This window comes from Wyeomyia smithii, chromosome 3, assembly GCF_029784165.1.
Source record: "Wyeomyia smithii strain HCP4-BCI-WySm-NY-G18 chromosome 3, ASM2978416v1, whole genome shotgun sequence".
Lineage (NCBI taxonomy): Eukaryota > Metazoa > Arthropoda > Insecta > Diptera > Culicidae > Wyeomyia > Wyeomyia smithii.
In genome coordinates this window covers 79,717,714-79,949,611 of record NC_073696.1, presented here as the reverse complement: position 1 = coordinate 79,949,611, position 231,898 = coordinate 79,717,714, and the positions used below count along the sequence as shown (strand labels likewise).

General features: G+C 38.3%; 2 protein-coding genes across 4 annotated transcripts; both read right to left on the bottom strand.

Annotated features, from left to right (window-relative positions):
• Nucleotides 1–10,215: 10,215 nt before the first annotated feature.
• LOC129727354 (solute carrier organic anion transporter family member 5A1) lies at nt 10,216–152,691 on the bottom strand. Of its 3 annotated transcripts, none has more exons than XM_055685115.1 (15): nt 152,460–152,691; nt 150,332–150,963; nt 49,841–50,136; nt 35,566–36,074; nt 35,309–35,504; nt 35,076–35,236; nt 34,899–35,006; nt 34,685–34,785; nt 34,269–34,494; nt 33,664–34,209; nt 17,972–18,194; nt 17,715–17,903; nt 17,482–17,630; nt 17,275–17,422; nt 10,216–17,212 (listed from the first exon to the last, which is right to left on the bottom strand). In XM_055685115.1, exons 3-15 carry the CDS (start codon nt 49,915–49,917, stop codon nt 16,129–16,131), a joined length of 3,717 nt encoding a protein of 1,238 aa, XP_055541090.1. In that variant the 5' UTR covers nt 49,918–50,136; nt 150,332–150,963; nt 152,460–152,691; the 3' UTR covers nt 10,216–16,128. The 3 variants fall into 3 exon arrangements, with proteins under 3 accessions (XP_055541090.1, XP_055541092.1, XP_055541091.1); XM_055685117.1 differs by having other exon boundaries at nt 152,607–152,674; XM_055685116.1 differs by lacking the exon at nt 152,460–152,691 and adding an exon at nt 151,121–151,264.
• A 9,767-nt stretch (nt 152,692–162,458) lies between these two features.
• LOC129731740 (solute carrier organic anion transporter family member 4A1) lies at nt 162,459–230,179 on the bottom strand. Its single transcript, XM_055691984.1, has 7 exons — nt 228,863–230,179; nt 200,336–200,685; nt 199,884–200,070; nt 197,204–197,306; nt 174,929–175,296; nt 163,959–164,715; nt 162,459–163,893 (listed from the first exon to the last, which is right to left on the bottom strand). Exons 1-7 carry the CDS (start codon nt 229,161–229,163, stop codon nt 163,728–163,730), a joined length of 2,232 nt encoding a protein of 743 aa, XP_055547959.1. The 5' UTR covers nt 229,164–230,179; the 3' UTR covers nt 162,459–163,727.
• Between the last annotated feature and the right edge of the window lie 1,719 nt (nt 230,180–231,898).

Here is a 231,898-nt window from a genome sequence, read left to right as displayed (position 1 = left end):
ACCTTCATTGTATCAGTTAGCGGCATCGAATTTTTTGGAACATCTATTTATACGAATATTCACAATAACTATCTGGTATTTAAATCGAAGATGTTATAAGTCTGTGACTCTCCCGTGTGTGGTGTTCCGAAAAAAAAGTGAAAAACTTTCTGAAGGACCAGGAGAGATTCTCTCTCCTCTCTCCTCTAGTTTCCTTAATTACGTCGTCATTATAAATATTTTTTAAGTTTACTTCCCCTTAATCAAGAGATTGTAATATTGTCTTGCTCACTATGCATTGAGTGTTATGAAATATGGAAAATATAATATAGTTATTTCACAGACTAACAGACATAACACGTCGAACAAATTTTCAATAAAATCATCGTTCGAATGATTCCAGTACTTTACGTTGGTAATACTAGCACCATCTGCTGTCGTGTTCGCGCTGCGTCGTGTATTTCGACATCAGCGCCAGTGTTACTGCATGTATCAAATGGGGAACTACAAAATATGTATGAGATTGCATGACAGCGCCCCAGACGACGTTTTCGCGCGATGACTGTTATTAGATTGAAAATTTGAAATGAACGTTTTTTGCGGCAATGGAGCTAGGTTCCAGTGTTACGTCTGTTAGTCTGTGGTTATTTATAAAAGAGAAAGTAAACAAAGAGAGTCTCTCAATGTTAGATAGGTCCTTTTGAGAAATTACGCGAGATTTGACAAAAAAGGTTATCACTTAAAACGTTGCGCAATAAACTGTTATGCGAAAATATTCATTTTAAAGTGATTAATCTGAAATAGTGTCTCTTTTGGAATCTGCCAGTTGCTGCCATGAAAATAAAATTAAATTATAAATGATTGAAAGAAAACATGGTAGTGATCAATCCCTAAATTTAAGCATAAGTCAAATCTTGCCATTGGATTCTAGGAGCTGGATCAGTTTTTATGTATCATTTAAAAAAGATGCGTTTTCTGTGCAAAACGTGACTTTTACAAAGTATTTATCATTGTTCTACGAGTTTTGAGTGAAAAATAAAAAACTATCCGAAATGTGTTGATGGCAGTTCGCCCATGTACGGTATATGGGCGAACTGGCATTTAACACAACGATAAACATTTTCGAAAAGTCACTCAGAACATTATACTCTCAGCTGATACATAAAAATCAGTAAACCGTGTAAAACTTTAGGACCCAATTATTGAACAGAATTTGATAACGGCAACATAAACATAATGCAATTATCAAACTACTATTGTTTTTTTTTGTCCCGTGCATGAAAATGTAACCTAGAAAAAATTAAATAATCTTGGAGCTGTGAATGAATTTGATCCAGTGACATCGAAGGCTGTGTATAGTATTTTTCTCATTTGGGCTTGCTTCATCAATGTACACGAAATTAACTTTTCTGTCCCTATATATTCTGTCTCGGTCAAACTGTTTTACCATGCTGTACACATAATGAAAACTACTACAAAAGGTGTTATAAATACGAACGTGACAATGATGGGTCAAAACAAAAACCACTAACAACCGTCAACCCAACGCTCTGTTACGCAGTCACTTTTCATACAAGGTTAGTGTTGCAATCAGCATATTTTGTTAGATGAGCTGCAATTACACTTACAATTCTAAAATGTGGTAGTCAAACTCAATAATACGAGTGATGCATAAGCCCAAAACCGTATAATAAATCCCTGTAATGTTTCAAACTTTTGTTGTACATTCCAGTTCATAAAAATAATCATGTGAAATTGAATCAATTACCTCTGGTTGCCAGAACTGTTTTAATTAAAAGTATTGCCTAACTCTTTGCGCGACTTGCTGTAACACTGTTTTGTTTAACATTATTGTTAAAATAATTTTGGGTATACATCCGGCATTACTGTATTATTTTTCTCCGTGCAGAGTAACTCACTCCTTTACTCACTATTTGTTATCCGACACATGTGTGAGTGTGGTATGAGTGGGATTGACCCATACCTACCTACAGCCAGGAAATCCTGTGGAGATGGAAAACCCTAAGAGAAGAGTGGCCAAGATGTTACCCGGTTTGCTCCAGGTTTTTTGCTCCAAATGTGATTGGCTGATTTTGACAGCACGCGTGTGTGACAATATTCCAAATGGGTTCAGTTTGCCGTGTTGCTAAACAGCTGGTGTTTGACCCAATCATTGTGCAAGTGAAAGTAGAACATTGTGGAAGTAATTTTGTTTTTATTGCGGCAAATAAAAGGAAAAACGGATTCGAATGAAGTGCCAAGCGTTTGGTTGTAAAAGCTACTGTGATTCCGGTCTGGGCATTAGATTTTATCGATTTCCCAATGATGCAGAAGCTTATCGACAGTGGCTAAAAATATGCGTGGAATCTGAAAAAGATATTCCAAATTTGAAAATCTCACGCAATAGTCGAATATGCAGTGTAGGTATTTCTTTTCATTAATATATAGTTTATTTAGTTGTTCGTTGTAGATTCACTTTCCGAACGGCATCAAAAAAAACCCGGACGGTTCAATTAATATACCGTCATCTTCTTTTTGCAATGACAATAAACCTCACGAAAAAGAAGAAGTTGATGAATGTAGAAGTATGTTACGTTTAAAGAAACAAGTGTCTGCATTAAGAAGGTGCGTTATGCATTTATATGATGTTATTACTACATTTTTAATTTAAGTAGTAAATGTAGTAATGAAGATAGAAAATTAAACTAACTGAAAATATGATTGTAGAAACTACGAAAAATATAGTTCAGCAGGTGGGACCCACCTGCTGAACTATATTTTTCGTAGTTTCTACAATCATATTTTCAGTTAGTTTAATTTTCTATCTTCATTACTACTTTTACTCCTTAAATTAAAAATTAAAAAATAGCATGACTTTGCTTAGAGTCGAAAAAAGAAAAGTTATTACTACATTTAAAAACTCATAGGTCTCGGAGCAATTGGAAAATGAAATATTTGAGATTAAAGAGCAAATTGTCAAAACTACCTGAAAAAAAAAATTTCGTACCGAGCAGCTCAAGCTTCTTTCGGGAGAAGTGAAACGAGTATATAAATGGAGCAGTGAAACTATAGTTGAGAGTCTTCAAATACATTTCGCTTGTCATGGTGGTTACAAAAAACTAATACAAAAAGGATACCCGTTCCCCTCAACGAGAACATTCAGAAGGCAACTTGAAGATCTCAATTTCAATCCAGGTATTTATGTTAGTTCGTCGAAAATCTATAACCCTAATTGCGGAAAAAACATTTATCGCAGGAGTTTTGGAGGATATTTTCACGATGTTTCAATATAAAATTTCATCGATGTCAAAAAATGAACCGGATTGCGGTATCATTCTTGATGAAATGAGCACCGAGGAGGCACGCGAATTTTGTTTGAATAGAAAACAGTTGATCGGAACTACAACTTTGCCGATTTCGAACACATTGGCCAGTAAAGCATTAGTTTACATGCTTGTAGGAATTTCCTCAAGATGGAAACAAGTTGTCGGGTACGATCATACTGGTATTTCAATCCCGGGGCACGTACTGAAAGAAAGAGTCATAGAAATAATTGGTCGAGCGAATCGATTGGCTTGCGAGTTCAGTTTTGAACCTCTGATTCAGGTTCTGAAAACCAGAGGCTGTGGAGAGATTTGGGAATGGATATAGGTCGGTCTAAAGTATCTATCATCCTATCGATAAATCGCGCAAGCTGGAGCTCGTACCAGATCCAGTACATGTTTTTAAGAACATGGTACATGGGTGGATCAACAATGTCTTCTTAGTTCTTCCCGCGTGGTACGTTGAGTGCAAAAAGCTTTCTACGAACATAGTTCATCGCAATCACCTCCAAAAGTTAGTAGCGTCGGAGAAAGGCAATCAACTGAAGATGTGTCATAAACTTACTGACAACGATGTCAATTTTGAATAAAAAATGTCCTCTATTGACAAAATGAAGGTTTGCAATGCTACAAAATACTGCAATACTACAGTGTCGTCAGCTCTTCAAGTTTTAGCGATACATTGAATGATCCAGCTTTGAACGCCACAGCAGCTTTTATAGAGGACATTGCTCTTTGGTACAACATGATGACCAATCGTAATGAGAATACTGCTCTCAGTGAGGACAATCCCAAACACTATCAATATGTCGTCGAACATCTACAGCATGTATCTCGTCTCATATATGACGTGTTGGTTGGTGAAAATAGTCGTTGGAAGCCTTGGCAGGCAGGAGTTAACATTTGCTCCTACGCAATAATCCGATTGTCCAAAGAATTGTTGAACAACGGACACAAAACGATTATCACTGGTCGATTCGATCAAAATTGCCTAGAAAGCCTTTTCTCCCTGGTTCGGTATTAACAGAAACGACCAACTTCGCTTCAGTTTTCTCAGCACCTGAAAACAATAGCTTTGTCTCAATACATGGCACCGGTTTTATCTTCATCATATGAATTTGATGATCAACAACATCTAATTGGATTGACCGATATCATTAGTAAACGCAAAAACATTAAAAAAGGAAATAACCCCGACAACTCTTTACTACAATTGGGAGCAATTTGTGAGTCCTACAGACTTCATTGAGCTGGATTATGAAACATTAATTTTTGAAGCATCCAATTACTTCGACAAATCGGAACAACAGGCATTATACCATATATCAGGATATATACTGGGTAAAATTCGCAGGAATACATTGGCATGCAAGTCATGTTTCGACAAATTGCTCATTTCTAAGAAGATTCCCGAGCAACACTCTATATTCTCTCGCATACGGGCCAGGACAGCTGGTAATGCAACTTATCGTTTCGTATCTGAAGAATTATTTGCTTTTTTTAACGGAATGGAAGTTATGTATCGAAACGTGAAATTAAGCTTTCCTCCACAAACAAACAATTTACCCTGGTTTAATTGCTGGTAATGCAACTTATCGTTTCGTATCTGAAGAATTATTTGCTTTTTTTTAACGGAATGGAAGTTTTGTATCGAAACGTGAAAGCAAGCTTTCCTCCACAAACAAACAATTTACCCTTGATTTTGAAACAGGAATTAAGTGTTTTACCTAATATTTTTCATTGTATTCTTTTTAAAAATCTAATCATCAAGAAATTTGTTTTGTTCCGATTAAAGTCCGGAGAAGGGGGTAAAACAAGAAAAAAGAAGTTTGACAGTAGAAGTATGATGATTTAAATATAGATGAAATTTTGTTGTACTGTTTTATATGTTGTTTGTAATCTAGTTTTTATTGTTTTTTTTTTTTTGTTAATTAAAAACATCAAAGAAATTAATTTTTCTGGTTGCACTGGATTTTGCGTAAGGCAGACGAAAATAATGTTCAACTGGGGATATGTTTCATAGCGAAGAAGAAGAGAAAGAAGCCACTTGGCCACTCTTCTCTTAGGGAAAACCCAACGTAAACAATCACGTCATAGATTGCAATTGGTATTCTTCGATTGCCAGGTGTGAGTCAATGTTAGAATGAAAAAAAAAGATGCAATTCATGACGTATGGCAATTCAATTGCTTCATGTTATGAAATATGAAACAATTTATGATTCTACATAACAAATCGCAATGCGCAATTTAAAACAGAGAGAACCCATTCTTCTGGAGCTAATTGTTGTTGTATACGACTCATAAGTTTAATAATAAATCAATTTTCAATCTATATAGTTTTAACTAAAGACACATAAATTAAAGTTACGCGTATGTACAATAATTTATATTTTAGGAAGCGTCAGAAATTATCGGGTCAGGAATCCAAAATCAATAGCCTAAATTATAAAGTATTGATATTTGTGATAAAAAAAACATTTCGTTCAAATATGCTGTCGTTTATTGTGGATTTATAATGAACGGACCCAAGTAGGAGTCATTATCTTCTACTTTTAACGTGGTACAGTATGGAATAATCAGTTTTCTTTAAAGTTGTTGCAAAACAGTGTTTCACGCGACCCTCAAAACTGTGGATTGCCCAAAATTCTTTTAGCACCAAGTCATTGCCAATTTCTTACCCTATAAATACTGAACTGACATGCAAAATACGATAGTTTCGAAATATTTTCAAGATTGCAAGTGAGTATTAAGTATTGAAATGAAATTAACACTGTTTTACTAATCGTTTAAGTGACCTCGCTACTTGCTAGTTATCGCTTATTCTCGTCCTGTAAAATATTAATTAATCAGAATATCTAATAATGTAATTTTTCACAATTGAGTTGCTTAGCTATATCAGTTTTTTTATGTCATCTAAAAGAGCTTCATTTTCTAAGCAAAATGTGTTTTTTAAAAACTTTCTATCGCTGTCTTTCAATTTTTTAATCACGAATTAAAACTGCTCGATATCTGCTCGAAATCGCTACAATGACAGTTCGCCCATCCAGCTTTCCACGAGCGGTAATGGCGGACTGTGCACGCAGCCCATTTTTGACGTTTTCTGTAGGTCAAGGAATTTTCAATCGCAGTAACGGAGTGGAAAGTACAACAACGTTGCAACGTAGCATAGTAACTTCAACAAACAATGGGTGTTTTGTTATTTCAATTTTGTCGTGCGCATGCGCGGATCCAAATAAACAAAACTGTTTATTAAAGTTGCTATGCTACGTCGCAAAATTTTTATGTTTTTCACATTGTTACTGCGATTGAAAATTACTCGACCCACAGAAAACGTCAAAATGGGCTGCGAACACTTTCCGCCATTACCGCTCGTGAAAAGCTGGATATACCAGCTGTCATTGTAGCGATTTTGGAGCGATTTTTATTTTTCTTTTGAAAATCGAAAGACAATGATAATAAATTTTAATTTAAATCACGTTTTTCTCAGAAAATTACACTCTTTTAGCTGATATATAAAAATCCGAAATTCGTGAAAAGCTAAACAACCCACTTTAAAAATACAGGGTGTTCAATAAGTTCGAATACAACTTTTCATCGGTTCGCACCATGTGCATTCTGTATACTGGTATGGGCTTTAGCCTAAGGAGTACGCGACGTTGTTGTAAAGTTGTTTGCGAGAAATGAGCGATCCGGCGACATATTCCGGCAGTTAAAATCCGACAGGTAAGTTTTATCTATACCACCATCCGCTGGTACCGGGGGACGGACATGGCCAAGGACAGTGCGAGATCAGAGCGGCTGCGTTCTGCGAGGACACCAGCAACCATCGAAATGGTGAGTGAGCGGTTTCGACGAAAAATTAACTGCTCGATCTGGACTGTTCACTCCAACAGAACGGTTAACCTGAGATGAAAGCTGTATAAGACACGCAAGGTTCACGGGGTAACGGAGACTACAACGAAGAAAAGGCTGGACGGAGCGGCTCAAAACGGCGTCTGTACTCCAGGTTAGAGGCGGCCGATTGCCGTCTTCTTGCCAACGTAGGACTCTAAACAGTATTACCTCCGGCGAGACAGGGGGTTGGTGTGCAGACCTTACAAGCCGCCACCGTAAAACACACACAACTAATGAACGATGAACAAAGAAGTTCAGACCGAAACAATTGGCATAGACCCAAGCGACGGAAATGGATTAACGGTTAGAAACTCGGTACGTGGAACTGCCAATCTCTCGATTACCAAGGGAGCACACGAGTGCTCTCCGAAGTACTGAAATCCCGTAGGTTCGATGTCGTAGTACTGCATGAGGTGTGCTGAAAGCGCTCAATAGTATCACGTTCCGGGATGGACATGCCATCTACCAGAGCTGCGGCAACACACATTAGCTGGGGACAGCTTCTATAGTGATGGGTGAGATACGGAAACGAGTGATTGGGTGGTGGCAAATCAACCCTTGAATGTGCAGATTGAGAATTAAGGGTCGGTTCTTCAACATCAGCATCATAATCAGCGCGCACCAGCTGACCAACGAAATGGGCCTAACATATCAATTTTGCCGCTTTCAAGAATAAGACCGTGCGTTGTACCGGCTTCCAGCACCAGGAGGTCACCAAATCAGACAGAAAAACTATTGACCACGTTCTGATTGATTGTCGGCACTTCTCAGACATCATCGAAGTCGATAGGAGCACTAACATCGACTCGGATCACTACACACTTAACTGAATAATGATTTCTCGGTAAAGCGAAATACGGAACTACTTGAACGCTTTTTAGTTTACCGTTGTTCCGTAAAAAAATACTGAGAAATCGGAAATCGAACGTGTTTACCGGAATACCGTAAATTTGTTTACCGAAAAAATCCGGTAAACAGAGAATTTCCGAGTCCAGTAAACTAAAATACCGAAACTCGGAACCCTGACATCATTTAACCGAGATTTCGTCGAACAAAAAAGCTTTTACCGAGATGCTGAAATACAGAACTGTCAAAATAACGAGTGCTTCACTAACAGTTTTGCTCGTGTTTCGGTGTAGAAGTGAAACGAGCAGGTTTTGCGGCTTATTATTAAAAAAAAAAAAAATTTGCAATATACATACTAACTTAAAAACTGAGCGAGTACACTTTTTTCTCAGATCTTGTTTTTTTTGCTGCGAAGAATATTTGAAGACAAAGGATTAATTCAATTCTTTCTTCATTCAATTTTGTAGGTTATCGAATCGCTTCGCATGAAGTTGTAGAGTGATAGATGTTACTTTATTTCCTGGAAGCGATACAACTGCCCCGTTTTTACTAATATGTACTCTGTTTAGTTGAATCAGTTAACTTAATAAATAATATTTTTTTTGTATATTTAATCGGTTTTGATCATATTCTGGATTTATCTGAATAATCGCAAAATACGTACTTCATTAAATTTTACCGAAGTTCTCGTAATTGTTTGACAGTTGAGTTTTCCGAGCTCAGTAATTATTTATTGAGTATCTCGGTAAAACATTACCGAGAATCTCGTTAATGTTTGACAGGTTTTCAATTTTTGGTTTTACAGAATCTCGGTATTTTGATGTATTACCGAGACTTTTACCGAGATCTCCTAGCTGTTGAATTCTCGGTAATGTATTTGACCGCACTCGGTGGTAAAATCTAAGTGTGTATAGGGTGAGATGAATCGAGCAAAAAAAAATAATAACAAAAAAATAATAACAGGCCGGCACACTGATCCACAATTCGAATATCGTCCAAGCGTGGTGTCTGGAATTTGACTAATTTTCTTGATAGCGCTTTGTGACTTCCCAGCTCCCCGGATCATTTTTCCCTAGGCTTTCATGCATGTTCTTCATGCAGCCCAGTCGAATGAACATATAGTGAGCACTAAGGACCAATTTAAGAAGTTAATTTTCGAGATCTGGGACGAGATGCCAATGGACTGTATTTTTTTAGACACGTTTCAAGCTCGAGAGGTTTACGCTCCCAGGTAATATGTCGTAAAGATTTTCAAACATCATTTCATCAACAAGAATTGTCTGAGAAAAGATAAACTTTTATTTTCATTTTTTAACACATTTTTAATGTGTATTCGAGCTTATTGCGGGTAGTCAAATTCGCAGTATTTATCACAACGGTGTCTCGAATAGGAACAAAGTGGAAGTTTTTTTCCTTGAATGATGTACATCTGGGAATTAATTTTATGTTTGCGAATATTTTTTTGATTATTCAAAAATACTATAAATCGCATGCTGTGTAAGAGTTGAAAATATATTATTTTCCACTAGGCTTTGTTGCAACGATCGGTCAATTTGTCAGAATCCAAATCGTTCGATACAAAACCTGTTTTGTATTGAAAATGGAAGAGGTTTTTGAGATAGGGAATGCACATTGCTGTGAATGATGTAGAAATTAATGATGATGGAGTAAATTTTCTAAGAGCCAAATTTTCTAAAAGCCAAAGAAACCAATAGATCAAAGTAAGAAGGATAAAGGAGTGAGCAAAGTAAAGTCTTGGTGCTACATTCCGATTCGGAACTTGACCTTCTGTTTACTATACACAGACTTCGCAGCCAACCGTTAAGTGTACAGGACAATTGCGGGGCTAGCGCTACGATCCTATTGACACTAACAGTCTCTCCCGAGTCAGGACTCAAACCTACGACGACTGGCTTGTTAGGCCAGCATCGTACCTCGAGACCAGCTGGGGAGGCTAAAGGAGATAAAGGAGTGATATTGTTTACAATAAAATGCTGAGATTATTTGCATTTCAATTTGTAACGGTTGGAAGAAAACAAATTGGATTCTTTTTTTCCCCCTACTTTTGGCGCAGACCATTAGTGATCCATACAGCCAAAAATTGGATTCTTCTGCATGAATGTGTTAAACAAAAAGACCTGAAAGACTATTGATATTACATTTTACTGCATTTCTTCAATTGGTTTTCGTTTCGTTCCAAAAATGGAAAACATTGCTACGTTTGGTGATCGTAATTTTCATATAAATGTATTCATAGTTTTATTTAGTTTATTCCTAGTAGTTACGCACCATTTCCTAACTGCATTCCGTTCCTGTCACAATCATAACTTTTTTTCTTGTTCTATTGTTGGATTATTGTGATTTCATATACGCGTTGATATTCTTAAAGTCAGTACACAGCATGAAAACAGCTCATAGTCTAATTGACAGCGATTTTTACTTGTATTGAGATTGTGTGTATGCCTGTGTGTATTCTGTTGTGTGTGTGAACAACTTAACATACAGTTTGTACACCCATCAGTTTGAACAGCAACAGTTGTGATGTCCCAGATAGAAGAGAAAATATAGTGCTTATCGGTACGTGGTTTTGGAAACATTGCTTTTCTGGTAAATTCAAATTGTACCTTTTGCTTTCTTAGTTTTGTGTTTGATAAAAATAGGTCTTTATGTGTTTTAAAGTTAGTTGCATAAATTTCCATCTTTGTTTACTGTTTACTTTGTAACACGATATGTTTACTTTTCCGTTGCGCTTTCTCATAATGCTTCGTAGACGTGCCCCGTTGATTTGTTTCGTTTCTAAAATATTGTAATTGTTTTAAAGTACAGCGATGCCAAATTAGTACATTGTATATTAACGTGAGAAAATCTAAATTTTGCTGGAAGTGCGACAAATTCTACGTTTTTTTATAATAAACATAAACTAACTCGTTTTGCTATGATTGAATGTTATTGTTGGAAACCTAAGATCATATTTTCATTATTTATCGAATCACTACTTACAACACACATACACCGACAAGAGTGTAGAGGAGTGCACGAAGGAACATGTCCAACAAACTATTTACTAAGTTCATGTAAAAACGTCACCAATCTTCTATTGGTGTTTCGCAACGCCAGTCTACGTTTACGTTTGCACTAAAAACTGAAGGGAAAAAACTTTTTTTTGTCTACACATGGCTAGAATTCTCACTCAGTAACACGCTTAGAACCTACGCCTACTGCTCAGTTGACTACAGGGTTAAGATTTGAGGAAAAGGAATCATCTGCAACACAACAACACGGCACAATCTCCAGCATCCAATCCCAGCACTACATACTTTGCTATAAATCAGTAACAACCTTGAAAATACATTTTAGGCGGTTTTCATTCATATCTTCGTTTTACATTTTTTACCTAGAGTAATTTCACAGCTCCTAGTTTACGCCCGATTTTTCACTCGAGCACACCCATTCACTCGTTAGTGCTCATCTCAACTTTACAGTGAATTCCGCGCCTAAATCAAACCTACATACAAGCTATACGCATATGCTTTCACCATCGTGTGCACGACAAAAGTCCTCGTGTGACTTCGTTTTTAGCGGCATTCCCATCATTGCATTAGCATGGAAAATATCACTGCTCAAGTCCAGTACACAAACTACAGTGATAGAAAAGTACATACTTTTGAACCACTCATAAACACGTTACTCATTAAAAGAACGCTTCTATTGTACGTTTCGATTGGACTCTAATGATGAAATTCTTCTCCTCACAGTCTACTCACTCAGCAGAGCGATTCTCATTAATGACTGTGAGTATCGCTCCAATGAGTGAAATTAAAATGGACTATCTGATCTCAATCGGATAGAAGCTGAAGGATAAGAATAACTCAGAATAACGAACGTAATTCGTTCAAACGGCTTTTCTAATCGAAATGTACAATTAAGGTGTGTGAAAATTTAGCAAACATTAAAACTTTGTTTTCTATTCTGGTTTTGCGTGATTATGGAGCTGGGGTTTTGGAAAGCAGAGGGAAAAATACGCCAGGGTAAGCTAAAAGTTTGTCTCGCAAACATCCGCGTTTAAAGTTCTAAATTTAACGTTCACGTGTTTCTCTCTTGCATCATAAAAGGTATAACAATTTTTTTGTTGCATTTCTGTCGTTTGCTTTAATAGGTAAATGTATAAAAATATTGTATTCTTTATTTAATGCTTAAATCCTGCTGTTTCCATTGTTCAATTATTCTTATAATCCTCTTGCTGCAAGCTACAAGTACTTGCGCATCATAATAAGTTAGGCTTTAGTATTCGTCTACAATTGATTTATAACTATTTGCTCGCACTGCATACTGACAGTATGCTAAACTGTAATGTATTATAAAATTTAATGCTTGCACTAAAAGTTAATATTATCTTTTCATTCATAGGAATATTTGGAAGGTTGTATTTAACTTCAATTCTTTTACGTTTTGTTCTTGTAAGTTTCGTCTTGCTCTCTATATTGCATTAGGTATTAATTTGTTACTTTGCTAGCTCCCTTGCTTTTGCTCCGGTCGTGATGATACTGTTATGCTTCTATTTGTGTATCTAACAGAGTATTTGTAATTTCTACCAAAAAAAAAATCGGTTATCTATGGCTGTGGAAGTCTGGAACGGATTCGGGGTTTGCTGAATCACTTAAGGCGGTTGTTCGACCGAAGTTGAGTAAACTCATTTGAAAGAGACAGTCGATGTGGGTATCTTTGAAGTAACCAGGGTTGGCAGCCCTACCCCAGTTCACAAATGATAGCAGTACTTTACGCAAGTACAACAACACCATCTAATGCTATTTATTCATATGTCAAATTGTGAAAAATCATGAATGTTGTTGTCGTGCTAACAGCCGTCGATATAAAATTATCGTTGAGGGAAAACTTCGTGCTCGAATTCGGCCCAAATTTTGCAAGATAATTTTCTGGAAAATCATTCAATTTACGTGTGTGAAACCATGATGCACCGCTGAGGCATGCATGTAGTAGCAATTCAAGCGCTATTTATTAGTTTGAAGTTGCGAATTTTACGTTCAAAATCGTCAAATTAAAAGAAATCTAACCTCAAAATTGTATGGAACACAGCCACCATCCAGGTTCCTCTTAATTTTACGGCGATGGGTCATAACCGTAACGTTACTTTTGCTGTGGTTACTCATTACCATGATGTGTATAATGGAACGTCAAAAAGCACGAACAGCCATATTTGAAAAAAAGGTAGATTCTAAGTTTGTTTATAAGCAACCATTGCATATAAATGACCGCAGCTTGCAACACATTATTAAATTATGTTTATTTTAACACTGTATGGTTTGCTGTTAATATTTATGTTTTCAAGAAGCAAGAAGTTAATATTTAGGTTTTTAAGAAGCTTAAAACCAAAGACGAGATAACAATGTACACAACTGTCAGATCTTCTCATATACCTTGCGAACTTCCTGTAATGTGGCGCCCCGAACGACTTCCAGAAACATCAATGGTCAGTGTGTGTGTGTGTGTAATATGCATAAACTATCGAATACGAGCTTGACAATAACAACTACAGAAATGTTTTGTCAAACTTGCCAAACTACAGTTAATGTTTCTTGGGCGCGTTGAGGGCGTTTCGACCTTGTTTCCAGTCACATGCTGGGAGCTGTGTGTCTAGTTATTGCTCGTCTCAGTTAACACACACAAAATTGAGATTTTCATTTACGTAGTTGGAAAGGATACATAAGCAAACACGAAAAAGTTTCTTGCTGTCGTTCAGCGAAAAACAAAGACTTTCGCGCCTACTTTTTGATCAATTCGTTTCTTCATGTTCTGGCTAATAATTACACTGTGAACAGAATCTACCCGGACAAAAATAAAAACAACTTCTTTTCAGGACTAATCGAAAACACCGTAACAAGAAGACTGGCAACTCTGGATCGATCCTATATAAATAACAAGCGACAAATCAAACAGCGCACTTCAATTATTAAAGATGAAAGGTCGTCATGAAAGTGGGGATGATGGCATCGCTACGAAGACGTTATATGCGTGTGTGATGATCCTGCCTGTGCGTTTGGTTTCCATTTGTATCGCCAGCACACACACTATTAGGCGATTTAAGGTAGAGTTACTAGCCTTATTGATATGATGTTTTTGGTTGACTCCTTGCTTGCATTTTCTTCTAGTGAATTTGTGTTGTCATGATTAGTACAATTACTTACATAAATTTGGCTCAATGCAAGCAATCATTAATTTTTTAATAATGACAGAGGTAAATGAATTTTTATTAGCCAAAAAAGCGAGAAATTTTGATCATATTTTCTTGCCGCGAAACGGAAATGCTTAGCTAATACAGCGGACAATAAAAATAGGCAAGAAGAGTTCTAGATGACACATGAACACAACGTTATTCACATTTAGGTTTAAATAATTCGAAGATTTTCTACTGGTTTTACGCATACAAGCAGAAATGAAAGTAATTTCCGTACGTGAAGGTAAATGCGATCCACAGATATATTTTTTGGCTAGAAAAATAAATCAATTTTCACTTCGTCATTCAATCGCTCATTAAGTCGTTCAATGACATTAAAATTAAACCACATGAACCCGCTAAACATAAAGAGTAAATTAAGGTCAAGGATTTTTTTGCTAAAAAATCCGAATATTACAGGGTGTTCAATAAGTTCGAATACAACCTTTCATCGTTGTGTAGGTGCGCTCCATGTAAAACTGTTGTCTTGCGAAAACCGCACAATCGCCAAAATAATCAGCTGTGAATGCCGACGTTGGCCAGAGCGCGGCGTTGAAGATGGTTTCCAGGCGGGGAAGCTCACATTAGGGATTATCGAGAAAAAGCGTTAAAATCAACGCCACGTGCCAGTGTCCTGAAGAAGGTTGTGGTCCCGGCCCTCTGGGACCTCTACGGGAAGTTTCTGCAATAGGACGGTGCACCGATCCACACGGCGAATATCGTCCAAATGTGGCGTCGGGAGAAATTTACTGTTTCTTGTTCTTGATAAGACTTTGTGACCTCCCAGCCCCTCGGACCTCAATCCCCTGGACTTTTAGGTATAGTCGTACACACTGGCCTATCAAAACGATAATAAAGTAAGCACTATGGACCAGTTCAAAAAGCTTATTGCCAAGGTCTGGGGCGAGATCCCGATAGACCAGTTGTAAGCCGCGTTCGATTTTTTTGAAAAACATTTCAAGCTCGTCATACAGCACAAAAAAGGTGTGCTTCCAGCTAATACGCCGTAAAGGTTCTCGATAGTCACTGCTTCAATGAAAATTGATTCAGAATATCTTGCATTTTTATTTTTTTAACACACTTTAAAAGTGTATTCAAACGATTCGCGCACCCTGTAAAAGCGGTTACAGTTCATGTGATGCACGGAATCATACTTCAAATAAAGTAAAATTGATCGAACTGTCAGATTAGCATGCAGAAATGTCAACTTCTCGCTAGCTGATGCATTTTTCACAAGTGTAAGCATGCCTGGAATGAGTAAATTCAAGTGCAAAAGATGCACTATGTTTTAAAGGATGTCTTTAATTCGGCATGACAGATTTCATTAACGTTGTCAACCTAAGTCATAGTGAAATTAAAAGTCAAAAAATATACTATCTGAAATGCGAGCTACAGCATTATCTGAAAGTCAAATGGAAGAATGTTCTCAAAAATCAACCAATAATCACCCCTCCTCGATCAAACAAAACCTTCCATTCCAGTTTTCGCTTAAAATATTGAAAACGGACCTCTAAATCTAACGTAACAAATGCAGTCTCGGGTTTTACAAAACACTAATTACGGTATGCGTGATTCTAAACCTATTTTCTCCACTCAGCGCGGCACAAACTTCCTACATTGCTGAAACCATTACGAAGCATGTGCTGCTGCTTGAGTGAACCGGCTGACAGATGAAGGGGAGGTAAAGGGTTAGTTACAGCAAATCGTTGATCATCGCTCTGTTAATAACTTTTAAAAATAGGGAACGACTCGTTAAAGCATGGTATGGAAAACAGTCTTCGCAAGGAAACGCGGAAAGTGTATGGCAACCTTTAAAGATCGACCGGACCAAACGCACACAATTGCCACCTCTGGCTAAACATCAGTCGACGTTGAACCACTTTCAGTGTTGGCGGAAGAGCTGGTACCACCGTGAGATTCTAGGAGATTCGGTGACTTTTCTAGCAGTAGTTGAAGAGATTCCGCTTGACCGCTACCACCAACTGCCGGAAGGCATCCAGCAGCCACTGGGTGTCCGTGATGCAAGTGAGGATGGTGATGGAGCTGATGGCCGTCACCGTTAGACATTTTTCTTACACCAGCACCAACGCTAGTTCCCGCCACTTCACACGGCTGATAGCCACTATATTTCAGATCTTTTGAGTTTGCTCGTCTGTGTCGCAAGATGCTGTTAGAATCCTCGAGCAGTGCTTTGATACCACCAAGAACTCCATTACTTTCACCCGTGTTTTGCACATTGAGGAGCCTCAAATCTTTCGAGTTGTTTCTCGAGTGTCCATAGGCTGCATGAGACGATCCTTTCGCATACTTGGATTCCAGCTCCTCGTTAAGATCGTTCATGTCTTTACTGTTTCCACAATTGTTTAGTTTGTTGATGTTCTTCAACAGATTGACGTCATGTGAGAATGAACTTTTGCGAGAAGTGTTTGCGCCGCCATTGTTCGCCAGGAACTTGTTGGCAATATCTTTATCCAATCGAATGATAACATTGTTTGGCAGAAAAGAGAACTCCTGCCCGTAGGAGTAGTTTCTCGTGTGTCGTTTCTTTTTCGAGCCCCCACATTGTCCACTGTTACTTCCACTGCAACTGTTACTGTAGTTCAGCTTGTTATGACCATCCACGTTATTACTTTTCAGGTGATTCAAGATGTACTTGATATTTGACGGTGCAGACGGATCGGCGTTGCTATTGTGGGAACTGATCCATCGACTCGTTTGGTTATTGTGCTCTTTATGTTGCTGACGACAACAATGGTCCTGGTCTAAATCACGGGAATTGTTTCGGGTGTGATGACGCATGAAGCGCTTCAGTTTCCAATCATGGAAATCCGTCTCCCTATTGGTGGCCGAGTTAGAACGCTGGATTTTGATATCACAGGAATTACTGCGAACATGTTTACGTGGTCGGCTATAGTGCTGGGCCGGTGCGTCATCGTACCTGAAAGTGAATCGTGTTAAAATTATACGAACAACATTCAAAACTTCTCTTTCAATAGTCACCTGTACTCCAACTGAATCGACTTGGAATCATTTCGCAAATGTCGACTAGCTATCAAAATGCGTTTAGTGTTATTGTCCCCGATTGAGTCGCCCGAAGTGCATTCTCCATTAAAAGGAGCTTGGTCTATATTGGTTTTCTCTTCGAACACTGAAAATAAACGAATATTATTAATGTTACGAAAATGTATACCATAACCAAAGTCGTACATTTATCCAAACTTATGATAGATCCCACCAACTCATTTGCCGATAGAGGATTCAATTTGTCCAGATTTTTTCTCCGACGCACCAACCACCAGTCGGTGATGAAAATGAAAAGAGCAATAATTTTGATGCTTGCACAAAGGCCCACATATCTGTAAACATGATAAAGCAAAATAAATTACACAATTTTCGAAGGCTACTGAATAGATCTCAGCTGCCATGGAACTGACACGTACTTATAACGGAATTTCTCGATATCATAAATCAAACAACGGCCACCCTTCTCGCCGCAGGTGGATTTCCACAGCAGACAGGAAGAATCGATGAGATTCCCAAACACGATCGGTGCCGGAATGTAACCGAACAGCCGGAAAATCACAAACTGCATACCGAGGGCGAACGAACGCTCCTCCTCAGAAACGGACCTACGAAAAGTAATCAAGGAAAAACCATCAATACTGCAATACTTATGTTGGACTTTTCGCGCAATCACCTTAAAACTATCATCAGAAGAGGCATCTGCGTGGAAGCGACAACGAATGTCATGAAGAACAACAGTATCAGGAAGGGATAGATGGTCCGGCACGGTTTGTTGCACACACCAGCCGTGGCCACAGGAACGACGGTTACTTCGGCAAAGTTTTCGTGTGCATTGAGTGCCTGCGCTTGGGCCCCCTCGGCACCGGTGTACACCCGGGTTACATTGGTTTGGACGCCTGTAATTGAAAATATTGTGAAACATAAGTGTTTATTTACAGTTTATTTTGTAATGCATCTCATCGAAGTAAAGTAATTTAGAATGTGTTCGTAGTTGATTCATAATTAGCAAAAGAGTGATTTTTCATTGGAAACTATGTTGTGAAAATTACAATCGAGAATTAAAATTTATAGGGATACCATCCGTCCTGATTGATCAGGACATGTCCTGATTTTGAGATCCGTTTAAAGCGTCCTGATTTATTTTTCATATTTTACCATTTCTCCTGATTTTTCTGAATGATGCCGGATGTTCAGAAATGTTGTAGATTGTTCAGTACTTTTACTTTGACTCCGGAACGAAACGGACTCATTTGAACGATTTCTTTTCTTTGGTTGAATTTTGTCGAGAGAAATTGTCTAGTTCTTGCAACCCTCAACTATCTGATTTTGGGTCCCAGGGGGGATTTACTGCTGTCAAAATTCATATATGTGTGCGTTATCGCAGATCAACTCTGGTCCATGAAGTTTGTTGGTCCATGACGTTTAAAAGATTTCCTGTGTGGCCCGGAAACTTCATGGTTTTTAGCTAATTGCAGGCTGCTGCCACCAAATTTCACTACGTAACGCAGTATTAATATAAGTTTTCCGCGATTTCTAGAGTTTTGTTAAAAAAGAACGTTACAATTCTACTAAATTTTACTTCAATCAAAACGACACAAATCAAAACAACCGGACGCCTTGTTGCCAAATATGCTGGTCACGGTTACACGATATTTGACAGAGAGATTCCCCCTGTTGGGTCCTAAAGCTATCCAGCTTTTTTCGCACCAATGCGTGTTAGTAATATGCGAACTTCTCTGCTTTCATCAGTTCTGAAATTTCTGAGGAATTGGCAACACAAATGTTGCCAGATTTATTTCTCTTTTGATAAAATACGTGAAGACTTCAAATTCACATGAGCAGGGTTGTCAAAAGGGTGGATGATTTGATACGAATTTTGCATTTTAGTCGTCTTCCTTCGATTTTTAAATGAAGAATAAAAACTGCTCGAAATGTCTTAAATGACGTTTCGCACACGTATATGGGAGAATTGTCATTCGGTCTTGCAGTTAAAAAGCGTTGCAGTTAAAAGTTTTGCAGTTATCGAACGGCGACTGTATTTACTAATGCCTAATGAATCAAAGTTGCAAAATTGTATCGTCCGAGAAATACTTTAAATAAATAAATGAGTGGCGTATTTTGAAGTGTAAATCTCAAATTACGTGTTTTATCTATTGATACCTAAAAAAGAAAACACCTCATCACACCAAATTTGTACCGGAAAAAGTTGTCCTGATTTTCAACCCCGACCAAATGGTAACCCTAAAAATTTACCGCCTGCATTTGCAACTACTGTTAGGGTGAAACGGGATTGTGGTCTTTTCCTATACAATTTTGAGGTTAGAGTTCTTTTTACTTTTGTAGTTTGAGCGTAAAAAATCGGCTTCCACTAAATAAACAGCACTCAAATTGCTACTTCAGGCATGCAGCAGTTGTGAGAACAATTAATCAAAGTTTCATGTACGTAGTCTTCATAAATCAAGAAAAACTTAGATTGCAAAATTCGAGTTGATCGCGACCACGTCCCGTTTCACCTTAAAGAGCCTGTTCGCAGGAGCCGCAACCACCTTTCTGAGGGACGTTGTTTTGGATGTTCTCCGATTAAGCTGAAATTTTCAGCGTTTGTTTTTCTATTCAAGGTAGGAAGTTTGGCAAAATTTCATTTTTTTCATTGAAGTTAAGTGAGGTAAAACGGCATTTGAAAATGATATGTCCAAAAACGTCCAAATACTAAAAAGTGCAATAACTCCTGCTAGACTTGATGGATTAGTCTTAAAATTTGTGGTATTATTCTACACTAAGAGTACTTCAAAACGCATGGTCACAATATATGGCAAGGAGGTAATACGACGAAACAAAAGAATTTTTCTTTTAAAAATTGTCAATTTTTCAAAAAAAAACCGTCAAAATCACTAAAATTACTATATTTCCTGATAGACTAAATAGATTCTGCTGAAAATATGGATAATCACTCTACCTTACCAGAACTATCTACTTTACCAGAAGATACGCCATATGGGGTAAAACGTTCACACTTCAGGCGCCGTTTGCTTTAAATGAATGGAGAAAAATGACACTTCGTGCCAATGACAATCATTTGTTTTAAGGGATCCATAATGTTTTGACACTCCTCCTTCTTTTGGAAGGGAGGGATGCCATACAAATGAAACACAAATTTCTGCACATCTCGAGAGCTAACCAACTAAATGGAACCAAATTTGGCAGGTGAATGTTTTAGTGGTAACAAATATGTTCCATAATCGACCTCAGGCAACATTTTGGATTGTAAGATGGCAACTTCCGGTTTCTGGAAATCAGCCTGAAATGGACGATTCCCATTATATCTGAGTATCTCCGGAACCAGGAAGATGCAGAGAATCTAAAAATTGATCACAGACACAATCTTGAATTTTAAGATGGTGACTTCCGGTGTCTGGCAAACAGCCGGAAATGACCAAATACCATTCAATATGAATGTTTTCGGAACCAGAATTACGCCCAGATGACAGAAATTGATTTCACAGGCAATTGTAAAGTTCAAAATGACGTCTTTCGGTTTCTGGAAAACAGCCCAAAGTGACCAAATACCACCCAATATGAGTATCTCCGGAGCCAGAATGTTGCAAGAACACCACTATGAATTGTAGAATGGCAACTTCTGATTTCTGGGAAAAAGCCAAAACTGGCCGATTTTCGTCTGACATGAGTATCTCCAGATCTAGAATGATACACAGCAGCTGAAATCTACCACACACCCCACTTTGGATTCTATGTTGGCGACTTCTGGTTCCTGGGAAACAGCCGAAAATGATCGAATAACACCCAATATGGGTGTTTCTTCAACCAGAACGACGCTCAGAGGCTAGAAATTATCTAAAATACCATTTTGAAATCCAAGATGGCGACTTCCGGTTTGTGAAAAACAGCCTAAAATAACCAAATACCATCCAATATGGGTATTTCCGGAATTGTTATGACGTACTGAAGCCACAAATCGACCTCAGACAACATTTTTAATTGTAAGATGGCGACTTCCGGTGTCTGGAAAACAGCCGAAAATGACCAATTACCACCCAATATGAGCGTTTCTTTGACCAGATTGACGCACGGAGGCCAGAAATTGTTCCCAAAAGCCATTTTAAAATCCAAGATGGCGACTTACGGTTTGTGAAAAATAGCCTAAAATGACCAAATACCATCCAATATGAGTACCTCTGGAACTAGAATGATGCAATGAGCTAACAATTGACCTCAGGCACCATTTTGAATTGCTAAATGGCAACTTTTAGGAAACAGTCAAAAATGACCGAATAATACTCAATATGAATATTTCCGTAATCGAGATGATGCATAGAAACCAAACATTGACCCTGGAAACCATTTTGAATTTAAAGACGACCACTTTAAGTTTCTGGAAAACAACCAAAATAACTAAATACCTCCCAATATGGGTATTTCTGGTGTCAGATTGATGCCAGAAAATCTTCTGAAAATTACCGAATACCACCAAATATGAATATATTCAGAATTAAGGCGATGTACAGAAGCCAAAAGTCGAGGATATTGTCATTTCGATAAACTCAATCATTTTAAACGATTTGTTATTTGACTTTGATCATATCCTATGGCCGATTCGTCGTGCATTTGCAGACTTTTAACACATCGCAAGGAATCAATAAATTTGGAACATTCAAATAGTACGATACCACATTTAAATTATGTTGAGGCCACATATATCGATCGAAGCAGGTATAGTTTTAAATAGTCTTTAAATTTCTTTTCTTTCCATGATTTTTGAGCCACATATCAAATTGTTATGAAGTTTGTTATTTGCAAGTTCGAGAGATGACTCGTTCGTATGACACTAGTTATGTTCAAATGAGTCATGTAGTCTTTGAGATAATGGACTTTAGTTGTTTTATTAACAATTTAATACATAACGGTTGCTTAAGTTCGATTATAATCAAATAAAATGGGAACGTATAGGGCAGCCAAACTTTGAAATCACGTGTTCTATCATAATTCATCAGTTAACCCTTAGCCTGCTCATCTGATAATGATATTGATAATATTCAAATCGGTTGTGTAGTTTCTCAGATAATGATGTTTCGTGATTTTCACATTTCGACACATTACAGACAAAGTTATAGTTAAATTCAATAGGGTGTTATGAGGCAGGAAGACCTCTCATTTGACACTAATTTAGTGAAAATCGGTTCAGCCATCTCTGAGAAAAGTGAGTGAGTCCAAGTAGTCTTCGGAATATGTTCCTTTTCATAGCTGGATTTCACATTTTTAAACATAACAGGCAAAGTAATAGTCCGATTGCAAAACAAATCAATAGGGTCTTATGGGCAACTAGACCTTCCATTTGACACTGATTTTATGAAAATCGGTTCAGCCATCTCTAAGAAACATGAGTGAGATTAAACAGTCTCCAGAACACGTTTCTTTTCATAACTTTTGAACCACAAGATCAATCTTCATAAAATTCAAAAGTTAAGGGTTCTTAAGGTAGCCCGTTCATTTGAAATTTATTTTGTTCAAATCGGTTGTGTAGTTTTTGAGATAATGATGTTTCATGATTTTTACATTTTGATACATAACCTCTAAACTAAAAATCCGATTACAATAAAATTCAATAGGGTCTTATGGGACAACAAGACCTTTCATTTGCAATTAATTTCATGAAAATCGGTCCAGCCATCTCTGAGAAAAGTGAGTGAGAATAAAAATCTGCACATACACACACACACACACACACACACACACACACATACCGAAAATGCTCAGCTCGTCGAGCTGAGTCGAGTGATATATGCCATTCGGCCCTTTGGAGCACTTTTATACTTTCGGTTTTGCAAGTGATTGCTATACCTTTCTAGGAGAAAGGCAAAAATATGAATAAAAATTATAAAATGAAGTTATAAAATAAAAAAGAAATGTTTTTTTAAATATTCATTTTAGAATAATATTCCTGCGGTTTGTTCTTAATTTGTTTCTGTCATAGTTAGTTAGTTTTAGTTTTACGGCAACAGACCGATTATCAATCCAATGCCGAATCCAAAATAAGTTGCCATGTCACTCAATCTTGGGCTGCTATCCTTAGATCTCCCCTAACACCTATTTTGCGGGCATCTTCGTCGACAGCACACATCCAACGAGTGCGGGGCCCCAGGTATAAATGACAGTTCTAGTAGAAGGTAAGCTACATTTTTGTCTATCCATGCACACAAACAAATCTCGCCATGAAAATTTTCGCGTTTTGTATGGAATTCGGAACATTTTTGGGAATTTCTCGTTTTATATTGATTTATATTTGATTTTTTATGGAGAGTGAATCTCCAGTTGAAACACACTAGGAATTGATATTTTTCGAGATTTAGTGTGAAGAATTGCGACAATATGTCGAATTAAGATATATAAAAATGCTATTTTTTTAATAGTTGGAGCATAATCTTAGTCATTGTCCTAGCTCATGACTTTTGTTACTGTATAAAACATAGGCGGCTCTATTTGGAAGCGCTATTAGAGTACATGAAAAAAACGAAAAGTGCAAAAAGGTTACCGGCAAAATGATTAAAAACAGCATATTTTACCTAAACCCCAGCATGTTTCTGTATTCCTCACAATAAAAACATGTTTCAGCATCATTTCTATAACTTTTCAGGAAAGTATGTTTTTTAAGTTTAGTTTAAGAGGCATAATCATTTTAAATCTCATACAAAATTGGAAAAAGTTCATAACGCTCACTAATACTAATGCATCGACGTGAATAACATACCTTCTAGAAGAACTGTCATTTATACCTGGTGTAGGGCCTACCTCGAAGTCGACGGCCTCCATCGTAGGGATACCATCCGTCCTGATTCAGCAGGACATGTCCTGATTTCGAGATCCCATTTGAGCGTCCTGATTTCTTTTTCATATTCTAGCATTTGTCCTGATTTTCTTGGCATATTCAATTTTGATGCATGGCAATAATATGTACACGCAAAAGTGCTAGCCTTAATCAACCAAGGCAATGTGTCCTTTCAAAACGCACAATAATTGCTCTGACTTCACACGAAAAATGTGTTAAATGCATAACGCAACAGTTGTACACTGGATACATTGACAGAAATTGAAATAAGAAACTTTGGTTTCGGATGAACAATCAGTTTTGGGGCGCTCAAAAAATGTGTTTAATTTTCGTAAGCCGGTACATATGAACGATGAGACGTTCCCAAAAGCACGGTTTGCAGACAAAAGAGCCATTTGCGATGTTTTTTGCCACAAAATCAACCGACGATGGTGCCAGTAACGTAGAACCGAATGCGTATGAATAAAACCTGAATTATAGTTGAAAGCAAAATGTTGTGAACAAATCTGATATCTTTTCTATTATTAACGATTTTTTGAAGTTTTCAAATGGCCGGATTCATGAAAGTGCATCGATCAGTTAATATTTACTCAGTTCCCTGCTTATGAGTATTGATATTAGTATTTACAGCCAACTACATGTGGTATTCACAGCCTAACTAGTATACAGGACAATTGAAGGGCTATCACTACGGTCCTATTACTACTAACAGTCTCTTCCGCGCCGGGTTTCGAACCTGCGAAGACTGGCATGTTAGGGCAGTATCGTACTTCGAAACCAGCTAAGAGGCCTTAGGCTTAGATCAAATTTGTATCGAAAAAAATGTGTCCTGATTTCTAACTCCGATCAGATGGTATCCCTACTCCACCGGGATTTCTGCTAAATATAGTCTTCGCTGGTCGTTCTTCCGGTATTCTAGCTACATGCCCAGCCCACTGCAACCTGCCGTATTTTATTTTCTTAACCATATCCGCCGATTTGTACACCTGGTACACTTAATATTTCATGCGCCTGCGCCAAACACAATTTTCTAGTTTGCCGCCAAGGATTGAACGCGAAATCCTACGCTTGAAAATACCAAGAGCTCGCGATCGGCCTCTTTCTACGTCCATGCCTCATGACCGTAGAGGGCCACGAAAAGAATTAGTGTTTTGTAGAGCTTAGTACGGGTTTGCAGACTACGGGACCTCAGCTGGTTACGCAATCCATAGAAGGCCCTGTTTGCAGCTGCTATCCCCCTTTATATCTCACGGCTAACCTCGTTGTCACATGTCACTAATGTTCCCAGGTAAATAAATTCGTCGACTACTACAAAAGAGCACCAACATCCGTCAGGCTACCACGCTCTCTACCAGCCACCATATATTCCGTTTCGGCAGAGTTAATGATGAGCCCTATTCTCCTGAGAGATTCGAAGGCCTCTTCCACTGTTCCACGATTAATACCAATGATGTCGATATCGTCCGCAAAACTTAGAAGCATGTGAGACTTCGTAATGATGGTGCCGCTTCTTTGCACGCCAGCCCTCCGTATAGCACCCTCCAATGCGATATTGAACAATTAGTTTGACAGCCCGTCTCCCTGCTTCAATCCATCTAACGTCACGAAGAAGTCCGATATCTCACCGGCTATCCTGACGCATGATGTAGAGCCTTCAAGGATGGCACGTATCAGTCTGATTAGTTTTGTTGTGCAACCATGTTCGAGCATAATTCGCCATAACTCATTTCTCTTAACTGTATCGTAGCTGCCCTAAAGTCAATGAACAGAGTGAGTCTGCAAGTTGAATTTTCGAAATTTATCTAGGATCTGTAGCAGGGTGAACATTTGGTCCGTATTGGACCGCCCTCCTCGAAAACCAATTGGTAATCGCCAATAAAGGCCTCCGACAAAGGCCTCAGTCTATGAAACAGAATACGGGAGAGAATTTTGTAAACGGTGTTGAGAAGGGTTATGCCCCAATAATTACTACAGTCCAGGCGATGACCTTGTAGATCGAACATATGAGACCCTCCAACCAGTCCAAGGGTAATTCTTCATCGGACCACACTCTCAGCATGATCCGGTGTAAAGCACGATACAGCTGTTCGCTCCCGACTTTAAAAGGTTCGGCTGAAATGCCGCCCTTACCAGCAGCCTTGCAGTTCTACAGTTTTTTACTGTTTTTTTAACCTCGTCCATGGATGGTGGGTTCACAGCTTTGCCATCATCCTCAATCACCATTCTGCTCCTTTCGACTACGCTGTTTTCTTCACCATACAACAGCACACTAAAGTGTTCCTTCCAACGCCTGGCCACCTCCGTTCTATCGGTAATCAGGTTCCCTTCCCTATAGTTGCACATGACAGGGTCTGACAATTTTCGGTTCTTGAATCCATTAATCTTTTTGTAGAAGCTTCTCGCATCGTGCCGCGAGAAATGCTGTCGTTTCTTCCGGTGATGGAGTCTCTTTTCAGCCGCTCTACCTCCCTACGCTCTGACGAGTCACAGCCGTGGTTAACATGTGAACTCTGACGCGGTTCTTTTCATCTGTTGCTCGCTGGCACTCAGCGTGAAACCACTCATTTGACCTGGCTGTTGCAGATGTACCCAACACTTCTCCCGCTGTGGTGCTGATTATACTGTAGATATGCCTCCACTGTTCATTCAGGCTACATTCAACTTGATCCTCGATCCGCTCATTAACCTTTCGCAGGTACTCTGTAGCCACTTCTCCAGTTGATAGCCGCGGGATTCTCAACTGTATCCTCCTTGTCGTCCTGGATTTTACTACGTTGTCCATACCGGGCGCGAATTTCGGATACCGTAAACTGGGGTGACTTTGATCACTTTTTTTATTGTATCTCAAATATTTTCAGAATATACTGAAAACAATATTATTCGATATTTTTAAAATAAGTACTGGCATGCATTGAAAAAGATTCAGTCACTACTTCAAAAGTTTAGCAACATTTTTGCATTTTTTTAAATATGCTCTAAAAATTTTAAACCAATCATCATTCCGGGGTGGCTTTGATCACTTCATTGTTTTGATGAATTTGGTGTAACACTTTGCTACTTTCACTAAATTGAACAGCCTTAAACGGCTTAAACGAGTTTATAAATATGGAAAGCAATTTGGGGGCCATTCACATTCTACGTGAACAGTTTATAATGGCGAATGTACAAGATTCATACAAAATTTTTAGAATATATAAGAATTGTTATCCACTGAGAGAGAAGGTGGTCTAAAATCATCAAAAACTAGTCCACGAGGAATATAACTTATGAAATTGGCCAAATTTGCATGTTACTTCACGTCTTGGGTTTTTGTCAAGAAGAAATATGTAATACGCTGTGGAGAATATTGGGACTCAACATTGCCTTTTAAGAAAAACTTGCAAAAATAACAATAAAATGTATTGTTATAATATTTGTTCATCTTAAGAACTAATCTGGGAACAAAATGAAAAACTTTACGTATTGCAACTTGTTGTTTTGAATCTGCTTGAACCGATTGTTTGTATGCAACAAAAATCGCCAAAAATACACTTTATTTTCAATTAATATTTGAGCATGGAAAACACTCTTTAAATAGCAGGAAATGCATAAGTAGTAGCAATGCGAACATATATCCACGCATTCAGTGAAGATTACGACAAGTCCCAAGCACTACGAGCTCTTTTTTACCACATTTTCAAAAAAGAGGTACAGTGATCAAAGTCACCCTGGTGATCAAAGTCACCCTGGTGATCAAAGTCACCCCAGTTTACGGTACCACGAGATAATGATCCGAGTCAACGTTTGGTCCTCTGAACGACCTCACGTCTGTAACGTCTGAAAAGTGCCGACCATCAATCAGAACCTGGTCGGTCTGAGAGCAAGCTTCTCCATTTGGGTGCCTCCAGGTGTGCTTACGTATATTCCGGCGTGCAAAATAAGTGCTAATAATAGCCATATCTCTGGCTGCTGCGAATTTGACAAGCCTTAGGCCATTGTCATTGGTAGTAGAGTAGAGGCTTTCTCTACCAATCAGGGGGCGAAAGAAGTTCTCTTGCCCGACCTGCGCATTTGCCTCCCCGATGACGATTTTGATGTCGTGTCCTGGGCACTCATTATACATCTTTTTCTGGAGCTCATTGAATTCCTTCTCTTCATCGTGTTTATCGTTGGTCGGTGTGTACACATTTATCAGGCTATAGTTGAGAAATTTGCCCTTAATTCTCAACACGCATATACGGTAGGGTGCCAGCCAAAATGGTCATCTCGAATTTCAAAAAAAAAAACCCCTATACAAAATGTTCACCTGCTCGAAAAAACACCCTGTGCAAAATTTCAGCTCAATCGGAAGTTTGGCTTTTTTGAAAACCGAAAAATCACCCCAGGAGGGGGGTACGTGAAATTTCGGTTTTCGAAATTTTTTTTTGATGCCAAATGACTTAAAAACGCATGAAACGTCGAGAATCGGTGTCAACTGAAAAAAATTTTTTTTTGCAAAAATTTACTCTCTGGGACTTAGTCGTTTTTTTTAATTGTGGAAGGCGAAGTTCAAAATGTATAGAATTTATCTTTTGAAATTGATCACTAGTCTCTCGAAATAGTTTGTATAATGATATACCCTATAACTAGCATCGAATACATTATGTTTCATTAGGGTGGTTCATTTATTCGGCATAGGGTGGTTCATAATATTGTGAAAAATGAGTATAAAATGAAAAAAGGACTTCGGTTCGTTTGATTGGTGTGACGTCTTCGACAAAGTTGTAGATAATAATTCGGCCTTTCCAGAAAAATTACATTAAAAAAATTATTCGTTCAAAAGTTAGAAGAAAGATTAAAAATTAATTATTCAAAAGGGGTCCTTTTTTAAAAACTCGATTTTTTAAATAAAACCCACGAAAGATTACCAAAACAATGGAACCAGTCCGAACATATAGAAATCAAGAAAAACAAGTTATCATTTTTTGAAAAAAAAAAAAATTCCAATTATTTTCTTTTAAAGGCATATTTTTTTTGAAAGGACAAAATATTATCTACAACTTTGCCGACGGTTCATTTGATTGGCATAGTGCAGCGGTTCTCAGCCTTTTTTTGTTCGCGTACCCCTTGGCGATGTTTTTCATATCGATTGTACCCCCTGGCTTGAAATGTTTTCGCAAAGTGGGAGAGAGTAGTGGTAGATCATGTTTTGGTAGTCTTGTTTAGGTTTCAAATTGAACTATGGTTTGTTTGATTGCTACAGTCATGTTTTAAGGGCAAGGTTGAAAAACAAATGAAGTATTTCAGAGAAAAAATGGTTCGTCCGCCATTACTGATTTTTCTTTCGCGTACCCCCTGAAAGCTCTCGAGTACCCCAGGTTGAGAACCGCTGGCATAGTGTATCTGGCAAAGTTGTAAATAATAACTTCGTTCCTCCAAAAAAAAATGTACCCTGAAAAAAAAATATATTTAAAATATATAACTTTTTTTCTGATTTCTCCATAGCCGGTTTCGTTGTTCAGGAAAACATCGGGTTTTTAAATGGGCTTTAAATTTGTAACTTTCTTATATTTTTTTAAAATTAGTAATTTGTTTTCAGAGTGTATATTTTTTTTAAAAAACAATACTATTATCTGCAACTTTGCCGAAGATGTCACACCGCTCAAACGAACCGTGTTGGCTCTAAAAATTTTTGTTATCATCAATACCTATCCGAAATAGCATTTTCCAATAGCTTTTCAAAAATGAGTTGTGTTTCAATAAATTAAACCAATAGCACAAAATGGCATCTTTTGCCTATAAAAACGTCTATGCAAAGTTTCAGCCAATGGGCACGTTCACGTTCTGATGATGTAAACTTGACAGAAAATGTATGGTCGAACTGTCAAAACGACGCAAACCCAGAAACAACGAGTCAATTGTGTTGCGTATCTGATTGAGATCCCTATACTCTCATTATCATTGAATAACATCGATATAGTCTTTTGTCCGATTATATAAGCCAGAGCACTGTGTGTTCAATCAAGTGTTGGCAAAGGACATTATTGTGGTAGATAAAACGAATAAATTGTCTGGTACATCATTCGAAAGACGAGTGCAAGTTTCTTAGAGAGTAGATTTTTCAAACAAAGTAATATAACATATTCCATCAGTTTCCACCGTTTCATTTAAAAGTTTAAGACACTTGGAATCGAAAACATTTTTCAAATATTAAAACTCCATGTACCTCCCGTGTGTGATTTTGCAAATGACATGAAAGCATTCAACATTTTCCACGAGACACAATCTTAATTTTGGTTGAGATAATTTTTTTTTGCACAGAGTAGTTTGATACATTTTGTAAATTTGTTTTGTAATATTTTGCCATTTTACTTATAATTTTTCCAATTCAACATTGCCACCCTAAAGACAATGATATAACAAATATAATATTTTCAGGAATTTTTCTATTGGTATTCAGTGAAAAGTGATTTTTTTCGTTTTATACTCATTTTTAAAAATATTATGGACCACCCTATGTCGAATAAATGAACCACCCTAATGAAACATAATGTATTCGATGCTAGTTATAGTGCATATCATTATACAAGCTATTTCGAGAGACTAGTGATCAATTTCAAAAGATAAATTCTAAACATTTTGAACTTCGCCTTCCACAATTAAAAAAACGACTAAGTCCCAGAGAGTAAATTTTTGCAAAAAAATTTTTTTCAGATGACACCAATTCTCGACGTTTTATGCGTTTTTAAGTCATTTGGCATCAAAAAAAATTTTTCGAAAACCGAAATTTCACGTACCCCCCCCTTGGGTGATTTTTCGGTTTTCAAAAAGCCAAACTTCAATCGCTTTGCGCCACCCCATTTTAAGTCCGATTGAGCTGAAATTTTGCACAGGGTGTTTTTTCGAGCAGGTGAACACTTTGTATAGCGTTTTTTTTTTAAATTTTCTGGTCACTTTTTTCCATACGATGATTGGCGCCCTAGCGTATATCTTTCAAAATTCGCGCCTGCCGAATTGCGTTTGCTCTCTCGAGGGCACTCGGGAATAGTTGTGAACAAATATTTGAACACTTGGATGCTTCTGGTGGAGCGCTGTATTCGTACGCTGCTCCTGACAATCACTTACCACGGTGACACAACCCTTCCTTTCCGACGCAATCGTGGAGATGCAGAGGTAAACTCGGTTTCCGACAACAACGAATGATACACCTCCTTCCTTACAACATCCTTCCTTACCCTAACGATCGTAGTGACATGGCCGGCGTCGTTATCGATTCATACAGAGTGGTAGCGACTAACTCAGATCGATCACGGAAGAGCATCTACGAAACGTGTAGTTGTCAAGTTCAACCTCAAGCTATTAGAAACATTCTGGCGAGTGGCAGAAGAATAATATGACACTAAGGGCGCCAAGCCGTCCGCTACGGAATGCTGCAATCAAATGAGCGTGTGTTGCAGCAAAAATCATACAAACATAAAATCGTCACCTGCTACGCTGCGGTAAGTCTGCTTGCTAGTGGTCGATCCGGTTTTCAGTGCATCATCTTTTTGCTGTGATCGGGTGAACAATGAAGACTAATTGTATCATGCTGGCCTTCATATGTGTCTAAAGACAGTTATACTTCAGGTGGGCGTGTCGTTGTACACTCGAGCGAACAAAGTCAAATCATTTGTATACTTAAGTGTCGGCTATGCTGTGGAATTGCTTGGAATGCATCATTGCGGGCACGTGATTGGTTGAACTATATTTGAATTGGCTATAAATTTAAATCTCTGTACTATGACAAAATGTTTCAAAAAATAATTTCATAAACTAGAGAAATTTGTTCTATATCCAACGAGATATCAATGACTAAAATCCGTTCAGTGGTAAGAAAGTTGTAGGCATTTGAAATCTTTCATTCTGCCGTTTCACTCTATTTTCGATATCACGAAATGGCACCCTTTTAAAGTATGACGTATTCTACGTCAGAACCACTAACTGAAACCACCAAAACGCAAAAATCAATGATCTCAAATCAAGCATAAATTTACCAGAAAACCTTTTCAGAGGCTGGTAAAGAAAAGATAAGAAAAATCAAAATTCGACTCTAAAGGCCCAGTTACACACACGGCGTAGTGACGCCTTCTCCATGCAAAATAGAAGGCGTGATGGCGATCAGTACATAAAATCAATTTTTCACAGTCAAATCTAGAACGATCACGATTTTTCGAGTTTAGACCACTGTGCACTGTGGAATTTGAGAATAAATCGTTCCACCAATTGTTAATGTCTTAAAATATAACCCTTGGAATGTGTAGAAACTATTTTGGAAGTTACTTCATAAACTGGTGGTTGAAAATCACGCTTTATAATAAGTATTTCGTCGTTTTTATATCACTTTTTCGTACTTTACGATCTCAAAAGGGCATTACTCGAAAATGTACCGTACGATGATTTTGAAATTTTGACCAGAGATTCTGGACGTCATAACGAATCGAATGGTGTACTCAGATTTTTTGGTGCATTTTTTTTATAATAACGGTCTGTGGGAGCGCCGTGACACGCTACCAGAAATCGGACTGCTAATTACTAGTAGTGATCAAATGGCTGTTAGGGGTTTAGTTTGATTTAGACTGAGACTCAGAGTGTTGCCTAATATTTGGTCTTGTTTTCAGTTCTGAGAGCTCGAAATATACGTTCAACAAGGCTCTTCATATTTTAATAGTAGAATAGTTAGCGTGGCATGATCACAATTTTCCACATTTTGGTGGACGCACAATTAATTTTCCCATCGATTGCTATAAGAATAAAGGAAATCCGTTGAAAACTGACTGACGCTCTCGATGTTTTTGGGTTTTTAATTGACACTCCTATGTTGCCGTAAATCGTCAAAATTGAATTTTTCCTAGGATTTATCCCGTAGCTCTCATTAACCGTGAGTGTTCAAAATGTATGCGTTATTTGCTTTCACTAATATGACGGAACTGCGGTTATTCGTAGGTGAACAAATGTATATTTCGGGAGAAAATGGTAACTACATATCGCTAGCGTCGAACATGCGTTTCGTGAATGTTCTCTTCGCACGGGTGAAATAGCTGGAAATGTTAGATTTCAAGTGCATTTTTTGTTAAGAAACAATAAACATGTTGAGTTTTAAATGAAGTGGATCATTCATGCGAAAAACTTCAATGTTCAAGGTAAGATAATATATACTACCCCATTTTTTTTTTATTTTTCTTATTTTTATCGTGTATATTTTCATAAAACTAAACACATCACTGCAAAGTTTTAGTCAAAAAGAAAATGACAATCGAAAAAAATAATGAAATTGAGATACTTTTTTTGTAATTGCTCGGATCTAAAATTTTCAACAATCAGTTATGCAATTTTGGTTTAAATTTGCCAATCACACAACCTTAGGCGCTATGCTTTCTTATACATTCCTTTAACGATAAATCTTACATGGTTGCGTTGCTCAAACTAATAATAATTATATTATGATAAAGTGGTATTTAATGGCAGTAATGAAATTAAATGATTGTTTTGCAGATTCATAAATCAAAATTTCATCTGATAATACTTACATGCACAATTGGTATAGTTGGAGCTCGACGAAAATGCCGTACAGCCCGCGTGGCAGGGACTGAAATAGGTCAGCCCGTTGTTTCCGCAAACTGGTTCCACGTCAAACATGTGACACTCGCAGCCGAAGTTGCACGCTGCGGTCAGATTCACCTGGAACGGTTCGACGTTGTGCGCCGGCGAACTGTTGTAGTACGGAATGGTGGTTCCGGCCATTTTCAGATTCTCACAACCCAGAAAGAAAAGCAAACCATAGCAGGAAAGGCAGACCAGGTTAGAAACCAGCACGAACTGGACTGCACCCTTCGGTTTGAGCTGAAATCGCTTCAGAATGCAGCCACCGATGAAAATGCCGATGCACGCTCCCGGAACCGCAATCGAACCAGTGAAGACACTGGCTTGGCTCTTGCCCAAACTAAACTGCGTTTCCAGATATTTGGGTAGAAAAACCACGAAGCCGGAAACAATCATCAGCTCCATGCAAGCCCCCAGACAGGTTACAATATAGACCGGGTTGGACACCAAGCGCCACATCGAAAGGGGAATATCTGTCGACAAAAGGAGTTTTTTGGCATTCGCATAAATTGGGAAAACATTTTCAAACTACCTTTAATATCGTTTCCATATCCGGTGTCCTCATTCGATTTGTTTGGCGCGGATTGACCCCCACCAGTTCCACTGCCCGGTGGCTGCTGTGATTGCTGTTGTTGCTGAATTTGCGATTGATTTGGCTGTGGTCGGGATAAACTGCTGGAATTGTTCGCCGATAATTGCTGCAATTGAGGCAGCTTCTGCTCGGCGATTCGAATTTTCTTCTTTTCTCTAGTTAGAACCTGTTGTTTAAAAAAAGAGGGCAGCAGGTAAACACAGACGGTTTAATAGGAACCATAAATATTGGAGTAGTAATAATTTGTGGAGTGCACGTTACAAATGGGTTTGATCTTTTTTTTTTTGCTTTTTTAGATCAAACCATTATTGCGAATAAATGAGTCGGTGGTTGAAATGAAAGATTGATGCTCTCACCTTCGGAAAGGAGAAAAATGGAATTGCTACCAGTATCAGGAGAATACCACACACTAGGAAACCACCCCACCACATGCCCACCCATCGGCGGTCGTCGGGATCTATGAAAAGAGATAAAAATAGATGGCATTTTTCAAAACGCGTTCGAGATAAAAAATCCATCTCAAAATGTGTATGATCAAATCACAAGCCGCCGCCAGCGGATAAAACATACCTATATTAATATCGCTGCCCGAGAATGAATCCATATGGAACGACAGCAAATACGCCCCCAGCAGGAAGCCTAACACAGGCCCGAAGGCGGCCATACTATACATTGCACCTGTGGATAAGAAAAAAACACCAACGCTTAGCACGAATTTTGGTAATCACTATACCCTCAATTTTTTACCAATATACATCGATGAGCTTTCCTTGCGAACGTGATCATCGACGTAGGTGGTACCCAGCGTGAACAGTGGACTCCCTCCTCCACCAAGTAAGATTTGCGCAATCACGAACAATATCACCGGCCCGAAGGTGGACGCCTTACTTTTGAGACAGTTGTCACCTCTACAACGAAAAATCATGCGGAAAAGGGATACTACGTGACTTGACAATTTCAGCAGTTCTATCTCAACTAACCTGAGATTATGCGTTGTCAGTGGCGGATTGGAAAGGCTGTTGGATAACCGGCCAAGACCCATATCCTGCTCTCGCACCGACACCAACCGACAGATGTTGTCAGCAGTCTTATTGTCAAGCATAACCCCGGGGTTTGGCTCGCCGGTGAAGTGAGGAATCATAAATACTAAGGACCCAATGCCCATTATGACAGCACCTACATTGGAGGCATATATTTAAATTACAACAAATATTAAAAGCTTCCATTAGACTCTTACCAATCCCAATCCACACTGGAATGTGCCGCCGACTACCCAAGTAACTAACAAAGATAACAGTTATGACGTTTCCGATCTCGTAGCTAGACGCCACCAGACCGGACAGACTCGAAGGAATCTCGAAACGTTTCTCTATGGTAGTAATGACGGAATTGATATATCCGGAACTAAGTGCCTGCTGCAACGTCACCAGGATCGACAGCAACAACACAAACACCTTGATTCTAGCGAACTTTTGCAGTGCGGAAGGTCGGCAGGTCAGAATACCGCAGTCCCGCGAATAGTCGTCACTCGCTAGCAGCACATTCGGTAGCGGTTTCTCGCGTTCCATCATCGTCACACTATTCGACGGTTGCCGGCTGTGGCACTTGACGACCGTTTCCGTGATGGCAGTGTTGACCGAAGCTGGCAACGATTCCGATTCGGTGTCCTGGGGAATATCTGCGCTGCTGTCGTCGAATTGCGCTTCCGAGTAGAGGCCAGTCATCGCGTACATGGACTCGTTCCGTCTGTCGAATAAATGGTGGAAAATAGTTTGACATTAGAGTACGGCAATCAAAATTAAGTTCACATCTTAAACCCTTTTACTGATGCTTCAACCCAAAAGACAGAACCTGCATCATCAGCATATAAGTGTATGGCACAACAAAATAACAACTGTCCTAAAAACGATCCTTGTGGCGCACTTTTGAGGTGACTATAGTGATCACATTACATTAATTTAGAAATTCAAAGAAATGATTTACTTTTTTATCTCCTCTTCCTACAACTCTTAATGACAATCAAGGTAATGAGTCAGATTTTACTGGTAAGCAAAATGTCTACTGATAATTTTTTTGCTTTATTTTTCGAAACTCAATAGGTTTGTTCTAAAAGGGACTTATTATGTCAAGAGGAAGGAATCTTATCGAAAGCTCGTTCCCCGTGCTAATGTCTTCAATTACCATTCCCTGAAGAGGAATAATGTTCTCCTGTGAAAGATTTACTATACGAAGGACTTATTTTGTTAAGAGCAAGGAGTCTTATCGGCTCGTAACGTTTTTTATACCAAACGCTCAAACTTGAATTTTCCTAAAAATATTCCCGCTAGGTGGATTAATTTAGGTTTTTTAACATATATCTCTCGATAAACGTATTTAAATACACTTGTATTTTTATAAAACAGTAATATTATTATCCTAATTTAAGTTTAAAATAACCAATAACTTTTGGTGTTTGTTAAAAAGTTCGGACTTTGAATGAGGTGGGTATTTTTTCGGTATGAATCAACAACGCGCAATATAAACTGAAGTTCGTCTTCATAATGTGTTGAAACACGGTTAGATTTTTTCGTATATTTAACACCATGTTCTGTGGCGTCGTTCATAGCGAATAATATTTGACAGAAGTTTGCTGTTCCTCATAACTTTTTCATTCGGCTGGGTCAAGGTTGAAATAATCAATATCAAGTTCAAAACAAAAGTATTGGTTTTGTATAAAACGAGATGGGATAAATTACATACTAGTAACTGTTCAGGGTTTATTTATTTATTTATTCGTTTTTTTATCATCAGACCAATATCGGTCCCCATGAATGATGGTTGAGGAAAAGCTCACTTGAGGTGGTCACGAGGATCTTCCTCAAATGTGCGTAAAAACCTCACCATCTTTTTTGCTTGCGACATTCAACATCAGCTATTTAGGGCCAAACGGTATTGAAACCAAAAATGGCCGACTTCGAGCCGCCACTTTCAATCTTCAAAGGCACATGGCTCGTAACAGTTAAGGGGTAGTATCCACCAAACGCTCAAAAAAACAAGGCTTTTTTCTTGATTTTTTTAAAGGACATTTGAGTTGTAAGGTATTATAAATAATATATCATTGGATTAAGCAACTCTGGCAGAGTAGAAAAAAAATTTATTGCTATTTTTGTTACAACATGGCGGCTGTGCAGCGATTGGCGTGAACCGCTTTTTTTAAAAGTTGATCTATGGCGAGCAGTAGAAGTCGTGCCCAACTCCACCTATCACACAATCAAAAATTTTCTCATTATCTACATAAGTGTCGTTTGTGAAGTACACATGATTAAATTTTTAGAATTTTTCTTCGCAAAATGGCAACGGTTTGGAAGAAAAATTCTTTTTAGAAAAAAAAACAAATCGACTTTAATTGTTTATAACTTTTGTTGTTGTTAATCAATCGCCAAAATCGTGTGTACTTTATTAAATAATCTAATGAAGAAGCTACAGTTAAAATTTCAAGTCAATCGGATGTAAACTTTTTCTGTTCTACTGCTCGTCCGTTTTTAAAACATCGTTTTGAGAAAAACGCGTTTCAAGTTTCAAAATGCTATAAATCTTAAGAATCGCAATAATAGAGCCCCTAATTTTTTTTTACCCACAGTCCGCTATCCCTGCGCCGTAAAGTTATCCTTCCTGGGCCTTATTTTCCTCTTCTTCCTTTTTTTTGTCTGATCTAAGGCTGTGCCAAGTCTCTTTCGTGATATCGAACATGTGATACTCAGCGACTTTGACGCGTTTGGCCTCCGATCCCACACAAAACTCGTACATATTCGGTCCAACGGTTAACCCAGCAACATAAACAGCAAACTGACCCGTCAAGCCTTCGATATCGATCATAGGTAACATCTACTAGTTTACAAAGCCTCGAAATTTAAAAAAACGAGCATTGCCAAAAAAAAACGAAAAATATGATTTTGAAGCATAAAAGTTGTTCGGTACAAATTGATTTAAACGAATTTTGTGTTTAGATCAGTACTTGGGCGATGTAGATTTTGATTCTTGGATAGTTTTAGCATGATTTAAGCCATTAAAAAATGACAACAAAATTTTTTTTGTGGATATAAGCCCTTAAAGCATATCTCGTTCAGTGCACAAGAGTCCGATCCTGACAAATTGTTGGTTTTTTTTCCAAATAGCAGCTCTTCCAAATCTTTCTCTAATACTTGTAACGTGTGACGATACTATTACTGGTCAATATATTGTTATTGTTGTAGTTTTGGCGATCAAAATTCGGAGATTTACAAAAGAATTATACGCAGCATGCACCTGGTCCAAATGAAAAGGAAATGAGCGTTCTAAATTGGTCCATAATGTTCTGCTTGACCATGTACGACCATACATAAAAGACCAGAGAATTGAGGTCCGGGGCCACAAAGGCCATGATGTCTTATCGAGAAAATCAGTCAAATTCTCCCCACACCACGCATGGACATGTTCGTCGTGTAGGCCAGTGTGCCGTCCTATTGAAAGACGTAATGATCCTTCCCGTTTCTCATCAGCAAACACAAAGTTTTGACCTGAGTGTCGCCAAAGTATCAATTTTGTTTTGTCCAGCTTCTTCTTCGTTGCAGCCTCTGTTACCCCATAAACCTTGCGTTTCTTATACCGCGTGTATTCCAGGTCCTTCGCCATGATGGTGAGGTCAGTCCCTATCGACACATCTATGTCAGCAGCGGTCTTCCCGTTGGATCGCTTCATTTTTCGACAAACCCTTAGCACCTTGATAGCTGCTGGCGGCCCCGCCGAACGCGGCCACCTGGATATCGCACGGTCCTTGGCCGAGCCCGTCTCCCGGTACCGACGGATGGTGGTTTGGATAAAATTCCGCTTCTCCCCATGAAATTTCAACCACCGGAATATGTCGCGGGTCGCTCACAAACTACCTCATTTCGAAGTCGACGTGCTTCTCCATCGTACGCGGTAAACAAACAACAAGTGACAGCAAGTCAACACGACGGCTTCTATCGGGATTCCAACTAAATATAGCTTTTGGTGGTCGTTTCTCTTGCATTCTAGTTACATGCCCAGCTCACAGAAGTCAGCCGTGTTTCATTCGTGACTATATTCGCCGGTTTGTATGCCTGGTATATATCATGGTTCATGTGTCTGCCCCAAACACCATATTCTAGTTTGTCACCAAGGATACGCAAATACCTTCGCTCAAATAAACCAAGAACTGGCCGATCAGCCTCTTTCCGTATCCATGCTTCATGACCGTAGAGGGCCACCGGGAAAATAAGTGTTTTATAGAGTGCAAGTTTTGTAAGGATTGGCAACCCTATTCTCGCAGCTTCTTGAGAGGTTCAAAGGCCGGCTCTACATGGCTCTACTGTTAATACCAATGATGCCGATAATGACTGCAAAACGTATGAGCATGTGACTGACATATGATGGTGCCACTGCTTTGCACGCTAGCCCTTCACCCTGCTTCAAACTATCCAACATCACGAAAGCGTCCGATATCTTACAGCCTAATTTGGTGTCCCTAGCCATTACCAAAACACGTCAACTTACGTGGCAGTGTCGTATAGTAATTGCCCGCCGGGTAAGAATGGGTGAATAACTATAATCATTATTTTTTCCGGTTTGAGCTTTTGGGGTGCATCTGTGTTGACCAGTGTTATGACTGTTATAATTACTACAGTCCAAGTGATACCGTGCTGGATCGAGATCCGTACACCTAAGCACATGATAATCTTCGACGGTCAATATAAAATCAAGAAATCACATATTGCTTTAAACTGACATGTTTAGTTATAGGTCTACTTATATTTTATCACTATTTTCCAGCAAAATGATTAAAATCACTCCGAAACTCGAAAAAATCATGTTTAAATAAAACATGTTTTGAATCGAAATCCGTACACAGTTTTTTGTCTGAATCAAAACCCGTACACTTTTGAATCGAAATCCGCACACACGCGATATAGACTGGATCAAAGTCCATACAACAATAAATCAAACTCCGTATAGATGAAGAAGTACAAAAATGAACATCTTTTATTTATAATTTATCTTTAATTTATTTTACTCCTAAAGTTTCACACGGTTTTCTAATTTTTGATATTAGCTGAAATAGTGCAATTTTCGTAGCGTTTCGTAGTAACCGGAACGCCGGAACCTCTCGAGGCTTCCCGGTACGACTTTCCCTAGCGCACCTCAGTCACAGCTCGTTTAAAATTGTTTGTCGTATATTTATACTTGTTTTCTTCCATTATATGCTGAAAACAAGAAGAAAGTTCAACAATATATGCATGATACACACGCAAGCAAATAACAAGAATCAAATCCGTACGGCACAGTTTTCGTTGAATAAATACAACTTACACTATTTATTAGACAAATACAGCTCGAAAATGACAAAGACTTACCTTTTCTATCAATTTTAAAAAGATTCACAGAGTGAAACACTTATATCCCACTTGAAAATCGTTTTTATCTGAAGAACGTTTCCTTAGTAAATTCTCTAACGTTACAACGAAATGACAACTGAAACCGATACACGATTGATTTTTTATTTTTAAAATTTTTATTTCATGGCCTACTGGCGCATAGTTTAATTTAACAGAAGGCCAACAACTCAACGGATATGTACATGTAACTATCATATGAATTTTCACTTTTATAATGCTTAAAACTGAAGAAAAACATCAAGGTGTACGGATTTCGATACTGTACGGGTTTCGATCCAGCACGGTAACCACTCTCCGCATGATCTGATCACGCTTCTTCCCAGCTGCCTTGATATTTCTCAGATCTTTCACTGCTTTTTTAACCCCGCCCATGGATGATCTTCGCTTCAGCAAAAACACGCTTCCGCCGACGTTTCATCCGATGATGGAGTCTCTTTTCAGTGGCTTTAGCTACTTGATATCTTCCTCTGCTCTTACGTGTCACAGTCGTAACTGACGCGATTCATCTAATCAAACACGTCAGATCATTGGACGTAGATGTCGCAATTGTACCCAACACTTCTCGCTCTGTTGCGCAGATCGTACTGTGGGTGTGTCTCCACTGTACTGTACGCTCAGGTCTTTTGCAACTCGCTCACCAGTCTGTTCATTACCTTTTTGTGAGTATACTCGCAGCCACTCCTTCAGTTTCTAACTGCTAGATTTCAATACGTTGGACAACCGGACGCGGATCTTGCATACTACAAGATAGTGATCCGAGTCAACTCTGAATGAAGTGTGCAAAAAAGTGCTACAAATAGCCTAGTACCTATTAATCTAGTTGCAGTGCAAATGATCAGGTTATTATCGTTTGTAGTAGAGTAGAAGCTTATTGTACCAATTACAAGGCGGAAAAGTAATCCTGTCTGATCTGCGCATTGGCACCTCCGATGACGATGTTGGTATCGTGTCCTGGACACTCACAGTACGTCTTTTCAAGGAGCTCATAGAGCCTCTCCTTCTCGTCATCGAGTTTATTATTGGTCGGACATTGATAAGGCTGCAATTGAAGAATTTACTGATTCCTCTCTGGATAGCTGCCACCTCCACATTCACTTTCCACAGCTCTCTAGTCAGGATGCCCGCGCATGTTGGTTCGAGTGAAGTCCTTACATCCCAAATACCTAGTTTCCAATAATCTTTGTCCTTTTTCGATCACCTAGATCCATGCCGAAAATACCGTTCCGTATTATTACGTTGACGACCGTTCATAATTTTAGATTAGATACCTATATTTCTTAGTTTTATGCTCATAAATGCTTTGCAGCTAGCCTCAATCAGTAATTTAATAATTTTCTCGGAAGAATTTCAACGAAATCTACACACTCAGTAATCTTCAAGTAACAAATTTTATAATTTAGAGATTTTTTTTTAAGAAAAGTATAAAACTAACCATTTGTTTAACAATCATGAAATATTTTCAAAAAAAAAAAAAAATTATTCAACTAAATTTTTTTTTGACGTGTGGAGTACCAGGGCACCCTTCACAGTAATTAGCCCTTACTGCATCACGCGGGTCACTGATGCAGCGGACTCTTCTTTACTTAGCGACTCGTGGGAATTTTATGAACGACAAAACTTCACAAAATTCGGCCACCGGCAGCCTTTCATTGCCGGAACCCATGGACTCATCGGAGCGTAGTCCAATAAAAACAAACGCACCGGGCAGAACGGAGGAGATGAAGCATGAGGATGATTTCAACCTCGACAGGAATCGCTGGACGGAGGACACTCTGCTTCATCCTTAATCCTACTTTCTCCACAAGGGAATGACGAAAGTCAAATGGACTTAGTTCCCGGTCCACAGACAAGGCCCGATGACGAAGGGAAACCCGAATCATCGGCACCCCTTGTCAAGCGACTTTCAAATGCGCAAAGGCGGCGACTGAGCAAAAATCTTCGCTCCGGTCTCTCGTACGTAGAAGCCAGGAAGCTGGCCCTCCTTCCGACAGAGCAGCCTGCTCAATCGAACCAAGTCGCCGTCAAGCGACAGCGGTCGGATGACTTGGTGTCCCCAAATACCAGTACTAAGGCCACATATAGGGACATGGTGGGAGCTATAAGCCTCGCGGTTACTTCTGCTACCCACCCCAGCTCCCTACTCACAACGGACCAGCTCCAGGCTGTCCGGACCTCCATCCTCGATCACATTGCGGACCAGACAAATCAAACCACCAAGCCCAAGTTTAAAGGTTGCCATCTAAAAAATGGCTTCCTGCAACTCGCCTGTGCCGACAACGACACAGTGCAGTGGTTGGAAAGGGAGGTACCTTCTCTCGTACCATGGGAGGGAGCACAACTCCGTGTATACCACATAAAGGATCTGCCGAAGGCCAGACGGTATGTCGGTTACTTCGCGGACAGTGCGAACTCTCCGGACGAGAAGATTCTTCGTTCACTCCAGAATCAGAACGACCATCTCTCTACCAAAATGTGGCGAGTCTGTAACCGCAAATTGGTAAAGACCTTGGTCGAACTAGTTCCGGATATTGACGAGGAATCGGCCAAACTCGTTGAGAGTAGAAATAATGAACTGCACTACGGTTTCGGCAAAGCACGCATCCGAAAGGTAAGCGGAAGGCCGAACGTCACAGGCAGGAAAGACTCCGTCGCAATGTCAGGGAAGGTACGTGCGGGTAACTCCTCCGGGAGTACTCTGCCACCACCCAGGCAAAGCGATCCTGCGAATGGGCTAAAGGTTCGCGTGGGAAACTCCTCCGGGAGAGCCCCACAACCACCCAAACGCAACCCTGCGGTTGGGAAGGTACGCGCAGGATGCTCCCCCGTGAGTGCCCTGTCACCACTCAAACAACGCAACCCCGCGGCTGCTCGGACGGTTCCGCCGAAGACTCGCAAGAGTGTGAAGCATCACCATCGAACAGTCGCACCCCCCGGAGTCAAAAACCGCCACAGTGTGCGCAACGACCTTCTGTTGCCAATCGACTGCTGCAACCGAAGCCGAACAGTGAGGAAGAGCAACTTCCATCAACCAGCCAAACCGCTGTTGGCAGCCGTCAGCCAATACCAGGATCATCTTCCGATCCGGACAAAGACGGCAACTTCACAGCAAAGTGAGCAGCCTTCGCTGCGTGCAAGCGAATCTCCATCACGCAAGAGGCGCCTCGGGTGTTCTTTGCAGGAGATTCGCCAAAGAGCAGCTAGCGGCTGCATTCATCCAGGAGCCGTGGATCAACGAATCCAAAGTTCTCGGACTTAACGCTCCTAACGGTAGGTTAATCTACTGTGACACGCAGTCTAAACCAAGGACTGCAATTCTGCTAAATAGAGAACTAAATTTTTTACCTATTACAGAATTTATCCAACGCGACGTCGTTGCCGTCACGGTTGAAGTACCGACAACCAGAGGAAAGCAGGAAATGGTTGTCGCGTCGGCCTACTTCCCGGGCGACCAAGGTGATATACCGCCACTCGAAGTTGCTGCGCTCGTGCGGTACTGCAAGGCCATCAACAAGCCGTTTCTGATCGGCTGCGATGCCAACGCTTACCACACGATCTGGGGCAGCTCGGACACCAACACCAGGGGTGAGTACCTACTTGAATACCTTACTTCTAACGATGTCAATGTATGTAATGTAGGGAATAACCCCACGTTTATCAACGCTATCAGACAGGAGGTCCTTGATCTCAATCTGTGTAGCGCCTCTATTTCTGAAAGGATTAAAAATTGGCATGTCTCCGATGAAACTAGTTTGTCGGACCACAGACACATCGTTTTTAATATAGAGGCTAACCCTCTGAAAAGAGAGCTGTTCAGAAATCCTAAGAATACAGATTGGGAAACCTGATCGATTCACGAACTTTCAGTTACAGCAACATTCGAAATTCAGTTGACCTGAATTCGGCAGCAAATGATCTACAAAACAGAATCATGGATGCTTTCGACGCTAACTGTTCACTAACACAGCGGTCAGTATGCCGTGACGTACCCTGGTGGAATGATCAACTTAGTGACCTTCGTCGGGAAACTAGGCGGTTGTTCAACAGGGCAAAAGTCACGTCTAACTGGGACTACTACAGGGCGTCCCTCACTAAGTACAACGCCGAGCTACGCAAGGCTAAACGGAAATCCAGAGTTAGTTTCTGTGAAAGAATCCAAACTCTGCCGGAAGCTACGCGGCTGCAAAAGGCGATGTCCAAAGACCATACTAACGGTTTAGGACAAGTGAGGAAAGAGGATGGATGCCTCACTGTCACTACCAAGGAAACGCTGGAGGTTCTTATGAACACCCACTTTCCTGGATCGACAGAGACCGAAGAACTGAATAGTGATGGGTCGCGACAGGACAATTCGAGACATATGGCGTCTCGGGAGTCCATCCTGCTGGCCCGTCGACTGTTCACGGAAGCTTCAATAGGTTGGGCTCTAAGCTCATTCGACCCTATGAAGTCTCCAGGTCCAGACGGCATACTACCCATCTTTCTACAAAAATCGGCCGCAGTTATCATGTCCAAACTCATCAACCTCTTCAGAGCCAGCTTTATCCTGGGCCATATTCCGGATAACTGGCTGAAGGTGAAGGTAGTGTTTATCCCCAAAGTTGGAAGGAAGGACAAAACCCTACCTAAAACTTTCGGGTTCGCCACAGAAGGCAAAATCACGAAAGGCAGAAGCACGAAAGGCAGAATCATGGAAGGCAGAACTCTATGACCGTACACACAAGGCAGAATATTTCAAAAGGCAGAATTTCGAAGGGCACGAAAGGCAGAATCACTGGTAGCAAAACCTGACTCACAATAGCCAAGTGCGTGATGGCAAATTGGTGCGAATCCGGGTCACGGTATCAAAGCTGCTGCTCTTCATTTATTATTAAATATTATTTGGTAACCAGACATAATAACTGGTCACAAGCAATGAGCATTTGATGGGAGGTGCAAATCAAGCCTAATTTATTAGATCCGAAACGCGCAAACTGGTTTGGCTCAGGTCCTAAAGGCTCTCACGGCATCGCGGAGAGTAATTTTTCGATGTTAGGTATAACTTACACTAGTCTCAACGGCTTGTTGGTTTTAATTAACATAAAACAATTCATGTGGCGAAGACGCATAATCGAGGGCAAGGAACCGAGGCGGCACAAAGCCGCCGTGGTTTCCGCGGTCCGAGCCGGCCGCCGACCCGCCGTCGGAAGCGGCGGCCTCTCGCATACAAACAACTGATCTACTGGTTTTCTAGGATTATTCAAACCGGTTTTCTTTCCCTTAGTTAAGTCCGAACGAGCGGTAGCGAGTAAGGACAGCATACACTTGGACAATAGAGTCGGCCAAAGGCCGCGAGTGTGTGTTGTTAAAAAAATAGACCACTTTTTGATTCTGCCATTCGTTATTCTGCCTTATGAAATATTCTGCCTTTCGTAATTCTGCTTTTCGTGATTCTGCCTTTCGTGATTCTGCCTTTTGATTTTCTGCCTTTCGTAGGAGACCCAAACTTTCAGACCCATAAGTCTGACTTCATCACTTCTCAAGTTGATGGAGGAAATAATGGATAAATATATCCGTGATGAGTTTCTTAAAGACTCCCCGCTGAATAGGAACCAACATGCCTATCAAAGCGGCAAGTCAACAGAAACTGCTCTTCACAGCTTAGTGACGTTGATTGAAAAGTCTCTGAGTTATCAGGAGACGGCGCTATGTGCCTCTCTTGATATTGAAGGATCATTGGATATGCCGATGACATCGTCCTCATCGTCAGAGGTAAAGATGACGCAACTCTGTCGAGCCGAATGCAAACGGCTCTGAATACCACCATGTCATGGTGTTTACAGGAGGGTCTAAACATAAACCCCTTAAAAACAGTCCTAATTCCATTCGGCAGACGAAGGAAGATCTCCATCACTCCTCCAATACTGAATGGAGTTAGACTGGGCTTCAGCAATAAAGTCAAATATCTCGGAAATATTCTGGACAAGAAACTGAACTGGTCTGCACAACTGGATCATGCCGCTAAGAAAGCGATCTCAGCGTTCTGGGCCTGCAGAACTCTGTTCGGTAAGACCTGGGGACTGAAACCAGACTTGGCACTCTGGTCTTACAAGACCATTGCCCGACCAAGAATCACCTATGCTGCCCTAGTGTGGCGGCCTAAGGTGAACGAAGTGACTGCGCAAGCCAAACTCAAAAAAGTTCAAAGACTTGCAAGACAGGGATCAGCTCAGCGGTTTATTAGCCCCGAGCCGTTTCTGGGTACGTCCATTTCCGCTATCAAAAGCGAACTACTAACTTGGGAAGGGCTAGAAATAGTATCCCAATGGCAACAGGCACAGGGTTGTAGACAAGCTAAACAGTTTATCTATCCGAACCCTGGAACCGCCAGAAAGCTACTTAGTCTAATTCGTAGTGACCTACGGATAATCACGGGACTCCTCACCGGACACTGTCCCGCTTTTTATCATTTAAAGAAAGTAGTGTTGAACGACACCTGCCGATTCTGCAAATCTGAACCAGAGAGTTCAGAGCATTTGCTTTGCTCTTGCGAAGCTCTTGCTTCCTCTAGGTACAACTTCTTAGGAAGCTACCTTTTAACTCCATACCAAGTGTGGAGCTCTAATCCCAAACAGGTAATTAGTTTCATCAACTATGTTGTACCTAATTGGGGTACAGGTTTACAACAAAACAGTTCTACTCCATCAATGAGTACGAGCAATCCGTAACCTGTGCACAGCAATCGGGGCCCGCCACAAAAGACAATCAGCAAGAATGTCGCAGTGGCATTTCAGTACCCAGTGCTCTTCAGGCATACAGAGAGTTAGAAAAAAAAAATTATTTTTAAAAAATTACAGGTTTTATCTAGGACAAGACCGCATTATTGACGTAGGACTCCACAAATCGTTATTCCCTGAGGCTTTGAAAAGGGCCGTTTGTTTTCTTATGTGGACGAAAATTGATGACAAGCGTGTTATTATTTTTCGATTATTAATAAAGTTTTCCGCATTGTAGATAAAAAAAATGATTAAGTTTTGTTAAAAAAGTTGGTAAAAATTCAGATTTCCAAAACAATTGAACAAAAAGGGACCACGAGTTTAAGGAATAACTTAAACACGTCGGAAAGCTGGCAGATATTCGGGGACTGCTGCGTTGTGCAATCAAAAGGTACGAGAAGAAGGTTTTCTTCGAGGACAAGCCGCAAATTAGACGCAAAAAGACTGATGAACCCACATTGGAATCTAAATCAAGAACGCTTTTGTGAGGCAAAAAAACGACACCTCCACGCGATGTGACCTAAAAGTTGTGAATCCGCCAATTCAACGTCTAGCGTGTCAAGAACAATTTGACGATGTGTAAAAAAAGCAACCGAAATCAAGCGCTTGAAAAATATTGACGAGGCAGACACGTCAATAATTGATAACAAGTTTGGTAAAAAAGTAAAGGTTGGGAAAGCAATTTGTTCCTGGGTAAAGTTTTCTATGCCGTTCATCATCAAGGGGCTCTTGTGGCTGTCAAACTCCATACATTTTCCATCTACCACTCATTCATTCTGGTACCAGCGTTTCTGGTACCCACTTTCTGGTTGGTTTGCCCTAAAACTAGTGCAATAGAGTAAACGTCAAAAAATGGTCGGTAAACTTATTCTCGAATAAATATCGTTTTAGATGAAAAAAAAACAAGAACTCAACATTTGTTTTCAGTACAATGTGCACTTTCAATGAATAAGATAGGTTTTGTAAGCATTTGAAATGAAATATTGACGCCGTACTGAATTGTTGATTGGTAGGCAAAATGTTGACGTTTATAGTCCCCTGTATATCATACCAATTAATTAATGTAGATGTCAACGTGATCGAGGCCTCGATCCCTCATTCGTCAACTCTGTAATATTTTTGCCAAACCTTGTATCTTGTCCGAAAACCTTATGTTTGTTTCAAACGACATGAAAATTCTGTACTGCCGGGAAATTTGGCCAATCAAGCGATTGCATTGTATTTTTACCTACTGGTAAGTAATTTATGGCTCTAGAAATTAGCTGTTGGAAGACTTCGTCTGCAGCAATAGATTTTTGTTTCAATAAGACACAAATAGCAATCGCGTGTGATAATGAATAAGATAATGAATAACCAGCTTCCTGTGGAAGATGTATGGCAAATTTCAACCCTGAAAATCGTTTCAACACACATATCTTAAAATCGCCCTTCATCTTTTCTGGATTTGAATTTGTTCAAAGTTTATTATTAGGAAGTTAAGTAAACTGTTGTGGTATATCCTATTAAGGAGATACTTTAATTTACTGTTGCACAAAGTAAAATATTAAGCCTTTATACTTTCACTGTTCCCTGGATTTATTCTGCAGGTAAATTCATTTCTCGTGAGATGCGGCAGTAAACTTATAGCGGCATTCCACGCATGTGTTCGCTTGTTTGTTTCCTGTTGATAACATAGAATTTAATTTGCTACTGACGGCGACGACCTTCGCGGCCGCTGCGCTAACCAACCCAAATCACAAATAGCATCGTTATGAACAGTCGGTCTCTCGGTCGCGAGCGTACAATCGAGCGGCCACCACGGGGGACACCCAATTTAGATAGTCATCAACTCTACTAAAATGCACGGTTGGTGCGGTTCGCTGTTGCCTTCAAGCCGACTGTTCTTCTTCTTCTTCACGATACCGTCGTCGTTTAAAAAGCCATTGACCGTGTGATTCAGAACATGCAATTAATTCGACGACCAGAATGGAAAACTATTCTCTCGCGCAGAACCCATCACCGTTTGCATTTCGAATGGATCGTCAGCCGTATTTTAATGATAGCTGACCAACACTAATTACACGTGCGATTTCCGCGCTTTCGAATCCATTTGTAATGAAATTGCTGCTGGCAGTTTGATTAGGAATTAGCAGCGTTTAATTATCGACAACAAATGTAGTTTCGATAGTTCTAAAATCACCAGTTCGGGTACATTTGGCTTCATATGAAATGCGTACAAATATTATGTTCTGATTGAAGTGGTAACACAAAAATAACGCCTAAACAGTTTCAACTGTTACGATATCTTGACACGAAATATAATTGTAAAAATAATAAATATGAAACTCACCTGTGCCCTTTCCGGTGTGCATTACTGTTCGACGTCCCGCCGTCGTTGGTCGCGGAGTGTGAGGATGACATCTTCATCGGGTGGCAAAAGCAATGTCTGTCCACCTGACAACAACCTCCGCCAAGCCGGGCAGTTTTGTTCGACTCAGGCTGCTGGTCACAATGTGCCACTATTTGCCACACACGACCGTAGAACGACTTCCGACGGAATAAATACGCTTGCTAGAGTTGTATATCAGGCCACCCAATTCCGGCATCCTTTTCAGCTGGGGAAAGGTTTGTGTTTGTTGAGAAGCACTGTGGAGAGAAAAAGAGAGAGAACAACAACTGTTTAAACAGCAATTTGCTGGTGCAGGAAGTGGTTGCTAAATTGGAAAATAATTTCTGAACAAATCGATTTACGACACGATACGTGTTAAAAAAGTGGTTATAGCAAGGAGAGGAGTTTCAAAGTACAGCATCCCGGTGTTTCTGATAAATGAGCATACTTTGTAACGATGACTGGACACAGTATTAAAATTTTGACTGAACAGAATTTTAAAATTAGAATTTATTCGTTTCGTTTACTGCTAGACAAATGATGATTAACTATAATCTAGAACAGCATGTATTCATCCCTCCCTCCAAAATTTCCATCACAATGGATAAACAGTAAGACCAACATTTGCTCAATATAAGACACGAAAATGTGAACAACAATCACGCTTCGTGAAGCAATGTTTAAGGGATGGAAATTTAATTAAAATGTTCCCAAGCATCCTCTCAGTTGTCTCGCACCAACCTCAACCTACTGAGCGTGATTCAGCCGCTGAAACGAAACAAAAAAAAACAAAACTTTTCCCTCCAATAACGGCTGAGAACCACACCGCTCACACTGGAGCGGACAGCTGGTCACAAAACTCCCACGAACTGATGAGCTATCCGAGCCTCCGCCTTGTCCCCCGCACTGGTTCCCTACTAGCACCCGTTCCAAGCAGTCAAAAGTTTCCATTCATTGAACTGCTGATTGTGTTTTGTTACGGAATCGGAATCGTTCATATCGTAGCTTTTGTTTACATTGAGTTGGTGGTTCCGGAGATTTGCTACACCTTGTTTGGCTTTCTCATTTGAATATATTGCTTCACAAATAAAATGAGTATATTTTTTCAAATCTAGTATTGATTGAATTTAACGTCTTCAAACAATACACTGACTGTATGGTTGGAGAGCTCTGTTGACTTAAAAATTCATTGACATCAGCGTTTTGATAATCTCTGCATAGATTACACTGTATTCAACAGCAACTTGCTCAAAGTTAGAGCAGTTTTTCATTATTGACGCAGTCTGTTTCGAATTCATGAGTTTTTTTTTTCAAATATCACCAGGTTTACAGCTCGTCGTTATATAACGCGTAGCTACTGAAAAATCGGGGGTTAGCAAAGTGGAAACACCGAGAAAATTGGGTCTAATGACCGAATGTTACTATTTACTTCGATTGGGAAAAAGCTCACGATCACTAATTCGTATCCTTGATCCAGTTCGGTGATGGTAAAAATATTTGGGCTCGGTGGGTATCTGTAATCTATAATATTTAATAACTGAAACTCTACCGACAATAATGTTCCACAATAATGGAGGATTTATTGAAACGGGAATCTAGCACACGGTTATGTAACAAGTCACACAGTCTTGCCAAGTTCAAGGAAACTACCATTCATAAAACACATTTCTCACAATATTACCTTCAACTATATTTTCCCAATAAGTAATTGCTGGTAAACAATAAAGCACGCAATCCTGAATCATCTAAATCGACATTCCCAAATCTATTGTAACAATTTTCCCCTTTCCTAGGCAAGCATTCGCCACAGGAAGACGGGGCGAAATAAATGGATTCCTACACATTTCCGGACGCTGATGCGAGGCGACGGGTGACATAACATTTTTTCCCCCTCTCGTATCTCCGCGAGACGCAAAACTGGATGACGTCAATCGGTTGATCCCTTTTCTTTTCGGTCTCAGTGATAGTTCAAATCCATTCCTCTTCTGTGCACACGCAATGACCTGTCATTTTCTGTCTTACCGGAGAAAATCGAGCGGAAGCGCAGCAGTGGCAAAAGTGGCTAATTAAAACGATAAATCAAATTTGCTGATGCTCAGGATCTGTGAGATTAGTCAGGCCCTCTAATCCTCCCATAAAGCGGAGAGACTGTCTATTGGTTGTTCGTTTTTGGAAGGATTATGGCCTTTCGATGTCGGGAAGTGGGACCAACTGTGGTCCTTTCGAGTACGTTGGTTTCGGTAATAAAAGAGTGACTAGACGCTATTCTGCACTCTTTCGGAAAGTTTCATTGTCCTGTACCTATATCCTCCCTTTCGAGCAGCTTCGTCGATGGTATTTTTGCACGGAAAACGGAGTTGTCTGAGAATAAAAGTCACACGTTATTGTCATGAAATTGTGCTCGTTAACAAGACTTTTCCATCCGAAGACGAAGTGGTTGATGAAGACAGTAGTGGAAAAATATCACTCCCTTTTATATGATGTTGCCAAACAGACGGATTCAGAGCTTGGAGCCACCATGGGAAACATTACCATTCGATTTCCGCAGCGCGCTCCGGTCAATGACTGCCGACAGCCATTAATCAAGATTTACAATACGTCCACTGCTGGAATGATGAAGCTGTTGAGAGGGAGAGAGATAAGAGACAGGCTGGGTTGCTGCTCTGAAAGGTTAACGAGCTTAATCAGTTTAGTACGACATTGCCACAATCGAAACGATGTCCTTTTTCATTGACCATCTGACAGCCGGAGCTTTGTCGTTCAGTATTGTTCAAATACTCTGCTCAAGAGATGTTACCCACCTTTCGCTATGGATTATTATCAGTAAAGTTTATTCTACTGATATTTTATGTTGGAAAATGGTTTATTAAAGAAAACATTTTTTGGGGCAAATAGCACGATTACAGCAAATAGCAGATGGTCTCGAAGTAAGATGCACATAAGACGGTCCCCATAGAAAGGAGCGGCCAAAATTACCAAAATGCGAATTTCATATTCAGGATGTTTTGAGCACATCATTTTGTAGTTTTTGATCTATATTTTCATAATTTCTCAATGAAATCTTGATACATAGCACGGCTCATGTTGAAAAACGTCTCCTTCCGGGGTTCCTCAAGGTTCTCACCTGGGCCCTCTTCTTTTTATATTATACGTGAATGACATTTCCTTACTTCTTAAATCAATACATGTGCTTGTATCTGCTGACGACATGAAGCTCTTTATAGAAATAATCAATGCAGAAGACTTCGAAATATTTCAGAATGAAATTAATGCATTCTACACTTGGTGCAACAAAAGTCTATTGCAACTCAACATTAAAGAATGTAATTCAATAGCCTTTAGCAGAAAAACAGTAACACCACCAACAGACATTTTCTTAGGAAACCAACCAGTGGAAAAGTGGAAAAAGACTCCAAACTCACATTCATAGAACATTATAACACAATAATCAATAAAGTAAATAGTATGTTTTATAAAACGCTTCGGCCCATATACAATCAAACTATTATTTATTACATACATCCGACCAATTATGGAATACTGTAGCATTGTATGGAATCCTTATATTGTAACACATGAAGAACGCATTGAATCTGTCCAAAAACAATTTCTTTTGTACGCGCTTCGTAAGCTAAATTGGACAGCATTTCCCTTACCATCATATGAAGCACGCTGCATGCTTATAGACATACAAGCACTGAAAGAACGCCGCGAACTTTCAATGCTTCATTTCACTATGGGCAGAAATCAAATCAGAAAATGACTAACTACTGGAAATAATTTATAAAATATAAGAAAACATTGTATTGTTATAACTGTAGTCTACATTTGCTTGACGTAATAAATAAATAAATAATAAATAAATAAATAAACAGAGTTACCTATCTCAAAAATTAAGTAGAGTAAGAGATAGTTGAATAATTGATTTTAACCCAACAGAGTCTGCCGCAGGCTACATAGAAAATATGCGAAATTTTTCTAATTTTGACCTTTGAAAACATTAAATGTAAGTGTAAGGGTAAGCACAGTTCCTGATAGTGTGCCTTAAAGCCCAGCTTGTGCTCTCCAAGAATCAATGTTAAAAGTTTGCGGAAATTGTGCGTTTTTGTAGAAAAAGTTGAATAAAAGTTTTTCACTTTTCATGGAAATTTTGAATTTTCGGGTGTTTGATCAACGAAATTCATCTTATATCGTACGAATTTGGTCCAAAACACATCAAGAAAACGTAGAATTAGTATAATTTTTTGTTTGTACACAACGACGATTTTTTTATTACATAATTTGAAAAATAATAAGATTTGCCTCAATCCACGTGGTTTATGGACAACCCCTTGTCACTACAACACTTTTCTCTAATGACAAAATCATCTACAGTAGAAAACCAATAATTTGACACCAAAAAATTAATTTTGTCCAAAAATCTTAATTTGCCGACCATTGTGCGATGCTGTCCTAACAAGCCAGTCGTCGTAGGTTCGAGTCTCGGCTCGGGAGAGGCTGTTAGTGTCAGTAGGATCGTAGCGCTAGCCCCGCAATTGTCCTGTACACTAAACAGTCGGCTGCGATGTCTGTGTATAGATAAACTTGCTTTTTTAAGCACGATTACTGCAATTCGTTAGGCATTATTATTATTTCTTCGTGCTTGTTGACAAATCAAGCTAATTAATAAACTTGTAAGTGATACACTAAAACCTGAAAAACCTTATCCGTTATCCGTTATCGATCAGAATTTTTTCCTTTTCATCCTTTCAAGCATTTCGAAGTGTTTTCAGATGTTTCAAGCGAGCTAAATTCAATTGGTGCAAGAAATTTGAATTTTGTACAAAAAAATGGCTATTTAATACGTTTATCCTAGCCAAGTTGTTGTATATAGGACGAATTTCTGTTTCAGAAAAACATCATTGAGATGAAATAAGGAACTTCTGGGAATCACAAGTTTTCAAAGTTCGATCTGCTCAATTTGATATATCCCTGGTGAAAAGTGGCTTGGGTTAGTAGATGCGGGAAAAAGGCCGAAGGCAAAATTCATTAAAAAGTTTCATTGTAATCCTAATGCAGAACAAAAACACATAGTTTATCAATTTATACTAGCACGTAGATTGATGTCGCAATTGAATTCATAAACTTTTAATACTAAAATACAGCCTCTTTGATTTATGGTAATTTGATGGCAGAGAAAGCAACAGTATTTCCCTCAGTGTGACTGTGTGACTGGAAAATATGCGCACAAATGAATTTTGATTCAAAACCGAAACTATATGAACTCCTAAATGGTATTATTCCTTACTTGCAAACAATGATATATTGTACAAAAGTAAAAAAAAGTGTGGATATGAGTAGAAATATTTGTCAAAGACAAATTGAAGGTGGAAGTAGAAAACGCTACTTGAGGATTAAATATGTATAAAGCACAAGGGAACAAATAATTAAAAACAGATTTCTGGCTAGCATCAATAGCGATAGCGTATAACATAATAATCCACTACAAGAATGCATCATTGTTTGTATTTAATTATATTCTAAGAAGTATGCGATGGAACTAAATAAAGTTCTTCAGACGGGCTTTTGGTAAATAATTTAGATTTAATTTGAAGATTTAGTATAAATTGAAACTTGTAATTTATGATACCAACACCAATAAAAAAGCTTTTTACGAAAGTATTTGTGCATTTTAAAATGAGTTTGATTAAGTTTTTTTTTGGAATTTTTTTTCCTGGGTTTATTGTTACTTGCTCAAGTTATTAGATATTAATTGGGATCGATTTTTTAGCTGAGTTACTGATTTTAGAGGTTCATTCGAATGTTCATTCGAACGGGTTTTTAGTAAACTTGAAATGTATTTCTGTTGTGGCCTTCTCGCTTTTTGAGGTTTTCAGTCATTTTAGGAGAATTTTGATTATGTAATTTTCTAGTCGTTCTGTTGGAGATATGTTTGAGAATACTCTATTTTTTCAAACCGCATTTTCTTTTTTTTTGGTTTGTTATTCAAAGCTTGTGAAGTGTTCCCAATTTTTTCAGGGTGCATTTTTTATTCTTTTGTTCTTCTTGTTTTATTAGTTTTCAGGAGTACTACAGTTAAGTTTGAACTTTTTTTATGTCTTTCCTAGCTTATATACAGGGTGCTCAGTAAGTTCGAATACACCTCAAATATGTGCTGAAAAAGAAAATACAAGATATTCCTTCCCAAATAGTTTTTTATTGAAGCAGTGTTTATTGAGAACCTTTACGACATACTAGTTAAGAGCACACACCCCCTGTGCTGTACGAGCTTGAGACGTTCTTTAGAAAAGTCGCTCGCGGCACGCACCTGGTCCATCGGTATCTCGTCCCAGATCTTGGAAATACACTGAATTCTTTTTTTACGCGATTGTTTTTCACGTGATTTTATTTTTAATGAATTTTTTACACATGACGGATAACTTTATCAAAACGTTTTCGTGGAATAAACTACAATACACTGAAGTCGCTTTTTACGCGAGGGATACATGCCGCGTAAATTCCGGAGTCCGCGTTAAAAAACCGCGTAAATTCAGGAATCCGCGAAAAAAAAACGCGTAAATTCCGGAATCCGCGTAAAAAAAAACTCGCGTAAAAAGCGACCGTAGTGTATATTTTCAGTACACAATTTGTTCAAAATTACCCGACTTTTTTTACGCGATTCTTTTTTTTTGCGCGGACACATCAATCGGGTAAAAACAGAATCCAGTGTAAACTTTTTAAATTTGTCCATAATGCTCACAGCATGTTCCCTCTGCTTGGCCAGCATGTACGACTATAAAAGTCCAGGGGATTAAGATTCGGGGAGCTGGGAGTCTACAAAGTTTTATCGAGAAAATTAGTCAAATTCTCTGATACCACGCTTGGACGATATTCCCCGTGTGAACCAGTACACCGTCCTGTTGAATGACGTAATGATCCTTCTCGTAGAAGTCCCGAGGTGCCGAGGCCACATCCTGAACATCGGTCTTATAGTACGCGGCATGATTTTCACCTTTTTTGTCGATAAACACCAGTAGGAGCTTCCCACGCTTAGAAACGCCCCTTAATCAACACCGACGCTGCGCTTTGGAAACGCGGGATGTGATACGGGGGAATACTGGCCAACAACGCTCCCCCCCCCCCCACAGTGGTCTGGAACTGCAAATACACTGGATTCTTTTTTTACGCGATTAATGCGTCCGCGCAAAAAATGAATCGCGTAAAGAAAGACGCGAAATTTGGACGAATCGTGTAAAAAAAGATCGCGTCGTTCCGATAAAATTATCCGTCACGTGTAAAAGAAATAGTGTAAAATAAAATCACATGAAAACGACCGCGTGAAAAAAGAATTCAGTGTAGTTGAAAAAAAGTCAATTTTTCAATTTAATGCATTGAGCAGGCACTCTTCGGGAATCATTTTTGCAAGGTTTGAACTATGTGAAAATGCATCAGAATCTTCGGATTATTGTTGTTGTCATGCAATTAACTTAGTTGAAAAAGCAGGCTTTTTGTGTACTCACAACTTCTCTGTTCCATGTTGTTTACCAAGGTGATTTATTACAGAATGCAGAAGTAGTAATGAATTTTACAATGGTTTCGAATCTATTATATGGCCTTACTCCAGCATTCTTACAACTTCAGGTATCCTTTTTAAAGTTGTTTTATGGAAATAAGCACTCCACAAAATAAGTATGATAAAATACGTGGCATTCCAACTTTAAGTTGCATTTTACATAGTATCCCCGCCGTTACCCGCGCTCATTCAAAGACTAGAACGTTCCCTCGTGTTCATAGAGACAGGAACATGAATGTTTTGTGGGCAATTTTCGCCGAGACATTCACAATATCAAAAACAAAAACGATCGTGCGACACGCCAGTGGCCATTTTTTAAGCAAGCAGTGTTAGCTTAGAGCGCCACTCATGTAATTAAAATTCGAACTACTCAAATCATGATAGCCGTTACGCTTACCTAAACTTTGTTTGATATATCTGGCTTGTGAAATTCGATATTTTTGGAATGTTGTCTTCGACATGTTATAGGTAACCATATATCATGTTTTTTGGGATTAATCGCTGAATTTCTCAAAAAATACATCATGTACTAACTTCATGTCCAAGGAAGAGTTTCTCAAAATAATATTTTCTATAAATTACCTTTAGACAGTATCCTTCTATTTTGTTTCCTTGATAAGTTAACGACAGCTCCGCCCTAGCGGTGAAGTTTTGAACTATATAGCCTTTACCAAAAGATGGCCAATAATTTCAGGATCAACACTTGAGAAGACATCGTTCATCTAGGAGGCAACCTTTAGTAGTTATTAATGTCGCCCTGATTCCAGTCCTTTCCGACCACTCAGCTGATCATTTTAGACACTGTGTTTAAACAAGGAGTTTCTCTTCAGAAAACACGGACTCCTGTCCAGCGTTCTGCAAACAACTTCACTGCGACGTCGCGGTACTCTTTCGTCGTGCACTGTAAACAAACAACAAATGTCAGCAAGTCGACATCACACGCGTCGGTTAACCTATTTATGAGGTTAAAGAAGACACCAACACCAATACACAGAATGCTCATGGTGCTGTAGGTGCGCACCATGAAACGACGAAAGGTTGTATTCGAACTTATTGAACACCCTGTAGATGTTATGAAGTTTTTCGAGACTTATTGAAAAGCAGCTTATTCTTGTCCAGTTTAAGGCAATTTCTGCCTTTTTTTGGTATTTTAAGCCGTTTTGTTTGCTATGTTTTTTTTTGACACTTTTGGTCATTTTGAGATCATGCACTTATATTTTTGCAGGTGCAAAATTTTGAAGCGGTTCCAGCTGAATTCGGAGTTATTCTGGTTTCTAAATTTAGAGGTTGAAATGCGTGTGATAATATGTATGTGAAAGATTTATAGAGTTGACAATCGACTTCCATTTGTAAATTATCTGTAAATTTTCTTACTCTGTTAATATATTCGTTTTTGATCTCAACTGCCTTTTTAAAGTAATTTTAATTTTTTGGACTAAATTTGGCTCTTTTTCTTGTTTTCAGTATTATTTTTTTTTCTGGATTTTTTTCTTATTTTCATTATATTTGTAAGAAAACACTTTCAAAATGAAATTTATTTTGCTTTAAAAAAGTAACAAGCGTTTTTGCAAAACATACAAGAATTCAAAAAAACTCAGACTAGGGAAGACTTGATCCCTCATTTGGGTATACTATTGAAAAACCTGTCGTTTTATGATTTATGTTGGATTACAGTCATTCATAAATTACGTAAACACTCAAGAGCCATTCAATTTACACGTGGACTAATTCAACGTTACAAATAGTTCAACAAAGAATTTTTTCTGCGATAAAACAGAACCTTGACGTAGTGCGACGTGGCTTATAGACAAATCAGTAAATGAAGAGCGGCCACATTCACTTCTGAAAGTGGGTTTACCAATATATGCATAAATATACTGAAATTTCAAAATGGAAAACGCTACTCTTCTGGCAGCATTAGTTTTGATTGTGGTTGGGTATATTTTATTATATTTGTTGATATTTATTGTCTTATTTGAGGGATCAAGTCTACCCGAAAATCCGAGGCGGGGGGTTCCCATTTACGCTGTTATCTTTGTATTCTGGAGTCTGGACCATGTGTACATAAGCTATTTACGCTATTTTTGGTAAATTTCTGTAGTTAACGACCAGAGTGTTTTAAACGGAGTTGTTAATATTGATACGTATAACACAATAATTTCAATTTTACATATTTATTTAGGGAAAATTTATATTGATTTTCGTGTTGGTTTCTGTGAATTTCTCTATTTGATTTAGTTGATTCAGATAAACTTCTCCTGTGGTTGGAGTAATGAGTTGAAATTTAAGATTCAGAGCCAAATTGGTGGATAAACATTTCCAGTTTAGTTTACGTTTCGCATTTTTAACTTAGCTAGGATTGGTATTGTACGTGAAAATCTGTTATTGAATTTCACAGTAATATGATTCTAATTTGCTTCTTTCAAAAATGTTCACCACCTTCAGCACAATCTAGACTATCGACTGATGGCTGGTTGGTTGCGACAGGACATAAGTGCAAGACAGTTTATTTAGAACACAAGATGCTCAATGCAACAAAAAAATAATAGTTTGCCCTTTTCGCCAACCAACATCCAGAGCCACTCACTGCTGTAGAGGCAGCAAGATGTGATGACCCAGATTCCGCACCGCTGTTATTGTTCCAACGTGCCGATCCGAAGCGAAGGTTAAATTGAATGGCGTGGAAGTAATCGAAATTTGATAGCGTGGTTTGAATATCATAAAACTGTTGTTGTTTTTTTACACCATCCAAGCCAATCTTTTCGCGAACAGAGATTTTTCCACTGTTGTTGCACTGAAGATGGGATGTGAAACGAAAGGTTGTCGTTCAATGCTGTTTTTATATAGCCAATATAATGATATTAGATTTAGACTTTAATGAAAAATAAATCAGCGAGTATAACAATGACATAAACGTTCACCACGAAATAAAAATATGAGCATCGTCTTTCACCGCCTTTCATCGGTGAGAGCTTCACGTGCTAAGAAATAGTGGTAGACAGTTTGCCCAGAGCTCAGAGCTCAGATAAACGAGGCCCGATTGAAATTCGTTTCAATTTGGCAGACTTTCAACATTCACTCGTTACGTGTGCAGAGGTGATAATATACGAGTGTGATGACCTTCCGAGTAGATGAGAAAAAAAAGTTGCTGACACAGTTCCCAAAATTTTTCCTGTGTACCATCCAATTGTTCCGACTCTGCCAACCGGAAGTTCTCATCGCATCCCATTTATCAGGCATTCCACAGTTGAACTTCTGCTACTTTTCTCGGCACGTACCATTAATCATGAGAATAATCCGAAACACAAGCGACATTGTTATCAAAAATACGATAATGGCGAGTGATATGCACATTTTGTCTTTCAAGCCTACAATCTCGGTAATGTATTGCGTAAAAACCAGCATGTTTGGAATGTAGCACAAATTGTGAATGCCGACTTACAACTTGTATGATAAGATTTACTTTTCATGCTGAAACAAGCCTATACCTACCAAGTAAAATTAAAAATATTTCGTACTTGCAATCCTATTTCGATGTACATGCAATGCAACGCTAAGATATCCAACTAATCGTAAAGGACACACCTGAATACATTCAAATGAATCGTACACTGGTCCGAATGTGTTTACATTTCTCTAATTAATTACAGCACAAACGGGCCGCATCCAACCGGATGCATAAATAAAGTAGAAATATTTGCGAAATTAATGATGAAAAGCTATCGAATCAAACGCGCTACTCTACAGTCCAAAGGTGAGTGGGTATGGCGGCTGTGGGTTACCGAAGCGTTTGAGCATCCGGGATGTTTTGAGCTCGCAGCATCGATGGACACCGGGGCAATTAGTGCATCAAATGGGGGTAAACAAATTTACCAATAGTTATTGAAAAAAATCACACCAACGCGCGCAAGTAGCGTGCCAAAGTGAACCGCGATAGGTTAATTGACTCGGCCAGAGATTTTTCCGATAATATCAACCGGTACGACCGGCATCGGTAGAGTGGCTTTTACCTATACGAGATATACTTGAACCTCGAACTCAATGCAGTTATTAATAAAGTTATGGTTTATTGAGAAAGTTATGCTGGAGAGCTGTTTTGCGAGGGCCCTTCTTAAAAAACTTCACAAATATGCACCTAAACCAAGAGATAGGTATTGCTGCGACCTTTTCTCCTATATTTTGTACAACTCAGCAGAACACTATTTCCCTTTTTTGACGTGAGACTACGTCTTTGTTTTCTTTTCGGGGCTACATTCAGTAAATTTGGAAATGAAACAGGCAAATGTTCCGTCAGATTTCAAATGATAACAGCATAACGTCTGCCTGTCTGTCTATGGATAACAATAACCAATATATTGTTGGATAGACAAAATTTTGGACAATTTTTCAATACGCTAGTTAACACTATTATTTTGATGCTCGACGGGAAAAATTGGTAAAAATTTTCAAGGACAAATTTACCAAACGCGGATATGCGAGCATGTCCAGCACAAATAACATGAATAGATATCAATCATTTGCTGTATAATTCTCTATAACAGTACCAGAAAAAAAAGTTGACAGAGTCTCCCGTCCCAACAGGTCAAAAAATGTTTGCTTCCATGAACTTAGACTAATTTGATGTCTCGAAGGTAGAGCTTTTTCAAAAAGTTTGAAGCAGCCTGCTTTCAAACAATGTGTTAACCTGCTCACACTGTTTCCAAAGCTGCAAAAACGTGACCGAAATTATTTTGACCCAAAAAATTTGATTTTAGAGCCACAGTGTCTTCAGTAAAGTTGTTCCAATAATTATTCTCCATGTTATAGAAGTTACAGTTTTGTGATTAATTCACTTAACAGTGAAAAGCGAATTTTACTTTTTTCATTTTTGCACATAAAAATTCATCGTCTTCGGCAAAGTGGTAGCACATTTTATGAGAAACAACTTTGTGCAAGCCGCCATATTTCTATCTACCTATTTAAATGGACTTATGCGGAGTTTTCTACAGATTGTCACTAAAAATCAGTTTTTTCAATATAACCTTTAGTAGTGACTTTCCAACATTTTTCAATGTTCTAGAATGTTGTTTGCTATAACAAAACAAACAATGTCCGCGAAGAAAGTTTATTTTCATCTCACATATTTCTCTGGTTATTGACGATTTTTATCAAAACAATGCATTAATTTACTAACAAATATCTCCGAAATCTGCAAGTATTTGCAGACTAAACCATTTCTATATTAAAGTATAACTAAAACATCATTCAATTTGGATATAAGCATTTGTCTCTCGCTGTCTCCTGTGTTTATATCTGTAAGTAAATGGGTGCACTATTTTAACAGAAATCTTCAATAACTAAATAATTATATTTTGTAGATTTATCGGCTTAATCAGTCCGTGTATAGAAGCAAAAACGATTTTTTGTTTCTTCATCCGACAGTTCCGGTGACTTTATCTCAACTGTCGGATTAAGAAACAAAAAATCGTTTTTGCTTCTATACACGGACTGATTAAGCCGATAAATCTACAAAATTAACCGCTACAGTCGACAAACAAACAAGTAAATAATTTTAAGAGATAAAAATAAACTTCATTCTGTGCCGAACACGCATCAGTACTGGACGTGTTTGGTGATCGGTCCGATAGAGTATAAAACAAAAGACGTGTGAACAAGTGTTGGCATTGTTTGCCTGGTCAAGTGAAATAAATCCGGGTTCAAGGTCGTGCCTTTGTGCAACTGTTTCGCATCGTGACTGCCAGCTGGTGCGTAAGCCGATTTGGCTGCTGGCTGGATTGTGCTACAGCAGTGGACGAGACACAAACGGGGAAAAAGAAGAAGCCATCAGTGTCAGCGAGTTGTATCGCTGTGTGGAGTGATCTCACACCTGGCTCGCTGCTGGTGGCTGTTTGGTGCTGCTGTATTGGTGCTGCTGGCTGTAACGGCTGCTACTTCGAACGATCGGACAACCAACCTTACTGGAAGGGAGAAATAAAAAGGTACGTGTTCTTGTCAGCGCTAGTGCGCTAGACTTAGCGCGATGGATGTAGATCCCTCGCCTCCCGCGCCACCATCCCCGAACCCCTCTGACCCTGACCCTTCTGTTACCCCCTCCCCTGTTCATTCTTCAGTCCCCCCTCGCCCCAGGCTTTACCCAGACGGAGCCCAGGGCAGCTATACTGTTTATTTTCGGCCAAAGGCAGGACCGAAATCGAAAAAGTTGAACCTCTTGCAGATTTCTAAAGACCTGACGAAGGAGTACAAGGGCGTGACCGAAATTTCCAAGGTCCGGCCTAACAAGCTCCGTGTCGTGGTCGGTAACCTGAAAGAGGCCAACGATATAGCTTGCTCTGAGCTCTTCACACGCGAGTATCGCGTTTACATACCCGCACGAGACGTGGAGATCGACGGTGTCATAACCGATTCGAGTCTGTCCGTCGAGTGTATACTGCAAAGTGCCAAAGGGTGCTTTAAGAACAAAACGTGTCCCGAAGTAAAGGTGCTCGACTGCAAGCAATTGCGGTCAGCATCGATCATCGGTGGCAAAGCAGTATACACTCCGTCAGACTCGTTTCGAGTTACGTTCGCCGGGTCTGCACTACCAAGCCACGTCTCGATCCACCGGGTTCGTCTCCCTGTGAGGCTCTACGTGCCCCGCGTCATGAACTGCCTGAATTGCAAGCAGTTAGGCCATACAGCCGCCTACTGCTGCAATAAGGCACGTTGTGGCAAGTGTGGGGAGTCTCATGCGGAAGATTCTTGCAGTGTTAACGCTGAAAAGTGTATTCACTGCGGAGAAAATCTGCATGAGCTCTCGACATGTGCGGTGTACATGCAGCGCAGGGATAAAATAAAACGGTCTCTCAAAGAGCGTTCAAAGCGTTCCTACGCTGACATGCTGAAGAAGACCGTTACCACTTCTCCCGTTACTTCGAACCCCTTCGATCTGTTGTCCTCTGATGAAACCGATTCTGACGATTCACCAGCGGGAGCATCTTACGCCAATCCTGGGGAGTCTAGAAAGAGGAAAAATATTTCCTCTCCTAAACTTCCCAGAAAAGGTCCTAAGATTTCTCAAAGTGAAATGAAAGTTACAAACAAACCAAACAGTGCTGCGGAAAAACCGAAGCAAACTCCTCCTGGGCTGGCAAATTTAAAGTCCCAGAAGGAGTTCCCAGCACTGCCAGGAACATCTAAAACCCCTGTTGCTCCTTTTACACTCCCAGTTGATGAAACAAACTCTGGATTAGTGAAATTTTCTGACATTGTGGACTGGATTTTTGAAACTTTCAATGTACCCGATCCAATTAAAATTTTTCTTACAGCATTCCTCCCAACAGTTAGATCATTTTTGAAGCAGTTGACTGCCCAATGGCCTCTCCTTGCAGCGATTGTATCCTTCGATGCCTAATTCAACTGCGTATATGAAGGATTCTATCTCTGTCTTACAGTGGAATTGTAGAAGTATTTTACCAAAAATTGATTCGTTTAAAGTTTTGATAAATAAAAACAAATGCGATGCATTTTCCCTTTGTGAAACTTGGCTTTCTTCAAATATTGATCTCAACTTCCATGATTTTAATATTATTCGCCTTGATCGAGACACCCCATATGGAGGAGTACTTTTAGGGATTAAAAATTGCTATTCTTTCTATCGTATTAACCTCCCCTCGATTCCAGGCATCGAAGTTGTCGCATGTCAAATGACAATACAAGGTAAAGAGCTTTGTATTGCCTCAATATATATTCCCCCCAGAGCACAGGTTGGGCAACGGCTGCTCTTTGATTTAATAGAACTTCTTCCCTCGCCACGTTTGATTTTGGGAGACTTCAACTCTCATGGCGTGGCTTGGGGTTCCCCATACAATGATAACCGCTCCTCTTTAATCTATAACCTTTGCGATGACTTCGACATGACTATTTTAAACAACGGTGAAATGACACGTATCCCGAAACCTCCAGCGCGCCCAAGCGCTTTGGATCTATCCTTATGTTCGACGTCGCTACGGTTGGATTGCACATGGAAGGTAATCCTCGATCCTCACGGTAGCGACCATCTGCCTATTCTTATTTCAATTACTAACGGGTCAACTCGCATGCGACCAATTGACATTCCGTATGACCTCACACGAAATGTCGATTGGAAGTTATACGAGGAAATGATTTCAAAAGCGGTCGAGTCGATTCAACATCATTCACCACTTGAAGAATACAACCTCCTCGCGGGCTTGATTCTCGACGCCGCGTTGCAAGCCCAAACGAAGAAATATCCCGGCGTAACGGTCAAAGAACGGCCTCCCACTCCGTGGTGGGACCAAGAGTGCTCCGATGTCTACACGCAAAGATCCGACGCGTTTAAGGCCTACCAGACGGGAGGTATACCTGGCGACTATTTACGGTATTCGGAGCTTGATACCAAGCTTAAAAGCTTGGCTAAAGCAAAGAAACGTGGATATTGGCGTCGGTTCGTGAACGAGACGTCGAGGGAGACATCGATGAGCACTCTTTGGAACACAGCCCAAAGAATGCGGAATCGCGTAACGGTCAACGAAAGCGAGGAGTCTTCAAGTAGGTGGATATTTGATTTTGCCAGGAAAGTATGTCCGGACTCTGTTCCTGAGCAAAATATTGTTCGCGATGCGTCTCCGGGCCACGACGCGATAGAATCACCTTTTACGATGGCAGAATTTTCAGTTGCCCTCCTGTCCTGTAACAATAACGCGCCTGGATTAGATAGAATCAAATTCAACTTGTTGAAGAATCTACCCGGCAATGCCAAGAGGCGCTTGTTGAACTTGTTCAATAAGTTCCTGGAGCAAAACATTGTACCGCAGGATTGGAGGCAAGTGAAGGTGATCGCCATCCAAAAACCAGGGAAACCAGCTTCTAATCACAACTCTTATAGGCCGATTGCAATGCTATCCTGTATCCGGAAATTGATGGAAAAAATGATACTCCGTCGTTTAGACCACTGGGTCGAATCAAATGGTCTACTATCAGAAACTCAATTTGGCTTCCGCCGTGCCAAAGGGACGAATGATTGTCTTGCGTTGCTTTCAACAGATATTCAGCTGGCGTATGCTCGTAAAGAACAAATGGCGTCTGCGTTCTTGGACATTAAGGGGGCTTTTGATTCCGTTTCTATTGACATTCTTTCGGGTAAACTTCACCGACAAGGATTTTCTCCAATTTTGAACAATTTTTTGCACAATTTGTTGTCCGAAAAGCACATGCATTTTACGCATGGCGATTTGGCAACTTTTCGCATTAGCTACATGGGTCTTCCCCAGGGCTCATGTTTAAGCCCCCTTCTTTACAACTTTTATGTAAATGACATCGACGAATGTCTGGCAAATTCATGCACGATAAGACAACTTGCAGACGACAGTGTAATCTCTGTTACAGGAGCCAAAGCTGCCGATTTGCAAGGACCATTGCAAGATACCTTGGACAATTTGTCTGCTTGGGCTTTACAGCTAGGTATCGAATTCTCTCCGGAGAAGACTGAGATAGTAGTTTTTTCTAGGAAGCATGAACCTGCTCAGCTTCAAACACAATTAATGGGTAAAACGATTTCTCAGGTTTTGGTACACAAATATCTTGGTGTCTGGTTCGACTCTAAAGGCACCTGGGGTTGTCACGTGAGGTATCTGATGAAAAAATGTCAACAAAGAGTGAATTTTCTTCGTACAATAACCGGACAATGGTGGGGAGCCCATCCAGGAGACCTTATAAGGCTTTACCAAACAACGATATTGTCTGTTATTGAATACGGGTGTTTCTGCTTCCGCTCCGCAGCAAACACACATTTGATCAAACTGGAGCGAATACAATATCGTTGTTTGCGTATCGCCTTAGGTTGCATGCAGTCGACCCATACGATGAGTTTGGAGGTTTTAGCTGGAGTACTACCATTGAAAAACCGCTTCTGGAGCCTGTCTTCTCGTATTCTAATCAAATGTGAGGTCTTGAACCGTCCCGTGATTGAAAATTTTGAAAGGTTAATCGAACTTAATTCTCAAACCCGTTTTATGACATTGTATTTCAATCACATGTCCCAAAATATTAACCCTTCTTCGAATATTCCAAATCGTGTCGACTTATCAAATACTTCTGATTCTACTGTGTTTTTCGATACATCCATGATAGAAGAAACTCGTGGAATCCCGGATCATTTACGCGTGCAGCAGATCCCTAAAATTTTTTCCAATAAATATCGAAACATCAACTGCGACAATATGTATTACACTGACGGATCACTTCTTGATGGGTCCACTGGCTTCGGTATCTTCAATAACAATTTAACCGTCTCCCATAAGCTCGATAATCCTGCTTCTGTTTACGTCGCAGAATTAGCTGCAATTCAGTACACCCTAGGGATTATCGAAAAAATGCCCACGGACCATTATTTCATCTTTACGGACAGTCTCAGTTCCATTGAGGCTCTCCGATCGATGAAAGATGTTAAGCACTCTCCGTATTTCCTGGGGAAAATACGGGAACATCTGAGTGCTTTATCCGAAAAATCTACTCAGATTACCTTAGCGTGGGTCCCTTCTCACTGCTCGATACCGGGTAATGAGAAAGCGGACTCTTTGGCTAAGGTGGGCGCAACAAACGGTGATATTTATGAAAGACCAATTGCCTTTAATGAATTTTTCGCACTTGTACGTCAGAATACGATCATCAGTTGGCAAAATGCTTGGACCAGAGGGGAATTGGGAAGGTGGTTACATTCCATAATCCCCAAAGTATCGACGAACCCGTGGTTCAAGGGGTTGGATGTAGGTCGGGATTTCATTTGCGTGATGTCCCGGCTTATGTCCAATCACTATAGATTTGACGCGCTCCTCCGTCGTGTTGGGCTCGGGGAAAGTGGTATCTGTGCCTGTGGTGAAGGTTATCACGACATAGAGCATGTGGTTTGGTCATGCCCTGTACACCGTGACGCCAGGTCTAAATTAATAGCTTCCCTGCAGGCCGAGGGTAGACAGCCGGCTGTTCCTGTTCGTGATGTCTTGGCGAGCCGTGATCTATCCTACATGTCCCTTATATACGTTTTCCTGAAATCCATCCACGCCCCAGTCTAGTCCCGTTCCTCTCCGTCTACACCCAACAAAACGACAAGAACACGTATGAACCTTAAGCACAAAACCAGCAACCAGACCCCGCACAATAGAACCAGGACCCAAGGACTACGAGCCTCTGTCCCAACTCACGACATCGTGGCCCAGCAGAACGAATCCATACATGCCATTCGACGATTATCAGACGACCATTGAACAACAAAACACTGATTGGAAATCCCATGCTAGTTTTAAGTTAGACTTAATTTCAGCTCGTAGTCGGCAGCGAGGATAAAAAATTTGCTTTAGTTTTTAAGTCATCAGATATAATTGGCGCCGTTAAACATTAAATTGTATTTGTGCCGTGTCAAATAAATGTTATGTGAAGAAAAAAAAAAAAAATAAACTTCCTTCGGTGAACCCATGTGTTTTATTATACTGAAAAATATTGTAGAACATTGAAAAATTTCAGAAAATCACTATATAATGTTATATAAAAAAATGATTTCAAGGGGCATTCCTTCTGACCTTCTGTTTGTTATACACAGACTTTGCAGCCTACTGTTTAGTGTACAGGACAATTGCGGGGCTAGCGCTACGATCCTACTGACACTAATAGTCTTTCCCGAGCCGAGACTCGAACCTACGACGACTGGCTTGTTGAGCCAGCATCGTACCTCAAGACCATCTGGGAGAACTTTCATAGAATGCAGAATAATTAACAAAACAACTTTGCTGAAGACACTATGGCTCCAAAATCATTTTTTCAATAACTAAAAAAATATGTGAGATAGAATTACATTCCCTTTGAAGAAATTGTTTATTTTGTTATAGCAAACAATGTAATTGAACATTGAAAAATTGTAGAAAATCACTACTAAAAGTTATATTAAAAAAACTGATTTTTAGTGACAATCTGTAGAAAACTCCACATAAGTCCATTCAAATAGGTAGATAGAAGTATAGTGTCTTCGACAAAGTTGTTTCTTATGGAATTTGCTATAACTTTGCCGAATACGATGAATTTATATATGTAAAAATAAATTTTAATTTAAGGAGTAAATGTAGTAATGAAGATAGAAAATTAAACTAACTGAAAATATGATTGTAGAAACTACGAAAAATATAGTTCAGCAGGTGGGACTATATTTTTCGTAGTTTCTACAATCATATTTTCAGTTAGTTTAATTTTCTATCTTCATTACTACATTTACTCCTTAAATTAAAATTAAAAATAGCATGACTTTGCTTAGAGTCGGAAAAAGAAATGTAAAAATAAAAAAAGTAAAATTCGCTTTTCACTGTTAAGTGGATTGATCACAAAACAGTAACTTCTATAACATGGAGAATAATTAATGGAACAAATTTGCTGAAGTCACTGTGGCTCTAAATTCAAGTTATTTGGGTGAAAATAATTTCGATCACGTTTTTGCCGCTTTGGAAACAGTGTGCTGCTGTTGGAACCTAATAAAAACTGATGTCTTGGAAGAAAATATGCTGGTAGAGGCTACAGTACCGTACAGTACAGGTGATGCAGAGCGCCGCTGGTTTATCAAAAATTTAATCCGTCATTTCAGATTTGAGAGAAACTTTGCACACATGTTTGGCTTAGTGAGTAATAATAAGAATTTTTTTTAAACTTAACAGTAACTTTCGAAAAGTGCGTATGTATTTAAGCATGCGCTTTAAATAAAGCATTGTTGCTTTGAAACGTTCAGTTTTATAGAAAAACTTTCCAGGATCGATATGTAAGGAATTAATACTTAGCAAAGTTGTTTCACATTTTTAAAACTTTTGGAGTAACTACAAGTTTCAACATCAACGAAAATCAACTTACTTTTTTATTTAAATTTAAAATTTGGTGATAATTATCCAAGGTTTTTAACTTCAATTTAAAATAACTTGATTAAAAATGATAATCTATTTCAACTTCATTTGAATACCATAATTTTTAAAACATTTGAAAAATGCTCTAAAAAATTGTCTCACTTTTCTCCATTCTGGACTTCGTACTGTAAAATTTGTTATAACTAAAACTTTCCACGAAAAAAAATCATTTTTTTTAGTTAAAAAATTTTAGCGTTATTTTAATTCTTTTTATTGTAATAATATTTTTTTCTCTGTGTATATTTTTCATTTGAAAAGAATTATCAATTCCCTATAACTGATTCCTAGAATGTTTTTCTATTCAATTGTAGGTTTCTGGGCGAACCAAAGTACAGAAAATTACTCTTGAGTCTAAAAAAAAAAGTCCTAAGAATGCTTAGAATGTGTTACATAGAAGCTCTGCTTCAATGTTCGTACAGGAAGCAGCAGCGTACAGCAGTTTAAAACTCCATAAAATTTGGAAACATTACTGGAAGAAAAGCAAAAAAAACTACACTGGCTACTTGAAACTGGTAATCGTAAATAGGTCGTAAAATTCATGGAGTATTCAATTTGAATACGAATAAAATTGTTTCTTGACAAAGTTGTTTTATTTTGAATTTGAACAAACGCTGAATCATGCTTGTCTTTTTTCCTCAGAAAACTCTAGAGTGCAGGAGAACATCTGGCACTGCGAAAACAACTGCTCTCACACTAAAGAGCATATCAACGCACATGCTAGAAGAGAACGACAGACGATTTTAATCTGGTGAGCTTCCCGAAAGCACCGCGGTGAAATCTGAAATCTCTCTTGCGGGACAAAGAACTATGGTGTACTTTCTCACATGTATGGACATCACGCACAATAATTACACAGCAGAGCTTTCTGCGGTGCGTTTTACAGTTTGTTTCTTGAGCATGGCAGAAGAGGAAATGAGATTGGGAGAAAAAAAATGGATTTTGTTGCTCGTGCCGGTCAAGTTTACTCTGGTCGAGTTCGTTTTCGGGGTGTAGCTACACGAGGACTACACTTGCCCGGTAGGTATTTTTTTCACTTTCCAGCTATTCGCCAGTGGACTCTGTTGTGTACTTCTGCGTTTTCTCTGTAGAGTGATTCTCCCCTCTTGTTTCTATCAGATGTGGGATGAGCTGGAATGGTGTTTCTCTCTTTGTAAGTTGGTTGAGACACTTTGGAGTGGAGAAAAAAGCAGTGTGGTGAAAGCATTTGCTACACGCAGGCACATACTGAAAGGGAAGTGCGCGGTGAATTTTTTTCTCCGCTCTTTCCACATACTGAGGAGAATGACAAGCATGCGCTTAATAAGCAATTATTTTTCAACTATAGCTATGCACATTGCGCATATATTTTTCTGTAAATAGAGAAGCATTTTCTCAGCGTTTTAGCAGCTATGAATAAAATAGAGCAATATAAAAAAATCGTTAAGTTTGACAAAAATACTAATAAACAACTGTTAAAAAAAGAAAGCATTGAACATAATTCCAATAAGGCTGAAAAAATGTTCAAAAATATGAGACAAACAAATATGACAGGAAACTTAGAGAAAATAGTGAAAAAAAAGGAAAAATAAACAAAAATGTTATAGCAAACAGAAAAAGTAGAATAATAGAAGAAGTAAAAATGAATGAATGACGACAGATTCATAACCAAACAGTTACAGAAAATAACCAGACAACTGAAGTACAACAAAACATTACATAGCAAATAATAAAAATAGCATAAAGAGCAAAATGAACCCTTGGAAGTTTTAGAACTTGCAGGAAAATTAACAAAAAGTAATGAAAACCCTACCTATTTTTGTATGACCAAACATGAAGACAGTAGAGGGAAGTAGCATAAGAGGAAACAAAAACAAAGAAAGTCAAAAACTACCAGGAAAACTACATAAAGCAATTGGAAATACTACAATAAGATGAATATAGCATATTCGAAATTGCCTTTTTCATAAAAAACACACGAAGCTAGAAATTGAATAAAACAAGAACAGTGATGTGTGGAAAGTTTGAATCAAATCAAATTTAAACAACTAAATTTATATTTTCAAAAAGTGGTATAAGATATAATATGAATTTTACTAAAACTTAGGACTTAGGAACTTAACAACACGTGAAAAAGAGCTAACAAATAATATAAATAGTAATAGAGTAGTGAAAAAACAACAAAAAAATGACATTATCACTGTAAAGTTACTGAATGAGTACTAAAACACTAAAAACACTTTTTACGCGGTTAATTGTACCGCGTTGAAAAATCCACGGATAAAAAAACAGCGTAATTTAAAAAAAATGACGGAAAAAACTCCATTCAATAAATAGATTCGATTAAAAATAATAAGACGTGAGTGAACATATGCGGGAACAAAACACACAAAATGTGTTTATAGTGCAATTGATATAAAAATTTTATTGAAAATTAGAGCAATAGTTTTTAATAAAAAATTGATTACAATTATGAATATTTTTTTGTTCCTTTTTCGTGAATCAACGAAATTTGCCTATCTTTTGATAATCACAGAAATTATAGAACATATACAGGTCGGGCTCTATTATCCGGAAACTCGATTATCCGGAGGCTCGATTATCCGGAATTTAATTTTTTTGAGGATAGTTTTCAATTTTTATTCCGAAATCTTACTTTAACCATCCCTTCTGGCATGTTTGTTATTACTTATGTGTTTGGGACATGTTCGAATTGAGTGAAAATAATCAATGTGCAATTTATTTTATTTGCTTCTAAAGATTTTACCACTTTTCGTTTCAGGAACAATTTCTGGTTAGGCCACTGCACCATACAAGTAAAATAAAAAAAGGAAATATTTATTTGATGTTCGTTAATCGCAAATTCGAATATTTTTTCTTTGATTTGATTATCTGGAAAACCCGATTATCCGGAATGAAATTTTTTTCGACATTCGGAATAATCGAGTCCGACCTGTATAATAAAAATATTTATTAATTAGGGTATCGAACGTCTTCGTCAGTAGTTTTCTTCGGCAGTTTTTCTGCAGCAATCTTATGCAAAAGGGGGCCGAAGAAAACCACTGACGAAGACGTTCGATACCCTAGATTAAAAAAAGGAAATCTTATTTTCATGAAACAAATGCTTTCTGTCTTTCTGTCTGTCTGTCTGTCTGTCCGTCTGTCTGTCTGTCTGTCTGTCTGTCTGTCTGTCTGTCTGTCTGTCTGTCTGTCTGTCTGTCTGTCTGTCCGTCCGTCCGTCTGTCTGTCTGTCTGTCTGTCTGTCTGTCTGTCTGTCTGTCTGTCCGTCCGTCCGTCCGTCCGTCCGTCCGTCCGTCCGTCCGTCCGTCCGTCCGTCCGTCCGTCCGTCTGTCTGTCTGTCTGTCTGTCTGTCTGTCTGTCTGTCTGTCTGTCTGTCTGTCTGTCTGTCTGTCTGTCTGTCTGTCTGTCTGTCTGTCTGTCTGTCTGTCTGTCTGTCTGTCTGTCTGTCTGTCTGTCTGTCTGTCTGTCTGTCTGTCTGTCTGTCTGTCTGTCTGTCTGTCTGTCTGTCTGTCTGTCTGTCTGTCTGTCTGTCTGTCTGTCTGTCTGTCTGTCTGTCTGTCTGTCTGTCTGTCTGTCTGTCTGTCTGTCTGTCTGTCTGTCTGTCTGTCTGTCTGTCTGTCTGTCTGTCTGTCTGTCTGTCTGTCTGTCTGTCTGTCTGTCTGTCTGTCTGTCTGTCTGTCTGTCTGTCTGTCTGTCTGTCTGTCTGTCTGTCTGTCTGTCTGTCTGTCTGTCTGTCTGTCTGTCTGTCTGTCTGTCTGTCTGTCTGTCTGTCTGTCTGTCTGTCTGTCTGTCTGTCTGTCTGTCTGTCTGTCTGTCTGTCTGTCTGTCTGTCTGTCTGTCTGTCTGTCTGTCTGTCTGTCTGTCTGTCTGTCTGTCTGTCTGTCTGTCTGTCTGTCTGTCTGTCTGTCTGTCTGTCTGTCTGTCTGTCTGTCTGTCTGTCTGTCTGTGTGACCCTTCCCTCATCTGAATGAATACAAAATGTCCGAATGTTTTATAAAAAAATATGTTTGTCGTGCAACACTACCTACTTGTTTATTAATACTAACTGTTTTTAAAGTACGCAACCAATAACTACTGGGTTACTTATAATATCAGTTTTCGTATATAAATACGATTGCACTACTCCAGATGTGTTAGTAACAGTTTGCATTTTGTGAAGATGAATAAAGTGAAAATGGAATACACCAAGCCCAAATGCTGTAAACCCTTTCCTGGTCATCGGTGCTCATCAAGCTTACGCTAATTAAACGAAAACGTTATTGCAAAATTAAAAACATTGAACAGTCAAGCTCATTTTAATACGTCTTTATCAATTTGTGATTAGTTTAGTTATTTGAATGATAGTCAAGCCACCATTCATCCCTTCGTTGTTTACTATTCAGAATCTGGAACATTTAAGAATACCAGCTTCATCATAATATCGGAAGTACTCCATCATGGTACTGTTGCGGTTCAGGTGTTCATTGCCAAAGTAATGAGTTTTATGAAAACAACAATAGAGTTGACAAAAGCGATATTAATGTCTGATGGAGCTGCCTCACAATATAAAAATAGAAAAAACTTTGCAAGTTCAAAACAAAATATAACGTCGATGCAGAGTGGCATTTTTTTGCGACTTCTCATGTTAAAGGCACATGCGATGCAATTGGTGGCATATTAAAACGAATGGCAGGAAATGCAAGTTTAGCTAAAAAACATGAACATCCCATTACAAGCGCAAAAGAATTGTATGATTGGTCTAATCAGAAAAGTAATAAAAATTCATCAAAAATGTCATTTAGTTGGGTATAATATGAAGAATATGAACAAGGAGTAACAGAATGGAGCAATATTTTCAAAAAATCTATAATAATAGCTGCCACACAAAAGTATTACTCTTTTGTTTCGATTTCAGAAAATAAGATACAAACGAAGCTGTTTTCAAAAGATGACGTATCATTTACTTATGATGTATATGAAATAAAAGGTGAAATTGATTCTGTAAAGTATCTATGTCATGAAAAAATATGTTCTTAAGATAATTAAACTCGAAAATAAATATTTGATTCTTATATATATTTATATCACTTAAAACATTTAACTCTTTTATTGAGAACCGTTCGCCAATTCGTTTTGTTGTCAAAGAATGAATTGTATATTTTTGATCAAGCATTCCAATGAACGTATGGTTTTTGCTGGAGAACCATGGACAAATTAAGAAAAACGTCTATTTTTCCAAATAATTATAATTTTTCGAGCTTAAATTAGAAATAACTCGAAAACCAATGCCTTTAGAATGTTAACTACCAAGAGCTTTTTGATTTAAAATGACTCTCTGCATCTTTTAAAATCATCAGAATACAAATATTTTGAAAAATGTTTAAATTAGAATTTTCATAAAAAAATTAATCTACCATAAAAAAATTATTTTATTTCTCCATCCTGGACTTTTTTTTCAAAAGTTGCGTATTAACGTCAAGTTTCTTTAAAAAAAAAATACAACTCTTTTTCCTTAAATTGAAATTTAATGTTTATTTTTAAATTTTTTTGGTAAAAAAAAATTTTTTTGTACAGTGTATATTTTTTATGGTGCATTTTTAATTCCCTACAACTCATTCTCAGACAGTTTTTCTATACAACCAACGGTTTCTGGGCTACAATGCTTCGAATAAAACCTATGCCAAAAGGCATACGCCCTTTTAGAATGTCACTCATGGGTGTAAAAAATCTCTGCACCTGTGCAAATGCTCAGTTTGCTAAGCCAAATACGTGTGCAAAGTTTCATTCAAATCAAAAATGGTCGATTAAATTTTCGCGTATTTCCAGGCGATTTGAAATGATTCTGCTCATAAATGTTGCCAGACTTGGTTTTCTCTTCCGGGCAACCGAAGAGCAAGGTGTATTTTTCACTTGCACTACGCGGGAATCAAAGGACTCCGCGCCCGTGATTCATTAACACTACACCTAACAAGCAGCTGCTCACTCCTATTCATTTTGCACGGGGAAAACGAATCGGTTACTCTTCAGTAAATGAGAAAGCCGAAGTCCTACACCTAAAACTAGCGAACCTATACATTAGAGAAATGACAAGACACTCACCGTTAAGGCAACTGTCAACATCAAAACGGGTGAGCTGTATTATTTTGCATTGCCGTTATCCGTTTTGATGTTGACAGTTGCCTTAACGGTGAGTGTCTTGTCATTTCTCTAATGTATAGGTTCGCTACCTAAAACCGAAGTTCTGCTCCGCAAAGCCGAACGATGGCACGCGGCGTCCGTCATATCATTGTCATGGCTAGTGTGATTGATTTTCAAAGCCAAGGTAATTTTTTCCACCTGACAAGTCGAGCCGACAGTACAAAATGACTCCGGAGATGAGCGCAAATGCAACTGATGTATGACAATAAATGTATATATGACAAATGAGTACTAAACTTAAATTAGCCACTCTAGTTTTGCAGCTTTTCACAGCCTTTTGCAAACAACCGCAGCTTTTCTTTGCCAGTTCTTACAACCCGTGACCTGTCAGCCATCTCTTCCGGGTCAGGAGACTAGTTTTTCCTGGGTAAATATTGTAGGAAACTTATTCAAAAATGCTTGGTCTTGTGATCGCCATGAAATTACTGACAAACAATGGGTTTGTATGGAAAAATCTCACCCCCACTAGCGCAATCTTACCGCGGCTTACGAAAGTCATAAATCAGCATCATTAATGTCTTGTTTCTTTGATCCAGGATACCACATACTGGAACATAGGTTTGTATTCCTCGGACCCTGAGGGTATCCAAAAATAACGAACTAGCGCCACGGAGTTCAGCACTACCAAAACCGCGTGCTCTTTGTAATGATGGTTCAATCCACAAACGCAATGATTTTTATCCCTGAGCCAACTCGCAGTAGATGTGCGTCTAACCCGTGGTGGAAGGACGAGTTCTGCTAGTTTAAAGGCGTACTCTGACGAGAAAATTGCAACAACTCTTTGTAGGCAATTGCTCCATCATAGATATCACCGCAACAAGCACCTTCTCATTTCCCGAAATGGAACAATGAAAAGGGAACCACCCTAAGGTAATCTGAGAAGATTTTTCGGATAAAACATTCTGATATTTCCGTACGGAAAGTGCTCTGCAATTTTCATCGACGAAGCGCCTGAAAGCGCCTGAACTGAGACTGTCCGGAAAGATGAAATAATGGTCCGTGCGCTTTTTTTGCGGCGTAAAATCTCTGTAATACTTTTGTTTTGTAGTCATTATCGCACAAAACTCAAGTACTCAACATGTGTGATTGAACCATTCTTTTCCAATATTAAAGAGATATAGCATAGGTTATTAGTTTTCCCGTTTGGTTTCATTCATCTACACGGTGCACCCGCCGTGTACTCGATAAATAACACGCGCGCACCTCCAAACAAATGCGTGTTCACGGCGTGCGAAGAAAATTCTCTTCGCGCGAATCGAGTAGTCTGCTCCTCGTGCGAGTCGACGGGTACGGGTGCAGAGAAATACCAAATCTGAATGTTGCCATATCGATATTTCATCGATATCAGTGCTAGGTTTGTCAGCGTCGCGAGCAATCCGTGGCTTTGGTTTCAGGTTTTCACACATCCTTTGAAAATAAGATGAACGTCTGTTCTCTGTGGTGATCGTATAACACTTGGCATATAATAGAAAACTTTTAATATATACCACAATTTCAGTTTAAAATCACTGCGTTAAAAGTTATATGAAGAGTAAATTGACCCGTAACCAAGCTATTATTACAGTCCAATAATATCATTATTTCATCTGCCCGATATTAAGAAAAGTTTACCATATCAATAGCTAGTGTGTCTGACCTCACTCAGAAAACTCTATTTGTGCCAAATTGTGTTGATGTAATCAACCCTTCCGGGAGCAACGGAACGTAGAATTCGTTTGGTTTTTCTTTTCTTTTCTAAAACTGCTAAAAATCAAAATATCCTGACAGCATTTTACACTTATTCTTTTGCTCTAACAACAACCTGCAGGGGGCCAAACAAACAAGGGAACTACGAATTCCGATGCTCTGCATGCAATGGATAACGACTGCAAAATGATGCATACTTTTCCGAATGTTTTGCGCCTGCATCGATCACTGTTACAGCGTCATTCTGGTGCCAAGTTGACGAACATCATATAGGTAGGTAGCTAGACAGAAAAACGTCGAATTATTCTCGATTCGAAATAGCGTTTGACTTGCGATAACCATATATCATTTCCTTGCCCTCTGGCACCCGTGACATATTACTAACACCACTTGAACTAGTAGAAACGAAATCAATCAATAACAAGTGTACAGCACATTTCTTCCGGTAGCTTAAATAAATTATCAATCATCCGTGGACACAATCCAGCAAACGCGTGATAGGTATATAAAAAGAAGCAAAACAATTTCCTTTGGCTCGTCACCAAAGGCATTTTTGCTCTACTCTTGCCTGATGTGGCATGTACTCGAAGCCCTTAGCCAGTAGCAGTAGCAGAGTAGGTACGGCTGTCACGTGTGCAATAGCAACAACAATCATCCTACCGGTCTTCCGGTGATGGAGATCATCACAACAACAGCAGCAAACGAAACGGATGGCTTGCAATAAAAAAACATAAACATGACCTTGATGGTGTTTAACAGCCCTGCTGCACACTGACTGGGTGAATACCTCCCCCAAACCGTTCTTTCACCCACCTGACAATCTGATGTAAATAGTGAGTGCATCGTAGCCTACTAGTAAGCTATTCACCGCATGCCCTGCCGGCAACAAACACAGTTGTGCCTACAAAACGGAGTTACAGCGCAATGCGATAGACTCTGGAAGTAGGTAGGAGGCAGCTAAATGCAGATGCAGGACCAACGGTGCACGAGTTGATCTAGTTTCGACCATTTCTTTCCATCCGATTCGCATGAATAAGCTCCGGTTCGTGTCGTTGCTGACTGCGACACAAACGGACGTAAATCATGGCCACCGAGTTCACCTGAACGTCGTCGTCGTCGTTGTCGCTCTGTCCCTGTCCCTGCCGCTGCGTGGTTGCAGCACGGTTGATCAAGGTCTGTAAAGCACATTATCTGACTGGGAGGTTTTTTTTTTGTTCTGCGCCACCAACAAGACACCAAGCGCAAAAGTTTGCTTTTCTTCTTCATCTTTTGCGGGAGAAAGTTTTCAAGCTGGTAAGGTATATTTGAGAAGAGCTTTCAGCTATGGGAAATTAAAATTTAACGTCGAAGGGAACCAGTAATTGACATAAGAAATTCAGTAACGGTAGATTCTAAGGCTCTATTATAATTGTACGGGAAGAAAGCAGAATAGAAGCCGCGGAAGAAATCAAAATAGCTGCTTCTTAATTGATGGTAGGGACAATAGTTGATGAATGAAGAAAAAGATAACATTCAATTCCATCCGTAAATGTTTAAGATATGGCTACCATAATGTACCTAATGCCTAATGGTGCCATTAGTTCAGAATTCACATGGGAATGAAAGTTACATGCTGCGTGTAAATCTAGGAAGATGTAGTTGTAGCGTATAATTGATCTTCTCAAAAAGGTTTTACAATTCGAAATTCCATTCTTTATTTGTATGTACTAGAATTATTAAACAGTTCTCTGCAAGAAAATATATTTCCAAGGTTACTCTAACTTGGTATGACTTCCAATAGAGTTCATGATTCTATAACGTTGAACTAGTCTTTAGATTGAAAATTGATTGAAAAATGACGTCTTTGCTCTTTTCTACGATTCACTAGTTCACGAAACAGTGAAACGATGATAATGGTAATTCGTACCTGAAAAGAAAGAAAAAAAGGAAAATTTAAATTACAGAAAACACATTTATTTGCCTAAGAAACTGTTTCCGAACACGAGCAACGTGATGTGCGAAGTTATTTGCTGTCATTAAAGTAAAATATCGAACGAAACATTTATTCGATGTTCAAATTCCTTCGGAAAAAAAATTAAATCCAACTCAATGCCCTTTGGCTAAACTGGCGTGAATGTTTCTGCCATTCATTACACACTCCATTAATACCATCTTCAGCAGTCTGGCGCGACGCATCAAGTACGGGACAGGCAACTGAGAATTATTCACTCGATAAACATTCGAGACCTTACTGTGAGCGCCAATTGCCCACCCGTCTTTGCGTTTATACGGAGTGGAAAATTCTCACATTATGTTCTACTCGATAGGGCGAATGGCGAACCAAATAATCTGGCGAATCTACAAGTGCGATGGATTTTTCTGCAGTGGCGCAAAATGTACAGTTAAAATAACAGACGTTGAGTACTGCTAACATTCATTCAACAACAATATGGAACGAATAAATCCTAATCCACTGTCTATTAGTAGCAACTGCAGAAAATAGTCGACCAGATTGATTGAAGTTCCCACAGTTAAGCCTCCGTTGCAGTTGAAGAGACGTTACATGCAAATTCGTAAAGCAACTCGCCTTTCGTGTGTTAATAGCCATTGTTTTCCGCCATGAATACAGCAGCGTGCTTGCAAAGCTTCGGTGCCGGGGTTAAACGATCGGCATTGCGATTGTGACGAGAAAACATCAAAGGAAAACGTTTCTTCCCCGCCAAGAACCGGAGACAGCCAAATCCTCGAAGCTCGAAGGGTTTACGACTGAAATTTAAATTCAGCTGGCGTGGAAAATCTGAAGTGAGTAATGGCTGCCAGTGAATAATGGCTCACAAAAGTCACGCTTCTTCACCAAACTTGACGATTATATAGGTTAGGGTATTTATAGTGTTCCCCAGATGGTACGCCATTTTGACGTAGAAGTGCAGCCTTTTTGTTTAAGATTCAAGCTTTTAGTTATAAACTGGAATCAAGCGATGATTTGATTCAATTAATAAACGGCCAAAGTTTGAATTGAAGCACTTTTCTTAGCATATTTATCAACCGTATTATAATGGAAGTGACTGCAATCGGAATCAAATACTGGACCTATGAATATGTGTAAGAACAGAATGGCAGTATCAAAAAGTTTCAAATTCCGGTGAAAATTTCACCAACATTAGTACAATCACTCAAGACATTATACAGGTTATTCAAAATTCTTCGAAACTTTCTCTTTATTTTGAATATAGGCATAGTCGCAATTAACCGCATTCTATACGTATGATTATCTACAATTTTATGTTCTTCTCTTATAAATATCAAATTACAAATTAGATGAAAAATCTGTTGAGATAATTGGAAGTTTAATAACGACGATCATAACCTCAATAAATTTTAATTCAACTCATACTTCGTCCTTTGGTTGCGAGATGAACGTTGTGAATATTCAAACCCCGCATTACACAACATAATGTTGTTCGCCCAATTTCTCTCGTACAACCCCGCCTGCCGGCATGTAGAAATTTCCCAAAACAGCAGGCCTTCCACCACACACGAGAAACTCAATTAAAAAGTATTTCCCCTTCGGTTGGTGGACGTCTTGCCTAGTCTCTTACCTCTCGGTTAGACATCCACCGAGAGTTGTCTCGGCTGTTGTGCACGGTATTCAGAGAAAAGCCTTGGAAACCTTGAGTCGTAAATCTTCACACTTCAATGGAACCCATTTCCGCCAAGCATCCAGCCGGCACAAGACGCTAGGTACCAGAACATGTTCCTTATGAGGCTGAAAGGCGTCCTTTAAGAATGGCTGTGGCTTTGGGAATTATTCAACAATAATTTGTTATTTTGGCTTAGACACCAGAGACGCTAAAGTTGTTCTGGTTGATATGAAGGGGCTAGCAGCACAGCGACAGTTGGCGCTAAAAGTTTAAATGGTAGATATATTTCTTGAACTGTGAACACCGAAAACCCTTTTGACGTGCTGTGTGCTCAAATAAATGTTTTATGTTGTTGTTTTGTCTGCCACGGAAAGGTTATAATTTCGCTCCCAAATGGGCTTTCAGACTACGTGAACGCTTTTGATTACATCTAAGAAATTTTTTGAACAGACGAACTTCAATATAATATATCATTGACCAGGTAGTTAGTCAGTTTGGGAGTTTTAAAATTATTGATTTTTCATACGAAGGTCGTTTAATATTTGCAAATAATATTTCAAGAACATGTATTAATTATTCCCAATGCATTACCATTCCAACACAAATCACAAACTAATCACGCGCTTTGTTCGTTAAACTTGTTATAATCAATAGATCGTTTCAACGGCAGAAATAAGGTTTATGAGAAAGGCACGCATTTACTGTGCGGGTGAATTCAGGTGAGTTGTTCTTTAAACGAGCGCATAAATCGCTGCTCGCCATTGTGCCGCTTGAACTTAGAGGCGTACCGTAACAGATGAATAAAAGAAATATGATTTAAATTTGAATGTAAATTTTCCTTCTAATACTAATTCTAATACAACTACAAATACAATGAGTGTTGTACTTTCTGAATTTAGTTTTAACGACACTTCCGTGCGTGTTTGAAAAAATATGGTACCCTACTTGTTAGGAAGAATAGTACAATTTTTAAAAACGCGGATCGTATCCCTTTCCCATTGAACTCACTGATATGTTAGCCTACTTGAATATTCGCAGTTTTTTTTTTCGACACAAAAACTGCTTATTAAATGTAAAAACTAGCAAAAAAATAACTACACATATGAATAAACATATGCTGACACAATATTTGAACATAACACTGGTCAATACAGGTGTGGTCCTGAAGCTCAAACTAAAAGAAGTGAAAGATTATCGCTTTTTAACCATTCAATACCTGTGAATTTTGGTGCCTCAAGCCACAGTAATGGTCAAAAAGCTAAAATCTTTCTAAGGCAAATATTAGGCTGCTGGACAAAGTTTTTGTCGAAAAGTGTAATCATTGCAAAATACAGGGTGTTAGGTAGATCACTTAAAATCCTTTAAGGGGTGATAGAGGACCCTATTTGATGAAAATATTCCTTCTACGCATATGGTCAAAATTCAACTGAACAACTAATAAATTTCACAAAGTCGTGAGGGAAGCTTATCTGAATAAATAAAATCTTAGGTTATTTTGAATTGTTTTGACCACTAAAAAAAATATAGATAAAAAATTGATTTTAAGAAGGGGTGTTCCACAAAAAACTCTATTTTGTCGTGTCCAACGCACAGATAGGACATATCAGTAATCAAAAACTTTTTTTCTTTTAAATTTTCCACTGAAGAAAGCAATCTGGTATATTGAAGATTAGAAAAAATATTTTTTATCTAACTTAGGTCACAAGGACTGAGCCCCAACCGAAACAGTTAAACAATGAAAAAAATCCGACCGACATTGACGTTTTTGTATCTTCGATGATATACTCTGTCCAATGTACAGCGAGGGATAGAAAAAGGCAATCTCTCGCATGCAACACCTTATGTGAGGTACTCGTTGCTACCGGGGAATTATTCATCCAAGCTATTTCTCGTTCTTTTTCGCTTTTTTTCTTGTTCGCATTCGCTCCCGAGATCATATGCACACACTTCCGTCTACTCTTCTCGTGTGTACTCGTGTGTACCTACTCCCCTACTCGCGAGAACGACCAGTCGAAGACAATTGTTTCAAGATGCTTTGCGAAGAATAATAGGGTATCGGACTACTTTGGCAGCGGTTTGCTTCGGCTGGTTTTGCATTAGACTACTATAAAAAACTTACCAAAGCAGTTCGGTACCCTACACGTTGCAAAACTTTACATATTCTTCGCCCTACTGTCGGCTATCGATGCATAAAGCAAAACCGAGTAGATGAAGAAAGCATTTTCGTTTTCGAGCACAGTTTTTCAAGCACTACTTCTAGTCGAGCTATTTTAGTCGAGTACTCTTTCACAATCGCTGAGTAGCAATACAAAAGAGTTTTTGCGTGTCGGTGCGCGCTTACTGCTACTCAGGGGAATGCATGAAGGATAATGAGTGTGAAAGCGTGTATACAAAAAACGGTTTTTAAAAGAAAACATTAATATACGTTAAAAACAGTACTACTTTTGAACATTTTTGCTTACAGAATGCTATTTTTTGCATTCATTCAGACATGTTCGGGCTATAGAAAGTACAAGTAGTAGAAAATGTTCTCAGCTTTCGAACGAAACCAAAAGTATTGTTAAAATTGTTAGAGCCTCTCTATGGAAGAGTATCCAAGAAACTTAAAAGTTGAATAACTCCGAGTAGGTTAACGTTAGGACATATGCTTAGAAGAGTTTTTTTAATCAAATGTGGCTCTCTATCAGCCCCTGAATTACTTTCAACATGGAACCAATCACCCTGTATATAATCGCGTCTATATATAATCGAGTCCGACATATCACAGTTAGACAACTGCCTCAACAACATCCCCCCCCCTTCTCCTTCATATGTAACAATAAGTAACGCAAACTCAATCTCCTCCCCCCCTTCAAGCGTTACGTAATTTGTGTACGACGGCTAACGTGTTAGCCAGTATTATGTGGGATTCGCAACGCAAAATATTCATCGACTACTTGAACATGGTAAAACGATCAATGAATTGTTGTACATTATTGGATGGATTGCACATTGAAATCTTAGCGAAACGGCTTTAGGGGCTTAGTAGCCGCAAGGTTTATAGAGTCCGCTTTGATGATCGGGTGGCTGTGGGTTCAAATCTCAGTAGAATACAGGTCATTCGTTTTCAACGGACTAAAGCATAGGATTATTCTCAGGATCCCCACTAACTCTTCCTCCACGTTGAATTCCACAAAACCTTGATAAATAACTCTTGACAAAAATAAGTCCCTCTCACAATAAAACTGGCCTTTGGAACATTAAGTTTAAACCTCACCAGGGAATAGTATTTGGCGATAATATTGGTCGCAAATACCGGGGCTCCAAGCACTAACAGTGTTGCTAGAATAATTAAATGTTGGGCCATTTATCAGGTATTCAAGCAGTTTGAGATTAATCTTTTTTCACAAGCACCGTAGCGCTTATTTAATTCATGCGGAACACGAAAAGTAAATCGGAACTGACATTTATTTTTGTCCCACCCTAATGGCTTTGCTTAAACAATTGGTAAAATGGCATTTCTTCATTTGAAATTAGAAGGATTCTCGCACTCTTTCACACTGAAACCGGAAAAAGATGGGGATTCACTCACCAATATAAATCAGACCCGAAAATCGAATAAAAAAACAAAAAATGCACAACTGCGGAAACTAGAGTGAAGTAAAAAGATTTTTATGCTATGATAATTATTATAATCACTTTGTCACTACCAGGTGAAGGTTGAGAAAATATTTGAAGGTGGAATAACTGTGGAATAGACGAAACCAGGGTTGCGAATATATTGTTTCATTAACCATTCTTCCAGAATTGAAATAAAGCTGGGAAAAAATTTATCATAAATAAAAATATGCGTAGAAGGATTAATTTCATCAAATAGAGTCCTCTATCACATCACCCCTTAAAGGATTTTAAGTGAGCTACCTAACACCCTGTATATACATTTTGCAATGATTACACTGTTCGACAAAAACTTTGCCCTGCAGCCCAATATTTGCCTTAGAAAGATTTTAGCTTTTTGACCATTCCTGTGAATTTTGTTGCCTCTAGCCAATGTAGAAATGTGCCAACTTACTCCAAAGTGTCGCATAGCATTTGCTCGCCGGGTTTGTCGCTTCAACATTATCAGTGGTGGGCACCGCTAACCGAAAATTTAGCGACGCTAATCGCTAAGTCGCTAACCGGAAAATTTAGCTCGATAATCGCTCAACGCTATTCGCTAAACCCACATTAGCGGAACTTTCGCTAATCGCTAATCGCTAACTTTTTAATATGTGAATAGTCATATCGCTATATTTATTGCTCGTGTTTTGTAAGATTTGGACCACTTTGATCTGTTTTGGTTAAACAAACGAAAACAATTACTTACAAGAATAACAAAAGTTATTTAGCTTGCATTGAAAATAGATACTCTTAGGAATGTTTTCATAAAAATTCAATTATCTGAATCGAAAAAGTAAAACCAAAGTTGTCATAATTACAAGCGCATTGCAATTTACCAAAGTTCTTGGTGTGGCGAAAATTCAATCTAGACCTTGTGCTTGTTCTTTAAAATGCTCCTGTGGCTTTTACGATAACTGGAACTCCATTCTAGGGTAAAAAAACTGACAAAAGTAACTTTCGCAGTAAAGTATGTTCATCTTTCGAAGCAATTTACGTACGCCATCAGCAATTCACAGTTTTTCTAAATTTTTCTATCGTCGCTTCTCTACAAAATTTAGCGAATTAGCGATTAGCGTTTCGAAGGCCAAAATTTAAGCGACGCTAACAGTTTCGCTAACCAGCTTAAAAATTAGCGAAATCGCTAAATCGCTAACTGAATTTTAGCGTCGCTAATTAGCGAATTAGCGAATTAGCGGAATGGTGCCCACCACTGAACGTTATGTTTACGAGAAAACTCAATAAAATGTTAATGGCTAGAGGCGCCAAAATTCACAGGTATTGAATGGTTAAAAAGCGATAATCTTCTAATTCTTTTTGTTTGAGCTTGAATAAATATAGCTACCATTTGAGAAAGTAAGATAAGATGATGCCCTAATACAATATGTAATTAAATTTTTGCTTGGTTGATTTTCTGTAAATTGCATTGGAATGAGTGAATGAGAGAATATAATCTACAGAAGTTACACAATTGTTACTTTTGTAAATTGGAATTGGGATTGTAAGCACATACTTCATATTCAGTAATCATTTCGCTATAATCATAAATATTCAGTTATCTTGCACCTTTTATTTATTTGCAGAATATTTTCGAACAGATTACTTGATTGACGAAGGACTACGTCTTTCTTTAGTTGAATGGCATGCTGTGGAAAGTGTAACAAAAATGTTAAGTCCTTAAATGCCTATTATGTTACTATCACTTATTGGTTTTGTTAGGAGAGAGTCAACAGGGGTAATATAGAATTTAGCTTGAAGGAAGGGTATATGGTGAAAATAAACCCATGTTAAAGTCCTTTGAATGTGTAAAGTTAGTGGTCTCCGTGGCTCTATGGTTAGCGATGTCGATCGACTAGCTATATCACACGGATATCGATGATATCGGGTTCGATTCCCGATGCGGTCGAGGATCGAGCTGGAACTCGACTCAGCACTAAGGCACGGTGTATCGTTGTACTTATCCTACACATGCAAAATGTGCCAAAAACGAATTCCCTCAACTAACCTAGTTAATCGAGATCGCTATCAGCCCTATAACAGGCTAGCGTGCGATATTGCTAAAGTAACCAAATAGCCTGATTCTACTAAGATTTGAACCCGCGACCATCCGCTTGTCAAGACGGACTCTGTAACTTTGCGGCTACGCAGCTCTTAACACTAATGTCTTTATAGATAGCTGAGGATTTTCCCAAACTTCCAATAATAACAACACTGGACGACAAAAGAGAAAGAAAATGGGACCCTAAAGCTTAAACTAGAAAAAAAGGGAAAAATTATAGCTGTTTACCCATTCCTGTGAGTTTTAATGCCCCTAGCCATTTCAGTTACGCGACAAAAGCTCCCATCCACTCCAACGCGAACGCTAACCGTGCGCCTCCTTTCAGTCCTGAACCGATGGAGACACCATGTACATCGTTCTAGGGCACGAGCTTAGAGGGAAATTTGGAACTAGATAGTAAGGTGACTTTCTTCTACAAAGTTGTTACATATGATGGAGCGCACATTTTCCTATAATCACAAATTAGGAAGACCCAAGTTTTCGATGAAATCCAGCATTCAACTGTCTCATCTTCGCAAGGAGCTTTCCTCTAAGCTCCTTTCTAGAATGATGTCTTCGACGCCTCCATCGATCCAACAGTGAAGGAGGGCGCACGATTTACGTTAGAATTGGAGTGAGTGGGAGCTTTTGACACGTTTATGAAATGGTATATCACAGGAATGGGTAAATAAGGTATGGGTATAATAATTGTTTATTGTTTCTTCGTCTTCGATGTAAAATCGTACAGACTAAATCTTAAACTTTGTGTCTAATCCTAGTTTCAAAAGACGTTTTCGATATACCATACTCGTGGAAACTGCTTACATCATTGTATGCTCTTAAACTGGAGCTAAATGGACTGAAATGGCCGTAATTAGTTCTATGTACGGGAAGATTGATGGCTGAGAAGCTTCGAAGATTACGTCGAGGGATGTTGAAGTTGATTTGCTGCAACAGTTCCGGACAGTCGATGTTCCCTTCGATGGTGTCGAATATGAACATCCGCTGGAGCTTGATCCGACAAGTCGCTAAAGTGTCTAAGCTGATAAGCATACAGCGTGCTGAGAAATAAGGTAGAGCCATAGGATCCCTCCATGAAAGTCTGCGTAATGCATAATCCACAAATTTCTTTTGTATTCGTTCAATTTTAGCAGTAAGAGTCACCTGATACGGTGCCCAGATTGCAATTGCATACTCTAGGATGCTGCGAACCAAGGTACAGAAAAGCGTTTTTAGAGTATAGACATCAGTGAAGTCGGATGTTTGCCTTCGTAACAACCCCAGCATTGCAAATGCTTTGGCAGTAACGATTGAAAAGTGATCGTGGAACTGCAACTCAGAATCTATTGTGACACCTACATCGCGAATGGACTGGACCCGTTCCAGCGTGATGCTATTGATGTGGTATGGATAATTGATTGCATCTAGGCAACGAGTAAATGTGATCAATTTGCATTTAGTAACATTCAAGTTCATTCCATTTTCACGACACCACAATAAGAGCTCGTCTGTATCGCTTTGCAAGGCTAAACAACCCAGTTCGGATGAAACTACTCGGTATAGTTTTAGACCGTCAGCAAAAATTTGTTTCGGAGACCTCAGTCGAGAACAAACATCATTTACGAACAGGTTGAAGATAAGTGGACCAAGCACGCTCCCTTGTGGCACACCTGAAGTGATGACGAATTCTCTGGAGTACGCTGAGTTAACACAGACTGATGCTTTTCGATTTAAGAGGTAGGAGTGTAGCCATTCGGTGATATGTTCTGGTAATCCCATATGCTTGAACTTTTCAATGGCGTAATTCTGTGGAACAACGTCGAACGCTTTAGAAGAGTCGAAATAGACCGAATCAACTTGCTTTCTGTTTTCGACTTCTTTAAATAAGTAGTTCATGTAACACATTAGGTTAGACGTTGTTGACCTGTGCTGCATAAACCCATGTTGGTGCTCTGATATCACAGATTTTACAGCTCTGTAGAGTACAGTTTGAATCATTGTTTCGAATACGTTTGCAAGTGAACACAAGAATGATACTCCACGATAATTTTCTACATGATGAGTACTGCCTGACTTATGAATAGGCACAATTCTGGAGAATTCCCAGATATCTGGGAAAGTCTTATTTAAAAGCGATAGATTGAAGAGACAAGCAACAGGAAAAGCCAATGAAGATGCACAACTTTTCAGGAATAGTGGCGGTAATCCATCGACCCCGGCTCCTTTAGTCGGGTCAATGTGTTCGAGTTCTGTTTGAACTTTGCTGGTTGAAAGAGTAAATACTGGGAGATTGATGTCATACGTTGGTACTCGCTTAAAGGAGTCTGGATGCAAAGCGGGTGTCACTGTGAATAATATTGTGATTTAGTAAAATAGCTCTATATCAGTTGTTTTGAAAGATAGAAAAAAACTTTATTTCACAAAGTTACGCAAAATTGACGGGACTACAACATTGTATAACATTGTTTAACTCTGTTTGCAAAGATATGAAAGTTAGATACTGGATTTCATCAAAATTTTGGGTCATCCTAATTTGTGATTACAAGAAAATGTGCGCTCTATCATATGTAACAACTTTGTAGAAGAAAGTTTTTCGCTAGAATATTACTATCGAGCTCTTGATCCAAATTTCACCCTAAGCTCGTTTCTAGAAGGCTGTCGAATAATTAACAAGGCGACTCCACCGATTCAACAGTGAAAGGAGGTGTACGGTTAACGTTCGCGTTGGAGTGGGTGGAACTTTTGTCGCGTAACTGAAATGGCTAGGGACACCAATATTCACGGGATTAGTTAAATAGCTATAATCCTTAATTTTGTTTTCAATTTGAGCTCTAGTTCAAAACCTGTGTTGAAATTAGCTCATCTCTTAAATTACAAACCAGTGAAAAAATGTTGTGAAAATCAATTATAAAAGCAAAAGCTAACCAATCACAAGCTCGCTGTCTGTTCGCGATGTGCCGTTACTTCATTTTGTGGCATTTTCCCAGTTTTTTTAGACACAAAGTGAATGTAATACGAATATACGAACAATGAATTTTATTTTGCGTTGGCAAACAGTGACAAACGGTTGGCGTGTTGTATTCCACAACTGCAGGGATAACAAAGTTCTGTTACCAGTTCGAAATGCTGTGAAGTCGAACAATAATCGTCTTCCCTGAGACGTGTAATAAATCCGAAACGAAGTCAGCATTTCACTTTTAGAACAGCCATTACAATTTTCATCCACAAGAACAATAAAAACGCTCCTTATCAGAACCAACTCATATATAATTGAATTAGATAAATAATATGTAGTTTCTGAGGTAATAAAGTTTCGTGAATTTTGCATTTTGAAACCGATTACAATCAATTTTAAAAGAAACCTATGAAGCATCTAGACCTTTCATTTGACATTTACAGTTCGAATACAATAAAATTCAATTGGGTCTCATGGGATGATTGGACCTTCCGTATGACACTAGTTTTGTGAAAATCGGTCCACCCATCTCTGAGGAGAAAAAGTGAGTTTCCGGCCCTTTGGAGCACTTTTATGCCTTTGGTTTTCCAGTGATTGTTATGCCTTTCCAGAAAAAAGGCAAAAAGCTTCAAATAACATTGTGAACCAGTAGTTGAGAAACTCAAAATTGCAAAAACTCTGCCTCTTATCGAACGGTGCCTTACGCATTACCAAACACCCAAAGTAAGAAACTAAGAAGCAAACAGGCACAAACGCCAATCAAATTCGGTAACTCGGAAGGTAGTTTTGTTCGCACACAGAAAACACAGGCTTAGGGCACCGAACCGAATCTAAAAGCAGAAGGTTGTTGTTAAAACTCGGAAAGGAAAGCTTTGCTCTGTATGCATTTGACTGCTCAGCAGACCATGTAGCGTTGTGACGAACAATGAAACCTGTGGCTTAGGGTCCACTTCCGTTAGATGGCGAGAGACATGAGTGTGCCATTGTTGTAGTGAACAGAGTGTGTCCAAACTCGTCAAGTGGATTTTTTTATATAGGGAATTACTAACTTCCACGTAAATCACGTTGATCTCTCTAAAACATTTTTAAATTATTAACCAATTAGTACAACAACCCGCAACAGATGAAAAAAATAATTTCCAATAAACAACTGAATGTGCTCGTCAACAAATAAAAACTTAGAATACCACAACGTGTGTGTTGTTTACTGCGATAAATGGTTAAAGTGTCATAATACTGCGCCGTCTTAAACATGAATAAGTACACTCATAAAAACTAAGGACTTACTTTATAGCAACCGCAAAAAGTTACTCTCATAACCCTATGACATTGAGTTGCTTGGTCGTAAAATTTCATTTGCAATAACATTGTCCTTTAGTATAGAAACTGATCATTTAGCACAAAAACAACAGACTGGTGTATTCAATCCCAATATTGAAATCAGCTCATAAAATAGATGTAGGATGAACTTGTCCGATGCGGACGTGAATGCGAAAAAGACTGGCCAGTGAAACCAATGGCTCGAAATGAGATATGAAGGGCCCAACAACTTTCATAATAAACGCCAGAAGGCATCATCGAAAGATTTTTGTTTTGTTTGCCCACCGCTTGTCTCCAACCCAAATGACGATAGAAATGAACCCTAAAGAGCCAATTTATAAGCTCAAGTCTTATATCGTTTTGAGTTTTTCGCCACCAAGAAAAAGAGTACGTAACACAGTTGAAATTCAAGTAGAACTGACGCGTCACTTTTGCAATTCACCAACCTCTACAACAAAAAAGCATAACGGCATATATTACGGAGTTATTAAAACTTATATAAATTCCTTTTCGATTAGTGTTTGGCTGATCTACTAACAAACGAAACAAAATAGAGAGAACGTTCTTTAAGCTAGTTATGTAAACACGGCATTACTGCTTAATGTAAACAAGCAAATCAGAGATATACTCTGTAGGCCAAAGGCAAACCTCTCTGACTCGTGTGTTTTTAGTATTTAAAATAGCATTCTTTATAATGACAGATAAACAAAACCTCCCGTCCCACTCCACCGCAACTAAATTCGGTTCAAAGTTGTTTAGAGTTAATCTCGGTGCTCTTTATACAATCTGGAGAGCAGCGATTACAGCAACAATGTCAGTTTACTCCAACGAACAACTTTCACAACCTAAAAACAAAGGCGGGGCTGCGAGTTCTGTTAACCTGAAAGCCAAAAGTATGCGATGCAAACCTGCCCGACTTTTCAGGCTCCTGCAATTAGCAGTTACTGCCTACCACCTTAACCGACCAACACCAAAATAGATGGGAATTCGCTCGCTAAATGGTAATTGATGCAATCGATAAAGTTCTCTACCAACACACGCGCACGCGACGACGGTCAGTCACTAACCCCAACGAGGTGGTGAATGAAATTGCAAATGTTCTGAATCCAATTTGCACTTGGTTCGTTCGAGTTACTGTTCCACCGGTTGAGTATAACCACTTGAACGCGAGTATGGGGGAATGGATGAATGATTCATGGGCGAAAATAAGGTTTATTTTCGAGGAAATTGAAATTTGCTGCTTTCACAGGTGGTAGCAGATCAATGGAATCATTGATCTTGGAAAGGAATTAAACTACAGTTTGTTAACGCGATTTCCAGCATTACTCGAGTTGTGAAGGAAATAACTGCTTTGAAATTTCTTTCCGGTTTCTTTTAGGAAACAAATATTTACAAAAATTTCTTTAAATAGAAATTTTCGTGAATATTTTTCGTGAATTTTTTAATATATCACGGCAAATTCAATTAACTTCGAGTCTCTTTTTAAAAGCTTTAAATTATCAAAGCTAACGGTGCCCGAGTAAACGATCAAATTTATTTGATTTTCTTCGAGGAATTTGGGTTCTAAAATTTATGATATTTTTTCAGTTACGATAGAAGAGAACGCACGAAAGCACGATTTTTCATTCCAACAAATGACTACTTCATGAGTTCCCAGAACTATATTATAACGAAAAGAAACAATCTCGAGTTGATTCTCGGAACCACGAAATACTTCATAATCATACATAATTTGTTACGCCCCAGGAAGGCTCGGAGCTTTCGCTGTTTGCACGGACGAGAAGTAAACCTGAAAGACGACTTATTTTGGAAGACAAATTCCAGGAAATTCTTTGAGACAGATATTCCAAAACGTCCTATGCAGGGCCCCATATAATATCGAATTAAATGGAATTTCGTTTCGTTATGAGAGAATGCGATGTTAAATCGCATGAATTTACCCGTGGTTAATGCGAATTCAAAAGTTATTCTTAGCTTAATCGCCAATGTTATTCTCTCATTTTTATACCAGTTGATTTTCTTTATTTTTTCTTTTCTTAGGGTTAAGAATCTAAGTTTATGTATTTGTCCACCTGTGTATCGGCAACCGACGGCCTGACGCGTTTTCAAAAAAAAAATCAGTCATCCTTTGACCGTAACCGGTGTGCATGTGAGTGCCGCAACTTTCCTACGACGCTTCAGATGTAGTGCTCTGAAGCGTACCAAAATCCACTTTTACGAGCCTTACCCAGGCCGTTTAACCAACCAAAGCAACAAAGTCATTTGAATAAATCACTCACCGATGAATGGCGAGAACCTTCACCGGCAGAACTCACTGAACGAAATTGTTGAACTGGCAACAGTGTTGTTGCATTTTAACAGACTTCAAACTTCAACTTTCCAGCTGAATAAAATTGCCGCACGGATTTTCAATTTTTTGCATGCAGCCTATTATGCTACTTTAGCGAGAGCTTGCAACGTGGCTAACGTCACACGAATAAAAGGCTCTAAACTTCTCAAAGGAGCAAGCAAACAGCTGTTCGCTTCCCCCCTTGGTGATTGTATGTAAATAAACACCCAAGGGACCGGGGGGTTTCCGCCTTACGGTCACTGTGCCAATTTCGTTTGGTCCATAAACTTTCCCATTTGCATACGCGTAAGCATCGTCGCGAATCAGTATTGCTGCGGTTCGTCCCGTGTTCGTCACGTCATTAGCCGCCACCGCCGCCGCAGCTGGAGAGGTGTAATAGCGGATACCGGTCCGGCTAATGATAACGACACGGGCGGCGCGGCGTGCTGCTGAATGATGATGGATATTACTCTAGAGCGCTGCTGGCGATTGGCACTATAGACTGTTTTATGAATTGTTTGAGGCTTTAGAATAATTAGGTTCTATTAGTTGAACGTAGTGGGCAGAGTTTACGGTAAAATTTCCGAGTATTTTTAGGGGCTTTAACATAAAACATAATGATTTCACGGCAGTCAAGCAAATCCAACGATAAACAATAAGACAATTTTACGTCACACAAAATTACCGTGGAGTGGGATGAAATTGATCACCTGAGAATTCGTGATAAAAATACTGATCAAAAAATCTTAAAACACTAGGTTTATCTCCTATGTAGAACCTTATACAATTCTCCAATTCATTTCATAATATGAACGCTAGATTTTCACCAATAGGGGTTTTCTTGAGCACGTAACAATATTGTTTTTTTTTTTTTTTTTTTCTCGCTTGTTTCCCGTCGGTCTAGTTCCGCCACTGTTGTGGCCAATCACCGACGCCCAGGGAGGCGACTCCACACCCAGGACCCTAACTCACGACCCGTTTATTAACGGACCGGCGCCAACGGCTTTACTTCCTCATGCGATGGAAGGCGTGATCCCAGAGATTTTTCGCCTCAGAAAATCTCCCGGTGTCGGCTAGGATTGAATCTAGACCAGTTGGGTTGGTTGTGAGTGGATCACGCCACCTCACAACCATCGACACCTATGTCGGCGGTGGGATTCGAACCCAGGCGTCGAGCGTGGTTGGCGGAGACGTTACCAACCACACTAGGCCCCCGCTCTATAACAATATTGTTGTTGGTATTGTTTTAAATATATAATATTCGGAAAAATTGACATAAAATGAGTTAATTAGAAACAATATAAAATTTGATATTTGATATTCGACTATTCGACCATATATTCGTACCGAGAGCCGACAATATCAAACTGACTGGAATAGCTGAAAATTAAGGACACGCGCTAGAAAGCAACCAAAACACGCACTGAGTTCATAGTTTCAATAGAGAAACGACAGTACGGCTGATACTTCCTGTCGACGACCTTAACCACCTGACATCACCTGAATAACTTCGATTTAAGTTTAACAATTATACTTGAAAATTTGCACGCTGGAACTAACTACGATATTGTCTGGGAATGTATTCTCACATTGCGACAGCTATGTCAAACAAACTCAGTAAATTTGTATTGGGTTCCAGGACATTGTGGCATTTGTGGGAATGAAAGGGCAGACGAACTTGCAAAACAAGGATCTAACTCACAGTTTATCGGCCCAGAACCCTTCTGCGGTATATCAAACTGTGCAGTGAAAATGGTGCTTAAACGCTGGGAAGAACAAAAAGTGATAACCAATTGGTTGGATATCGAAAAGTGTTCCCAATCTAAAAGATTTATAACACCAAACGAAAATCATTCAAAAAAGCTCCTAGAGCTCAACAAAATAGCTATTTGTACATATGTCGGCCTAGTAACGGGGCACTGTCCGAGTAGATATCATTTAAAGAATATTGGCCGGGTTCAGGATGATATCTGTCGCTTTTGTAATACGGAAAGCGAGACATCGGAACATCTGCTTCGCAGTTGTGGTGCGTTATTTAAACGCAGATCAAGATTTCTTGGCAGTGGCTTCTTACAGCCCAAAGAGATTTGGTCTTTGAATCCTGGGAGGGTGATTGGCTTCATAAACCATATTTTACCTGACTGGGAACGTGTTGGCGCAATTACCTGATCACTCACAACAATAGTGGTCATTGTATTTTGCAAAGGGACACGTATAGCAATTGACTGGGATATATTACAAAAGTTCACATCAATGGACAACGTAATCCTAATTCCCTAACAAAAAAAAAAAAACTACGATATGTACGGTCGTCAATGCTCATACTTGAAAATTTGCACGATGAAACTATTCAGTATTGTTAGAGAATAAATCGATTTTTATTATGCAATACAGTTTTTGTCAACCGTGCATATATTTGATGAGTAATATGCGTTTGAAGCTAATTTTTTTTGAGGTAAAAACTGATTTTTCTTCGCCGGGAATGGGTTAGAAAGTGCTAAAATAAAATATTTTTGTTTTGTTTTGAAATCTGAATCTGAGTCTAGGACTAAATTTGAATCTGTGAACGAGTCTAAATATACAACTGGATCTCGATCTGTATTTGGATGCGAATGTGGATCAGAGTCTCCAAACTATTTAGATCTGAAACATGGTCTGGACCTGAACCTGAAATAAGATCTCGATTTTGATGTGGATCCAGAACTGTGTCCGGTTTTTGTCCTAGGACTGGATTAAGATCTGTTTCTAAAAGGGAGTTGGTAGCCGAAAGGTTACAAAACATATAAACAGATGGTCGTGAGTTTGAATCTTATTAGAAGGATTCTCTGTGTGTTAATTAGGGCAAGTTCATCTTCGTTTACCCTTCGCAGAGCTGCATGCCACCGCGGGTCGACGTGTGGTGATCGGCGAGGGCGCACAATACAGGTGTGACCACTGACTATACCTAACAGTTTTGAACCAGCAGCGGTAGATCGCCTGAGGGTGGTGAGGGTCGAACCAGGAACAGTCGACTCCTCGCAAAAGCCATAAGTACCCGGAAGCACCTCTGACGAAGCGAATAGAACCGCTCCTATTACCCAAAAGCACTAACTCGCCCATTGGGACTGATGCCAGTAAGGTCAGTAAGGGCTGCATTTCGTAATGGTACCGTATCCTCGGGTTGGTACCTGCATCGAGCTCCCTTAGTGAAGTCGTGTGACAACGGTTTGAAACGGCAAGGTGGTACCCGGTGCAGGGGTCTCCGTCCCATAAAACCTGGCAGGCCTTTCAGTACGCTCCGAGTCCATTGCCTGGTGGGAATCAGGCAGGAGTAGGATCAGATGGTTGACTTGCGCCAGTCGGTGGAGTCTCAGTTGCCCATAAGGCGCTGTGACTGCTTACCCTAGCCATGATCTCACTATTTCGGCATAGACCACCATGGGACCACATAGGCGACCGATACTCCACCTTGGACAAGAATAGCGGCTGGAAGGGGGACCCAATTAAATTCAAAGATGAGCTCAGGAAAACCCAAAGAGACGGGTGCGAAGGGATTACCGAATCACTTCGCACGAAGTGGCATCCAGCGGTCTCCGCAGAAGAAGGCTGAGACGGATGCGACGAAGCCTGGAGGTGGAAAACAGCGAATCCGTCCGTGTCCATACCAGACATTTCGGTAGACGGTCCTTTGCTAGTCAAGGCCGTCGAAAGATGCATGGACACGCTGCTGACAGTGGCGGCGTTGTCCGAGCAACTCGACGCCATAGTTGAGCCATCGCTGGCGACCTGAGGCAGAGCCTCCTCTTGCTTCGGAGCGCCATTGATGAAGCCAGAAAGGAGTACGAAGAACTCGTAGCTCGAGTGAAGGCGGCCGAGAAAGCGGTCAGGACCAGGAGGGCGACTGCATTCAAAGAGGTGCAGCCAGACGCCCCCTCGTTCACGGCGGTTTGCTCTACGGGACAGGTCACTAAGCGAACGAGGCAGTCCCCGAGGGAACCTGGACATAATCACCGAGGGGTGCACAAGCCCGCAAAGCAAAGTGCAGGGTGAAGGTGTCTAAGGAGTCGATCCGCCTCCGCAAAGGTCCGGCGGGGACCCAGGTAGCTACCTTCCGACTAGCGAAAAGTAAATTGAAGGTCGGCTGGTTTGTATGCCCTCTGAGCATACTACAGCAACCGGACACTTTGAGGGAGGCAATAAGTCCTGGACTTGCAAGGGGCCCAATAGGAGCCAGTTAGGCAGGCGATGTGGAAGTGCAGGCCATAAAGCAAAGGACTGTGGGGAGTCCCAAGTGTTTGGTATGTTCCAGGAAACGGGACGCCAAACACTTTATGGAAGGCCCCAGTTGCCCAGCCCGTAAGCCGGCTCTAAACCCACGGGCGTAAGGGTGACGCAACTGAACCTGAACCATTGCTTCGCGGCTCAGCAGCTACTACACCTAGCAGCCACTGAGTCGTTGTAGGACATCGCCAACATATCGGACCCCTGGGTTGTGGATAAGTCCAGTAGGGCAGCCATATGGACGACGATCAAGTTCCCGGTTCAGTAGGTTTTCTCAACCTCAGAAGAAGGGTACGTAGTTGCCAAGGTGAACGGAGTGTTCTACTACAGTTGCTATGCTTCGCAACGTTGGTCTACCAAAAGGTTCTCCCAGATGGTCGACCTAAGGCCGTTGGTGATGGCGGACGACTTCAACGCTAAGGCTGTTGAGTGGGGAAGTCGCTTCACGAAACAGAGGGGTCAGATCTTGTTGGAGGCTTTGGCAAAGCTCAACCTAGATCTGGCCAACGTCGGGAACAAAAGTACATACAGCAGAAATGGTGCAGGGTCGATCATCGACGTGACGTTCTTCAGCCCAGGACTGATCAAGGGTAGACGATGGCTACACTAATAGCGACCACCAGCCAGTCTGCTATAGTGTAGACAACAACGAGAGGCGGCAAGCGACGGGCAGAACCAACACTCCGACCGTCCGCGGGTGGAAGACATCGCACTTCGATGCCGAGGTATTCGAGGAAGCAATGAAAAGAGAGTGTGAGGGGGGCAGTTGGCTCACCTCGACTTCTGACCAACTAGTTGTCATGCTATCGCGGGTGTGTGACGCCACCATGCCTAGGATTCGCCAACCTAGGAATGGGAAGCCACCGGTTTACTGGTGGACGGACGCGATAGCCGATCATCGCAGTGCGTGCCTCCGTGCAAGACGGAGGATGCAGCGTGTGCGGAACGTAGAAGAGAGGACAGAGCGCCGCGCAGCATTCGGTTCTGCAAAATCGATGCTAAAGAGTGCGATAAATGCTAGCAAGAGGGCCTGCTTCGATAGGCAGGGGGCCAACATGAATCCGTGGGGTGACGCCCACATGATCGTAATGGCCAAGACTAAAGGCGCGCTGACGCCTGCAGAGCGATCACCAGCGATGCTGGAGCGTATCATCGAGGGACTCTTTCCTTGCCACGATCCAAGCCCTTGGCCTCCGGCGGTCGAGTCTCACGTCCGGCGTTCCAGTATTTCAGATATAGACCAGGGATGGTCGGCCAGACCGCCGAACATCTGATCCGTGAGCGACGACAGCCGTGTCGAGGTTGAGGAGAAGGCAAGGGTTACGAATGAGGAACTCATTGTGATCGTCAAATCCCTAAAGGTGAGCAAGGTACCGGAACCGGATGGTATCCCTAACCTGGCAATCAGGCTGGCGTGAAAAACGCCCCCCGGGCTGTTCTGGGCATTCATGCAGAGGTGCGTGCATGACTGTATCTTTCCGGACAGATGGAAGCGGCAGAGACTGGTCTTACTGCCGAAGGCTGGGAAACCGTTGGAGGACCCATCGGCATATAGACCTATCTGCCTGCTGGACACTACGGGCAAGGTACTTGAGAGGATTATCCTCAACAGACTGGCGAGGTACACGAAGCGTGTACACGGTCTGGCAAATAACCAGTTCGGCTTCCGGAAAGGCAGGTCCACGCTGGATGCCATCTACTCCGTCACCAAGACGGCGGAGGTAGCATTCCAGCGCAAGAGAAGGGGAATACGCTGTAGTGCAATCGTCATGCTCGACGTGAAGAATGCGTTCAATAGCGCCAGTTGGGACTGCATAGCACTCGTGCTCAGGAGCATCCATGTACCGGTGTCGCTGTACAAGATTCTGGAAAATTACTTCCAGAATCGAGTACTTGTTTACAACACGGAGGAGGGTCAGAAGTGCGTCCCAATCACCGCAGGAGTTCCGCAAGGTGTCATCCTGGGTCCGGTGTTGTGGAATGTCATATAAGACGGAGTGTTGAAACTCAAGTTCCCTGTAGGGGTTGTGATCGTCGGTTTGCAGACGAAATAACGCTGGAGGTCTACGGCGAGTCTATCGAGGAGGACGAGTTGACGGCCGCGCACTGTATACGCAAGGTCGAGGACTGGATGCGCTCCAGGAAACTGGAGCTAGCGCATTGTAAGACAGAGGTCACGGTTGTGAACAACCGTAAATCGGAGCAACAGGCAGCGTTTAGAATCGAAGACTGCACCATCACCTCAGCGCGATCTCTAAAGCTCTTATGGTCGACGACAAGCTCACGGGACCTAAGTATGGTCTTAAGTATGGCGGGCCAGTGTGGTCTAGAGCTCTAGGTACTAACATTCACCGTGGTAAACTGGAAAATACCTACAGGGGATAGAGAATTCTTCGATCAATGTGACACAAGGGGCATATGAGAAACCAGAAGGTCATTCTCGATGTCTCGATGGCAGCGGAAATGGTTCATTTTCACGAAGGGTACATGGACACACCGACTTATTCCGCAGGTATCTGGTTGGGTCGGGAGGTACCATGATAAAGTGAGTTTATCTGACATAGATCCTGTCTGGCCACGGTTGCTTCAGGCAATATCTGCACAGCTTCGGACATGCTGTGTTCCGAGTGCGTGGATGTGGAAGAGACTGCTGAGCACGTCTTCTTTGCATTGCCCACGTTTTGTACGTGCGAGGAGCGACATGATGGCAATGAGCGGGCCAGGTACTGCTCCGGTCAACCTAGTCCGGAGAATGTGCGACGACCCGGATATATGGAGCGCGATTGCTGCAGCCGCCTCTCTGATTGTCCTGGAGTTGCAAAGTGCGTGGTGGGTCAACCATCAACACGCCAGTGCAGTGGTAGCTAATTGCCGGTCTCCAGGTAATTAGCTAGGAGGTTGCAAGAGTAAAGAGGGTGCATCAATCACACAAGCCACTCCCGACGTAATTGTAGATTTCCCCACTAGCTTTACAAAAAAGAAGCAGCAAGGAATACCTAAACAAAGGTTTCCTAGGTAACTTACAGAAGGAAGGCATCCAACACGAGAAAACTAACGATTACAGCACACCCGAGTAAACGGATTGGCGGACATCGATCTACGCCACCATTTAATAAAAGAAGCTCTCTGCTGTGGTGTGGCACACCTGACTTACATTACAGATGTTCCCAATTGGCAGTAAGTTCTTGATTTAGCAAAAGGATTTGCAGCTGTTGACAGAAAAGCAAGATTTTCGTCATAAACAAGAGAATGGGCTCGAAAATGATTATTAAGCCTCACAAAGGACCGGTGATGTTTTAGCCAGATTTGACAAGCTTCCTCTATAGCCGAGATGTGCTTCAGTAGTATCGTGACAATGACGTTGAATAAATTTAAAAGGCCTTTATCTCCCAATTGCTCCTAGTTCTACCCAATCGAAAAATATTGAGTAATCGATGAAGGATGTTCAAAGAATAGTACGAAAATTCATCAAAACTGTAACAGCATATGTTTCCCAATACTTTTTTATGAGAAGAGCAATATATTAGGTGCATTTGAATATGGAAACATTTTTCTATCTAAACCAAATCCCGAAGTACAACTGGTTATGTGATTCCGGGATTTAAATTAATCAAGGCACTATGCTTGACAGTTTTATTTCATATCAAATTATCAAAGCTGGATGGGCATGGAGATAAAATAAAGATTTTGCGTTATCCACAGTCCGGTTATCAACTCATATACCTGAACAAAACCAAATTTTACAAACGAACAATAATTTTAATCTTATAGATTTAAAATATTACACAACGGTTTAGTACATTAATCCTTTTTTTTGTTTTCAATTCACCAGCTAGTAGCTCATCTCAATAGATGCACGAATGCCCTGTACGAGCAATGCAGTGCGATATTCGGCTCCGGAGCGAGTTCACTAAACCACTAATACTAATAGCACCGTCTATAGAGTGCATGCATTCGTACAACCTCAGCAGCAGTGAAGTTGATTGCCCGGTCATTTACCGCATGTCTCCGGCAACATGTGTGGCGTACGGCGCCATCAATACGATGATGTCTGTTTCAATAATTGATATAATGTGGGGTGTTCTAGTAATGGTCTGGCAAGTAAAGGTAAATTTTGAAACAACACTTTGGTATTAAGATATTTTTTGTTAGTATCATTAGGTAACTTCATGGTGTATAAGCAGAACAAAGCCTTGGTGCTACGTTCCGATTCGGAATTGGACCTTCTGTTTATTATACACAGACTTGGCTTCAGACTGTTTGATGTACAGGACAATTGCGGGGCTAGCGCTACGATCCTACTGACAACACTAACAGTCTCTCCCGAGCCGAGACTCGAACCTACGACGACTGGCTTGTCAGGCCAGCAGCGTATCTCGAGACCATCTGGAAGGTCAAATTCGTGGTGTGTGTTTTACAGATTGTTCTCTTTGAAATGATGTCAGTACCAATGACTGCATGATTGCATTTTAAAACTATTTCTCCAGCAAAAAAAACACACTTTTCTGCAACCAGAAACCAAGAACATTTAATTGCCTGAAAAGCTCAATTCGGTAGTTAGTTCAGTGCTAATAGGTTTACACATTCAGGAACTGCATCAAGTTGCATTCGGTGGATGTCAGCACCAGTCAGTCAAAAGCCAACCACCTATAATCGGCCTAACTTGTTAGACACAATGCACCCGTTTATCTTCTGCGGTTTGCCGCTGGTGTGTTTTAACAGTTCGGCATTTGAAAGACTGGTGCACTGCCTTCTACTTTCGTTGTTTAGTTTAGATTAATCTTCAACTCATATTTTTATTATTTGATTTCGAAGGATATAACCGCCTGTTGGTTGAGTTATTTGCATTCGACTGCACGGAATCATGCAAGCGAACGTTGCAGTGCAACGCTACTGTAAGCAAAATCAAAGAAAAGTCTATTGAATCATGATTCATACTCGCAAACAGGCCAGCAAACGTTATGACATTCTCAACTTCTTACTTCTACCGAAAGCGCACGGCAAGGCCGTAAGTTAAACCACAGCTTGTTGGTACCAGCCGCAACTATTCGCCTGTCGATCGCCTGGTGGGAAGTAACAGTACTCGATTCCACTGGGCACGAAACCCGTCAGCAGCCGGCTGCGGTAGAATGGGACCGAGTACAGAAGGATTGCATGACTCATGAACCGCAAAGAAATAAATGAGCGAAAAGCGAGCTGGTGCTAAGAAAGCCAAACAAAGATTTTATAGAGAAAAAAGTGGTTTATTTGCAACCTTGGCCAGGTGTGCGTGCGTCCATGGACTGCAACAGCCCAGATGGCGTCAAGCGGGTCGCCACACCACCACCGTAGCTGCCAAACACTGGCAGCTAAACTAGACGTATACATTGAACTGTATGGAGCATTATTGGGTTTGTTCTAAATGATCGTATCGTTGCATGACTGAGAAGTGAAATTGGATTTGGCACACGAGTATGTCAATACCAAATTTTGAAATAAGCCATATGTATTTGGATGGAATTTGTTTTAAAACGTCAAACACGAAATTTATGAAACTGTGTTTCATTAAATTTATATTTTAGGTAAATTCATTTCATAGAAACATTTTATAAAACACATAAACAACTTGATTTTGCACCCCTAGAATTAGACAGTATGCAAAACTCGATTCGCAATTAATTGCAATCCATGTACATAAAACTCTACTCAACACTCCGCTCAATCTCTCGTCTCTTGAATAGCAGCAACGCGACAGTGGACCAAATCTCGAAGGACATCATCCGCTCTTGGAGGTGCCATTCCCACGTGACACTAACTAAGCAAACCATTTCTAGTAATCTCTTCTGGTGCTTGATGGTGTTGGAAGGCCGAGTCAAGCCCTCGGCAGTAAAGCAAGTTGCCGGTTAAGACTGCAGCTAATTACAGTCTGTTGTCATTCGTAGTCCACTTGTGGACCGCCATCTGAAATGTGGGTGCATCCGTTCGAGATTACCGTAGAAGTCGTGTCGCAAAGTACCCCTACAATTAACGGAACCGATAACCCCAATTGAATGTTTGGTAAGTAGCGCTGCTTTCAAGGTGATGGATGCTTACTCTAGCTGTGTGAATATTTAATAGTCGGAAATTAGTACCTGTAACAAAATGAGAAAAAGGAATCATTAGTTGGGTTCAATAATAATAATCAATCGTAAAGTTATAATTTGCCTGTATATTTTTGAAATTTTCTAAAATTATGATACACCCAAGAAAGTATACAAATCTTGATAATATTTTGCTGTTTACTTCTATATCAAAGAACTAAGCTCTTCCATAGTTTTTAAAGCTCAAACATTATACAGTTTGTTTCGGGCTAAATAAACACTTCTTCTTTGATAACATGTTTATGAATCTACAAACTGCTTTTTTCCAGTAAAAAAATTTACACCAGAATCTGAAAGATAGGAATGAGGCCAAACACTGTAATAAACAACCGAAGCCGGAGTAAACGAAACAGTATTCCGAGAACCAGCTGATCAAATAAATTGAACCGTTCATTCCTGATTACTTATCCCCAAGCCACAAAACCCCGATCGAAAATGCTGCAACCGCAAACGCCAACATGCTTTTAACGTAGCTAACCAATATTTGAATCGAGAATGACCACGAAACTGATCAGAAAAAAAGATTGTGAAGGTATCTGATATGTTTGTCATGTGTCAGCAAAAACGCTGAATCTTTACACAACCTCAAACCAGTGCGGCAACCACAGCAAAGCGACCCCACTGTTGCCCACCTCCACAGGGAACGTCCGGTCGGTGTTTTCACAGTAAATTCAATACTTGTAAACTATCATTAAACCGCACGAAGCTGGGGCTCCCCGTAAAACAAAAAAATTTCCTCCATATGCTCGACCAACGAAAACGCTGAAACATGTGTTGTTTGAATAAAATTATTACTCGTCAAAGGTAAGCTGAGCACTGGAGGCAATAAATTTTCATAGTTTTTTCAGCGAAACTGCTTAACCAACTTTCATTTTTTCCTGCCGCTTGATAAAGATCACAAGTAATGGCTATCGCTTAGCGAAATAACACTAGCGAAGCTGACAAAGAAAATAGAGGTAACCAATTCCCATCATCATCTTCAGGGTGGGGGCCTAATTGAGCATCGTTAGCATCGGAACCGAGTCAGTGTGATAGCGTGAGAAATTGATGACATTATTCCCTGACAATTCAAGACAGCGCAGTAGTATCGGTAGCAGCTCAAAAAAAAAAACAAAAAAATAAAATAAAATGCAATTTTGGCACGGGTGCTCCCGACGAGAAGCTAAGCATTTTTCCTTCTCGAAAATGACAGAGCCAAAGGCTGTTGTGCGGGTTTTGCGTCTAAGGGAAACGGAGAGTTACGCAATCGTGAAAACTTTGACGGCTCTCGGTACGCCCACACTTGACGTGGGTTTCCGAACAAGCCTTGCCCGAAAAATGGTAGTTATACAACGACGGGGTGGCTCGGTAGATAATCGGTTGAAATGAAATGACGCTTTTATGGGGGACGTCATGCTGGGTAATTTTCTATGCACAGGGTTTTCCGAAAAATCGAATTTTAGTGACCGAAATTTCTGCTTCGTAAATCGCGAATTTCTGCCTTAGGTTAAGTTTTAATTACTATTTGGCCGAGCCAGTGTCAAATTTTTACACAATTCTAAAGCAATAGAATAAATATTACTAATCTCAGAATGTTTTCTGCAGACTGCTCCTCGTGCTAAGTTATAAGTTAAGCATTTTTCTTATAGTGGAAAACCTTTTTATTTTTTTTTTCCTCTGTTGTCGTAATTGCGGTACCTGTCTATCAAAAAGTGAACAAGAGGTACGCATACGAAGGTCAGCAAACCTTATCCAACAAAGATACTTTAACGAATTTCGCTCAACCATATCGGAATTAATCATGGACAAATTTAATTCATTTCTTCGTCTCACGTGGTACCTACGATCTGGCGAATGGCGGGAATAAAATGAACTTGAGGAGTGCTGCCTACCTTTCGCAAATTATTGAGATGCTATTCAATCAGGATATCATGCCACCGCTTACCGATCCTATTGAGGCACTGAGGCATGAATTTTATAAATCACTATCGTATGGCATTACTAAGTACCAATAACTTGGACTCGATTAGATTTAGGCTAACCCTTGATACTGTCGCATTTGAAACCGCAGAAGCACGCACGCGCCAAATGAAAACTCAATTTGACGCGGCTGTCACTGATTCCAGTGAAGCTTTGCTGATAGGTTGGATGAATATTTCGAAGAAAATGATTTATGTTCACATGTGTTTTTGTTTTTCATAACTGTCCCAACCCGATCAGAAGAGCATAACTAAAATATTACAAAATTCTTCCAACACGAGATACAAATAACATAATTTGATACGATTTTGTATTTTTTCATATGCGTTTGAAAACAAAATTGAATCTGAATGAGTTATAAAAACAAATCCTGAAATGAAGTTGTTCTGAAACAAATCTAACATTTTTTTCGTCTCTACTAAAACCTGTTGTTTCTAACAATGGTTGTAATTATACTGTCCTATAAGCTATCTCATTTTGATAGAAACCTTATACGTTATTAACAAAGTCTGATATGGGTTTGATATAAGTAGAATATTTTTTGTTATAATTTTTGTTATTTTAACAACTAACGGGATCAAATTTATAACACAACCAGAGAGGTTATTCGCATAACAAACTAACAGCTTCTGTTACATTTTTGTTTTGTCTTTCTGATCGGGAAGACGGTGGGTGGGACTTTTAGAAAATAAAATTCATGAGAATGAGATTTATAGCGCTGTTTTGCAGAATCGTTTTATTTATCAGGGTGTATACCCGAACTGGTAAATTGTACTTGGTTTACTTGTCTGAAGATAAGTGTAGCCGAATTGAACGAAATCTTTTAATTAAATATTGCGCTTAGCATTCTAGATTTGCTACAATGTTTGAAATCGGCTCCGATTTTGTTCGGTTTAGCACTTTGATTTTATAATTTTTCTTAGCTCTTGGAGACCTCGTTCTAATTGATTATATTGAAATCTTGTAAATCGACGTGACACGAGTCCATAACGACAATAATCTGAATATGATTAATTTGGCATTTCGTAAATAAACTTTATAACTTTAAATTTTATTTTGTTTTATAAAATATTATTTTCATAACTTTCATATTGGATAATTTTTGGGAGATTTCACCTGCGCTATTATATTTGTGCCCAGTATGACTAGTAAGCGGTTATAGAGCTTTAACTACGCATTTCACAATTACTTAATTTAATTTTATCAAAATGTAAAAAGACCCCAAACAAATTTAAATTTGTCGAACAGCGCTTTTTTAGAAGGATGTAGCCGGAAAAAGTTGAAATAGTAGGAAATTGTATTCGAGACACTACCGCATAACTGACGTAGAACACGCACACTTCCTGACAAACAATTCTGCTGGTTTATAGCTTGTAAAACTGCCATTAAATGGATTGCGACTGAACTACAGCTGAATAAGCTGTTGTTTAATTGGGTTGGTATTAACAAATGCATTGTTGAAAGTGTTTTATTAATGAGTCATAAAGTCTACCATTATTTGTTCAAATCAAGTAACTTTTCATTGAATAGCCCACATAGATTTTGATTTGTGCTACTCGAAATTGTATGTCCCTTAAGCTGGAAGTACAAAGTCTGCAGAACAAAGAGTTAATAGCATGAAAATTAAGTGCTCATTCGATGCTCATTTAATGCCATATCGCCGAATTTAATGCTCCATCGTTTCTTTGAAAATTGCATTTGTTTGCTAGCTTAAGGAAATAGCTAGCAGACAATATACGAAAATAGCATTCTTGGTCACGAAACGGTTCTATAACGGTCAAAAACATTTAATGCTCATTTAATGCTCTTGAAAAAACTTGATTTTCATGATAATTTTATTGATTTTGTATAAATTTTTCAATAATATTATAATAATATGATAATACATAAATAGCTTCAATTTTTTCAAACATTTTCATCTGAAAACAATCAGAATCCTTTTGATACGATAAGATACCAATTAAATGCTCCCATATGCGAGCAGTTTCAATAATTTATGTGCATTTTTCATTAAATATATATTTTTTTAAATATTGTTCTGCTAGCTTAAGAAAAAAGTTAGCAGAACATTGGCCAGAACTGCATTTTTAAGCAATAAACTGTTGTAGAATGGTCATAATAATTCAATGCTCATTTAATGCTCTTGAAAAAACATGATTTTCATGATAATTTTATTGATTTTGTATAATTTTTTCAAAAATATGATAATATATGAATAGCTTAAATTTTTTCGAACATTTTCCTCTGAAAACAATCAGAGTCCTTTTGATACGAATAGATACCAATTAAATGCTCCCATATGCGAGCAGTTTCAATAATTTATGTGCATTTTTCATTAAATATATATTTTTTTAAATATTGTTCTGCTAGCTTAAGAAAAAAGTTAGCAGAACATTGGCCAGAAACAGCATTTTCAAGCAATAAACTGTTGTAGAATGGTCAAAATAGTTTATTTCTCATGAAATGCTCTTGAAAAAACCTGATTTTCATGATAATTTCATTGATGTTGCATAAATTTTTCAATAATATTATAATAATATGATAATACATGAATAGCTTCAACTTTTTCGAACATTTTCCTCTGAAAACAATCAGAATCCTTTTGATACGATTAGATACCAATTAAATGCTCCCATATGCGAGCAGTTTCAACAACTTAGGTGCATTTTTCATTAAATATATTTTTTTTTAATATTGTTCTGCTAGCTTAAGAAAAAAGTTAGCAGAACATTGCCCAGAAACAGCATTTTCAAGTAATAAACTGTTGTAGAATGGTCATAATAATTTAATGCTCATTTAATGCTCTTGAAAAAAACATGATTTTCATGATAATTTTATTGATTTTGTATAAATTTTTCAAAAATATGATAATATATGAATAGCTTCAATTTTTTCGAACATTTTCCCCTGAAAACAATCAGAGTCCTTTTGATACGATTAGATACCAATTAAATGCTCCCATATGCGAGCAGTTTCAATAACTTAGGTGCATTGTTCATTAAATATATTTTTTTTAAAAATATTGTTCTGCTAGCTTAAGAAAAAAGTTAGCAGAACATTGGCCAGAAACAGCATTTTCAAGCAATAAACTGTTGTAGAATGGTCAAAATAGTTTATTTCTCATGAAATGCTCTTGAAAAAACCTGATTTTCATGATAATTTCATTGATGTTGCATAAATTTTTCAATAATATTATAATAATATGATAATACATGAATAGCTTCAACTTTTTCGAACATTTTCCTCTGAAAACAATCAGAATCCTTTTGATACGATTAGATACCAATTAAATGCTCCCATATGCGAGCAGTTTCAACAACTTAGGTGCATTTTTCATTAAATATATTTTTTTTAATATTGGTCTGCTAGCTTAAGAAAAAAGTTAGCAGAACATTGCCCAGAAACAGCATTTTCAAGCAATAAACTGTTGTAGAATGGTCATAATAATTTAATGCTCATTTAATGCTCTTGAAAAAAACATGATTTTCATGATAATTTTATTGATTTTGTATAAATTTTTCAAAAATATGATAATATATGAATAGCTTCAATTTTTTCGAACATTTTCCCCTGAAAACAATCAGAGTCCTTTTGATACGATTAGATACCAATTAAATGCTCCCATATGCGAGCAGTTTCAATAACTTAGGTGCATTGTTCATTAAATATATTTTTTTTAAAAATATTGTTCTGCTAGCTTAAGAAAAAAGTTAGCAGAACATTGGCCAGAAACAGCATTTTTAAGCAATAAACTGTTGTAGAATGGTCGAAAACATTTAATGCTCATTTAATGCTCTTGAAAAAACTTGACTTTCATGATAATTTCATTGATGTTGCATAAATTTTTCAATGATATTATAATAATATGATAATACATGAATAGCTTCAATTTTTTCGAACATTTTCCTCTGAAAACAGTCAGAATCCTTTTGATACGATTAGATACCAATTAAATGCTCCCATATGCGAGCAGTTTCAATAACATATGTGCATTTTTCATTAAATATATATTTTTTTTAAATATTGTTCTGCTAGCTTAAGAAAAAAGTTAGCAGAACATTGGCCAGAAACAGCATTTTCAAGCAATAAACTGTTGTAGAATGGTCAAAATAATTTAATGCTCATTTAATGCTCTTGAAAAAACCTGATTTTATGATAATTTCATTGATGTTGCATAAATTTTTCAATAATATTATAATAATATGATAATACATGAATAGCTTCAATTTTTTCAAACATTTTCCTCTGAAAACAATCAGAATCCTTTTGATACGATTAGATACCAATTAAATGCTCCCATATGCGAGCAGTTTTAATAACTTAGGTGCATTTTTCATTGAATATATTTTTTTCAAAAATATTGTTCTGCTAGCTTAAGAAAAAAGTTAGCAGAACATTGGCCAAAAACAGCATTTTGAAGCAATAAACTGTTGTAGAATGGTCATAATTATTTAATGCTCATCAAATGCTCTTGAAAAAACCTGATTTTAATGCTAATTTTATTGATTTTGTATAAATTTTTCAATAATATCATAATAATATGATTATACATAAATAGCTTCAATTTTTTCGAACATTTCCCTCTGAAAACAATCAGAAACCTTTTGATACGATTAGATACCAATTGAATGCTTCCATATGCGAGCAGTTTCAATAACTTAGGTGCATTTTTCATTAAATGATAATTTTATTGATTTTTTCTAAATTTTCGATAATAAGATAAAAATATGATTTCCTGTTCCTGTTTTTTGATTTTCAGATCGATTCTGTTGACCTGAAAAAGTTAGAAAGATCGTTTATTTTGTGTTTTTTTTTCGATCTTTTAAAAAATTTATTTTTCAGCGTGCAGAACTTTTTTTTATGCAATTTTGAGTGATTGTCAGGTATCGTGTACCATTTCTATAATTGTCTTATCGGCTTTTGAATGGTTGCGTGCGATTATGACATCATCATGCCTCCATATAGTCCATTTCATTCCTGCCCATAATGCAATGATGATGGACTAGCAATAATGAAATGATCGGAGTACAACCAGATCGAACCAATCTCCAAAAACATGATTTCGGGTCATCGGTGTTCAATGTTCTAGGGATTTTTTGTAATTGGGGCTTATTACAGAAAACGAGGCGAGCGGCGAGTTACTCGCCTGACCAATTTTGATATTGCAGATGGCTGGATTTGGACAAGCTGGTCTGCGAAACTGTTCGACTCAGCTGTCACCAAACATGTTTCACTCGCATTCTCTAATACAACATTTTGCTCGTCCGTCAGTGACTGGAGGTGAGGCCATATCATTATGAACTATTAAAATGATTTCTGTTCTTCATGTATGATAGATTATTCATTCTCACGTAGGGGTACTGGGGGTAAGCCCGGCACTGAGGGTAAGACCGTCACCCCTAGGATTTTACTAGAAAACGCTAATTAACTGTGTTTTGGAATATGTGAAGTGTTGGTAATTAATATTTCAGATATTTTAAGACACATCGAAGCCACCGTGAATCGTCAAACGTCAAAATAATAGACAAAACATACGCTACTGCAGCTGATGCGTGAACGGATGTAATTTTTTGTGAGTGGAACTTTAGCTTTTATTCATTTGAAAAGACTAAAATAATTTTTCGTTGCTCTGCAATTTATTGTCTGTATTGTTAGCAATCACAGGAATTCGATCTGAGATAAATTGAAGCGATAAATTTGTAGAAATACTCTTTTTAAAAAATGTGTGCTGTCGGGGTAACACCGTCACCCAGTGAGTGGGGTAAGCCCGACATGGTCTGAGGCTAGTTGGATGTTACTGACACATATTTCTCATCTATTACCGATATCGCGCTGATAAATAAATTAATTAATCGACTTAGAACCATGCACTCAAGCTCTTCTGTGATTTATGAATGAAATGATTCCAAGGGTTATTAGAGGTGCCAAATGTACTGAATCAAGTCACAAAACTGACGGCTTTTCCGGTGGTATTTGAAATATGCTCCGGTGTGGTCAATGTGATCCTGGTTTCAATGAAACTAGTTAATAATATGATTTAGAGTGCCACATGATAGGCTTGCCGAGTATCAAATTCTTTCATTGTTTATACATAATGTTCACCGGAACTTGTTCCGGTAATCTGCCCAGAACCAGTTAACCGACAACAACCAAATTCAACAGTAACATACAGAAATGTAAGATCTCTCATTCGGTGGTTTCCAAATTAAAATTGGTTCAGTTAATTCGAGTTAATTCATGAACAAACTTAGGTGCCGGTGTTACCCCCAAGGGGTGCCGGTTTCACCCGCACTGATTGCTAAACGTCATTTCTATCCTAGTTTCAAAACTTCACTATTCCTTGTAAAATAACAATTTGAAAGTACTGAAAACCTTCATATCTTGTAGAAAACAATCTAAGCGATGATTCTGTCAAAAAAAATGCAACAATATTTGCCATCAAGTGCTACTAAAGAATCATTTTCCTTAGGGGGCCGGGCTTACCCCCAATACCCCTACACTGGTGTTAATACTTAACTCAATTAAAAAAAATGGCGCTTGGTTCAGTGAATTTCACAGCGCCTCAAAAAATATGCTTTGAAAGATCGTTTCAACAGAGATCGATTCTGCAGCTCCGATTTTTTAGATGGATCGATCTGGGACCGCTCAGCTGAATCGATCCTGAAGATTGATCTTTCCCTGTAGATTGCCCAATCCCTTATTCCGTATCCTTTTCAATAGCAATTACTTCTCTGGCTATTTTCTAGCAACTGTTGGTCCCTTTTTTCGATTTGTTGGGTACTATTTGATCACTTGTTTGATCAACTGCTTATGCTTATTAGCGGCGAATGCTTATTAGCTGAGTCAATTAAAGGCCATAATCGTCTTGTTCAGTATTAAACTGATAAGATATACAAATTTTTAACCTATGACATCAAGAACGCCAAGCCGGTCGAGGTTGTCTTGAAAGGTCTCACCAGCGATCAAACCGTTGATGAGATCATCATCACCGCTCAACCACCGATCATATAACTTACCCCAACAGAATTAATTGGCATATCTAATGAAACGAAAATCATGAGGTGAGAAAAGTCAGGGAGCTGGAATTTCCCTTGTTAATTATTTAATTCATTTTAACCGGACTTATCTCCCAGATGGTCTCGTCGTACGATGCAAGCCTAACAAGCCAGTCGTCGTAAGTTTGAGTCTCGGTTTGGGAGAGACTGTTAGTGTCTGTAGGATCGTAGCGCTAGCCCCGCACCACTAAAACAGTCGGCTGCGAAGTCTTTGTATAGTAAACAGAATGTCAGTTTCCGAATCGGAATGTAGCACCCAGGCTTTGCTTTACTAACCGCACTGAGGTTAAAAATTTGAAATTTTTTGACAAACCACATGCCATCCATAATGTTCGGTAAAGTGGGAGTTATATAGAAAGTTTGGGGGAGGAGAAAAGCCCAATTGCGAATTTTCCAACGTTATGGCCATGGTTCAAAAATCTGTAACTTCGACCGAAAATGCCTCATTTGTGGAGACTCTTCTCACAAAAAGGCTATATGTCCTGTGAAAGAGAGTAAAAATTTTCGCTGTGCGAATTGTAACGGCAACCATATGTCAAATTTTTATTAATGCCCAGTCCGTCTAGCAATTGTTAAGGCACGGCAAGGTAAACAAAGTTCAATTTCACAATCAAAACAAAATTCTCCAAGCTGTGCCGCTGTACCGCTCATTTTTTTACTCTTTTGCACAGATAACAGGTTCGGAGTAAAATTCTGAAAATGATTTTGAAGCGTCTTGGTTTGGTACACTCGAAAAACATAGACTTACTCGTGTTGAAACATGAAGCTATGTCAAATAAAATTATTAACAATTTTCGACAAAAATCGTTGCAATCCTCAATTGCTACGATGAGCTCTCTTTTTAGTCAATAAGTTTTGAATTGAGTTAGTTGTCAGTTTATATATTTTTTTTTCGATAAGTAGGTTTAACTCCCTACGAATGATAAGTCCTAATTGAAACAAATCTCAATAAATTAAATTACATTTTTTATTTTTTATTTTAATTTCAATTTTATTTTAATTTGATTTTTTAAGTTATTGAAACTGCTTGTAAATGGGAGCATTTATTTGATACAGGGGCGACTCGTGGCTGTTGAACCTACCTGTTCAACTATAAATTCTGAAAATCAGAGTTTGAGGAAGTAATTACAATTTTATCCGCGAATGAAAGCAAGTAAAATAAAACTAAAAAATAAGAAAATAAAAGCATGAATTTGGATTTTAGATTCATTTTTTGCCTGACGTCCTCATGTGCATTGCACAGGTTGCACCTATAGACGAGTCGCCCCTGATTTGGTATCTAATCGTATCAAAAGGATTCTGATTGTTTTCAGAGGAAAATGTTTGAAAAAATTGAAGCTATTCATGTATAATCATATTATTAAAATATTATTGAAAAATTTATACAAAATCAATAAAATTATCATAAAAATAAGGTTTTTTCAAGAGCATTTTATGAGCATTAAATTATTATGACCATTCTACAACAGTTTATTGCTTAAAAATGCTGTTTCTGGCCAATGTTCTGCTAACTTTTTTCTTAAGCTAGCAGAACAATATTTTTGAAAAAAAAAAATTAATGAAAAATGCACCTAAGCTATTGAAACTGCTCGCATATGGAAGAATTTAATTGGTATCTATTCGTATCAAAAGGATTCTGATTGTTTTCAGAGGAAAATGTTCGAAAAAATTGAAGCTATTCATATATTATCATATTTTTGAAAAATTTATACAAAATCAATAAAATTATCATGAAAATCATGTTTTTCAAGAGCATTAAATGAGCATTAAATTATTTTGACCATTCTACAACAGTTTATTGCTTAGAAATGCTGTTTCTGGCCAATGTTCTGCTAACTTTTTTCTTCAGTTAGCAGAACAATATTTTTGAAAAAAAAAATTAATGAAAAATGCACCTAAGTTATTGAAACTGCTCGCATATGGGAGCATTTAATTGGTATCTAATCGTATCAAAAGGATTCTGATTGTTTTCAGAGGAAAATGTTCGAAAAAATTGAAGCTATTCATGTATTATCATATTATTATAATATAATTGAAAAATTTATGCAACATCAATGAAATTATCATGAAAATCAGGGTTTTTCAAGAGCATTTAATGAGCATTAAATTATTATGACCTTTCTACAACAGTTTATTGCTTGAAAATGCTGTATCTGGCCAATGTTCTGCTAACTTTTTTCTCAAGCTAGCAGAACAATACTTTTGAAAAAAATATATTTGATGAAAAATGCACCTAAGTTATTGAAACTGCTCGCATATGGGAGCATTTAATTGTTATCTAATCGTATCAAAAGAATTCTGATTGTTTTCAGAGGAAAATGTTCGAAAAAAAAGAAGCTATTCATATAATATCATATTATTGAAAAATTTATACAAAATCAATAAAATTATCATGAAGATCAGGTTATTTCAAGAGCATTCAATGAGCATTAAACTATTTTGACCATTCTACAACAGTTTATTGCTTGAAAATGCTGTTTCTGGCCAATGTTCTGCTAACTTTTTTCTTAAGCTAGCCGAACAATATTTAAAAAAATATATATATTTAATGAAAAATGCACATATGTTATTGAAACTGCTCGCATATGGGAGCATTTAATTGGTATCTAATCGTATCAAAAGGATTCTGATTGTTTTCAGAGGAAAATGTTTGAAAAAATTGAAGCTATTCATATAATGTCATATTTTTGAAAAAATTATACAAAATCAATAAAATTATCATGAAAATCAGGTTTTTATAAGAGCATTAAATGAGCATTAAATGTTTTTGACCGTTATAGAACCGTTTTGTGACTAAAAATGCTATTTTCGTATATTGTCTGCTAGCTATTTTCTTAAGCTAGCAAACAAATACATTTTTCAAAGAAATGATGGAGCATTAAATTCGGCGATATGGCATTAAATGAGCATCGAATGAGCACTAAATTTTCATGCTATTAACTCTTTGTTCTGCTGACTTTGTACTTCCAGCTTAAGAGACATCGAAATTGTTGAACAACGCAACTGATGCAAATTTCTCAACAACCCGATGTGCGAAGAAACATCACGAATAGACGCTTCTATATAATTGTTGGTTGGCAATCTATTAACAATTCAGTTTTATTCTAATTGCATCCAGACACGTTTACACGAAAAGTTGATAAATTTATTCAAACAATTGATCGCAGGCTGCATTTTTATAATTGTGCCTTGTGGTAAGTATTTACGATACTTTTAGTTGACTTCTTTAAATAAGGCTGATTCTAGAATTGCGTTATTTTTGCCATTGATAGTGAACTCACGTGTACTGTATAGTATTGAGATACGAAAAATATATTACCTGCTTCAATTAAAATCAAGTGATCCTTTCTAAAAGGACGGTTGGGTTAATTTCTACAAAGCTGGGAATCAATCAAGAAATGCTTTTTTTTGTTTTCCTCGAATGCAGAACTGGATATTCGAAAGAACATTTTACTGGGCAATTAGTGACGCCGGATAAAAGCTCGCACAGTTTCTCGTCATTGCGAATTGTCACTTGCAGGATGATTTTTCGTTCTATTATCTCTAGCAGCATTCCCCTCCAATTTCAACATTTCCGCAACAAGGTATATTTCAGCCGCCAGATCGATAGATACTCGTGTACCAACCCGCATAATTCACGGGTACTGGTCGTGACGTTAGCACCCTTAGGACTGGCTGTGCGTCTTCTACTACGTTTACCACTCACGTTGTAGGAACGTAATTACGAAAAACACGAAGAATGTGTGAACTGGAACCGGTTTTATAATATACACCCTTGCGATTGCCTTAAATTTCTACTGAGAGGATTAACACCACAAGTAGGCTGGGCCGCGGATGTGGTATTATGGAAGAACTCAAAGAAAAGGTTGGACAGCGCTGCGTATTGTTTTTTTAGGTATAAAGACGAACGTCGCGCAGGAAGTACATTAATTTTTCGTCAGCTGCTTATTCGTCAACAAGCACATCGTTAAGATGGCACCGAGGACACAAGTGGGCTACAGACGAGTAGCAGAGCAGCCAAGTTCAGATTCCTGTACTTTTGCTGCTACCAGGCGAGCTAGTCAGGTACGCTGGGTCCGAAGATAATGCTATTACACTAGCTCGAAGTGAATTGTTCCGTTCCGCTTGTCAAGTACAAATTACTATTGGCCTTTCTCAAGACCACAAACAAATGTTTGAAGCAATACCGAATATGCTTACCTTGGTATCATGAAATATGCAGTTTTACATTTAGTAGGTGTAATACAAATCAAACCGCTAGATTAATGCAACTACACAACTCGAAAAAATCGATTGATAAATAAGTTAGAAGAATGCCATTGTTGTACCATAGTATAAACACAGTATAAAAATAAAAAACAGAAAATGGTGGAGATAATAAAACATTTCCGATCGTTGCTTTTGCCGTTTGCGGTCAAAAAATGAAAACTAGAAAGAAAAGCGAGATCTCAAAGTTTTTATCACTATTAGAAACGTTCTGGCGAGTGGCAGAAAAATAATAACTACTTCAATTGAAGAATTCGGTGCGAGCACTCGACCTTTGCGGTTTACTTATTCAAATGCGCCGGGCCGATTTATTAAGCGCTATTGGTCTCGATTGCTGTACGGCGAAGCACCAGCAAAGTCGTGCAAAGGGTGGAGGAAAAGGTGATACGAAATTAGGCAGTTTTGTACTACCGGTGAAAGTGACGCCAATATTAAAACCCGTGAAAGCTATGGGCAATTTTGGTGAGGAGTGAGTGGTTAGGATCAGAGACTGGAATCGGAATGGTGATGTTTTGCTAGTGAGTTTTTCGTTTTTTGTTGAATGGTAGAAATGATAAGCCGAAGCAGTTTTATTCTCTCTACTTTTGAAGATTTCCCTTGTGCTTGTGACCAGAGATGCCACATTTTAATCTGTATTTTGAATTTCAAATATCTTTTACAGATTTTAGATTACAGTGCGTGCTAAGGCTTGAGCGGCTCAGACTGAAGGATAATCAAGCTTGTGATTTTTCTGCAGTGATGGCATGAACTCGTGCAAAGTTGAACTGAGTAACACTTTTCCAGATTTGAATCCAACTTGATTCTGCTTCCTCTCGATAGTTTGAGTTTTTTTGCACCGCACACTCTGATCGATTGAGTTTAAATGCGTGCAATATATGCAGTCCACGATGTATCCAACGATGCAGGCGATGATGTGACGCGATTAGGGCTTTGGATGCAAGAAACTTTGCCAAATTTTCGCATCAACAACTAAAAGAAGATAGGCGTGGATTGTCGTGCAGGCTTGTAAACGGTCACCATTTTCTCATTTGATCTCGCTTCCTTAGCGTGCGTCACAGTCGGCTCTCGCTCGTAAATGTAAAACAACCAAACCATCGCCGCTCAGCTCACAGAAAGAACAGGATAGTCAAACAACCCTCGCGTTTCAGAGAGATGCACACTGTCAATCGTTTAGCAATGTTATTTCGGTCTATTTCTGTCTGCTTCGTTCATTTATGATGACAAATATTATTACAAGATCAGTGATATGAATAATTTCCAGAATACACGTACTCAATGTGCGTAATTCTCATTTCTAGGAAAAATATCAAAATACGTTTAAGAAAAATAACGTCGTGATGGCGATACTAATTTGACATGTTTGTTTAAGAATGTATTCAGACAGTGAGCCTTGGTAGCGTCAGAGGATGAAGAAGATGATTATTGCAGTGAAAAGTGGTTCTACCGTGACCATTTCGAAGCCTGATGTCGTGTCCCCGAGTGTCTGCGTCGGTAGAAGGAAGTAGAGCGGCCGTGCATAATGCCTCGGTGTAGGCGCGTTTCCGGCCCGGAGAGTTTTGATTATATAAATAATTCCGGAATGTTGGGACTTCGCGAAGTATACCCAGATATTTGTTTACCATGACCACCGTCAATTGCTGCGGCGACATAAAAACACAGACATTCCTTTCCATAGAAGTCGCGGAAATGCAGAGATAAACTCGGTCTGATCGTTTGGCCGAAGATCGCCCCCGTTGTTTCTATAATAGCGCGTATATCTTTCATAATTCGCGCCTGCCGAATTGAGTTTGCTCTCTCGAGGGCACTCGGGAATAGTAGTGAACAAATATTTGAACACTTGGATGCTTCTGGTGGTGCGCTGTATTCGCGCGCTGCTCCTGACAATCACTTACCACGGTGACACAACCCTTCCTTTCCGACGCAAGCGTGGAGATGCAGAGGTAAACTCGGTTTCCGACAACAACGAATGATACACCTCCTTCCTTACAACATCCTTCCTTACCCTAACGATCGTAGTGACATGGCCGGCGTCGTTATCGATCCATACAGAGTGGTAGCGTTTAACTCAGATCGATCACGGAAGAGCATCTACGAAACGTGTGGTTGTCAAGTTCAACCTCAAGCTATTAGAAACGTTCTGGAATAATATGACACTGAGAGCGCCAAGCCTCCGCTGCGGAATGCTAAATCAAATGAGCGTGTGTTTCAGCAAAAACCAAGTAAACATAAAATCGTCACCTGCTACGCTGCGGTAAGTCTACTCGCTACTGGTCGATCCGGTTTTCAGTGCATCATCTTTTTGCTGTGATCGGGTGAACAATGAAGCAGTGATGGCATAAACTCATGCAAAGTTGAACTGAGTAACCTTTTTCCAGATTTGAATTCAGCTTGAATCTGCTTCCTCACAGGAGTTTAAGTTTTTTTGCACCGCACATTCTGATCGATTGATTATGAGTGCATGCAATGTATGCGGTGCACGATGTATTTAACGATGCAGGCGATGATGTGACGCGATGAGTTTTGTTTTTAGATCGAATTTATGCTTTCAAAGGACAATGCGACAAACTGTTGCGGCAGACGCGGCGCGAATTTCATCGCAATTCGATTTCTATGTGATTATTGTTATGCAGGAACCTAAATCTTACTCAAGTGTAGTGCACTGTTAGTAGAGTTTACGTGCAACCGAGAATTAATGTGCAAGCAAGATTTAAAACTCACTTGGATACGAGTGCAAAGTCACACTGCCTACTCTGCAATGAAGACTAAATTGTATCATGCTGGCTTTTATTTGTGTCTAAAGACAGTTATACTTCTGGTGGGCGTGTCGTTGTACACTCGAGTGAACAAAGTCAAATCGATGGTACACTTTAGTGTCGACTATGCTGGGGAATTGCTTGGAATGTATTATTGTGGTCACGTGATCGGTTGATCTATATTCAAATTGGCTATGAATTGAAACATCTTTGTTATGGCAAAATGTTTCAAAAATTGATTTCATAAACTAGAGGAATTTGTTCTCTATCCAACGAGATATCAATGGCTAAAATCCGTTCTGTGGTAACAAAGGAGTAAGCATTTAAAATCTTTCACTCTGCCGTTTCACTCTATTTTCGATATCGCGAAATGGCACCCTGTTATAGTAAAACATATTCTACGTCAAAAACACTAACTGAAACCACCAAAACACCAAAAATCAATGATCTCAAATCAAGCATAAATTTACCAGAAAACCTTTCCAAAGGTTGGTAAAGGTAAAAAAATCAGCTTCATTAGACTCCAAAGCTAACGGATGACTAACAGTGAAAATCAGTAACCAAAAGTTCACCGGTTTAATATCTAAACGTTCAACTAATTTACATAATACGACTTTCTGTCGCATTGCTCTTAGCTTGTGTTACGAATCCGCCTGGTCTTTGTGTTTACTCTTGTAAACATGAACTGGATGTATTCTAATCACTAGAAAGATATTGGCGCGTTTTAGGAACTAAAATTGCTAGAATCATGCACAGAGCCACAAATTGTGTAATGTATAAACAAACAAGAGGGTTATTCTATCATTCGGAATTGATTCATGGAAGATAAGAAGAAGCAATTGCAATCAATCATATAAGTCCTAAATACACAATGTTCATATATTATTTATTTTGTTTTCTTCAGCGTCTTATAAACTTGGTTGCAATTAATTCACTTCTGAAGGAAACCACAATGCATGAAGTTTTTTTTTGCTCGATCATTAAGAAAAATCAGCAATCCATGAAAAATATTACAAACCGATTTCAGCACTTGAGAATCAAGAAACCTTTCGATTGACGAAGATTCCGATGAAGACAACCCGGAAAACAAATTAATGGACAATCTAATTGCAGTTATAACCAATAATTAACATTGTAAAGTATAACGAATGCATGTAAAATACAGTTAAAGCTTGGTTGATATTGAATTCGGAAATATTGGCCGGATTTGGGTTTTTTTAACAGCTTGTATGAAAAATAATCGCTTTTCATGGCTGAAAATTTGATCTCGATACGCGAAATTTGTGTTTGTGAAGTTGTATTAAATGAAAATGAAAAAACAAAACTAAATCACTAAACTGCCGTCGAGAACCTGGAAAAAAGGTGGTGTGATTCCAAAGAAAGTTCGCGATTTCATCCGACGATTTGAATGATTTTCTTCCATTTTTAGTTCTATAAGATACCTTCGTTTTAACTTACTTTTTGACTGTTTTCTGAGTCAAACCAACTCTGAGACAGATCTAATTCGTTTGTTCCGCATTCTAAATGAAGTAGGCTTTTATACATCTGTCCTGTACACTGAACAGTTGGCTGCGCAGTCTGTGTATAATAAACAGAAGGTCGAGTTCCGAATCGGAATGTAGCATCAAGGCTTTGCTTTTTGCGGGTAAAAAATCGAGTTCTGCTTTAAATAATCCATAGATGCAACCCGTGCTCAATTTGCACTTCAGCTAGAATTAATGAGTAAAACTACTTACTTTTATATACCAATTTGTGTGGCTGATTGAAAACCAGAACCAAAAATAAAACAAGCCAAAACTAACTTATAAGATCTGGAATCAAAACTCAATTTTCGGTAGGGAATCTGCCTAATCAAAATTTGTTTGAACATGATGCCAGTCAGTGGATTAATCTTACGACATATCATTGAACAATGAGTTTTGATATGGTGCTCTATACTCTTCCGAAAATTATAAATACATCTTCTTTCTCGAATAAAACAAAAAATACAGGATTTTTCGGGTCATTTCATTCTGAAATATAGAAATTAAGTGTTTTCTTTCCAGTTTAAATTCAAGTTGGGATTATTTTTCGTAGGATACGCGAGTTCTCTAACTTTTCTCTTAACACTACTCATAAGCTTTTGCACAGTGTGTTCTCCGACCATTTTTACCACTTTGAGCCAATCTTTTTTAAATTTTTCAACATTGTTCGCTGGTTTGACATATTTCCTCAGCTTTGCCTTGGTCAAAGCCCAAAAAGTTTCAATAGGGCGAATTTCAGGGCAGTTTGGAGGATTCATCTCCTTTGGGACACATGTGATATTATTTGTTTTTTACCACCCTAGTGCATCCATAGAGTAATGGCAGGAAGCAAGATCGGGCCAAAAGATTGGAGGATTGTTATGCTGCTTAACCATGGGTAACAACCTTTTCTGCAATCACTCTTTCACTTAAGTTTTACCATTCATTGTGTCATTCGTAATGAATGGACGAGATATTTTCCCACATTCACAAATGGCCTGCCAAACCATTACCTTCTTGCCGAGTTTTTCGGTGTAAATGGCTTTTACTGGTCCAGGGACATCCTTTCCCTTCGGTGATGTATAAAATTGCGGTCCTGGCAGAGTCTTATAGTCCAGTTTTATGTAGGTTTCGTCATCCATGATAACACACCCCATTTTTTTGGTCAGAAGTTTGTCATAAAGCTTCCGAGCTCTCGGTTTCACAGATTCAGCTTGTTTTGGATTTCGTTTTGGCTGCTTCTGCTTCCGACGGGTCTGCAGACCCATTCTCCCCTTGGCACGCATAACGTTACTCGCCGAGTTTCCAAGCTTTCTCGCCACATCTCGTACTGATACTGAAGGATGCCGCTTGTAGTATTCCTTAACCTTTTTGTCCATTGTGGGATCAACAGGCCCGGGTTTTCTACCACGTCTTGGGGCATCAGTAAATGTGCACTCTTCACAATACTTCCGCAATGCGGTTTGAACTGCTCCGACACTTATACCTTCTTCTCTGGCTAATTTTCTTATAGAAAGACCACTCACGGTGCCTCATTTGTGCACAATTTGCTTTCTTTGCTCGGGAGAAAGGCCACGCATTTTCAAAATTTCGCACTAAATGTTAGAAAAAATGACAGCATCTGTTTCTTTTGGATGTAAACAACAGGACGCAGCCAACTGCACGTTATTTGAAATGACGGTTGATCGTAAGTGTATTTATAATTATCGGAACGGTCTATAGAATAAAAGTAAAGCTTCTTGCAACTTTTCATTATCAGTGTCAGTCGAAATCATAATAACATAAGTTCTTCAGCGTTGAGAAAAATGTGTAATTTTAAAGTCCTTTTATTTCTGAGGCGTATTCGACTGCAGAACAGCCAACAACCATCCAATATGAGAATTTTCCGAAACGGCATAATGCCCAAGTCTAATTCCAGGTGTTATTTTGGGATCAAAAACGGCGTATTATGGTTCCTTAAAAATTAGTTAAAAATTCACCCAATTGGATATTTGCAACACCCAGAGGCCATTTTGAAAACCAATGATGGTGATTCCGATTTAAAAAAAACATCGTAAAATGGTAAAAAACCTTTCATTATGAGTATTTCCGGAACCGAGAAGATGCCCACAGGCTGGTAATCGTTTCTAAACTACATCCTTCATCGAAAATGACAAATTCCGGCAGCCAACCTGAGACGCCATTTTTAAATCGAAGATGTAAATGTGCTAAATAAGCAGGACAATATAACAAATGATTTTAAATTTTGATTTTTTTTATCTTGAGCAACACCGGTTACAATCAACTGGTCCTCTATAATGAATACACCACAATAGTTAAAATGATAACTACTCGTGACAAAAAGCTAATCTACTTTTCCAGAATAACACCAATGCGATTAGCCTTTTTAGTTCATAACAGAATGCTCTTTGCAATTGCCTCACAAACAGACAATACCTGGGAGTCACGGTTCGAGTATCTACTCGACAAAAAAAATATCATTGTTCACCTGCCTAATCATCATTTACTGCTACAGGCTTTCTACAACGCTTAGAAAAAAATAACGTCAAATAATCTCAGGCTTCCCGCTATTTGCCATTGTTTACGCCGCAAGTGCCGCGGCGTATTACCGATATTAGATAAACACTTTTTCGTAGATAGAAACACCCCCGAAAATGAGTCATCATCCATCCTACACACAAAGAATGCCACATCATTCATTTTGGATTGTCATTATAACTGCCTGCAAAGGAGGACAAGTGTCTTTGGGTACTTTGAACTTGCAAAGATATGCAAATTAAAAGGCTTTTCTCGTGTATCGGATCTACTGCCTGCTACTGTGAGAACGGATACGCGATGAAATTCAAAACATTGACAATGGCCTAACAGCACGGCTTAATCATAAATCTGGTTGTTCTATCATCAGGGTGACAATCGGATGCTGGACCGTAACTCAAGCTTCCAGCCTCGTACACTACCACCGAAAAAGTCCCACCGCACGTGTACTGTGCGTTGTTTGTTTAAATTCTGTGGTTGCGGTGTAAATTGCTGTTTGACTGTGCTGCGATTCAGCTTTTAGTCGCAGGGTGTTGACTCAAAAATTAACATCACTCAAAGTTGGTATTCATTTTTGGAATTGAATGATTGAATGAGACATAGGCATGTTTGGCTAGTAAACAACTCGATTGCAGTGATATAGTCACATGTAGCTGTTTGTTGAATGTGACGAAACCCACCTTCACTTAATATATTTACTCATTTCCCCACACCAATCTATTAACCCAATTATTAATTATTAATTTATTACTTATTATCCCAACTAACACAAAAAACCAACACAGAGAAGCTGATAACTCCATAAAAGTGCTAAGAAAAATTAATTAGTTGGAAATGGGGTTTAGAGGGCAAGTAAATTCGTCATTGTGCAGAAAAAAAATACAAAAACGGACGCTGAAGAATATATTCAATTTATTTACTAAAGGCAAACCAACATGCAAACATTACTAGAATAAGTTAAAAATTCAAGCAACATATAAAGGGTAGAGTAAATTACAATAAATGTTTGAAATAAGGTGTTTCTTAGATTTTGTTTTCAATTTCAGAATTTAAAAATAAACTGACAGCGAGTAATAAAATATGCTTTAAACAAAGATATCAAAGAAAGGTATCAAATCGGAGGAAAATATTGAATTTTATCAAGCAATTAAAAGCAAAGCCATGGTGCTACATTCCGATTCGGAACTTGGCCTTCTGTTTTTTATACACAGACTTCGCAGCCGACTGTTTGGTGTACAGGACAATTGCGGGGCTAGCGCTACGATCCTACTGACACTTACAGTCTCTCCCAAGCCGAGACTCAAACCTAAGATAACTGGCTTGTTAGGCTAGCATCGTACCTCGAGACTAGGGCTGGCAATTACCTATACAAAAATTTTAAAAATAAATAATAAAAGACATGGAGCAAATTCGAAAAAAAAACTGAAACTAATATGAGCAAACGGATAAGATATTGCCAGAAATTAGAAAATATGTTATGTTGCAAACCAAATTGGGATTAATTTTGAAAACTGATATTTTAATAAAAAAAAAAACCTGTGTCAAAAAAAATCTCTTAGTAAGAAATTCTGCAATATTCGATGTAAATTTCATTCAATGCCATCTAGTAATGTCGAACTGTTCGAGTTTATTATGCCAGTGTTTGTCGTTCACCATTTCGGTTGAAAAAAAAGTAAAAACCCAACCAATTTTCCTCAGCAACCAAACAATTTCCAGCCTTCTATTTTCGTTCGCACTCTTTTTTTTTACGGAAGCCGTATCACACCGGGAAACAGAATGGCACGCGATGAGGTTGACAAAGTAATGTCACGGCAAGTAACATTTCACATTTTTCGCAATCCATTCGTATTATCCGCCCATCAAATCGTGTTTATCGAAAACCCGTCTGCACAGCGGCTGTCGATCTGACCTTCGATTTTTCGCTAAACTACAAAGTCGGGTTCTGAGTTCAGTTCTCCAAAATGGCGCCGCATCGGATGACAAGCACTTTCCAATTTTGAAACAATTTTTTGCACCAAATAAGTGGGATCTCGGTTCTGTCACTGGTCGTGACCAGCAGGTTGACGAAAACCCACAGCACGGTTATTTGACACAGTTTGGTGTTTCTCTGAATAGAAATCGTGATCAATTGAATCCAATTTAATTTGTTCCTAAAACATTATAACTGTTGTTTCCGTAGTCAGTTGATATTCTAGTTGAAAAAGCTCGATTTTTAGAGTGGAATATCATGAATGCAGAAATAACCGCAAAGTGGACCTAACAACAGCTGACTATAGATGCCGGGGACCGACATAACTGGTTTGCAGACAAAATTTTTTCCACTCGATAAATTCAACTCTCTGATCTTTTTTACTACTGCCTATTTCGTTTTGCAGCTGTTCGATATTGGTCTGAGATTATCGCTATACTTTTCAGACAACTTTTCTAGACGAAGGAATTTGATCATTTTATCATAATTTGCTTGTGACGGGCAAAATTTGTTTTTTACATTATCTGTTATTAAATTTCACCAAACTTTTTCAATTATGCTCCTAAAACAATTCAGTTGACGCGAGTCGTACTGAAATGAAGTTACATATCCAGTCAAAATTCTTTACGGTGGTACCACAATTGTTTCCAAAACCGAGCTCCCAGCTGGACTGTGCCATGACGGAGTGCGTGTTTGCACACCATCAATCGTATTTGGAAATTAAGCGCTTATTTGTCTTGACGGACGCTTTCTTCCACCCTAAAATATCTATTATTCAGCTCATGCCGCCTACCTATCCTTACTCAGTCGCTAGCAGGGCCTTGTATGCCCATCGATTATTTCGCTATTCATGGCGTGGTGAAATTGTGAGTGTTTACAATTCATTAATATATTTCAATTTTGCTTCATTATGTGTGGATCAATTTTCATTAGAAGATAGGAAACTACTTTGGATGTACAAAAACAATTCTTTTAGTTAGTAGTTTTAGTTTTATTTTCAACAAACTTGGTTAAGTTTATACATTTGCTACTGTCACTAATTACTTCATAATTTACAAAAATTTCGTCCTTCCTTTTATACGAATTTACATTTCTGTGCAGTATTTATACTAATTTACAGATTAAATTAGTAAAATAAATTACCAAACACTCAAGTTGAAAGAAAGTCTGTACAACCAACAACATGTCACCTTTTAACACGCTCTCGAAAAGCTAGTAAGTTATTTTCACCCCATAACAACCAAATTCAACGAACTGCCTGAAAGATATGATGATGGAAAGCAAAATAACGTTCCCTCGGGTACTGTTTGCACTAGCTATCGTACGACCCGTGTGAAGCCATCCATTGCTCGTTAAATTGTTCGATAACTGGACAACTTAATGCTTGACAGCCGTTGCCAAATTTGTTTATGTGTGAATCTTTCAATTTTCTCACGAAAATTGATTATGTCAGTCAACTAAATTGAGTAATAATTTTTAACAGTATTTCGATGATTACATTACATGAGATTACAAAAAGTGCAAAGTTAGCAACATTGCTGCATATCATCAAAAGATTTACTTCGTAAGGGTAAAGAGTTATACCGGAAAACGACTTTTTCACATTTCATTTTATTTTTCTCAAGAAACACTCAGTGATCAGTTACGAAATGTAGGTACACCAAGCTAGAATTGCTGCACAGACGAAGCGAGAAGTAAAAACCAATCAGAGCTTGACAAAAGCGCGACGAAACGTCTTCGAGTGATGTGTGTTCATCCGAGGTAGAGTAAAAAGATTACGTGTGTTCGGTCTAGCAATGCCAATTTCATGTTATCGAATTCACGCAACCTTCAAATCAAATCAACAAAGCTGCTATATCGTAGCATTTTGCTATAATAAGTCCATTCGAGTACTTCCGCACTGTATAATGACTGTAATGGAAGAAGTATTCATACCAACCGTGGCTGACAGCAGTACCTACTTCACCCGGGTGACATGGATAACAAATTTTTGTCACCTTCCATGTTTTGCCGGAAAATAATTGCCCAACCAATCGAAGGCTAGCGTTGTTAGGCAGCAACGACAACAATATGAATGTGATTTTGGTGAGTGACAGCAAGCGTAGCCAGCCGGTATTGTACCTACTAGCAAAGTAAGTAAATACACATTGCGTGTGATGAAATTGTGAAACTTTTGACTGCCACCAGTCGGTATTGTCGCTTGACATGAAATAAGCGGTGCCATTAACATCTAATTGAAACATAAACTGCTACACTAGTGCTATGAAAGCGACATCAAAACAATTCTCAATAGAGTACAAAAGGTATTTAATAGCGGTACAAGGTAAATGTTCCACGAAAGTTTCTCAAAATATGAACCACTAATACGAGTTTCGCTATGTTGACCTTCAATCAAAAGTATAAGAAGTAACCAATATTTTGCAACCATTTTGCGTTAGGCAACTAACACAACATAACACAGAATTGAACACTAGGATTATCGAGCGCTTTCTCTAACTAATAACAATGTTTCCACAAATCAAAATTTTTAATCTAGTTACAAGAAAAAGGTTGGAATATTATGCTAAGCTATTCCACAACATTCATTATGTACTTCAAGGAAGTAATCTGTAATCGCCAATCTTTTTATTTGTATTTCGTTAAGTTTGAACTCCGATGAAAGACTGACAAAAAAAAAACAACCAAAATATGCTTGGGAAAAAATGTCACACAGAGCGTATAGTGGGATAAGCTAAGCGAAATCTACTGTAAACTGTTTCAATCAGATGAAACTAGTACTTAAGACCTTTGCAGATGTCAATTGATGCATTCGAGCCGGGTATTGAAGAAAAAGCGTCCACAAAGTGACAAAATGGTTTTGCTCCACGACAATGCCAGACCTCATGATGCATAAGTCGTATAAACTTGTTTAGAAACACTGAAATAATTTCTACGCATGGCTGCAGTTGATTCTCATTAGTTTAATTCCATGGCGTAGCTTATTAGAGCAGCAATTCGACAATTTTGAAAATTCCCAAAATTGGAATGATTAATTCATCAAATCTAAAGACGAAAAATTCTTGCGATATGATATCCGGTATTTGTCAGAAAGATGGAAGACGATGGACAATAATTTAAGTAATACAAACACGATGCCTCGAGTAAATTGTGACATAAGCCAAAACCTACAACCGAAAATAATTCAATGTAACATGATTATGTTTTTTGACTGTTTTAAGCTATTGAAAGCTAGTTTACTTTTATTGAACGCTAACTCATGTACCCTATTTACAACCAATTTTTTTTTCGTTTCAGAAAAAAATTAGAAAAAGTGACGACATCATGGCAATTTAATAATATTTCATTACTTCTTTTTCGAAATTACAAAACTGCTGCCAACAAGCAGAATCAAGAAATACCCAGGTACAGACAGGTTTTTACACGTTTTTCACGAGGGTTTTTTTTTCTTCACAAATTTTTTACGAGGGTTGCTCTCTTCAATAACTCGAAAACGGTTCAAGATATCGACCTCATTCCAATCAAGTTTTCTGTTTGAGGACCAAAGTAACCATGTATCAATTTAAAAAAAAATCCAATTTTTTGGTGTAAAAATACTGGAAATGGCATTTTGGGATTCAGACTGACCACTATCATATTCAATCAAAGTTCAAACGTTTTATAACAGTTTTCTAAGTCATTTTTTTCAACTCCATTTTGTCTTTTTTACTGACTGTATTAAGATTCCACAAATGCCACGGGTTTTGATAAAAATAAACTCGGAGAAATCATTATTAAATTGTCATCATTGATGTTTTCCAAAAAAAAACTCCATATTTTTTTATGCTTTGGTATGTGTTCACTGGGATCATTTCTGCTGCAGTTTGCAGTTCTGTTTGCAGTCAAAGCGTATAATTTACTTTCTCATTCTCATCATACAAAAATTTGTTTTTCCAAAATATTCAAAAATATTTTTTCCTTCTGCGACAAGCCTTAGAAACTTTGAAAGTACATCATACACGGTTAAAATTTGAACAAATCAAAAAATGTTATTTTTCACTGCTTATGTTTAAAAAAAACACTTTTGAAAAGTAATAGCAAAGCAAAGCCTTGGTGCTACATTCCGATCCGGAACTCGACCTTCTGTTTATTTTACCCAGACATCGCAGCCAACTGTTAAGTGTACAAGGACAATTGCGAGGCTACCGCTACGATCCCACTGACACTAACAGTCTCTCCCGAGCCGAAACTCGAACCTACGACAACTGGCTTGTCAGGCCAGCTGGGAGGGTAATACAAAAAAAAAAGAAAAGTAATACAATATTTTTAATTCATCTCTGAACAACCCACAGTTGAAATTCGAAAAGAAAAATCAAGATAAAACAGTAGACGACTACGTAAATTATTATTAATGGCCATTTTTATTATTCTTGAGGTAATGCCAAAAATGGTGATGCCTGCTACCAAAAGCGATGGTCACTCACAGTGAAATATACTGGCAACGTTTTAAAAAATGCATTACACTTCATGCAATATATTCAAAAATTCAAGAAAGACGGTTTTAGTTAGTTCGACTCCTCAGCATTTCGAACATAATTTTGTTAACCCTCAGCCGCAACACGCAACAGCGTGAAATATTGTTGAATGGCTGAGAGTGCTGCATTCTTGTCCATCCAACACGAAAATTAATTGATTATGTTCCTTCCAAGCAACACATCACTCCAATTCCAATGTTTGCCAACACGGAATGAGATTCATGTTTCATACATTCTCATTATATACGAGGATGCTTGGTAATCTCCTCAATATGTGAAAAGAGCAAAATTGAAATTCGCCATGCACTTCTACTCCGGAATGAGTGCTGCGTGCACTATACTTCTACCTTCTGCTTTGTGCTGTTCTTCTGCCGCTCACAGAAACAATTAACATACGTAGCTTACGCTACAGCCGAGCGAAAACAAGAGTGGAAAACCACTTTAGTGAGAATACACAGATGTAGTAGAGAACCGTTCAGATGGCACCATTGCACAGAAGTATATCTTTACAACTAGAAGTATATCTTTACAACAAATAAAAATATCAAACCAATATATTCTACAAAAATACGAGGTTTAGCAAAATAAACAAAATCTTAGAACATCTTGAATTGTTTCGACGATTACAGAAAAAGTTATGGACAGAAAACTCATATTGAGGGGTGTTCCTTGTAAAACTCTATTTCGTCATATCAGACGTACAGATAGAAGATTACAGTGTTCAGCAATTATTTTTCTTATAAATTTCCCTACAACTTGGCTGAAGAAAGCAATCTGGTATTTTAAAAATTAGAAAAAATAGTTTGTATATCTATCTACTAGGGGGATTGATCAAAAAACGAAAAACGTCAAAAGAATGGCCTCGTTATATGGAATAAACTTGCTGAAGACACTGGGTACATAAAATCAATATTTCACAGTCAAATCTAAAACGATCACGATTTTTCGAGTTTAGACCACTGTGCATCGGGGTTAGATGGCCCATGTTATTAATTCCCTAAAATACTCACACACGAGGCTTTTTTTTGTAATATTTGGACCACTGCGACCATTGTTTTGATCTTTTGTGGTACGTGGCTTTAAATGATGATTTTTTCAATATAAACTCATTTCTCATGTGTTTTCATAATGATTAAATTATGATTAAATTATTTAATTATGATTGATGATTAAAATACTTGAAAAACTGTAGAACTTCTGAGACTTCAAACGCTCTTCTCACTTCGCGTGTTGATTTTTGCTAGGGCCATATTAGTCCTTTAAGTTGGAGCACCTTGTCTTAAGTTGTGGTGCGTTCTGGCCACTAACTTGAAATGGTAAATTTATTAAAAATGACATTGAAATCGAGTATTTTAGAATAACCTTTGTCATAGACATGCGTTATACGTATCCTTCAATAATTCTACACGTTCAATGTCGCTTAAAAATGATCAGAAGCGCTGTGCATTTCGTCAATACCTAACTGGTGCGTTTTTACAGTTCTTCCCTACACCGCGGTGCGCGCTGAATACTCGACAAAAATACAATCTACCTTTCTACTTAGATACACCCTCATTTTATATATGCTCATTAGACTTACTGTAAAACCACTGCAGTGAGCTCTGTTGTGAAGTCATTGTGCGGAATGTCATTTCGTGTGAGAAAGCTCACCTCAGTTTTTTATTTCTCATGACCACCGAGGTTTTTTTTTGTAAGCTCCTCAGATACACACGATTTGCTGCTCTCTTCTAGCAAGTGCGTCGATTGATAATACAACATGGGCTTAAAGTCTTTGACCTGACAGAGAGATGGCGCTGCAAATCAAAAGTCGTCGGGGTTGCCCGATTGAGCCAACTAGGATGCTGTCAAAATTCCATGACATGTTGTTAACTCCTTCTCAGGATATTGTTCTCGAAGTGGCGCTACATCCACTGGCGTAGCACAGAGAACAGACATTCATATTCATAAAAATTTGAAAATCTTGTGTAAAAATTTGAATCAAAATACGTTAATACACTAACGACATCTGTCTCGTGGTGCTCCAGTTGCACTGCATGAATATTGCCGTATCGATATTTTATCGATATTAGTGCTTGGTTTGTCATTGACGCCACATAACGGGAGCACTACCACTCACGGTTAAACGACGGTTGCAAGTTTTTACACATCTTTTGAAAATAAGATGAACGTCTATTCTCTGCAGGCGTAGTGTTGTGAGGCGGAGAGGGGCGGTCCGACACGAAAATATTTTCATGCGTATCACCTTTAGAAGGTTGACATTCGCAAAAACAACTATCACGATCCCACCAAACTGCTCCCCAATTTTAAAAGTGGTAAAAAACTATCGTGGAGTTGCTATATTATCGTGCATTATCGAATTATTATTAGCTTATCACCCGTAGTAAATGTAACATCCGGTGTGCCACAAGGCTCTCATCTAGGTCCACTACTGTTGATCTTATTTGTTGAGTTACACTCGAAATTAACCTTTGTTGATCATTATAATAACTTTATATATAAGGCAAGGATTTTTAAAAAGATATAGTCTGCACTTCAATACACAATCAAAACATTTTACATTCCGTTTCACGTTAGGCTTCTGCTTAAATATTGCAGCATAGTTTGGTCGCCCTATAATGATACACATAAAAATCGTGTCGAGTCAGTACAAAAACAAATTTATTTACGAAAGCTAGGTTAGACCATTTTACCTTTACCTTCCTATGAGGCACGTTGCATGTTGATAAATTTAGAAGGACTTGAAAAGCGACGAGAACTCGCAATGCTCGCTTTTTTAAACGATATAATTGCACAAAGAGTAAATAGCACAAAAATTCAAGCGAATTGTAATTTGTATGCTCCCACTCGTTCTTTTAGAAACAGGAACTTATACTATATGAATTATCAAAAAACTAACTATGGCTAGAACGAACCTCTAAATAAAATGAGAATGCCATATTATAACAAATATTGTGAATTAATCGATGTAACAATGAATAAAACTACACTTAAAAAAATATATCTCTCAAGATTAGCCAAATTCAAAACAAGTTGTAAACAATATTGTCTACTTATGATTGCCCGTTAAGAAAGAAAAATCAAAAATGTAACAGAAGCTGTTAGTTCGTGACGGGAAAAACCTTACAGGCTGTGTTTTCAATTTGATCCCGTTAGGTGTTAAAATAACAGAAATTATAACAGAAATGATTCAACTAGTAACAAACACATATCATAATTTGTTACTAATGTATCAGCTTTCTAACAAAATAAGATAGTATATAGAACAATATAATGACTAACATTGTTAGAAACAACAGGTTTTGATAAAAACAAAAAAAAAAATAGTTAGACTTGTTCCAGAACTACTTCATTTCAAGTTTTGTTATTATAACACATTCAGATTCAATTTTGTTATCAAAATTATATGGAAAAATACAAAATTATATCAAAATATGTTATTTGCATCTCGCGTTGATAGTTTTTTTTTTATTTTTTAGTTATGCTCTTCTGATCGGGTGACAACATATAAAATTTAAAATAATCATGCTATTGAGAGGTGACACCCACGAGAATTATATAAATTTTCTGATACTGGTTGCAAAATAACTTTACTGTAACATAGGAGGGTGACACCCAGATTTTCCGCCCCGGTTGTCACCCAGTCACGTTCCTTTATTTTATTTTGGTTATAGTTATAGTTATTTGGTTTGGTTATAGTTATTTTGGTAACCATTGAAACACATGAATTTCGTGTTTTGATTTAAAACGCAATAATCAGCCGGTTAGATGTTGGCTAGATCGATTGTACAAATCAAGCCGAAACCACCGCGTATGCCAACGAAAATAGTGCTCTTCCACCGAGACAACGCTCTTGCTCATTCTGCTCCCGATACGACCCATAAACTGAAGTTATTACGAAATGGTTCACACTTGCAGTATTCACCAGACTTAACCCGGAGCGAATATTTTCTGTTTCTCTGGTTAAAAATGTGGCTCTCTGGCAAACAATTTCACTCGAATAAAGAAGAAGAGTTACAAACAAACGACTTTTTTGAAGGACATGGAGAGCAGCACTATCACACTGGCATCAAAATACGCTACAATAACTACATTATTCTAGTTCGATAAATGAAGCAAAGCCTCGGTGCTACATTCCGATTCGGAACTCGACCTTCTGTTTCTTATACACAGACTTCGCAGCCAGTTTTTAAGTGTACAGGACAATTGGGGAGCTAGCGCTACGATCCTACTGATACTAACAGTCTTCTCCCCAGCCGAGACTGGAATCTACGACGACTGGCTTGTTAGGTTAGCATCATACCTAAGGACCAGCTTAGACTCGATAGTTGGATTCTATACCGCAAAAAAAACAGTTTTTTCATAAAAATTATCGTCGTTTCATTTGTAGGCCATGCCCATGCTGTATTCCGCGAAAGATATTTCCTTTTGTGCTCACGGATTACTTAGGTAAGTATCTTTGATAAATAATTCAAATCATTTTACAGTACAGACCTGTTACAAGCGAGACACTGAGATAATAAATTTTAATTTTTTAACAAACAAGATAAAAAGTTATTAGAAAAAAAAACAACTTTATGCCAAATGCGGTCCCAAGTGGCTAATAAAACAAAAAACTTCGACGAAAGTTCCATAGCAGCAGAATTGCAAAGTTAACGTTACACTCAGGTATGCCTGGCAGTTACTTTTTCACAACATTTATTATCTCGTTTGATATGCAGATAATAAAGTCCATCTCTGACAGATTGCGATAAAACTGCTGATCGAAAATTTATTTTTTTAATTTTCAGATCGCTGTGCAAAGCTCACCCAAAACCCGTCGTCATCCATGCCGACCGACGTAGACCATATGACACAATCGTCCAGTTATCGATGAATCACAATTAACCAGGTCAGTCGGTTGCACGCACTATTCGCGAATTAGGAAACTCGAACAAAACGAAACCGTGAAAGTACAACATACCACAAATCAATCCATCACCTGCCGCTGATGACTATTGGCTTTTCCACGCCCAAGTGCACACCAAATACGCAGCGTTGTAGTAACTGCAAAGACAGTGCTGGTATTTTGCCGATCGGTCAATCAGCGCAGTATATAGGGGAAGTCGGGTAAGTCTGTTGAGGATAAGGCAATTGGGCTCCTTTCGAGTGTTCAAGTCTATAGATTTGAAACTCGGGAAGTGTCTGCGTAATAATTATAATTAGTTATTTAGGTACACATTTTGAAACAGTCTCCGCTTGTTATCAATTGTTCATATCGCACAGAGACACTAGCTCACAATTGCCCGAAGAGCCTAGGGAATGCTTAAAGGGGCCCAAATAACGGGAACCGAGTTGCATGTCTCTTTCGCTATGAGATATTACATAAATTTAATTTACGCGAACATCGGTGGCATTGTTGTAAAACGTGACGGCAGGCCGCGCTTGGCCAGCCATGCACCAGTCGGTCACTGCTGATCACTGCAAAGCCTTGGTGGGCGGATTTATTCAATGACTCAACAGAAATTATGAAATGCATTGTTTCGTTTACTATTAATATAGTTACTGTTTGCTCTTGTTAGAAGATCGCAACAGTTTGCAAAATTCTGAAAATTAAATACAAAAAAAACCAACGGAAATAACACCGAAAATAGAAAAGCAAGCGCATCAGGGACGTCATTTGCCGAACATGCAAGCGTTTACACGAATATTTTTATCTTAAACCATTTTTCTCATGCTGATGGGAGAAGATGCGGATCTTCGTGGTGTTGTCTGCCATCATTGACATCCGCAAAGAAAGTTGAAAGTCATTTTTTAAAGTAGAAAAAATAGAAAGACCATGGCAACGAGGAAAGGGAGAAAACAGAACACAGCACAGGGGTCGGGAATTTTGCTAAACGTTCGTTCAGCCTTGAAACAAGAGGCTGCCGTGAATTCAATCCTAATTACAAGCACTCACTTCCACACGCATTTGCCACAGATTCAAACAACGAAACAATCATAAACATAACAGAAAGACGTTGACCTAAATTCCGACCAAACACGATGTAATGCTCTGTCCGCGATAATCAGTTGGTTCCGCAGCGCTGTTTTTATTCGCACGCCTTTCCTTTGGAATCAGCACCATCATCGGTCAACCATTAATGGAACGTAGGCGCGCATGAAACATAACCAGCCCAGCGATCATCGCTACAGGCACTAGACGTGTACCACACGATGGGCGATCGAAATGAATTGAATTGACTTGAAATTAGTTTGTTACAAAACCAGCTTAGAAAAACGGGGCTGGCGACAGCGTAACCAACGGTTTTCACGATAAACCGAAGGTCTCACAAAAATTAAAGTAAGGATTCAATATCAGTTAAGAGCGGTAAGAGAAAGTAGTTCTACGAACAACCATTCATCAATCACCCCAGCAGAGCTGGACAAAGTTCATTAGAGTAATATGTCCAAAGCCGGAAATTGAAGTGCCCCCATATTCGACCATAGGTATTGACTAGGGAAAATTCCGACAACCGGTTCCGGAATGCGACTTATTCATTGAATCGCACTAAGCATTACCTCCAAACCTAGCAGCTCCGGAAATATTTCTCTCGTTCAGCAGTTTTCAGCACTCAAATTGAACCGTAGTGGTACCTCTTCTGTGATGATGCGAAGGGAAACCGGCTGAAATACGTCTTCTCATCCATCAAAACGTGCCGACGAAAGTAATATTTTACACTGAACTGCCCTGCAGTGCCAGGAAGCATGAGTGTTACTACTGGAAAGTGAAGAGACTGATTTTTCATATGGATCGGAACTAATGAGATGTCTCAGCTCATTTGACTGTCTAATTTATGGGCTACTCTGCATTGCAGGTTGGGGCTGCTTGAGGAAACAAGTGTTGACTTCCTAGCGACTTGGTTTTCGTTATGTTATTATTTTACCTATTTCCTTCTTCTCGTACAGCACAGTTTCCTTCATTTTGCGATTTGAATTACTACTATGACAAAAAGAAAAGCCCATTAATATTATTATGGAATTTTGAAGCAGGAGATTAATTATGAAACATTCATGAATTGGTTCTTGCGATTTTTACAAACCTTTCACACTAACTCCCTCTTCTTCAATTCACATTTCTATGCCCTGCAGGCTTTTCTAAAAGGTCTGCAATGTGCTTATTTCATCATGAAAGATATTGTAGAATAACTAACTTTATAACAAACAAATCAACCGATCGATAAAGACTTCTTTATGACTGTTTACTAACAATTTTCATGTATTAGTTTTCATTATAACTTGTTCGTATGACTTGAAAAAACTTCAAATATTTTCTGGACTTTTCTGCAGAATCAACTAATCAATTACGGATTATCCATTTGCTGCCAAGTATATCTATGAGTACTGAGGACGAAGATATTAGAGTTTAAAGATACTTAAGCAAGTATGCAATGTTTTTAACCGATTCTGTGAGAATATATTACGATCTTCAAGTAATTTCCCACATATCATAACAAGTACTTTCGGCTAAAGCCGTTGTGTGTTTCATTAATACCGTTCAAGAATATTTTCGTTTTTCTCTCAACTTGCCAAATGAACCAATGATAAATAATAAAAATTTTAAAAACATCTCGGAAGACATTCTGGAAAAAATATGTAAACAAATATTCGAGCTCGAAAAGTGCAACAAAGAGAGTTTTTTGCTTTGTAATATACATAGCTTTTGTTAGAGCATCCAATTTCCGACAGTAATGATAATTTTTGTGATATAGGAGAAAACTGATTCGAAAATTGCTGCTGGAGAACACAGATTACTTTATCTTTTTCAATATGATTTTCCGCGACTCGTCACCCACGGAGGTGACAAACTGAAAACTATTTTCATTCACGTACAGAAACGTCCGGAATCTCTAATCAAAAGGACTGTTTGTTTACGAACGAAAACCACATAATGACATTACGGCATTTAAATATACACAACAACACAACTTTGTAGTGAGAGAGATGGAGAGCACTCTTTATTTTCGAACGAATGAATAGATGTCAAAAAGCGAGAACGAAGACGGAATGTCATTCACGAATAGGAGCATATTCATAGATTAAGAATGAAAGAGATTATTTACAATGCCCAGGGCCAGATTTGTTAATATAAGATTACGAGTCAAAGAATGAGAGAAGTGAATAAACACATGGTTGAACAATCTTACTCAACATTACACAAAGATGTACAGGGTGTCACCGAGAAAGTGATACACTTTATTAATGCCATGAAATTCAAACAGATAAATTTGTCTTCTCTGGTTCTTTTTTTTTACAAAATGGTAGAGTAATAAAATTACAGTTGCATCAATTCAGTTCAAATTTTCTACTTTTGCAATTGATCTCCAGATAGAATTTTGGCACTATGCAGCAAATGGTCTCAAATGATAGTACTCTGTAATAATTTCCGCATCCTTGTCGATGAATAGCAGCGGCAACTTTCCTCTGTTGACCATTGCTTCCCAAACTATCACCATACTCCATACACATTAAATTAATCCCAAAACCATGCTCCATACTCTCGATCATTCTGCTTGTTCAAAAGAGCTACCAACGTGATCGCCTTATTATCTGAAAAAATAGTAGGAGGTTGTACACGACCGCATAACTGACGTAGAATATGCACACTTCCCCAAAAACAATTTTGTGGTTTATAGCGGCTGAAATACAGCCGCTTACATAACACAATTGTTCGTCGAATTGGTTCTAACAAATGCTTTTTTAATAGTATTTCATTATTGAGTCATAAAGTCTAATTTCAATTGCGATGTGAAAAACTCATTAACTGCTATAAAGAATGATCCCTAAAAGGACGGGTTGGGTTGATTTTCTATAAAGCTGGGAATCAATCGAATAATACTTTTTTCCTGTTTTCATCGAAGACAAAATAATGGGCATTCAATGACAAATTCAAAAGAAATAAATCAATTAAACAATTAAGAATTGCTCAAAGTCAATTTTCCTAAAACTTTTTAACCGCTTTTTGTCCGAGGGGTCCATTAATATGAACTAACCGAAATGGTTTTCTCATTTTTTCACTACTATCAATCATTTAGACAAACAATATCTATTTTGAAAGACCTCATGTCATCGTACGCTCTCAGCGAGAATTGCTTTGTGATGAAACCCGTGTGATTGTCTAAATACCTACGGGCTAACGCGACAAGTGGGCGGGTCCACGCACACAATATAATGAAAGAAAGTAGAAAAAAGTTGGGTTACGTTGCGCGTTGTTTTTTTCATGAATAGTGACTTACGTTGCGCACGAAGTGCATTAGTTTTCCATTAACTGTTCAATCGTCATCAAGATGGCATCGAGGACACAAGCGAGCCACAGCAAAGCGGCAAAGCCGCCATGTTTAGCCTACCGTGCTATTGCTGTTACTAGGAGTGCTAGCCAAGTACGCTGGGTACAAAGATAACGCAATTACGAAATACACTAGCTGAAAGTGAGTTGTGTCGTTCCTCAAACAATATCGCACGCTCAGCCTGGGGGCTAATGGCGGTCTCGATCAACTAGATTATTAGTTGAGAGGATTTGTTATCGATATTGTTTTTAGCACATCTTGCATGTGTAGGATAAGTACAACGATACACCGTGCCCCAGTGCTGAGTCGAGAAAATTTCTAGCTCAAAAAGATCCTCGACTCGATCGGGAATCGAACCCGATATCACAACCGTAAGGGAGAGCTAGTCGACCGACATTGCTAACCACAGAGCCACGGGGACCTCGTTCCTCCTGCCAAGTATAAATTACATTTATTGTAAACGACTAAAAAGTGACGCTAAAATTGTTTTTCACTAAATGTGATCATGTTTTAACTATCGAACTAGTTTAAATCACGTTTGAAATTTGTTTGTTGTGGATATTAAGTCGTTTATTATGTGTATTTACACCTCTAGATAGATGCAACTACACAACTCGGAAAAATTGTTCGATGAATAAGTTAAAAGAATGCCGTTGATTTGTCACAATACAATATAAACACAGTATAAAGATTAAGACGAGGAAATGGTGGAGAAATTAAAACATTTTCGACCATTGCTTTTGCCGTCTGCGTTTAAAAAATAATCACTAAGAACGTTGGTTAGTTCTGATGAGTGTCAGAAATTTATTAACTACTTCAATTGAATAATTTTGGTGCGTTAAAAAATAAGGCACCTAGCGGATGGAACACTGCGATCAAATTGCAGCAAAACCATATAAACAGAAAATCGTCGCCTGCTGTAATAAGTTTACTCCGATCCGGTTTTCAGTAAATCATATTGACTAATGACAGTTATGTTTCCGGTGGGCGTGCCATTGTCACTCGAGCGAACAAAGTAACAACAACAACAAATCGTTTACAAAGTCAAATCCTTTGTATACTATAGTGTTGGCTGTGCTGGAGAAGTGCTGGGATTGCATCACTGTGGGCAGGCAATTGGTTTAACTAGAATCAAGTTGGCTATGAAGCTTAACCACTTTACAGTGAATTTTTTTTTTTTTTTCAAAAATTGATTTCCTAAACTAGAGAAATTTGTTCTTCATTTAACGAGATATCAATGACTTAAATCCGTTCAGGGGTAAAGGTACCATAATTATCGTAACCAGACCAAGGTGGTAGTTTACTTTATTGATAAGCGAGAAATATTGCTTCCTTAAGTTAGTGTAAATTACTGTTCAATATAATAGCAAGATCTGTGACAACGTGGCAGCACATCAAGGGTCTTCTAGAAATGTGATAATCATGAATCAGAGGATGTTTCTCTCGGTTGAAGCTGAACACGGAGCACATGGCGACACTAATTGACATATTATTAGGGCGGTTGCAATCAGTGAAAAGTTCGATCAACTTTTCTGGTGGTCTGGTGCAGTCGTCGTGAATTCGAATTAGCTTGTAGATTTTTGTGTCGTCTGCGTATTATAATCTCCTGCCGGGAGGTATTATATCTGGTAATATCATTGATAAATAATGAAAGTAGTAAAGGTCCTAGAATACTGCCTTGGGGTACTTCGGAGTTGCTACGGAACCATCTAGATTGCGACGTACCCAACTCCATCCATTAATTATTCTAAATTGGAGCACCTATTTTATTGCATTTAGCAAATATTATGCCGTGATCCAACAAAATCGAAATTTTGATCCCTACCACGTAAGCAAAAGATATGACTACTCGCAATTGACCTGTACAATAAACAGTTAAATGCTTTTTAAGACTACGGCCTCCATGACTTCCGAGCAGGCACACGAGGAAGACATTCCTCGATAAGGCCGCAGAGAACAGACATCCATCTTATTTTCGAAAAATGTGTAAAAACTTGAAACCGTCATTTAACCATAAATAGTAATACTTCCGCTAAGTGGCGCTCGCGTCAATGATAAACCAAGCACTGACATCGATAAAATATTGTTACGGAAATATCTATGCAGGGCAACTGGTGCACCACAAGACGGACGTCGTTTGTGTATTAACGTATTGTGATTCAAACTTTTACACACGATTTCCAAATTCTTTTAGATGAACATGAATGTCTGCTCTCTGTGATAATGCTACACATTGCGCTTATCACCCTATTTTGAAAATAGGGAACAGAAATCGTTCTTTTTAGCTGCGAGGAAATGTTGACACTACAGAGAGATGTCATAAGTTGATGACAGTGAACATTTCAAGACCTCATGACAATTTGACTAAAAGACAATAGAATAGACAATAATCACTATGATTCGTTAAAAGGCATATTTTGGCAAAAAAAAAAAACAATTGTTTTTATTAAACTGCAAAAAGCTTAAAAAATATTCAATGGATTAATATTATTGATAGCTGGTCTATTTAAAAAAAGACATATTCTCGACTACAACCGGTTAAGAGTACTCTGATAATAGAAGCAACCATTTTATATGCGTAGCTGTAACCTATAATGCTTAATTCAGTACTAATTTAATCGAACGACTGGTTGAAGAAGGAAAAGACGCAGCAAAGGTTTCGGTACAAAATTTCCAAATGAATCAAAAATCTTGGGACAGTAATGATTCTTTTTTAAACTTCATACTCACAAATCACACTGAACTAAATATATGTTTACATATTTCGTTATCTTTCTATCTCTCTATATCATGTATATTTTCCTCCACTGTTCAACTTAACCGCCATCACCTCCACCTTATCAGCTCAAAGTCAATGTTGTGACAACAGTACGCTTCATTCATACAAATTTAAAGCAAACGAGAGAGCCAGCAATATGGTAAACATTCTCGAGGTGAGATGATAAGAAAGGATTCGAAAAACAACAAAAACAATGTCGTTCGGGTAGGTTATTTTCCTGACACTTCGAAAACGGAAAAGCATTCCCTGTCGTCCGCCACCCCCTCAATTCGCCGTTGGTATTAGGACGCAGAATGTTGTTGCCTCGACATGCTGACAAACTGTCTAGATTTGACTGGAAATCCTGTTGTCGAATACACCTAGTAGTGCCCTTGGCAAGTTTACATATTAGCCAACTTCATAGCACAACAAATGATGAGAAAGTAAAACAGAGCAAAATTGAATCTCAGTTTATCCGAAAACGATGCTGCAATGATTATGTTGATATTATAAGCTAAACGAACATTGAGAGCGCGGTTAATGAACCTGAGATTAGAAAACTGGTTCAGTAAAAAGTTTACTACTCGAATTCCTATTATAATTTTGATAGAACAAACTTTAATAAGAAATAAAACTGTTTGTTGTATATTAACTATACACACAAAACAAACTTATTTAGGAATGTAATATTTTTCACAAAAGATATGAATTGGATTCTGTTCATCTGATCAAAACAACATTAGAACAAAAAAAATTAAAGTAGATCTATTCTTAGGAAGAATAAACTTTAGAAAAAAATATAAATGTGTTACCTAAACTAGCAAAATAGTTATCGTTTGGAGAAAATATTCAATAAAAAAAAGAAGGAAAGAATCCATGTTTCATACATCAATATGTGTTTCTCTGTTACTTGCAGTGTTACAACATAGAAAATCGATTGCCATTTGCTTAAGTGGCAGAAAGTGTCCAATAACACAAACTTCCTGTCTAGAGAGTGGAGGTTGGATGTCTGTAGTAATCATTACAATGAACTTCTCGATGGGCAGCATCGCATCCCCGCATCGCATGCACTCTTCGTATCAAAGTAAAATCATATTACACAAACGACGACTGGCACTCGTCCAAATAGCCATGTTTTCGCAAAACAGAAACCGTACAGACATGAAGTTCATACAAAAAAAGAAAAGAAAGAAAAGGATTATTCATGTTTTATAAAAGCTGAAAATTCAATATCTCATCCAACTAAGCTACATCTCGATCCGAGGAGTCCTCAATCGGCAAATCACAGGTTTCAGTAGGATTGTACGATCCATTTCCATAAGAAAAATAACCAGAAAGCAATGTACATCTTCAGGTGTCGATGCATACATGCCCGGGCCCCAAACAATGGGCAATTCTTTTTGCCGAAGGTGAAATTGAGCGTGTTTTGATGGGTTTCTTCGGTGCTGCACTTTTGATTGTTTTCGTCCATCTTCTTCTTTGTTATTTGTGTTTCGAGCTCAAGCTCTGCTTCCATGGCGCTCCATATTGATATGGTTATGCAACATAACATTCACGAAATGTAAACTCGTGCAGCTCTTCCATTTTTCCACCCGGTGGCAGGCACTCTCAGGCTCAGCTGTTTCTGGCGTGAACAGAGTGGCACTTCAGCGTGTCAAGAGGCGAGCTTTTAAGTTCGCCTAAGCAAACTATCCGCTTTGGCGTCTCTGGCTGTTGTCCTTCGTAGTAATTAAATTCAACATGTGGGGGGAAACTGTATGGGTATGCAAATTTACACCAGCTTAGATTAGAACGGGGACCGTTATACGGTTTATTGTTTTCTTTGTGCTCCAAGCGACAGCATCCTTGACGATAAAATTTTAAATTGTTGACATCAGCTCTTTTAAAGGTTGATTTTACTTGCTAGACATTGTACAAGACAAAACACAAGCGTGACTACCTTTGGGTGTAGAATGGATTACAAACCGTAGCTTGTTTGATTTAAAATTTCAAAATAGTATAGCTGTACGAAAGACGGCTAAACGTTGTAAAAGATTTAACATTTTCTGTCTAGATAAAAAAGCAGACAGCGTGAAATGACTGTAGATGTTTACAATGTAACATACTGTTATCGTAGTTGCTGATAATAATAGCTATATGCAGTAGCAGCTGTTATTCTCGTAGAAAACTGGGTGCTGCAATAAACTAACCATCTAGAGCTATATAGTGAAAGCAGACCCAAATTGTGGGCTTCCTACAGTGGGCAGAGAAAAGCCGTACGATGAAGCGGGTAGCTTCTAGGCATCGTACGAGTGCCGAAATTAGTTGTACAAATTTATTGCATCAACAGACCGGACAGAACGGATCGCCGCCTATCATACAGATTTACCCGCTTCGTGATGCAACAGAGAAGCTATAGCGCCTTCGTTCACAAGTGGTTCACACGCTAGCGAAAGGAGGGAAAATTTCCATCATAAACCTGTCTCCATGAGAACAATGTGCCTAATGGACATACTCTATTACTGAAGTCCTACTCTTCGTAGCTCTCATAGTTTTAAATACTTTATAAGATGAAAAATTCAATTTTGAAAGCGTTGCGATAAAATAGCTGAAACGTTGAATTTTGGAAAATTTCTCGCTTGCAGATCGAAAAAATTGTGTAGTACTAAATCACAACACATTTTTTCCAATTACACTATGTAGCCAAGCATATTTAAATTTCCATTTGATAATATTTAACAAACCCTTCCATTTCCTCGCCATATGTTGCATCGGTTGTTAATTGAATGTTGTTTATGCTACTTGATCGCCCTGATAACTATTCTCTTGTATGGAACGGGTTTATAATATCAATATCTGAACCACTCCGTAGGTAATGGAATTTTTTAGTGGTACAGTAATCGCGGCAAAATGATATCGTGAATGAAATAGAACAAAGTTAAAACAAGCGATAGCCAAAGTTGTAACTGGCGAATCTAAGCTTAAAATTTTTAGGAAAAAGAGTCTAAGAGGAAAGGTGCCAGCAATGATTCAAAATGTGTTTACGTTACGGATAAGTTTTGATAAAATGTTACCTAAATTCCTTTTAAAAATTCATTACAATTCATGAAACCTTTCTTACATTTTCATTTATTATTTCAGTATAATCTACCTGCCAGCAGTGAGTGCTGATTGATTTTGGCATATCTAAAACCTTCTGGACCATACTGACACATTTGGTATACGAACCGCTTTGACACAATAATGATTTTTTTTGGGCGTCATACACTTTTAAATGTATAAAAATGTCTGATTTACTGTAAAAAATCGTGATTTGCGAAAAGTATTGCTGGTCTCATTTTATTCAAATAAAATGGCGACTGAAGCGCATCGAGAGTTAAAAAAGTTTGAGAAAATGATGCTCAAAGTAATGTCGTTTTCATTTTCGCGGTGTAGCTACACTCAAACGACACTTTTGACACAGAAAATGTTTTATTTGACTTTTTGGACTACCCTTTTTCTGTCTCTCCCTACACTTTTTCTGTCCCTGACGACACCCGAAAAAAGCAGAGTGTACTGTAGGAAGTTACCAACACATTCACACGTATGTGTCAAAACTGGTTTGTTTTGGTTTTCGTTCCACGTGGTAAAGTGTCAGGTAAATTTTTTCTCAGCACATTTGCGAGATGGACATATGAAATGGAAACGAGACAAAATGACGAATGCGATAATGACCAAAACAAAACGAATTGACAGCTATCCCATTATTACGCATACCAATGCAATGACACTGAAAATGTTTTATTTGAAGCTGCAAAGTATAGCACGGAAAAAGTGTACCTACACCGCGAAAACGAAAACGACATAAGACACCACGTCATGATTGCTTCCGTCGCTTTAAAGGAAGACCAAAACATGAGCTTCAGCAACCATTTCTATGCGATTGCCTGCTTTGAAAATGATTCAAACATAAGAAATTCAAGTTTCTTATGATTTGATGTCAAGAGACGGTATGCTTCGTTTTTTCGCTTGTAAGTTCCGGCGGCAAAAAAGGAAGGGTTTCTTTCATCGCATCGTGATAGGTGATGAAAAGTGGATTCAGTGCGGCAACCCAAAGAAAAGAAAATCTTGGGACTACCCGGTCATGCTTCTACGTTGTCGACTCGGCGGAAAATAGACACCATGAAGTAAATACTGTGCATTTGGTGGGACCAGGTAGGTGTTATTTATTGACAAAGAATACGTCTTACTTTAATAGGGTGCCGTTCCGACATATCGAAAATAGAGTGGAAGATCGAATGCTTACAATTCTGTTACTACGGAACGGATTTTAGTCATTGATATCTCGTTGGATAGAGAACAAATGTCTCTAGTTTATGAAAACAGTTTTTGAACAATTTTTTTCAAAGTACAGAGGTTAAAATTGATAACCAATTGCTAGCCAAACGACACGCCTACCGGAATAAAACTATCATTAGTCATATATGAAAGCTAGCATACAACAATTCAGACTTGCCGCAGTGCAGTAGGTGTCGATTTTATGTTTGTAATACAAACTTTGTATGGTTTTTGCTTCAACACACGCTTATTTCATTGCATCATTCCATGGTGGAGGGTGTTTTGTTTTTAGCGCATCAATCGCGTTTTTAGCGCAACGATCGAAAATGTTTTAATTTCTCCACCATTTTTTAATCTTTACACTGCACTAATGCACTTCGCGCGCAATGTTCGTCTTTGAATTTATAAAAACAACGCACAACGCAGCACAACCTTTTTTTTTAATTTCTTCCATAATACCGTGTGCGTTGCCCCACCCACTTGCCGTGTCAGTTCTTTCCGTAGGTATTCAAGACGCACGGGTTTATTTCATCACATCACATTCGTCTACTAACTTACGGGAGATTCGGGTGTATATTTTCTGAGCAGTTAATAAGTTGTTACATCTCAGTACTATACAGTACAGTTTACTATCTATAACAAAAATAAGGGCAATTCATGAATACGATACACCTAAAAAATTTCATTAAAAGCATCGAAAGTACTTGCACAAAAAAAACATGCATCATACAATCAATTTTTTGAAAGAGTTTATTAACTTCTCGTGCAAACTATGAATCAACAAAATTAGTGTGCGTATTCTACGTCAGTTATGAGGTCGTGTCTTGGATACAACCTCCTACTATTATGAGCTGTTGAAATCGAACGAAGTCATTACTGGGGAATGGTAACGACTTCAATTAATGCAATTTAACCGAGCTCTGCACAAAAAAACGGTCAGAATAAGAGCAGAGATACGAAAAAGTGATTCTACTGCATGACAACGCTCGGTCTCATAATATCAAAGTCGTTCAAAATTGCATAAAAGCGCTCAAATAGGAAGTCCTACCTAAGCTGCGATGTTCTTCAGATATTACGCCGATTATTGTTCCGTTCATTGGCACATGGGCTGGCTAATAAGTAATACTGCTCATATGAAGACATCGAAAAAGGTTGTTTAGTGCATAACCTCAAAGAGCGAACACTTTTCGTAATAATATTGGAGCTCTGTCAGAAAAATGGGACAAATTTGTGGCTAGTCATGGACAACTGAGTTTAAGCTCTAGGGCTTTTGTCGACCAGTGTTATCATTGGACTCAGAAAATACAATCTGCAAAACTCAAAACTTCTACACGTTTGTTTCTTCATCAGAAGTTAACAAAATTGTTAAGTTATTAGTAATTAATTACGAACAGAAAAGAATGTATGTTGAAATATTCACCATTGAACGATTAGGAATATGCAAACGAATACTTATAATTTTGCATAACTCTAACATTAGTTTTTAGGAATTTTTGGCGATTATATTTTTATGTACAAGCGGATTTGAGTATATTGTAGTTCATAGTCACGAGTTTGGAAGAATAAAAAAAAGGCAGAATTTTCATTCGTGAAAGTGTTTCAGCAAATGTGACTTTGATTGAGCTTAAGAAAGTAACTTAGAATATTAATATTCTGCATCCGACAACTTCAGTTTTTGGATATGTTAAGATAAAAATGTTGTTTAATAATGCAGCATTCTCAATTTTGTAAACTGATTGGATTTGCGTGAAAATCAACTTTTCTTATAATCAGGATGATTTTTTTTAATTTGGCATACGAAATTTACGCAACAATCTTTCTGATTATTTGCAGAGATACAAAAAGAGTAAAAAACATGTTTTTGATGAATAGTTGTTATGGAAAACATAATTTTTTGATTTACGCTTGTTTGTAATATTCATTCTTCAATATTTCAAAAATTATGGCAATTTCTTAAATTGGTGGAAGAAAGCGTAACATAACTTTTCGAATAACCATTGAGAAAAGAGAATCTATTTTGTGTATAGCACCAATTTCTACCAATTGTTACACAAAAACAAACGTTGCACAGCAGTTTTTAAGAGACATCGTTATACAGGTCGGACTCGATTATCCGGAACATCAAAAAGTTTTTCATTCCGGATAATCGAGTTTTCCGGATAATCGAATCACTCAAAAAATACTGAAATTTTGCGATTAACGAACATAAAATGAATATTTCTTTTTTTTTCATTTTACTTGTATTAAGCAGTGGCGCAACCAGAAGTTATTTCTGAGGCAAAAAGGGGTAAAATCTTGAGAAGCAAAAAAAAAAACAAATTGGACATTGATTATTTTCACCTAATTCGAACATGTCCCAAACATGCCGGAAGTGACTTAAATGGTAACAAATATGCCAGAAGGGATGGTAAAGGCAAAATTTCGGAATAAAAATTAAAAACGGACACAAAAAAAAATTAAATTCCGGATAATCGATTCTAAAATTCCGGATAATCGAATTCCGGATAATCGAGTTTCCGGATAATCGAGTCTCCGGATAATCGAGTCTCCGGATAATCGAGTCCGACCTGTATTAGATTCTACAGAAAATTTAGTGAGGTTCACTCATCACAGCAAATATCTCAGAATGGTGGATTATGTTGATGCTTACGTAGCATGTTAACTTCGAAGCAACTAGAAAATGTTGTTTTTAAAATAATTCGATTAAAACTTCACATGTCAATAACGACATGAAAATCTACACAAACTCAAGAAAATCTTGAGAATCAAGTTTTTGGGTGAAAATATTAAAGTTATTGATATTTATTCGAAATATTCTGACTTTGTAATTTTTTTATCATTTAATTCACACATTCTGGCCCTCTTATGAAACTAGCATCAAATCTGGTTGTTTTTTCTTACCAAAACCGATTATGGTATCTTACCTTTTTAGTTCAGCAACTGGAAACTCGATGGACTCCTAAACTTGGAATTTTTATTTCCACTCACTTTGATCGCCCTCCGAAACTATTTTCTCAGTTGTTACACTTTTCACCGGTAATTATTCTCTTCGCTTCAATATCGGCCACAATTCTTCCAACCAGCTTCTCTTTCAACACCTTTTCTCATCTATATATTGCCTTTATTTTTGTGTTCTTTCATCACACCGTACAATGAAGCAAATTTCAGAGCCCCCGAAAGCTTCCAAAACCACAACTCACTTCGCTCCTCCACCTTCTGCGTTTTCACTCTATTTCTGCTCCACTATAATCATCATCAGCAATCATCGTCGCTGGTGGGTTGGCCAGCATCCACTACTGGCACAGCACAAGACACTTCCAATTAAGCTCCTAGACTCCAATAGATCGTGACGTACTGCGATTATTGCGATCGGCGGCGCACTATGTATAACTATAAAGTATATACCAATCCATCGAGTACAACACGCTTTTATCCACTCACCGTCGCCTTCACCGTCGTCGTCGTCGTGGTTGTCGTCGTTTGCTGTTGTCGTTGGCGTCGTGGGGTTTCACAAGCAGCGACCAACGAATTGCACCAGCGCACCAATTACTTTATTCTGTGGAGCAAAGAAAAATAAAAAATTGAAATACAACCGAACGAAAATGTGCCCATTCGCAGCGTACAGGTACTCAACTATGCTCACAGCGAGATACCAAATAATAAAACAAATTTAAGTCAAATTAACTAGAGCAGGATTGAAAACAGCGTCATACCGGATTTGACCACCCCCTTTCACACCAGCCCACACTCGGTGACACAACCGACCGCATACAACCCACTTCGGTAAATAATTCAGCTGGTTTGCGATGGACTGTTTCTTAATCTAGTGCTGTGCTGCCACTAAACAAAATAAAGCAAGCCAGCGCAATACTGAACTCGGTGAAGGCCGAATCCATTCAGTAACGGAGTTCTTCCGTCCAATACGAAAACAGACAGACAGGAACACAAAGCTGCTGCCTTTTCCCGTCGATTTCACCAACACAAAACGGTGAAACATGTGAGCAACTGTGGGTCACATAAACGACGCAAGTCGAAAAACTTGAAGGTAATGCGAAGGCTGAAACAAATCAATGTAAATCTAATGTGAAGATTGCCAAACTTAATTATGATTTATTAGCTACTGAACTTGCACAGCCTTAGAACTTTCGTTTCAAGGTCAGTAGACAAACAATGGCGTAGACATTTTATTCCACGACATTTGGCTTTCATCGACTAAAGAATTGTTTTGCATTCAAATACGTATTCCTTTATAATGTTTTCTATATTGGATAATGCCAAACTAATGCCAAGTTTGTTCAATAATCACAGAACAAAGCTGTTATAAAATATTTTACATATCTTCAAACTATTATTTCGAAAATCACAATTGACAATGGAATAAAATTTCCAGAAATAACATTCAAAACAACGTCACTTTTGCGATTACATATAGACATTCTGTCGCTGGTACTGGTCTAGTGCTACAGATTCCAAGTTTTCCACCTTCTTAGTCTGCTTTAATCTGGTGAATGTAAGCTTCCGTCGAGCAAAATTCAAAATGCATCAGCTATAATAACATCGATTTCTCATTAGTTTAATGAGTTCAAGCTTGAAACATACAAATAGTACATCCTGATAATCATAAAAAATATTTTAAGTCAATAACAGCAAACGATCTTAACAACAATAAAAGTTAAAGCCAGCACATCTCATCGTGGTATGAAAAAAAAACATGTACATCTAAAGTGTGTCCAAACCACATCAGTAGAAGCCTTTACGCAAGTAGAACACTACAAACATGTACACACTGCACAAATCAATAATGTTTATAAGAACTTCCGGAAGCGAGAAGAAAATAAAACACAAACAACAGACCAACTGCGACAACAAAGAAATTTTTATTCGCTGGCAGCCTTCTACCGAGATCAGTTCGACTTTTCCACACATCTCAAACGAACAAAACTTCTCATGTAATGAAAGCATTTCTTTTTACTTGCACTATTTAGGTTGCCCTTTGCGGAGCTCTTTCGTAATAGTTCAATTTTCCCCAGATTTTCCCGTGCAATAACTTACATTTCACCGCACTAGATTTGGGTTGTTGCACGGACATTAGCCGACATTAGCCTATATTTAAAATTTGCTCAGATTAACGAAACTAGCACTAATAAAGCATAGTCATTTTTTTCACTACAATAAAACACACAAGACAAATAATTGCACCTGGCCACTGATTCAACATAGAACCGTACTTAGCAGCACTTTCTTCTAACTCTCCTCGTCAACAACTGACAGCGAATCGAGCAGTGAATGGCGATCATGGCTGCTGCTGCTGCTGGTGCTGTGCTTTCCGTGCTTTTCAACCCAAAACCCAAACAACGACGAGCAGAGTGAGAAGCACACGAACACACCGAAACGTGTCGTGAGAGAGAGTATCGCAATCAAACATTATTTGCCCCCTCATCACCAGTAAAAGTGACCGAAGGCAGCATAGCAGATCATAGCTAAAGCCAGCATCAAAACATGCTCTGGCTTGCATACAAGCACGACGAATGTTCCCGTCAGCTGTTTCAGTTGCTGTACGTGTTGAGAGAGGCGGAGGGCGGAGAGAACCCGTGCCAAAGTGTGCGTGAGCAAATTTTAGCATAACTTGACATTTACAACCGGTGGTAAGTACATAACGAGTGGTTGTGCAACTGGGATTATGGTTTTAGAACATCGTGCGCCTGTTGCTGCCTCCAAGTGGTGAATAGCGAAATTATGGAGGAAGAAAAATTTGAGTTGATCGTTGAAAGGTTTACATTCAGACCTCCAGTCTGAATAAACTAACATAAACGGTGATTTTCAGGACTTTTTTAGGTGAAAATCTTCAGTATACTGAACAAACGAAGAGCGATTGAGAATCGTAGCGTAGCAATTTGTTATCAAAGTTCGTGCTCTGTATAAAATGTGTTTCGTCAGTCATAATCAACCTAGTAAAACCACAATAAAGTGTATTATTACCAAATTTCGCACCAATTTTACCCTGTTGGGCATTAAACCATCGGCTCGCAACAGTTTAGTGTGATTTATGGGTCTGGTGGATTCATTGGGCCGTTTACCGTCAACGCGAACGATATCGATCCATGATCCGTGACTTTTTATTGCCCAAATTGGAACATCTGAATTTGGTTGACAAATAATTTCAAAAAGACGGCGTCATATGCCACACAATAAACATTTTAAGCAATGAATTTGGCAATTAGCAATTTATGTCTCGTTTTCACCTTGTAATCATGCGATTTAACGTCACTGCATTTTCTTTTGTAGTTTTAGTTTGAACCAGAATGTTTTAGTTTAAACAGATGGCGTTAGATTAGTTTTGTAGTTTCGGACCCAAATTGATATTTGTTGCATTCATATTTCCAGGACCGATTATCTGATTTCATCGGAATATCTTTCATTTGCCGTTGAGTTTATTTAAATCGGTCCAGTGGTTGTGAAACGATGCGAACATTAATAACAGGCGACAACTAAAATATTGGATCTCTTAGAGGTTTTCTTATTCAACAACAAACAGAGAGACATAAGAAATATGTTTGGTAAATGATAGTTTTTTAATCATTGTTGTGAATTATTTAGCTCCTAGTGTACGCATAAGTGCGGCAAAGTGCGTCAGAGTTCGTCGCTTTAGCTTTATGTTTACGAGAAAACTCTTAAAGTCTTTGAAAAAGTTATCTGTTCTAGGGGCACCAGAGTTTACAGCAATTGTTAGGAAGCTATAATTTTTCATTTTTCCAGTTTGAGCTTTAGGGTCAAACCTATGTTTACCAGTGTGATCGGAACAAATTAGACTAGTTTCATGGTACATAAATTTTCATGTCACATTTTCATCTAATTTTCTTTTGACTATATTTTGAACAAGACTGAGCATGCATAGAGAGGGGAGAGAGCTTACATATAAGGCAATGTATCATAGCATAATAGGAATAGTCCGAAAATGTACCATGATCGGAACAGTTTCTCAACTTCTCCTGATGCTATCGCATTTAATCATGAACAATTTTCGCTCATCGAAACAATCCATCTGTCTAGTTTACAGAAACAATAACTTATAGCTAATCCGATGTGAACTGATTCAAATATACCATTCTATCTAATCATACAAATTGTATTATTGTGGCAGGGTGAATCATGACCTGAACAAAATATGTCTCATAAACAGCCATTTTATTTCAGATTCTATTGAAGTCCAGCATTTTTAGGTAGATAATTCAACTGTCTAAAACTATTCTTAGAGTACCAAAATGGGCACTCTCAAGAAGAAAAAGTTTTTCTATCGATAACTTTTCCATAAATTTAACCTACGTGAAATTCATCATTATATCAAGCACATGCAAAGTGAAGGAGCGAAGTTGCAGAAGTAAGCTGTTCCGATTATGATTCAATGCTGTTCCGATCATGATACAAAACAGGCTTTCGCATTCCACCAATGATTCTAAGCAAATACTTTACACAAAAAGTGTTTGTTACATAGAATTTAAAATTTTATAGAAGCTTTTCACGAAAAATATACTGCAATCCTTGAATATTTGATTCCATTGTCTTGCAAGCAGTGAAGGCATAATAGTAATTGTAAGGAAATATTGTGTTCGAAAAAGGATTCTTTTTTTAATTTTTTTTACTAATGGAAATACTCAAACAATCTCAATGAAACTTTCTGAAGAGTATCAGGAGAAGTTGAGAAATTGCTCCGATCACGGTACATTTTCCGTCATTATACATTACCTTATATGTAAGCTCTCTCCCCTCTCTATGCATGCTCAGTAGGGTGGGACAAAAAATAAATGTTAGCTCTTATGCACTTTTCGTGTTCCTTATGGGTCCCATAACAACTGTGTAACTTTTCAGATCGATCGGTGAAACGTCCGATTTGCGCCCGATTTTTAAAGTTTCCATACGATTTTATATGGGAAAATCCACTTTTTCAATACTTATTCTCTAGAGATGTCAAGTTGGCTCTTAAAAAAATATCAATACATGATATTTGTAGGAAATTTTCCTGGAAAAAACTCTTCTGAAGACCGTAAGGCGCTACGATGCTTGTAGAAACAGCTATTCACCCAAAACTGATTGAATGTCTGACGGACGGCTCACCATTAAATTTTTCCAGCAACACTGCTACAGCATGCTGTTATTGCAAACTTGCTTGAGAGGATGAGAAACAATTTCGCGTGGAATTATTTTCCAAAGTGTGATTTTTGCGGGGAAGTTTCCAAGATAAATTTAAGCAATATTATTTCTCATCACATGGTTGAATTTGCAACAGCAGCATGCTGCAGCAGTATTGCTAGTAAAATTCAATGGTGAGCCGTTCGTCAGATATTCAATCAGTCTGGGCTGAATATCTTTTTTCACAAGTAAGGTAGCGGCTTGCGGTCTTGAGAAGAATTTTTCCCAGGAAAATTTCCTATAAATATCTTGTATTGATATCTTTTAGAGAGCCAACTGGACATCTCTATAGAAAAAGTTTTGAAAAAGTGGTTTTTCCCATATAAAATCGTATGGAAACTTTAAAAATCGGGCGCAAATCGGACGTTTCACCGATCGATCTGAAAAGTTACACAGTTGTTATGGTTGTTATGGCGCAAATCGGTCGTTTCACCGATCGATCTGAAAAGTTACACAGTTGTCATAGGACCCATAAGGAACACGAACAGTGCATGGGAGCGAAATAATAACACCATCGCTTTTTTCCCATATAACCATGTCCCAGTCTAATGCTCAGTCTTGTTTAAAATGGTGTCAAACGAAAAAGCATTGTGCAAGCGCATTTTACAGCTCTATGAACTGCATAAAAATCTCGCCAAAAAGTTCACGGTAAGCCATTTTAAAAGCAGCAAAATTCCGGTTTCGACGGTGTGTAATATCCAGCAAGCCTCAACAATATTTCGCAAAGGTAGGCGGAATCAGTTAAAGTAATAGAAAAACGTATTTTGGCCAGATAAAGCCTCATCACATTACGTCAAAAAAGTAAAAGGTTATATCTGACACAATACCGCATTATTGACGTAGGACAAGGAGTAGCTATTATTCATTAACACACAACACAGTGAGCAAGAGGGTAGAAACCTAAAATTACAACGTCCTTAATTGATAATTGCAAAAGTAATTGGTTTCAAATCATCACCGCTTTGGTAGTCATCGCAAATGCTATTTCAACAGGAGCAGTAATAATAATAGTAATAATCAGGAGCAGACACTCTCGGCAGTTATTTATGTACTTCACACGCAAGTACTTCAACATTTCAAAATGAAATTTTCATATTCACCAGCCTTCGGAATAAAAATAATTCTTCAGTCTCATTCGCTTCAAACTTAGTGAATGAGCCGCAAAGCCACTGCGTGCTCACTTTATATACCTAGAAACATTATCCGATTTCAATCAAAATATGGCGTATTTTGCTGAGAATAAAACTTTGAAAAAAATCGAAGGTTTCTTAGTAATGAAAATACAAAAGGAAATTCACAACGCTGATTTCGCTACACTTTTTCCACTTTTGTATGTGTTTAAAAAGAGAAAAAATCATTAACTATTCAATTACAGATTTGTTCGTCCTGATAATGACAGTTTTTGCATTGGAGCAACTACCCCCTCATCATTTAATAAAAACCGAATTCCGTTTCAGTTAGTAGTTAATGAGCATTTTTCTTGCTACCTTCACAGTAGCTACCATTCACTTTGTCTTTTCTGCCGCACAAGAAATGAACCCAAAAACAAATCAGGCACAATCCGAACCGATTGCCTTTCGCTTCTCCCGCCATCTGCTCCCACCAACTGCACCTTAATCCTGCGCGAGCTGTTTTGTACCACCCGCTACCCCTGCCGCCTACTTCCAACGTCCGCATCTGCTGCTGCTTTTTGCTCATATCCATCCTCTAATGCTGCTGATGCTTCTGCTTTAAGAACCAGATTGGAAATGAGCCCACGCCGCATGTCTGTACTGCTTTCATGCATGAAATCTAACGCTCACTTTTTCTTTTCTCACTTGCAATGTTTGTGGGGAAACATAATTTCAAGATTCTTTTCATGCATAAAAGCAGTACAGATATGTGGCGGGCGTTCATTTCTAATCTGGTTTCTAAAGCAGAAACATCAGCAACAGTTCTTAAATATCTTCCGCGAGGTGTGACATTGTAAGCGCATACAACTATACAACTTTTTCTAGTTCCGCCATTTTCGCTTCTGCGTTTACAAAGCAGCAGGGCACATTTTTGCGATATCTGTGTATGGGAAACGTGCACGTTGTTGGTTGAATGATATTGATTTTGAATTAAATTCGGACTTGTTGGATGTTTAAATGATAACTATTATAACATATTATGTCGTACTGTTGATGCTAATAACAAATCTGATAAAATACAGGAATTGAATGATGTATGAGCCATAAACATACATATGTATCGATTTTTACATCGCTATAGATGATGATATATGAAACATAAGATGCGAGTTTCATAAGATGCGAGAGAAATATAAGAATGAACCCCTACGTCAAAAAAACACAAACGTTCCTGAATAACCGTTCGACCCCATTTACACCTAAAATACGCAACCCAACGAATCTGTTTCAGTGTTACTCAATCCACGATTTCTTGGAGATTTTTAGTTTCTTGGTGTACATAAATAACCGGAGAGCAACAAACTGTAAACAGTTCATTGTTAGAATCAGAAGACGCATTCGAAAAGTTGACGTGAAGTACATCTACTCTTTTTTACAGCAGTAGAAAAATTCTTATCATTCGTTATATTTTCTTAGACATACATACATACATACAAATATAGGCACACTCAGATATGTATATTAGGAGTTTATGCCACAAAATATCATCTTGTTTCTTAACGGAGTCATTTTTATTTTTAGCAGTCAAAATCGCACGTTCGCCCAACCAAAAGTGGAACTTATATTTATTCCAAAATATTCAAAAACCTGACAAAAATGCGTAAGCAATATTTCATAAGTCTTTGAAGCAATCGCCTGCAGCAACTCCGTGTAATATTTAAATATACCACTGGTAAACACAGTTTTTGCCCTAGAATACAAGCTGAGAAAAATGAAAGATTAAAACTTTATAACCACTCCTGTGAATTTTGGGGTCCATAGCATAGACAACTTTTCCAGAGACTCAAATTTGTTCTCCCGTAAGCCAACGTAGAAGCGACTAACCCGGTGAGCCATTGCTATGCGGTCTTTTGACGCACTTCTAACCAAACTAGAGGCATCAAAATTCACAGGAATAATGGTTAAATTTGACCCTAAGGGCAACACTTTTTTTGCTTTTGACGGGCAGTGTTATCATCAATAATTTAACTAATAACGTTTTCGGTAAAAAAATGGACTTTTTTCAAATGGTGATAAAAAAATACTAAGACAGATAATTGACTTGGATAAATTTCCCATTGATGGTAATTGTATTTAGGGTTTGCAATATTCCCGAGAATAGATTTCCCGGTAAACGGGAATGAAAAATCTCATTTCCCGGGAATTCCCGGGAACCGGGAAAGGAAAAAATCCTTAGCAAAAATGAGATTTCGAATAAAGTTTATTAATAAAAAGTTTCAAACAATCGTTTACAATTTAATTGTCAATTGAAGAACAAAATTTATTCAAGTTCACTCCAGGAATTCTTGAACAATCGTCTATCAATCGCCTCAGCTCCGCTGACAATTTTTCGTTAGGCCCAAATAATGTAGTTCCCTTCTGTAAAACTTTGCTTAAGATCGCTGAATCACCGCTGGTGTCTGATTTCTAAAATACTTCTAAATCACCGATTCCAGCTCTTGCTACATTTCATTAGAAACTGAAGAGTCTAATGCTTTTAGTTTTTTGAAGATAAAGCTGAGTGTTTGGCAGCCAGATTATAGAGCATTTGAATGCCTTCGTGATTAATGTGAAATCGCGGCCACGACCCAAGTTACACTGACTGAGTTTTTTTAATTTATTTATTTCTGGTCGCATTGATTTACTGGTTTCAATTTTTTTATCAATTTACAGGTTTCAAAATTTTTTGTCAATAAACAAAAAAAAATCAAGCAACTATCCGCTTAGTAGAAAACTCACTAGCAAAAAAAGACATGAGACGAAGAAAATATTTCTTAATTTATCGTTTACCGAATAAGACAGCATATATTTTTGACAAATAAATTAAGCAAATAATTTGTTACTACACGGCAAGCAAATATTGATTGTCGTTTCAAGCAAATATTTGCTTCGTATAATGCACACTATTAAGCTGCTCTACACTTCTACGACGTAAGTTTCGTGTTTTGATACGATATTTAGTTTTGTTGCAATATTGTATGGAAAATTTTCCGAGGAGCTCGGGAATCCCGGGATCCCGGGAATCAATATTCCTATTTCCGGGATCCGGGAATCCCGGGAAAAGGCAATTCCCGGGAAATCGTTCCCGGGATTGCAAACCCTAATTATATTATCTTATTTGCAAAAAAAAATCTACGCCTTTCCGAGCGGCCTTCCGGCAGTTAACCGGAACATTCGCCATGGCGGACGAAAACATCCGTGTAGGCATGTTTTTAGGCTCTTTCTTCGTTTTTTTTATTATTTTCTCCTCCGTTTTCGCGCCAAAACTTTTGGTATAGATCTTGCGCTTTATGTTTGCCCAGAAATTTTCGATGGGACGCAGCTGGGAGACGTTGGGTGGATTCGCCGACTTCGGTACCACATCGATATTCAGCCGCTCCATCTCCTCCAACGATCGCTTCGAGTAGTGGGCCGACGCCAAATCTGGCCAGAACACCGTGTCTTCACTCTTATGGTATTTCTTGATGAACGGCGCAACTTCTGGTAGGCACTTTAAACTATAAATTTCCCCGTTCACGGCCAGCCCGGAGCGAAAGAAGACCAACTTCGACATCCCTTTCTCGCTGATTGTCAACCACAGCCGCACCTTCTTGAGGAACTTGGTATGTGAAATAAACTTCACCTCGGTGCTCACTTCCTTCGTGGGGGAGGTAAAATACGAAGTGCCCTGTTAATCGTTTCCATCCAGGGTACTTCCATCGTGGGGGAAGTAAAATACTAAATGCCCTAACATTCGTTACCATCCAGGATCAGAATTTTTTTTATAAGATTTGAACCACTGCGATCATTATTTTAATCTTTTGTGGTACCTATCCAGGATAAGATAGGTTTAGTCATCCATTACCACCGCCACGTAGCGACTCGCCAGGAAAAGTGACTTGACCATCTTATTCAGACGTTGCCACTGGGTAACTATCTGCAAATCCGAGACCAGTGGACGGGACTACCGGGCATGTGAAGGTAAAAACCAAAACCTTGGTGCTACACTCCGATTCGGAACTCGACTTCTGTTTATTATACACAGGCTTCGCAGCCAACTGTTTAGTGAACAGGACAATTGCGGGGCTAGCACTATGATCTTACTGACACTCACAGTGACGACTGGCTTGTTAGACTAGCATTGTACCTTCATACCACTATACGAGGGTAAACCCATGAAAAATCGACAATTTTTGTCCATTTTCTTTTTTTGGCAACCGATAAACGAAAAATTAGCAAATATTTGCTTCGTCTAATATCATTCTTGGTTGGTAACGGCAACATGCTAAGATTGGGGTGTAAAATAAAAATCTAAACATCGAGAACGCCACGAAAATTTTCCAATTTCAAATGCTTATAGCGCAGTTAGTTTGTAACGGATTTCTTTCAATCTTGTAATCGATTGGAACATCAGGTAGGCGTACACCCAACTATTGCGCCATTGAAAAATTGTAGAGGTATTTCCGGAACCGGAATGATAGGCAGACACCATTTGGGATTCCAAGATGGTAACTTCCGGTTTTTGGTCGAATACCCCAGACGTCATTTTTAAATTAAGTGTAATGACTGCTGGTTTTCGGAAAACAGTTAAAAGCGAATAAATCCTACTTAATATGTATATTCGAGGAACCAGAAGTATGCTCAGAAAGCGGAAAACAAAACTAGATGCCATTCGAGTTCAAGATGGTGGCTTCCAGATTCTGGAAAACAGACAAATATGACCAAATACTAGTTAATTTGAGTACTATACAGTGTATAGTACTAAAAACTGTGTATAGTATACACAGATACCTCGATAAATCGACCCCAGGCACAATTACGAACTCCATAGTTACATCTCTCCGTCAGCCTTAAATGGCGAAATACCACATAATAAGGGTATTTCCGGAATAAAGATGATGTCCAGAGGCTGAAATCAACTCTAGACGTCACTTTTAAACCCAAGACACTGACCCCGGTTTTTTGACACATATCTGGAAAATCTGAAATCTAACAAAACCCAGATATATCAGATCTACCTTGCAAGTTCGACGACGATTGACAAAGCTCATACAAACTTTACTATTTATTTACTAAGCAATCATTGTTTAGTAACAATCCATTAGAAAAGCTGTGTCAGGTCATTCGATGTCAAAAAGTATTTAAATAAAGGTTTATTCGTCGGCTCTCCCCCACAATTCAACCTTCCTTTACGCTGAATTCTGAAATCCCTTGGTGTGACTTCTTTCCAACAAAATAAGTCCCTTTTATATTAAAACTGCCCAGAAGGACACCCAACGAAACTTCTGCAGGAAATTATTATTGACCACATTTGGCATGACAAACGAGAATCGGTATAGTAGAGTAGTAAGCTTGTAAAAAGAAGGTTAAAACACACGGATAAATAATAAACATGCCACTTCTCAATAATAGAAGTGCGAGATACAGCAGACACCCGGGCATATCTAACAATAGATAAACGATTTCTGGTCGCAGTGAGCAAGTCCATACAAGAAAAATAAGGCAGCCATTAAAGAAAACATATTCTTAGTGGTCCTCTAGATACTATTCAACCGTAACTCACGGTATTCCAATCAGTTGAGCGGTTTCTGAGACATCGTTAACGTCCGTATGAAGAGTACAAATTCCAAATAACACCAGCATAAAGATAGAAAAAACTCAGTCGCGTCACTCGCGGAACATCGCCATTTATTTCGGTACAGTAAAACAGCAATTTTAGCGAATGATTGGTAACTCTACTACCGACAAATACTTTATTGGGTGTCTTTCTTAACTAAATCTACATTCATTAATCAGTATTGCAGCACAAAAAATGTTATAATATACATATGAAGCGTTTAAAGATTCGAACCCCACCTGACACAATGTTAGTAATTATTTATTATCAGACTCCTGTGTATCATCTAAATAGAAGGTAGTTGACTAACGCTCCACAATCTGGATTACTGAATGAAAAGTTGAATTGTGCACTTCCCCATCTCCTTCCACAACTAATATGAAGCATATTGCATAGATCTTATGATATACAAAACTACGTAGTTAGATATAACATAGTAAGCGGTTCAACATAGACTAAAACTAAGTATTCAGAACTCGTAAGTTAGCGTAATACTATCAAAACTTCGATTCAGATTGGCGTGCGATCCTACATATACCGTTCCGTATTTTTGGGTCAAGTCATTTTTAACTTTCAGGGAGATGGGATTTTTCGGCGAGGAAACAAATCAGATCTTTTTTTAATTCACTGTCTATTCGTACATGAGAAAAAATACTTACACTTTGTTGAAAAATTGTTACAAAATGTTTATGTTAATCATAAAGTAAAATGCACACTTTGTAATTATAAGGATTATGTTTTCCTTTCTCTATCCTAGAAAGCAAAATTCGAAGAAAATTGATTCAGATATCATAAACAAATATTTGCTATAATTGCGATTACGAATGCCAACGAAATTACTAAATATACAGTGCCTCCACGTTTTCGGTAACAATTCTCTATGAGTTCTGAGACGTTGTTGCTAGAGATTCAGTCGTAATATTTGGAACCAAAAATCAATTTTATTTGTTTTAGCATACTTTATGTTCGTTCATTGTTCAACAGAACCTTGAAGATATTATGCAGCCAAGCTTTATACAATATAAACACACAATTAATCATAGATTAATGTAATAAACTAAGGTTTTCAGTCTACATGATTCGGGTCAAGCTAACAAATTCCTTCAATTGAAAGCTGAGTAACAAAATCATCTACTTTGTCGTATATCAAATCTACGTTATCTGAGAGTTTATCACACATTTTCTAGAATGTGAAGTTATTTTGGCGCTTAATATTATTTCGTACAAATTTTTAAAAAACTGCTACGGCTAGGTTACCTATTATCTAATGAACTGGAATGACTGGTACTGGGTTTGAGTGATAATGAACATTAGACACGCATACATACACGAACGATGTCGCAATTTGAGCAGATAAATAAACAGAGAAATTCGATTAACCGTTTTTCAGTATTTTTCCACGTGTATGGACTCGCCGTTAACCTGTTGCTTTCCACGTGCTTCGTCATCCCCACCATTGTGTATTGCTTTCGGAGGAATATAGTAGAACCAAGCGCCGAAGAAAAATATAACGGAGCACGCTTTTCCAACTAGTGCCAGCAGCAGCATATACCTGAAAACACAACAAAAATGAATTTAGAGTTTTATCGCAGAATTATCAACAATACTATGACTCACTTGCTCATAGACGCGTTATCATACACTAAACAAGCACCGTGACCATCGCATGATTCTTGCCACAGGATGCACGTTTCGTCGATTAGCCGACCGAAAATCATCGGTGCCGGAATCGTGCCCAACACCCGCACCTTGATCCACTGTATTCCGAGTGCAAATGAACGCTGGTCGTCGTGAACGCAACGCAGCGTGGCCGAGAGAGCCGGCATCGTGGCCAAAAAGGTGAAAAACATCACCAGGAAACACAAACCAACGAACATCCACAGGTGGTCGCACTGCGAGTCGCACATCGTGTTCACCGCGTCGTAGCTCCTGTACGGTTCATTCGGCCCGAACGTAGCGTTGATACAGGCACACTCCTTATAGACCTTCGTGTTTTCCAGGTTCACTTCAGCGGCGCATCCCGCGTGGCAGGGAGAATAGTACATAACCCCATCTGCACCGCAAATCGGTTCGTAGTTCATTTTGCTGCACGAGCATTTGCTGTTGCATGCGTTGTCCAGTGTTTTCGGTAGCACAAATAATTCAGTCGATCGTGCCACCGGTGTGTACAGATTTTCCTGGGGAAAATAAGGTGCTGTGACACCGGCGAACGTTAGATTCGGACAGGACAGGAAGAAACAGATCGTGAATAGGGCAGCAAATATTGTCGCGAACAAACAAAAGCGAATGATTCCCGAACAGCTGAGATTCAGCTTTTTGACTAGATAGCCTCCAAGGAAAGTTCCGCCACCGCCAGCCGGAACTGTGATGATACCTGAAAGGAGTAGTGATAAAGTTATGATTATCAATGATTTTAATACGTGTAGTTAAATTATAGCGAAATCTGTCCAAGTGACTCCTGTCTGTTCTACATGCACGGTGGAGTCATAGTTCCATCAACACCTTCTATATGTAACTTGGATAAACAAAATTAGTTGTGTGACCCCCGAACAAACAGTTTTACATAGGCCAAAAAGTCTTTAGCCTACTAACGAAAAAAACAAAATTTTTATGAAAAAAACATTTTATTCTCCGACACAATCTCCAGAGTATTGCTCTAACTGTAGCGGTCTTCTAACATTTCGGGTCAAGTCTGGCGAATAAAGAGACAGGGAAACCAAATTATAGCACGAATCATTCAAATTATCGATCGTTTCGCGAACAGAATGAGCAGGAGTGTTTGCTTGGTGAAAGAGCACCTTGCACTTCGTCATACGCGGTCGCTTCACTTTGATTTCAACGTCCAATCGATTCAATAATTCACAACTGAATTGTACGGTATTGAATCGCAGTGATTGATTAAAACTGTTAAGAAACGTGGCACTCATCGTGCACACAGTTCATGTGTATTATATATTCATGAACTGTGTGACCTACGCGTTTTTTTTAGATGTCAGTTTTACTTTGCGCCCACATTTAGACTTCCTGAACGTAAGCTGCGGTCACGACAAAATTGAGCAAACCAATACTTTACGGTTGAATTAGCTGAAGCAGATGCTTCTTCTTCGTAGTACTTATCAAGCCATTGCTCCGGTTGAACAATATTTTTTGCTATCGAAGAGCAATGCTTAATCAAAACTAAAGTTCGCTTTTTCCAAGGTAGCCTAAATAATAGAAGTAGCGTCACATCGAGAGTAATAACTTTAGAACGAGTCAATAAAATGTCGTAGAATATTCCACTTGAAGTTCATCGATGAGAAAAATTATACTTGTGGACAAAATCGAAAAACGTGTTGCCCCAAAGGCCAAAAAAATTTCGGAGAAGGCGTTCTTACGCCCAACGAGATATGGTCTGCTGAACTAATGAAAGTAAGGAACTTCATCGAAGAAGTCATACCTTCTTGGAGTGAAATGCAAAGTATAAGGGGGACTATCACTGATACCCTCGGTGATGGAACGAACTGTATTGCGTAAAAAGTAACGCGGAGTATACCACAATATATCTAACTAATGATAGCAGTGCACAGTGTTTTATTTTGCCGATTCCGTGCTTTAAATCAATAGCCTCCTCAAATTTGGTTTTAGTGATACACTTTATTTGGAAAAGTTTCTATGTAGGGGAGGATTGTACAAAACGCACCAGTTAAGCATTTTCGCGATTTACAGCGCTTCAAATCATTTCAAAGCGATATTGAACGTGTAGGATGATTGTAGGATCTATTTATTGTATGTTTATGACAAAGTATATTATTGAATACTCGATTTTAATGTCTTTTTTGGTAAAAATTACCATTGCCGCCAAACAAGCCCGTGACCAAAACGCACCACAACAAAGGTCAGTATGTTCCAAAGCAGGCGGCTAATATGCCACTAGCAGAAATCAGCACGCGAAGTGAGAAGCGCTTGAAGTCTCGAAAGTAAAATCAAAAATAATGGAACATGCTCTAAGTTGTCAAGCAATCTCCTGCAAGCCATTCATAGTGCATTCTGCCCCAATTTTAATTTTGATTGTTTTTAGGTGAAAGTTGACGAATGTTAGTGAAATAATTTGAAATACTCATAGTATTATAAACTCCAAAAGCTTAAAGGTTAGGGGAACCATAGTTTTTTGTATTATTTACTAGTCAGTTAATCATAAAAGCTTAAATAAAATTCATGAATAATTACATGTTGAGTATTTTAGTCATTATGGCACACTGTTTTATATGAGAACTGTAGAGAAGCTGGGTTTTTATGAGAAAAGCGAAGAATTTTGTCATAAAGAGCCACATGTGTAAGTATTTTGGGGAAATAATAGCATGGGCCATCTTACCCAACTGGTGCTTCTTGTACGGTTCTCCCCTATTTTATTGCGCTTCTTTCAGAATAAACGATTTAGTGATTAATTTACCTAGAAGAAATATGAAAATGCAAAGTATAAGAGGTACCACAAAAGATCAAAATAATGGTCGCAGTGGTCCAAATCTTACAAAAAAAAAAATAATAAGAGGGACTATCACTGGTGATGGAACGAACTGTATTGCGTAAAAAGTAACGCGGAGTGTACCACAATATATCTAATATGAAAAATTTATTTTTTCAGAACAGTGAGATAGACAGCCAGTCAAGGATGGAAAAACTCGTATCGCATAACAATCATTCGGGTATCATTTCTGAACGTGCTATTTATAAGCTTTCTATCCTAGCAAATCATCGCTATTGAAAGTTACACATTCTCAAGCTTGCAAGACACAACTTAGAGCAAAGGAAATATATGGTAGCTTTCTTTGATGATTTTGTTTCGGTATTGCCTGCTTTAGGCGGAGCGAGCAACATATAGCGAGTGTTTCACGAAAGAATCGTAAATGATTGCACTCAAGCGATCGCAATGATTCTTTCAAATGTTGGTTGCTTGTAGGCGTAATTCGGCTACTCCACATCGTGCTTTCACCGTGATATACCACGATGATTCTTGGTGATTTCAAGTATCAGATGCTAATGCATCATGCTACAATTTCCGTAAGCATTGATGATATTTATTTGCTCCGGCAAGCAAACAATTGAACGCAATCTAACGTTCATTTGGATTCATAGTTTTGTATCACTGGCGATAATATCTCAAAGCTTCCCGCGATAATGTTGAGTGCAAGTGAACTTGGATACAATAAATACTATCGTGTTTGAATCATTCAGTCTCCTTCTATGGTATTCGGAACTGTTAGAAGCGAAAAACAATCAGCAGCGTTTCTATGGAAAACTTGTACGCAAGTGGAAATAGTTGAACGATAACCGATAAATCAAAGAACACATTTGCATGAGATATTGCTAGTGAGTGAACTTTCCCATGCTTGCAGCCAGTGCACAGTGGTACAGAACGACAATTTAGGCGGACATGGGGTTTTCGATGGAGAAGTTGCTTCTTATATATAGGTCTATATACACACTTGAATGAAAATTAGGGTGGTCCTTAAACCTGCAAAATATAACAACTAAAATTCTTATTTGTGAAAAAAATGTTGAACTATCTTTGGCAAAGTTGTAGAACACTTAATATTAGGCAATTTTGTAGAAGACTACTTTTTTGTAGCTCTTGGATTGACTGAATTAGAGGAATTCTGCTTAGGATGGCTCTGAAAAAACAGTTTTTTGCTCTATTATTTTTATTTCAAATTTCTCAGTAAAGTTGAGTTCGGACAACTTTTAGAACTTAAAAAGACGCAACTTTTGGTTGCTAAATTTCGAAAATATCTTCTACGGATGAAAAGTAATTAATGTTTTAATTTTTGAAATACGTTTTTTGACGTAGGACTACGTCTAACCGCACTATATCGAGATACATTCTGCGGAAACTAAAACCAAGGTGTAACGTTGGAATGAAAGATTTCAAACGGTAATGCTGATGTAACCACATGATGGATTACAATAATCAATATGTCGTTGGATTGATAAAATGATGGACAATTCTGTGATTTCTCAGTTATCATTATCATTTCATTGTTTAACAGTAAAAATTGAATAAAAGTTTCAAGGTCGAATTTTCACGAACAATGTACCAATCACATGCGAGCACCCCTGGCACAGACTTCATGAATAGACACAAACTGCTTGCTGTGATATCCTGTATAGCAGTGGCAAAAAAAATTGACAGAATCTCCCCGTCCCAATAGGTCAACTAACGTTTGTTTCTATGAGCCTAGACTATATTGATGTCTTGAAAGTGAAGCTTTTTCGGTAAGTTCGTAACCACCTCCACTATAAGACAGTTTTACGTTCTGCTGTCAGAATGTTATTAAACTAGAAAACATGCTGGCACAGGAACAGTACTGTACCGAGCAATATATGAATAGAGCGCTGGTCACTCGTCGTCTATCAGTGCAGTAGAACTCGATATTCATTTGTGTGCAGCCAAGCCAAGTCAAGACTACATTGCCGTTGCCGACGCACAGTGGGGCGTGTTGGGTTAACGCGTAGGTATCGTTTTGCGATCTGGAACACAATCGAATTGCCGTTTGAATTGTCTTCTTCTTCTTCTTGTTTCGTATATGTAGTATCAAATATCAGAATTCAGTATGATTATTCGGGTGCCTCAAAATACGCTGCGCCACCGGGAACAGCAAAATTCGGTAGAGGCAGATATCAGGGTATATAAATTAGCTTCATTGTACAGATAAAATGCGTTGTTTATTTTTGAACTCTACACTCTGGTTATCTCATGTCCATTTTAAATTATCTGTGAATATAAATTTTTGTTCAAAAACGAACTTGTAACTGCAGGAAAATTTTATTATGTCACATCTTTGGAACTTGGTGATCGGAGAGTGAGCCATCTTTCACAAAACAAATAAATATTGTTTAATTTCTACTAAATCGTACTCATTTTAGGTCTGTATAGAAGCTTGCCTTTTGCCTTTCTATTGAAGAAAATTGACTGTACCGTTTTACCGATTTCGGTCATTTGCTTCGGCAACATTAGGAACCAAAATACCTTTCTTTTGGAGGATGTTGAGCTTAAATTTGTTGAAATAAACAAGAAGACTCTGAATTGTGTTTAGACCGTGCCAAAAGTAAAACGAGCTCAAATCCAACAGAGCCTCAAAGGGAAATATAAAACTATTGTAGTCCTACGTCAACTATGCGGTCGTATCCCGGATACCACCCTCTTACTATTTTTCAAAAGTTGATATCTCTGAATGGGGCAAATGAAAACAATATCTTCTGGTTTCATTTGGAAGAGCAATTCGTGTACTTTATCATATGAAAAAATTGGAGATGTACTTTTTCTTGAAATTTAATAATACTAATTTGAATCTGCTAACTTTTGTCAAAAAAGTAAAAAAATTTCATTTATAGGTTATTTATTTGGTAAAACTACTGTACATATTTTTCGGTAAAGTTATAGAGAAGCTTAGTCAAGATAACTTCGCACATAAAACCACCTATATCTCTCAAATTGACTGATATAATGTAACTTTGCCTGATGGATCCACGATTTTTCATATATAAACTTATTTTTAACTCTATACACTAGATGCGTGTTGAACTTGTAATCATATATTCACTTTAAAAGTTACAGTTTTAAAAACTAAAAACACTGATCACTGGCGTAGCGTGGTGTGGCGGAGGAGGCGGTATGAGGCGACATCCATTCGAATATTTTCATGCGTGTCACTTCTAGAAGTGTGACATCCGCGAAAATAATAATCAATTACCATGCTTCAGAGGTGTAAGTATTGTCCCAGCTTCAGCAGCGAGCGCTGTAGGGACTCCCTGAACAACAGCCTCAGGGTCGGCTTACTAAGAAAATTTCGCGGTTCCAGGAAAATGCTTGTCTGAGTCTCTATGTACACAATTTTTATTACTAGCGTTCGTCACCCACTTTCTTATTTCTAGCTAACCTTATTCACTTTCGTTCTACTCCGGGGCCCCGTTTCACCGTCAGCGCACAGTCCACCTTCTCGTTGCACCTGGTTCCTGCACACCCACGTTCTGTCCGGCGTCGTCTTGCGGCCTTTGCCGCCAAAATGGCTCCTAATCGGCGTCCTCAGTCACCGGCGCAGGGTCCAATGGGATTCTCGGCGTACTCGTGTTTAATCCAAAACAGCGGGGCTCTGGGAAATAAGCGTTGCTTTTTTAGCCTGATTGGCTGACTGGTGACGAGGCAATTGTTACGGGACAAGGAGAGTGCCTTACCTGCTGTTCACTATAGCCACACACTTTTTACTGTCTCCTTAGAGTCGCTTGTCTTCTTGGTTTCTAGTTAATTTTCCGCAGGTCGTGACCGTTCAATTCGGAATCTGGTTACTGAGTAAGTGTAGTGGCTACAGCAGGTCATTCCTCCTTGCCCTAAGACGTTGGCCTCGTCTAAATTTTCGCGCCAATAATCGCAGCCGCGCTTTTTCCCCATCTGCCATTTATATTTTCGCCTGCTCTATATTGGGTGCTGGTGTCTGGAAAACCGATGGGTGGTGGGCTGCGTGCTTTAGGGTGCGGTGGACTAACTCTGGCCTATCGGTGCGTGGGGGTGTGACAGCAACTCACGACAAACCCTTCCTGTAGATCTTGCATTGCATTTCCAATGCCAGCGGTTCATAACTCTCAGCAATCCCTACCACCTTCATTGCTTAAGCTAGCAATGCTTACAGAGGTGACACTCACGAAAATTATATACATTTTCCCCTATTGGTTGTAATATAATTTTTATTGCGACTTAGGGGGGTGACACCCAAAATTTTATGCCCCGGGTGTCACCTAGTCACACTACGCCACTGACACTGATGTAATTTATAAAGTGAAGATATGTTGCAAAGTTCAATATGTAATATGTAAAGGTTGCCATTGGCGACAGAATGGAAGTTTTAAAAACTAAACAGAAAGAACTATGCTGGGACTTTTTTTTTTGTTTGCCTGGAGAGCATTATGCAGAAGTGCCACTGCGATAAAAACTTGTCTTTTGTATCTGAGAAATTGGTTGCAAGTATAGAAATAAATATATATTTATATATGAAAAATCGTGGATCCATCAGGCAAAGTTACACTTTATCAGTCAATTTGAGAGATATAGGTGGTTTTATGTGCGAAGTTATCTTGACTAAGCTTCTCTATAACTTAACCGAAAAATATGTACAGTAGTTTTAACAAATAAATAAACTATAAATGAAAAAATTTTACTTTTTTGACAAAAGTTAGCAGATTCAAATTAGATTTATTAAATTTCAAGAAAAAGTATATCTCCAATTTTTTCATATGATAAAGTACACGAATTGCTCTTCCAAATGAAACCAGAAAATATTGTTTTCATTTGCCCCATTCAGAGATATCAACTTTAAAAAAAAAAACGTATTTCAAAAATTAAAACATTAATAACTCTTCATCCGTAGAAGATATCTTCGAAGTTTAGCAACCAAAAGTTGCGTCTTTTAAAGTTTAAAGAGCTACAAAAAAGTAGTTTTCTACAAAATTGCTTAATATCAAGTGATCTACAACTTTGCCAAAGATAGTTCAACATTTTTTTCACAAATAAGAATTTTAGTTGTTATATTTTGCAGGTTTAAAGACCACCCTAATTTTCATTCAAGTGTATATATAGACCTATATATAAGAAGCAACTTCTCCATAGAAAGTATTGCTGTAAAATCACAAAATCGCGTCGAAAACCCCATGTCCGCCTAAATTAACGTTCTGTACCACTGTGCAGTGTCTTCGAGAAAATTGTGGCAATTATTTCTGCTAGCAACTTTGTCGAGGGTGTCGAATTTTTATCTCTTATGTTAAAAAAGATATAAAAAGGTTTTATATACAAAACTCACTCAAATCATAATTTTCAATATAACTATTTTCCTGGATTTTCTACATATTTTATATCTTCTAGAAAATTAGGGAAACTGCTCCATTATTCATCTCAGCCCATATATTCATCTCATAAAACATGAAAACACAATTGAAAACAGAAAAAACGCATATTTTCTAACTAAATCGATCTGCTAATCCATGGAATGGATTCTTCTTAGTTCACTTTAGATTTCTCATAAAGTAGAATCCTCAAAAACTCACTTAAAAGCTCTAAATTTGATATAATAGTCAGACATCTGCACTCGAAAACTCGTTTAATTCAATCACCTACCTCAGAAAACCAAGTCCGCGCATTGTTCTGTACGGCTATAACGGGACTCGTTCAGCAGCCAACCAAAGTTTTTCTCATCACTAGCGGACCATTTTTTATTTTAATCACTAAACAAAATCACTCACTACACTAAGAATACTTTAATCTTCGAAACGTTCACCTCAAATTTTCAAAAACCAGCTTGAATTAGCAGAAATATATGAGATGAATTTCTACAATTCCTAAATTTCAACTGTATGTATTTTCATCTGTTTTCACTGCCTTGAAGAAAATCAAAAGTTGCCAAATCGGTTTCTGTTAATACGAACAAATCATACTGAAAATGTTGAATTATTCCGACATAATTCGACAGCACTGCAGTGGTTACCTAGGTTCTCAATTTACGGTAAACAACTACAGCGGATACCTAGGTAACCTACTACGACGGGCTACGGCTACATTCATTCATGATAACAGTGCACTGCAGTGTGATGAATATGGGGGCGTCGTGAGATGAATAATTGAGCAGTGATATAAGTTTTGAGGTGGATATGGGAGCGTTGTGCAAAATGGTTTGTTTTACAAAATTCAGGATAAATCTAAATATACAATACTGAACGATTCTTTAAGAGCACGTAAACGTATTTTGTTTATTTGTTCAATGATTTCATGAAAACTTGTTGTTTAATCCGTGCATTCTTCGTGAGTATCGGCTTAATGAGATGAATAATGGAGCAGTTCTCCTATAAGGCAAATAAAAATACAGATTTTCGCTGAACATTTGATCTAGCTATGTTCAGCTACAGTTCAAAATAAAAAAGTTATGGGAGCATTAACGGTTTTTCAAGGGTTAGTTCAACTATAAATTACTCATTCGTACGCAAAAATACCCAGATAAGTATTCGATATTCTGAAAGCACGTCTATTCTACTTCCAAAAGTATATGAACTCATTTGTCAAATAGAGTCTTTTTGTTTGTTTTAATGAAAAAAAATCTTTTGCATGAAAGCTCCTACTTTTTTAAAAAACTTTGGTATTTCTAAATACAGCGGTTACAATCTTCAACAAAAATATAAACCCATAAAAATTGCACAATTTAATAGAAGGCCATAAAAATATAGAAAATCATGTGAAAGACTTATAAAGAAAAATATAAATTTTCAGTTCAGTTTCACACATAATAATAATAATAAATATCATTGTTCTGAAAAAATTAATTTTTCATATCACTTCTAGGTAAATTAACCAATAAATCATCCATTCTGAAAGAAGCGCAATAAAATACATAGAAACTTTTCCAAATAAAACACTGTGCAGTAGGGTGTCCCAAAAAAATCGAAGTTGAAAAAGTCAGGGTGCTCAGCCCTAAATTGAAAGATAATGTTATTTATAGCATTTTTGTAGAACATTTCGACTTTCTAAAAAATTGTTTTCAGGTTGCCCAAACGTGATTTATGAAAAAATGACTTTTTTAAGCTAAGTAGCTTGAAAATGTCATTTTTTCATAAATCGCGTTTGGGCAACCTGAAAACGATTTTTTAGAAAGTCGAAATGTTCCACAAAAATACTATAAATAACATTAGGTATCTTTCAATTTAGGGCTGAGCACTTTGACTTTTTCAACATCGATTTTTTTTGGGACAGCCTACTGTGCAGTAATCTCAAGCTTCTACAGGAAACAAAGCTCAAAACAGTTGCCCTAGAAAGATTATAGTTGTTTAACCATACCTGTAAACTCATTCGAGATAATGTGCCAGTCTCCAAAATTCACAAAAATAGAAAGCTATAATCTTTATTTTTCCAATTGGAGCTCTTGTGCAAAACCCTTGTTTACCAGTGTTATTAGCTGAAAATCATTACTGTTTACTGGAAACTCCTTTTAACAACAGTTCTTTGAAGAACTTTACCAGAAAATAAAATATTTGTTTTTTGGCACTATTTAAATTGAATTTCCTTATTTCTGGGGGAAAATTGGGGGTATGAGAGATGATATTGAAGTTCAAGCAACATTGGGTAATCAGGAGGTGACTTTCAAATTAGAAAACAGACAAAAAATGTTGAACATTGCATTGTATCAATGGTTATAAAATTTCCTATGCTTCTCTGCTTTGATTTCGTTAAGGTTTCGATAGAAAATGAAGAAGACAAAAATGATATAATCTACAGTGTTTTATATGAAGTCTTAAAATTGTCAATAAATAAATAAATAAACTCCTGCATTGTAACTTTTACATTCTCGTTCGGTTCTTTCGTGAAAGCTTTCTAGCAGTTGAGAAATAATTCACATTTCGCCAAATTTCTTAAACAATATGATAGCTATTATGCTTAATGTGAGAAATTACTAGCTTCTTTGCTTATTACAGCAGTTTGCAATTCCGTAAAACAACTTCAATGATATCCCTAATCTTCCACATAGAGTATTTTTTAAAAAGAAAATTCACATGTGAAATGGTCTATTTTTTCTACCTACCCATCAATAATGCCGACCAGACGGCAGTCACACTGAACTGGTTTTCAATCAACTTCGGCAGGAATACAGCAAAACCGGATATAACGAGTCCCTCGGAGGCACCCGCCAGGTTAAGGAAGAAAAACGTTGGATTCTTTAGCAGTGCGACCAGCGCTTTTGGGATTTCTCGGATCTTGGTAAACGTTTGCTTGTTCTGGTCGGCATCGCCTTTGTGCGCCTCGGAAACTTTCTCCAGCTTGTCCGAACCGGGCAGGGCTCGAGGATACGCCAGTATCGGTATTGCCAGCAGCAGACAAAAAGCAGCCATAAAAACGAATCCAATCCACCAGGCACCGACCCAAACCTTACTGTGGGGTGTAAGACCCAATCTGGAACAAGAGTAGAAAAAACGGACAGGTTAATACATGAAATAATTTAGTTGTAGAGGGTGAAACGAAGCCTTACAAACAATACACTCAGGTTGGTTTGAGCCAACTTCAGAAGTGCTGCTATTTTAGATAAAAATGGTCGTTCTTATTCAATAAAAAAAACTCTTCTCTAAACATTTTTATCTTTTACTGTGTTTAAAATGTTAGACCAACCTTTTATTTTCCTCTTGCTTGCCACTCACGATTTGACAGTTTGAATTATCTCTACTCAATGCCGCCAAATTCCGCAGCTAGTTGTTAAGCTCATATAGGTAGACAATCATTTATTCGTAAAGGATTTCTTTGGTGAATCAACGATCCACGAACTAACCGAACTGATTCCATATACCTTGCTCATGACAATGATCCTTATCGCACTTCTCGCCCGTCCCCTCGCATTCGTTCCGCAACCTAACGGCATGGCAAACAGACATTCAACAGGATATAGCGGCAAACAACCCGCAGGCAATTTGATATTCATAGCTCAGAATGCAATTTACACACATACTCTTTATTATATTTGCGAAGCACAAAAAACTGCTTGCATAAACAATAGGTGGTATCGTGGAAAGCGTGAAAATTTCGCTTCCTCCTTGAAACTGTGAAGGCTAAGCTTGTGGTGTACCAGCAACCAGTGCTTGTGTTAAATGTACAGCTCATAGCCAATTTCGTACTTCGAAGGTTGCAATAACGATCATGTTCCACCGTAAAAAGATAGCACTATAAAACAACACAATAAACAACGGGGTTTGCGCTACTGGTTGCTTCCCGTTTCGAATGAACGGCAAAGCTAAAGCCAGTAGCAGACCGAAAAGCTAGTATATTTGCAAAGCCATCATATTGCTCTCTTTTTTCCTCTCTTTGTGATCCCCTGGAATGCTCAGGTAACTTTCACTGCATATTGCTGGTGCGAATTGGACTTCGGTAGCGTCAATTGTATTCAGACTCTCCAAGGATCAAAAGTCTGAACATTGGCAATTCTTTTTTGCGACACCCCTTGTCGACACCTTGACTCCGGTGCAGCATACGTAATTGGGCCCATAGATAGAACCACAGCGGCATTTTCGTCATATTTTAATGCTCCGCCAGCCATTCACCGCAAATGGGATGAAAAATGTGCAAGCTATTCTTTATCTTGCTGCCTAGGGCCAGAAAGTTTGATGGATATGCATTTTGGTATGACGATATCGTCTTCTGACGCCGCTCATGACAGGAGTGAAAGACTCACAAAAGACACTATAGAGTTTACATTGTAGTGGGAATAAGGAAAACAAGCTTGATTTCACAACGTCTAACTTGATAATAAAAACCTAAATTAATCCACCTAGCGGTCAGACCCAGCCTTTCTCATTCAATCTTATTATTTGTGAAAATAGATTTACATGAACGCTTCAATCCAATAAATGTATATTCACTCTTTAGGTTCTAAAACATGGATGTTGTAATCTATACATATAAAAATGCAGTCCGGTCTGTCTGTCTGATCCATATAGGTTCAAAAACTACCGAACCGATCGACGTGAAAATTTGTATGTAGGGGTTTTTAATGCCGATAAAGGTTCCTATGATAGTTTGAGACCCCTCCCACTCCTGGAAGGGAGAGGTCCCATACAAATGACACATAAATTTCAGCACAACTCAAGAACAAACCAAGCAAATGAAACCGAATTTGGCATGCGGATGTTTTGAGGGGTAACAAATATGTCCATAATAGTTGGACGCCCCTCCTTTTTCTGGAAGTGGAAATGAAACACAAATTTCTGCACATCTCGAGAGCTAACCAACTAAATGGAACCATATTTGCCAGGTGAATGTTTTATTGGTAATAAATTTGTTCCATAATCGACCTCAGGCAACATATTGGATTGTAAGATGGCGACTTCCGGTTTTAGGGAAACAGCCAAAAATGGCCTATTTCTACCCAATATAATAATATCCGGATCTAAAATGATACACAGGAGCTAAAATCGATCGAAATTGTCTTCAAATGCCATTATGAAATCCAAAATGGAGTCAAAATCATGAAATCCAAACTTCCGGTTTCTGAAAAACAGCGGCAAACGACCAAATACCACCCAATATGGGTATTTCCGGAACCGTAATGATGCACTGGAGCCACAAATCGACTTCAGATAACATTTTGAATTGTAAGATGGCAACTTCCGGTTTCTGTAAAACGGCCTGAAATGGAAGATTCCCAAAACAGATGGACAGAAGCTAAAAATTGATCACAGACACAATCTTGAATTTTCAGATGGTGACTTCCGGTGTCTGGCAAACAGCCGGAAATGACCAAATACCATTCAATATGAATGTTTTCGGAACCAGAATTCACAGGCAATTTTGAAGTCCAAAATGACAACTTTCGGTTTCTGAAAAACAGCCCAAAGTGACCAAATACCACCCAATATGAGTATCTCCGGAGCCAGAATGTTGCAAGAAGCTAAAAATTGACCTCAGGCACCATTATGAATTGCAGGATGGCAACTTCTGGTTTCTGGAAAACAGCCAAAATGGCCTATTTCCGTCTAACATGAGTATCTCCCTCCGGATCTAGAATGATACACAGCAGCTAAAATCGACCACAGACCCCATTTTGGATTCTAGGTTGGCGACTTCAGGTTTCTGGGAAACAGCCGAAAATAATCGAATAACACCCAATATGGGTGTTTCTTCAACCCGAATGACGCTCAGAGGCCAGAAAGTATCTTAAATACCATTTTTTAATCCAAGATGGCGACTACCGGTTTGTGAAAAACAGCCTAAAATAAACAAATACTATCCAATATGAGTATCTCTGGAACCAGAATGATGCAAGGAGCTAACAATTGACCTCAGACGCCATTTTAAATTGCTAAATGGCAACTTCTAGGAAACAGTTGAAAATAACCGAATAATACTCAATATGGATACTCACGTAATCGAGATGATGCATAGAAACCAAACATTGACCCTGGACAGCATTTTGAACTTAAAGACGACCATACAACACTGATAGAACGGACACGTAAACGGGACCAGACAACAACACTTATTGCTCTTACTTACTAGTGTAAAGAGGACCACTTTTAGTTTATAAAAACAACCAAAATAACTAAATACCTTCCAATATGGGTATTTCCGGTGTTAGATTGATGCCAGAAAATCTGCAGAAAATGATCGAATACCACCCAATATGAATATATTCAGAATTAAAACGATGTACAGAAGCCAAAAGTCAAGGATGTTGTCATTTCGATAAAACCAATCATTTTAAACGATTTGTTATTTGTCTTTGATCATATCCTATGGCCGATTCGTCTTGCATTTGCAGATTTTAAACACGCAAAGAATCAATGAATTTGGAACGTTCAAATAGTATGATACCACATTTAAATTATGTTGAGGCCTCTATATCGATCAAAGCAGGTGTAGTTTTCAATGGTCTTTGACTTTCTTTTCTTTCCATAACTTTTGAGCCTTATGTGAAGAAAAAAAAAAAAAAACTTTTGAGCCACATAACAAATAGTTATGAAGTTTGTTATTTGTAAGTTTGAGAGATGACTCGTTCGTATGACACTAGTTATGTTCAAATAAGTCTTGTAATCATTGAAATAATAGACTTTCGTTGTTTTATAAATAATTTAATACATAACGGTTGCTTAAGTTCGATTATAATCAAATGAAATAGGAACGTACAGGGCAGCCAAAATTTTTTGAAACCACGTGTTCAATCATAATTTATCAGTTAACTCTTAACTAGCCCGCTCATCTGATAATAATATTGATCAAATCGGTTGTATAGTTTCAGAGATAATGAAGTTTCGTGATTTTCACATTTCGGTACAATACAGACGAAATTACAGTCCGATTACAGTAAAATTCAATAGAGTGTTATGAGGAAATCGGGTCAGCCATCTCTGAGAAACATGAGTGAGAGTAAACAGTCCTAAAAACACGTTTCTTTTCATAACTTTTAAACCACAAGTCCAATCTTTATAAAATTCAAAAGGTAAGGGTTTCTCAGGTAGCCCGTTCTTTTGAGACCAATTTTGTTCAAATCGGTTATGTGGTTTTGGAGATAATGATGTTTCATGATTTTTACATTTTGATACATAATCTCTAAACTAAAAATCCGATTACATTAAAATTAAATAGGGCCTTATGGGACGACAAGACCTATCATTTGCAATTAATTTCATAAAAATCGGTTTGGCCATCTCTGAGAAAAGTGAGTGAGAGTAAAAATCTGCACATACACACACACACATACACACACACACATACAGAAAATGCATAGCTTGTCGAGCTGAGTCGAGTGATATATGCCATTCGGCCCTTTGGAGCACTTTTATACTTTCGGTTTTGCAAGTGATTGCTATACCTTTCTAGGAGAAAGGCAAAAATGTAATTCAAAACTTGATTTCGTTTAACATATCGGTAGGTACATCAGAAACTGAAATCCCGTCTCGGATGCGTGGAAAATCAGTAAGATCATATTATGACCTTTGAAATAGTTATGAACGCTATAAATTGGTTTCGAAAATAACCTAAAAAGTCATTCAATCAAGAACTGTGTAGAGATATTAAAGGCATGACTGGACCAATTTGGTCTCTTTCTAGCTGCATTGAACGTCACGTCTTATTTTAATAATTCAATTTACGTTTAGGAAGAAAAAAATTCAATCTACCGGCTAGAATAAATCTATTAGGAATCAGTTTTTTACTCAAAAGTTAAGTTGAATTATCTTATAATACTATTACTACTACAACCGATACCTTCATACTTGCTTTTTGCTGAATTTTACGAAAAATTTGGTCGAATAAATATATCAATGAAAAATGTATACCACATCTTGGCGTAGAACTACTGCAGATAATGCTGCCCAAATGAATGCGACTCGGGACTGCGGGGCGCCTCCTAAATGTCTAACATGAACCGAGAACCGGATCGTTAAGCACCCCAAGAGAGGCCCCTAGTGCACGACTATCAACCCGGCTACCGCTGACATGATGGTAACACTATTGAACCTGAAACTTTACTACGCGACACAGCAGCTGCTCTACCACGTAGCCTCTGAGCCATTGTCGACATTGCCATTGTTTCGGATCTCTACCGGATCCCTCCCGGAAACGGTAACGGATAAGTTCAGTATTGTGGTCATATGAACGATGAGCAGATATGCGGTTCAGGGGGGTTGTGACAACGAAGATTACATGGTTGCCTAGATGGAAGCAGTATTCTACTACTGTCTACGAAAGATTCGTTTTTATGGTCTTAAGAGTAGTTGTTGAACTGACGGGTCTGACGCCGTTGGTGGTTGCGGGTGATTTCAACGGTAGGGCTGTTAAGTGGAGAAGTCGCTGTACGAACCAGAGGTGCCAGATTTTATTGGAAGATTTCCTGAAGCCCAACTTAGACCTGGCCAAGGTCGGTGCAAAAGGCACCTATATAAGGAACGGTGCGGAGTCGATTATAGATGTGACGTTCTGCTGCTCGGGACTGATAACGAACTGGAGGATAGATGACAACTACACCAAACATCGCACTTTAATGCCAATTTATTTGCGGAGGTAATTAGAAAAGAACACAGAATCAACTAATTGCCACGCTGTTGCAGGCGTGTGACGCTCATATGCCTAGATCTTGTCAGCCTAGAAATAGAAGGCCACCGGCATACTAGTGAACCGATGTAATAGCAAATCTACGCAGAGAGTGCCTTTATTGGAGGCGGAGGATGCAGCATGCGTGTACCAAGGCGCATAGAACGGAGCGCCACGTTGCATTCGCATCTGCAAAAGCAACGCTCAAGAGCGCAGCAAAGGCTAGTAAACGTACCAGCTTTGAGAGACTGTGCACTAATGCCAACACGAATCCGTGGGATGAAGCCTACAGAATTGTAATGACCAATACCAGAGGAGTGTAAGCACCTGCAGAGCATTCCTCGGCGATGTTGGAGCGAATCATTGAGGGGCATTTTCCACGCCACGAGCCAAGGGTTGATGAGGTACCAATTGAGTTCGCCAACAACCTCCTAAAGGGGAGTAAGGCACCGGGACCTGATAGAGTCCCGAACTTGACCATTAAGACGACCATGCAGGTAGCCTCCGGGTTGTTCAGGGTGGTCATGCAGAAATGCCTAGGCTACTGCCTCTTACCAGACAAATTGAAGCGTCAAAGACTGATCTTAATGCCGGGAAACCACTTCCAAAAGGACAGGTTTACGGTGGATGCCATTCTCTCCTCCAACAAGACGGCGAAGATAGCGCTTCAGCGTAAAAAAGGGGCACCCGCTATTACGTAATCGTCACATTATACGTGCAGAACGCCTTCAATAGCGCCAGCTGGGACTCTAGAACCAATGCGCTTCAGAGTCTCCGCGTGCCATTGTTCTAGATTCTATGGAACTAGGGGAACTGCTCCATTATTCATCTCATTTAGCCAATATTCACGAAGAATGCACGGATTAAACACCAAATTTTCACGAAATCATTGAAAAAATTAACAAAATACGCTTGCGTGCTCTCATGAAATCGTTTAGCATTGTATATTAAGTAAACTTAGCTAGATTTATCCTGCATTTTGTAAAACAAGCCATATTTCACAACGCTTCCAAATCCATCTCAAAACTTGAATCACTGCTCAATTATTCATCTCACAACGCCCCCATATTTATCATACTGTTAATTATGAATTAATCACATTATAATGAATGAACGTAGCGGCAGCCCGTCGTAGTAGGTTACCTAGATATCCGCTGCAGTTGTTTACGTGCAAAGTAGGTAACCTAGGTAACAACTACAGTGCTGTAGATTTATGTCAATTATGTCGGAATAATTCAACATTTTCAGCATGATTTTTTCGTATTACCAGAAACTGATTTGGCAACTATTGATTTTCTTCAACGCAGTGAAAACAGATGAGAATACATACAGTTGAAATTTAGGAATTGTAGAAATTCATCTCATATATTTCTGCTAATTCAAGCTTATTTTAGAAAATTTGAGGTGAACATTTCAAAGATTAAAGTATTCTTAGTGTAGTGAGTGGTTTTGTTTAGTGATTAAAATAAAAAGTGGTCCACTAGTGATGAAAAAAACTTTGGATGGCTGCTGAACGAGTCCCGTTGTAGCCGTATAGAACGATGCGCGTATTTTGTTTTCTGATGTAGGTGATTGAAATAAATGTGTTTTCGAGTGCAGATGCCCGACTACAATATCAAATTTAGTGCTTTTAAGTGAGTTTTTGAGGATTATACTTTATGAGGAATCTAAAGTGAACTAAGAAGAATCCATTCCATGGATTAGCAGATTGGTTTAAGAAGAATATATGCGTTTTTTCCTGTTTTCAATTGTGTTTACATGTTGAATGAGATGAATATACGGACTGAGATGAATAATGGAGCAGTTTCCCTACTTTCAGAATCGAGCACTAGTTTACAACACGCAAGAGGATCAAAAATGCGTCTCAATTTCATTCAGGGCCCGACACTGGGAAATGTTATGTATGACGTTGTAATGAAACTAAAGCTCCCTCCGGAGAAGAGGAATCTTAGATTCGTGGACGACATATTTCTAGGGGTCCACGGGGAGTTAACCAACGTGGTCGAATTGAAAGCCGCATTTTCTATACGTTATAGAAGATTGGAAGCGCTCCAGAAGGCTGGATTCACAAATCACAATCACAAATCGGAACAACAGGCAACGATCAGTGCTGGTGGATGCACTACCGCCTCAAAGCGACCCATGGAACTCCTGGGAATGCTGACCGACATCAAGCTCACGTTTGGGAGTCACGTCGATTTTGTCTGCAGAAGAGCTTCAACGGCTATTGCGGCATTAGAATGTACTCTTTGTATGCTCTCGCTTCGCACAGGCAAGGAGCGGAATATTGACAGTGAGCGGGCCAGATACCACACCGGAAAATGTACGATGACGAAGACATCTAAAAAGTAGTCTGCTTCCCGGATGGTTCTCAAATTGCAAGGCATCGATCGACGAGTCAACCATCGAAGTTCCAGCGATAGCTTACTGCCCGTCTCCAGGTGGCTAACTAAGAACTTTACAAAGTATGCAGGTGCATCAATCACGATGGCCTCTCCCTTAAGCAATGTCTAACGGTAGTCCCAAGAAGAAATAGGGCTGAAGACTGGTGAAATTAGTGGGTCGGATCTAAAAAAAAACTCAACTCCATTCCCTTAGTCCTCTTCTCTGGTGTCTGGTTATAGATTCCCCACCACCATGGAAAAACGTGAATGCGGCTTTCACCTCATGAAAGTCTTACAAAATAACTCTTCAAAACACACTATAGCAAAGACAGGTCGACTCGAAGGTCGTACACACAGAGTCGGTAGGAAGACGCCGAATGCCAATATTTCTATTATAAAAGGGTTTTCATAATATTATCCTGCAAGGCTGCTACAACTGAATTCGTTGCCTACGAAATAGACACGTTAGTTCTTGTTGTAGTTGTTTTACCAAAAAAATTTGTCGTTTTGCTTGACATTTTGATGACTAACTTTTTTGTTGTGCCAATCACCGACGCCTGGGGAGGCGACTTCACCCAGGACCCTAATTTACGACTCGTTGATTAAGGGACCGGCGCTAACGGCTTTACTTCCTCAAGCGATGGATCATAGAGATTTTTCGCCTCAGAAAATCCCCTGGTGTCGGTTAGGATTGAATCTAGACCAGTTGGGTTGGTTGTGAGTGGATCACGCCACCCCACAACCATCGACACCTATGTCGGCGTTGGGATTCGAACCCAGGCGTCGAGCGTGATTGGCAGAGACGATACCAACTACGCTAGGCCCCCGGCTTGATGACTTACTTACTTACTTTACTTTCATGGCGACAGATCGTTTAGATCCTATGCAGATTCTAGAATACGCCTCCACAAAACCCGTTTCCGAGCTGCTCCAGTCTCTCCTTACGCCCGCTGCTCGGGCATCCTTGTCGACAGCATACATACAGCGCTTGAGAGGTCTGCCTCTATCCGGTTCTCTGCTAAATATTATCTCTGCCGGTCGTACATCCATGCTACGTGGCCAGTACATCCGTACATCCGTGCTACGTGGCCAGCGCTACCGACAGGATCAGAGTTCTGTAGAGCGCAGTATGTTTTTAGGAATGAGTGTGCGGGAAAATGTGCTGCGTGGAATTACCCGCAGTCACGGTACTTTGTTTTGGCAGTGTTTATGGTGAGTCCAACTCTTATAGCTTCCCTTCTGAGTGCCGCAAAGGCCTTCTCAACAGATCTACGGTTAGCACCAATGATATCAATGTCGTCCGCGAAGCTCAGAGACATGTTCGACGTCGTGATGACGGTGCCGCTCTTCTGTACACCTACCATCGTTGCGTTTCACTGTATCATACGCCGCCCTGAAGTCTGTAAACAGATGATGTGTAAGCAAGTTGTGTTCTCGATACTTGTCGAAGATCTGTCTCAAGGTAAACATCTGGTTCATTGTAGATCGTCCCGCTAGAAAACCGCATTGGTATTCCTGCTTCCTAAGGCTTCCTGCAACGGCCTTAGTCGCTGGAACAGGATACGGGAGATAATTTTATAAGCGGAATTGAGGAGAGCTATGCCTCCATAATTACTACAGGCTAGTCTATGTCCCTTCTTGTAGATTGGGCATATGAGTCCTTCCAACCAGTCTAGGCGGCCTATACACCAGAGAGACGCAGAGACACTACCGTTAGGTAGTTGTCCCTGAGACCATACCCTTTGGATAGTCTGGTGAACTGCTCTACACAGCCGCTCGCTCCCAGCTTTGAAAAGTTCGGCCGGTATGCCGCCCTTCCCAGCGGCTTTGTGGTTCTTCAGTTCTTTACAAGCATTCTTCACCTCGCCCAATGTTGGTAGATCCACAGCTTGTCCGTCCTCCCCAATTTCTATCCTATTCCCCTACACGATTAGCTGCTACTAACGTCCAGACGTATCTTCTTCGCCGATCACGATTTAAATACGTTGGACAGCCGGGGGCAAATCTTGCCTACCACGGGGTTAGTGATAGCGAAGTTTAGCCCTCTAAAGGACCGCACATCTATGACGTCTGAAAAGTGCCGGCCATCGATCAGCATGTAGTCGATTTGGGAGCAGCCCTCTCCATTAAGGGTGTCTCCAGGTGTGCTTCCGAACGTTCAGACGTGCAATATGGGTACTACAGATGGTCATTCCCCTGGCTGCGACGAAATTCGTTAACCTCAAGCCATTGTCATTGGTAAAGGCTCTCCCTACCAATAACGAGACGAAAAAAATCATCTCGTCCGACTTATGTGTTTATATCCCCGATGGCGATCTTTATTTCGTGTCACGAGCACTCTACATACGTTTTCTCAAGGAGCTCGTACAGCTCCACCATTACGTCATCGGTTTTATCGTTTGTCAACGCGTACACGTTGATAAGGCTGTAATTGAACTTAATCCTCAACACGCATAGGCTGTCATTAACCCTCTTCCGCTCACAAGGTTTATCATTAAAATTTATAGCTTCACGAGCGAATTCAAGCTGAACACTTTGTAGGCTAACTAAAATTACTGTCAACTGTAGTATTTTGAAGAAAATGCCCAGTGATGTTCTGAGGCAGCATATAAAAGTTTATGGAACAATCATAAGCACAACAAACTATTTTATGTCAAGATATGATGATTATAATTCTTGATGCTTTAGAGTCACCATGAGCGGGAAAGGGTTGATAGGCCTCTACCTAATGACATGCTTCATTCGATTTCCTGGTAGAACGAAACCGACGCCCCGTTCCGCTCTGTCGCCACCACTGTAGTAGATGTGGTACTCGAATGAAGTGCAAACGTTAGTTCGACCGCCAGGAATTCACGTTCTCCGGTTTTTGGCCAACGCACCTCTTGTATGGCTGCTACCTTCACACTTGCATTCCGTAGCTCTCTGGCCAAGATGACCGCGCGTGACGATTCGAGCAGAGTAAGGCATGCTGTTAGAGCTGCGATGCCTAGTTTCGCGACTGGGCTGCCGTCTTGGGTGTAGCTGCCGAGACATCACATTTCATTGTTCAGCCGTCCGCTCCGGATCAAACGCTGTTTGAGCTGCCCCTAACCTGGGGAACAGACAAGCTGCTTTCCAAGGAGAACAACTCCCCTTACCTGTCAGCATACGACCAAGTTTCCACTGGTTCACCGATCTTCCCTTGGTTGCTCGTATTCCAGTCGGTGCCATGTGGAGATAGGGATAGGAGTTGGAGGCAGTATGCTCTGGACTACACTGGGGCCTACTTTATGTCTACTAGAACGGATTGCACTGCTGGTACGCAATGCCCAGCCGTTTACCAACCACTTTTTGATGACTGCTTTACTCGAAAAAGCCAATCGTATAGAAACTGTGAAGGAATATTCGACCTTGAAACTTTTTCCTAACCTTCACCACATAGGGACACGGGGGCCTACATATTTTGGCCCACCCATGAACGTTTCTCGCATTTTATTTGATAAATTCAATGAATATTATATGTATCATTGAAATAACATACCCAAGAAGCATACTGAACTATAGTTTTCGGCAAAGTACTGACTTATTTTGGATTTAGTTCAAGAATAATCAAAATCATGCTTAAATCAACCCAAAGTCAAGAGGAGGCTGTAGAATTCAATTTAACTTCCGAAAGCTATTGTAATAAAATATGTATGCTTTTGAAACAATTCGTTGTTGTAGTAACATCAATAAAATACCATAGAATATACTCTAACAAGTTGAAAAAAGTTAAAATAATAGTTGAAGGTATGGTCGAAATGTATTTGTCTCTGTCTAAAGCGAACACGTTTTGGCCATGCCAAGCTTTGACAGCTCTTTGGTTACCATTCGGCTGTTGGAAGCTAACCGGGGAAGTACCTTTTAGTTATTCACAAAAGTATTTCTTAATTTATTTCTCTTAACGATATGAAACTGGTTGCAAATACCTGCAGAGCTGATATAAGCTTGATCTTGTTATTTCCAGATACCTAACAATTGGAAAACTTCACGGCAGAAGTATGCCCTCGTCAAATCTATTGTTTCTACTCTAAAAAGATCGATTATGATCTAAATATTTTAACGCACGGTTCTAAATATATAGGTGGACCAAAATATAGACTTGGTGGTCCAAAATATGTTTTTAGCATTTCTCAGAAATTTTAATACTTGTAGGCAGGCTTCTTCCGTTCTCATTTTTGCTCAAATTTCCTTCTCTACCTGCCAAACCCCTTGGAGAACTAGACTTTCTCTCACACAGAGTGAGTAATTATCCACATTTAGGCGTAGAGTATTTCAGTCGCAGAGCTCCATTTCACTCTTAATGATCGCGTGTTAGGGGTAAATATTTGTTTGCTCTCTCAGTTTAAGAGGGAGTAGTTTTCGTTAGCTTCTCCTTTACTAGAAGAGAATTAGGCCAAATATCAAAACATTGAGGTTCACATTAAAGCCACATCCTAACCATTTTCGAATTTAGTATTATAGAAAGATTCACCACCCACCATGGGTGCATATTCACCAGAAAGTTCGATTTTATACTTTTTTTGCCGCACCCCAGAGCGATGAGACCCTTACCGCCATCCACATTAACGATTTTGGATTGTAAGATGGCAACTTCCGGTTTCTGGAAAACAGCCGAAAATTGCCAATTTCCACCCAAAATAATAATATCTGGATCTAGAATAATACACAGGAGCTAAAATCGACCACAGCTAGCATTTTAAATTCTGAGATGGCGACTTCCGGTTTCTGAAAACAGCAGAAAATGACCAAATACCACCCAATATGAGTTTTTCTTTAACCAGTATGCCGTTCAAAATCCAGAAATTGTCTCCAAACGCCATTATGAAATCCAAAATGGCGACTTCCGGTGTCGGACAAACAGCGGCAAATGACCAAATACCACCCAATATGAGTATTTCCGGAACCGTAATGATGCACTGGAGCCACAAATCGACTTCAGACAACATTTTGAATTGTAAGATGGCAATTTCCGGTTTCTGGAAAACAGCCTGAAATGGACGATTCCCATTAAATATTAGTATTTCTGGAACCAGAAAGTTGCACAGAAGCTAAAAATTGATCACAGACACAATCTTGAATTTTAAGATGGTGACTTCCGGTGTCTGGCAAACAGCCGGAAATGACCAAATACCATTCAATATGAATGTTTTCGTAACCAGAATTACGCCCAGATGACAGAAATTGATTTGACAGGCAATTTTAGAGTCCAAAATGACGACTTTCGACTTCTGAAAAACAGTCCAAAGTGACCCAATATGAGTTTTTCTTTAACCAGTATCCTAAATACCATTTTGAAATCCAAGATGGCGACTACCGGTTTGTGAAAAACAGCCTAAAATAAACAAATACTATCCAATATGAGTATCTCTGGAACCAGAATGATGCAAGGAGCTAACAATTGACCTCAGGCACCTTATTGAATTGCTAAATGGCAACTTATAGGCAACAGTCGGAAATGACCGAATAATACTCAATATGGATATTTCCGTAAACGTGATGATGCATAGAAACCAAACATTGACCCTGGACACTATTTTGAATTTGAAGACGACCACTTTTAGTTTCTGGAAAACAACCAAAAATACCTCCCAATATGGGTATTTCCGGTGTCAGATTGATGCCAGAAAGTCTGCTGATAATGACAGAATACCACCCAATATGAATATATTCAGAATTAAGGCGATGTACAGAAGCCAACAGACGAGGATGTTGTCATTTCGTTATTTGTTATTTGACTTTGATCATATCCTATGGCCGATTCGTCGTGCATTTGCAGACTTCAAACAAACCGCAAGGAATCAATGAACTTGGAACGTTCAAATAGTACGACACCACATTTAAATTATGTTGAGGCCACAAATATCGATCAAAGCAGGTATAGTTTTATATAGTCTTTGAATTTCTCTTCTTTCCATAACTTTTGAGCCACATATCAAATTGTTATGAAGTTTGTTATTTGTAAGTTTGAGAGTTGACTCGTTCGTATGACACTAGTTATGTTCAAATAAGTCATGTAATCTTTGAGATAATAGACTTTCTTTTTTTTTTTTTTTATTAATTTAAGACACTTTACATTATAAATGCATTCGTGTCTGTATCAAAAATCTTTTAATTTGTTTATATTAAATTGTACAATTCGCATTCCTTTAAGTATTTGATCACTTTTGTTTCTGTTGTTCTATCATTGCAAAGTGCTCTTTGTAGTGTTACTTCATCGATTCCATATTTTCGCCTCGTGTCGGAATATTTCCTGCAGTTCAATAGTAGGTGTGGTATATTGATGATGGTTCCACAACATTCACATGACGGTGGTATATTTTTTTCGAGTAAGAAGGCATGGGTTAGTTATGTGTGTCCAATTCTCAGTCGAGTCAAGACCCGTTGGTCTCCGGGATTGCTGCAGTCTATCCATTTTTTGGTTTCGAATTTGATTTGTCGTAGTTTGGCGTCTTGCATTGCGAACCACTGACTGTTCCATAGTTGCCGAATTGCGCGGTTGATTTCTCTCGTTGCATCATCTGCCGGGATTGGTATAGCAATCGGTTCTTTATTTCTGGCTTCACCGGCTAGTCGATCTGCTTTGACGTGCCTTGCACACCGGCGTTGCCTGGTATCCAACAAAATTCTATGGGTCTATTTCGTATAGCATTTTCTATTTTTTGGATCCATGGGTGCTTTGACTTACCCGCTTCAAGTGCCAGTAAACAGCTTGCAGAATCTGATAAAATCACTATTTTGTTTGTAGAGGTGTGCTGCGCGAGTGCCATCGTGATTGCGTAAGCTTCTGCCGAGAATACGCTACACTGTTGGGGGAGGCCAACGGATATTGCCATCCCATCGCCGAATAGTCCTGCACCAACTGTTGTGTCGTTCTTTGAACCGTCGGTGTAAAGGGTCGTGTATCGTTGAAAACGGTTCGACAGTAGCTCATTTACAACGGGACAAACTAAATGAGCAGGATCACCAGCTTTCGTTTGTTTTTTTATGTCCCACACAATAGAAGGTGGTTTTGCATTCCACGCACGATTACTAAGTCTGGATCGAGGACATATCGGAGGTAGCGTGCTCTTATAATCAATGGCATATCATTGTTTCGACTGTCTTTCTCTAGTAATCGGATTGCAAGTTGGATAATAGACTTTCGTTGTTCTATTAACAATTTAATACATATGGTTGCTTAAGTTCGATTATAATCAAATGAAATGGGAACGTGTAGGACAGCCAAACTTTGAAACCACGTGTTCAATCATAATTCATCAGTTAACCCTTAACTAGCCCGCTCATCTGATAATAATAATCAAATCGGTTGTGTAGTTTCTGAGATAATGAAGTTTCGTGGTATTCACAAGTCGGCACATTACAAATGAAGTTACAGTTCGATTACAGTAAAATTCAAAAGGGTCTTCTGAGGCAGCTAGATCATTCATTTGACATTTATTTTGTGGAAATCGGGTCAGCCATCTCTGAGAAAAGTGAGTGAGTCCAAGTAGTCTTCGGAATATGTTCCTTTGCATAGCTGGATTTCACATTTTCAAACATAACAGGCAATGTAATAGTCCGACTGCAGAACAAATCAATAGGGTATTATGGGGCAATTAGACCTTCCATTTGACACTGATTTTATGAAAATCGGTCCAGCCATCTCTGAGAAACATGAGTGAGATTAAACAGTCTTCAGAACACGTTTCTATTCATAACTTTTGAACCACAAGTTCAATCTTTATGAAATTCAAAACTTAGGGGTTTTCTAGGTAGCCCGTTCTTTTGAGACCAATTTTGTTCAAATCGGTTGTGTAGTTTTTGAGATATTGATGTTTCATGATTTTTCACATTTTTAAACATAACCTCTAAACTAAAAATTCGATTACAATAAAATTCAATAGGGTCTTATGGGGCAACAAGACCTTTCATTTGCAATTAATTTCATGAAAATCGGTCCAGCCATCTCTGAGAAAAGTGAGTGAGAATAAAAATCTGCACATACACACACACATACACACACATACACACACACATACACACACACACACACGCCTTTCTCCTAGAAAGGTATAGCAATCACTTGCAAAACCGAAAGTTTAAAAGTGCTCCAAAGGGCCGAATGGCATATATCACTCGACTCAGCTCGACGAGCTGAGCATTTTCTGTATGTGTGTGTGTATGTGTGTGTGTATGTGTATATGCAGATTTTTATTCTCACTCACTTTTCTCAGAGATGGCTGGACCGATTTTCATGAAATTTATTGCAAATGAAAGGTCTTGTTGTCCCATAAGACCCTATTGAATTTTATTGTAATCGGATTTTTAGTTTAGAGGTTATGTATCAAAATGTAAAAATCATGAAACATCATTATCTCAAAAACTACACAACCGATTTGAACAAAATAAATTTCAAATGAACGGGCTACCTTAAGAACCCTTAACTTTTGAATGTTATGAAGATTGAACTTGTGGTTTAAAAGTTATGAAAAGAAACGTGTTCTGAAGACTGTTTAATCACACTCATGTTTCTCAGAGATGGCTGGACCGATTTTCATAAAATCAGTGTCAAATGGAAGGTCTAGTTGCCCATGAGACCCTATTGATTTGTTTTGCAATCGGACTATTACTTTGCCTGTTATGTTTAAAAATGTTAAATCCAGCTATGAAAAGGAACATATTCCGAAGACTACTTGGACTCACTCACTTTTCTCAGAGATGGCTGAACCGATTTTCACTAAATTTGTGTCAAATGAGAGGTCTAGCTGCCTCATAACACCCTATTGAATTTAACTATAATCGGACTGTAACTTTGTCTGTAATGTGTCGAAATGTGAAAATCACGAAACTTCATTATCTCAGAAACTACACAACCGATTTGATCAATATTATTATCAGATGAGCATGCTAAGGGTTAACTGATGAACTATGATTGAACACGTGGTTTCAAAGTTTGGCTGTTCTATACGTTCCCATTTAATTTGATTATAATCGAACTTAAGCAACCGTTATGTATTAAATTGTAAATGAAACAACTAAAGTCTATTATCTCAAAGACTACATGACTTATTTGAACATAACTAGTGTCATACGAACGAGTCATCTCTCTAACTTACAAATAACAAACTTGATATCAATTTGATATGTGGCTCAAAAGTCATGGAAAGAAAAGAAATGCTTTGATCGATATATGTGGCCTCAACATAATTTAAATGTGGTATCGTACTATTTGAATGTTCCAAATTTATTGATTCCTTGCGATGTGTTAAAAGTCTGCAAATGCACGACGAATCGGCCATAGGATATGATCAAAGTCAAATAACAAATTGTTTGAAATGATTGAGTTTATCGAAATGACAATATCCTCGACTTTTGGCTTCTGTACATCGCCTTAATTCTGAATATATTCATATTGGGTGGTATTCGGTCATTTTCAGCAGATTTTCTGGCATCAATCTGACACCAGAAATACCCATATTGGAAGATATTTAGTTATTTTGGTAGTTTTCCAGAAACTAAAAGTGGTCGTCTTTAAATTCAAAATGGTTTCCAGGGTCAATGTTTGGTTTCTATGCATCATCTCGATTACGGAAATATTCTTATTGAGTATTATTCGGTCATTTTCGACTGTTTCCTAGAAGTTGCCATTTAGCAATTCAAAATGGTGCCTGAGGTCAATTGTTGGCTCACTGCATCATTCTAGTTCCAGAGATACTCATATTGGATGGTATTTGGTTATTTTAGGCTATTTTTCACAAACCGGAAGTCGTCATCTTGGATTTTAAAATGGCATTTGGGAACAATTTCTGGCCTCCGTGCGTCAATCTGGTCAAAGAAACGCTCATATTGGGTGGTATTTGGTCATTTTCGGCTGTTTTCCAGACACCGGAAGTCGCCATCTTACAATTAAAAATGTTGTCTGAGGTCGATTTGTGGCTTCAGTACGTCATAACAATTCCGGAAATACCCATATTGGATGGTATTTGGTTATTTTAGGCTGTTTTTCACAAGCCGGAAGTCGCCATCTTGGATTTCAAAATGGTATTTAAGATAATGTCTAGCCTCTGAGCGTCATTCTGGTTGAAGAAACACCCATATTGGGTGTTATTCGATCATTTTCGGCTGTTTCCCAGGAACCGGAAGTCACCAACATAGAATCCAAAATGGGGTGTGTGGTCAATTTCAGCTGCTGTGTATCATTCGAGATCCGGAGATACTCATGTCAGACGAAAATCGGCCAGTTTTGGCTGTTTCCCAGAAACCAGAAGTTGCCATCCTACAATTCATAGTGGTGTTCTTGCAACATTCTGGCTCCGGAGATACTCATATTGGGTGGTATTTGGTCACTTTGGGCTGTTTTTCAGAAACCGAAAGTCGTCATTTTGAACTTAAAAATTGCCTGTGAAATCAATTTCTGTCATCTGGGCGTAATTCTGGTTCCGAAAACATTCATATTGAATGGTATTTGGTCATTTCCGGCTGTTTGCCAGACACCGAAAGTCACCATCTTAAAATTCAAGATTGTGTCTGTGATCAATTTTCAGCTTCTGTGCATCTTTCTGGTTCCGGAGATACTCATATTTAATGGGAATCGTCCATTTCAGGCTGATTTCCAGAGACCGGAAGTTGCCATCTTACAATCCAAAATGTTGCCTGAGGTCGATTATGGAACATATTTGTTACCACAAAAACATTCACCTGCCAAATTTGGTTCCATTTAGTTGGTTAGCTCTCGAGATGTGCAGAAATTTGTGTTTCATTTGTATGGCATCCCTCCTTTCCGAAAGAAGGAGGGGTGTCAAAACATTATGGACATTATTTTTATCCTTTAAAACATCTACATGCCAAATTCGGTTTCATTTGCTTGGTTTGTTCTTGAGTTGTGCAGAAATTTATGTTTCATTTGTATGGGACCCCTTCCTTCCAGAAAAGGGAGGGGTCTCAAACTATCATAGGAACCTTTATAGGCACCAAAAACCCCTACATACAAATTTTCACGCCGATCGGTTCGGTAATTTTAGAGCCTATATGGATCAGACAGACAGACCGGATTGCATTTTCATATGTATAGATTACAACATCAATATTTTTAAAGAGTGAATATACATTTATTGGATTGAAGCGTTCATGTAAATCTATTTTTACAAATAAAAGTTTGAATGAGAAAGGCTGGGTCTGACCGCTAGGTGGATTAATTTAGGTTTTCAAATAAGTATTAAAAACTTCAAGAGTTTCACTCGGGAAGTTGATTTTCCAATTTTTATTGAATTTGAGTAAGTTTTCAAGTTGTTATTGTCATTTGAAATTTTGGTCAAAATTGTTTTTGAACAGACATAGCTTAAAAAATATTGCATCGAATTTGATGAAATTTTCACAGCGGATGCATCCTAAGTTGTAGTTTACGAAAAAAAAATTTTGGAGAAAAAAATATTTTTTCAATAGTAACTATTTTAAACAATATGTTGAAAATCTATGTTCTGGGGCACTGAAAAATCTGAAAAAATTACCAGTAGTTTTGACGAAATTTCGAAACTACCCTGAAAATTTCGCGGTGGTGTTATTTTTTGATCAAAAGATATGGGCCATCAAAGTTGGTGCCACAACGCATTTTCAAGCGAGAAATGCTTCTAAACCCAGTTTTCTTCAGTTCTCATACCAAAAAGTGCACCATAATGTCTAAAAGTAATAACACGGGCGATCTCACCCCACTGATGCGTTCTGTACGGTTGTCTCCTAACTAAATTTTGCATTATTTTTTAGTTTAATATGTAGGTAGGCTTGCGAGTTGTTAAGGGCATAAAGTATACTGACTTCAACATTAAGTTGGGTAACAGACTAAGCATAGTTTGACTGTTTTGCGACTAAAAATCATTTGTGTTAAACTAATTTTACAAACCTTACAGAATTTTTGCATATAACTGAAACTGGGATTGCTCACTCGCTTCTCGCTTGAAAATGCTATCGGCACCAAATTTGAAAGCCCATATCTTTTGATGAAAAAATAACACCACCACCAAATTTTCAGGGTAGTTTCGAAATTTCGTCAAAATTACTTATGATTTTTTCAGATTTTTCAGTGCCCCAGAACATAGATTTTCAACATATTGTTTTAAATAGTTACCAAAAAAAAAATTTTTTTTCTCCAAAAAAAATATTTTCGTTAACTATAACTTAGGATGCATCTGCTGTGAAAATTTCATCAATTTCGATGCAATATTTTTAAAGCTATGTCTGTTCAAAAACAATTTTGACCTAAATTTTAAATGACAATAAAAACTTAAAAACTTACTCAAATTCAATAAAAATTGGAAAATCGACTTCCCGAGTGAAACTCTTGAAGTTCTTAATACTTATTTGAAGAAAGTAGACATCGCGATTTTCAGTGATCCGTTTCACGAATTCTGACCCATTTACAAGAGTTTCACTGGTTTTTTGCTCTGTCAAGTTAGGAGCGTTTTTTCGTCAGAGAAACTATTACTCTTCGCTCTCTCTACAGCAGATGGTGTGATGCACATTGAATGTAAGCTCACAGTTGGGGGATGAAAACTGTTTTCTCTTTAAGATGTAGATGAGCAAAACAAAGCCTGCTTGTACGTTATTGTCCAATAAATTGCATCGTTGAACGATGTATAGCAAAGTAGACACATTGCTCCTAACAATGGTATGATAGGGCAGGTATTAATGTTGAAAAATCATGTTTTTACAATAAATTGTGCAATCACTTCCTAAAGCGGGCCAAAATATCCCCTTGCCCTAGTAGGAAAATAATTGCAATCATGTCACAGAAATCTTGTATAATATGCTACCCAATGACACATTTAGCTCTCACAAAAATTTTAGCTGCGTAGTGGGGAGATAATCAGTATCCTTATTTAACTAGATCTATGTGTGTAAAACTAACGCTAGCACTTTTATAACTTACCATGAGTGAATATAAATACTACTAAAAAATCAGGAAATGTAAAAAACATTTTTTTTGTATTTTATATGAATGTGCATAAAAAAAATTGAAAAAAATATCATGAAATATAATAGCAATAGAGCTTTAGGTTGGGAGTTGGGTTATTGTAAACTGTTTCTGTGGGGATACATCACAGTACAGCCAGAAGTGTAACATTCAGCGTTGGATCATCAGTGCCAGCGTCGCATTTCACCAGTGAAGACTTTAAAAGCAAATTTTTCATTTGAAAATTTGTAAAATAGTTATGATAATGTTATCGACCGGAAAACTACGGGTTAGTTTTTAGAATGAAATTTGCACTAACCTAGCACGTAAAAAATGTTAGACCCGTCACATCATATAATCCTAGATGACGTTCTATACTTGTAGAAGCACTTTCGTTATATCAAAACATTCTGAAGTATTCTTTTAGTTGCACTCCTCCACACCGCCCCATTCATTGTTTATTCCTGAGTGCTAAGAAGCCTTCTTAAGTCATCTTTAGACACAACAGTGTTAGTTACAACAAGAATACCATAACAACACCTCACAGGAGAAAGTCTTAATTAAATAATTTTGCACGTTACAACCCCGAGTGATGCATATGAAAACAGGGGCAAAATGCCATGCATCTTACTCGGCAACCAAAAACACGAACAATGCTCCTCTCGTTCCTCGGTGAAGGTAGCTTACATTGTCATGCTCGATTAATGGTTACATCCTACAGATATTTTCACGCAATTTGAATTTATTAATATTAGATGAGCTACGTGCGTCTGAGAATGCAGATATTACCACGTAATACTACGGAGACGTTCGGAAGTGTGAATGAATGTCAACAATGCGGAAAATGATTTATAAACAGATCAGTCATCAGTCGCAGACTATCCAGGAAGCAGCAATAGCTAGGCACTACTATATCAAAAACGTATTTTGGGGTAGAATATTTAATAATACTTACATCGATGAGTCTACCACAAACATGTCCGTGTAGAAAAGCAGTAGTTGTCCTCCTATTACGTAGCCTGCTGCTGGGCCTACGACGGCCATTGTATAATAGATTCCTGAAAAAAATGGAAGGATATTAAAATCTGAAAGTGTTGGAATATTTACATAAAAACATTATCGGTAAATTGTTTCTTTCAAATTATTCCACAATTACTCGTGAACGATTACAAACAGTGAGCTTGCAAGTGCGTTTTCACTGTCATTGAACTAAATCCCTGCGGTTGTAATTAATAAAAAGCAAGCGTACCATAATTTCACTCGGACCCAAAAGTCTTTCTAATAATTGTATTCGAACCCATCCCGAGACGCGACCATGTCTAGTATGCAACACACTCCAACCGACCATCCCGGGTGCACTATTAGGCTAAATCAGAACCACTTTCTCTCTACAACATAAATCTAATAACCCCAACCAAATCGATTTATCCCGCCCGGGAAGCTGTAATCAATAGTCCTCAATTGGAAAATTGCCACTTTCATCCCCATCGATCACATCGGTCAGATTTACCACCTTGCGCTTACCGCTTGTGTGTCTCGCATATAAAATGAATAGTAAATTGAAGGGAAAATTTTCCACGCTGTCGTAAAATGGAGAGTGCATTCAAACATCTGCGACCCCTTTTACCATAACCAGTGCCAGAGAGCCATATAGTATAGAGCTTCACCGACTGACTTTAGTTTCACTTTCGCAATAACCAAACAAAAGCAACGTGACTGCCGTCGACTACCGCGCGCTATTTACTGCAGCAAAGATAACTTCCGGCGCCAGAGGATGGTCTCGACCGCTGCAAGACGAGGGCGTGCTAATCGGCCGGCACCAGAGTTTCCCTCCGTAGCAAACTCACTTAGGTAGGATAATAAAATGTGTTTCAATGAAATTATGATGGAAATATTTTTTTATTGTCCCCCTAAGCGGCTGGTCCTGCTTCGTAGAATCTCCGGTGGATGTATAAACAATACATCGCCACGAGGGGAAAGTGAACGCAGTCCGATGTTAGAAAGTGGTTTCCTGTTTTTATCGTCCGATTTGCAATCTATAAAGCGTGCTGATCCCGAAAATTGAAGACGAAGCGTCAAACGTTCAACAAGGAGAGGGCATGCTCGGGCCATCCTTCGCCGTTTAGAGCATCTTTTCTTACATTAAATATGATGATAATCAATTTCGATTGTGACTTCATTAGATTGACGAGAGTATCGAGGAAAGTGCAATTCTCCAGCCAAACTAATCAATCTCATTCAAATCTTCTGGAAGCTTATACGTTATAAAAAAAGACCTTCAACCACTCTGCTAGTGTTACATCTTAATCGCGCGGAATAGTTGAAGAACACTAATGTGTCGGAACATTCATATTTTAGAATTGTAAGACAATCTGTTTTTTCGTTACCACGCGCCATTTACAAATCAATGTAAACATAATGCTGCAATGCTAAAAAATTTAAAATTGAATATAAAAATGTAAGTGGCCAACTTGCTGTTGCAATCGCTGTTGCAATACAAACTGTGTTGCCCATGACAAATTCTAATTAATGACAAAGTTTGGTAGCTCTAAATTTCAAAACTGTTTAAGATCGATTAAAGTTTAGTCTTCACCTACCGGAAATGGATTAATACATGAACATAGGAAAAAACAAAGAAAAAAATGTTTGCATAGCTAAATTAAAATCTCTGTACTTTTTTCATTTCATGAACTGACTTAAATCGACTATAGAAGTCGATGACCGCCAGTGATTTTAACAGATCTCGAATACTGCATTTTATCAGTATTGACTCGTGATCCCATGAAGAACTCCTTTTTTTATTTTCATAGCATGAATTTCAAATGATAAGATAACGATTCTTATTGTATGTCCTCTAAAAATTCAGGTTTTTATATTTTTAAAGTTCTATGCATTTTCAAACTTCTCGAAGAATGTTTGCAGTAAAGGACTATTTTTCAATGAATTATGGAAATTTTGGGGGTATAATAATTTGTCACTCATCCACAACAACATTGCCGAGTAAAAAACGCATAAGACTTTCGATGTTTTCTTAGCAGAGAAGAACAAGAGAAAGCCTATCAAAACATTATCAATCAAACCTATTTCAAACATGCTTGTGTAAAAACAATACGGGGTATTTTCTACTCCCTAGCTATGCACCTAAGTAGAATCCCAAAAATATCCTCGCTTGACCGAATGTTCAGAGACAACTGATCAGATAATAATATTGCGTATATTTGGGTTATTCCCATCGTAACATTGTTGTCCTAAAAGCTGTGTACTCAATAAATTTTCACCCTCCTCAACGATGCACAGCGCATGAAGTGAAATGAGTCGCAGCGAATTCCCTTGCTTGGAAACCATTTCCCAAGAACATTTCCCACACCCAGCCAATTTAGCAACCGCGAAATTACCCATAGTAAAAAGGAGCAATTCAAAACAATAACAAATAGCTGGCACCTTTCTTTCGTTTAGCCAACAACAACGACGCCACCCAAACTCACACCCGCCGTAGCACGTGGTCCCTCATCAACTTGTTTTATAGCCGGTTCTTTCTTTTTCATATCGCTTGCCAGCCAGCAACGTAAGAGTACATATATATGCTAGCACTCAACAGCTACCCCCAACCCAATGCGATGATAACAGAGACTTACCTAAATAAACAGATGACATTTTCTTCGAAACGTTCTCGTCGATGTACGTTACACCGAGGGTGTACAACGGGGAGGCTCCGGCTCCCAGCAGCAGTTGGGCAGTGAAGAAAAACCACACATTCCAGGAGAGATTCTCGCTGTTCTCTCCTCCATTTCCAATCAGATCACCCGCGTTCAGTGTGCAAGTCTGTAAGTAACGTAAAAGGTTTTTTTTTTTTGCTTTTTCGATGAGTCAAAGAATATTTTTCTAGTAAAAATACTTTCACTGTAGGAAAAACTGAGCAGTGTTAATAAGTGAGTACACTGCTGCTATTCACACCGAAATAAGGTACATTTCTTTACTGACGACATTTTCTAATTAAATAAATTCAAATTACGAGCGGCCATTCAATACGTTAGGGAAACACCTAGTTCTATTAATTATAAATATTATGTATCCGGTTTCCACTTACCTCCCCAAGAAGGCGGGCAGCCTTCGCTGTGGTATCGTTAGCAAGCAGTTCGACAGCGGTGGCTGCTGCCAGGCAGACATTTTGCTCCGAATTGGTCGCCCGATACTGTCCGACTAGAAAGTGCGGCAGGGCGAACACAAACGCTCCCAGGCCCATTACAGCGACGCCCCAGCCAATCCAGCGCGGTTTGGACGCCCCAAGCCGACCGCCAAAGTACGACACCGGTACCAGGCACAGAAAGGATGCGATATCGTATCCGCTCGCGACAAGGCCGGTCTGCGTCGATCTCAGTCCGAAGCGCCGCTCGATCGTAGTGATGACAACGTTGATGAAACCATTGACGACCAGTCCTGCAGAGGGGAGTTCAATAATAAAGCCAAATAAGTGCTAGTTAGGTGGTTCGTTTCAAAGAAATGGGGTGACAAAAAAAACTTTCTTGCGAAAAAGGGATGTTTCATTGGATCCTTAAAAAGTACTTGTTATACGGTATTGTTGACATTTACCCGTTTGGAATAATTTTTCGTAAAGTCTCACAGACTACTTTATTTTTATGGCTACTGTCTGTAGATTCGAGATCATCATTTGAAATCAATCTTCAACTCGATTTCTAGCTTAAACGCAGAAAATCTCTCATTTTTTGCAGATAACATTGCAAAAAATGCATTAACATCTTTGTCATGGATAATAAGTAAGCTTAACTCTAACTCAAGGTGTAGATGGACACTAGACTTTACTATGAATATATAAAATTGAAAACAATGTGTGGTCAATATTTTTTCAGGCTGAAAAGCTAAGAGCTATTGATGATAATATATTCTAATAACTAACGGATGGCATTGTTTTTGTACTATTTATCAATGTTCTGTAAGCATTTTTAACACGCTCAGGCTCTTTGTAGTACGAAACGAGCAGTAAGATACTCGATTGTGGAAAGTCTAGGAAAAAAATCAGGGTCTAGGTTCGGTCCATAATGGGTTAAAATAAACGAAAAAGCTTTTAAAGTATTCAAAAATGGTTCTAAAGGCTATAAAACTAGATCCTTGAAAAGTACTGGGCTTCCCAGCTATTGTCTGAAATAGTAAAAACAAAAATGATTTTACATTGGGTAACCGAAAAATGTTACTAAAAGTCAGAATACAAGTAATTTTATATCGGATATACCGAATCATGTTTTCTATAATAAATTTTCCAAAAAAATGACTTCTATAAATGTTTTTAACATGATTCATAACATTAGAGTACCGTTCTTTTAAAATTGATTTATATTGTTCAAATTAACGATTTATTTGTCACAACAGCATAAAGTGACCTATGGCCCAGTCAGCACAAATGGCATGTTGGTGACCTTTAAGAGAAAATCATATTCGTATGAAGAATATTTTCTGTAAATGGTCAGGAATGCTGAAAAAGCGTCGAAAAGGCAGGGCTTTGAGCCTTATACAAACTTTTGGTAATTGTCACAAAGTGGTTTGTTAGAATGTTCAGCTCTTTCGTATTAACAACTTGATGATGTTTATAGGAGAAACCAGCAACGTTTCCTTTGTTGGAAATTGTCACCGCGAGTCGTATGTTCAACAATACATTCATGAATATTTTTCGTGACAAAGTTCCAGAATAAACTATTTCATTCGTGACCAACTCCCATTACTATTTTAGATTCTTTTTATTTCGCTGATGGAAATTAGAAATGTGTACATATAAAGTGATAACACACAAGAAGTTGGAATTGCGATAAATGCCAAAAGTGTTTTCCAAATACAATTCCATTTTTATGGTGAAAGTATATCGCCTACCCCTTAAAATTTTCTTGCGCCTTCAGAAAAATTAGGTTTTGAATGATATTCAGAAAATTTTAAATATTTCAGAAACACAAAAAATATTATTTTCATTCCTCTTTTTAATCAGATGTCTGTTCCAATGCAACCCATGTTATAATATTGTTACAAAATATATGGAGTTTACGAGGAAAATTTATAAATTTTATTATGCTTTATTTTTATTATATATTATTTTATCGATTTTAGTAATTATCACCTCCATCTTGATAAACTAAAAACCTAAATTAATCCACCTATCGGTCGGACCCAGCCTTTCTCATTCAAACTTACTATTTGTAAAAATAGATTCACATGAACGCTTCAATCCAATAAATGTGTATTCACTTTTTGGGTTCTGAAATAATGATGTTGTAATATAAGTATAAAATATGAAATTTGACGTAATGTAAATGCTCAATAAATAGCGAAATAAAAGTAATGAGCGATACCGGGAACATTCAAATGGTACGATAGCACATTTAAATTATATTGTGGCCACATATATTGATCAAAGCAGGTATAGTTTTAAATAGCCTTTGAATTTCTTTTCTTTCCATAACTTTTGAACCACATATCAAACTGTTATGAAGTTTGTTATTTGTAAGTTTGAGAGATGACTCGTTCGTATGAAACTAGTAATGTTCAAATAAGTCTTGTAATCTTTGAGATAATAGAATTTCGTTGTTTTATCAACAATTTAATACATAACGGTTGCTTAGCTCGATTATAATCAAATGAAATGGGAACGTGTAGGGCAGCCAAACTTTGAAACCACGTGTTAAATCATAATTCATCAGTTAACCCTTAACTAGCCTGCTCATCTGATAACACAATTGATCAAATCGGTTGTGTACCTTCTGAGATAATGAAGTTTCGTGATTTTCACAATTCGGTACATTACAGACGAAGTTACAGTTCGATTACAGTAAAATTCAATAGGGTGTTATGAGTCAGCTAGAACTTTCATTTGACACTTATTTCGTGAAAATCGGTTCAGCCATCTCTGAGAAAAGTGAGTGAGTTTATGTATTCTTCGGAATATGTTTCTTTTCATAGCTGGATTTCACATTTTTAAACATAACAGGCAAAGTAACTAGACCTTTCATATGACACTGATTTTGTGGAAATCGGTCCAGCCATCTCTGAGAAACATGAGTGAGATTAAACAGTCTTCAGAAGACGTTTCTTTTCATAACTTTTGAACTACATGTTCAATCTATATAAAAGTTAAGGGTTTTTAAAATAGCCCGTTCATTTGATACCAATTTTATTGAAATCGGTTGTGTGGTTCCTGAGATATTGAATTTTGGGATTTTTACATTTTTAAACAAAACCTCTAAAATAAAAATCCAATTACAATGGCAACTAGAACTTTCATTTGCATATAATTTCATTAAAACCGGTCCAGCCATCTCTGAAAAAATCGAGTGAGATCGGGAGAGCGTTACACACACACACACACACATACACACACACACATACGCACACACACACACACACACACACATACAGAAAATGCTCAGCTCGTCAAACTAAGTCGATTGATATACGAGATTCGACACTTTGGAGCACTTTTATACTTTTGATTTTTCCAGTGATTGCTATACCTTTCTAGGAGAAAGGCAAAAACTGTAGGAATTCGTCACCAATTATTTTTGGTAACCGTTGTAAAAAAAGATTCATTCTTTCAGATAATGATCATAGCCTATTTATTAAAGATCAATTGATACGGAGACTCTTGTGAGCCAATACTAATCAAACGTTGGATGGAGGGAACATGTGATATTGAAGTAATGTTTTCTTTGTTATTTGATCGAAAAAAGATAATTACATAAATTCATGTGACAATGTTAATAAGAGATATGTTTTAAAAAGGATCATATATTCTAAAACAACATTTGACATATATTCCCTGACAAAAGTCACGGTGATCGAACAGTGATATTTTTCGATCAAAGCTTGATGTATACTTTTCCTGATATTCAGTTCAAACCAAAAGAGATGATTACTAAAATCACTGTGACAATGCTAATAACTTATAAGTTTTTCAAAGGGTCACACCTTCTTTCAAACAAAACTGCTGTTGTATATTTCCTCTCGAAAGTTACAGTGACCGACTGGAAAAACTTTTTCTCTGGACAACATGTCTTTTGTTTTTTCAAATTATCACCGTGACTACTGAATGAAAAAAATACCCTTGCTTCCAAAGTAAAGTAATTTGGTCTGTGATTCTTAAGAGAAAAACTTGTAAATTCTAATCCAATTGTCACAGAGACAAAAATTGGGAAAATTTGCTTTTAAAGGAAAACTTTAGTGACTTTTGTGAGAAAATTCACACAAGTTTTTCTATAAAAAGTAATAGTTACTCAATTACAAAAACTGTTGCCCCATTTTTTCCAAAACGTTTGGGGGACAATATTGAGACCAAAGTCTTATTTCATTTGTGACTCTCTCGCGGATTGGGGGGTCATTTCATACCAAGTGATCTGACAACTGCAACTACCCTCTCCGATTTACTTCAAAATAAATAAAATGACTTGTTTCAAACCCCTTCCCTTTTTTGTTTTAAGCACTTCATTTTTTATTTTTTGACAAAATATTATTTTCCCTGTTTTGAAAAAACATTATATCTCAAAGACTGTAAAATTTACAGACGATATTAAACACTATTTTTGAAGCTTTTTAAATTTTTAATCGACATGGCATCATTAGATTTTGTGTATAGTGTTCCCAGTTTGCGTCAAAATTGTGTTTTTCTGAAGATACCTCAACACCTTAAATCCGATATCACCAATGCAATGTCTTCCACAAAATGCAATATGAGTCGTTGCGAAGATGTTTAACTTCTAACGTAATGAGTTTGTTCCATTCAAACGATACACCAAAAACGTATGTCAACTTAACAACGTAACGTATGTCTCATCAAAACGCATTCGAACCAGGCCATCTTTTCATGATCGAAAAACATGTATTCACACTGCTCCGTGTTTGAACCGTGCATACACCGTGTTCTTCTGAAAAATGTTTAATGAGTGTGAAAAAACAGTTTTTTACAATATCGCAATCATACTTCGCGCCAATCATGTCACTACTACATACACAAATCTTCGCACGGGTCTGCCGTGTGCTCTCCGTGAAGCACAAAATCTCGTCGGCAACGCTTTGGTGTGAATGCATTCGTACAGAGCCGGATTTAAACGATGGGGGGCCCGGGGCAAATTTGTTTGTGAGGCCCTCTTTTCTAAAAACATTTAGAGGTAACGTTCTGGAAGGTGACGAGCAAAAAAAAGGCCGCCCAGGACTAGGGGGCCCCTTGAATCGGGAGGCCCGGGGCATTTGCCCCCTTTGCCCCCCCACAAATCCGGGCCTGCATTTGTAAGAAGGCATGCAATCAATCTTAAACGTTACATGATACGGACATGGCACGGAAGCAGTGGAAAAATTCATTTTACATTTCTTCATCTTGAACTTTTTACTAAAAGGTTTTAAATAATGTCTACCTTCAACAGAAAAAAACTCAAGGAAAATTTAACACTTTTCAGTATTAATCAAAATATAGTGTTAATTGGGTTGTTTAACTATTCACGGATTTCTGATTTTTATACATCAACGAGATTTTTAAAAACGTTATATCTTTGTCCTCTGGTTTTCGAGTGAGGAGTTTAAATTGCTGTTTGGTATATGAGCGAACTGTCATTGTAGCGATTTCGCTCAGTTTTAATTCGTGATTTAAAAATTGAAGGACAACGATAGAAATTTTTTGAAAATTAAGTTTTGCTCAGAAAAAGCAGCTCTTTCAGATGAATCGTACCAGCATCGTAGAATATGTCGAAATGTTTATACCCTTTTAGATAACTGCCCATAGTTCAAAAATTGGCTAATATGCCATTTTTACCAAAATCGAGAAAACAGTTTCTCGTGATGGTACACACCCTAAACAAGGTCCCTACGGAAGCCGATTGTCAAAAAATGCATTTGGGAAGGCAGCAAACGTGAAACAATTTTGGCTAATATCCAAAATAATTTAGAATTTGGCTAATATCCAATATCCAATATGAACCTGTGGCATGTTCAAGAACCAGCGTATTATTACTGAACTGTGTTTCTTCTAACTTTCGAAAGTGTGTTGTAGCTTGGTGGTTACTGGCGACAGGTAAGGCCCTTGCATCAAATTTGACTTTTTTACGAAGAATATTACATATACCTATATATATATATATATATATATATATATATATATATATATATATATATATATATATATATATATATATATATATATATATATATATATATATATATATATATATATATATATATATATATATATATATATATATATATATATATATATATATATATATATATTCTATTATCTATTGTATAGAATATGCTACAAGAATTTATTTGTTGTACTGCGAAACCCGATGATCAAAACGTGTGACTGTTTCCTTCTGTCATAAATCTTTACATTTAAAAAATGATATTTAGCTCTTTGATTAGGAGTAATATTAATAAAGAGAAGATTCAGATTTCATTTTGCATTTGATGAGAAAAAATAGGAAAGTGGATTGTGAGATTACCATGAATAATAATATTTTCGTTATATTATTATATTGCTGCACGTAACAATTGACTCGTCGTCCTTTTCATCCTCACTTGTGCTTCCGTGTTGTTTTATTAAATTTAAAACCATTTGCATCACCAACGAGTACGATATAATTCACATCGTATGGATATTAGCCAAATTGCACACCGTTTTGTCAACTGACCTTTCGTTTATAATTGAAAAAACGACTACTGTGTTAAAAATACGTGGCGGATGGAATTTTTCTATAGATCTCTCTGTTTCAACTCAACGACAAGGTTCCAGCATATATGAAGGGTGATATACTCAATAAAAAAGTTGTCATGAACAGTCAAAATATGTTGTATCGATAAAAAACTTTCAAAGGCGTTTTTCTCGATTTGATGCCTATGGCATATTAGCCAATTTTTGAATTATGGGCAGATAATGACTCTTGAAACAGAAAAAAGTCCAACCGCGAAAAATACTCAGTTAGCTAATTCGAACACGCGAGTTCCATTCAAACAAAAATGGTCGTTTATATTTTTGCGTATTTTCAGATCATTTGGCATGGAATCGCTCATAATTGAAAAATATTTACCATTTTTTATCTGCTACCTAATTTTTGTTCTCGATTACCTTGAATAGATTTCTGGCCATTCATTCTTCCGATTCACAAAAATAATTTTTTGCTGCATGCGGTCTAATTTTTTTTGAGCAGAATTAAGTGTTTTTAGCTCTCCAATTACTGTTTTCCACCAGCGAAAAGCGTTATTACATCGAATTAATAATTAATATCGAGAAGTTTCAATGAGCACTACCGCTATGTAACCAGAGAAATTCTGTTGTTACGTTCGGAGTATAACGTTTTCCGTAGCTCAGAAGGACTCTTTGTAAACATTTTTTTGCTTACATTTCATCTCGTTTCCAGCAATGTCCATCAGTCCAATCGGCGGACATGGTCCCTTTAGCAGCTACGATCCGTGCTAGAGGCAACAATACGAGCAGAGACACTAAAAAGTGATTCTACTGCATGAGAACGCCCGGCCTCATACTGCTGAAATCGTTTAAAATTACATAGAAACGTTCAAATGGGAAGTCCTACCTGACCTGCCATATTCCCTAGATATTGCGTTATCGATTGTACGATTCTTGCCGTTTCGATATCACTTTTTTCAACAAAGTTAGCTAATGATTTGCTCATGTTTTGACAAAAACAATTTGATTGCATTCCTGTCGTAAGTGAAAATCAATAAAGTGGGTATTACACGAATCAAGTAAAACCTACACCGAAATGTTTACGCCCTTCTAGAAAATTACTATTGAAACGGAACTATTTGTCCACCCTCGGAAAATACTCAGTTTGCTAATTCAAACACGCGTGCAATGTTCCGTTCAAATCAAAATGATCCGTTGGATACGCAATATTTTCAGATCGTTTAGAATGAAAACGCTTATTTTTGAAAAATACAACACGTTTGATGAACATACCCAACACTTCCACTCAAAATATTATCACAAAGGTCCTTGGATATTCAGTTTTTGAGAAGCGGAAAATTCACGGATTAACTCGTAAAAGTATTGCCACCAGGGTTGCTAGATCTCGGTTGCGAACGCATCATTGGCACTGATTGTTCAGAATGTGGCTTGTTTCATCAGTTCATGTTAATGGCCTGCATAGTCCCCAGATTTGAACCCGCTAGACTTCAGTATCTGAGTATACATGCTAGAAAAGTTGGACAACGTTAGACATTTGAGTTTGAACACATTTAAAAAAATCACATGAGGGTTGAGTGCAAAGCCACGACCGCGAGGTTTAAGTAGAATACTTTTACACAGCTCTACTTACGGCCGCACATTAACCTACGGCCGGGCGAAACGGTTTACGCCGCTTTCCGCGTTTAACCTGGCAGAGGCCTAATGTGCACGGCCAACACAGTAGAAAGGTGTTTTCACATTGAAAATTAGACACGGCTTTACTGGAGTAAGTGTTGGCAAATGCATCTACCGCTAATACCGCCGCTATCGTACGAAAGCGCTTCGTTTCATGTGGGGAATAATATCAACAACGAAAAATGACGCGCGTCCAAGCACAACCGAACTGTTTCGCCATGCCGCTTCCATTTACTTCGCCTCATGGAAGTACCGGCTGCACCTACCGCTGAGGCTGTTACCATACTGCTACTGGTACCCAAAACTATTAACTCTTCAAAATAAGTGTTTTATTTGTCCTCAAAAGAACAATTGTTCAATTCCATATCGGATATAATGCAATCGCAGCTCTGTAATATTACCGACAGTTATATTCTTCTGAACAAAATGATCCAACTTTTCCATTAGAGGAAGTGCCGGCTGACGTACGGAAAAAATCTCGCCCGATCGCTCGCGTTGGCGTTCGTTCTCAGGCAGAGGCCTGAGACGTGGTGATCAACCACAGGGCAAGTGATTTGTTTAATTTGAAGGCAGCCATAGGCGCAACCCGCTGATGTATTCTGTTACCGCTGAGTGCTGATACCTGCTGCTGCTGCTGTCAACGTTGTGGACGGTCCATTCAGCTCACCTTCCGACTAATGAATTTAGCTAGTTTTCCCAGAAACACTCTTTTATAGCCGAAGGGTGCTACGAAATAGGCCACGCCCTATCAGTTCAGTTGATTCCATTCCCTAATGTTCTTCAGACAAACTATTCCACAATCCGCATTTGATTTTTGTATCCAGCGAATAAACACCGATGGTGCTCTCACACACGCAACGGTTTTAACCCGTATCTTATTGCGGTTTGTAACATCAAGCGATTTCGTTTGCTCGCTGTTGCGTGTTGCATCATGTTGCAACTTGGCAGCTGGGAGACGACGAAATTCTGTTTATGCTGATTGATTGAATCGACTTCATATTAGCTCTGCATAGTCGAACTAACTGCATTTGTGAATGCGTTCTAACAGGGCAGTTTATTATTCAATGTCGGTTATGCTGATCGCAGCCTTTGCGCTGCCCCTACAGTGGAGGGTTTACTAAATAAAGTAAAAATTAGACAACTACAACAGAATTTGATTGCATCCGCACAGAATGTCTGCTTGTGTTGATGCCAGAAAATTATTAACCTTCAATTATTTTTTTATTTGCCTTGAAAAAAAGCATTTTGCGGTTCAAAATCGGTTGCTAATTACAACCTTTGAGCTGCCCTAACATTGGGGGAATTAAGATACACGGACAACATGCACTGTGGAAGCTATTTCACATTCAGTAAATTAGACGGGTGAGACAAACTTAAATTGCTAGAATGTAACACAGAATGCTTGTTTGCGTTGACAAAAATTATTAACTTTCAATGACTTGTTTATTTGCCTTGAAAAAAGCATTTTGATGTTCAAAATTGGATTTCCTGATGGCAATCTTCATGCTGCCCCAACACGGGGGGAATAATGGCAGTCTGGCGGCACACGCTGAGAAGAAACGTGCTGCTCCTGAGACGTGGTGATCAACCACAGGGCTAGTGCTGCTGCTAAGGAAGGACGACTGCTGTTGTCGCTGTCTAGAACTATTATGAGCGGCTCCGGCTGAAACAGGCTCTTATATAGGCCAAATAGCATGTTTCCAATTGCAAGGTATATGATCCTGTCGACCGTACTTGGGAAGCAAGCATATAACGACTAATCAGAGGTCGAATTTTTCGTTTTGACAAGGCTTGACTATTTTCAATAGTACAATAGTGTGAATAATTAAATTACAATTATCTTATTTTGGGAAGAATCTTAGAAGATTTTCATTTCACATCCCTATGTAGCCGAACTTCCTGAGAGAAGTATTCTACTTCAAAACACATTTAAAAAAAGATTTGGGACGAAATGCCGGCTTACAATGGGCCGTTATCAAACACGAAGGTGAAAGATTTAAACTCATCTACTACTAGATTATAATTTCACTACTTATAGATGTTTGAGTTTTATGATATAAATAAAGTGTATCACTTTCACGTCGCCACCCTGTTATTCCCTGGAGAGGTTTCGTCGTGCGTCCTTCTGGCCAGTTATATAGATGAGAGGAACTTATTTTTTGTTAAGAGAAAGTCGCGCAAAACTGTTAAAGATTTCAGGGTAAAAGATAGGTAAGGGGTAAGGGGGGCTAAGAATAAACCCATGCTTAAAGTCCTTTTTTGACATCGAAAAGCATGATTCTACTAAGATTCTTACCCACGACCATCCGCTTGACAAAGCGGACTCTGTAACCTGGTAGCTACACAGCTCCCTGGTTTCGACTCGAATTTATGCGTTCACAACACGAACTGAAGTACGAAAAAGTAACGTTACTGCATGACAACGCTCGGCCTCATACTGAAGCTGTTAAAATTTACTTTCAATTAGGAAGTCCTACCCAACCCGCTATATTCCCCTAGGTATTTCACTGTCCGATTATTACTTGTTCCGTTCGATGGCACAAGCAGAGATGCTAGAAAAGTTTGCTGTAATTTTACGAATTTCTACGGTTTTCTTTGGATTTATCGATTTCCGGACATCCGCATGGAGACATTGAGAACGGTTTGATTCATCGATAACCTTGAAAGACGAACACTTTTATCGTAACAGAGTGTGTAAGCTCTCCCAGGAAGATGAAACAACGTTATAGCTAGCGATGAACAATACTTTAAATAATTTATAGGTAATTTTTTTTATTAAAATAAATAAAAAAAACAGCGAGAACTTAGTTGCGCAACCTAATAGAAACTACAATTTTTACTTTCATTTTTACTAACGGATTCATTGCTTCGTGATTTGCTTTGTGTGATTTTATTATTCTGGTCTTGATCTGAAATTCGATAATCTTGTAGTAGGGGGAATAGGGGCATAATGAGCACCCTAACTTGGTTGCTGATTTAAGCATGGAAAACGACAAAAATTTTAAGCTGTCTTCAGTGCAAAATTTGAATTAACTATCTATAATTAAAGGTACACTATTCACAAATTGAAAAGTTTATCATATGATGGTGAAAAACACAAATTAGATTCATGCATCAAAAACTAGCAATCAGTCGATGTGTGGGGCACAATGAGCAGCCCACTGGGGCATAATGTGCATCCACGGGGTAGAATGAGCACTCTTATAGAACATATCTTAAAACTGTGTATAAGTACAACTAATGGGTCAACATTTGTCGCGGGATGCCGTGATGCTTGGCGGCTTGTTTCGTGAATGTCCCGTCGCGCCTTATGGTGGCCAATTCTGCCTGCAGTCCCTTTTTCTGACCGATTCGGTCTCAAAGATTTTCTAATATATGTTCGCACCATCACTGTAAACAAACACTGACTATGGAAACGAACAAACTCACAAGTCTACTGAGATGAAATTCAGGTAAATTTATGAGACAAGGTGTGTTCATTTCCCCCACCTAAAGGGGACCATTTCGCCCCTATCGAATTAGTTAAAGTTAATATGAGATTTTCACACTAATTATAGCTTAAAATCAAAACTTCAATGATGGTGAAATTTGGGATACGACCCATACGTCATATTGATGTGTCTACATACTTGATTGAGCCATTTAAACGACCGTAGATACTTATTTTGTAGTGCGCAATAATAATAATTTTTTCAACATCTTGGAACCAAGTTAATTTTTTCAAAATATTTCCATATTTTAAACAGACAAATCACTTTTGTTCTACATAAAGAGATACTGTAGTAACTACGAAAGAGTTCCACATACCACATTGTATTAAAAAAATGCGTAGTTTCGCATAAAAGAGGGGTGCCCATTTCGCCCCGTGTGCTCATTATGCCCCTAATCCCCCTATATTGACCTCGCAACTCTACCTAGAATTATTCTCATTTATATGTTACTACTTTCAGTAAACTTTGCAGATTTGCTTAGGTTTTGGGAAAAATACGGAGTAAGCTATCTCTGATAAAAAAATTTCTTCTTTTATGGCAATGTCCCCACGTTCAATCTTGTATTACATATAAAATCAATGATTTGTAAACTTAACGAAAAAATTGAAAACGTGTTGTTTGCATTGGAGGCTATAGGGTGAGGGGAGGCATGTGTGACTCCAAACATGGCTGGCCGAGATGTTTTTTGCATCAAAGGGAGTTTAAACTTTTTAGAAGCATTTATTTGGATAAGTTTACCTAATTAACTTATGCCCCCTTTCGTAAAGCGGCCTAAGTAGGCAGTGGTTGTTTCTGAGAGGCATGGAAAATAGGAACACTGTGCGCGTTCAAAAAAAAAACACTATGTGTACTATGTGCGATAAGAGAAACAGAGAAATAGATGGCCAATGATTTGACATGTCATGAGCGGAGAAATTCAAAATAATATTTTTTTTTAAATTAAGTATTACTGTGGAATAAAATTTTGAAACAATAACTGTAAAACTGTGAAATAAAACAAAATAGCAGCGAAGGTGTAATGCTGAGTTAAACTTTAAAAAAGAAATACAAAGTGAAAATCCATAACATTTAATATAAAAATTTATCTTTTGAGAATTATTTGAAAAAAAATGGCAACACTGCTGCAAGAAAGAAAAGGTATTTTTGGATTCCTTTATAACCAGGAAAATCGTTTAAATCATTTCTCGGGTTGCTCTTTGGGTTACAAAGTTAACGGACGGACATTTTCAAATAAATATGATGGTTTGATAAAAATTGAGAAATGTACAACTATTTTCATAAAAATGTAAAAATATATCTCAAGATTGGCTCATATTACTTTAGGGTGATAGGTGTTTCTTACGTAAAATTTCCCCAGAAACACCATGAAACTATCAAATTTAAAATAAAATTTGCTAAATTTTCAAGATACAAATATAATTTATCTGGCAACATTTCCGGTTAAAATGATATTTTTTCTGGATTACTAGGTTTACTTTCTTCAGAAATCACTTATCAACATTTTACGGACATCTTACGTCTATGAGTTGTAAGAACAAGATAAAAAGAGGTTTTGAACAAAAAAAGCGTTATTTTGCAACAAAAAGAGGGTCCCCAATGACGAGAAGTATTCCAATTAAAAATTGGGATTTCCCCAACTTGGTGAAAAATAATTCTTTCAATTTTAAGCAAAATCTGTGATAATTGTGCTCAAATTTGTGTTTTCGTGATCACTTCATGTGAAATGACTAATATAGGACAATATTGAAGACAACATTTTAGCCTGCTTTTGACCCATGCCAAAATAGGTAATAATCTGCAAAACAAACTGTTGAAAAGCGCTCCCACAAACAAAATGCCAAAACCAAATGCTCACGTCAATTGCGCAGAAAGGTCACATCGATCCAGTTTACAATTGTGGCCGTTGTGGGATAATCTTGAATTGACAGGTTCCAAAAATATACGACCACACAATCTCTTCCAGTTTCGTTGTTGTTGTTGTGGCGTCGCAGAAAAAAAATGGGAAGCGAAAGTTCTTTTCAATTGCTCAGTAAAAGAAGAAGTATATCTGGTTGTGGTTTCTTTCAGTAAACTGACACGAACGGTTGAGTGGAAATCGTTGGAAGAACACAGAAAAATAACTGAAAATGGATATTCGTTAGTCTTATAATAGAGCTGGCACGTGTTTTCCAATGTTTGAGTAAGCAAGCAGTAGTTGAGTTGCCATTCATCAGCCGCACTGCGGAAGGTTAGAAGAACTTTCATACTTTTCTTCCCACAAACTCTGCACATGGCAAATGAAATGTTGACAATCAAAGTTTATTTTGTTCCATTCCATCGTAAGGCACAACAATATGTCATATTCTGCACCCTTTTCATCCATTCTCTCATCGCAAAATTGGATCTAATATAAACAACGCATTTTACTCCCATTATATTATCCTAATCGTGTTCTTTCAACACCGCAATAAGTATATTTATGCAGCCATCATAACACCCTAATCGGAAGAAAAACTCATCTGCTCAAAAGGGTTCTTATGGCCGTGATCAATAGCACAGCCAAATATAAGAACCGCTGAACCGACAATAACTGCGTGCTCTCTGCCAGAAAGTATGTTAGGACAATTATTGTCAAAGCGTAAACAAACACCGCACCTACTTCCTATCCATCTTGGACACGTGACTCTGCAGAATATCAAGAAAACATATTTCACAATCACGGAGGATACTATGGTAACACAGCACCTATGGTGTGCGTTAGGCAAAGAAGCCCATCCAGCTTATAGCTGTAAACAAGTTGTTCTGCCTTTCACTGGAATAGGAATAAAATGTTTTTGTTATTTCTCACTACTATGGAGGAAAAAGGGCTAAAGCAGTACTAGTTCTGTCAGAAATTAATTTAATTTTTCAAGGCTCTAAGAATGCAAAGATTCATTTGCCTAACGTGTCAATTCTAGAATAAAACAAATATCAGGGCATTTAAGAGAAAAAAAAATCTAAAATCAGAGCCACTTTTATTTAGCTTTTATACCTTAATAACGAATTTTTGAGCAAAATCAGATCAAAACTTTTGCGGTTTAGAATAAATGTTTTCGCCATAAGAGGAAATTGCACAAAAAAGCAAATGAAAGCTTTTTTCAATGTTGATTGAGCTAGTTTTTCAAAGAAAACAATTTAAAAACTAATTGCAGTTTGGACATTAATAAAATCAGTATTCAGGAAAAAACGTTAAAATATTGATTCATAGAATCATATCAAAATTCATTTCATATGTGCTTAATAAATTTAGTTCTGTCAAATGTCTTCAAACTAAACAAACAAAATGTGAAAGAAAACCAAAATCAAATTCAGAAATCGTTTACAACAAATATGTATGTCGTACGATTAGGCAATATCGTGGCCGTGTCGCAGCTAAGCGATTCTCATTTCGATCCCACAAATTATGTGAATATAATGTGAATGAGAACGGAGTGTAAACTCCCATGATTACCACTTTGCCGACTGAATCCGCAGAATGTGCTCCGCCATGAGACGAATGCACAAACAGCCCGGGGCCACTTGACGGCGGTACAAACTGTTGCTTCCTCATCGAGAGGACACCCGAGCCGTGCTCACCGCGACCGCAAAAGTCGTTCCCTAGCCTGGCATGTTTGACGGGTCTACGACTTATACATTTATGTCATAACTGCTATCGACAGGAACGAGCACAAATAAAAGGGATCACCATTTGTACGTTAAGCGGAAAAATGTGTCAACTTAAAGGATTTTCCACCTCGGCTCTAGGATCTGCCAAACCTAACAGTCGACGTCTCTTCGCCAGCCGCAAGAATGCGAGCAGCATTCATATCGCTCGTTCAACTCGTTCGTTAGCTTTGACTTGTTGCGGAATTGTAATCCTCGTGCCTTTTAACAGTATGCTTTCAGTTCGGTTCAGACCGTTCCAGTGCGGTAGACATGTGACATTGAACCCCATGTTTAAACGATTCCAAGCGCCATAAGCATTCTGTATTTACGGAATCCTGGCACTTTGCCGTTTGGCATGGATGGTGAGCTTACCGGTAAATGACAAATCTTTACGGTATGATTTCGGGTGATTAAAGGTTTCCTCTCCTTGGTTCATGTTTGAAGTTTTGGTAATATTTTTAAAATATACTTTTACCATTTTTTTTTTCGTTCAAACCTACCATATAAGCATGAGTAGCCGTTCTAAGCAGAACACGAATATTACAGAACCAATAAAAAAGTTCAACAGCGATAAAAACATTGCTGATAATAATATAGAAATTACTTTTAATGCCAGTAAATTTGTCATCCCGACGGCAATTTTCACCATGTTCTCAATTATTCTCCCCCATTGGAAATGACAGCGGCAGTATGTTCGCCACAGAAGTAACTGATTCCGTCTGGCGATAACAAACTTATTAAGGAAAGCTTTCAGATACTGGCAAGTTTGAACGATCTAATATTGTACTCACTTCGTGTCCATACTAGGAGCCAAAAAAAAAAAAGTCGAATCAGCTTCCACCGCTTCGAAGCCATTGCCGTCCCAAGATGCAGCGGAGCGATAAACTACGATGATTTTCTTTAGGATTTTCCCGCAACCCAAAAATAATTCTACCCTCAACCGCCTGCCTGTATGAATCGTAACATAAACTATAGATATAAGCAGGGTGAACAGTTATAAACATTTTCCTCTAGAAAAAAAAGCGTCTGCAAAGTGTGGCGCGTTTTTATGGACTCTCAATTTGTTCTCCAACGGGGATCTCCCATTATGTACTCAAACCTTTCTCCTGAGCCAACAGATGCTCGTAAAATATTGGGATTGATCAGCTTTCCCCTATAGTTTCCCACCGCAAACCGCGTTGGAAAAAGTACGCTTCCGCTGGAAAATCAATGATGAGTAACGACGTTCGTAAAATTCGTTCATTTGGATCGCAAAAAGAAATTGTCCAAACTTCGTTGCCGCAAAGTCACGTTTGTGTCATTTATAATTCGGCACCAAGGATGTGATGCTTTCAACCACTACGATGTATCAACTGTATAACGCGAGTGATTGGTACTAAAAATTGTTTGACATGGACAATAGCGCCGTTTGATTTGTTATTTTTGTGGAGGAATTTTACTTGCCTGTGATCTCCGCTAATGTTTTATCTTATCAGTTGGACAACAACATATCCAACTCTATCTCTCAACACACTTCATCGGTCCAGCTTCAATGCTATAATGGCATGAAATGATCTCACCCATCGTGTAGTGAGACCATCTGTCTTTGCTCAGACGATTACTACGAAAACGTAAACGGTTGGTGACAAGTGGACAGCTGCCAGCAAGTTGAGCACTCAATCTCACTTGACGATCACCAATTCTTGGCGTATTAAATTTGTCACTTTAAATGTAATGCATGTTAATGGTTTAATGTTTGTTGGAAAAACAGAGACAAGAAACACGACTCACAGGTGTGACTCTTTGCTCAGTTGATCCCGGGGTACGAAAGGGTAGATTTCCAAAAGTTCTATACAGTTCTTACAGTTTTTCTGAGTTGGAAATCGTTTATGGAACCGAAATTTTTTTTTATGTTTATTTCAATTTTACTAAAACTCTCATTTTTTTTTTAATTTAAAGTTCATATGATTACTAGCTGATCTGGCAAACATCATCTCACCCATTTTTTCTCTTTATTAAATTGAAGACATGAGAATTTTAAATTTTTTCCACATTCTTGCAAAACTTGAAATTGTAATTTGTTTATAGTTCAGAAATACACCTTAATTATAGCCTACAAAATTCAAATTGTTGGCGTCTTTGTTTTCCACCTCCAGGATTGCAAGTGCACTTGACTCCAGGCGATATTCGAAAACACATTCGAATAAAGTTTCTCTCACGTCGATATTGAGCGGGGAAAATATTGCGGGAACGTAATTAAACAAACGGAAACCTCCACTTATATTTTTCCATTTTCCCAATCGCTAAACCTTAAAATTTCTTAGAAAATTTGTGTTTCAATTGTATAGGACCAGAAAGCAGGGTTCTCAAACTAGTTTAATAACCGTTCTCGGCCCCAAATACCCCTACACACAAATTTTCACGCCGATAGATTCATGTCCAAGTCTATAGGAATTAGACAGACAGACAGAACTCAATTTTTATAAATAGATTGTTTACATAGCCTTCCCTTTTTTTCCTATCCACCATTTGGAGTTCTAAACAAAAAAAGCAAAGCCTTGGTGCTACATTCCGATTCGAAACTTGACCTATTTTTTTAGACTATAAGCTAGCTACTGTTGGCTGTAAAAGAGTTTTTCTACAAGCTGTACAAGAAATGAATAATCGCTTCTACAGAATCGATCAGCATGTATAAAAGTTGTTCAAATGGCTGGGTTGTTTCTTATTAAGCCCTTGTTCGGCTGTTTGAGAAGCCGAATGTAACAAGTAGCTGGTTTAGTAGCTCCAAAACCGACTGATTCAAAGTTGATTAAACACTTAGAAATACATTATTCGACCTATGTTCAGCCGTCAGCTGAATAAGATTAGTTAAAAAAGCACTTATTTAACCAAAGAATGTTTCTTGGGTTGGTAGTATGTTTGTTAAAACAGTAGCTGCTTTAAAAAGTGATCTGGAAAAAAAGTTGACATATATGAAGCAGGTGACAATGACAGGAACTCTTGTCCCTGATAAGAATGACGAGGAAATACATTGTAAATTAAGTTATTTCCAATTTGCTCTGCTATCAGAAATAATACCCATCGGCTCCATTGAAAGCATTAAAATTATTTTAAAATAGTTCATCTTACTCAAATTAATTAACAGTAATTAAATCAAAATAACATACTGACTTCTTTCTGTTTGATATATTTTTTATCATTCGTGGAGTATTTCACAAGTTTTTTAAAACCTGAATTTATTTCTTGTTCAGCTAATGAATCAACCTGAGCGTTGTGGCAATCCGTTTCACCTGTATGTAGACTTTATTCAGCTATTTTAAAATTATTAGCTGTTTTATTCAGCCCAATTGTTTGTTGGGTAGCCTACATTAAAAATCTGGTTTTGGTTTAAGAGTTGTTGTCAGCTGTATTTGTGATAAATTTGGCTCCCAAGATGTAATTTTTTATTCGTTTTCGTTCTTTGGCAGGCAGGGGGATTTTCGCGTTGTTTTTTAGTTTATTTAAAATAATTTTTATAAACTTTGATTCTATTCTATTTTCTTTTTGACTCTATAGAAATAATTTTTAATTTGAACCAAATTTATGATCATTTCCTTAGTTTTTTTGCATTTCAGGAGCGTTACCTAGCTTGATTTATCCGTTTTTAAAGGCTTTTTTGACATAATTTCAGACGATATTTTGTCTCTTCTAATTCTTTTTTACCTACGAAGTGTTATTTTCATTTTTGGAGTTTTCTAGACTTCAGTGACGTTCTTCAATAATTTTGAACTGAATTCAATAATCTTTTTTTTTTTTTGAAAGCCATGTTTTCAGGTGTTACAAGCTACATTTACTAGAGTTTTTATGCATTTTATGTTGAACTTTTTGTAGTTTTCACTTGAGTTTGGTATTTTTTTCTAGTTCATTGTTGCCTTTTTGAGTTATTAGATACTAATTTGAGATCAATGTTGTTTTTTTGTTTTAGGGGCGTTTCTCTGCTCATTCAAACGGTTTTCTACTTTATTTGGAATTCATTTCTGTCGTGGCCTCTCCGCTGTTTTACGTTTTTAGGCATTTTGGCTGAATTTTGAACATGTAAGTTTCTGACCGAAATGATTTTATTTCGCAGCGATAATTGGCAACCCTGCTTTTTCAAAATTTCATTGTCATTCTCTGGTCTATTGAATCTACATACGAAAAAAAAAATACTCTGAGACCCATTTCGTTGTGTGCATTAAGTGTACCACCACTATTGCGTGTCTTCAGAGTTGCTCTAATATAGAGTGAAATTTTGATTTTATCACGTTCAATAAAAAAATACTCCCGAGAATCCAACGAAACTGTGGACTTGGTGAAATGATCAAAATTAGTATTTTTCGTTAGATTTCACTGCTTTGCAATAAAATATACTAACCTCCATTAATTCCTCAAATCCAAAGTTCCACTGTATTATGATATTTTCAAACACCAATGTGAGGCTTTATTTCGATTCATTCATCAAAATTACCCTATCTATTGACTGGTAACTTTTGTTGCACTGACTCCGAGCTGTAATAGGCTCAAGCCGAACCTGACCGAGAACAGACTTTAAAGCTCCCAGACAGAAATTTGAGATAAACCGCTCTAGTACGCCATAAAACCCAAGATGCACAGTGCACAGTGGGGAATCGCTGGCCATCAGCCAAGAAAAATTTTTTTCGTTAGCTTTTTCATAATATTTTTCCTCTGTTGCTATAACATTCAAGTGTCTAAATCCAAAATTTGGGCGCAATATCATGAAAACTGAATTTTTCATGGCTTTTCAAAGCTTGGCATACTGACGTTTTTTGACATTTTTTTGAAAAAAAGTACATTACTTTGAAACGCTCTGTAGCTTCAATGACAGTTTGGATTTTTCTGACGTCAAAGGAAAAGCTGTTGTAAATATTGTGCAAAACAAACCTCTTTCATTAGATATTGTGAAATTTGGTCATAGTAGGCCTGACACTAAAAAAAATAAAAAAACGTGATTTTTTGTAGAAAAGTAGCTTAAAAGTTTAGTTGCCGCAGTTTGCCACGGTTGTGACTACATTCAGAATTTAGGTAAAAACGTAAGCTTTCAAAAGCATACTGTCCGCTGTAGAGCAAAACTGCCCAAATTGTCACTTTAGTGAAAAAGCGATAGCAGATTTTTTAATTTTTTTTCTGAATTTGAAATTCCATCCAGCATTAATTTTAATCATAGCCTTGGAACCCCATTAATGAAGATTTATGATAGTGAAGTCAATCCGTAAAAATAAAATATAAATTGAGCAAAAATTACAAAATTTATTAATAAAAAGTTATAAAAATACGTGTTAAAAAAGAAAACAGTAAACAAATATTTATGAAATCCCAGGTATGTCAAACTAATTTATAACTTTCTACATATTCAAAACAATATTAAAAACATTCAGCCCTTTTCAATTTACTTACTTTACTTTACTTTACTTTACTTTTAAGGCGACAGACCGATTATCGATCCAGTGCCGAATCCAGAATACGTCGCCATGTCCCTCGGTCTTGGGCTACTATCCTCCAATCGCCCGTAACACCTATTTCGCGTGCATCCTCGTCGACAGCACACGTCCAACGAGTGCGGGGTCTACCTCGAAGTCGTCGACCTCTGTCGGAATTCCTGCTAAATATAGCTTTCGCTTGACGCTCATCCGGCATTCTCGCTACATGCCCAGCCCACTGAAGCCTGCCGTGTTTTATACGCTTGACTATATCCGCCGATTTGTATGCCTGGTACACTTCATGGTTCATGCGTCTGCGCCAGAAACCATTTTCTAGTTTGCCGCCAAGGATTGAACGCAAAATCCTACGCTCAAAAACACCAAGAGCTCGCCGATCAGCCTCTTTCAGCGTCCATGATTCATGGCCGTAGAGAGCCACCGGAAGAATCAGTGTTTTATAGAGTGCAAGTTTAGTACGGATTTGCAGACTGCGGGACCTTAGCTGGTTATGTAATCCGTAAAAGGCCCTGCTTGCGGCCGCTATCCGCCTCTTCATCTCACGGCTAACCTCGTTGTCACATGTCACTAATGTTCCCAGGTAAATAAATTCGCGACTACTTCAAATGTTTCCCCATCTAGCACCACCGCAGCACCAACCTCCGACGGACTACCACGCACTCTGCCAGCCACCATGTATTTCGTTTTGGCAGAGTTTATGACAAGCCCTAATCTCGCAGCTTCCCTCCTGAGAGGTCCGAATGCCTCTTCCACAGCTCTACGGTTGATACCAATGATGTCGATATCGTCCGCAAAACCGAGAAGCATGTGCGACTTCTTAATGATGGTGCCGCTTCTCTGCACACCAGCCCTCCGTATAGCACCTTCCAATGCGATGTTGAACAATAAGTTCGACAGCCCGTCACCCTGCTTCAAACCATCTAACGTCACGAACGAGTCCGATATCTCACCGGCTATCCTGACGCTTGATGTAGAACCTTCAAGGGTGGCACGTATCAGCCTAATCAGCTTTGTTGGGAAGCCATGTTCAATCATAATCTGCCATATCTCATTTCTCTTGACTGAATCGTACGCTGCCCTGAAGTCTATGAACAGATGGTGCGTCTGCAAGTTGTATTCTTGAAATTTATCGAGGATTTGTCGCAAGGTAAACATTTGGTCCGTCGTGGAGCGTCCCTCCTCGAAAACCGCATTGGTACTCGCCAACAAAGGTCTCCTGCAACGGCCTCAGTCTGTGGAACAGGATGCGGGAGAGAATTTTGTACACGGTATTGAGAAGTGTTATGCCCCGATAATTGCTACAGTCCAGGCGATGGCCTTTTTTGTAGATCGGGCATATGAGACCCTCCAACCAGTCCGAGGGCAATTCTTCATCAAACCACATTCTCAGCATGATCCGATGGATGGCACGATACAGCTGTTCGCTCCCGACTTTGAAGAGTTTGGCGGGAATGCCGTCCTTCCCAGCTGCCTTGCAGTTTCTCAGCTCTTTCACTGCTTTCCCTTTTCAATTAAAGTGTCAAATCCTAGAGGTAAGTTCATACCATCAAACTCCGACCAACAATAGCGCGTTTGCAGATTGCTTTCGCTTCGCACACGTTTGCATACAAAAGTGAAGCACATAGTTTGCTGTATGGGAAAAACACAAAGAACATTCGTCGCCTTCCGCATCTTTTCGAATTCATTCAGAACGTTGTGTGATTCCCGTGTCTTGGTTTTCGAATTCAGAAATTAGGTTAATTTTATTTTGGAGTTTTCAACTTCAGCGGCACCACCTAATTTAATGTCTAGTAAGTTGACAATTCATGATTTTATACATGTATTTGAATGTCCTCTTTTAACCATAGAAACCGGATTAGAAAGACAACATATATATGGAACAATGAAACATCGAAAATCACTAGAAGAAATGAATATAGCAGCGGAAGAAATTTTTACTGCTGATAATTATAATTAATTTACAATTTTCTGGAAACAATTCAGCAGGAGATTTCAGCAATCACACAGATGATGATGAATGATTTTTTTCAATTTTTAATTAGTTTGTATTACTTATGTTGTTTAAAATAATAATAAATATATATATATTTTAGCAAAATTTGTTTGGGTCGTCCATATATTACGTAATTTTTTCAATGGGGAGGGCGCTCAGTGGCAGTACTTGTGGATAATGATCATATAATTCTATAAATAAAACTATAAAGGAAAAAGTGCCAAAAAAACATTGAGAATTGAATTTCGTGCTTTATGAACGGCCCCAAATAGATACCAGATTCGTGTTCAGCGTCCCAAAATTATGTAAATACCAAGTTTTTGTCGCGTTTATCGACACTTTTTTTGCTTGGCCAGCCTTTGTATGAGGTCGCCCCACTGTGCAGTGGTGCCACTTTTTCTTATCAATATGTAAACTTGAACTAGTAGTTTAACTAGTAAAAAGTTGTTGAATGCATAATGTTTTTCAACAATAATTTTTGTGTTCTTTTCTAGTCCCAAATTCTATTCAATAAATAGTTTACAATACGAGAGTTATTATTTTAAGTTTTGTGTAAGCAATTTTTTGTGAATTTTGCAACATTTTGTATCATTGAAAGAAATGCGAGATTCAAATTGATTCAATTTGCCAACAAATTTGAAAAATATCAGTAGTAGATTCATTTGTGAAAAATAACCGTCATGGTTTTATAGTAATGCAATTCCACAAAAAAATGGGATAAAGATGTCATTTTGTGCTATCTTTGTTATTTTTTTTTATAATCACGACTAATTTGTGAAATGATTTATGTAAAATGGGTATTGATCGTGGTCCCCGTGGTTCTGTGGTTAGCGATGTCGGTCGGCTAGCTTTCCCACACGGTTGTGATATCGGGTTCGATTCCCGATCAGGTCGAGGAACTTTTCGAGCTGGAAATTTTCTCGACTCAGCACTGGGGCACGGTGTATTGTTGTACTTATCCTACAACATGCAAAATGTGCTTGAAACAATATCGATAACGAAATCTCTCAACTAATCTTGTTGATCGAGACCGCATTAGACCCCAGGGTAGCGTGCGATATTGTTTTGTTGGGTATTTATGATAACAAAAAAATAGAGCCAGAACGGTTTGTTTGATCGGAGTCTTCGGCAAGATTGTAGGCAGTAATTTTGTCCATGAAAAATACCCAAAGGAAAAATTTACACCGTAAGAGAAATCAATTTTACAGAAAATATTGAATATCTACAAAAACCCACATTGTGAAAATCTGATTTTAACGAGAACTGAACTGATTTTTCTACGAGAACTTAAAGTCAAAACGTATCGTTTGATTGGTATAGTGTCTTCGACAAATTTCTAGATAATGATTTCATCCTTCCAAAAAAAATATACACTGAAACAAAATTTAAAACAAATTTTATTTTTTGGACAAATTTTGTTTTCTTTGACATTTTTTTTGTTTTTTTGACAACTTTTTTTATATTTTATTCCTTCAAGTTCAAATGACTATCATTGTTTAGATTACAGTGCGTAGTTCTCGTAGGAATATATCGGATTACTAAAAAATGACTTTTTTTGTTGATGAGATTCAGTGATCACCCGATTATATCACCCTCTTGATGATGTTTGGGGTGATAAAATAGGAAAATGATAAAATTGGGAAATTTTTTTTCTTAATATTTTGTCATGAAGGAACCTTCCAGTTGGTCTCGAGGTACGATGCTGGCTTAACAAGCCAGGCGTCGTAGGTTCGAGTCTCAGCTTGGGGCAGACTGTTAGTGTCAGTAGGATCGTAGTGCTATTGTTCTGTATACAATTGTCCTGTATACATAACAGTTGGCTGCGAAGTCTATGTATAATAAACAGAAGGTCAAGTTCCGAATCGGAATGTAGCACCAAAGCTTTGCTTATGGAAGATGGCAAACCAATAATTTAATACGTAAAATCAGCGATTTAAATTACTACAAGCAATCTAATTATATAAAAAGCCGTTCTATCTGTCTGCCAGTCTCCCTGATCCTTATAGATGTGGAAACTACTGTGCCAATCTTCGTGAAGATTTATATGTAGGGGTTTTTGGGACCGAAAAAGGTGATTAGAATAGTTCGAGACCCCTCTCTCTTCTTGAAAGGAGAGCCCCCATACAAATATAACACAAACTTCTGTGTAACATGAAAGCTAATCAAGCATTAGGAACCTAATTTAACATGGTGAGGTTTTTGGGAGCAAGAAATATGTCAATGGTAATTTGACACTCCTTCCACCTCTGGAAGGTAGGGCTCTGATATAAATGAAACACAAATTTCACTACTAGTTCGTGGGTTAGCTACTAGTGTTTGCATAAAGCTATGAAGTTGTGCTGTAAACGCCATATATTTCTCAAGCAGCTTGCAAAATAATTTCTCTTGATTTTTAGCTATTCTTTAAGGTAATGGAAGAGGGATCAGAAATTACCCTAAATGTGTATATGTGGTTAACGGATAGGTGCAATTACCCCTGAAAATATCAAAGTGTGCAAAGTGTAGCTTGTTTATTTTAAAAGATAGAACATCACTTTTTTTTCGTAAAAACATGCATTTTTGGATAGCTAATAATTTTGTAGAGGTTTGTAAATTCGAAAAAATGTGGGAAAAAGTTAGAATAAAAATTGGGATTTTTAGTGCCTCGTAATATGTAAGAAATAGAAACATGAATTCTGATGTTATAGAAAATCATTTTATTCTGACATTTTTTTCATGAAATGTTATATGATGATGAAATCGGGTGAAAACAGGTGATAAAATCGGGGGCAGACATGATCGGGGAATGATATAATCGGGTGATCACTGTATATAGTTTATAATTATATTTTTGTGTTCTTTTCTTTGATTTTTTCCTGGTCTTACGGTGTATATTTTTTCAGGAAGGACAAAATCATTGTCTACAACTATGAGGAAGCCATTGTACCAATCAAACAAAAATTGTAACTTTTTTGTTTCTCATTTCTTCATGATCAGACAGCCAGCATTGTTTAAAATAAACTTTTCAACAATGAGCTTTTGAGATAGTTTCAAACTTTCTTTTAATTCTTTGTTGGAAACAAAATTTTTTTTGGGGTTTTTTTTTTGAAAGACAAAATAATTATCTACTACCTACTTGATGACATCTTGGAATCAAAACCTTGAACAGCCAAATTGAAAATGACAATTAAAAATATAAAATTCAATTGGGACATTTTTTATGAAATTGCTCTGTACACATCGAATTATAATATTATTATTTTGCCGAAGGGCGCGTTTATGTGTGATTTATGAATACTCTCTATAATATATTCGTTTATAGCTATATATGTTATTTAGTGTTAATTTAAATAATGAGCCATTTGAGAACAATACAAAAACACAATTTTGGGAAATCAGCAGCGACTGATTTTTTGGTGACACTATTACAATTACCAGGAAGTTATAACAATAGTTAACCAGACCAGATAAATTTCAAGGTTTTCAGAATGTTAGACTCAAAGGAACCGAAAAGGTAAGTTGTAATGCTTTTTTCAGAAATTTGTTGTAAACTTGGTCAGTACAATGAAGTCGTTTTTCAACAAGTGGAAAAATATAATCTTAAAGAGAATACATGTTCAATTTGGTTTCCTCCATTATTTACTATGACGCGATGGTATACAAATAAAGTGTCATATTACAAATTAAACTGCACTCAATTCGCACTTCGTAATCAGAACAGGACTTTAAGCAGAACCTCGCACGACTGATACAGAATTGATGCCGGTGACTTCACTCTACGTAAACGCAGTTATTAAAGCAAACGCTGTTGTCCGTTTTGTAAATAAAGTTATCATGTCATATTTAACTGATTATCGCGCGGCCTGCTGCTCTCTCACACCCGGACACTGTCACAGACGGGTTCCTCGACGCGGTTTTTACTGTCAGATGTTTTCAGCATGCACGCAGCAGCCGAATCGAAAGCTTCGATCGTGTCACATCCCGGTGGCCCGAAAGGCTCTATAATTAATGAGTGGGTGGCGTAAAATTGAATTTTAAAGCTCCGGAAATGATTCCCACATTAAATCATACAGTCGGCCATTTGATTTATTGGACCATTTATTATTGCATTATAGACTCTCATTTCGGTTAATGCATATGCAGGCCTACCGGTGCTATCGGAACAATGGACTGCACCACGCGCTTGCAGCTGTTGATGGTCACTTGTTGAGTAGGTTCTATGAGCGGTCATAAAAATTATGTTCAGCTGGTACCACTTGAGTCAACCGAAGAGTACACAAGTGGGATGGACAGATATTTATTATAATACGTGTATATAAAACAATCGGGCATCTGTAATCGACGGATAACGAGGCTGCAAATCTCTGCGCCCTCAGCGGCAGCGTACGCTTCACGTCACTCTGGCACTGTCTCTCCCCGGCTGGCAGTGACAAAGGGGACTTATAATAGCCTAATTGAGATTTATGGGATTTTAACCAAATTACACATTATAGCGTGTTCGCGATGAATAAACTGCATAATAAAACCAATACATTATCTGCAGCGTTCGGGCTTGGAGGCGCGTGTCGCTCATAAGGCAGGAAAGATAATCGCTAAGAAGGAGAGCCACGTTTGTGGTAATAAACTGCTAATTGTTACAGGTTTCCAACCTGGAATCAGCAACATATTCTTAATTATTCATGAAACAAACAGTTTTTTCGGCAATGTCAGAAACGACATTTTGAATCACATTTCTCCAATGCATGCATTTAAATCTTTGAATTTGCTTCTTAAACTATCAGTTGATTTGGATTATGTATCTATTTAGTAGAGGAGAATCGATATCTAAACAGATTCCCGTTTAGATTTTGTTTAAAAATTTCTCATTCAAATTCAAAAATATTATTCTAGTTGATCTTGTTAAGCCCCAGATAATCCTAATCTAAAATATATTCCTTCCAAAAGATAACTCGTACATGTAGGTAACCAAAGGTTAAAAGAAATGCAGTTAACCTAATTAAACTGAGCGGAACATAATTTAAAAAACCGATTGAATCACAAAATGAACAATCATTTTCCACGGCGTTTTTGTTCAATTCAAGTTCTTTCCGAGTTTCGTCTGAGTTTCTATTTTTTATTTCCCTCTATCTCAATTATGTCTTGACAATATCCACAATAAAGAAGAAATGTTTGTCCCATTAATTTGCATTTGCACGTTCCGGCAACTTTTAGAAATACTTTTTTTTCAGTTTCACTAATTTATCTTAAACACTTTTCAATCTCGTCTGAACTTTTGTTCGATACTAAGCAGGTAGTAGCATGATTGAATACCTATTCCTTGATTTTTCTTATAGAAAGATTCATTGACAGACTTTTTTATTAACGTTAAACTGGATCCTCCTTCAAGTTACCCATTCCATAAACAAGTAATAGTTGTAACAAAAATATATATTTCGAACAAACTGGTTTAAAACTGAATAAATCCTAAGAAAATATCTAACAAAACAAGATAGATAAAAATGCAAATAGATAAAAATGTGTCGTTTGGTAATACTTTGAAACTTTCGGTATACTAAATTGTTTTTGCAAACATTATTATTTTACACTCAAAACCAAACATTTTTGCGGTAAAATATATAAACGTAAAAGGTGACGAAAAATAATCAAAAATGTATATGATACTTCCACTCACCTTGCACAGCTCCGGCCCAGCAAAGCCAAAATAACGCCCATTTGGGTGTCATAAACCTCTGCATCCACCGTGGCCGCACGCTCCACCAACCACAGTGATAAGCGGATTCCTGTTCCGGTAGTACACCGGCACCTTTTGCAGCACTAATGCCATCCTCAATAGTCGCGATAAATAATTCCTTGCTGACTACAGTGGCACTCTCCAAAGGCGGCCCGCTCAAGGTCGCTACAGTTGATTGAACACCCGAAGAGGTTCCGTTCCCATTATGCTTGATTATTACATCCGAACCGACTGATGACATATTGGTAGGTATTTTTTCTATGTTTGTAATGCAAAGCCAATCGATCGCTAATTAGTATTCCATCCAGAGCTCAGTACTCAAACGCACGATACTGTTTTAAACTGGTAATTCCACGTTAGGTACTCTCGCAGCCAATAAGTTCGAATAAAATATAATTTAGTCAATCAATGCACAGTTCATGGTAATTGTTCGGTTTCGATTAGCGAGATTTTTGTAAACGTCATGTTTCCAAGGCCTGCACCTCCAGAATAATGATATTCCTCCGACAATACAGCCAAGGTCCGTAAATCACTCCGTCTGTTTTGCTTACCACCGTCCTCGAGACTCAAGTTGATTCAGTGATGTAGAGTTTACGTAAAATTATGCAAAATCCACCTCAATCATGGGGCAGTGTCTACATCTGAGCAGCATAGTTTTCATGCAAACACCGCATAATATTAAGACGGTACCGGTTGATACAGTTCAGTTCAGTAAATAGGCCGGTGGTCGCCGACAGATAGACGGCTTATCGATACATCATCCCCAAATATTGTTATTTCAGCCTCCAGTAATGTGACTTCCGCCCAATTAAAAACTTTTGCTCGCTAACGATAAACGAGAGCGTCTAAATGAAACCTGCAGAATCTACCCACGCGGTCACGACCGTTGCTAATCACTACGATCACTGACTCAGATCACTACACAAAAGACATCACTGATTAGTGCTGGAATATCCCACTTCAGTATGAACCCACCACATGAGTTAAACAAACGGGAGATTAAAGTGATAGAGTCGACACCGGCTGACACTTCTCAACTTCACAACGGATAGTCCAAACACTTACTCCAGGTCGCGGTGTCGTACCTGCCTTTGCAGACGGCGGGAAATTGCGATTAATCCGTCCAACAGTAATTCTATGAGAATACCTCCCAACCAAACCTAGGAACCACGCACACAAGATGTTACCGCGGGCAACTCCGAACGGAAACTGAACGGAAATATTATGCACCGGGACGCTCGTGGCTGCTCCGTCGTCGCATATCCGTCGTCGACAGACACAGCGCTATAGGTACAATCAACAACCGAGTCAACAGTAGACGTCGGTCGGGGTGAAGTGGGTGTGAAGGCGTTTCGGTTTCATTCACGGTTGTACGCGTGCTGGTGCATCGAGAAAAACACGAACGAACAGAATGGGGAGTATTGTAATAAAGTAGGACGATCGAGTTGTTTTTGTTATGAAGTCACACATGTTCAGAATTAACACAATCTTTACAAAAGTTACACAATTATTCAAATGAAAATTGGTGGAGGATGTTTGTTATACTAAGATTACTCATTATTGTTATTGTATTGTTATTAATTTAGTCTTAATGGTATAACAAGTACAAGTATCTGCATAACATTTAAATATTTATTGATATTTTTTAAACTAAAATTACTTAGGCGTCTTATAGATAAAGAAGAAAAAACACTTAGGCGTCGTACACAAATTACGTAACGCTAAAACCTAGATCGCAGACAGACGTCCAGCTGAGTTACAAACTTGTGCAAATTTTTTGTAGTAGCAATCCGTAACCAGATAGCGCTATCAGTGACGCCAGCCTCATACACCAGCGAAAAAATGTATTGTAGCGATAAGGTCACCAGGCGGCGCTAGTATACAAGTGATTTGTAACGCAATTCTCTTTGAAAATTTACACAGACGTCTGTCTGTGACCAATCTTAAGCAGGTATTACACGAAGCAAATATTTACCAAAAATAGCAAATATTCGCTTACCTGCTTTAGTCCTATTTGGGCGTCCTGATTTATTTTTTATGTTTTAGCATTTGTCCTAATTTTCTGGAGATATTCATCTTTCTGGTGTGGCAATGAGCAGAATTTTTTAAAATTGCTCAATAAGTGTTTTCGATTCCAGGTCACAACGCTCACTGCGATCGAAATTTTTCATTGGTTGAATCTCACTGGAGTAACAAGACGAATCTCTCACGCGTTGACCGTTACCATTAAGCATCTGGCATTTGTTAAGTTTAAGTTGAAACAGTTTACGTGTGTTGAATGTTTAATGTATCTACTAATGCGTAATAATTCAAAGTGGTTTGATGAAAGTGGATCGTCAGAGATACACTCAGATTTTTTTTACTAGGTAGTTTTCTACACGGATTTTCGAATTAACGGTTTTTTCACGCGGATTTTTAAATCGAAGGATTTTCAAATTACGCTTTTTTATACGCGAATTTTTTTATTAACTCGTTTTTCCGCGAGGTACGTATCCTCGCGTAAAAAAACTGAGTAAATCAAATATTACGAGTTATATTTGCTCATACTTCGAAGAATAGAACAACTTAGACAAATTTGTGCCCAGAAAAGGTGTCCTGATTTCTAACTTCGACCAGATGGTATCCCTTCTAACAAGCCAGTCGTCGTAGGTTCGAGTCTCGGCTCGGGAGAGACTGTTAGTGTCAGTAGGACAGTGGTGGGCACCGCTAACCGAAAATTTAGCGACGCTAATCGCTAAGTCGCTAACCGGAAAATTTAGCTCGATAATCGCTAAACGCTAAACGCTTAATCCACATTAGCGGAACTTTCGCTAATCGCTAATCGCTTACTTTTTAATATGTAAATAGTCATATCGCTATATTTATTGCTCGTGTTTTGTAAGATTTGGACCACTTTGATCTGTTTTGGTTAAACAAACGAAAACAATAACTTACAAGAATAACAAAAGTTATTTAGCTTGCATTGAAAATAGATAC

Bases quoted from the DNA above. Each gene is read 5' to 3' on its own strand.
- LOC129727354 (XM_055685115.1), bottom strand. From the start codon at position 49,917: ATGAAGATGTCATCCTCACACTCCGCGACCAACGACGGCGGGACGTCG. The intron at 35,505-35,565 runs GTAAGAGTCTAA...CCTCCAATGTAG, and splicing joins TCCAGTGTGGATTGGGATTG to GTGCTGTCATAATGGGCATT. The intron at 34,495-34,684 runs GTGAGAGCATCA...TTTAAACAACAG, and splicing joins CATTTTTCTCCTTTCCGAAG to GTTCTAACTAGAGAAAAGAA.
- LOC129731740 (XM_055691984.1), bottom strand. From the start codon at position 229,163: ATGTCATCAGTCGGTTCGGATGTAATAATCAAGCATAATGGGAACGGA. The intron at 197,307-199,883 runs GTAAGTCTCTGT...CATTTTTTTCAG, and splicing joins AATGTCATCTGTTTATTTAG to GAATCTATTATACAATGGCC. The intron at 163,894-163,958 runs GTGAGTCATAGT...TTGTGTTTTCAG, and splicing joins GATAACGCGTCTATGAGCAA to GTATATGCTGCTGCTGGCAC.